This window comes from Alligator mississippiensis, chromosome 1 (assembly GCF_030867095.1).
Source record: "Alligator mississippiensis isolate rAllMis1 chromosome 1, rAllMis1, whole genome shotgun sequence".
Classification (NCBI taxonomy): Eukaryota; Metazoa; Chordata; order Crocodylia; family Alligatoridae; genus Alligator; species Alligator mississippiensis.
This window is the reverse complement of record NC_081824.1, coordinates 322,798,305-323,086,662: the sequence shown is the minus strand read 5'-3', so window position 1 is coordinate 323,086,662 and position 288,358 is coordinate 322,798,305. Positions and strand designations below refer to the sequence as shown.

Sequence of the window (288,358 nt, the reverse complement as noted above, 5' to 3'; positions counted from 1 at the left end):
TACAACAGTGCTGAAGTCTGAAGTGAGGGTGAAGCTGCTGAATCAGCTAACAGGGCCTGATGTAAAACTTGACTGAGGTCAATGTAAGTCTCTTTTTTTTTTTTTGAGTCAGACCCATACTTTGTTTCCTATTTACCATTGAAGACGATGTGTATACAACATTACTCCAGTTGTTGTTTCTTCCTGCAAAATCTATGAATTCAGAATAAAATAAGACTGGGTACGCTAAGCACCTAACCCATTGCTCTCAAATGGGCAAGCTTCTACTAAGCTGACCAAATGATGCTGGGTATTTGGGTATCACATGGCTAGTATATACTAGATGTATACAGCATGGTACAAAATAAACATGTTTTATTCTATTTTCTGATACTTAGGTATTTCAGAAATGTGAGATGCATTAACATATACATCTATCAGTTATGTGGGAAATATGTTAAAATAAGGGAAGCACATAGCTGCTGCAACAAAATGCTTTAAAACAGCCAAACAAATCTTCCTGAAGTGTCAGTGCCTGCCCTGGGAAGAGTCAGAGCCCTACTGCCACATCACATATTCTGTAAACCTAAGGAGCACCTTCTTTTTGAGGCTCATGCCCAGCCTTCATAGCTAGTTCTTATTACTCTAAATGGCTAAAGAAATACCTTTTCCTGCAAAATAACCTCATAATTTGAAGAAAATTCAGGTCTGGGTTTGAGCCTTTTGCTGGTTTGGTCCTCTCTACGTCTACAGACTAAAACAGAGATATTTAAAAGAGAGAGGAAATTGTGGAGGACTTCCTAAAAAACTAAATATGCAATAAGCTTGACACTGGAAATGTAGTAGGTTGTAACACAGCATTTTTTCCCTTGGGTCCTTACCAGAAAGCAAACATCCATAACAAAACAAACATATAAACAAGCAACAAAGGGCTAGCTCAAACCCGCAGTCCTTCCTCAGACCAGAAGAGTGCTATCCTAGCTCTGTGCTCCCTCCTAGGGAGCCTTCCCTCTCTCCCTCAGCTCTGGGCCAGGCAGTCATCCCTGTCAGCTGGCTCTGTGCCCCTGAGCTGGCAGGCTATTACTCATTAACTCCTAGCAACTGGGCTCCCACCCCTGCACAGTGCACCCAGTTATAGGGAGGAATAATAAGGAATCTGTAAACTGAGTGAGAAGGCAAGAAATACTTCAGCTCTGAGGTTTTCGAGACATTAAAGCCAGATCCAAGGGAAAAAAAATTGGGCAGAATTAAGTGGCCTAAAGGAAAATCTGAAATCCCTGAAAACTCCTAAGCAGATTTGTTGACACCTCCAATTTCGACATTAAGTTTCCCAGGTGCCTAAAGTTCTACTTTTTGGTGTGTGCAGAAGTGCTTTAGTTTTACAGTATTAGCTTGATACCTACCTAGCTCATGCTTAAACATTTCTTCAGCTGAGATCTGTATGTTGGGTATTTTTTTGCCAATCTCCCCAGAGAAGCTCAATCTGGTAGACATGCCCTGTGAATGCTTAACAAATCCGGTTCCACACAAAATGCAGTAAGCCACTACTTTCTTCCAAAATTGTGGTGCCCCATTGCATCCTTTATCTAATAATTCAGGAGTTAGAGCACTTGCTGCAGTGGAGGGAGTCCCTCTCTCTTCCACTTAAGGGATTCTAAGGCTAGCTCACACACCACCCTGGAGAGTGTCTTAACCATCAGTCCAGGGCCTGTGGACTGGATTTTGTTTCACCTTACAAAAATAAATAAATAAATAAATAAAAGATTAATTGAGTTGGAGTGAGCTTGTAAAAACTCTGAGTACCTGAACCAATAAGCTAGAGTCATTCTTACTCTTCTATGCTTGCTCTCAGTCTGTCTCAATACATTTTGAATTTCACATTTTGCAGAAAAGAATTCATAGGGCGGGTGGAAAGAAATCCCACCAAAAATAGCTGATAGCTTTTCATCTGTGTTTAAAATGAGAAGTGAAAGCTCTGTACAGAAACACCCTCTATAAAGCAAACCATGTTAGGATGTATATAAGAAAGAAAAAAAGCTAGAAAATACATCATGCAGGGAGGCTAACTTTTATTTAGATTATTTTCTTTGAATCCCCCTTTGAATAAAAGAGAATGTGGTCAGAGGGCTCAGCTGGTGTAAATTAGCATAGATCAGGGTAGGCACCCCTGGCACAGGTGTCAGAGCATGGCACATGAAGGCATTTTGCTTGGCACGTTTGCCTTGGGACAGAGGTGGGGAAGGGGCCAGGGTTGCATCGCCACAGCAAGGAATGGGCCCCTCGCAGCTCCCCCAGTGTCTGTCCCTGGTACACCAAAATCTTACAAGTTGAGGTTGCCAGTGTTTTTGGCACTCTCCCCAAAAATGTTGTCCACCCTTGGCTTAAATCCTCAGCTTTTGTAAAATCAAGCATAGATCCTCAGCTTTTGAAAAATCAAATAGATAATAAAAATACAAGCTGAAAATCTGCATACCTGAGAAGGCTTAGAGGACTTGGAGATCTGCATTCTCTTGCACGTGGTTCCTGATACAAGGTCCAAGGACAACAGTTTCACAGATACACCCAGTAATAAGTTTTATTTGACTAATGATTGTTAAAAGAATTTGCCATGTAGCTAGCTGTTATGAATAGACTTTTAAAAAATATTCTAATTTTTGTTGAGTATGTGTGGTAGACAGAATAAGAGGTGAGTCCTGAATAGTTCGTTCTTATCTTCCTAAAAGCATCCATGATAACATACTTCTCAGATTTGCAGTAGCAACAACCATTTAGTGTCAGCAAATTCATGACCTGCTGATGTTGTAATAATAGCTCCTATCTGCTACAAAATACGAGCGTGTGAAGCCTTTTTGGCAACACTTGAAGACTATTTTCCATTTGTTAATAGAAGGAGACAGGGAGCTTAGTTATTAATCCAAACTTGTACAACCTTGCATAAAACATCCTATTCAACAGCCCATCCTACCTTGTCAACCTTATCTGACACTGGAAAATTCAATTTCTCAGGATGCCAGCTGTTCTCCTTGAGACCTACCACATCTTTCCAAAACATTAATATGAAGCGCTGCTTTTCAGGTCCTCTTCCTTCTGCAGAGTGTATGCCTTTTGAAGTAGCACACTGTCATTTGTCATTCCATAGTTTGAATTGCTATTATGCATTATTAATGTTTTCATTTATTGCACAGATGGTGACAAGCTTCGGTTATTTTTCCAAGAACATACTATTACCACACAGCATTCATTTTTTGTGAGAGTGCCTTATCTCACAACTTTCTGGGTATGGTCTTTCACAACGTCCTTTTAAAGAAATTCTCAGGCAATGACTCTTTTCCAGATCCATCTTCAGATTCAGGGTAAAAGTGCTTAGAGTGGATGAGTATAACTTGGAATAATATTATCAAATTATTAAAAGCAAATGGGCTGAATATTAGAGAGGGCATCCCAAGGCCAAGCCCTGTTTAAATTGTACAAAATCCCCAAGGACGAGTAATGAAGACCCCATCACTTGATATATTTTAAGTTTGTCAGAGGTAGGGCATTTTCACACAAAACATTCAAGTTAGCTGAAGAATACAATTGTTTTTTAAGAGGAATATACGTATCAGTTTCTAACAAGGATGAAAGTCCAACTCAAAACCAGAGCAAGGACACACACTACCTGCTAGAGAATAGCTAATACACTTGTGCTTATATTTGCGACAAGGCAAACATCGGAGCTCCACTTCAACAAATATTTAAGTGTTCATACAAAGTGAAGCCAGCCCAAGAGGGAGAGGGGGGAACCAAAGAATAGCCTGGTGAGTGAGGCACTTGCTTGGAAGATGGGGAACAATAAGGCCTAGTGCTTAGCCTGAACTAAGCTGAACAAGAATTTGAACCTTAGATTCCCACATCCCAGGTAAGTGCCCTAAACATTAGGCTATTGGGTATTCTAGGGCAGACTAATCTCTCTTGTCTTACAATGGGGTAGATCCAGGCAGGTGCAGTGGTGGGTTGCACCCCACTTTTGCATTCCTACTACCAGTGTAGGGAAGAGGGTCCCAGCTCCTCCTCAGGGCAGCAGTGGGGGGTGGCTGTGAGACAGCTAGAATGGCTTCCCCAGGCTCTCTCTAACTTAGTGCTGGCCATAGAGAGCTACTTCCACTCTCTAGGCAGAGTGCAGCGAGGTTGCAATGGGGATATTGCATGGACCACCTGGGAGCCACAGTAGCAGTGTTTCCTGACACAGCTTGGGGCTCCCTGCACTCCAGCTGCTACTGCTGTTGTACAAACTACTGCAAGAGGATGATGGTGTCCCTTAAGGGTGCAAGCAGGGCATGAGCTCCAGGCACCAATTTGGAAGGGGCATCAGATAGGGAGGCCCCCAGGGAGCACACACCAGGGGTGGTTCTGCAAGCAGGGTATGGGGATCTCATCGCCCAGCCACAGAAGTTGGAACCCACGCCTCCATCATCCAGTGCCACAGCTCAAGCCACGTCAGGTAACACCACAGCTGCAGAGGTCAGACCACTGTGACCTGGGGGCAGGGGGAAAGGGAACCCCAGGGACACTTTTTACCTGCTCCAGCTGGGGGATATGGGGAGTGCCTTGGAGGGTACTGGGCTCACCTGGGATAGCAGCAGTGACAGTCAGGTTCCCTCTACCAGTCTTTGCTTCCAGCCAGCAGAGTACACAGGAGCTGGGGTCCAGCAGGGAACAAGGCCAGGTAGGGAGCCTGCCTGCTGCTACTGCAGCTGCTCCCTGCAGCTGGAGCCCCCAGGACAGTGAGGGGCATCGGGGACCAGACAGGAACTGAGCACAGGAAGGAGAAACCCAGCTACCATTACACCCTGCTCACCTGAGCACAAGGAAGCTCCCAAGTCAATCTTGCCACCCCACTTCAGCTGCAGGTGCAGGTAATGTCTGCACAGGTCCTGGTCTCAACCAGGGACAGCAGCAGTGTTGGGCAGATCCCTTGTACTTGCTCCCTGCCCCCAGTGTTCATAACCAACCCAGGAGCTCCAGCTGCATTTTGCTCCCACCCCCATGGTCCAAGGGATTTTCTAAATCCTGGATCTACCCGTGTTTTTCACTACAAAAGATCTTGACCTCATTCCAATTGAAATTGGGAAAAAAATTATGTTCTCAACTTTTTGTGTAGACCCAGGCAAGAAACATTTTCCTACTATTTGGGGCAAAGCACTAACTATTACATGAGAACTCTTGAAGAAGTGAGAGGCATGGATGAGATTGCCTTAAAAGGTCTTTATACCTTGCCAGAGCTCTATTGAATTTCCTAAAGAAACCTTCCTTTCTTAGCACAAAGCAAGAGCTGAGCTTTCATTCTGGCCCCCCGTTTGAGAAAAGTACTGTGAAGTGGGGCTCCCAGGCATTTGTGGAATGAAATTCTTCTGATGAAATTCCCTGGGCTCCCAGCAGGCATATTGAAACTCCTCTGGAAGAAGTCATTTAGGAGACAGGTAGAAAATGACAGAAGTACAAATGCAATGGTTTAGGATAGTGCGACGCAAAATTTTAATCTTAACTAAAGTCCTCTTGTCCTTCTGCCTTACAGTTCAGTGGCAAATTATTAACCTTTTAGTGTAAGCAGCCTTAAAGGCTGTAAGTACACAAAATCCCAATGATCCCAAAACCCCAATGGCATTTACATCAGAATACTATAACTGCCTTGACATGTCATAATCTGAGGCTGCATCTATACATATGCTTAACTGCAGAGTAGACTAATGAGCTGTGGAGTAAAGCATCACTATCTAAATGTGCAACAATATTAGGCTGTGATAAACTAATGCCAGTTAGAAAGTACTTTCAAGGACAGTACTATTTTACATCAGGGTAATTTACTGGGATTACATGCACATGTAGAGACACTGACCATGGGCGTAAATTGCACCCAGTCAGCCCAGGGCCAGACTTCCGCTTGCAACCTACCCACACAGCTCCTCGCTTGCCCCAGCCAGCCCTTCCACCACTTGACACTGCTACCCAGAGCTGGCCCTCTGTGACCCCTGCCAGCCCAGGCCTGCTCCGCCCTGACTCAAATCGCTGGCCATGGGGCTGTCCCAGGCTCACATGTAGACACTGTGCCTGGGAGTAGTTTACTTTGTCTCAAACTGCTCTGGAATTTATAGCTTTGCATTAATTGCATGTGCAGATACACCCTAAGTAAATCTACTTGATGCCATCCTATGAGTACTCCCCAGTAGCATAATAAGCAATGAGTGACCAGCCCTGGGCACCCACTTTGAGGGAGCAGATAAATAGCAGTTGCTGCTGCTACTAGCCCAGCCCCTCCAGCCACTGCTACAGACCAGGGTGCAGAGCCTTGCTGTCACACCTTTGATGCTCCCTTTATTTATCAGCCAGGCTGACAGGGAAGTGTCCCAGCCAGCTGCACTCCCCTTCATTTTCCTGGTATTGATCGCCCTTTTGTCTTCACAGAACCAGAGGACAAGAACTCACTTCAGCAACCCTGACATTACTGTTTGAAGTGGTAAAACCAAGCATAGAAGGCAGGTCAGAGTTGAACTTGCCGCAGTAGACAAACATGAAACTCCAGTCTCAGGATCAGAAAAGAGAGTGCATTAAAAATATATAAAATTATCGAGACCAACATTTTATATTTATTGTCCCAATTCAACAAAGAAATCCACCGTGTAAAATGAGTTTATATCTAGAAATAACAATCTGAGGAATTATGTAGAACACAGTAGGCCTGGGTTGTATTTTTCTGCTTTCTTAAGAATAACTAAATTGTCTGTTATTCTCTAGTAATATGGTGCCACCCCCAATTTAATAGGCTTCTTAAAAATCTTCGGTATTGGATTTACAATTTCACATCCCAGTTTTGCAATATTCTGGGATGGAGGTTAGCCAGTCTCACACTCTAAAGTCATTAAGCAATTTGAGTTTTGTTTCCACCTCAGAGCTGGCAATTTTCATTTCCACAGACTCCTTCCTATCAGCCGTCCTGCCTCTGCCCTCATCCTCTTCATCATGCAGCTACTGTAAAAATACATGAAAATGCTATGAGATGTGAAAAATTTAATTTCAAACTCTGAGGGAAAAAAGTATCTGTTTAACCTGTGGCAAATGTCATGCAATGGCACAGTACATTTAAGCCTTAATAAGCAGCAGCCTTAGCATTAACCAGAAGAGATATCAAATGCCTTTCCCATAATTTGCATGGAGTGTGAGAATCTTCCCCTTCCTGACAAATCAACAAAGTGGTGTAATGGTGCAGAGAATCCAGAAAGGTCCCTACAGATTAAAAAATGAATTAACCTCAGTACAGATCATTCAGAAATCTGTTCCCATGAATGACCTGAAAGTTAACTGTTAGTCAGATGAATAGTATCTGAGAGCTAAACTGGAATGACCTTAGCATTTCTGGCTCATGTCAGAGGTACTAACTACAAAAGATCTTGCAACAAATCTCATCCAGCTATGGAAGAACTGTAGCCCCTTTTATTAGGGTGCTTATATAATTACAAGAGCTTGGTGCCTATTTGTGCTCAGTCTTGGAAATTATGAGTTTAAGGTCACCTGAGTTCTGGTGATTTGCTGCCAGCTATCAAGTGATATGTACTTTACTTTTACAGTAGAAAAGATAAAACTGTCAGTGAACAGGAAAATGAGGAAGCCCTTAGAATTAAAAGTTGAGTTATGAACAGTTTGCCTCCACTGCTAGAGCCTTGCATCTTATGAAGTGAAAAAGTTGTAAAGCATTTTAAAGCCAGGCACATGATATCCACCAATGCCTAAGCTGAAAACATGATTCTGACTTGTTTAGTAGGAGAGGATGGTATGCTACAGGCTCACAGAAGGAAGCAGTCTCATTCACACAATGTTCTGTTAAGTAATGCCATCTTGAAAGGTCAAACTTTGAGAAAAGGAGGTTGTAGTTCCACATGTGCTTGAGATCAGTGTAGATGCAAAAGGAAATGGGTATTTAGGTCCTTGTGCACTCAGTTGATCAGGTAATCACAGAGACATATAATTGCTGTGATTTTTATGCAGCTACATAATTGATTGTGTAATAGTATCTTTGCAACTTAATTCATTCTGATAGTACAAAATTTAATTTAAATCATGCAATATGTAGGTGAGCCAAGACAGAGTGATAGAGCAGTTAAGAGTTTCTGCTCTAATGGCATTTATTTTGAGCCCCTCTTTCCTGAAGATACCCATCTAAAAGGCTACCTGGGCATTTTAACTGAGTCAAAGGCAGCCAGATGCTAGGTGAATCATACTGTTCCCTGATATGCTTGCCACTGGCTGTAGAAACAAGCATGCTCTACCCCTGCTACCCTGATTAAGCTGTTCATCTCTGGTGGACTGTGATTTTGCCCCCACTCCACTTTTGGGGAGATAGGTAATATATTGTGTCCCCATGGACAGAAATCATTCCACCATGTTTATTCAAAGGATATTAAATGCAATGTGTAGAGAAGCTATTAAAGGAGTGTTGCAAGACAGCATCCATCTCACTGATCCAATTCGCAGTCCCACTGCCTTCAGTAAGCTCCATATCTGAAATAAAAGGCTAAAACTGCTATGGTGAGTACAGGCAGAGACTCTTTGGCCCATCAGTTCTCCCAAGGATGTCCTCTGTAAACACTGGGGAACACAAGAAGGGGAATCCTACCAGACTCCTGATGTTCCCTTCATAGAGCCGTAGCTCAAATGTGCTCTCTCTCTTGATCCTCCAACAGTACCTCTCATGTACCGCTGCAAGTAATCTATAGGATCACATTCTCTCTCTTGCTCAGTCAATATTTACTTATTCCAAGCTGTTTCAATGACTAAGTACTTTTTTTTTGGGGGGGGGGGGGGGAGGGGAGGAGAGAGAGGGCCCAAATAAATACTATTTAGGCTCCCAAATCAGTTTAAACAAGATGTATAAGGCTTTCTAGTTACTTGGAGATACAACTGCATCTCTGCTGGTATGTTTTCAAATCTGGTAAGGTGCTAAAATGCTAAAAAAGCCAGATTGGAGGCACCCTTTGAAAATTTTACCCATATGCCATTAAACAAAGTAAGCATGCCCTGCCATCATGACACCCTGAAAACTATTAAAGTTAATCTATCCCTTTCATGACCTTAAAGGAACAGAAATGCAAACTGCCAGCATTTCTAGTCATTAGCCAAAAAGTCAGTTTGCCCAGAGAACCTCTCTTGGGATGTACAATATATGATGTTTTACTGAGACTCTTCTCCCTGTAGGAAGGTATAATTGCTTCCAAAAATGTAGTACACACTAAAGATTCAACATATAAAAAAAAGCTGGAGGGAATTAGGTTGATTTTCTTGTTGATGGAAATGGGAGGAAAACCCTGCTTTAATATTAACAATTTAGTGTTGTTTTTCAATGATTGGGGGAAATTAATGAAACATAAGAAGAAGGATCTTTCATTTAGTACACACATTAAAGATCATCATAAACTAAAATTAGGACCTAGGAAAATTACGAAGCAGGTTTCTAATGAAACCACTTCAGATGAGTACAGTAATAAACATGAAATGAGCCATCCAAAGGAACAGTGATCCAAACTGCTTCAGCAGATTTAAAAGACAACTAAATAAGTCTGTTAATAAAAGGAAGGATGAGGTCTGAGATAAAGTGGTTGGAGGCTCTGAAAAGGAGATGTGATTTGTTCAAATGCTTTTTCCAATTCCCAAGATTCTTTCCTGTGCCCCCCTCCTCCCCAGCATTTCTTTTTACTGTGATTAAATCATTTAGACTTTGAAATACACTTGAGGAGGACATTTGGTTAAACGCTGGCTCTTTGACTATTAATAAAAATAATGATGATAGCTGATGTATGATGTGAAATTACTTTCATCCCATCTCTAGTGTTTTACCTAATCTAACACCCAAAACTCAGTGCTGTGTAAGAAGTGACAGTCACAGACATTCAAAGCAGAGACTCTCATAGAAACCTGCCACTTGTCTTTCAATAAGTAAATGGGCCAGAGTCTCTCCTGTGCCAAGCACACTTCAACACAGGAGAAGAGGGTGTTGTTGAGCTGGTGATGGCACCTCAGTTCTAATCTGCCATGGTCTCAGCCCCAGTGCTGACATAAAATAGGGTGATGCCTTCAGAAATGCTATGAGGGAGCAGAATTTTGCTGTGCTGTTTCTCTTTTTGCACATCCTCCTATGGCACATCTGAAGGCAAATAATCCACGACAACAGTGCAGAATCAATTTCCACCTGGCCAACTGAAGCTAGCTGCCGCTTGAGTGGCATAAAAATGATACAACTGGCATCACAAACCTAATCAGACAATTTGTCCTTAGCATTTACAGTACTCTCTATATGCTTCCTTTATTGAAATAACTGTCTCTGTTTGTCTAAGGCAAATGTGATCTGTTTTTCACAGAAGCTATTATGATTGACTTCATTATGGTGTCTCTAAAGGTAAGTAAAGAGAGGCATCATGTTCAGTCTCAACATATGATGTACTGAAAGTCATAGCTCATACCAATCTGTGAACATACTGAATTTGAGAGGCAAGGCTTTCTTAGGGTGATATCTTTTATTGGACCAACTGTGTAGTTAAGATAAAGTTAGACAAGTTTTTGAATGCAAGACAGTCTTCCTCAGGTCTCTCATTATAGGGGCCAGGCAGAGTATATGGGTGAAGCATGAGGGCAAAGGCAAAACAGCTGATAGGAAGGAGTTTATAGAAATGCAAATTTCTACCTCTAAGGTGGAAATAAACCTCAAAGAGCTTAGTGACTTCAGAGTGGGAGACTGGCTAATTTCCATCCAAGAATATTGAAAAATTGGGATGTGAAATTATAAGCCAGTACCGAGGAAGCAGTCTATTACACTGAGGATGCTGTGCCTGACTCCTGTGATCAGAGATCTGAGGAAGAATGTCTTGTATTCAAAAACTTGTTTGACTTTATCTCAACTACGTAGTTGGTCCAATAAAAGTTATCACCCTAAGAAAGCCTTGCCTCTAGCATAATTTTTGGACCATCACAGCTAAAACATCACTTTTATACTACCAGAAATGTACTGAAGGCATTTATTTTTAAACAGCAAAACTGAATTAGATTGCATTTAATCTGTCTGTTATTCTTAGCAAAACACAATGTACATAAAATGTTACAAATAGATACCCAACCGGTCCTCCATCCATATGGCAGGATGGCTTCCTAGGATAACTTCTCACCCCCAAAAGAGAGCATCCACTTCCCCCCTCCCCAAGATCAGGTCTTCCCTTCTCAGGAGAAGCATAAAAGAACAGATAGGGTCTTGCAGTTTGTCTAGGTCACTTACTTTGGCCTAGCAAACAAAAGTAGGCAGAAAAAGTCTTGACCCAAAGACTCTCTACAATAAGAATATCACATGTCTCACTGATGTCAGGAGAAGGTTTCTAACTCAGCAATCCCCAGACAATCCCAAATGATGCAGCAAGAAATAAGGACAGAGACAATCCATTAGTCAAGACCCAAGTCGTTCAGGGCATTAAAGGTCAAAACAACTTAAAAGGCTTCGACCTTGTGTTGAACTCAGGCCTATTTGTTGTGTCAGGCAGAGTGGAATCAGAGCAAATCACAGCTGGAATGTGCTCTGCCTGTGAAACTAAATGGTTTGGTTGAATAGCCCTATGTTGCAATAGCATAACCTATAAGTGAAAAGCATGTTCATAACTGTGACAAGTCTGCAGAGAGAGTGCAGCTTCCCATTATGGGACTCAAGGTGTTGCCAGCAAAGCTAATATTAAATAATGTAATATGTCTACTACTTGCACCCTATTTGCCTACTCCTAATTTGCCTATTTCCCAATTAGACATTGACAAAAACAAAACATTAACATTTGGTCCCTATCTAAGACTGCCAAATGCCCAGTTTGCAGCAGTGGTGCTTAAACTTTATGGTGAGGGTTGCCAAAATATAGAATGGGCTTCCAAGGGAGGTGGTGCTTTCCCCTACCTTCAAGAAGAGATTGGATAAGCACCTAGCCGGGGTTATGTAACCCTAGCGCTCTTTCCTGCCTAGAGCAGGGGGTCGGAATCGATGATCTGCAAGGTCCCTTCCAACCCTAGAAATCTATGAAATCTATTAAACTTATCACCAGGGATCCAGGTTTTCCATTTGCCATAATAAAACATTGAAAAGCCCAGATTTTCTCATTTTAAGGAGAAAAACTCAGATTTTCTCCTTTAAATAAGAAAAATGTGGGAAACAGTCGGTTTCCTCTTGCAGGGTGCCTGAGTTCCAGCCTGCAAGGGGTTGGGAGGAGCAGTAGAAGGGCAATCAGCAGCGGGAACCATGTGCATGTACACATGTACACATGCACATGGCTGCCAGGCAGCCTGTAGAGCAGCTCCCACAGGTAAGTCTGGCAGTGGTAGAGCTGGACTTGAGGGCCCCATAATGGGGGGAGGGGGGGAGGAGGGAGTTGGGCTGGGCTGGGGCTGTGGCTGCTGCCCAGACCAGGCAGTGCATGGGACTTGGGGTGGGAATCATGGCTGCAGGGTCCAGGTGGGGAGCAGGATGGAGCTGCGGGAAGATTTTCCAGGGGGCAGCGGGGAAGCTGGCTCCCTGCTGCTGCGTGCACTCCCGGCAGGGGATTGTGGAGAGTACATGCCCCCCAAATTTCTGTGTGGGTCAAGGGTGGGCAGCCCGCTGCAGACTTGGGCTCCCCTCCCTGCTGCCCTCCCCCTGGCACCTCTGCAGTCCAGCAGGTGGGACGCGGCATGACAGGGTGGAATAGGGAGCGGAACCTCATTACTGCTGCTGCAAGCTCCATACCACCATGGTGAGGTACCCCCTGCCCACCCGGTGGCAGCATGGGGGGGTGGCAACGTGGAGTTGTGCACCTGTTGCTGGGCAGGCAAAGGGCACCTCGCCATGGTGGTGCAGGTCTCACGGCAGTAGCACCAAGCTTCTCCGCCTGGCTCCACCCTGCCCTGCCATGTTGGGTCCCGCCCGCTGGGCTGCCCCAGAGGGAGGGCAGCAGCATAGGGAGCCCAAACCCACAGTGGGCAGCCTGCCCCCCCCACAATAGGCTCCACTCTGGCCATGCTGCCCACGGGGGAGGAGGAGCTGGACTCCGTGCTATGCTGCAGCTGCTGCAGCCTACTACAGGCAGCCACTGGGGTTCAGGCAGTGCTGGGAGGCAGGGCGCTGCAGATGCAGGTCCCTGGCCCCATTGCCCTGGCAGCTGGGGGCCTCCTCTGGCAGGGCTGGGGGTGGGGAGTAAGGGGCAATGGCATGGGCAGGGCACCAGCTTATCAAGTCTGCTCAGTGGCACAAAGCTGAGCGGGTGGGGGGAGGGAGAGGACAGCTGCAGCTGGACCCACATCCTGGTGAGCAAAGGAGGCAGGACGAACTCTGAGTTTCCATGATAAAAATCCCAAAATCAAACACCAACATTTATAGGTATTTAGAAAAATGGCAGCCTTGCCTGTGATGCAGCCTTGAAATCAGGGCCCCCGGGGCCCATGAATTTGGTAGGTCCCTAAATATGGTGTTCAAATGATACCTACATATAATCACGGAAAAACACTGATTTTGAGGTTTTTAATACAAAAGCCTGTGATTTTTATCAGAGAACTTGCAATTTTTAAACAGAGAAAACCAGGATTATCAGCCATCTGAAAAGGGTCATTGGAAAGGGTGTGGCTGCAGTGACTGGCTACTCAAATTGGGAACTTCCAAACTGGTGGAAAACAGCACCAGATTCATTCCACACTACAGCATCCAATTCTCCAACTCCTGTTTTCAGTTCTTCCCCCAAAATTTTCACTTTATTCGCATCATGAGGTGCTCTTCCATCTTGAAAGTGGTCATACCTACTCCAGTCACCCACTTGTACAAAGGACTTGCAGACTGAAATAGGTGGCAGTCATCTTACCATTGACAGCTGCAGCACTCTCACATATGTAAGACCTATGTGATGACAGATCTACACAAACCTCAACACCCATTCCCCAATGACCCTTCAAAGGGAGAGTTCAGATATTCATAAGAATTAAACACAAATAAAAAAACTGGTATTGGCACTAAGAATTATTTCATTAAAGTGAGGAAGTTCCTGGAGAACATTAGCTTTTAGAATAATTTATGCTGATGACCTCCACAGGCTTGATTCTCCAATTAATTAATTACAGCTAATTTTATTGGGAATGGATGCTTGATTTTAATTTGTCCTGGTGCCTACATGTGGCTATAAATGGCAAATAGACTGGGGAGGGAAAAAGTACACTGGCAAATTGGTGGAAATTAATGCTACTGAATGAGGGAAACTCATAAATATAAAAGTATGTCTTAATTTAGAAATGCTATGGAATATCTGTAATTACTAGGTCTTTGACAACTGATGACCAAATGATATCATGTGTATTCACTGGGTTCAGAGCTCCCTGGTGCTTTCTTCACAGCACCTGTGAATGGAAAACCATTAGTCTTCACCAAGAGAAAATAAACATTAAACAGAGTCAATGGATCAGTTATGATAATTAAATGCTAAGGCCTGAATTGCTCCTGTTTTATTTCCATTCCTGGACAAATTGATAGGGTGACAGGATGAACAACAGTAAAACAATAATTTTTTTTCAAAAGCTGTACAGTTCTCAATCAGAAATGGACATTTCTAGAGGCTGCTTAGTTCAAATCTTGCAGAGTTTATTTTCTCTCTTTGTATCTCCAGTGTTTTTCCTTGCAAAACATTTTCAACAGAAGATGTGTGTCAGCAGCACCATCTACTGGTTAAACTAGGAGTATTCAAGTTGATCTTGTCAAAAACGTCCCAGAGCAACACTTTTCATTCGAAAATGTAGTAATCAGCAATCCAGGACCTCCTGTCTTCTCTGGCTCTGTATACAGCCATCTCCTAAAGCTTCCCAATTCTTGTGATACCAGCCTGCATAGAGATTTCAGCAGCATGGGACACATCTATTCAGCAGCTGGGTCCTCATTTCCTTGGGCAAGTACATGATCTGTATGCTGCCTAAGGAATTGGGCAGGAGAACGGTAGCTGCACAAGAAGTCAGGCAGTGGGGAGAAAGACAAAATATTTCAATCTGGCTCCCCCTAAATATATTTTTCAGGAATTCTCCTTCAGAAAAGGTTTATTTATTTATGTGGCTTTTACCCCAATTAAAGTCTCTATCAAGAAAAAAAAAAAATTCCCATGGCATTTCCCCCTTTTTTCCATTCAGCTCTGTACTCAAGTATTTTTTAGAATTGTATTATATGTCTTCCACCAGGAGACAAAGGAGGCTCACCCCTACACCACTGTGCAGCAAGTCCCATCACTGGAAGGTGCAGACAGGAGTGTAGCTCCTAGGTCTTAACTCATGGCGATTCATAGAAATCACCATGAGTTAGACTGATCCTCCCAATCTAACAGATGTTAGCTGTTGGATCAGAAGGGTAGAGGATTGGCCCAGGGAGAGAGAGGCTGCTTCTTCCTTGGTTCCATCCCCCACTCCCAGTTCTGTTGCTGTCTCTGGATAGGAGGCGAAGGAGGTCTTTCTGAGGTTTTCTCAACTCCACTGGAGTCAGTGGGCAGGTAGACTGGAGCCACCTTACTCCCAAGGTTAGGGGCTCCAATCCACTGGCGCCCACACTCCAGCAGGGCTAAGAAAAGCCCAGAAGGGACCTCCTCCCCCTCGCATCCAGAAACAGCAGCTCGGCAACAGAGCAGACAGAAATTCAATGAAATTGCTCCATTTAGGAGTGGCTTCATTTGAGCCCTCATACAATGAGGGTTCATTTATTGCAAGATCAGAGGGCTCTGCAACCATGCTCTTCTGTTTGGGCATGGCTTTAGGGTGATTTCAAGGGGCCGACTGCATGACAAATATCATGCGTCTGTGCCTTGAAAGACCCAGGAATACCCTAATCACCTTAAATCTAGAAGCCTGGAAATACATACATGAGGCTCTGTACTCAATTTCAAGTGCAATGTGGCTGAAAAGACTTAGAGGGCTACATTTACAAAATTTTGCGTCTGTTCTGCTAACAAACTCAAACAACAAAACAATTACATGCACAGATCAAGCTCCCAGAAAAGCACTTATAGCATGACTAGGAAAATAATAATCATTAAATACTGAAGTCCCAAGACAGAGTTTTGGGGATGAGTACTGCCATAAAAAAACTTGAAACTGTGAGCAAAGGAAAAGTATCCTATTGTTTGACTCTCGGTATTTAAAATGAATGACTTCAAGCATCTGAGGGCCAGAGAAATCTCAGCAGCATCCAGGCCGATTTTGATTTCTCTACCAAATGAAATAAAAAGCTTAACAAATTCAAGAAGTGAATGGTTTGCAAACTCTTAGCCCACTCAAAGCTGAAGCAGCTGAAGAGCAACGAACATGCATTTAAAGTTGCCTACTACTATTAACAAGTGTGAGATTTACAACCTTTTCTAAAGTGGCCTGAAAGAAAAAAACATGCTGTCAGGTGGTCAAGGAATGTAGGGCCACCTTGAGGGTCACTCCACCAGCCCAAGCCACATCAGTCTCTGCTGTTTAGATCTTGTGATTTCTGTTTTTCGAGTGGAGCCCAACCCTTCGAGGAAGCAGCATGCTGATTATTTGTTTCTTCCCTTCTGTTCTCAGCTCTAATTATAGGTAAGAGAGAAAAGATCTCACATGCAAAAGGGCCGGAAGTCACCAGCAGGAAGTTGTGGGATGGACATTGGTAGCTTCCTGTATCTACCACCTGCTGTACCCATCTGAGTTCTGCACACACCGCAGCAAAGGGTTGGGTGGGTGCAAAGGTCAGAAGAGCTTCCAGGTTCAAGCTCAACTGGTGCCAGAATCATTCTAAGATGTTCTCCCCATAAATGGACCAGAGCCAGCCCTCAGGTTTTCCCCTAAATTGCGATGAAGAGAACGCCTAAGCCAATTGGAGCCAACCTTTTTGGCAAACATGCCACAAGTTAGCCCTGTACCCTCTGAGTGCCACTCCAGTCTTCTTCCTCTGCCCAATCTGCTGCTCTGCTTTCTACTTCCTACTCTGTTTCCTGCCTGATCTTCTACTCCGTGTCCTGCTTCCTGTCCTGTATGCCCAGATCTCCTGCTCTGTCTTCTGCTTACTGCCCTATGTACAGCTGCTCTGCCTGCCCCCTCCCTGATCTGCTGTGTGCATCACACGGAGGCTGTTCATGCCACCCCCGGCCTAAATGTTTTACTTGGTATATTCAGACAAAGAAACATCATTGCTAGGTGGTCACATAGAGATTATTATGTTAAACAGCAGCATCAGAATAGAAAATATTTTCCTTTTACAATAAGAGTTTGCAGCTGCTGATTATATAAAGGCAACTTCAGAGATTTTCTTCTGTTCCCCTGGGAATCCTCAGTGTGCATATATCAGCAACTGATATTGTCTATACACATGAAGGTTAAATATCCCCAAGGGAACTGCAAGCAGCACTAGGTACGATGGACTGAGAGATAATCATGCAATGTACAGAGAAATAGCCAGTAGGAAGCTGTAAAGCAAAGCAATGTATTTTTCTGTCTGAGATGGTAGTTGAAGGGGAAGGCTCTGTATTGTGAGAATCACTGTATTCTCTCCAGGCAGATATATAAAGTTGAGCAATGTGATGTCCTGGAGCACTGGATCTTGAAAATACAGAGCTGAATATTTTCATACCTCTGCTTAGGAGTATGGTCTCTCTCTCTCTCTCATATAAACATTAACATAGTACCTGGATACTAATCAGTCTCGATTTTAATAATCTGTTAAGAATGCTTTTCCCTTATTTACCTTTTTTCCATCTGGAAATAAGAAGTTAATATCAGTGGTTTCACTTTTAGAGACAACAGAGAAACAAGAAGATAAGGACAACTCTGCCTTGAAGGTTTAGGGACTTGAAAGAAAAGAACAAGTATATTAGGAGTACAGATATTTACACTTGTTGAGGAGCAAAGAACACCTCTTTCCAGCTACCTGACACAGTAGTACTAGAAAAGATTAAAAGGATTGAATCAAGTGTTTGGTTCAAGGGTTTTTGTGAGGAATTCTGGATCCAATAAAATACCCTTCCTTTCAAATTGAGGAAAACCCATATTACTATTTCATTGCACTAACAAGGCTAACTACCTTTCTCTAGGGTCAGTATGCAAGGATATGCAGAGGTGAGTATAAAGAGAAATTAAACTGATGTAATTTACACCTTTCTCCCATCCCCTTGGTCCATGTGTTACATGAACTTAAGATTCCCAATAAACTCTTTGAGAAGAATTAGCCCAGACTTCCCAACAGTTACCAAAGTCCAACTCATATAGATATACAACCAATGTAGCTCTTCTATACATTACTTAATTTTCTGGGACTAGCTTTGTGAAGGAATTTCAAGTTTTTCTTTTCTGGTACTTTCGTTGAGCAACCAGAAAGAGAGAACAGCTACCCATAGGAAGCCTAACAAAGAGCAAGTTATTTTCTTTAACTTATACCTTTCCCTGGCTCTGCAATATGTGGGAAAAGGGGCCTTGTGTTTCTTTTTGCTCCTACCTAAGTGGGTGAAAGAATATTTATGGATGTCAAACCCTCTCCTTAGATATCACTTCTGAATTTGAGCCAAAGTATAAAAGAAGTCTGTCTTTGTTTTGTCTATGTTACGGGCCCTCCTGTATACTTCTAATCAATTAATAAGCATCCTACTCAAATCTTATTGCCAGACTGCATACTATTAAACATAGCACAAAGCTGATGTTCTAATTAAAAAATAAAGGAAACAAAGCAGAGTATAAACAATATATTTTGACCAAACAGAATATGCAACCTTGGTTTGAATAGTTTGTTAGGCTGCTGAAGTAAAATCTTTCCACAAAATAACAGCATAGAATCTGTAAAAATATATTCATGCCAGACTTTCAAACACCATGTAAGATTTGGAATGACTTCAAATTCATTAAAAGCTCCAAGCCTCACTAAATTGACAACGTATCCAGTTTTTACAGCTTACAGCTTGAAAAGTGCTTATGCATAAAACTAGAATTGAACAGCTTCAATCACAAATTATTTTAAAGTAAGTAAACATACTGAAGTGAGACAACGTGAGCACACAGACTTCAACCTAATTATATAAGATTAAAAAAAATTCAAGTAAACAGAGCCAAACTGAGATTTTAAAAAAATAAAACAAAGAAACAACCCCTTCTCCCAAGGAAAATGGAGCTAAAACATCCTCACTACAGTATTAGATATGTTGAAACATCTTATGATATTAGCATAGATTTACAAACATGCGTATTAAGGTTACAAATTTAGAAGTTTAAAAGTAAGTGCCAAAATCACTGAAAAAAATACATTATTTTGATGGTCCTAAAGTTTTCGAGAACTGAATTTTCAGTCTTCAATGCTGGTGGCTTAGGGCTTAGAACAAAGTCCATTCAAATGGATGAAAGTACTCTCATTGTCTACAGTGTACATGACATCAAGCTCAGGCACAGGAGATTGACAGCTCACATTTGTAAGCTTCACTAGGGATGCAACTGTTCATTTTGCATAGCCAAGTACTAAATACAGCATACAGGTGCATATGAGCATGCAGATGTAGCATCTGCACACCCAGTGAGTCAGCCCATGTAAAAACATCACATCTACATTGTAAAAATATATGTGCTTGTATTTGAAAAGCTGTCAGTCCTTCATTTACATGCTAGAGGTTTTTGTGTAACCCCCTGCAATGTTTTCTAATTCCACCCTTGCTGAATGCTGAGGTTTTTCTGATATCCCATATTCTGTACATTATTATCAGTCAGTTTTCTGCATGGGAAATTCAAGCCTAGGAAGGTCTTTGAATAGATGAAAGAAAAAAATATTTCCAAAAGCTTTATCTCTTTCTGAATTGCTGTGCTTGAATCTACATAGATGCTTTACTGATAGCACCAGGGTACAGTGGCAGTTTTCCAGAAAAGTATGCACCTAATACATTATTGCTTACATACAATATAGCAGCATCATAGTTCAGAGTTAGTGATGAGACCAAGCCACCACATTTGGATCCAGCTTTCAATGCAGACTTCCCCAAATTTGGGGTATTGAGATCTGGTGTTTTGGTTCAAATCCATTAACTCTATGAGACTCAAAACATCCTTATAGCTATGATTTGGTCCAAACGAATTGAAACTAGCATTAAATTGCATTATAATCAGCCTTTTCTCCCAAAAGAACATCTTAAATGCTTAAAGAATTTTACCTGTTAGATTTTATATTTTTGGCAAGAGTCTGTAGCACAGTTGTGGGAGGAGAGGCTTGAGTAGAGCCAGAACGTCATCTCTTGAGTTTGACCAATGTCTAAATTATACCACAGGAGAAGAAACAGACTCGGATTGCTATCACATTGATTTTCTTGTTTATGTATGAAGACGGCAAGGAAAAAGTAATAATTGTTCCATCTTGATTCTGTAAGAACTTCCTGGGTTCGGTTTTAATTATTCCTTATAATAATCTAGGTTAAAGTTAGCTATTTGTATTACTAAACAGTAGAAAGATTTAAGACAGATTCTTATCTCAACCTTAAAATGTCCCCTTTTTTATAACTTTTCTTGGCAGGGTAGGGGAGGAAATGAAGACATTATTTTTGTTGACCCAATGATAAATCCTTAGGAAATTTCAATTAATATTCATAGAGAGACAGCATATTTACTCCCTGTCAAGTAGAGGTTACATGTCCTTGAAAACTCTCTCCTTGAAGGAGAAATTATACTGAGATGAAACCCTTTTGCTTAAAATAGAAGCAAATATAAGTGTTTTTAATGGATGATTAAAAGTATTTTTCCCACTATAATTCAACTGCAGGAACTTACCAACAACAGTGACATAGTAGACTGCAATGAAAAAAATGCCAATCTCTAGCTGTTTCAGATGATGGCTTGAATATATAGATCGTAGCTGGGTGGTGCTCATCCATATTTAGTGCTGGGCACTTTGAAAATCCAGCATATTAATTCTTTTAAGAATTCATTCATGCTTCCTATTTAGAAACTGAATTTAAAAAATACTCATATGGTAAAATAATGGATGCGGTCTTTCTTACACTGGTTGTCTAAGAAAGGCATGCTCAGCAAATTCTGCTTTCATCTTTAAAGTGGCTGAATTACTTGCTCCAAAGAAATGAACAGTTATCTCATGCTTAATCTCCCCAGCTGCTTGGCTAGTTAGCAGGTCTTCTATATCCAGTGGAGACATCCTAGATGGCTTCTACTTAAACTGAGGCTTTAGTATTCAGTAAATCAGATGTTCTTTGCGTTACACTAGTATGAGTACCTATATTTATCTACTGCACTGTTGCCCACCATATGCATTCAAAAACCATATATCAGGACTCAAGAGACTAGTTTAAAAATAATGAAAGTAGGATTTTTTTGTTCGGGGGTAGAGTGTTTTGTCATTTTATTAGCTTCCTAAAAGGCTTTTGAGCTTGGTCACATTTTCATTTTTTTTTTTCCTCTGCAGCCTTAAGAGATGATAACTTACCTCCTTTTTTGGAAAAGAAAAATGAAAGCTGAGCTTCTCAACCAAATATAAGTCTCCAGGAGTTGAGGCTTGAGGAATATCATCAAGTAAACTTGCAACAGTTAGTGACGATATACTTCCATGACAAACCTTGCTTCATTTTTATCGATATAGCTTTAAATAAAAGGCATTTAAACATGGAGGAGAAAATGTTTCAGCTCATCCGGCAGGAGAAGTCCAGTTATTTTATGATGTTGTTTGTATCCAAAGCAGCTCCTAATGCACAGGCGGCATAACTGCATCAAAGACAAGGGCCCTGGGAAAAGATGCCACAAGACAAGTTATGCAAGTGATTGATCCCAGATCTGTTGTCGCAGAACTGAAACGATGGCTGTGCATCAAGGTCAGCTTTTATGTAGTACATTCTATGCCAGTTCTACTTAAGGACAACATTTCCAAGCTCTCCTATCACTCAGGCCCCTAGAAGCTCTCAACCCTAGCAATTATTCCACCCTGGTTGGCAGAAGGTGGTAGGAACAAGTAGTTAATCAAAATAAGGGATGTAATTACTCAGCTACACAAATCTATTTATAAAATATATGGATATAAAACTGTATAGTCATTTATAGCTGTCCAAAATGGGTATCATACCACCAAACCAGAATTCTCCCCTCACTCACACTAGTGGTAACAATTTAAGTCACCATGTACATTTAAATGATCATGCAAGACGTAAGGGTGGAAAACTCAGTCCCAGAATATACAGACACAAAATGCTGTCTTTGAATCAGCCAGTCAGTCCCAATCATTATGCACCCATGATTAATAGTTTCATTATTTTCCTATAAGCTGTATAACAAATGTTAAGAATTTTATGTTGTCTAAAAATAAGAGATGATTAATGTTTCCTTCAAAATCCTTTCCCACTGAGTGAGATTCAAGTTTGCAGTCCACTGCTTTCTCCAGAAGTATTTCCTAACTGTACAGCAGTGATAAACACAAAGCAAGAGAAACACTATATAATCCCTTATTTAAACCTTCAAGATTAAATGGCCCCGTGCTGATAAAACAAGTCCTGTTAAGGAATCAATGTGGTTTATTTAAGTATAATAGCATAACATGCTCACTGGAGGGCTTATCCTTCTCATTAAGGATATAACATATTGAACTACAATTACAATTTTAATATTTAATCACGCAGTGTGTTATTCGTATAGCTATCTGATAAAGCACAGCAGTAAGGAGAACTCCACAAAAGTTACAAGAGTAGATAAGGAACACAGACAAGCAGGGGAAGATAGAAAGTACCAATGTGGGACGGGTACAAGCAGTATAAGAGTACAGCAGCTTTATGAGAGGTGTTTTAGAGAGCAAAGGCGAATCAGAGATAATGTGGCCAGCTCAAAAAAAAGTCTTGGTTAAGATTTTAGAAATGAAAGTGTAAGATAAAAGAATTTGTGGTAACCAAAGAATTTCTCGCTGGATTGTTAGTAACTGTGGGTAAGCAAGAGGAAAGTACCAATGGAAACAGCTGGTGCTAAAAAGACTGTGCACTAGACTAGCAGCTTCAAAAGCAGCTGTTTTCTGAGTCCTTCCCACACACTAACCACCACTTTCCCAACAGTTCTTCACAGCTGGCTGGGCTCCCTTTCGGACTAGGGCCTTGTCAGCCGGCAGACAAGTGCCTCAAAAAAGCACTAAAGAAACTGATCGATACACAGGGCTCGGAAATCTACTCTCTTCTATTTTATGTAGCCCTTTATGCCTATGCAAGAGAAATGCAAGACTTCCCAAGTCAGAACAGCAGCATTTTGAATTACTCTGCACAAGCTTTACAAACTACAAAAAGTGCAAAGTGGAGGATCCAGCTTACACATTAGGGCTTACTTCTGGTCCTACTTGAACTGATGGAACTGCAGTTGACGGAAACAAAGCTGGCCCATCGCACTATAAAGTGGTCTTTGTGTTATTACCTTAAACGTGTTATCTTGCCTTTCAAGTGCTTAAAAGTTCATAAAAATCCCAAAGCAGAAAGCTTTTACCCAACAAAAGAAAAAAAGAAACAGAAAAGTTTACTTTAAAAAAATCAATCCCATTGCCTAGAGAATTGGATGAAGGAGCTCATTCTTTTAAGCCTGTGATTCAGTTTTGTTTCTTTATTTAGTTCTCTCCAGACCACATACAAGGCTGTTTTTATCACACATGGCCACTAGCTGCTGCAGTAAAATACTGAATTAGGGACTGTGGGTTGAAACCTTGGTCAATTAGCTTAGGGTAGCAAAATCCCCTAGCTAGACCTTGCTCTTCCAATGAATTGGTAGCTGAAGCCTTCCAAAATGTGTCTAGTAAAGGGAAAGACAACAGAAGGAAAGCCAAGTCTGATTCACCAGGTGCATCTATTGGAATAAAAGAAGCAACACAGGGTTGGAGAAATTAGTATAGCTCACCTGCTGCCATTGCTGGAAACCATGATGCTTGTTGAATGAATCTGAGTTAAGCCAGAAGGAAGTAATGCTGCAGGAATGGAACTTCAGAGTTAAACAAGAGAATGGCATTAGCATGGCTTCAGCTGTATGAACCAACAATTTAAAAATCAGCTGCCAGCAAACCTGAAACTTACTCAGGTAAGGGATTTTGAAGATTTGGAAAATACTCCTCAGCAGCAAAATGCTCTTCAGTTTTTTAATTACTGACTTCAATCACACATAAATCAGAAATTCACTTAAAAGTATTAATTACCGTCTATCCCATGCAACATTTCATGTGGCTCTGAAGCATGTGTGAGATAATAAACTATCTCAGATAAACAGGACAAATGCAGCATGAGTCAGAAGCATAATGTAGAGAGGATTTGAGCTCTCTAACATTATAGCTTTGTGTACAACAGATTACATAGGAAATAGAAATGGTTGCTGCATACAGTACCATGTGATTATTAACATTATGTATTAGATGCACACAGTCTGATTTCTTATTGCATCACTCCAGTTTTACATTGATATAACTACTGACCTCGGTACTCACACCAGCATAGAACTAGATTATTGTTGTCATGGATCATGTTAACAACATCTTGTTTAATATAATGAATGTTCAGGTTAAAAAAGAGGGACTCGAATGTTCCCCGAAGCCTAGCAGCCTGGCTTATATAGCTAAGAGCACACAAAGGGGTGATGTGAGGAGCATCACATATGGCTGCCTTTGATTTCCCAGACTGAACAAACAAGACCCCATTTGCAGGTGGGTCAAAGTAGAGAAAGCCTTTGGCATGAGTCTGGAGAAGAATTCACACTTACTCCTCTGGACTCCAGCAAGGTACCTTACCTATTCTTTTACTATATTCCTTCTGAAAGTCCAGGTTGCAATACTAAATATAGTTTCCTAACTCAATGAGAAAACCTAAAACGATATATTACAATAATAATTAACTGTATCAGCTAGAGAAAATTTTCCAATCTGTCCAGTAAATGGTAAATAACTTTTCCCTCAGAATTCATGAGGGTAATTTTTACCCTGTAAAAAAAATAATGGGGGCAGGGGAGGGTGTTGTAACCATTGTGATTTACAGATAGATAGTAGCTGCTTTAAAAAAAGTAGAAATAAGATTTGGTCCTACTGATTGGATAGGTTGATTATGTAGTACATAAGTAGGACCTTAGAAGGTAGGACTTAGCACATATACTTGTTGCACCATCTCTTGAGATGCATGTTAGAGCCTCCTACAAAAAAAGCAACATAAAGATTCATTTTAAAGACACATTGTTATATTTCTTACAGTTTGGGTCCAAAAAATAAAAACAAAAGTCAAGGAATAGAAAGTATGTATTGCAGTCCCCTTAACCTTTTTTTTTAATTGCACGTATTAAAACTTTACCAACTAGATTGACACACAGGTCTCCAGGGCAGTTTTTGGTCTCATATCATACAGATAACATTCTTTGAAGGTAATGAGTGCAGTTCTGCTCTCTAATAGCCAGACCCAATTCCTTTATTGATTATTTTTGATGATCATCTCAAATTTGTTAACATGTTCTTTCTTTGATTTTTAAGTGTTCTCCTGTCTAATTAATGTCTTCTCCTAAGCTCATGCTTGTATGTACCTTATGGCAAGCTCCAGAAATCTGCCAGTTGCTGCTGCTGTAGATGCTTTGAACAAGTTCTGGAGGTCACAGGAGCCTGGGATCCCAATAAAGTATTATTGCAATACTCACAGATTATGTATATTGTGTCCATGTAATTAGGGCAGAACTGAGCCATTATTGTCTGTTTTGCTTCATGATACAGAACACAGTCACTTGGAGAGTTGCTAACAGTGCCAGATAATAAAATAACACACCGTTTTTCAAAAGCTAACACAGGCCTCTCTTTTTAATTTTGAACAAAAAAAATGTTAAAGAGCACCTTCTTTCTGCACAAATACTTGTGTTAAGGGACTGTTTGGTGGAACCAGCTCCACTGGCTTTTTGCCTTCTGCATTCCTCGCCCGAACATCTGCTCCAAAATCAATCAGCAAGTTCACCAGCTCAGCACTGGCATTCCTGGCAGCTGCGTGGAGAGGGGAGTCCGTGCCTTTGCCATGATTTGCACTTGCTCCTGAGAAGTAAGATGCAACATAGAATAAGACCATGTTAGTACATTTCCACTTAGCCACCTCCTATTTCTCTGACTGACATGTGGTAAGGAAGATGCCCAAGCTACCTACATAGAGACAAATTTCAAAATTTGGTAGCAGGCTATGGCTTTAACCCACTGTCAATATTGACAGTAAGGACAGCCCGGGAATCAGTGAAAACCCCCAGAGTGATTTGCTCAAATTCAGAAAGATATTTAAATACCAACAACCATTCAGGATATGGAGCATTGTATTTGAGGTAGACAAGCTGCCTCTAGGACTGCAGACACACACATCTGCTGTACCTTTTTACAGGTAACAGTTCAGCCTGCTGGGTGCTGTAGAGTGGACCTAGGTTGCTACCCAAGTCCCAGCTCTCAGTCCCTATGCCTCACCTTTCTCACCTCCAATGGAATCGATACCATTGATCATGGTACTCCATTCTGCCAGTATTTGCATGATGTGTACACACAGGTCAAGGCCACAGTTCAGCAAGGTCCTTAGGCATGTGCCTGACTTAGTAAAGCACTGGAACAGGTTACCCAGTGCGATATGGAATCTCCAATCTTGGAGGTTTTTAACACCTGTCTAGACAAAGCCTTGGCTGGGATGATCTAGTTGGGGCTGGTCCTGCTTTGAGCAGGGGGTTGGACTAGATGACCTCCTGAGATCCCTTCCAACCCTAATTTTCTATGATCCTAATTGATTCTATGATCCTAACTTTATGTACATCTAAGGGGACAAATCTTATTTAACATTTATGTGTCTGATTGCTACTTATACACCCAAATGTAGTGGTGTAAGTGATATTTTTAGCACTTGCACAGATTTCAGAACCTAGTTCCACCTGCTCTGCTACATTTGCCTTTCTACAGATACTGAGAAGGCTTCCTGCATGCCCACGTAGGCATGTTACCGTGTATAGTTGCACAAAAATGTGGTTGGAAAAAAACCCTACAACTATTTGATAAAGGAGGATGAGGGTCCTCCCATATGTTAGCCCAATAATCTATGAAGCGGGGGATCCAGACACTGGGAACTCTTCACCCCGAGGGGGTTTGAACATGCAGCAAGACCCCTTAACTATCAGGCCAGTCATAAATTAGGCTTTACCTAGAGCACCTTCCTCTTAAAGCTGGCCCACAAGGCTGCCAAGAGGGGAAGATATGTAAATCCAGAAAAGAGTAAACCTGAGGGACTATGGCTCAGTAAGATGGACACAATCCAAGAAGAAAGCAGCCCTGGGTTCTGGCATTTGTCTCCCCTGCCAGTAATAAAAAAGCTATGCCACATCTGTCTATCAATTTTATCCAATGACTATTAAATGCAAGACATACAAAAGCCATTGGATTCTCTGTGCTAAGAGTAACTGGTAAAATGAAATACAGGATCATTGTATTAATTTCACTGGGAGGAGGTGTGACTTAATCCTTTGGTAAGCTTAGACAATCTCAGGTATTCTTCTGTTGCTCTATACAGCACTGCCATTGTAATCCAAATGTCTCAAAATGCCATTGTACAAGTGTTCCTAAACCTTAAATGAGAAGACGATATAAACAGAATTTACAGAGAATGGAAAAATATAATCATATAATATAATTATATTTTTTGTTTTTACCTGACTCAAGTAACTTCTTGGCACAGTTTACCTGCTGGTTCTCACAGGCAATATAAAGCGGAGTGCCCAGATGGTCAATGTTGTGGTCTATATTTACTCCACGAGATGCAAGGGATTCAATACAGTCAGCATGACCTTAAAACAGTATAAAGGTTGAATAAGTACAAGAAAGTAAATTGTGAACGCTCCAAATATTGTGGTTCAGATACTCAGTTAGCCAAGACTGGCTTGAATCCTTTGATTTGGCAAGGGACGCTAGATTCACATTTCTGCTATTGTCTTCTATCACTCCAATATTTTGATAATTCCAAAATATTTTTAGCCAGTGAGTTTTGTTGGGAGGAAGGAGTGTGGCAGCAGGCAGCACAATTTACACAGAAGCTGACTGTTACCAGAAGATTACCATCCAAGTAGCAATCTTTGCTAACTATGCTTTCCTGTCTCTAAAATTCTCTTTGGCCCCATTCCCTTTCCAGGAGATTGGGAGGTTTTCCTGAAATTCCTTATCTGTCTCTCTCTCTAGTCCTGTCAGGGGAACAACCAGCACAGGGACTATTACCTTTTGGTGACAAGGAGCTTACACTTATGTTTAGAACCCACTTGTTTCTGTAGGATTTTCTCCCTTAGAATATGTATAACATCTGCAAAGGAAGGCGTTTTTTTGTTGCATAGAAAAAGACTGGAAAACAGGAATAGCCAAGCCACCCATTAATAGAAGACAGAAGTCCCTTGTAAGACAGTTCAGTTGTTTACCAGGGTCTGTTACTCCATACATAAATTGCAATATGTATTTGCACTCCTTGGGTACATCTACACAAGACATTTGCTGCAGATTTGCCTAATTAGCTAAACAGTAAAGTCTCAGCCTCTTCATGTGTGACCCTATTAGGCCACCATAAACTAATAAACACCACTGTAGGTTAGTACTTGTCAACCCAAGTACCATCCTACGGCAGTGTTATTTAGTGTGCCACAATGCACATGTAAATGCTGGCGGGGCTGGCTGGGGCACAAGGATGCTTCAGTGTGGGGGATGCCTGCCAGCTAGCCCTGCACTGGAGCACCCTCATGCCCCAGCCAGCCCCTCCACAGCACATTGAGACAGGCTGGAGCACCCCGGGCTGGCAGGCTGAACCCCTGGACCTCTGGTAGCTGGGGCTGCTCCAACCCATCTCAACATGCTGAGGTCCCAGGCACACGTGTAAATGCAGTGCCCAGATGCAATAAACTCTGGTGTGGACTGTGCCGGAGCTTATTCAATTGCATTAAAGCATGTGTAGGTACACTCCTTGGGCCCTTATGTTAGTAGGAGGTATTGCCACGTAATGTGAGTTCAGTACCTATCCTCGATATTTGGCAGCTGACATATGTTCACCGTCACATAAGGACAAAATCACATCAGGCCTGTTTACCTATAAGGCCCAAATTGAATTAAAAATATGAGGTCTCACGTCATGAAGCATTTGCTATGAAACAAAAATGGTTGTGAATATTTGTATTGATTTTTACTGTATTCAGAAAATTCAGAAACTGGTTCTTCACAGAATTCTCCTTAGGCTTGCCAAGTTCCTTTATTTAGGAGAAGGGGAATTCAAGTTCAGTCCACTATCAATACTAAAACTCAATTTATTAAAATACTTATTAGGAGATGTAAATAGTAATGTCAGGCTATTAAATAAGAAGGCAGCAACAACAGAGGTGGCAAGATGCTTCCTTCACGATGAACAGTGACATTTCTGGGATGAAGGAAAGTGTTACCAGATAAGGAAACACTTGCACCCTTTCTTCATCCAAATCAGGCTGTTCAGGCTTCAGGAGCAGTGTTTGATTTAGGACCTTCAACTGCAGTCCCTGCTGGTGTGAAGTCTTGAAATCTGGATTGTGTAGTACACAAAGGTAAAAGATACCACCTCTCAAAGGAGCTTCAGGAGCTGAGTAGAGGCAGGGGCTCTAAGTGGCTGCCATAGCTAAAGACTCGTTTTTTAGGAACCGAGATACTAGAACTGAGGATAACTATCATAGTACTAGCCCAGATAAACTTATATTTTACACAAATTAAATACATGGAATGATTTTTTCTTTATCCGGTCCCAACAACAAGGTATTATTAACAAAAAGTTACCCCTCTTAGCAGCTTCATGGATGGGTGATGCCACATCACAGGCTGCATGCGGGCTGGCTCCATGCTTCAATAAAAGGTCTAGGCATGCCACACTGCCACTGATACAAGCGTTGAACAAGGGGGTGTGCCAATCGACAGTGACTCCATTCACCTGAAAGAGAAATAGCAAGTGGTTCTTTCAAAAATGTTAAGGATCAGGGAATATCTAGGGCTGGATGAAACTTTTCCATCAAAACTATTTTTCAACAGAAATTGGGTTTCCAATTAAGTTAATATTGTTGCCAGAAATTGTCCATCCTGCCAGAAATTTCTAACCTATCTTGAAATCTCCAACTTCTCTTGAAAAACAAATCCCTCACGAACCACCACCACCAACCTTTTTTCTGAAAATCAGAAGAAAAATCGATTCAGTAATCCTATCAAGGGTCCTGAAAGGGTTTTCTGGAGAGCAACATGTCTCATTCTTCAGGTTCCCATGCTAAGCTACAACTCCCCATCTCACAGAATGCACTGTAGTCATGAACGCCCTTGATGCCTCATGCTCATTCACCAAGGACACAGATTGTAGTACTTAGCTCATGAAGGAAAATGACTGATTTCATTCTGGTCATTTTGTTTTCATGTTGTCTCCATTTTCTCCATCTTTTATCTTTTTCTTATCTTCTTAAAGCCTGATTCTGCAAAACTTAATATTTTGCATGTGAACTGATCCACTGACATCAGTAGGCTTAGGAATTTCTATAAAACTATGCAAGTGCCCAAATTTTTGCATGTTTGTAAGCTTTTTGATGGAGAAACTTTCCCCTCTTATATATGTCTAGAATAATATACCATGATAACTATAATAATATTGACAAAAGTCGTTCACAACTGTACTTTTCAGTACTTTACTATGAAGGGCTTTTTTTATGTCCAGTGCTTATAGTTAAGCTAAGAACACCATATAAACTACCATTTTAAAATGCTTTATCATACTGCATTAGAAATTCAATTTTGTTGTAGTTTGGGCAGAAATCCACCTCAGCACACATGGTCCAGTAGGCTAGGGTGGTTAAGGCACTCAGTTTTCTGTAGCCAATTGCACACAGGGGAAAAATAGGCCATCACATTCCGGCATCCTCAACTCCACAGTGAGAATGATCATTTGCAAATAAGTTAATAGGGTGATGTCCTTCAGTGCGAGAGAGAGAGCAACTCAGACTCATACTCATGCAGATTTTTCATGTCAGGAGCATGAAATATCTCTGTTCTTAAGTAACAATAGTCCTTTTACTTTGTAACCAATTCTTTACATGCTTCCCTCTCAGTGACATGCAGATTTCTCAGAATACACTTAGAAATTTAAAAGCCTAGGGTTTCTTCCCATCGTCTCTTAGACCAGCTTTTGTTGCACAGGAAGCTGAGTTTCGCTGATGTTGTTCTCAATATCTGCCTTGCACTTACTTGAGCCCCATGTTTTAATAGGACACTGGCACAAGCAGCATGGCCCCCTAGGCAGGCCTCATGGAGTGGAGATGCACGATCTGCGGTAATGAGGTTAACACTGCTCCCCTGGTTAAATAAAAATTGTAATTAAAGGAAATGATACCAATCACTGCAGTATTTCATCAACATTTCCTGCAAATATGAGTCCAAGGGGGGTATGAAGAAAGTAACAATGTTATTTATGTGAGACAGAAGGATTGTTGTGGGTAATATGTTTTATTGGACCAACTGCACGGTTGGGATAGCTTTAGACAAACAAGCTTTTAAGTACACGGTACTTGTTCTTCAGAATGTGCTCTTAAATGTCTGTCTTTTTAAAATGCTTCCAATCATACAGTTATTCCAATAGAAGATATCACCCATAAAAATCCCTACCTCTTACACACTTCCTGGACCATCACAGCTACAACATCGCTCTAACAATAGGACAACATGCAGGATATTGAAATTTGCCTTTTATTTACTTATTAGATTTACAGCTACCCTTTCCAACAAAGGCTCAGGGAAGCTTACTCTAAGAGACAAAATAACTTATAAAAAGCAAGCAGAATGGTAAAATAAAATATAAAACAAACTGCCTAAACAATATTCCAGCGTATCCTTGCTTGTTAAAGGCCTGCCCAAATAGAAAGGCTTTACAACACTTCTGGAAGATACCCAGGCTTGCACGCTGCTGGGCCTCGAGATGCAGGGGAATTCTAAAGCTGAAGAATGACTCCCCAGAACAACCTCCCATGTGTTTTCACCAGGCAAACTTGGAGTAATGATCATATTTTCAGGAGGTTGCTCTCAGGGATCATGATGAAGCATAAAGAAGAAGGCGTTGCCTTAGGTGCATGGCGCCTCGTTTGGTTCGTGTAACCTCTGCATGTTGCAGACTTTCCTCCCCCTTCTGGCCCTGCCTGGCACTAATGAACTATGGAAACTTTTTTCAAGAAAAATAGCGTCCACTAAGACCACATGTGAGTCATACTCTGGCACTGCATCTTTATGAAAGGGCATGTAAAGGGCTGCGAAATCCCAAGTGAAGTGAGGCATGCTTTCTGCCTAAGTTCCATCTGTTGTTTTTCACTAAAAGGCAAACTTCTACCAATAAGAGCATTTCCTTTTTTTAAAAAAGAGGTTATACTGGTTTTATTTTATATGTAGTGAAACACGGCTCACTAATACCTCAAGATTTAAAGAGAGAGGAATAAGGAAAATATATTTTAAACAAATTATTTGAACAGTCTTGGCTCCCAGCCTTTATGTAGTCAGCTCTGCATTATGACACCTTCCTTCAAGATTCAGGATGATATATTCTCACACAAAAGGGAACTTTTTAAATTTTTGGGGTTACTGTATTTGAAAATTCACCCAGAAAAAGTCTGGAATTTTCTCAATTTTTTCCCAAGGAGCTTTAGGGAAACAAAGGCAAGTCTGGATGGAAAAGTGGCACAGACATCACAAATATTTTGTTTAGTTTTACCAGAAATTCTTCCATAAAACCATCTCTGAAATGCTGTAAATTTAAGCTTTGGGAGTGTCCGTAATCTTTCTCAAGCCAACTTCTCCACAAGAGAGAAAGATAAATCTAATCTAGAAAATAGAAAGAGGATTTTGAACCATCAGGGAAGTATGATTCTGGACTCTGAAAGGAGTCATAGGGAAAATGAAACCCATTTAGCCTTAAGATAGATGTACTGATGATATTATGTGACATGACTGTTTGGGAGAGCCAGGAACTGGATTCTATGGCCTAAGAGGACCCTCCTAGTCCTAGGCTATATCTTATCTATGCCCTTATCCTGCAAACACTTACACACAAGCTGAACTTTAAACATATGAATAGTCTCAGAGCCTGGTAATGAGGCTGCATATGCCAAAGTTAAGCGCAAACATAGTTGCTTGAAGGATTGGGGTCTGAATGTATATGATCTGTTTTAAGACATGAGCTATCCATAATAATAAAGCTTATGTTACACACAGGGTTCACTGCTAGTACAAAGCACTTTTCGAACCTCAGCTATCCTGCAACATGAAGCAGAGCCTGCATTCAATGGGAACACTGAGCAGAACAAGCAGAATACTTCACTGAATAGCGAAGCGCTACCTGATTGATGAGTTTCTTCAGAGCAAGGAGACGCCCATGGATAGAGGCATCATGTAAAGGAGACCATTCTGAAACAAAATCTGCGTAAAGAAAAAGTCAAGAAAAAGTTTGAGTTTCATGGAGTCTTTCACTGACATAATTTATTAAATTAAGTTGGTGATTGCTTTCTTCTCCTGTGATCCTTAAGTATTTTCTGAGCTCCATTTTTAATATGTTGGTCATGACACTCCTTCCCCTGCAACAGCAGTGGTTCTGGCCAAAGCATTTTATTTCCTAAATTGCCAACCTTTCTCTGTGCCAGCCATTGAAAGGGAAGGTAGAGATAGAAGAGATTCTATAGAAAACAATTCATTTAGATGAGCTCTAAACAGCTAAGTTACTTTTAGAGGACAACAAGAGTATTTAGCCTGTCATTTGCTTTAGATAGTTTCCAGAACCAAACTCATTACACCTCTACCAGCTAGTAACAAGAAAAAGATGTTTTGAAAAGGCTACAGCTGATAAATCACCTATTGATAGCCAGAGATGGGCTAGAATCAACAACACTTCATTGTGGATGGTGCCAAAGTTGTAGGAGGTAATTGTGTTACTTGTTGGCTTTGTAACTCAGGTTGAGGTGGTGGCTATTCTAGCAACAGGGACGCAGTTAAGCAACAGCTGGGTGCTCAGAACTGTGTAAACCACAAAATGAGGTACAACACACAAGAAGAGATGCCAAGAAAGCATCTGTGTCAATATGTTGTTTTCTTACTTTAACATTTAATGGGAGGGTGAACGTGCTTTGGACTAGCATTAGAGGCCCTTGTAGGAAAAGAGAGTTTGAAGGAAAAAAATGTGTCTTCTGCAAAAGGTGTGAACTGCCAAATTTCTCTCTGGCTTGCTCTGCTGGAGCTATATATCATGGGCTCATAGAGAGGGGTAACTAACTAGTACTGGGGGCACCTTAATTCTGCACCTTCCCTTTTCCAGCTCCAGCAGTGGGAAGGGAACAGCGTTGTCAATGGTGTGCAGTGCAGGAGGAGAGGCCAGAGGATTGTTGCTACTGGAGGTCATGTCACTTACTTCATACATGGTGAGTGGCCAAAAAACCATCAGTTTTCAGCAACACATGCCACTGCAGATTCTCTGCCCTACCTGCTGCTGGGGCTGCTACAGGAAAGGTGCAGCGTGTAGGGAAGGTGGGGAGGGGGAGGGTAAGGATCCATTCTGTTGTCCTCCTGCCCTTCAGCAGCACATGGGACTCGTGTCCTGCTCATCCACCCATTTTTTATACTAGTGGATTATTAAATGCTTCCTAAACCATTAGAGCCCAGACCTTCACAGGGATCTACACATGCATACTGAAATAAATGGGATTCCATGCAGGTGATGTATTTACCAGGGAGCTTGTATGCTGCACAACTGTAATGGAGGGTGGAACAGAAGTTAAAATGTCATTCAAGGACATGAGGAGTCATCTCTAGTATTGCTACTACAATAAGTATCCTATGTCTAAGGCAAACAGGTCCTTGACTCCTTATGGTCTTATCTGAAAGACATATTTACGTAACTGAAGTTAGCTTAACCAGGTAGGAAGTATAAAGGGCAGTATAAAAGATGTTTTAGGACAGGCTAAGATTTTAGCCATCAGTTCCAGAGACTCAAGGTGTTTATAAACTGATATTTAGATGGATGAGGCACACCACTTGCACTGAGTATAAATATACAGACATTCAGACTCCTGTATTTACCCAAATCCAAGATGACTCTCAATTTAAGACAACCCCCCAAAATTAGATTCTAGACATGGAAAATTTATAAATTTTTTTTAATTTTCCATGTCTAGAATCTAATTATTGAAGAGTGTGGCAGTAAGGAGGCAGGCCACAGGGGTGGTAGGCGTGGGGGGTGGTATGGAAGACAGTGGGGGAAGTAGTAAAAGGCAGATGGTGGGAGATATAGTACAGGGTCAGGCAGAGGGGGGAATGCAGTGGAAGAGTCAATCAGCCCAGGCCCCTTGCCACCCCACACCTTGTCCCTGCTGTCTGCCCCCCACCCCCATGCTTCCATGCTATGGCACCTGCCCCACCTGCAAGGGGGCAGTTTCTGCTCCCCCTGGGCACTTGTCCCCTTCCTACTTGCTTCCCCATGTTTGCACCCACTGGCACCTACCTCCTAATGTCCTAATGCCCCACCCCCAAAACCTCTCCCCCTCTCCGCTGCCACTTACCCTCTGACTACAGTCTGTACTCAAATCTAAGACAAGGGGCTTTTCCCCCCATGTTAAATGGGGGGAAAAACTTGGTCCTGAACTTGAGTAAATACAGTATTTAGAGGGGAAAATGTTATCTAGTAATTTTGTCAGCATGGATCTGATAGGATATGAAATATTCAATTATACTGGAAAAAAATATTGTATCAAAATCAGATGCGTGAGTTGGCAAGGTTTATGGAGCTTGAACTGTTGCGGGGGTGTTTTTGAGAGCGAAAGAGAGCAATAAGGACTTGCTTTGTATTTACCAAGCAAAAGAGCAATTAGATACATTTTATAAGACATGTCTGCCATTTCTAGTCTGTGTTGATCACCACAAAGAGCTGAGAAAATAGTTGCATTTCTGCTTAATCACCCTGGTTGCTATATTGCTTATTTATTTAAATATATTAGATTTGCCTCTCTTAATGATACAAACCTAACACAAAAGAGATAATGGTGCAGAGCCACCTGAAAGCACTGACTACAATGTCATATATCTTCATTAATGATTTAGACGATGGGATTGAGTGCACACTTAGCAAATATACAGAGGCCACTAAGTCGGGTGGAGTTGCAGATGCCCTGGAAGGCAAGACTAGGAATGGGAATGACCTGGATAGACTGGAAAATTGGTTTGTAATCAATCAGATGAGATTCAATAAGGACAAATGCAATGACCTGCGCTTGGGATGAAATAATTGCTTCCACATATATAAACTGGGGAATGACTGGCCAGGCTGCAGTACTGCAGATCAGGACCTAGGGGTTACAGTAGACCATAAGCTGAATACGAGCCAACAGTTTGGTCTTGTTGCAAAAATAAAAACAATTAAAAATGTCCAACAATATATTAGGGTGTGTTTGATAACTGCAGCAGGTACATGAGGTCAGTAAATATTGGTTCTTGTACACTTAGAGGGGGAAAATAAACTATTTTAAAGAAAGAAGGTTGTGGATTTCTCACAAAGAGTATTCTGCTAGCCACACTCCTGTGGCCAGAAACATATTTTGGGGGGACTCGGGGAGAGAACGGGGCAGGCAGCAAGGAGAGCTCTCAGGGAGCTCAGCCATAGGTTTCTGCCTGAGCCAACACTCCTATACCAACATTGTCAGCAGTAACAGCTGCCTTCACCCTGTGGAGAACACCACCAGATAAGACTTTTGTCTCCTTCCCTTCCCTTCACCACTCCATCCTCTCCCAACTCCAAACTCCAATGGTCAACATACCCTGCCCCGGATGCAGAAGGAGCTCATGACACTTTGCTGATTGCACCCACCATAGTATCTCTAGTATCTCACAGTTTTTAGGCAGCTAGGACTCGAAATGGATAACAGTTCTTTTATACCATATGACATATAATGAAAGATATTGAATTAAAAAAAGACTGAATGTACACACAGGGATTTTAAAGGTACATGTATCAAGTAAATCATGAATTGTAATACTACAAGGGGTGGTATTATCTGAGAAATCTTCAGCATGGTCCATTTTTAAAGGTTTTGCCAGCATAGCTATGCCAATTGATGATGTAATTTTTATTTTATTTGTTTATTTATTTTTGCTGACAGATATGCCAACAAAAGACCTAGTATAGATGCAGTTCCAAAACCAAAAAAGCCTTTACGCTCAGATAGCTTACTTGGCTACATTGACTAAGTGATTTCTTTGCTATAAAATGTGTACATTAAGGGAACATCCCCATGAGCACACATGTGAGGTCTGTTATGCTTCAAAGCAGTTTGAGGCACTGCAAACCACACATGTGCACCCATTTGTTGCGCTGCCAGTTAGCATCATGGTAATTTTTTTGACACAGGGAGATTCATAGAAGTTAGCACAGGATCACAGATCACAAGATCATCAGGTCCAGCCCACCTGCTCTTAGGCAGGAAAGAAAAGACTGCTAGTGTCACACAACCTCATTAAGGTGCGCATCCAGTCGTCTTTTGAAGATCTCCAGGGTAGGTGGTTGTACCACTTCTGGGGGAGTCTGTTCCAGACTCTGGACAGACAAACCATAAAGAAGCTTTTCCTTCTGTCCAATCTGAAGTGATCTTCCAGCAGTTTATGGCCATTATTTCTTGTCTTCCCCTGGGGTGCCTTGCTGAACAGATGCTCTCCCAACCCCTTATGTTCTCTTCTTATATACTTTTAGGCTACCATCAAGTCCCCCCTAAGTCTTCTTGTCTCCAGGATGAACAGTCCCATGCCCTTCAGCCTCTCCTTGTACGGCCTGTCCTCCAGACCTCTAATAATTCGTGTGGCCCTCTTTTGAGCTCTTTCAAGACTCTCCACATCCTTCTTGAAGTGTGACACACAGCATTGGATGCAGTACTCCAGCTGAGGCCTCACCAGTGCAGAGTAAAGCAGGAGGATGACATCCTTAGTTTTTCTTGAGATGCATTGGTTGATGCATGCCAGTGTCTTGTTCGTTCTGCCGGCTTATAGCATCACATTGGTTGCTCATATCCCAGTGTCAAAAACCCCAGTGTTGAAAAAATCAATGTGGTGCATGTACCAGCAGCATGCACCACCAGAAAGGGTGCCTGGCCAGCCAGAACCATGCTCTGGCTGCTGGCAAGGCTCCGAGTGGCTGGATTGCTGCTGCTGCTGCCCTGGGAGGCCCGTAGGACTCCAGGTAAGGCTCCTAGGGCTAGCTTAGATGCTGGCCCCAGCCTCTCCTACTCTGTTGGAGACAACTTGCCATACATCAACCCTGCATGGAGGGGCATGCGCTGTAGCAAAAAGCAGTGGCACAAATTTGTGATGCTGCTGTTTTTGCGGTGGCAACCACCTGCCCCTGCATGTGGGAACACACCATAGGAGGCTTTTCTAATATAGCTATAACCAGCCAATCTCATCAGTTTTAAGCACAGTCAGGGAATTATGGTTTTGTTTTTTTCTGAACTATCAAAGGGGACAAATCCGATGCATGTTTTTAAAGCATTTTACTTCATCCCAGCCCCTGAAACCTCTGGACAATTGTGGCAAGTAGATTAAAAGAAGTAATAGTGACACCAACCTGAAAATAACAGCCTAAATAGGCCTCTTGGGGCCTAGTTTGTTATGCAGATAAAGTAATTCAAAACAATTCAAGAGGGCAGTTAAGGCCCTGTAACTCTCTGGTGACAGTGGTTCAGCAGTACTTTTCCAGAGAGATTGTTAGACCACGGGAATGTCAATGGAGGAGTCCTGCTGGAACGGAAACAATGTTCTCCCCACCTAAACAGCTCAAACCTGGTTTGAGGCCAGGGTAAAAGCTTTTACCTGGCATGCATGTAGGCAGAAAAGTGTGAGCTAGCTACTGAAAGTGGCATAAGGCCCTTATCTCAGGGATTCATATCAGAGACAGGCAGACAAATGGGAGGTTTCAAATTTTCACTAAGCTGAACATTTCTTTATCTCTTGTGGTGACTCATCTTAGTAAAGAGGCAAAAGAATAGAAAGAAAGATGAAAACAAAAATTCAAAGCCACAGAAGGATTTATTCCTTCAGGTGTGAGGTCTGTGGGGTCTCATAAAAAACAGTCAGCTGAATCCCAATACATCCCCATTTATTATAATCAGTGCATGGGGCAGGTGGAGAAATGACTGAGATAGTTCTGCCTGGAAAAAAAAAATCTGTTCTGTGGTACTTTTAAATTATCTTTAATTTGATCATTTCTGAAGCACCTGCTTTTTGTTGCAAGAGATATGCTGTGTGTCAAATGTCCAGAAGTAAAAGTCATTAACCTCAAATTGTTACAGAAAAATTAAAACATACAAAGCCAAATTCATACATGGTATAACTCCAGGATAGAATTTGCAATGTGCTGATATCAAGACACACACCAGGAATCACCTGGATATTCATTTTCAAAGGGTACACGTCATAGACGAACAGTTTTGAAATCTATTCCTACTTCTGAAAAAATCTGCATCGCTGCACATTTCGCCCTTTTATTCCAGATGCTAGACACCTGTCATCCATTTTGTCAGAATCCCCTTCCAAACCTTATTTATTTTTGTTCTTAATTCAATGATGTCACTATCTTCCTGTCTCTGACTACACAACATAGGTATATAAAGTAATCGCTACATGATAATTTGCCTTGTCCTCCACTTCATATTTTAATAACACTTTTTCCCTTAGTAATGAGTTGAAGGTCCCGAGAGAGGTCTCGGGGAAGGAGAGGAATGCAGCAAAACCATGCTCTCTTGATTTATCCGCCCCCACTGTGCTGACCATGAACTGAAAACAGAGCTTCCAAGAGAACAGAAGAGTGAAACATTGCTAATTAAGCTGCATGCAAAATGAAGGCATTTGTCTTTTGACACGGTGTCATATTTTCAGACATTTTGGCCCAGACTGGAAACTTCCTATGAAGAGTAATGAGCAGAATGAGGACACCGGGAACCATTGCTCCCCAGTAATAGCCCAACATTCATAATCTGAGCCCTTTGGGAATCACTCATGACAGCCTTCAGCAGGAAAGAAAAGGAAAAGGAAAAGGAAAAGGAAAAGAAAGAAAAGAAGCCACCACAAAACTTCCAGCTGGCAGTAACATAAGCCAAACATGCCTATATAGTAACTCCTTAGTAACTTATTATTGTAATGGTAATATTTCTGATCCTTTACACAGATTCCTAAGAGCCAAACACTGCTTTTTTATGAAGCGCCTAAAAGCATTAACAGTATTAATCATGTCTAAAAGAAATGCATTTGAAAAGTAACTGCATGTACATGGGGTCTGCATCAGTAGCACAGTATGTAAACCAGACACTAGGAGGACAAACTGCTGTCACTTTGAATATGCACTCTCCATGGCCCTTCCACCCTCACTGGGGGAGTAGATCAGGCCGAGCAATATAACTTACCACTCATCAACGGATTTGATAGAGAAGATGCATGTGGCTGGCCTTCCGCTCCCAGGGATTTGCTGGCATTTCCATGTACTCTCTCATTATCCATTGCACCCTAGGCAGTCTAGTTTCTGTTATTTCTCTTCAAGGTTGGTCATGAGAGTTCAAATTCCATCTTCCCTGATGAAATGCCTAGTTATGGGAGTAATCTATTAAGCAGATTGTTGTGTGTGTCCAAGTCAAGCAGACTGCAGCCGACTGGAACTTGGCTTGGCAGCAGTTCGCACAGAAATTCGAGTACCTGTGCTCGGATTTAACGAAACACCTCCTCATTTACTTGGTGGACAGGCAGAGAACAGACAGACCACACTGCACAAAAGCAAGGGATGTGTCTGATGTCATATCCTTTCAAAAGCCACGCCCAATCAGTAAGTCTGCCTTCTGTTTTTATCAGGCAGGAAATTCTTAGTTTGCCAAAAAAAACAAAACAGAAAGAGCCAGTTCAACTAGTTAAGCAAACTGCCTTCGGGGGGGATTTGTAAAGATAACTTAGAAAGTAAGTAGTGTTTGCTGTTTTCCACTACTCAGATGGAATTGCTTTGAGACAACATGCTTTTCACATATACTATGCCTCTGTGAATATGGTATAGTACATAAAAACCCTGACAGCATCAAAAAATCTCATGACAGCATGCAAAAACAACAGTGGGGAGGGCTCTTTTTACACAGCACGAGTCACTACATACCATGAGAATATTGAAACCACATGTTCGCAGAGCTGTACTTTTCACTAGAAGTGCTTTCTTGTCTCTATAGCATGAAAAGCATGCTCTTCTATAGGCTTATTTATTGGTATTAATTTCAGTTAACTTCACCAAATCATGTTGCACCAACATTTTAAAACTGATTTTTCACCTAAACTAAAAACCATGAACTCCAGGAAAGTAAACACAGACATGTTTTTCGAAAGGACCTCAACCTAGTATAACTTTGTACGCAAACAGATCATTTCTCCATTTGCTATTTGGTCTCAAATTCTGTAATCTACAGGCACAAAGTCCATTTGTTCTTAATGAATATGCAAATGTAACCATTTTTATTCACAGACAAGAACTTCATGAAAAAGTGTCATGCACTCAAACAGGAGTTGCATATTTTACACCTGCCCACCAAGGTGAAATTCTTATCACCTGCCCCAAATCTTCATAGGTTAACTTTATTTCTATCTATAACATATAAAAAAGAACAAGTAATAACTTCTAAGTGTCTTTGCCATGACTGGAAAATACAGTCCCATTCAAAGATAAAACCAGCAGCCGTGCCTCATCCCCACACTAATGGGAAGCACAGAGTAAATTAAACATCACCTGGCAATTCCAGAGCTCCCTCTGACAAGCTGCTTTGTGTGAAGCTGCTGCCCATATAGTGGCCATACAGACTTTTAAGGTCCTCTCCATCTCTAAGATGAATTCTGCCACTGTTCCTGTTCCAGTTTCTCTGCCACACACCCTGATCCTGGCATCCTTATCAGTTATGCCTTCTGGAAATGAGACAACATCTTTCAGCTGCCCTAAAACCCCATAACTAATGCTGCCTCTTCCTGTGCTTTCAGCCCAAGGTATAGCTTAAGTAAGTACACCCTTTCCAAGAGCTTGACCTTATGGCCACTCTGATTTACAGTTTAGAGTACATGCAATAGTTGAAGCAAATAGGCATAGATTTACAAAAGGGGTTCTAAATCATTCAGTCTTTATTTTAGAGAACACAAGAAGTACCCAGATATAGACAAAACAGTAAATGCCCCCTTGGGCCTCAATATCATCACCACTTCTGATCATTTTTAAAGGATTTTTTTAGGGTGGATCAATGACTTTTCGAAGCTCCAGCAACCTTCTCTGGAACTCCACTCTTCCAGGCTAAGCATCACTTCTGAATTACAGTCATCTTTTATACCTCTGCAGCAAGCTTTGTTTCCTATTAGATGGTTCTTAAGTCAACAGGCCTTCTGGCACTCAAGAAAACTGTCCTCCAGTTTTCTCTGTGAATTACTCTTTTTGTTCCCTTTTGGGAATTTTTGCAAAATCCTGAAGAATCCTTATTTTGTGTAGACAAAACAAATAATATTGTTTTCAGTTAGGAAGCAGCCATCTTTTCATTTTTTTCAAGGAGCACCAATTCTTGTGTTGATGGGTCTTTATTGACTGTTCTATTCAGAGACAGACATTTAGATGCCCCTTTCTGTCTGCTTAGCATAATGGCAAGAATTACAGTAAAGATAATTATAAAACATCAAGCATACAGGCCACTCATAATTAGGGTGACCATATGTCCTGGACTGGCCAGGACAGTCCCAGATTTCAGAGTCTGTTTCAGCATCCCAGCCATCGGATAAAATTGAAGCAAAACTCCTGGAACCCACCCTTACATGCAACTCCTCAGTCAGGAGCCAGGCACATGGGCGAGGGACAGACATTACACATAAACCAGTTTAAGTGATCAGAATTCAGAAACTAATTTAAACCTGTAACAGAACAGATGTTCAGTGCACATAAACCAGTTTGAAAATGGATGTAGTATCAGACTTAACTGGTTTGGGTCAAACTGGTTTATGCAGTGTTTGTTCCAGACCCCTTGGTGGTTTAACTTAAACCAGACTCCCCCAGCATCCCAGCTTGCTCTCTGGGCTGGGCAGGGCTCTCTGCTCCACAGCAGGGCTGGCTCCTCCCCTCTGCTCCCTGGCTGGAGCTTAACAGAGACTGCAGGCTGCTCCATCCCACCCTCCCCCCAAACACACACTCCCTGCTAAGCAGGAATTCTCCCCTCCCCTCTGTCTTGCTGAGAGGTGTCTGCATATTAGCTAGCAGACCACATGCTGGCTACAGTCCCTGCTGTGGTAGATGGGACAAAGGTGGAATCAACAGCTAGCTGGTAATATCCCTCTGTTGTTTTCTTAAGGGGGTGATAAACACTGAGTTAGGGATGATAAACACTGTGTTAACAATTCCCTGCTGGGCTGCTCGCGGGGGTGGGGGGGAACCCCCTCCCTAATCAGAGCATCCTGCCGGGGCCTGGCCCTGCACCCCTCAGCTCAACCTTGTTGAAGGGAGGGGAGGGCTGCTCTAGTGCCCCCCAGCTTCTAGCCTGAGCCACTGCAGGCATGTGCCTGCATGTCTGGGATATCTGTACAGTTACCAACTGATTTAGCCTAGCCAGGTTAGACTAACCTGCAAAGATTGAATCAATTCGGGCTTAGGCTTTTTGAATGTCTGTCCCTAGCCATACGGGCAGGTTCCTACCAATCCAGGACTTTTGCTTTAATTTTCTCCAGAGAGCCCAGCCAATGGACTGCTTCCTGGTTTGGACCCCGCTGGGCTGCAAGCAGGGTTAAGAGATGGGTGCGCAGGGAGCCATGAGGTCAAGGGTGTGTGTGTATGTATGTATGCACCATGGTGTCTTGCCCAGCCCTGCTCCTGGGAGCTGCTGAGGTGGGGAGGTGCACCCCCTGGGGCCACCCACTACTCCCTCATCCCTCAAATTATTATGGTTTCCCTCAAATGATTATGGTCACCCTATTCAAAATCCCAAACAGAATTTTAGGCAGATTGCCTGAATTCTTCCTCTGTGACAACCTTTATCATCTTTAAAAGCCATGTTAAAAGTGGTTCTCCAGTTTCTCTGTCTCCAGTCAGATTTTATAGTGGTGGTTTTCAGACTTCAACTTTTCTAAAAGATGTTTTTGCCATCCTTATTCACAGTGACTAGTACCTTATTCTCCAAGCAGCCTCAAATCATAGTATCCCTGTTTTCCTGCTGTTGGTCCTTGGTACCCACATTTTAATCTTCCTCTTCAGAACATTCTTCACTGCACAGCTGCAGTTGACTAGTTGCCTCTCCCCATTTGTACTTGTGCATGCCATGCATTCTCCTCAGAGGGCTCTATTTGCTTGCACAGGTCTCATTTCAAAAGAATTTTCGGTATCAAGTATAATACCAACAATTTTTTTGTTTGCTTGTTTGTTTTTTAAGGAAAATTTTTTGTCCCCCCAAGTCAAATCAGCAAATCAATTCCAAATCCATGAGTCATTCAAGAACCATATGTGGCCCTGCTACCAGCAAACATCCTCCACCCCCACCTGGGACTTCAGATGCTTCCAAATCCTTTGGCAGACATCCTACGTACAGATCCAATCCCCGAGGCTTGGGGTTCAGATGCCCCCAAGTTTCACTTGCCCTCAACCGTATGGCCACAGGAGCAAGCTAGGGAGGAGTGTCCCATTCCATAAAGTTGGCATATAGTAGACTAACAATGCATTACCTTGGTTAGGGTACTACCCCCTGCGCGGGCTGGGAGCGGTCCAAGGCTTTCAGGGGCGCACGGCGGGCTGTGGCCAGGAGCCCGCAACGGTAGGGCGGGGACTCTGGCACGACGGACTACAATTAGGCACGGACTCGTAGCGGTTAATTAAAGATTGTTTTACTTACACCGTAGGTGGTCACGGTGCAGGCAGGAAAAACTTTCTTGAGTTGCAGTTACAGACAAACACAAGTGGAGTTTGCTAGGCTCCACCGAAGACACACGCACGGAGTTTGCTAGGCTCCGCAAAACAAACACGACAGAGCTCTGGATACTCTTGACGAGCATGCAAAACCGTAGATACATCTTAAGAATTTAACGAACAAGACGGGAAGAGGTTGGTGGTTGATCAGGCCGCCAAACTCCTCTGAGACACACACAAAGTTTCTATTACTCTGCCATGTGCTCAGAGTCCCCACGAGATGGTTGTGGAGTCCTCTACAACTTGGGCGGAAACTGCTCAAACCTCTTATATGACTAGCAAGCCAATCGCTAGCCGCCACATGGGAATAATTTAGAAACAGCCAATAGTGGGAAACAAATTTACATACGGGTGGCGGGAACTCCTTTGCACCGGGGTTTTCTCTCTGCAGCTGAGAATTGCACCGTGCAAAGAAAGCTCCATGTGGCGGGAAATAATTCTGCAGTGCCGAAGCACACACACAATCATTGGGCTATGACACCCCCTGCCAAGGAAGTGGTTTTGCCCTGCAACTAGGAAAATCACCTTAGTAGTCATGGTATTTCCCCTGACAGGTAAGTATGATTGATCATGGTGTCTCCCCTGCCAGATAAGCATATTACTAAGGGTAATGCAGTAAATTGTTCACAAGTATAAGAGGTCCAGCTTTCCTGAATTAAATGCTGTAGCCTGAGTTTGGGGGTTATGGGGCAGCAGGTTGGAAAGCTGAACAAATAATTTAGAGCAATTGGGAGTCAGTTGCAAAAGGGAAATAAAATGTTTCTTTTTACTGGTAGAAAATGTGTGTTCCTTCCTCTTCACTGTTTGCACACCTTCCCTTCAATAGGCATAAGTGCCCAACAAAGTGGTATGTGGGATAGTAAGGTGTGTTCTAACAGCATTCATGTTCTACTGAGGGAGGGTGTTGTCTTTATACCTGAGGCAGATGTGTAATTGTCTACAGAAAATATATATCGAACTAGGGTCGCCCATCTATCTGTGCCTGTGTTTGATGAGTACATGCATAGCTGAGTCCAGCAGAAAAAAAAATAGTATCTTTACACACATGCGTGCATGCATGCACGCACAATAATTCAAGATTAATTCAAGCTAAGGTTAATGGAATCCTAGAATCCACACCAAGTTTCTTGTCAGATGCGGAGAATGTAAGGGAGAAATTCTTGTTAGTTTAACAAAAGTGGTTGCAAATCCTTTCTGATGGAAAAATCTCAAGTTCTACTAAGAGAGCAGCACAATTCAGTGTAAACAAAGGACTTAGCATAAATACCACAGCTCTTCATGTCTAGACAAACAACAGAGCTTCTACATGCATGTATACAAGAGCTTTTAAGCAGTATAATACTGTCTTCCATTTACGTAACACCATGCTAAGTCATTCTACAGTTTTCTGGAAACTTTGTTATCTACAAAAATCACTTCTTTCACCACCACCACCTAAATACAGCTGTCAAGTGCAGCTAAGCAAATTACTAGCAAACAAGAACTTACTCAATTCATTGCCCGCCTTTTTCTGAACACTCACAAGCCAACATTTTTTTCTTTCAATTGTAGTCAGTATTCCAGCCAAATCCATTACATTTTATGCCATTTTAGCTGTTCTCTCATTTGCCATATAGTAGTTCACATTTGACATCTGTGTGTGAATTTTTTTCATTACTGGTCTTTTTCCTTGTGGCAATTTGTCGCAGGGCACTAAGGTGCCTGCTCCTATAAGAGCAGAAACTGCCTAGGGGGAAGGCCCTAAGAGCCAGACAGAAGCCCACAGGTGCAGGTTACTATGGCAACAGGCTAATGAGTAAATTAGCCTGCACCTGCACCCAGTCAGCTGACCAGAAGAGGCAGGGCCCTGGGCAAATATAAACCCCAAGGCTAGGACTAGAGGGTTAGTTCTCTGTCAGCAGCCAAGGGGGAAGGAGCTCTCAGAGAAGAAGTTCACCAGAGAGGCTTGGCTGCCTGTTCTACTCTGGGTAGGATTAAGGGGCTCTTGGAGCTCACCAGAGACCCTGTCTTATAAGGCACTTAGTGCTGGGAGAAATTTAATGTTTTAAAGACAGAGAACACCCTGAACCACTTATATTATGTTATACCCAGGGGCTCAGATTTTAATTTCTGTTTGACTGGTAGATTAGACTGAAGCTAATGGGGAAGGAGGAGGCCTTACTGGGGTCCCACTATGGTTTGAGGACCCCAGCACCAGAGAAGCGTGTGGCAATAAGGGGATGAACAGACCCCAGCACCAGAGACAGGGCTGCGGAGAGCCCAGTGCCAGTGTGGGGTGTGGAGACAGGGCTGTGGAGAGCCCAGTGAGGACAGGGGACCGAGCTATAGCAAGGCCCGGGAGAGACAACATAAATACCATCTGTGAGGCTTGGGCTGCAGTGTAGGGGAGGAACGGAGCCACAGATAGTGCACCCTGGCATCGGGGCAAGAAATGGGCAGCCTCCCGCCCAATTAACATACTAATTAATTATCAACAAGGCATGGCAGGCGAGAAGGTGGGCAGTTGGCCCAGAACAGTTGGGCAGGGCACTGGTAGATCAGCCCCAAGAAGGCCCCCTGTTACAATGGTGCATTGGCCAGGAACTCGGCCGTGCATGGGGAAGGAACCTGTGTCCCTGAGAATGGAAACAAACCTTTGGGCTATAATATAGATTGAGAGAAATTTATAGCAAGATCAGGCATTAGTTATGGCTGAGGCAGAGACCATGGAAAATCTGAGACAAGCGAACTTCACCTGATTATTGTGGGTGGATGAGCTGGCGGAAAAAAACAGCCTGGTTAGAGTGGGAGTTAGGAGTGGAACAGGCAGCCTAGCCTCTCTGGTGAGCTTCTTCTCTGAGAGCTCTTTTCCCCTTGGCTGCTGACAGAGAACTAACCCTCTAGTCCCAGCCTTGGGGTTTATATTTGCCCAGGGCCCTGCCTCTTCCGGTCATCTGACTGGGTGCAGGTGCAGGCTAATTTACTCATTAATGTGTTGCCATAGTAACCTGCCCCTGTGGGCTTCTGTCTGGCTCTTAGGGCCCTCTCCCTAGGCAATTTCTGCTCTTATAGGAGCAGGCACCTTAGTGCCCTGTGATACCATTCCACTCGTGACATTTTTGGAAGCTGAAGGTTGGAAGAGATTTTATTAAGAGCACTCAGTACATTGGGGGAAGACCAATTTTTAATGAAGAATTGCACAAACTAATATCCATTTCTTCAGAAGAAACTGATGACAGAAGCACTCTGCAAGCAATGCAACTGTGCTCTCCATTGCTAAGAGAAGAAAACTGCCCATAACCACTACTCCAAAAGCATAACATTCTGGGCTTTCATTAACCAACTTGTTAAAGAGCAAATAGACAAGTGACAGTGAATTAGCCCTGGAAATTAGACCCATTGTTGTATTGTTCGTTCACCAGTCATCAAGTAGATAGATTACATGCCCTCCAACAACAAGCTGTGAATGGAAGAGAAGACAAACCTCAGAATATCAACAATTAAAGCTGGCTTCCTGCCTGCGCATATGCAGTGCAGGAGAAAAGAGGTGGCATTATTGTCAGCTGGGTAGAAGTTGATTAGCAGAAAGGAAACCACAGAACAGGGGTTGACAACCTTTCAGAGTAGCAGGCCAGGAAGCAGCAACCCAGCTGCCACTATGGACTGCCAATCCCCTAAACCTACCACTGACTTCCTGCTGCTGTGATCCCTTCCCTGCCTTCTGCCACCCCTCCTCCCCCCTTTAGCAAGTGCCCATGAAAACCATGGTGAATGCTCATCAGGAATGGAAGTTTAAGAGCTAGAGCACAAAACAAGGGTGTTTATATTGCTGTTTTAATGCAACCCTTTTAAATCACTACCCCATGCACTCACCAAATTAGATCTTTGTGGGCCAGATCCAAGTTTTTCACAGGCTCTATCTGGCCCATGGGACAGATTGCCCTGCCATGGGAGCTAATTTTATTCAAATAGGCTGGATTTTGGCTCTATCATGAATCATCTTAAATCCCAAGGAATCTACATGGCGTTCCACACAGATGAGTCATTCAGATCAAGAGCTCTCTCCATTCAATGACTTGCACAACAGACACCTCTGAAGAGTGCTTGGAAATAAGCCCAAGGACTGCGAGTAGTTTTCTTCCTTTTAGATTACACAAAGAGTATTTTCTGTCAAAATATCCACAGGATTAGCCCTGTTTTGTTGATTAGTATATGATACCTAGTGGGAAAAGGGAAAAAAAAGCAAAACAAAGCCCACACAAAAAAGCAGATAATCTCAGAGTAAGGGGCAAAATAATATTTGCCATACTGCTAGCAAGAGGGCGAAGAAAAAAACATTCAGATGCTATTTCATTCAGATGCTATTTTCAAATAGCAGACAAGTGAATTTTTTGCATGGAATTTATGAGAGACTTTCTGCACTAAGTTCTTCATTTCTACCATCCAAGCTGATATTTCCTTAAACATCCAGGAAAATAGCATAGGATGAGACCCACCTACCGGGACGTCAGATCCAGTCTCTGAGATTTGATGGCAATCATATTTCCCAAAGGGTCCACAAATATATCCTTTCTAGCCTTTCCTGCACGCACAAAGCACCCTATGAAAAAAAACCTATGGTGTCATCAGTAAAGTGACAAGGAGACAAAAGGTCATACTTTCGCTATTGTAATGACAGGTTATTTATCACTATTGGGTTAAAATGCGGTCTGATGATCCCAGGAAGACCATGCCCTGCACTACAGAGAAAGTTAATAAAAGTCCTTGGCCAGTCTTACTCCAGAGAAAAATTCCTTCCTGATGACAGATCCAACCAGTAGTTTGACTTTGAGCACAAGCATGCCCATTGGCTTGGGACCTCAGAGTGGCTTTTATTGCCCCATTCATATGGACTCCAGTTACCTACCTGCTAAACATTATGCCTTTAGGAACCAGATGGTATATTACTTCCAGATACTTTTAGAGAAAACTGAATGGCTTGAGGAAGGCTTGTGTTAAGGGCTTGACAAACCCTTAACACAAAAATATGCTCAAATGTCAGTTACTAACGGCATGTAATTATTCAAGACCCCATGTCGAGTGCATTACTGCTCTCAGCATCTGTAGTGACATTAACATCAACAGTAACAAATCAAATCAGTATTCTCACTCACTAAACTAGAAATGAATTTGGATATTTGGAAAGGACTGCTCTTTGGCAAGTATTCAGTGATGAAAGACAGAGAGCCTTTGGAACAAAGCCAAAGTAAGGTATCTTTTTATACATCTCAGGCCACAGACAACAGAAATCTAACTTTTAAAATTCCTATAGGCTGGCATCTCTCTACGGGATAATGAGAGACAAGCAGAAAGCAAAAGATGTGCCTTCTGGGACAGTGACTTTAAAAATATTTCACATCTGTTAAGACTGAGAGAGTATGACAAATGAACAGTAGCTGCTTTGTTTACACAGTGGTTGAGGATGATTGCTACCCTGTAGTAGCTGTTTCATGAAGATCAGTCTGAAAACAGTACATTGTATAACAGCTGTGCTCAACCTTTCCAGGCAGCAGGCCAGATGAGTTATATGGGGTCAAGTCTGAGGGCTAGATCCAGTGCAAAGGATTGGTCCATGAGCCTGATCCAGTGCAGGACTGGCGTGCAGGCATGATCCCACATGGCCACAGCCAATCCACAACTGGATTGAGTTTTGGCCCCACACACTCTTGATCAGGCCAAGGACCCTAACACTAGCCCCATATGCATAAGATCAGGCCTGCCACCCCAGGCTTCATCCTGAGCATGACAGATTAGGCCTCAGGCCTGTGCACTCCAGATCAGGCCTGCTTCTGGTGTGCATAACCCCATGCACGCACACTGGATCAAGCCTACCAGCCTTGCCCTGTGCGCCATCCTGATCTAACCCACAGGATTTGGAAATTTGGAAGCGGGGAAGCAGTGGCAGCATTTATTGCCACCATTCTGCATTGCCACATTTCTGGATCTGTGGGGCCAAATGACACTGCTCCAGGGGTCAGATCTGGCCTACAGGCCAGAGGTTGAGAACCACTGTTGTATAGCAATTATCTTGAATCATATCTGCTCCAACTTTGAAATAGACAATTTATTAAAATAGTGGATTTTTTCATAATTGCAGTTTATCTTTCATTCTGAGTCTTCCCTCAGCTAGCAGTTACATAAGCAGCCTACTTTTGGTTGCCCTAACCTGACTGCACATGTACATGTTAACTTTTCAAACATGAGAAAAAAATTAAAGGCTACCATAACCTTCTACTGCTAATAACTCTGTTCTAGCAAAAAGCTCCTGCTTTACACCCACTTCAAAAGAGAATCAGGGCCAAGGTCACTCTTTGCTACAGTTGCCTAGCCTCATATTCAGAGCAACTAAATCAAAGTGAGTTTTTGGTCAATGTTACATATATAAATTTTAACAGGGTTAGTTTTTCAGGATTCCAGCCATTTTTTAACTAATTTTGAGCAGGAGCCAATATATTTATGGAGTCCAGCTTTAAAAGGAATAGCAGATTCTTATCCAGCTCAATAGGGAGAAAACTGTGTGTATCAAAGTCAGAACAACAGCTCTGTCTGTAGACAGACAAGGTTCTTTGGGTAAATGTGATATCTTTTATTAGACCAATTAAATAGCTGGAAAAATTCTTCTTTGCAAGCTTTCGAGCACAAATACCCTTCTTCAGGGGTAGGGAGAGTCTGCTTTGAGTGCTCTCCTGAGTGGAATAGAAGCCAATATGCAAAATACAGGTCTGTGAAAATGCAAATGTGTGGCAGTGAAGATCAGAGAGGATGGGAGAGACTAGGTGCAAGACCAGTAGGTTGGGAAGGGGACCGGAGGAAAAGAGGAGAATGTTGACCTGGTGATAGAAAGTGGCTGATAAAATGTAGAGAGGTTACCTGGAGTTATTGGATGGCAGACAGGTTATAATGTGCCATAAATCCAATGTCTATATTCAGTCCATGATTTTTTTGTATCCAGTAGATTTATGAAGTTAAGTTTGTAGGCTCATCTACTAAAGGTATTTTTTAAATTCCTTTTGAGGATTAGAACTGAGAAATTGGAGAGACAATAGTTGGCTATTTTTGTCTTTGATAGATTTTCGGTGTGCACTCATTTTGGTACACAGTTGTTGTTTTGGTCTCTCCTATGTATTTTCCTTCAGGGCATTCAGTGCACTGGATGATATATATTACATTTCTGGAGGTGCAGGTGTAAGATCCAGGAATGGTGATGGCTCTGTCTGTTGTGGGGTGTAGTTATTGTGGGAGTGATGAAGATGTATTAGCAGGTTTTGTTTCGTGTCCCAGCATGGTCTGGATCCATTTGGTGTGGTTTGGGTCATAGGGAGATTGCTTCTGGTGATGAGGTTGGTGAGGTTTGGTGCTCATTTAAAGGCTAAGATGGGTGGTTCTAGAAAGATTTTTTTTTCAAGAAATGGATCTTCTTCTAGTATTGCAATTGTTTGAGGAATTTCCAAATTGGTTCCAGGGAAGGATACTATGTCATAACTAATGGTTTGTGATTCGTGGGGATATTCTCTTTGTAGTGCACCAATGGTATGTGGGTGGCTCTTTCAAAAGTGTGATCTATCTCTGGAGATTTTCTTTTCGAGTGAAAGGCCTTTTAGGATTTGAGAGGTCACAATCGTGGGTATTTTCTCAATGCAAATTCAGTGGTATTGGAGGGCTTGGCTACGTATTACAGCTTTCTTGGTGTGTTTAGGGTGATTGCTGGTTTTATGTAGATATGCATGTTGGTTCATGTGCTTCTTGTATATGGTGGTTTGTATTTTACCATTCTGGATTTTGATCGTACTATCTAAAAAGGAAATGTTAGTGCTAGTGTATTCAAGAGATAGTCTGATGGAGGGCTGATGCTATTGAATCTGTGGTAGAAATCAAGCAGAGATTGCAGGTTTTCAGTTGAAATGATGATGTCATCTGTACATCTTAGATATAGCATGGGTTCAATGGTGCAGTTCTTGAGGAATTCTTCTTCCAGGTGGCCCATAAAAAGGTTGCTATATTGTGTGGCCATTTTGGTCCCATGGCCTGGAGGAAGTGTTGGTTATTGAAAGTGAAGTTGCTGTGTGTGAGAATAAAGTGTATAAATCACGTAATATCTTTAGGTCTGTATTCTGAATTGTAATCTTGCTCTTGTAAATATGTAAGGCAGGCTTGGATGCCATCCTGGTGTGGGATGTTGATGTATAAACTGGTAACATCCATGGTGGCTAAGAGGGTGTTGCTGAGAAGGTGGTCTATGTTTTTAAGTTTTTGTAGAAAGTTTATTGTGTCTTGGACAAAACTCACTCTTTGGGTGACGAGAGGTTTTAGGATGGATTCGATGAAACCTGATTATTTCCTCAGTTAGGGTTCCATAGTTGGATATAATAGGTCTGCTTGGGTTCCCCTGTTTGTAGATTTTAGGAATCTCTGCCTATATGACGTTGGATGAAACACCTGGAGTCTTAGAAAGGCACAATAAAGAAATTAATTTTAAAAAGGCTAAAGAGACAAGATACAAAGCCTTTTTTTCTCAATCTCCTTTGGAGACAGACCATACTTTTGGTCACAATTTTGTGAAACAGGACTTAAATATATTAGAATGATCCAGTAGTTAAATGCTGGGGAGGCAAGTGGGGCACAAGCCCCAGGCATCAGGACAGAGCTAGGGGGTGCTTCACCTTCTCCAGCAGTTCATTTCCATGCTCTGACCCCCTCCTCCCTACTGCACCCTTAGGCCAGTAGCTCTGGCAGTAGAGAGGGCTGAGTAGCACTAGAAGTTCATGATGTAGGAACAGCAGCTGGAGGCTCACTGCTGCCAAAAAAGCCATTTAAACACTGTTTCTCAACACATACTGGTAGCAAAACAAAGGAGATGACATCCCCCCTGCAGCAGCAAAATTCCAGCTGTTGCGCCTGCACTGTGCACCACTACTGCCCAAGGCACAGCCTTGGCTACCTATGCCTCTGAAATAAGCTTTTATTCAGATTCTGCATGCCCAGACTCCTCTTCAGTTGGACATTTGTTGAAACATATCTTTTTTGTTCTTGATACAAAGTGTTATTGCTACGAAGTGTGTTTATGCTACACACCATAAAATACACATGCCGTAAAAAACATCCATGCTTATACATGCAAACCATCAGAAAGCTTCTCATTCCTTCCTCAACCTTTGCAGAAATATTTTATCCAGCTGAGACTTCCCCAGTGCTCAATGTCAAAGTCATTTTTTATCCCTATACAAAAATAATGTAGCTGGACATCTTTTCCAAAACATGTGCTGGAGCTCAAACAAATGATGGGCTTGGTGCAGAGATTACTGAATGAAAAGGTGGATAGTTTCGGGGGGAAGGGGGGGTCTCTCCTTTGTATAAATAGGAATGGATTGGGTAGTGGACTGAGATGGCATATTTTACTTGTTCATCAGAATAACCCTGAGACACGTGTGTTTAGTGCAACTGCCTTATCCGTTTTCCCTATTTCTGCACACTGAGCAACTGGGTACATGAATAGTAACAAAACAAGGGAGGCCACTGACTGAAACAGCAGCAGTGTCGCAGGTGAGTGATGTGAACTGGCAGAGCAGCAAACAGAAGCTTACACAGTGCCTGCCTTCATTATGCTCCAGCCAGGTTTATGAAGTCTTTGGCTTTTATGAATACTGAATTCACTCTTTTTTTTTAAGAAGCTGATTCACACAAAGATTTCTTTCACCTCTGGTTTGTTTCCAAGATCTTGAGTTTCTACAAACATTACAAAGTTTAAAGAGAAATGTCTTTTCCAAAAAGAAAAGAGACAAGAAAGTCATATGGGAAATAAACTCTATTTGAAATTACTATATTACACTTTACTACAGAATATATATATATATTTTTAAATCACAATAGGGAACAACTAGATTATTAAAAAAAAAAAGCTACTTTCAGGGAGGAAAAAACAAAGACATCATAAACTGTTAGCAAAACAAATGGCTTGGTTGTATTTTGAAGCTGTCATCTCAGAGTTTGTTCATATATTTCTTTAAATATGAAGCTGTGTAATTTTGATAGGTGACCATATTTGGCTACAGCAGCATTACTAGTCCCATTGGTGTTGAGAGACTTGCAATGGCTATGTTAAAAATGGGATGGCCTGCCCTGTGGAAATGACCTCTGGGAGTTGGACCAAGTTCACAAACCTTGTACAGATAGATGACAATTTATAGAGCACTGTGCCAGGTGACGTCTCTGGACTCCATAGAGAATCATCCAAAGAAAGACAGGCACCAGCATTCCCTTACAGTTTGTACTTGGGAAGGAAGGTTGTGCATAGACGAAGCTTGCCTGTCCCTGTTAATGCTGTCCTCTACTAAGCCCAGCCCCCTTGCACAGCCAAGGTGAAGCGGGACAGGGGTGACTCTAGACCTCCCCCTGACCCTACATCAGCCAGGAGCAGTGGCAGAAGTGGGAAGGGGAGAAGGTATGTGCCTCTGACCACAAAAGAGAAGGGAAGGGGTGCCAAGAAGATCGGAAAGGGGGGGGGGGTTTACCAGATTCAGGGTCCTAAAAAGGTCCCCTGGTGTTGCTCCTGTGTTCTAGTCCAGAAAGTAGGTGGTTTGGGGGGGGGAGGGGTGACTGTATAATGATATACTGAGCTAATTGGATAAAGATGTGTATTCTACATGGGCTGTTAGGGGCGCTGTGGAAATAATTCACAAATCTCCTAAAGGGATAGATTTGATCTCAGGAGAATGACTATTTCCAAAGGAGATATTCTAAAGGAGATGGGGAGTAAAACCAGATGGGGAGTAAATAAAAATATGTTCTTGTAGATGATAAGAAATATTCTGGGAAAAGTCAATCGAATAGGGGACAGACTATAGACAAGACTTGTTGGGTATCTTGGGGAAAAACAGAGCAGAAAAAGGACTGCCAAGAAAATGCATATAGACACCAAAAAACTTCCATGTGAGGAAAAAGTGAAAAAGTGAAAAGCTGGATATTTGGAGAGAGAAGATGAATAAGTAACTGATCCAGGGCAGATCCAGAGTGGGTGGGGTGCAGTTGTAACCCCCTTTGATTCCTACTCTACTCAAACTTTAAAACCAACAGCCTGAGAGGAGCAGCAACTTTACAATTCAGGCAACATGGAAGGAGTCAATTGACTTCATGGCTTATTATACTCTACATGAATCATGCTAATCTCTCTTCATTCCATGGGTGTTTATGACCCTCACCTCTTTATAATGGTCTTGGTGTTCCACTGTTCAAACCATCCTTTCTTCTGCAATTTTGCTGTCTGTTAGTCATTCCCAATAATCTCTCTTTCCTCTTTCACAGTCCTGCAGATTGTTTTAGCTGTAGCTAAAAACATTAAATCAGGTGTAGAAATGACTTCCAGTAAAGTACTGGAGGAATTGTCATGACAGTCAGGAAAACTAGATTTTGTTTTATGAATTTGAATGAGAAATACACTTTTAACTATAATGACTACAGAACTAATGAAACTGTATTTTTGACTATTTTTGCTTAGTCTTAGCATTTTTTAAATATATAATTGAGCAGATTAATGAATATTCCAATTGAATAATATTTTATTTTGCTTTGCTGTTAAAATGAATGATAGACTGCTAGGCCCCAACTATGTTAATAAAGCTTCTAGATTCTATTTATCTGAAGACATGTGTGTGTCATGCTATATGTGATGATGCACCACACCATCTGCATGCCTCCTTTCAAAATCCTAGGTCCACCAATGGAACTGATCAAAATCAATTTTTGATTTCTCCTGTGGACATAACTGTCACTATGAGATTTGTTGCACTATTCACTGAAACAGAAGATACTGGTCACTGGATGCACCACAGGACATTGGATACTGGATGCACCACAGGACATTGCAGTATGGCAATTCATTTCTCCTTGTGAAAAATCTCTCTCACCCAAACATATTTTGACCAGCTCAAATATGGGATATTGGAAAAAAGTAACTGAAAGATCTCTTCCTGCCATGTTCCTGTCATAAACAAAACATACCATATTTACCCAAACCTAAGACGCCCCTGAAATCAAGACAACTCCCCAGTGATTAGATTTTATACATGGAAAGTTAATATTTTGTTATAAGCTTCCATGTATAGAATATAATTATTGGAGGGTCATCTTTGATCCAACCCTCCCACTGCAGAAGGCAGAGGTATAGGAAGGTCAAGCAACTTGCCCCTGCTAGTGCCTGTCCCCTGACACCTACCTGACTTCTCCCACAGCCTCGAGCTCCACCTCACCCTTCTACCTCTGCTCTCCCTTCTGCCTTTCTCTCCAGCATCTGTCCCCCTACTGCCCAGCATCTCTGCTCCCTCTCCCCCTGCCTCTCTGTTCCCCTCTCCCTCTCCTCCCAGCCTCTCTGCTCACCCTTCCCCAACCTCTGCACCCCACTCCCCCCACTTAACCTTGTTTTGCGCTGGAAGGCTCTATCCCCATGCTAGTACTACAATCTGCAGCATGCACAGAGCCGCTGGCATGGAGCAAGGGTCTGTGGGGAGGAGGGGGGCAGGCAGGGGATCAGAGGCTCTGTGGGAGGGGGAGACCGGGAAAAGAGGCTAGAGGCGAGAGATAAAAGGGTGCAGAGGGTGGCAGGAAGGGAAGGGCAGGCAGGAACTGCCACTACTGCCCTGACCCCAGGTACAGGCTAAAGCCCAAGTCACAGCAGCCACCTGCCCTGCCACTGTCCTTGTATGTGATTCTAAAATGAGGGGCTTTTCCCCCCATGTTAAATGGGGGGAACCTCATTTTAGTAATGAATAAATATGGTAGTCAACAAAAGCAAAAGTTTGGACAAAAAGTGAATTTCTAGTAAAACTGCAAATCATCAGCATTTTTTTAAAGCCAAACTTCCTCAAAAGCCTCTCATTTAAAATAAGACATGGCATTTGTTATTTAAGGAAGAACAGCTTCTTTTCTGGACAGATGTGGTAAGAGGTTGAAAACCACTTATATAACAGAAGCCAGTTATAAATATTGAGCAACTGCTTCCATTCTTCCTAGGAAGCATTTAAACATCTATGAGAAATATATATTTTTTAAAATTTAAAATCCCTTGTTAATTATTTCTTGTTTCCATTGATGACCAGATAAAGGCAAAGTTGGATATTACACATTCTGGGCCAGATCCACAGCTAATGTAAATTGTTTTATATTGTTTGATTTGAATATATCAACGGTTATAACCTCCTGCAAGGCCGATTCACGCTGGACATAAGGAAGAACTTCTTTACTGTCCGAGTCCCCAAGGTCTGGAAAGGCCTGCCACCGGAGGTGGTTCAAGCACCTACTCTGAACGCCTTCAAGAGAAACCTAGATGTTTTTGTTGCTGGGACCCTATGACCCTAGCTCACTTCCTGCCCCTGGAGCAGGGGGCTGGACTTGATGATCTTCCGAGGTCCCTTGCAGCCCTAACATCTATGAAATCTATGAATGTAAACTCTACCAGCTTACACTACCTAAGGATCCCTGCTTCTATTTAGATACAGAATGGCTCCATAACGATAAATAGGAGAGAGATCTACTGGAAGGAAATAAACATAGTGTCTTCCTTTTTTGATACTGCTGAGAAGTGTTCAGAGTCATAAATGCTGGTCTCAGGACAAGGTAGCTGCTAAAGAATTGGAGGGTTGTAAGAGACTCCCAGAGGTCCTTTAGTCCAACCCCCTGCACAGATGTAAGATTGATCATCCTTCATATATATCTGAAATATTCTTTACCTTATAAAGAATGTATTCATGTCAGCGAAACCTTTGCTGCCCTTTCAAAGCCAGTGGGGGGTGGGGGGGGGGTTGTTTTGTTTTATTGTTTTTTCTTGCTAATGGCAGTGGAAATAGCATGCAGCTTGTGCATACAGCAGCTATTTTCTCAGGATGCAAAATCCCTTTTCTAGGTACAACATCACAGGTCAACTCTGTGGCAAAGAATACTTAATACTTTTCATCTTCCCCATTTGAATTAATCATGACATCAAGGAAGAAATCTTAATAGATAGAGCAAGTGTAGTTGAGAGGTTAAGGGCTAAATGCTGTTTTACCTTTACATGTCTAGGTGATATTTACATAGCCAAAATTTACACTCATGTGGCTATGTAAATTTTATTTAGCCATATAAAGGTGAAATAGGTTTTGACCCTCAGTAACTAGGATACAGCCAGAAAGGCTATCACCATTGGACCCAGGACTAGAACTCAGAAGTTTCTGGAGCCCAATCCTCTGTTCACACTAGAATATTTCTATTTACCAGATTATATTTTTATTCTCCTTTATGGAATTTATGTTGGCATTGGGTGTGTCTACAAGAGATGCTAACTGCACAGTAGCCTAATAACACTGCAGTTGCGTGTCACATCACAGACAGTGCCAATATGCTACTGCGCAGTATTATTAGGCTACTGCACACTAGCGCACTAAAAAGGGATTTGCCAGCACTGCTGTGCAGTAACTTTGCTTACTCCACATTTATTTAGTATGTATACAAGCACTAAATTAAATGCACAGTAACCATTGAGCATTAATGAATGTGTAGACACAGCCACTGAAAACATGTACTAGAGTTTGTGATCTATATTGAAACCTGTTGCCCATGGGTGTAAAATATCTTTTTTTCTCAGACCTTGACATTTGAGTAAAAAAAATGGAGCTGGAAACCCTTTCCAGTTTTGTTTAATCAAAATGAGTCATGGCTCCCCTATTCTTGGCCAAAATTATACCAGACTCAGGCCTTGAAGAAGCACTCCTCACACTAACCTAACAGCTCCCGGAAAGACAAAGTCAACAGCCTTCTGCCATCCCAATACCCACTGGATCTTCACTTGTTATAAACTCTAAGTTTAGTATATTTGATAGTCTTGGGGCCTTCTGACTCTTAGTTCTACCATGTTTACTCTAGTCCTTCAACTTTTAAACTATAAATGGGAAGAATAAAGGCACGGGACATACATTTGGCAAAAACCAAAGAGAACATAAGCAGAGGTGTATTGGATCAGACTACAGGCCCATTTATTTCAGTGTCCTGTCTTCCACAGGAATAGAGTATGGATACTAAAGGGAAATAGTATTTATGTGGAGTCAATCCAGACCAATCTGCTCCCTGCTCTTCTTCCTTTACAGCTTACAGTATTCAAGGTCCTAAGATGCCCTAATTTGAAGTCTACATCCCTAACTGTAATGTTTATGTCCACTGATTGACTGGAAAAGACTGGAGAAATGGTCTGCAATCAATCAGATGAGATTCAACAAGGTCAATTGCAAAGTCCTGTACTTGGGACAAAATAATTGCAGGCACAAATACAGACTAGACAGTGACTGGCTGGGCTGCAACACTGCAGAAAAGGACCCGGGGATTACAGTGGATGATAAATTGAATATGAGCGAACAGCACGCTCTTGTTCCAAAAAAAGCCAACAGCATCTGGGGTTGTATTAACAAGAATTTCACTTGCAAATTGAGGGAAGTGATCCGCTCAATTCAGCACAACCTCAGCTTCACCAGTTTTGGGCTCCACTTTTCAAAAGGATGTGGACAGATTGGAATGAATCCAGTGCAGAGCAACAAAAATTATTAGGGGCCTCAGAAGCAAGATTTAAAGAACTAGGATTATTTAGTCTGGAGAAGAGAAGACTGAGAGGGTATTTGATAACAGTTTTCAAAGGAGATGGAGATAGGTTTTTCCCCTAGGTGATAGGGGACAAGACTAGGAGCGATGGCTTCAAGGTGCAGCAGGGGAAATTTAGGTTGGAGATTAGAAGGAACTTTTTGACTGTGAGGGTGGTCAAGCACTGGTACAGGCTACCTAGAGGAGTTGTGGAATCTCCATCCTTGGAAGATTTCAAGAGCAAGCTGGACAGACACTTGGCTAAGATGGTTTAGTCAGGATGGTCCTGCTTTAAGTAGGGGGCCTAGATGACCTTTGAAGTCTTCTCCAGCTCTACTTTCCTATGACCTTATGCTCCCTAATCCTGTATGAATTTGTCTGATCCTCTTTTGAGCATAGTTAAATGAATCAACCTCTACAACACCTTGTGGCAAAAAGAGTTCCACAAGCTAATTACACCCTAGGTAAAAAAGAGCTTACAAATCTACCAGCTGTCACCAATATCCAACAAACAGAAAGCATAGGGGACAAACACCCAATCTGAATGGACACCTCTGCCCTTCTGCCATTTTACAGTGAGGATTTTAATAAACTCTCAAGAGCTTGAAACCCATGCATACTTTTGCTGAACTTGAAACAGAAGAGAGGTGGATAGGCTGATTTAACTGGACCACATTTAAGGCAGAAGGCATATATGTATCAACACATACATCTCCCTAGAAAATCAGCCATCTGTATATTTCAAATTTGTAAAACAACATCATTAGACAGTAGCATAACTGGGGTGGGAGGGAATGGGTTCAAAAATAGCTGCTGCTGCTGCTATAGAACAGCTGGCTATTCTGCCACCATTGGTGCAACAGGAGCCACACTACTCCATGCATTGAGGCTGCCCAGGGTGCACAGCTTCCCTGTTACACCTCTGCAAGTAGGATTTAACACCAAGGTGCGAGGCTGCCATTTCTATGGTATCATACAATGTGCTACAGAAAAATGTCTTGATGGGCATCAACATATAGGAGTATGAAGGGAAGTATTGTTATATCAACAGCTAGTGGTTTGGGACCTTTAGTAAACAGTAAGTGATGTCTTTGTTTTCACCATGGCTTGTTCAGGGTAAAACAACCATGTATTCCTCCTGTTTAAAATCAGCCTGTAGACACTCATAGAGTTACCGATATAAAATAAATTTTTCAAGTGGTTCAGGAAGTAGAAGTCTATGCACTGCATAAAGACACGATCGGCCCAGACATTTTCTGATACACAGCCGACACAGCTGGGCAAGGCTAGCAGGACCTGGAAAAGAAGAGAGAAAAAATAAACAAAAATAATTGGCAATACAAATTGAAACCAAGAACCTGAATACAGGTAAGGCCCTATAAATCAAAACATGCACCATCTCTTGCACACATCTTGCATAACTCCATAATAGCTGAATAGACTTTGTACTTGTGTTGTGGTTCTACATTTTGGAAGCTGTGAGTGCTATAAAGATGTTTATATTTGCACAATGTTTTCCTGTTTCTTTCCTTGAGAAAAACCTTAGAATCAGGAAAGCATGTGCACATATAAGATCTGCAACTCATTTTATCACATGCCTGGGTCCACCCAATAGTAACATTCCTAGTATACAAAAACAATAAAAAAGTGGTAGGTACTCAGATACTATGGTATGTGGGAGACTAATTAGTAGGGTCAGTTTTTGCATGTACAATACATGTAACTGTATATTCAAACAGAAATGTGTGCGCCAAAATACCAATATCAACACATAATACCTTTTTTGTGCATAGTCATATACATCTCCTTGGTCACTGTGTCATAAAAGTCTCCCTCATTTCATCAAGCCCCAGATATAGAGCAATGGTTCTTTATTTTAAATTGTGACAGCTCATGCTCTTGGTTATGGAAGTCTATGGTTCAACAACTAAGGGCTAGTTGAGATGATAGCTGTTACAAATATTTTGAAAGAATTCTTTAGACAGCTAAGCATAAAAGTCTGATCCCAAATCTCCACATCTGCATCAGGAAAGTTTCACTAAAGATAAATTTAGGGGCCAAAATAGGCTGGAAAAGTCCGATTAAAATACATGAATTGGAAACAAACAAGTAAAATAGCCTATAGAGATAGAACTTGAGTTGAAGAGGGACATCATTCCTTGAAGCAAATAGAAAAGTAAAGGAAAATAAGCAAAATTTCCTGTTTCAAATTATCATTGCACAAACAGCTATAAAGGAAAATGCATTAAAAGAAAATATACAAATAAATATACCAGAAACAAACTAAGCAGAAAGAAAAATCTTCAGAGGAAGTTTTTGTGGTGCTTGTATTTATACGGTCTGTAATCCTCTTTTTTTGTAGACTGACTAGGAAAAAATTCAGGTGGAGAAATAGATATAATGAAGCATTTGAAAGCAAGAGAGATGGAACATTTGAATTGTCAACAGGTCATGTGGAATTTATTCATCTCTGAAAAGTGAAGAGTCAACAAGAATAAATTAAACTGTCATATGATCCATCTGACTGTAAAATGAACAGGCTGAACCAATGGAAATGGAAATCACAAGATTTTTTTGGGAAAAACTAATAGCAAAGAAAGATTTCTGTACGCTGACCTAAATTGTGATACAGTTAATGGAAAAAAATAAATCAAGAAGTAGGTTTGTGCCTATAAGACTTGTTTGTACATCCCCTTAAAGTGTAGTAGTGACCATTCTTGATGTAAGTGCTAACAAACTCAGCTATTGGAACAACAGATACAGAAGGTGAGGGATGGAACAGTTTATGTAAAATTAGCATAAAGCAGGCATCATCACTTCACAGGGGGTGAGGGGTTTGAAAATGAAAAGCACTAAATGGAATATTAAAGACAAAAATGACACTGCATGTGTAACATGTACAGCCAGCTGAAACAAAATCTATTCATTAGTCCAGTGATTCTCAACCAAGGAAACTTGTGAGATCCTTTGAAGGGTGCTGTGTTAATGCACACAACATTGACATTGCTCAGTGTGCAAATATTTACACATGATATGTTCTCCCACAGCATTCTCACAGGCAAGCTATGGAAGTATGGGCTGGATAAATGGCCTGTAAGGTGGATAGAAAACTAGCTGGAGCATCAGGCTCAGAGGATACTAATCAGTAGCTCGAAGTCTGGTTAGCAGCCAGTATCAAGTGGAGTGTCCCAGGGGTCAGTCCTAGGGCTGCTTTTTTTCCCCAATATCTTCATTAGTGACCTGGAAGATGGCATAGAGAGCATCTTCAGCAAGTCTGCAAATGACACCAAGCTGGGGGAGTAATAGATATGTTGGAGGCTAGGGTTAAGATTCAGAGTGATATATTGGAGGCTTGGTCCAAAAGAAATCTTATGATGTTCAACAAGGACAAGTGGAAAGCCCTGCACTTAGGATGGAAGACTTGGAACTGACTGGCTAAGCAACAGCTCTGCAGAAATGAGTCTGGGGGTTACAGTGGACAAAAGTGGAATATGAGCCAACAGTGTGCCCTTGTTGTAAAGACGGCTAGTGGCATACTGGGCTGCATTGGTAGGAGTCTTGCCAGCAGGTCAAGTGAAGTGATTATTTCCCTCTATTCAGCACCAGTGAGGCCACATCTGGAGTAGGCCTTTGCGAAGTGGCTAGTATTCGCTTCACATTCGGCCAATTCGGGGGATAGTGATTTGATACGGTGAGACGAATCACTGTCCCAAATTGATTAGGCTGAATCTGATTCAAAGATTTGGCTGCTGCTGAATAAGTAAATCTCTGAATTGCACAGGCCCCATCCCCACCTGCTCTCAATGGCTACCCCATGTGTCCCAGCTCCTGGCTCTTTGACAAAAAAAAAAAAATTAAAGCCCCCCCTTCATCAGCTGCTGCCAGGTGGGCGGGGGGGGGGGAATCCTTGCTGCCTCCTGTCACATGGCGGGCTCTGCCACAAGCCCCCTGATCCCCACCCGCTCTCCCAGCCCCGCCATGGCTGCCCACCCACCCAGCTCCCTCCCCTTAAAAAACAAAACAAACAAACAAAAAACCCCTGCTCACCAGTTCCTGCCCAGAGGGGGCGATCTCTGCTGCCCCCCACTACCCCATGCTGCATGGGGGGCTCTGCCACGAGCCCCCAGAAGTCCTGAGGCCACTGCAGCAGCCAGTGAGTGTGGGGTTTTTTGTTTTATTTTTTAAAGGGCCAGGAGCTGGGCCAGGTGTGGCAGCCATTTGCGGGGGGGAGGGGGAACTGGGAGAGCTGTCGGGGTTGGGGGGCATTCAAAGAGGCTGGGGGAGCAGGCAGGGGTTGGGGCCTGGCAGGAGACACCCCATGGCCCCCTCCCCCCTCTTTCAGCCCCCGTCTGCCCCCTACTTACCAGCATGGAGTCTGGGTCCAGCTCCCTGCTGCAGCCAGTGGGGACTGCTTGAATCATCGAAGCTCTTTGAATCTTTTCTGAATTGATTCAGAGAGCTTCAAATCAATTCAGACCTTTTAATTGGTTCCCCAATTCGATTCAAATTTGGAAATTTTGCCACCGAATTGGGCTGAACCTCCTCCAAATTGAATCAGCACTTGAAGTTTTGCACAGCCCTAATCTGGAGTACTGTGTTCAGTTTTGCGCGCCCCCCGCCAGAAAGGATGTAGACAAGTTGAAAAGAGTCCAGCAGAGGGCAATAAAAATGGTGAGAGAGGTATGGGGACATGACTTGTGAGGAGAGACTGAGGGAACTGGGCTTACTTAGTCTAGAGAAGAAAAGAATGAGAGGGGATTTAATAGCAATTTTTAACTATCTGAAGGGAGTTTTGAAAGAGGGTGGAGCTAGGCTGTTCTCAGTAGTGGTGGATGACAGAACAAGGAACAATCGTCTCAAGTCACAGCAAGGGAAATTTAGATTAGATATTATGAAGGATTTGCTCACTAGGAGGTTATTGAAAAACTGGAAAAGTTTACCCAGAAAGGTTGTAGACTCTCCATCTTCGGAGGTTTTTAAGACATGGATAGACAAAGCTTTGGCTGGGATGATCTAGTTGGGGAAGGTCCTGCTTTGAGCAGGAGGTTGAACTAGATGATTTCCTGAGGTCCCTTCCAACCCTAATTTTCTATGATTCTATGAATCACAAGCTGAATCCAGAAAATTCAAATGTGAACCTATAGTGTCAAAAACAGTCTAACCTGTTACGATCTCTCTTTGCAAGAGAAGAATTGCTTTACTCTTTTTCTAGCGTCATAAAATGAGTGAAAGCTAAGAGCTCGCATTTTTAGAGGAGTGCCTTGAAAACCACTGTTCTAGTCCCACTTTAATTAGTCAAGATAGGACATAAGTGATGTTTAAGTAATAGATAGGCCTTGTACTAGTTATCTGCAGGAAAAGAATTTCAGCCTATGAGGTCAAAGTGGAGGTATTAATACATTTATCAACCAATAGACAGAGGGCCAGATTCACCTACAGAATTATGCTGGCATGAGCCAGAGTAGATCTTTGAGCAGGGCTCCATTATCTGGCACTCAACCAAGGAAATGGTTGAAGCAGTGCGGAGCAGCCACTGGGCTGTGCCATCTACCCAATTTCACTGGACTGAAGAGGGCCAGAGTCTCAGAAACAGATAGTACCGGCTAGGCACAGAGCATAGAAAGAAAGTGATAGATTTAACACATCTCCTCTGCAGTTATCCTTTAGGTGAAATGACTATCATGCACAGGCAGCCTAGATAAAGAGGAGACGTATATTTTATCCAGCCCTCCAAGATCACTGGTGAGAGATACATACACAGAGAAGAGTACAAAGTTCAGTCAAAGAAAGAAAGGGGGCCTCTGAGCAGATTACAAAATAAGGTATTTGACACAGTAGACCATGTAAAAGCTGACTCAACATATCTGTAAAAATTACAAGAAAGGCAGAGCAGAGCATGAGAAGTAGATAAGAATTAAAGAAAACCACTTCTTAATTATACTCAAGCTGGGAGGCTGCTCCAACACAGTAATTAAAGTGCGTCAGAGCAGACTTGATTAACTGAGTCTGCTGGAGTGTGGCAATTGCCGCGCTCCAACTAGCCTCTGCGTCTTGTGTATCAGTGTCCCCACACTTCAAAATGGTGATGGGGGCACTTTAACTAAAGCTCGTCTGGTGAGTTTTAGATAAAGTGCCCCCGCCGCCATTTTGAAGTACGGGATGCTGATACATGAGCTGCTCCAGGAGCTTTGATTAGAGCAGCACTCAGAGACACTCAGAGTGCAGCTCACAAAGACACTCTCATGGACCCAGAGGGACAGCCTTCCATCTTCAGCTCCCTCTGTGCAAAAATGTTTATTTCCTACCTACGGGGACTTTTTACCATCTTGTACCATTTACTCTTTTCCCAGAGCCTGACAAAGGGACTTTGTTCCCAAAAGTTTTGTGCAGAAAAGGACAATCTTCTTGTGATTTCCCAGTTGGTTTAATAAATGGTATCATTTTGGAATCAAGAATTCTAGTTTTTTATATGTCTTTTTGTCTCAGACCAACACGGCTACCAAGTACACCCCTAAATATACGTTTGGCACTTCTATAGTCTTTTTTCACTTCTTTCAAAACACTTTCTGAGGTGAACAGACCACCTTTTATAAGGGATGTGCAACAGCTTCAGAGCTATGTTATGCTGTACAGCTGTGTGAATTTTGACCAGTCACTCCCATCAGTGCCAGAACCAGGAACAGAACTGTGACTTCCAGATTCATTCTTGTGCCCTATCCACTAACACTGGAAGACTATGGATAATCAAGAAAGAATCAAGAGAGGGGGGAACAGCACACTGAAAAATAAAGCTAACAAGAAAAAGTACTTATGAAAAGGAAATAAATATTATTCAATTTTTATTTAAAAAAAAGGAATCATTACCTTCCCGAAGCAAAAGTGCCTGTTCCACTTTGCTATTGGGGGCTGCAAGTTCAAGGGCACATTTGAATTCAGCATTCCTGCACTTCAAGCTAGCACCATAATCTGTTAACAAGTTAACAACTTCTGCACTGGATTTCCTAGCTGCAGCATGAAGTGGGGTGTCCAATCCTTTACCCAAGTCAACACTGGCTCCTTTAAAGAACACACATACACACAGAGAGACAAGAACAGACCACAGTTAGCCTTAACAGACCATAGTTAGCAGGCCACAGTTACCACTCACTTTGTTTTTCATCATTTAACTTAAATGCATCTGAGGATATGCAGGAGTCTTCCATTACCACAATTATCTTGTGAGAACTGTAGTCCTTAGTCTCCACAAAAAAACAGACTGCTATATTAATAATCTTCAAAAGACTTAAGAGCAAAATCAGAGCAAGAAAGAGAATAAAAAAAAAAGTTGAGCAATTGCTGCATCTTTTGACTACCTATTTAACAATGTTTAAAATCTGTTGTAGTGCTCATCAGATTAATTTAATTACTTTAGAAGAACTGTGAGTAAAGCATTTATCTGGGGCTAATAGAGATACACAGATTAGGCCATATTCTTTGCTTATGTAAACTAGCATTGATACATAGGTGACAAACATATATAGCATTGAGAAGCTGTCCTGTTGTGTAGGGCTGTTTATAGGGAACACTCTAATAAGCATCTTCTCTTCGGATAACTGACCTTCCCTCTGTATTTAGCGAGCACTGGATGAAGTGAATGCTTTGCCTGGCTCTTGATTTTCTGACACTCTAAGGGAACTGATTCAGATCACACAGTAAAGCATATGCCAAATTATTTGCCAGTCTTATACGTCATAGAATGAGAAAATCCCATTTTTTGTTCCAATTTCAAAAGATGCTTTATATTTTCAATATATTAGGAATGTACTGCTTGTCCCAAGTGGAGAAACAATAATTAAGGGGCTCAAGCATGGACAGTTCTTGCCCTACCCACAATGTACCTAATTCTAGAAGCTTCTTGACACAGTCCATCCTTTGATACATGCAGGCCACATAGAGTGGTGTTCCATGCTGAGAATGGTCTTGGTCAATATCAACATCATTAGCCACGAGAATTTCCATACACTCTCTGTGGCCTGGAAAACAGAGAAGAAGCCGTCTCCTCTTACTACTTTCCAGTAGGACACCTGACAAACACAAACTGCATATATAATATTAGATTAGAATATACAGAATAATGTAGAATAAACAAAAAATATTTATCGCTGGGGACCAGATTGTCAGGAGCAGATTATGTTTCAATAAGTATTTAGGGATAAAAAATAAATTCAAGTCCACTTAGTATAAGCTGCACCCAAAATCCTGAATTTACCTCTCTTTACTGCTTCATGAATGGGTGAAGCAAGATGATTCCCTAGCTGTGCCTTGGCTCCAAATTCAAGCAGCATGTTGACACAAGCCGCACTGCCACTGCAGCAGGCATTAAATAGAGGAGTGATCCCATCAACAGTGACTGCATTGACCTGAAACAGCAAGACAGGTATACAGCAATCTCTTTTAAAAGGGCTGCACTTCATTGCATGCCATGCACATACTGACATTAAATGCATCATATGGATACATGGATCTTGTTTAATTTCAGAACCCTATAATTCACAGCATTCAGTCACACACTATAGGAGACACCATTATCTTTCAAGTGCTGTCCTTTTTTATGAAGGACAGAACTACAGGATTCTGACAGTAACTACTATAAAAGCTCCTGCTGCGATCTGCTGAGAAAATTGATTTTTTTCTAGGAAGCTTTTAGAATGTTTACTAAATGTTAGGTTTCCAGCAACCTCAAATTGAAAAGTAAAATTTCTGAACAAAATCTTATTTTCTGGTTTTATGAGAGAAAGGGGGAGGGCCAGAGAGAGAAACATTAGAAAAATATTACAACAAAAAAGGTGAAAGTGCAAAAGTGTGTGGCCTTCCGAGGGCTGAGCATGAAATATTTGTCAGAACAAAAACACTGATCTCACCAGAGATTGAAAGCCCCTTCCCTGCAACACCCTTCATGGGGCTGCACATGTAGGATTAGCTGTCCAATTTTCTACCTTACAGAGTGCCCCATTGATGACCCAGTGTGACACAAACTGATCTACACTTTGTTGCAAGATGAAGTGTCCAAATTCAAGAGGGGAAGGGAATAGCTGATATTTTCTCTGAAAAAAAAATTCATTTAATCAAAAAAGGAAAAGAAGTACCTTTCTAGCTAGGAAAATTATTTCAACAGAAAAATTTCAGCTAGCCCTAATCCCACCATTGAAATGGAGTTTAAAAGGGTTTAGGTGAAAACTTTCCCTTGCCTACTTTAATGTAAGGCCAAAGCAATAAGACTGTACTAATTCTGTACAAGAACAGCTGGAACTTCCAGTTCTCACGGGGTAGAGTTCTACAGCTGAGGTTCTGTACCCAGCCTTCGGGGGAAGGATGGGACATGCCAGGCTCCTGGAACCCAATCCCAGCATATAGGGTGGTGCCAGACCCCCAGACCCAATCCTGGCACTTACAGCATGGTAGGGGCAGTGCTAGTTCTGGGGCCCAATCTGGGTGCAGACCAGCTGTGCACTACTCATTTCGCCTTCAAGGCCAAAGGCACCACTGTTCAGTAGCATCCACTTCTGCCACAGTCGGAGACAGCTGAACAAAAGACAGACTGGGCTAGATGGACCATTAGTGTGACCATTATGACACTTTGTTTGTTCTTATGTTCCTACTCCAGAGCTACGTTATGTTGCAGAGCTGCACTTTACTAATTCAGTGGCTAATGAAAATGAGAGAAGGTTTGACTGATTATGAAAGTATTATCCAATCTGAGTGGCTTCTAATTTGAGAGCAGAACTAACCTGAGGAGAAAACAGGGCACAAAGGATTGGAACACTCTTGGAAGAGCAAGAGGATTTTACAGGAAAAAAATGGTACCAGGTCAAGGCTTAAGAGTTGTACAGCAAAGTGTCATCTCCCTTGGAAAAAGCAAGGCATTAGAAATGTGTTGACTAACACATTGTAATTAGCAAGACACTAAACACTGTCTTACCCTTAACTAAAGAGATGTTTAAAATACAGCCATATATATAAACATATTAGCTGTCTGTGGGTCACATTTTTAAGCTTGCTTGTCCTTGTTTACAAGATGGTGAATCATGTTTTATGCCATGTTCATTGAAGCTTCCTCCCCCACTGAACATAATTAACATAACATAATTAACATAATTCCCCCCCCCCCATTATAGCCACAGCCCTGCCATTTGAGCTTTTGAACACCAGAAATGAGTTCTGCAGCTGGGCAAAGTTCTGTAAGAAGCACATTAGCCTTCATTTTACCTGTGGTCAGATGCCCCTTTCAGATGAGAAACTCCCATAGGACTTTGGAACTCAAGAGGCACTGACAGACATGCTGGCCCCCGCTCTAACTCATGGTGCTTTACATAAAGCACCATGAGTTAGAGCACTGCCCAGCGCCTGCCCCTCCAACCCAACAGATCTTCTTGGGGGAGGAGGTGGAAATCAAGCCTGCCTGCAGGAGCCCAAGGAGCTTGCCTGCAGATGAGGAGCTGCACCCCCCAGCCCTGCCCCTCTCCCCTCCCAGCTCCATGGCACTTTGCAGGAAGGGAGGAGGGAGCAAGCTGGCTGAGGTTTGCCTGGCCTGAGCTGGAGAGGTGGAGGGAGGAGGCAGGGAGCTCCAATCCACCTACCTGCCCTCCAGCTCAGGTCAAAGAAACCCCAGCTGGCAGCTTGCTCCCCCTCCCCCCTCCCTTCCTGCAGACAGCCCCAAATGCCCCACAAATTAACCCTAGGGAACAAAAGTTCCCTACTGTGCGCTACAGTGGAGAGCCTTCACCTGATCCCTCATTTGATGAGGGTTAATTTGATATGTGATCGGCCACTTTAAAAACATTCTGCAGACATGCATGTGTGTCACAGCATGTCTGTAGAGTGCTTTCAGGGGGCCAATTAAGCATCAAACGTAACTTCTGTCTCTGCCCAAGATGATAGTTGTCCCTTCCTACAAGTTACCTGCTCCCTTCAAGACAGGGTTCCTGTTCCTTTGGGGCCCCCTGTCCATTCTTGACCTCCCTTTTCCTGGTAAGCCTAAAATCCCCCATCCTATACAGCTTTTAAAACAGTAGGTGGAAGATGGTAAGAAAATAGTTGTAAGCACTCAGACTTGATTGATTTTATAATGGACAGCCAATCAGACTTGAAGTGAAAGTAAAAAGACTGATAAAGAAGAACAGCTTCTTTCATTCTTTTCTCCCCTGGGTACTGACTTACTTGATAATAGAGAAAGGAACATTAGGAAGTCTAATTTCAGAGTAATGACTTCATAAGAAAGACAATTAAACAACAAAAGCACTGAAGAAAAGCAACAGAATGGGGCACTCTTTATCCAAGAGGCTACATGTCTATTAACTTTAAGTATAGGGAGAAGGAAAAAAAGAGTGCCTGAAACAATATGTTACATTCAAGAACAGGAATAGAAGAGTAGCGACCGAGATGACAAAAGTGACAACTGATTGTTCAGCCTCATGATTTTCTGGGTGTTGGAAAGATATGCTGTTAATAAACCAAACCATTGCTTCATTGTCTTTTCTTTTTTTAAAGAACATATCCCAAAGAACTGGAAATGCAGTGAAGCTGAGGATCAATGTTTGTTTCTTGCTCTCTAGGGAATTAAAAGTTAATATACAGTGTGCACAGTTATTTAATAAATATAGTTTCTCCCACAAATAGGCAGTTGTTAGATTGGAGTTACCCATTTTGTCGCCCCTCAACATGTCAATAGCTCAGGACAGTAATTAGAGGAACCTGTAACCAGGCTGAATGAAATATATTTCATTAAACTCCAATATTTCCATTTTAAAATGCATTTTACCTTAGGTCCAACTTGGGGGAAATGTTGCTATTTTATTAACAGATAAAATATTTCATTTCTTTAAGCCCATTTATTTTTTACTTATATGCAAGTTTCAAACTAATCTCACAAAGGACCATGGGGAATTCCAATGATCACTGTGAAAAGAAAAGGATAAATCATTAACATAACGATCATTATGGCCTGGTTATTCTAATTTTTTATGTTGATCACAGTAAAGTTTCACAGAAGAAAGACAGAAGGGAATATATTGGAGACTAAAGCTACAACAAAGCTTTGAGATCCTTCAGGATGAAAGCCATCACTAAAGAATCATAAACAATTTATTATTGGTGAAAACAGAGCATTTTTTCCCTTTTGTGTCTAGAATTTGTCAATTTTGATATGTGCAGCTTGGAATCACTGTCAAAGATAACTGTACCACAGAGTACTGATCGCCCCTTCAGAAGTTTGGCTCCATTCCTAGCATAAGCTGCATGACTAACTGCATGTTCTAGATTGCGTCAACATATGCCAACTATGTATCATGTAGCTACCAAGCACAGGATCCTATATTCTTTTTCAACTCTACAAACCCATGTAAATCACTATGATCTTTAACACTCACTTGAGCACCATTCTCCAGTAAAACTTTTGCACAAGCAACATGGCCACCAAGGCAGGCCTCATGGAGAGCAGAAACTCGGTCTATTGTCACAAGGTTCACATTGAATCCCTGGAAATCAGAAGAGAGATATGAAAACAGGCGGATGCGGGGTTGTGGACACCCCCATCACAAACAAAACATGAAATGCAAACATTACTGTTCCACAAAGGCCAAGACTGCATTCCCGGCTCTTGTGCAAACTCCTATTTAAATCAGTGAGAGTTATTGCAGAATATGCAAGAAACAGATGATCCTTTTTTGACACTATAGTTCTTGCCACCAACTAGCACCCCCAAATGTAGATTTGCAGCAAAAGATAAAGGGAATCTGCTGTATGATACAGTAAACATCAGGAAACACTATACTTTTTTAGACTCCAATAGTGAATTAACTTCCTTATTTCTAGATACAAATAATAATCATAGCTCATAAGCTGTATTTTTATCTGTAAACTAAATACAGCAATATTACTGGTCTAAGTTACATTATACTGTTTCCTTTTCCTCCCTTTTCTAGAAAACACTTTAAACAGAAAAAAAGAGACTGTTGAATAATAAGCCCTTTCTAGGAATGTCTGAATAAGAGCTCTTTTATTAATTTATATTTGAACAGAAAACAGTGATTCTCAACCAGGGTACCATGGCACACCAGGGTGCTGCAAGATCCTTTTAAGGGTACCACAGGGTGCCTCACAATATTAACACTCCTAGGTGTTAATATTGTGAGGCAATATTCACAAAATAAACTCACAAAATTCATAATTCACAAAATAAACTCAGAGATTTCAAACAGGAATCCATAGTGTCAAAATATTCTAGTATGTTGTCGTATTAAATTCTTTGCAACAGAAGAACTGCTCTATTCTTTTTCTTTCATTAAAAAACAAATGAAAACTAAAAGTTGGCATTTTCAGCAGGTTGCCTTCAGTGAAAACAACTATTCCAAATACTCACTAAGGGAAAACAGCACAAATGTGCTTGAATCCAAACCTGTGTGGAATTTTGTGAATACATTTTTCAGACTATAGCAAAGTCAAATAGAAAATAAAAATTTACACCCACATGCAAGAATACAATATGAGCCAACTGTACTATAGTGTAACACGGATAACACATTCTGGTATTTTAAAATGCAGTTGTTGCAAATATCTGATGCAAAACACTAAGCAGCTCACACGATGGCAGCAGTGTGCTTTCCTCCTCCCCCCCACCCTCTTCCCCATAAGTAAATTCTACACAAATTTACTTTTATGTATAAAAAGGTATAAAAACTTGTGGGCAGACAAATGCTGGGAAATTGTCCAGCTGCAATCCACTTACACAATAAGCAAAAACAGTCATAATACTCTGTAGCATAACCATTTAAAATAGAAAAAGCAAATATAGTTAAGTAATAGCTAAGCAATCACATTGATATTAAAACATGACATTGAGAACCTCTCTGGCTTTAGGCATCAGAAGGGGAATAAGCAAGATTCCTTTTGCACTGGTAGCTTATTGTCTAAGTTATCCTTTTTTATAGTTTTCAAGTTTACCACATGGTATCTTTACAAGAAGAAAGGTTTTCTACAAATCCCTTGTGTGAAGAAAGAAATGACAGCAGTGATATAGCATTAATTAAGCACATTCCTCTAACATGGGAAATGCAGCAATCTACAAGAGAGGAAAATATTTTATCAGAGTAATTCCTTTAATCAGCAAACACTCTTTAAAGACTCAGGTATGGGATGTGAAAGCAGCTTTCCCCATAGCTACATTTATCCAACATTTCCCATTTTTATAAAGGAACTGAAAACAGGGTCTTATACTTTTAAAAATACAGATATTTGTTAAGGTTTCTCACTGGGTACTGGCAATGGCTAGTCTTTTGAAAATGAAGTGCTTTGTTTTCTGGCTTTCATGGGCAGACTTTTTTTAAATCACGTCACCTCTAATTCGTTGGAGGTTGTTCCTAAATCATTCAGGTGCTTTTGAAAAATCTTCTATGTGACTTTAAATAAAGCTACATGTTTAATATTAACTGAAGGGTAAGTATCTGAGAAACAGTGATCAACTGGTATGATACTGCATGAACAGCTTTACCCTTTCATTTATCTTGCTGCTGTGGATCAGCTCTGTCCCACTCTCTATAGATTATTATTCCCCACCTAACCAAATGGGAGCCCACTCTTCTACCACTGAAATCTTCACAAATAAAATATTCAGCTATATGCATCTACACAGGTAAAACAAGCAGTACCGTGATCCTTATCATAGCTGAAGCATCGTTGTGCCCCAGCCATCCCGTGTCTACATGTGCATGGCTGTACACTCAAGAACACCACTGTCAGATAGGTACTTCTGTTTACAAATGCTAACCTATGACAGAGTCAATTTGTTTACTGCAGTCTAATAGGGCTGTGCACCTAGACACCGAGACTTTACTGTGGAAGTAATTAGGCAACATCACAGTAAACATCTCATGTAGATGCATCCACTGAACAGGCAGGGATTTCATTTTTCAAATTAATTACCTGAAGTTGGAGGCTTGGGACCAAATGGCCAATAAACAGAAGAGAATCAGTTTTCAAATTTCAAAGAAGTGGTTGTGGTACCCTTTAAATAACCACATACAAGTAAGTGTCAGGAGCTGGGGATTTCTTGGTATTCACTCCATTCCTTTTAGAAATCCCTCATTTCAGCCTCAGGCTCATTTATGCTCCACACAAATCCAGGGTCCCCCTCAACTTTAATGTGGAAAATCACTGTATTTTCTCACATAATGGGCATAAGAAAGTAAGTGTGAGTATGCCTCATTTGGGGTCTCTGTCATATATCTCCCACATTTATCAACTGACAGGTGGAGAAATAAGGTTGGATCTCAGGAGATGCATCTACACAAGACATATACTGTAGAGTAGATTAATTAGCTCCACACTAAATGTCTTGCGTCTATAAGTTCAGCCTTATTAGGCCACAGGAAACTAATTAACTCTGCAGCAGTGTAGTACTTGTAAATACAAGTACTATTCTACTGCAGAGATATTTACTATGCTGCAACACACATGTAGATGTTGACCTGAGTTTAAATTGTACCTGGTCTGCCCTGCCAGCAGGGGGCTATAGTCCTGCTTGCTGCCTAGGCACATGGCTTGGCAGATGTAGGAGCCTTGTGTCCCAGCTACCTCCTCCACCATCCGATGCAGTCATTTGTTGCCCAGGCCTGACCCCTGGTATCCCCTGCCAGCCTAGGGTTGCTTCTCAGAGCCCAGACCATAATGCCACTGCCAGCTTGAGCCTTGGCCTAGCCCTCATGCCCCCTGCCAGCCTAGGGCTGCCCTGGCACCTGTGCAGCTGCTAACAAAGCCAGAAGCTGCCCCTGGATGCTGCAGGGGGGCAGAGCAGGGCAGAAGCAGCCCCTGCTTAAACTGTTCCTCCTGGGCTCAATTTGCTGCTGTCCTAGGAGCATGTGTAGACTGCATCTGGGAGTAGTATACTGCAGTGCAAATTGCTCCACACTTTATTCAGTCACAATAATTGCACATATAGGTGCACCCAGGATGAGGTTTCTTGGGTATCTGTAGTAGTGGGCACTGATAGAGAAGGCACCAAAAATCTAATAATCCTAACTTGTCCCATTGTCCTTATGCACTATGCCATACCGCTTCCTATCTCCTGTTCACTGCCCTCTGAATTCTTGGCTTCAACTGTAATGGAGACTACCCAGTCCCTTATGAGACTACCACCCACCCAACTTGTATATGCTCCCCAATTTATGCCTTTCTAAAAGGAGTTGGTCTCTAAGGTGCCACCTTGCCTTTTCTTCTGCCTCTCCCCAACTAGGAACATACCTGATTGTTTTATAAAACAGTATTTACATTTAAACCTATACATTTAAACCTATACATTTTGCCTCCTCAATCCCATGTAGCCTGTTTTTATGGTTAGTCCTTGAAAAGGAAGCCAAAAGTTGGAAAAAATCTGGAATCTAAAAAAAAAAAAATAGCATCTAATGAATTTATTTCTGGTTTCTTACCTGTGCAATCAAGGTTTTCAAAGATAAGAGGCGCCCTTGGAATGCAGCTTCATGAAGAGGTGATCGATCCGCCCATGAGCCTAACACAGCACAGGAGTTAATCCAAATATAAAGTAAAAACATGAAAACAGAGATGCAAACTGTTCCAAATGAACATAGGAAAAATTTTTATTTGTATACGTGCGCACACGCACGCAAAACTGCCTACTAAATTCATTTTAGTGAGAGAAGATAAACCTTCAGCACTTTTGGAATAGCAGGGCACTTTTTTAGGTATTTGGAAAAAAAGGTTCATGGGCAGAAACTTTAAATGCAGCCAAGTAAGCTAAGAGCACAAATCCAGTCCTGCTGAGACTCTCTGTGGTACTTGAGAAAATTCCACCCTCTGATCCTAATTTTAAAATCTTGACCATAGCCTTTAATTGGTAACTTTAGCTGAGTGCCTAGCAAACCAATTTAATATGCCCAGAGCAATTTTCTCTCTGACTTAGCAAATACGTATTATGAATGTCTCTACCTTTCCCTCCAACCAGGTTAGCAGATATCGATATTTTACCTCCTCACCCAGGAGTTTCAAAGAAACACTGCCCAACACTCAATTCCTACTTTTCTACATCGTTTTGAGCAATTCATCTCAAGTAAACTCCCCAGTGAGATCTGTGGGATGTCTTTTTTCTTTGTCTGTCTGTGGTTGTCCTTAATTTTCTGCTTGGTTGAATGACTATACAACCTATAAGTAGTAGCTCCACTTAGAAACATTATTTTAGTTGTAAAGATTCAGAATTTGCTGGGGGTGTGTTGCCATTTAAGACAGAATTGTGTCAAAGTCCAAGCATTTTTCCCAGAGTTAATAGCTACCACGATAAGATGGAAAGGAACGTGTATCATTATTTGTCCTAGTTCCATCTAAGGTTTTCTTTTTTATAGAACCCTTTTCCTTAACATTTGCATTCTTATGTACTTCAATGTATTAAACCTCACATTTTCAGGAGATAGGGAAGTACAATTATCTCCGTTTTGCAAATGGGGAACCAAGATGCAAAGAAATCAGTGAGAGTTACATCTTCCTAATATATCTGAGGATCTGGGCTTAAATTTTTTGGCCAAGATCAGACAGTGAAATAAGTAATTGAATCTAGGTCTGCAGAGTCCCAGGCTAGCACTAGGACCACTCGCCCATTCTTCCTTTCTGCTGGGTCCCAATGTTTCAGCTGGACCAAGGATGAAAATAGTAACAGATTAAAAATGCATGATCAGCAGTGGCCAGACGCACAATATGAGAAGGAAAGATGGGAAATCCATTTATATTGAAGGGGCTGGTCAGAGATGCATAGGTGCAGAAAAGCTAGAGCTATGCATTAAAATCCATGGATTAAAAGCGAATTTATTCTTTATGGTACTTTCTTCCACGTTGTTTGTTGCTGTTGTTCAGTGTTTTGCTCTGTGGTAGGGCAATTCTTGGCCTTTTCATAGTTTATTCAACAGAGAAAGGCAGAACACACAATAAGCCTTTGTTCATTACCATTACTGCTTTTTTTTTTTTGGCTGGCATTAAGCAATCCTCAAATGTTTTTTTTCCCCCCACCAATCTCAACATCCCCGCCCACCAAATAAAGAGAGACTTATTTACCAGACCAATAAATAAATAAATAAATAAATATTATTAAAGCTGTTGCCACATTTCATCAGTCTCCCAGTAAATACGGTCATGGAGTGACCTCCAGGGGTTGCTTGCTCAGGACAGCTGCATCCTTGTCTCTGGCAGAGTCCCTGGAAGCCAGCCTGGGATTGACTTCTAAAGCAAGGGACAACCCAGATTTCTTCCAACTCTGAGACCCCAAACTTTTAATATTTCACATTTCCTGATTCTCTGTGGCCCTGACTGAACATCCAGTTCCCCTCCTGAGAGAGGGACTTCACCTCCTGTTGGGAAGATCCACCGCAGCCACTAGTACCGCGCAGCACAGCAGATAATCTCTTCAGTAAAGGCATTCATTGGGGCAAAGGCCACCCAGCCAGAGGTTTTCTGCCTTTGAAGGGGTTAATCAATCCCTCCTTCCCCAAACCAACTTTGCACAGCCTTGTGCACCCCCAAAGATACTCAGCTGCTCCCTTTCTAGTCTCTCCAGTTCTATAAATCTCTCCACTTCTCAGTCCCCAGACTCTTCTGGTCAGGAGCTGCCAACCTGATTGTATTCCTGGGTGTCAGGCACCTCAGTTTTGTTGATGTTAACAAAGCTATTTAAGGGCCCCTGCAAACAATTGAGCTTTCTGCCATGCCACAAGTGCATGATTGTTGGATCACACATCAGATCCCATCACACCTTATTGCTGGTGCAGTGGAAGCCTGGGATCATGATCCTGGGCTATCGCTGCATGGGGAAGAAGCAAGCTCCTACAGGTGGGAGCCCCTTCTGCTAATGGGGATCCTAGGCATGGAGATGTACCATGCACCTGCATGGCTGGGAATACCATCAGCTAACTTAGGCTCCCAGTCAGAGGAATTTGCTTCTTGCCCATGCAGGGGGAGCCTAGGATCATGATCCTATGCACCCCATGGCTGGGAAACCTGTCAGCTAACCTAGGCTCCCAGGCACAGGGGTGCACCCGGCCATACTTTCAATTAATGGCATGATAGGAATCAGCCACAAAGTTATTACACATTCTTGTAATAACTTGTTCCTCATTTTTGATGACATTTTATGATTGAATGTGTGGCTGGATCACAAATTAAGATGCAATTAACTGGTTAATGATATCATGCCTAAGTGTAAGGTGTGGCAGCAGTCTGAGAGTCATAGTTCACACTAAAGGTCCATCCTGTCTTGTCCTGCATGAAGACAGCTCTGACACTTAACCCTTCATTTTCTGTGCACAGGCTAATGGGGTAAGCTAAGTCACACAATATAACAACATGAACACAGTTAATACAGAAATATCACAATAAAACCCCACAGTCCATTCAAACCCCCAAATCACATATGCCCACAACATTAGAGAGGAAAATAAAATCAGAAACCTGAAAACTGCCATGCTTAGCCTGGATTCTTTATGAGACAATGACCCAGGGTTAACTAATAATCATAACCTTGGGTTTTTATACATGTGCTCCGGAGGGTGGGGGGTGGGGGGGCACTTTAATTAAAAGCATCCAGAGTGTCACACATATTACCGTCCCCATGCTGAAAATTGGCAGCAGGACGCTTTGAACTAAAGCTTGTTGAATGAGCTTTAGTTTAAAGCACCCTGATGCAATTTTTCAGTGCAGGGACACCGATAGATGTGACACTAGACTCTGCTAGAGCGTAGTAATTACCACGCTCCAGTAGACTCGGTTAATTGAGCCTGCTCTGACATGTAATTACAGTATACATAATCAAAGCAGCCTCCCTGCATGTGTATAGGAGCCCCTTGACTTTGCCTTTGTAGAGTTGCAACCATACAGCATTCCCAGAGAAAGACATTGTTACATAATTTCCTTAAATTTAATAATAGCAATAATACCAGACCTGCCAAAAATGATCATTAAGATTGCCTGCTACTTTCTCTTCAGCTCCTTACATCTTTAACAAACTACTTGGACTAACATTTTCCATGAGGGGTATTTGCCTTATCATAATAAAACATGAGTCTGAAAAAACCTCCAGAGTGAAAGTGCCTGAGGCAAGGAGCCAGGGTGGGGAAGAAACAGAAGACCAGAATGGAAGGGTCATATGTAGGAGAGGCTTGTCCAACTTCTGAGCAGCTTGGGCCCACACACCATGTGTCCCCTGTCAGCAATGGCAGGAAGCAGAAGCTGGAGGAGGGAGGAAAAGCCCAGAGACCCTGGTAGCCACAGAAGGAGTGTTTGGGGGCAGCGGGGTGCAGAGGGTGTTTGTGGCCAGGCAGGAGCCTTCAGGCTACAAGTTAAACCCTCACGGGCCATGAATTGGGCAACTCTGTTGAAGGAGATGAGGCAAAAGGGGGGTAAACTTCGGGGGAACAGGCAGAAGATTTGTTAGATCAATGATTCCTACCCCCACTACCTGAAATGCAACTCAAGATTCCTCGGTTCTACTATCCCTCCACTGTTAAAAAATATCTATGAAACGCGCAGGCCCAGTGTTGAGGAAGGCAATCTATTACTGATATAAAATATTCCATTGGACCAAATGGCTCAGGCCTGAGCAGTGCATCTAAAGGTTCCAGCCCTGCTACTGACCTACGTAGGAGTAACGATGACGTCACATGATGACACTTCTGATTAAGTTCACCTGTACTTATATTCTGTCCCAGGCTTTATATGACAGTCTGGCAGAAGGTAGGGCAGGGTGGCACCTTAGATACCAGCTGGTGGAGAGGTGTACGTTTCATAGGCAACAAGCTGCTTTGTCAGGTGTTTATTCTCCAACATGCCAACCTGCCCTGCCTTCTGCCTGGCCGCAGGTTAACAGGGCTAACTACCTCTATGAACAGTCTTTAATTCCAAAACCAAATTATTTTTTCACGTGCCATGACTCTTGCAATATACACAGATCCACAAGGCACATACCCCTCACAGATCCATGCATATTTGCTGAGCAGCTTGTTTAATGTTTTGTTCTCTAGTCCTTGTTCAATTTGTGGGCTTAGGACTTATTTTCCAAACATTTTTAAAACCTTGCTCATAAACCAATTTTGTGGGCTTCTCTATGCATCTCTTCACTATCACTCCCAAGTGCTTTACAAACAGAAATCTATCTTCATAACACCCGTGAAATAAGGAGCATATTTTTTTACATTTATAGATGGAGAGCTGAAGCACAGAGGGCATTAGAGATACGCAAGTGAGCTCTGAACAAGCTCATTTGGGTACCACAAGGAATGTCACCATGTTAGATAATCAGTGGGCATTTCTACATATGTGCTTAACTGTGCATTAGACTAATTTACTATACAGTAAAGCATCACTGTCTACACATGTCTGACAATTGGGTCGGTGTAGACTGATTTACAGCATTGTCGGATAGTCCCATCAGATGCAGCTACTATCCAATGGTGAAGTAAAGTACTGTGCTTAAACGTATGTGGAGGCAGTGATGTCGGGATTAGTTTACTCTGGCTCAAATTGTGCCAGGGGTTATTCAGTCGCATGAATTGCACGTATAGACGCACCTAGTGTGTCTAATTAGCCTGGGTGGAACACCACACTACAGAGGTTATATTGCTTCCAGTATGTAAGCTAGCTCTGCACAGCACTACATTAAGGCATGTATTCAAATCACTTATTCTGGGGACCCAATTCTACAGGTAAGACCCTTTTCCCCTCCCAAAGTATGTAGGTTTATATAGCATTTGTATACAAACCCCACTTACTTTTGTCCTCAGTAACACTTATGAATGCACAGCACTTCTGTAAATCAGAAAGGAGGTAAAATCCAGCTGGAGCTACCCTTATTCTCCATTAGGTCTCAAATCCTGTACAAGACCACCCATTCGAGAGATAATAGGACTCAAGTGGTACTTGCCCTTCCTTTTCACCTGCCTTGTGGCTTTGAGGAAGGCTGCAGGAAAGGAATCAGACAAAGACTATAGGTCAGAAGAAGCAGCTACAGAACCAGCAAAAGCAAAGACCTCTGGATAGTCAGAGTAGTTTCTATAGTTTTGACTGGACTGCCTCTTCTCTGTGCTGTTTGGATATTTCCTCTCTCACTTTTTTGACCTCGGAAGTCCTGCTCAGCTCCCAGCTGAGGATTTTAGCAGACCTTTACTGAGCATAAAACTAAGAACGTCTCAAAGGCTTATAAACTGGTGAACTTTGTAAAGCTTTTCATAAGGATGGCAAACACCCTCTCTCTATCAAAGATTACCTTCTGATCAAATTTCAACTCCCTATTCCAAAGTATGGCATACTAGAACTTGTTAAATAAAAGCTTGCTGATATTTTTAATAGGCAGTAAATAGAACATTTTTTCCATAGCTTCAGATACACAAACTCGATCATTTTAGAAATTTAAAACAGGGTCTGTATAAAGAAGAAGATCAGGCAAACATAGGAGTAACCAGAGCACCCCCATCTATACTTAGCTTTACGCACACACCACATTGTATATTCCAACATATAAAATAAACATATACAGTGCATCTCATCTATATTAGTCACACATTTTATGTTACATACAACAGGGACACTTCTCACCATGAAAATGCACGCAGCTGTGTATTTCCATGCAAGTCACAGCAACATACCTCCCTGAAACATATGGCAAATGTAGTTCCCGTAAGGGGCATTTCTTAACTCCTCAGTTATGAAAGACATTTCTGAAACACCATGGATTTCCTATATTTCTGGAGGAAAATGGAGAAAGTTTGCTGCTACTTCTCTTGCCATTGCATTACTTTGTGTTATGCTGCAAAACTTCATCTGTAATCCAATACAGTACACAGGCAACATCATCACATGACCTAGTGTTTTGAAAGACTATCCTTGCAAATGGCAAATATGATACAGTCCTGGAAAACTTGTATGTACTTAGCTAAGAATCTTTATATGGGTAAACCTACCAGTTATCAAGTGTCTTAACGGCATTTTGGTTAAGGCACATGAATTAAATACTTAATTCACAAATAAAAAGAAGTCTTTGCTAATAACCCATAATTTACAAGACACTATGGAGACAAGTACAAAACAACATGAATATTACAAATTCTAGTCAGTAAGTGCCTTATAAAAAAGCTGGTACAGCCTTTCTTTTGACAGGACTCTGATTTTCTGGCCACAATTTGATTCTGGCAGCACCCTGAATAGCCATTTTTCACCATAAATAGTTCTATTGACTGCCTTGGACAAACTTATGGTGTAAGCCTGTAAGGCAATAATTTTCATAGCTGAGTGGGAAGTAATATTATTAGAAAAGAAACAAAGGTAAATGATCATTTTGAGAGCCTGCCAAATATTTTATTGCCAAATTTGATTTTCATAATCATGCCAACTGCTTTCATTTTATAGCTCAGTACGGTTCAATAAAACAGATATTCTTGGCTTGGATTCAAATGAACAGTAATTACACCCTTCCTAGTGTCTTCCTTTAGGAAATTCACATTCTCTGTCTTTTCTCTTACTGCTCTCTGGTTCTGACTCAAACTTAGTAAAACCCTTCATTACTCACACAGTTAACTCTAACAGCTGGTCTGCTTCCAAAAGCAATCTTACTTCCTATACTTACGCAAACATTTTTCACACGTAGGCTGTCTAATTGTTAGACTCATATTTTGCACACCCAAAACATGCCAGTGCATGCTGCCACTGTGCAAAGCTTGCAGAAATGGAAAGTGTGGTCAAACCATTCAACCGGCACGTTTAGCAACTACCTCAACTTCTGGCAGCACAATGATTAAAATTTAATTCCTCAAGACCTCCATATTTAGAGAACATGTACTTAAAGTTTGAGTGTCTGAAATTCATTTTACCTGGTACTATTCCATAGATCTCTTCTGCTATCCTGGCAGCTTCTTTTCTGTTGCCTTTAACAATATAGAAATGGGTCAGCAAAGCCAAGGAAATCTTAATTAAAAGTTTGAAACAAAACAAAGCAAAGATTGCAAAATAAATATTATTAAAAGCATGGAGTATAGAACTGCCCTCCATTTTGGTTTGCTTTTTGTATAGTTTTCCAGGTCTGCTAAGTTGCAACAGGTTCTTATGGGCATCATATTGCATCTATTTTAAAACCTCCAGGACTTGCTGATCCTCATGTTACCAAAAATATATTCAGTTTTTATTTTAGGTTAGAAAGTTGATAGCAAACAACATTGCTGAGTAATAAAGCATTTTGTGGTTTTGAGTGATCAAAAAATATCATTTTTGGTTATTTTCCAATATGGAAACAAAGGACTAGAGCCCTGAACCTGGAATGTGTGTACAGAAAACAAAAAAATGCACATAAATTGCAAAGGCAGGCACATTAGAAGTCATTTTCAATGGGAAAATGTTATCTGCCAATGGCTTATCAAGTCCCAGTATATTTATTCTCAAATCGAGTGGGTAAATTTACAATCTGCCTGCTCAGTATCTCAATATGCCAAGTGTACGAAAAAGAAAGGTCAAAAGAAGGAAAACTAGAAAAAAATCAGTTTTATGGAAAATTGTGTTGATCTATGGGTGAAGGCATGTTTCTCCAGTTAGGTGACCTTCATATAATTCAGTTTCCTGTCTGAATAATTAGTGCAGCTACTGTTCCACAGAAGCAGAATAAGAAAAAACAAATATAATAAAAGAAAGAAAAAACCCTGCTCAGGGGAACTGAAGAAAAAAAAATACCCATTTGCCAATAGGCTTCAAAATGTTAAAAGCATTCCAGAGCTGCTTAAAGATAGGTTTTCAGGAAGGTGAAGTGGATTTTTTCCCATCTCTGAGTGGCAGAAAACACTATGTGAAAATATTCATAAGAAATAACATAATTTTAGAGGAAAAGCTTTTTCAAAAGGTATCCTTCATTTGTAAGCATTGTATCTGGCAATTTAAGAAGTATGGCCTTTTTTTTTAACCAAAGACTCTACAATTCTTTCTTCATTTAAAATTCTTCTTAAAAGCCTTCCCCACAAATAAAAGAAACAAGAGTATAACTTTAGTTCATAACATATAGCATCATCCAGTCAATATCCCATTCACCTCAACTGATGTATCCATCCTAAAATGCAATCCTGCAGAGATTTGACAAAGGCAGATCTTCACAGTAGCAAGGAATCCCAAAGAATTTATTTGGGATGGAGACCTGTATTGGTGTGATAATTACATAGTTGTATTGTTTGCTGGGATGTTATATATTGAAAGGACTTCTTTGGATGGGTTTTGGGCTGGCAGACCGAACTGCAGAAGAGCTGGGTGTGACCTAACTAATTGTACCCTGCCCTCTGGATGGTGCTGGAAGGATCCATTTCCTGATCTTTCTAGAAGATGGAGGGGGAAAAGAGATGTAAGTGGGAGAGCGAGAGTGTGGCCATGTCCATGCATGTCTGTGCCAGCCTGGAGTCCACAGAGCCTGCTAGAGTAAAACCCCAGAGTAGAGACAGAGGGAGTCTGCCACGTGGTGGCTGCAGCAGAGAAGACCAGAGCAGCAAGGGCAAAGGCAACTCATTGAGGGAAGCAGAGAAGCTAAGACCTCCGGAAACAAGGTGGAGTTTGCTGCAGAGACAGGTATCCAGGTTCTAGCTACATTAGTCTAGAGGCAAAAGGAATCTGGACTCATGGTAGTTGTGATTCCTTCTACAGAGAGGGAGCCACTGGAACCAAGTGTGGTCTGTGAAATAACGCTCTAGCCAGGGGTCAGTGAAGCGTTAGGAGAAAGTGTGTTTTAAACCTTTATGTTCTGCTCTGTCTTCTCCTGTTCCATTGTAGCATTTTTCCATATTAAAGTTAGTTTTTACCCACAGCACGGTATAGGGCAGGGGTGCCCAACCTTTTTGAATGTGGGGCTGGATTATGAACTTTTTGTCACAGTGAGCTGGCGAGCCATATTCAAAGATGTCACAGGAAGTGGTATCATATCAGGAAGTGATGGCACGTGACCTTTGATACCAATGAAGTTGCAGGGGTTGACATGGTGCTGGTTGACATGGCATGCTTGCCCGGGTTGACATGGTGCTGCAGGAGCCGCTTAGCTACAACCGGGTTGCCCTGGTGCTGGAGAAGCCACGGGGCCAGGCCGGGGTTAACCTGGGGCCCACCCGGCCTGCGTGTGCCATGCCTGGGTTGACATGGTGCTGCAGGACCCGCCTGGGCAGCAGCCAGGAAAAGCAGCATGCAGCTGAAGCTGGCTTCCCATGTGCTGCTGGGGACGGGAGGAGGCCAGCCAGGTCCCCACCGGCCAGCAGAAGCAGCGGCAGAGCCATGTGCCACTCGGGACTGACCAGTGCTGGCTCATCGCATCCCGAACAGCACATGGCTCCCCCACCGCTTCTGCTGGCTGGTGCAGACCCAGCTGCGCTCCTCCCAGCCCCAGCAGCACATGAGAAGTGGCCCCCACAGGGCCTTGCGTGCAGGTGGCCAGGCCCGGAGAGCCGCAGCACCCGGGGGGAGACTGGCCAGAGGAGCAGGAGCCGCCTTGCTGTGGGGCAGGGCAGGGCAGTGGGGCTGGCTTGAAGCAGGTGGGTGAGGAGGCAGGTGCGGGCTAGCAGTGCCAGTGGCCGCTTCTTGGCCTCCCAAGCAGGGCTGCTTCCCCAGGCCCCGCGGGGGTAAGCAGCTCCCCTCCCCTTGCTGTGGGCTGGGGCCCGCGGGCTGGCCTTGCCCGACTCGCCACGGCCCCACCACCGCCCCACCGCTGGCTCCGCACTGTCGCATCTCCGCACTCCATGCTGCCACCGCGGCTCCACGCTGTGTTGCTGCCGCCACTGCGCTCCGCCGCTGGCCAGATAAAATAGCTTGGCGGGCTGCATGGCGGACAAGCCTGGTATAGGGGAACCAAGCCAACCAGCACTGCATGTGACCTGTGCAGCAAGCAGCTGACAAGACTTGCAGCCCATCTGGTATGTGGCTAGAGAGCCTGACACCCCCAGGCAGTTAGAAGTTGGGCAGCCCTCCCCTAACAGAATATGAGGGACAAACTGCAGCACTTGACAAACCTGAACACAAAGAGCAATGTTTCTTATCAACTGAATTCATAGTTCCTGAAAGAGCTGAAATGACTTCTGGTAAGTTACCAAAATGCACCTCAAGTGTGAGGGACATCCAGGTCACTTTCTTGGGAAACTAGCACAGAATGAGTAAGAGATATGTACACAAAGAATGCACAGCTCAAATCTAATCTCCAGATTTATAGTTAGCATCTGATGAAGTAGGCCATTACCTGTGAAAACTTACATTTCCTTGAACCAGTTAGTCTTCAGGGCTAGGGAAAGAAGTTACACATACACCATTTTAAGTGATCAAAAACTGGTTTAAACCTGTAACAGAACAGAAGTTTCAAAATAGCTGAAATTGGTTTAAGATAAACCTGGTTGAATGTAGTATCAGACTTAAACTGGTTTGACCCAAATCAGTTATGAAACTTCTGTCCCAGACCCTTTCCTGGTTCAAGTTAAATCACAGTCCCCACAACATCCCATCACATTTTCTAGCTCTAGGCTAGGTTGTCTGCTCCAGCAGAGAAGGGTTGGGCAGGAGTGCAGAGGCAGGGACTGCCCCTCCGCAGGTAAACCCTAGCTGGGGTCTGGGGCCAGGGAACAGGGTTAAACTCCACCCCCCACCCCAAGTACAGAGATGTCCTGCTCTGCTAAAACCTTACTGCTGGCTGCAACCATGGACTACAAATCCCAGAGGCACCTGGAAGTAGGAAAAGGAAGTGATGAGCAATCCTGTAGAGTCCTCCCATTGTGATTCTGGACTGCAAATCTCAGAGACCTCAGGGGCAGGAGGAAAAGGAAACAAACACACAGCCCATGCTGGCTATAAGTCAAATAGCCATGCTCTAGTTCCTCCCCTCCCTCCCCCCGCAGGCATCTGGCCTGAGCCACTGCAGGTATGTGGTTGCATTTCCTGAATCAAAAGTGAATGTCTGTCCAGTTTAATTTCTGCAGGTTAGTCTAACCTGTGAAGACTGAATCAATTCAACCTTGGACTTTTTGACTGTCGGTACTTAGCTCAAGGTGCTACTTTCCCCTGCCTTCTGCCAGGTTTACAGTTGCAAGTGAGAACTGGATAGGAATTTAAAAGGAACCCACTACACATCTACTAGAAATCATAAAAATGAAGGGCTGGAAGGGACCTCAAAAGATCGAGTCTAACCACCCTACTCTGGGCAGGAATACTGCTGAGATCAAATGATCCCAAAAAGGTGTCTGTTCAATCTCCTCTTGAAAACTTCCACAGTTGGGGACTATACCACCTGCTTGGGAAGTCTATTCCAGATTCTGGTCATCCTTACCATAAAGAAGTTCTTCCTTACATCCAACCTGAAACCATCATTTAACAATTTACGGCTGTTGCTCCTTGTCCTCCCCTGGGGTGTCCTAGGGAACAGTTTTTCCTCCCAGCTCCCAATATTTACCCCTAGATTTACAAATGTGTAATTAAGAATATTTTAGCACAATAATAGATTCAGTTGAATAAAAAGGTCTTCTTTCACTTTTTTTTTTTTTTTAAATAAGCCACCCATTTCTTACTCAGTTGGCCACTGTATTGACCATATTATTTTCTTTTGGTGTAATCTCTGCAAGTCAATTCAATTTGATCCCTAATCTCACAGGGAAAGGTGGTATGCAGAGAACAGCACTTCACAACTCCAATGCAAATAAAATATCCTGGAAAAGAATACAAAAATGCTTCACTGGCAATGCATAGGGGGTGCTGTGCACCCCCTGAGATTTCCAGTTTTGCGGCTAGAGCACGGCCAGTGCCAGTGGAAGTGCACTTCTGGTTTTGCCACTGGTGGTTCCAGGCTCAGGAGTCGGCCGCTGGGGGACCCCCCCGTTCATGATCTGGTGCCCCCCCAGGATGCCCATGAAGTGCTTCTAAAATGCACCTTAAAAGAATAAAAAACATAAGACTGCTTCCAACAGCTGATTCCACTGTTTATAAATGCTGCACTCTTTTCCTCCCTTTTTTCTTGTATTCATTCTCTGTCTTTAAGACCATAATCTTATGTGTATACAGATATAAACTTGAGGTGTAAGTAGTTCTATGGCCTCATATGTATACAGCATGTACAAGAATTTGCAAGACTAAGATCTGAGATTGCAACTTATTTGAGGCAGGGACCACATTTTCTAGTTGTACTGGAAAAGACTAATGAACACCTTGGGACACTGAGAAGTATGCGCTTTATCTGCAAATGTTTTTATTCCGATGCAAAAAACAGGAAACCCAGATAGAAGCATAGGACAAATGGTGTTTTTATCCTCTGAAATTCTGCCATTTATTTTATTGTTTATTTAAAAAAATAAAACACATTTGATAGTGGGAAACAAACCAACGAATCCTTAATTAGATGACACAGACAAAAGGGAAATAGTAACTGAACAAGTACCAAAAGAAAAAAGTTATTTAAGAAAAGAAACATACAGAAATGCCCGAGCACAAGAAAAATGATCACATTACAATCTACTGTGCCTTTATAGAGCCATCTGCATCATTAAAAAAAAAATAAAAAAGGAGCTGAATAATGCATCTGACAATATGGAGACACACTGGACTTGATCTTTGTTCTAATATTAACAGGTCACTTTCAATAAACATGCTGTTTATATATAAATTCACAGTGTCTATGCACACAGTGTATAGGCACAGGATGTGCTATGGAATGGAATCTCATTACAGAGAAATTTAAGGATCCCATCATCTTGAAATAAGGAAATAAATCAAATTACTTTTCGTACTCTGAATGAACCTTTACATCAAGAGTAGCAAAGTATATTTCCATCAATCTTCACATTAAAAGGTTCTCTCACCCTAAAATTTGCACCACGCAAGTGAGAAAATATTACCAAGCAGTGAATTTTCTGATATTTTACATCTGCTAGATGAAAGTATTTTCAGATATTTAAAACTTCAAAAGTTGCCTTATTATTAGTATTTGTTTATTTTAATACTAGCATTTACCCAAGAAATCTGTATATTTGCTGATATTTTGTGCCTTAAGTTCTCTGTCTCTACAGCCTCAAACATTCTCTTTCCCCTATTTCCATCACTGCTGCCTGATAAACAACTGTCAAAGGCAGTGCCATCACAATCTTTTGCATTTACTCATCAGATTTGCATATGGCAGGTCCAGACCTCAATCCTTTAAACATTTACTTGTGTGATTAATTTTATATAGGAGAGCTGTCCAACTGAGTTCAGTGAAACAAGTCATCATATTTGTGTTTGCAGGATCAGGGCTAAAAAGAGGGAAAAAACAGCAGAAAGTGAAGAATCAGGCAACAAAAGGGTATTATAAAATACAGTCTCTGAAACATGGTACAGTTGTAACTGAGCTACTTTTATATATAACTTCATTCGCAACTGTTCAAATTATTTCCCTTATAGCGTTCTTTACCACACAAAGTTCTATTTTCAATGCTAGAAGAGTAAGAAGCAGCAGCAGCAGCTCATTAAGTTTCTGTATTTGCTAGTGTTTGGTGGGTCCATTTTAAGTAAAAGCATCAGTGCATTATATCGCAAAGTAAAAAATATTTAAGTAACCTGTAAATTATGCAACACTATGAAAAGGCCTCCTTGGATTAAATGAGTAATGCTCTGGCACAAGGAAGTTTATATAGTTTAAATATTGTTTTGACTACCCTTTCCATTCGAGCTGTATGTGATTTGCATGGAGTTTCTATACATTGCTGGCAATCAAGAGAAAAGTTAAAAGACTGAAATCAACATAATACTATTAAAAAAAAAATACACTATAAAATTAATGTGAAATGGCATTCATTTTTAAGAAATTCTTATAAAAAAAGTGCACCAGATTTTAAAAAGTATGGTGTTTTTCTTAATCAAATATTAACTTAATTCAGGGATCAGCAACATACGGCCCCTAGAGTCAGTATGGGCACAAAGAAAACCCTCTGACGCTTGGAGCAAGGACCTGTGCCCACACCACTGCCGCCACTTCTCCTCCCCACCAGCTGTGACATGGGCGCAGCTTCCAACCAGTGAGCAGCTGGGAAACACTGGCAGTGTGGATGCAGCTTCCCGCTGTCCAGCCCCAGGGTAGTTCCCAGTGATCTGTGTAGCATTACATCTGACCATTTTTTCTAATGAGAGAAACCTGACACTAGACTTTGTAAACAAGGCACCTCATCATCCTTTCAGTATTTCATTAAAATACTTTCAGTTAAGTATTTAGTAAAAAGATAAATCACCATCACCTTTGCACCTCAACACAAGATTAGTCTTAAAATGTAGATGCTATGTGTATAACAGGATGCATGTTTTAAGTTTTACCCTGCTAAGTTTTTAAATAAATCTTTGTATATTGCACATCCAAATACAAATATCTGTCAGCATGTCATTGTTCATAAACTCATAAAACCTTTTCAGTTTACAAACAATGCTATTGCAATAAATTTATCCAGTGCATTTGGCAGAGAGTTCATTGAGAGCTGTTTTACATGAATATGAAATCATACTCATCCTCTCTCTTCTTACACATTCAAAGTTGTTTCCTACAGAGATGCAAACTACTCATACAGATTATGGCTAACTAATCAATAAAAATGAAGGATCTGAACTCACAGCAAGTAATGGGAACAGCCAGAAGATGTACTTAGCATATTATATTTTTCTGTTCATGAATAACAGGGAAAAATTCAGCGTACTGAGTTAATTTTAAATCATCTTTGGTGTGGTCTAAGTGATGTGACAACCTTTTAACACTTTCCCTTCTGAAGATAAATTCAAATACCATTTAGGTTATGAATAAAAAAGAATTATGATGGTCTTTATCTAGCCCTTAGTGGATGTTTTTCTGTATCTTGCATTTTGCCACGCATTTTGGCACAGTCTACTCAAAGAGTCTACAGGCCTGAGCTATTTTTGAAAGGCTGTGCCTTTACATTTATTCTGTTAGGAACTGGCATAGTTCTCTCATTTACATGATAGTTTTGAACAAAAAAAAGCCATAATTTTTACTGCTTAGGTTATTCCTTGTCTGAAGTATTTAGCATTTTCTAAAATAGGAAAACCAATTATGGATCCTTGATATATCCAAGAGATACTGATCAAATTTAGGCAGAGTACTGAAGAACCATTTCAAAATAGTTCTGTGCATGCAGGCAGGAACTGTCTCCAGACATGGTCTGGGAGAACTACTGCTGGCACTCAGCACACTGAATGTTGAAAACAGATGGGGTAATGTGCTTGTTTTGTGTCACATTCTATAAATATGATTTCACATCTCATTTTCAGCTGCTGATTGATTTGGGCAGTGCTTTTTTCTTTATGTTCCTTGTAAGTCCCACCAATTCCTCTTATCTCTATAAATTTATTATTCCTAACAGGAATTGCCAAAGACCATCTTAAGCTGCTGCATTTGTGTTTTGGCACCCCAGATGCCATACATTTGTCAGTTCATAGGAAGAGTAGCACTCTGGGAAGAGAGAAAAATCTTGTATTCTTGTGTCTCATAAGAAGTTTTACACCTGAGATGCACCAATTCCCATTGTTCTCCCAACTAAGTGCAAAAGAGCTGTATCTAGATATTTGCATAAGTCCAAAACTAGTTTTTACAATCCTAAATTGAGGTAGTACATTTCATCAGGTTCCTTTCCAACAATTTAGGAAAGTTAAGAGCTTAACAATAAATGTCTCTTTGTAGAATTAATTCTATTAGCAACTATTAAAAAACTTATTTAGACACCAATACCCTTCCTCCCCACTTCAAACATTTTAACAGTTCGAAATCTCTTCTTTTTCTTTTCTTTTTTTACTATGAAAATACTGTTTAGTCCATACTCCATTAGGGCCTGTGGCATCTCTTGCAGGATCAATAATGGAATCTGGAGTCATCCACCTCAGAAATACCAGAAAGAGAAAATTTAACACAGCAAACAGAGCAAAAATATACCCAGTTACTGAGCCACAGTGAGTGATTAGTCTGTCAAGCCGCTTGTCCATTGGTAATACCGTTTCATCTGCAACTCTGTCATATACCTAAGAGAAAGGAAACAAACAATAGTTGCATACTGAGAAGCTGTCATCATGATACATTTTTATCTTTGAATATTAGGCTACACCTTGTATCATATTTCTCAACTGACTACACCTTTGTTGGGAGCCCATAAAACTAGAAAGCCCTTTTCTGTTTTTAAACAGGATATTTTTTTTTACGTTTATCCATGAGAATAAACCAAAAACACAGATAAGTTTCCATCCAAAGACAAATAATAATACCGATAAGAGCTGTTATGAATTAATATAATGTATTTCTGTAGGGGAAAGTAAATGGCAATGCCCACTGTCTTAAAATGCAAGAACACAGGAACTGTCAATTAAACAGAAAAGCAGCAAATTTAAGACTGATGAAAGGAAGACCATTTCCAATATTTCCATACTGGCCTATAGAACTCCATCCCCAAGCTGGCAGTAAAGCTAAGAGCCTATTAGGTTCCAAAATAAAGGACCACAGACTGATGAGTATATTCAGATTCAAAAGCAAAGGTTTTTTCCCCCCTGAAAAAAAAGAATCTACTAATCCAAGCTCAAAGTCTTATTCCGTATGCTACCTCTCAGCTCTGCGTTCTTGGGGAAACGTGGCACAGGACACAGCCTGTCTGACTCACAAAGAATTCCCACCCACCCCACCTGAACAAGAACCGATTATGAAAGACAATGAAGATGCAGTGGGAGACGCACCTAAAGCCCTCCAGATAAAGGAGCAACTGCCCTAGTCTCATTTGCATCCAAGATAGAACCAGATGACAATTCATTTACATGGGAGTTGGAGAACAGAAAGTCCAAAACAAAGACCACGGTAAATTCTGGGATCAGAAAAGCAGGGGAGCACTGCATGATGGGGAATCTGTGCTCCAAATGCTAATCAACCCACATTTACACACACCCAGCTCAGCATTTATCAGACCAATTCTAATCTGGATTTACAAAGAACCTTTCCCCCACCCCCCCCCCCCACACACACACACACACACACACACACACACACACACACACACCCCACACCCCCCCATCTACCCAGAACTAAGCAGAAGTAAAGTTTAATAGGTATCTCAGGCCGTACATTCCCTGGTCCCACTATGGGAGGCCCAGTTAAACTTGATTGACTAAAACTCAGTTGCCAAGTTAGGGAATGCTGAAGCAAGAGATTGAGTCAGAGGGGGTATGGGCAACATTTGAGCAATGGTAAAGGGTTCATCACAGCATCCAACCCGTTGGAGCCCTGACCACAAATGCTGTCATACTTTTCCCGGGATGACTAGTAGAAGTCCTCCCCACAAAATTTATGAACGCTCCAAGTAAGTAATCTCCTTAAGTCCGTTAAAAGACTACAGTAAGATCAGGAAAAAAGTCATGCTAAGCTGAGGTTTGTTCACAACAGGTAAAAATGAAGAACCCTGATGCTGCAAGCTATCTATTGTTTCTGAAGAAATAATGAGATATCCCATCCAGTGTATCTGCTACCCATAAGAATTTCAAGCTGGCTCGTCTGGTTACTCCTTATGCCTATGTCCTTAGACCAACACGGCTACAACCCAAACCCCTGGTTACTCCTTAAAAACTTATGTTTTTCCTGGTTGTTAAGCAGTTTCTTGAGATGTTCCAAACCAGATAACTCCTTGTCAATAGAAAAGACAATTATTTACACTATTAAAAGAATGCTTTGAAGAAGCTGAACCGAGTGTATAAAAAACTGTAAAAGCAGCAAAATTGTGCATCAAGAGGAGAAATCTCTCTGACACCATCCGCTGTTGTTCTCAAGAAGCTGGAAGAAACAGATCATCTCCCTTCGAGGATTGTGCTAAGAACTTTACCTATCAGCACTGGAATCCAAGTGCCTTGGACTGGCAAGATCCCAGCTCTTGCTTTCTCTCTCTGTTTTCTCTAGGCATGGACTTTTGAACCTGAACTGTATTAGTTGAGCTTGAGCTAAATTTCCCCAAATATTTAGTGAAACCAGGGGAGTATTGTAATTGTTTGTGTTTGTTTTTCTTTGCATGTCTATTACTACTAGTACCATTTTATCTTTCATATACTTAGCAATAAATAACTTTTATAGTCAAACTAATAGTAACTGGGTGTATGTTTCCTTCTCTACTTTCCTTCCCCACTTGCTCTGCAGCGACGCTTCTTTTACCTAAGCCAAAGATCCCTGTGAAGCCCAGAAATACCATGGGGTTTGCTCATCCATAGGCTAAAGATTGGGACGTGCCGAGTTTGAAACATGTAAGGGGATCAGCTTGTACAGGCTGATTGACCCAGTTTGGCTCAGATGTGCCCTAATGAACTGAATGCTGGCCCATGAGGGTGTCATCTGGACACCCAGCTAGATTCAGAGGTATTCTGTTTACCTGTGTGCTTGTGTCTGACTGCAGTTTATTGCTGCTTTGATGAACTGATTCTTGGCATATGAGGGTGTCTGCCTTTCCATGATGATCAACCCGGCCGGGTCAAGCGTGTCACGTTAATCTGTGTGTTTGTGTGTATGACTGATTTGGTGACTGGAAGAACCCAGCCCCATTGAAACGGAGTTCTGCAAGAAAGCTCCATTGGGGGTGAGGACTTGCAGAAGGGAGATATACAGCTCCGTATAGAAACACAAGTAACACAAGCAGCACATTGACAGAATTACAAAGACCCTAGAAATGTATCCCTAATAAATGAGCACACCCCAAAGTGATGGGCAAATCTGGTAACAAGTAATCTTTCAACATGACAATGAGAAGTTTAATATTATACTTGCAAAACTCTATGTCCTTTTGTGACAGTCTATATCCTTAGAATTCTTTTTTTCTTCCTTTTGGAAAGAAGCCTCAAACTATCACTGTGTCAAAAATATAGGTATTTTTTATCTATGTAAATACTTAGAATTTTAAACACGTACCAAAAAAATCAGATAATCTGGATATTAACCACCAGATCTGCCACAAGAAGATTGCTTTTTAATCCATACAAATGAGATACTTCTAAGCTTAAATTCTAACCTATGTTCATACTCAGTCACTGTATGCAGAGACAGGATATTGTATGGCTTTTTGATTAAAAAAATACAAACAAAAACTCAAGAGTTAATATGATTACTCAGTTGCCTAAAAAATAACTTCCTTTTATTCAGAATTGCAAAAAGAGAAAGCTTTGCTACAGTGAAGGGCTGCAGAACAAATACTTTCACAGATGAACAGAAGGCTAAATTACCAGAGCCATGTACTTGAAAAACCTGCAATAATCATTAATACAAACTAATCTAATCTAGCTTTAAAAGCTGCTAAGTAAAGTATACCTAGTTTTAGTTCTTCAATTTTGTTTTCCATTATTTATTATACACTCCACATTTTCATAGGAACAGCGATATTTGAGTTCACTATCTGATCATAGTAAACCGATTAAAAAAAGCCAAAATGAATAATATTATTTTGACATTAAATCACTTTGGAGGCAGAAGACTGTAAGAGAGACTGGGAGAAATTTTCTATAAAACTAATCTCTGTTGGAATTCTCTATTTATTTACTCTTGCTGATGCACAAAAACAACCAAAAAAAAAGAAAATCTGATTCTAAGGGTTATCTGGAAGCTTCCTCAACAAGCTGTAAACAGTATTACTTATTACAGGTAATTTTATCATCATCATCATCAAAATTATAGAACGTGTTCACCCTACAGTAGGGTTCTATACCAAAAAGCAACTCAAACTATGGCAACTTCTTATCCAGCATAACCACATCTTGTATGTGTTCTGTTATATTTAGATATCACTAATATCTTAATTTAGTCACTAATGTTTAACCTTGCTAGTCTGAGTCAGAGTGGCAGCATGTTCTTTCTTGTGCAGCATGTAATCCAATTGCTAGGCCAACTTTAAGTGTGGAATCTCATAAAAACATGGGATTGTATAGATATAAATAATATCATTATTTGCTTATCAAAACTGTTACTGATTGATATGGCACAAGGTGTACTTTGTATTTGGAGGACTAGCAATTAGGGAAGGAAACAAACCAAGCACATTCGATGCAAGTCAATAAGACAATACATAAACCTATTTGTAGAGAGGTACTGCATTTACTCATATCTAAGACAACCCCCCAGTAATTAAATTCTATACATGGAAAAAAAAAAAAAAAATCTATAAATTTGTTATAGTTTTCCATGTACTGAATCTAATTACTGGAGGGTTATCTTTAATTCATCTCTCCACTGCTGCAAGGGGGGCAGGCAGTGTCAGAAGGTCAAGCAGCTTGCCCCCTGCTGAGCCTGTCCTTCTGTAGCCTCTGCTCTTCCCAATTCCCCACTGCAGTTCTAGCCAGCGTCACTAAGCACTGCTGCATCTCACCACACCACTGCTACAAGGCGGGGCTGTGCTCAGTGCCCCAGACCAAAATACAGACGTAGCCTGCCAGCACACAGCAGAAGTTGTGAGGGAGCCCTCCAGTAATTAGATTAGGGGGGAGCAGAGACTGGAGGAAAGTGGGAGAGAAAAGTGTTGGGCGGGGAAGGGATGGGAGAGAAGAGGCTGAGTGGGGAGATGGAGGGGTGAAAAGGTTGCAGGAGGAGAGGGGGGCAGCAGCTGTGGCTATGGCCCCGACCCTGGGCAAGTGCTGGAGCCCGAGCCACAACAGCTGCCTACCCTGCCACTGCCTTCATACACAATTCCAAGACAGGCTTCCCTGCGTCATGTTAAATGGGGGGAGGAGAAGCTCATCTTAGAATAAAGTAAATATAGAACTTTTCACAGTGAAATCACATTTTAAGAGACTACTAAAACAAGTGTACATACTTTCTCAGTTCTTGCTGCAACATTCCTCCAGGTATAGAATGTCTTCACTTTGTTATGAATAATTTCTGGGGCTAGTGATGTTCCTGATCTCAGCTGCAGCATAGCTTTTTCCAAGCCATCACACAGCGATTTCACTGAGGGCTCACATAAGATAATAAGATCTTCTGGTAGCACTTCTGGGATTCCACCAACTCTCGTACTCACCACCTTTGGAGACAAGACAATTAAATAATACACCTGCTGCATAATACAATCAGCTGAAACAGAGCTATACTGATAAGACAGCACTGATGAGCAGTAATACTTTAAAACGAAGCAAATGATTTACTCCAGTATTTGCAGTACAGACAATTCATCGGTCTGAAAACTGAAGGCCTGAGCTCTGAAGAGCAAGCAGGGCAGCAAATTAGCACATGTTCAAAATTGACCCTTTGGTAACAAAGAAAGGAACTGACATGGGGGTGAGCAGAAATCAGAGCCATTTCTCCCCTACCGCCCCCACCATGTAAAATTTAAATTTATTTTCCTAAAGGTATTTGTCACAGACCCAATTCCCTTGGGATATACAAACAGATGTACCAAGTGTATACATATGAAAGGATATCGATATAAACTGTTACAAAGAAACCATTTCATTAGCATGATTCTGTAGCAAAACAACTGCAAAAAACTTTTACCCTGCTTCACCAGGAGCAAAGTTAGGGCGATTTAGTGAGCCTGTATTGCTACAGAATCAAGCAGATGTGCATTCCTGAGGGCAGCTCCTCCTTTCCTTTTAAAGCAATTAAAAAGGTCCAGACCCTTGGATTCTCTCCTCACCCCCAACCACCTACACCTCAAGAAAAAACAAACAAACAAACAAACAAACCAACCAGTAAGTTGATTTAGAAATGGCTATTCTTACCTCAGCTCTTAACCACTCATGTTTTAGAGCTCTAAGATCACTCAAGTGTTTACATAAACATTCTTAACCATTTGGGAATGTTAAATTTTAACCTGAATAAAAGCTATCATTTAAAAAGCAACATAATAAAAGCATGAAGATTCTTGTAACATATGTTATTATTTACAATGTTAGCCAACAATAAGAAAGTTGCAGAATTCTCCACTAGATTGGATGGCAATTGCATAGTCACTTGTAGCAAGTCAGGGAATAAGGCAGAATCTGCTCACACAGAAAGCTGGAAAGGAAGAGGGCTCCAGTATTCATCATTAACTATTAGCATTTTTATACATTTTAGACAGTCTCCATATTTAATGAGTACCTTCAGAATGTGGTTATTTGTCCCCAAAAGCTTGCCATGAAGAATTTTCCCAACTATTTGAGCTGGTCTAATAAAAGATATCCAATTTACCCAAATAACCTTGTTTGCCTATGTCCTTACAGTAGACCAACACAGCTACAACCTACACCCCTAAAAAGTCTACAGAACACTTATACCCCTGGCAATCACAAGTTACAGCTACACCTTATATACTACAATCCCCATATTCTAGAGGTGTGCCCTTCAATAAAAAGTATAGCTAATGCCACAACAGAAGAACTTTTAGGTTAAAATAGTCACATTATCCTAAGAAGCAGGCCATGTCACTGTTACAAAGGAAAGTAAAAACCCTAGTCATTTTTTGACAGTCTGAGCTGTAGAAATATCTCTTCCCAACTCAAAAACAAGTACTTGGTTCTACTGTGAACTTGTGAGTAAGGACCACTAGACAGCTGTCTGAGAGGTTTAAGTACCATCAGAGCACCTGCACATGCAAGCCAAGTTCTCACTTAAGAGCTGTGGCTTATGCTCAGTGCTTCTGAAGGTAAACTCCACAGACAGCCAAATAGTACATTCATCTCTCTCCTTATCAAATAAGCCATTTTTGGGAAGAAGGGGAGCAAGGACATGGGTTTACACCCCTTCCACATGGAGACTGAGTTTACTTTCTTCCTCTTCATGGTGAAACTAATATACTTCTAAACTTGAACAACACCCCTACCCTATCACACTACCCCTTCCATAAACTTATCAAGCTCTGTCTTAAAGCAATTCTGCATAAAATTTTTTCTCCCCGCCGCTGTCTCACACTGGACACATTATGATCAGACAGCATATTCAAGTCCCCCCCCTTCCTTTGTTGCTAATAACTTATAAATCCCCATTTTATACCAAGAAGTTATTAATATTGATTAATATCAGTCAGTGCCTGACTGACCTGTAATATTATATTTGATAACATTACTTTTTTTTTTTTTAAACTATAGGCCATCGTCTTCTGTATTAGCTTTGGATCATCCACAAATGTCATAATTACACATTAAGTTCTTGAGCCAGGTTTATTATGAAAACATTACACAGAATGGAGTGCAAAACCCCTTCTTGAGAAACAGCACATTAAACTTCCTCTAGTTTGCTAAGTCCCTTTTAACAAAACCATCCTTGTGATCTCCTTTTCAGTCACCATCATAGGTTCTCTTTAATCCAACTTATCTCCCTACAATTACAGTATTAATGCCCCTCTTCTCCACATAGCTAATTTTCCTGTGCTTCACAGGAAAATATATCTTGCTTTGCTTCAAATCTAAACTGACTAGGTCCATTGTGTTGATTTCAGTTAAGGTCCATTAATTTGGCCCACTATGATCCGTCTTGAATAAAACGGACACTGTGTTTACTTCTATTTTCTGTTTCTCTTCATGCCTTTAATTAGTCTTTGGACTTAAGATACTGCATCTAAACAGCCTATAATTGCAACCCAGATGACTTTTCCAAAAAAGTACTTATTTATCACTCACAGGATAAAAATACTAAATTGAAAGATATGCTGAAGATCCTTACCATTTCACATGCCACCTCTCAATATTCTGGAATGAAGACTAACTAACTGAGCTCCCAAATTTAATCACAGTAAGCAACCTATGTTTTGCTTCTGCCCTAGATGTGTTAATTTTCATTATGATATCCTTACTCCCATTTGTTATCTATCATTAACCTGATTTAATCCCAAATTTTCCTCGGTTGTTAATTTAACCTTTACAGAACCAGCACTGATTCATAGCTCAAGTCAAATTGACAAACAAGTGACCGTATGTAAATAATAAACAAAGCAGTGTTTTATTTTATTTCCTCTCCTCTTTCCTCCTTAACCCTAGCCATCTTTGTGGCAAGTAAGGGTCAGCCAGAGAACAATGAGCAGAACAATGGCTCAGTTGAAATGGTCTGTCATGAATATGCAGATTACTGAAAGACGTCATGTTCACCCAGCATTTTTCTCCCAATGTCTATTGTTAATGGAACATAGGGAGAACTGCGATTCCCCTAGCTAAAAACTCCCCAAAGGAACAACATTTTCAAGAGCCAACCTGGTTAATTCAGAGAACTAGGAATTGTTGGGAATATCCTTTTTGAGCACATTCAATTAATATATTTGCCCCCACTTCCACATGAGATGTAAATCGCCACAATACCAGTATTAATTGCCCATTTTTATAAAGAGCTTATAGATCCACAGATAAAATGCATTGTTACAACTGTTAATTTCAAATATAACAAATAATGTTTATACATGCTCTCTGTGTAACTCAGATTCTGTTACCTGTAAACCACAGCTGGCTGCTTCCACAATTGCCATACAGAAGGCTTCAGTGAGAGACGTGTTGAGAAAAATGTGACCCTGAACCAAGACATTTCTAACATCCTGATGTTCCAAAGCTCCTAGAAGACGCACTCTGAATATAGGACAACGAATTAGAATAAAAACCAGTGTCATATTTTGTAATAAATGCCATATAACATTACTCAAATATTCTGATAGAAGCAGCTTACCAAGCATGCCATTACTGTCTGACTGGCACTGAAACATTCTCATTCCAAATTCTTTGCGCTTTGATTAAGAAACCCTTCTATATTCAGTTTGAATAGTTTGGTTTTATTTTTCAGAAGACTAAAAGATTTTCTGGCAAGTACCTTCATATTGCTGTTCCCATGTTTCTAGATTTAAGACTAAAGATTTTTTTAAGTTAATACTCCACATTTACCAGTGTTGCTCTATTCAGATAAAACAGGGTACCTTTTGAGCACATTTAATCAATTCTAAAATTTCAGGGAAGTGCTAGCTATCAATGGGTAGCATGATATTGATTTCGGAAAAACTATAAAACCAGAAACGGGAAGCATGAACATCCTGAAGGATTTATCTCAAACCAAACCAAAAAAATAAAGGTGTCCCCATTCTTTCATTCTTCCAAACAAGATGAACTGTCATGGAGAAAAGAATGGGGAGTTGAAGGAACTTTGAGATGAAAGCGCACATTTTGTTTGTTTTCTACTTAAGCACATTTTGTCACCATAAACATGGATAAAACAAACCTGTCGTGAAGTTGGTATCTTTCACGTACTTCTTCCAAAACAATTCGTTTTGGTCCTTCTCCTCCAACTAAAAAATTTAAGTATGGATATTTCTGACAAAGTTCAGGAATTATACCACTAAGCAAGTCTATACCTGAAAGTACAACAATGACACAGTTTAAGTAAACACATTTTCAACTTACCTAAGATTATTGCACAAGGCCTCTAAATCCCAAGTGCCCAAATGTGCAAGATTAAAGTTTAGGCCTATAAACCAATTTACTTAATTAATAACCCTCATGAAGCCCCTGAATGAGATTCTTATTTGAGTTTCAACTTATTTATGTTGGAAAAACTAGCCCAAACTGTACCAGCTCTGGCCAGAAGACTTATCATGAGCAGGAACTGAGGAAAAGTGCTAGCTCTCCCTAAGGACTTTGCTGCAATTTGCCACAAGAGGTGCAGCCTAAAGGTAAAGGGGGTCACTTCTGCAAACCCACCTGATTCTGGGCTGACCCAAAGATTGATGCGGATGTTAGAGCATTCCCAGATGTAATTAAGACAGACACCCTCCTCCCACAGCTAACTGAAGTTTGGGTAGCAGTACTACCAACATGATCAATATAGAGTCTGCAAAAACCCAACATTTAAACAAATCTGACTAAAATGCAAGTTTTCTACAAAACTCAAAACCAAATAATTTTTGTCCAGCTTTCAGTGGACATAGCCTGAGTTTCTTTAAGAGAAAATGCACTCCCATAAAAATGCATGCAAATATTACAGTGGGTTTTTTTTCTTTTTGTTTAAGGGGTGGGGGGGAGAGCTGTGTGTCAGTTTTACAGATTCTAGATACTATTAGAAAGACAAATAATTTTAATTGCTTACTAATATGGAAGGGTTAATCTAAAACAGCATAGTGAAAAAAAGTGTACTCTTTTGTGTAACAATCCTATATTGATGTATAATATAAGAAGGAATTTTTCTAATCATTTTAAGAGAATCCCTTTAGTGAAGGACTAAAGCGAGTCTCAGGTCAAGAATGATAAACATCAGTAAATTGCAGGGTTTCTTTTGTCTATATGAAACACTTGATTCTTGTCCAATACCAAAAATAAAAACTAAGAAAACAATTAACTGAGGCTACAGGGCTTTCTGCCAAATGCCACCAAAGAAAATAACGACTGTAGGTATGGCCCAGAAACACCACAGAAGTGACGTTTCCAACAGAAGTCTCCCACTGTCCAAAGGCCAGCAAGTGGCCTATGGAGGCATGTGAATCTATTCCCCTACCTCGAAGGACCCAACACTAATGTCTTTTAAGCCCCAAATTGAGCAAGCTGATGAATAACTTACCAATGACTTCAAAAGATGCCACATGACTGACAAGAATTGACCACGTAGAGCCAATTTCCATGCCCAGTGCCCAAATGAAATCAAGAGGAAATTATCCCTTATGATCAGTTCTCTGTACTCAATTCATAAGAGTGGGGGGGAAAAGGAACAAAAAACCCAGCCATTTCAAATTCAACCCCATTCTCAACTGAGGACACATCATTCTATAATCACCACAGAACATTTCTTACCACACACTAAAAGTAAGGGGAAAAAAAAATACTCTGAAATGTGACTTACAGGTTGGACCTCATTACCTTTCCTGTAAACAAGCCTGCTGACAACAACAATAGTTATTGTGCTATTATCCCTTCTGGACGGGTCTGGAGTTAAGTCAGTAGGGTCTACAGCATTGGGGATGACAGACACGATCTCAGGATCCAGTGCTGCTCTTAGTACAGTATTTTCCTTGCTAGTATAAGAGACACAAATGATGTGATTTGTATCACACAGTGACACCGTTAGGAGTTTGTTTGTGAGTATTGAACTGACATCAGCAAATCCAAAGAGAGAATGGTCTGTAAAAACTGTCCGTAAGCCCATTGTCTTGGCATGAAAGAGTGCATCATGAGCCATGGCAGAAAATGAACTATGGGAGTGGATTATGGTGACTCTCTCTCGCACAAAGATGTACCTGAGCAAAGGTAGACTGTGGAAGAGTGTTGTTGCAGTAGATTGATTGTACATGACCTTCAAAGGCAAGTAATATACCTTCAGACCATTGGTGAGATAACGAATGCCTTTTCTATTTCCATACGCATGAGTGACAATTATAACTTTGTGCCCTCTTTCAATCAGGCACTGTGACAGCTGGTAGATGTGACTTTCCACTCCTCCCATGTTTGGGTAAAAAAAGTCAGATACCATGCATATACTGTGCGTTCGAATGCCCCATGCTGGGGGTCTCCCACAGTTAACAACAGAGAAAGCAGTAGTGAGAGACTGCTCCTGATCTCCTATTTTTCTGCAAGCCATACTTGGAACAAGTTTAACAGTCAGTCCTTCCAGTAGCTATTCGTAGTATATAGGTAAAAAGCAGGCTCAAATCTGAAAGGAGAAAAAAGAAAATAATTATGGACACAAATAAAATAGCACACAGTTCAAGACTGTTATTTCCACCAGGACATTCATGATATAGCATCATAACCATTTGTTTCTTCAAGGTTGGCACTAGCTTTTGAGAAGTCCCACGCAAAGTAAAAATGTTTGTTCAGTTACAAGTACAGTAGAATGCGCTGGCTTCCCTAGGCACATCCTGGCCTTGACACATTTTCAATAAAAATATAGCAAGTAAAATATAACGTTTGTTGGGTGAGGGAAGTACTCTCATTTCTGAGGCTCGCTGTGATTCCCTCCCCTCAATCCACAAGCCCTAAACAAAGGAGATTAAAAACAACCAACCAACCAAAAGAAGTGTCAGGAGGAAGGCAGAAGACTAGATCCCCTGCTGCAGCTATTCTGTGAAGACACCACAACACTGGAATAGAGAACGGGGGATAATCCGCAGGATGGATCAGCTAGTCACCAGTGAACTTTGCTGCTTTGCCACGAAAGCTGCATAACCGTGTGAAGCATTCTCATTCTGCGAAGCACTCTCACAGCCACACAGCACTTCCCAAAGAACATTAGACTGTGTAACAAGGGCAAAGTCCCTACTTGGAAGGGGAAAAGGAAATAAAAGAACACAACCTAGGGAGTGACTGAGTTTCTACACTATATGCTTACACCAGAGGTTCCAGGCATGTAATCAGCGTTCATATTATTCATCAACTCCAAAGGGAGTTTCCGATAAAATTAAACAAAAGCACAAAACAAAATACAAAATAACCTCCCCCAACAAACAAATCTATATTTGCAGATGCCTTGGCAAGACAATGTCATGCTTTCTACAGTGAAACCATCTATGACTACAATACGAGACATTTAAACAAAACCAGTTGGTTTTGTTACAGGTCGTGCAACTACAAAATCATAGGGTTGGAAAGAACGTTGAGGGGCAGCTGGTCAAACCCCTGCCCCCTGCCGTGGCACAGGAGGTGCTTTTTCTCAACTCTCCCAGGTGGAGGAAGATGAAAGTCACAGAGGTTAGAGCAGCCAGGCTGGCACAGACCTCCTGAGGTCCTCGAGTCCTGCCTGAAGAAACTCTGGCTGCATTTCTCTCTGCATGTTTTCATTTACATGCTCCCCATCTACAGCCCCACCAAGCCCCAGGATATCCTGGTCAACCTCCTCCTGCCCTTAGCCAAGCTCACGATCCATCTGACTGGGAAGGAGGCCCTGGCCAGGAAGACCTCCACCAGGGGCTTTGGGGTCAGTTTTCTGTCCCTCATCCACTTACATCTCTGGGAAGAGCTTAACTAGGAAGTGTCCACTGACTCCTTGGACTCGTTCAAGGGCCTGTGGGTGCTGCCCAGTGTGCTCTGTTTGGCGTTTCCCTTTGGCACTCTTGTTACTAAGCTCTGACTAGCATTCCCATCCCTTTCTTCTTTAGTATTATTTGTCCCCATCTTGTTTGGAGCGTGGCAATTGTGGGGCCCCTTAGCCTGCCACATCTCATGCATCGGTGTCCCCACGCTTCCAAACAGCAGCAGGGGCTCTTGACCTCGAGCTCATTGCACAAACTTCAGTTCAAGCGCCCTCGGGGCCATTCCGCAGTGCAGAGATGTTGTCAAAGCACCGCTGCGTCTCATGTATCAGAGTCCCCCCACTTCCAAACTGCAGCGGGGGCGCACCCAAGAAAGCTGGTTCAATGAGCTTGAGTTCAAGCACCCCCGCTGCCATGTTGACACGCGTAGACACCAATACACGAGATGTAGCGGTGCTTTCATTAGAGCGGCTCTTGTTAAAGAACTCTAATTAAAGCACCAGCCCCTCCCCCAGGTGCCCGTGGTTCTCCTTGCTGGGCGCCCTCCAAACCAGCCAACAGGCCTGCCCAAAGCAGCCTCCAAGGAAGGCGATTTCCCGCCCTGCTCCGGGGCGGACTTGCAGCGATACAATTTGCTCCCCCAGCATTGATGCCCTGCCCCTGTAGTCCAGTCGGGGGACAGGTCTCGGGGCACTTTGGACAGGGCTGAGACGGGGGCTACATGAAGGGGGATCCTGGAGTCCCCCTAGCACGAGGGCCCCGCTCACAGGCGGGAATGGGTCACTCCTGTGCCCCCGCGGACGAGTCCACCCACACCCTGGCGAACGCTGCCAAGTGGTTCAGTCCACCGCGGCGCAGCCGTACCGAACCGAACGGCCCCGCTGGAAGGGGAAGGGGACGGTTGGTAGAGGGAGAGGGACGGCGTTACGCACTTGCCGGCTCCCATCGCACGCGACTGGCCCCCACTTCCGGGTGAGAAGCGGTTCGAGCACGCGCGCTCAAGACCACTCCTGTCGCCCGAGTAACCGCCCTTCCCTTCCCAGCGCCGGATGTGTAGGGCGGGCACGGGGCCGGGCGGCCAATGGGACCCGCCCGCCATTATCGGCGAAGGGAAGGAAGGGAGTGACGTCGGGAGTCGGGAGTGACTGCCCGTTCTTTTAACCGTTTCTTCGCCAGTAGGGTTCCCAGCTGGGGGGGCGGGGCAGCAGGGGGATGCGGGGCGGGAGCGAGGGGCACCTGCCAGGCTAGGGGGAGAAGAGGGCTGTGGGTCAAGAGTGAGGAGCACTAGCAGGGCTGTCGCTTAGGAGTGAGGGGCAGGGCATATAATTGCCCCCCCTCCCATAATCATATATTTCTCCCCTCCCTCTCTGCCCCCCACCCCTTTTTTTGGTACTGGAAATATGCCCCCGACCATGCAGCTGCCCCGGCAGATGACCTCCCGCCCCAGAGACCTGGCGCTAGAGCTCCCGCTGCCAACAGGGCAAGGGGCTGTGGGACGTTGGCACCGCAATGCTGGCTGGGCCCCAGTGCCTGGCAGGGAGCATGTTCTGGAGCTGGGCATGGTGGTGCGGGAGCAGGTCCTGGGACTCCTGGCCCAGGAAATGCAGGGCTGGGGGTGGGCAGTGCAGTATGGAGGCTTGTGCTGGTGCCACGCCTGGCCCCGGGGGTGTCAGCTGCAGCAGGCAGCGGGCAAGAAGCCCCAGGACAGAGTGTGTACCCCTGCATGCTGCTGTCCCCATCTCTGTACATCTGGGGGCTGTTCTCTCCCAGCTCCCAGTGATGCATGGCTCTTGTCCCCAGGTCACAAGGAGCGTGAAGGTGGTTGAGATGTCCTCCAAAAGGTGCAGCCCAGGAGGGCACTGCAGGGACCCGAGTCCTGGCTGAAGCAGCCAAAGGCCTATGGTACAGACATGGCTCTGAAGGAGGGAGGATAGAAGGGCACCCCAGGGGCTCAGGACAAGCTACCTCGTGTCCCCGAAGAGGAGCCCCTGCCTGAGCAGGAGCCAGGTATGGGACTGGATGCAAACACACTGGAAGCAGGGGTCTGGGTGCCTGAGGGGCTGTCCTGTGTGCAGGGGGAGGGGCTCGAACATCTGCACCGGCTGCAACAGGGCCACCGTATTTGTAACTCTGGGGTGGCACAGAGCTCTTGCCTCTGTGGTAGCAGCTTCCAGGCTGGGCTCTGGTCTTTCTGCCTGCATATGTGCAGCACCCAAAAGAGAGAGGCTTTGCCCGGGGGGGGGGGGGCTTGTCATGCTGCCATGAGAACAGTCAAGGACCTAATTCATGTTCCTGCAATCAGTGCTCCCTGCCCCCTTTCTCATGCCACATGTGCCCACAAAGGGGCTGGGGTGCATGTCGGGAAATGAGATTCCCCAGGGATATCCGCCTGGTTCAGGTCCAGCTCATGCCAAGCCTCTGTCCTACTGCCAACTGCCCCAAAACCGAGACTTGGGAATCATCAGTTGATAAAGGTGCCTTAGGCTGGTGCCCTAGACCAGGCCCTTCCCCCAGGGCTGGGATGGAGCAGTGGCTCTACCCTTCCTAGTAGCAGCAGGCACCTTCCATCAGTGGAGAAGTCTGCCAGGACATTTGATGAGGTCTGCTACACCAGATCAGCTGTTCCTTTCCTCCCCGTGCCCTGGTAGTCCTGCATATGCTCTGGAGAAGATGGACTTTGCATTTCCCTCCCCTGCCCTTACAAGCTGGATGCTGACACAATACTAAGGTCCCTGGAGCTTGTGTCCCAGGGAGCGATGTCCCTGCCAGCTCTGCCATGGTGCTGTGATCCTACCCCGCACTGCGACAAAGTCACTCGGGGCTCATCCCCAGCTCCAAGCCTGCGGAGGCCCATTAGCAAGAACTGTGGGGCTTTGAGTCTTCTTTCTCCCCTGTCTCCCATGTGCTGAGGCCTCTGACTGCCTTAGTCCCAAGCCAGGACAGAAAAGTAGCAGGGCTCCCCACTGCCCGCAGAGCCAGGGCTAACCTGTGCACTGTGTTCCCCACCTGCAGGGGCCAGGACCCTGAGCAGAGCTGAGCAGCAGCCTGGTGAGGAAGGGCCTGTGTGCTGCAGAGGACATCCCCAGGGAGCCTGGGAGAGAGGGGCTCCCTGCCCCTTGAGCCGGGTTCAGTGCAGAAGGGGCGGTGCAGGCCTTGGCAGCCGAGGGAGAGCCTGGAGGTGAGCAGGGCACCAGGTGCACCTGGGGCAGAGCCAGGAAGAACCAGGAGTGCAGGGAAGAGTGTGGAGCGGAGCGACCTGCAGAGTGACAAGCCTCTGATGTCAGAGGCTGCAGACGCACCAAGCAGTCATTAGCCGGAGCTCACTGCCAAGGGCCAATGGCCAGAGGTACTGGCACAGGAAGGCCTGGGCAGAGTCCATGGGACCAGCGCTTCTTCCATAGACTGAGGAAATAGAAGGGAATAAGCTGGGCCAGGGCAGATACATGAACTCCTGCATCCACGGCTGAATCCCCAATCGCACATCAGCTGAATGATGGGGAGCTTTGCACCACTGCCTGTCACGACCAAGCTTGGAAATAGCTGTAGTGCAGAATGATTGCAGACAGGACTGTTGGGGCTGAAAGCAGCTGGCCCAGGAGACACTGATGGTGCAATGCTTGTGCTTGCAACTCCCAGAGGTTTCATGCTGGAGGAGTGGGAGCTGCTGGATGATGAAGGCAAGGAGCTTTATCAGGACTAGAAGCTGAGGAATTACCAAGCTCTTATTTCCCTGGGTAAAGTTCTGCTCCTTGTTTCTCTCTGGAGCCACATGAGCTCTAAAGCTTATTGTCTTCTCCCTGTTTTTCAAATCTCATCCTCAAGGCCAGGGGTTGAAATCCACATCCTCCCCACTGCTGTGTCATTTATGAGGCCTCTCATGTTTCACATTAATATATCCTCCTTCATTTCATTTAACTGCCTTCACCCAAGTCTTCCCCATGCTTTGACTCCTGATGCTTCCCTATTCAGCCATTTCTTAGCAACACGATCTTCCTTTGCCTTCCCAGTATTTTCATATCATCTCCAATTCATTGATGCCCCAGCAGAAGGTGATGGAAGTCTTATCAGCCTCTGGTGCTCCCACACATAGATTGTGCATTTCCTTGGCTTCTTCTGCTGTGACGTACATGTACCTGCTGGAACCCGAGTACTTTTCACTAGGAGTCACTGGAAGCTTCTGTCTACATCTTTCAAAACATCTTCATCTCCATAGACATGGACTCTGACTTTGCTGGATTTACTTGGAGACCTGTGCTCTCAAGCTCACTCTGCTATTCTCAGATGTTTTCTTGTCCTCCTTCTACAACCCCTCTTCATATGAGATTCCCATCACTGTGATAGCCCACTTCTTTTTATCTGAAGAGCCAAGGGAAAACCTGTTTTCCTTTCCAGAGAGTTTCTCATCCAGGGACTTTCCTTTTACTAAGTCAGTTTGTTTTTCTGGTGCTTTCTTTTCCCTCCATTTCCCCCAAAGGATTTTCTTAGGGAAGGGGCCCAATGGTTTTTCTAGCTCAACAAAGACCACATAGACCATTTCTACACTCTGGGTGTTCACATGCTGTGAAATGTGCCATGTTCTATCTTCTTTTGTCCATATTCCTGACTTCCAGGAACTTTGTTTTAAACCCTGCAGTATTTGCCAACCTGGGCACTCATCTCCCCTGCTGGGATGAAGGTCCCTTGGATAGAATGTTGCTCGACTTGTGACTACAGTTATAATAAAATCATTCTTTCCTGTGCTCTTGTGATGAATTACCTTCTTTCCCAGAAAAAGGTTTCATCGTCAGCCATCATCCTGAATTCTTTTCACTGCCCTGAGCCCTGACATTAAACCTTCAGTGAGAAGAAACTTATTGCCACTCCTTTGCTCAGATTTACACTGATAAGTGTTATCTGTCCAGAAGTGTGTCCAGCATCTCTCAATTTTGTACCTAGAAAATGGTAAAAGCTTTATCTTTCTCCCTTATAGTACGTTACAGATCACTGCATCTCCACTCCTGTCCCTGGGGACTGTTAGTTTCATACCTTTTTATACCTCTGAGTGGTTGGTGCTTTGCTTTGTAGGACCATCCCTCCACTACCTGGGTGACATGGATCATCATCTACTGAAAGCTTCTCCTTGCAGTGTCTTCCCTTTCACCCTAAATGTCCACCTTGCTTTCTCCTTTAAGGCCCTAGGAGAATCCATGAGTTGATTGCATTCCGGTTGGTTATTCTGCATGCAGCGTCTAATCACAAACCCTCTTTAACCCCTGCCCCAAACAGGATATTGAGGTCCCACCCCTGACTTAATCTGCCACCTCCAGCAAGGACAGGTACAGCTCTGGGTGTATGCTAAGAAGGACTGTGGGGAAATCTCAAAGTGGGAGGACCTGCCTGCATGTGAGTTGTGGCTACCCCATCCTTCTGGCTCCCCTCTCAGAAGTGCTTCATGCCCAGAGTGACAGGAAGCTGGAAACTACAGTTGCCCTCTGCTGCCATTGCAGGGTGCTGACTTCAAATAGCTCATGCTGTGATGTGCAGGCAGATGTTGTTCTCACTCCCATAAATGCAAAGCTGTGAAGACAAGCAACTGCCCCTTTCTGCTCCCACTTCATAGAGCTGTTAGGGGACAAGTGAGTTTGCCATCTTGATCTTTAAGCACAGATCTGATTTCACTGGGATACCATGAGCTTTGGTTTCCATCCTCATTCATCAATTTAAGAGTTGGTTGCCCAGCCAAGGTAGCCATACCTATACATCCCTCTCCCAGGGCATGATTGGATTTGCAGTTCTCCAGTGGAAATCAGAGTGGTAGGCAGTTCTGTGTAGCCATTATTACTGGGTAAGAGAGGCTGGGGCTGTCCCTGGTCAGGTTGACTGGGAATGCCAGACGTGGTGAATCCTGGTCTCAGGCCACATGAAATGGCTCCATGCTGTGGATGGGATTCCCAAGCTTTTATGTTGCGGGGGGGGGGGGGGGGGGGGGGGGGGGGGGGGAGTTCAGACTCTCTCCCTTTCTGGGTGCAGCAGACTCTCCTCCTTTCAGTTTCATCTCTGGTGCCCTGAGTGTCACAGGGCCTGAGACTCAGCACAGAGCCCATGTGCAGGTAATGCCAAGGCCTTTATCCCATTGCACACTCCAGTGACGTGGAGACCACCTGGGACTCATCTGTAGAAGACACCTTCATGGGCTCATTCCCTGCCCCAGACCTTTCCCTGGAAGCAGGCAGGAAGCACAGCCCTGCTTCCTTCCTGAGTGAGAGCGCCACCATGCTAAGTCCTTCCCTCCCAGAACATTTCTTCGAAGGATGAGGGGTGAAACCTGTTGACTTTTTCTACCAAAACAAACAAACAAACAAACAAACAAACAAACAAACAAAAAACAGCCCTTGTGTGAATTACAGAAGCAGGCAGGCTAATGCAAGCCTGGGCTCCCCATGCCTGCTGACCTGGAACCACCACAGACTTCCCCTGTGAGTTTGGGTGAGATGGACTCCCTGAGATCCGAGAGGGACTAACAGCACCAGAGTGAGGGGAAGCCCCAGAAGGAGAATGTAGCAGTGGACCTGGTAACATCTCCAGTTGGGCACGAGCATGGAAAAGGGCCAGAAGCCAGAAAGAGCCCTGGGTGCAAGGAAGAATTTGTGGAGTTGAGAGACCTGAATACCCACAAGGCAAAGTTCAAGTGGAGAGACTGGCATCCAAATCAAGGCAGTGAGGAGGGCTTCACAAGGAAGCAGGAGTTTGCTGCCAAGCCCCAGGAGAGAGCCCAGCCTTGCCCTGAGCGCAAAAAAAAAAGTCCTGCTCCTCACTCCTGGCTTTGCACAAGATAACACAGGCTGGAAAAAAAGCCCCACGTATGCACTGAATGTGTGAAGAGCTTCTGCCTCTCAACCCCGACTGCTCATCACAAGGTTCATTCTAGAGAACCCCCTTGCTGCTTCAGCAAGTGTGGGAAGAGTTTTGGGTGCAGCTTGGGCCTGGTCAAGCATCAACCTGTTCAGAGAAGGAATACAGCAGTATTGACACTTCTGTGTGGTAAGACCTTCTGCCATTTCTCCTCGATGGCTCAGCACCGGCCCATCCACTTGGGGAGGAAGACACACCACTGCACCAAGTGCAATTAGAGCTTTGCCAGCCAGCAGGACCTGTCCCAGCACCAGTGTGTGCAGAGTGGGCAGCAGTGATAACACTGCACTAAGTGTGGAAAGAGCTTCAGGCAGCTCCAACCTGGTCAGGCACAGGCATATGCACACAGGGGAGAAGCCACATCAGTACTCCGTGTGGGAAGAGCTTTACCTACCCTTCCTGCTTGGCCCAGCACCAGCATGTCCACACAGGAGAAGCCGTATCAGTGCTGTGTATGTGAGAAGAGCTTCATCTGATCCAGTCAGCTGGTCCAGCATCAGTGTCCTTGCAGGAGAGAGGCACATCTGTGCTCGGTGTGTGGGAAGAGCTTTGCCTACCATTCCCACTTGGCCCAGCACCAGCATTTCCACCTGAGGGAGAAGCCACATCAGTGCTCTGAGTGTGGGAAAAGGTTCCCCATCTCATCCATCTTGGTCCACCACCACCAAAGTCACACAGAAGAAAAGCCACATCAGTGCTGTGTGTGCAAGAAGAGCTTCAGGTACTCTTCCAACCTAGCCCAGCACCAGCACATCCACAGCCAGGAGCAACCATAATTCTGCCAGCAGTGCAGGAAGGGCTTGTGCGCGTCTACCTGCTCAGTACCCTCTGGTGGCTGCATTCAGGCAAGCAGCCTCATGCTGGTGGAGTGCAGAAAGAGGTCACCCAGCCTTCGGCCCTTGTAGGGCACTGCAGAACCCTAATGACTCAGAGGCTGGCCCCCAAGTTTTGCCAGGTGAGGAGGGGCTCAGAGGAAACACCTCAAGCAGATGCCAGCACAGATGCTGGGGGAACCTGCGAGGAGATGATCTTTGTGTCAGCCTTGGAGCCTGTGACTTCCCGATCATTCTGTAAAAACAGCTAGTGCTCCCAGGGGGAGAAGTGCCTTCACAATAGGGTGCCCTTCCCAAGACAGCTGGCTCCAGATGACACCCAAAGACTGGCCTTGGCTTCATCCTCCCTCCTAGTCCTAAGGTTCCTTGTAACAGGTTGCCTTACCCAGTGCCATCTTCTCTGTTATCGGTGCCCTATGTGGGGCACCCCTGGAATCCCCTTTAAAGTTTTTTGTGTCCCACTCTCTACTCACCTGCCATGTCTTGATGGAAAATTGTTATACTGATGTTCTTGTAAGCGGGAGACTGCCTATTATATTTTGTATATTGGGGTGTCACAGAGCACTGAGGTGCCCTGCTCCTAAGGAGGAGAAACTGCTAGGGAAGGGACCCTAGCAGTGAGTGAATAAGGAACCCAGCTGTGGTTTGCCAGGGCAACCAGGGAAGGTCAGCTGACCGGAAGGGGCAGGGCTTGGCCCTTATAAAGCCCAGGGGCTGAGGCTAGGCTAGCAATTCCCTGCCAGCTGCCAAAGAGGAAGGAGCTCACTCATAGAAGGGATGGAGTATTTCCTGGTAGGCTTAAGCATTGTTATGGCCAGGCAGCTTCTGTTTAAGTTATAGCCGATTGGCTTGTATTTTGTGTTGCTGTTTATGACTGGTGGTTTGGGTGAGGCTGTTAGGGGTTGGAGGAGGCCTCATAGGGGACCCACAGCAGCCTGGGGACCCCAGTGCCAGTAGGGGTGCTGCGTACAGGGTGCATAGACCCCAGCCCCAGAGAGGGGCAGTTGAGAAGCCCTAGTGCGGACATGGCGAGCCCCGGAGAGAGGGGGCGGCTTTACAGGGGAGCCCCGGAGAGAGGGGGCGGTGCAATAGTGAAGGCCCTGTGAGAGGGCGGCACTATAGAGAAGGCCCCAGAGGAGGGCAGCAAAACTGAAGAGGGGCAGCATTGTGGAGAAGGCCAGAGAGAGGGTGCGGAGAGAGACAGGGCCACGGAGGGCCCAAGTGCCAAAAGAGATTGTAGACCTGGACAGAATAGTGTCCATTCCAGCTGCGAGGCTTGAGGCGTGGTGAAAGGGGTGGTTGGAGCCGCACATAGCCCTAAGGCTAGGGTGCCCCAGAAGCACCCATTTGTAGAGTGGGACCCACAAGGGGTCTGGGAGTCCACAGGGCAGAGACTACAGCAAGACGTGCCCAAGAGGGCAGAAAAAGCAGCCTCCCTAACATATTTCAACATCAAAGATGTGGCAGGCAAGAAACTGAGGGTGCCCTTGGGCCAACTTGGCACGGGAAGGGGCCTTGAGGAGACCACGGCCCTCCTGTAGGACCCTGCCTGTGACATGGGGTCTTCCACCTCCACAGGCCTTGACCCCTTGCCTTTCTCTAGCTAGTCTTCCCTGTCTTTCCCCACCAAACAGGGTTCAACTCTGAGGCTCTAGCCCTTTTCCTTGTCTTGAGGCTCGTGGCCCTCACTTCTGCTCCACTCTGGAGCTTGGCCCGGAGACCTGGCCCCTGGCCCCACAGCCAGGGGTAACTGCAAGTTCAAGGCTGGGGAACAACCCTGAACCCACACCATCCCAGTTCACAAAACCCCCCACCAAAACTGTACCTTAGGAGCACTAGACCACCCCTTTTAGGATTGTGCCCTCTGGTGCCAGGGTCTGTACCCCCCCAAAATCCTGCACCCACACTGGTGCCAGGGCCTATATACCCCAGATACTGCACCGTCTCTGGAACTAGGGTCAGTAGACTCCAGATCCTGCACCCACACAGGTCCCCACAGTGGCCACACTGGCCCCCACAGTGTAGTGGGGTCCCAGTGAGGCCTCCTCCCTCCCCACTAGCCTCACCCAAACCAGCAGTGTTCTTCAAAAATAAATAAATAAAAACCATAAGCAGTATGTCCACAAGCTATAACTGCCACCAAAAAAATATGATCAAATAAGGCAGCATGCCAATTTACGTTTACTCAGGGGTCGTGCTTCTGCTTCCCACCACCAGCTACCATCTTTCCTCTGGGGTTGCAGCTGATTCTCCAGGTTCCTCAGTAGCTCCTTCAGCCTTTGGACTGCTCACCCAGCCTCCCCCATAAAGCTCTCACACACTCCTTCTCCCTTGGCTGCCAGGCCCCCACTGCTACCCAGCCCAGGGTTTTTATAGTCCTGGCCTGCCCCCTTCCGGTCACCTGACCAGCTGGCCTGGCTCAACTTTTAACCCCTACCTTACTAGTGCACTGTGCCCAGAAATTCCTGATCTTAAAGGGGCCAACCTGTCTTCTGGTAACAGGGCCATGGTTCCCTGTTACATTCCTGTATGTGAGGTTCTTGTGGAGCAGCAAGGAGGACATTTATGGCGGGGGATGTATTCCCAGCTCTCCATCCTGACTTCATTCTTCGTCACCACCACATAACCCCTCTCCACCGCTGGGTGCCTGCAGCTCCCCCTCCCCTTCATTGCATTCACTATAATGCAGCCTCTGCTAATAAAACCCAGAACAGAATATGGTATCCTTGCGGTTGGTCTCTGCTCTCCAGAGCTGTGAGGTGGGGAAAAAGCAGGGCCCAGAACCCTTTCCAGGGCATATCTCTCTGATTTCTCATCTCCTTCCCTTTCCAGAGGATCCACTGTAATGCAGGAGCTGTTGCTAACTGTCGGGTGCAGGAGTTGGTCACACTCAAGGCATTACTTCCTTTTCCTGCTGTGCATCATGGACCCTTCCCTGGGGGGCATTTCAAGGAACCTCTGTTGAGGGGGCAATAAAGTCCCTTTTCTGGGCAAAATGGGGTAGCACAGGTGAAAGAGATGTAGCCTGTGGCAGGGTGGGGAAAGCATGAGGACATCCTCTGCTTGACATGCAGCATGTTGTAATCTCCCATTGCAAATATTGATGCTTCCATGCTAGTGCCAAAGCCATTTAGCTCCATGGTTGCCCTAGAGGGGCTACTCCAAGCGGATAACCCATCACTGAAGATGCTCTTTCAATCATTCCCCCCTTAATTGTGTAACCTGGGCAGTACTCCCAAGAGGTACTCCCTCTCCAATTGAAGGGATCAAAGTAGGTGCACAAGCGCTGCGGGAGGTGTAGGGACTCTCCTCCCCCTATAGAGCACAGCCAGACCACCAATGGGGACTTAACCATATACCTTTTAATGAGAGAACAGTACTGGAAACATAACCAGTATAAACCAGGGGGTATAGGGGACACTACAATGCCCCAAGGGGGCAGGATTCAACAATGGTTAGACACTTACAATCATAGACATATTCATCCAGTTGACAAAAGACAGGGTTAACCAAAATATAAAACACAAACAGCGGAACAAACAATACTGGTTGGTGAAATATAAAAGGCATAAAGTACAGAATGTCAAATAACAAGAAATATAGGGCCTAGGTACCTGGAGTAGGGAGAAAGGAGGAGAACACAATGACCCCTTTCCACTACAACAAGAATTTCTCCCTGTTATTTCACTCATCCCAACTGGGACTTGAACTCCGATCTCCTACATGGCATGTAGAAACTACTACACAGCCACCAGTGCAGCCACCAATGCTCTACCACATAGCCACAAGTGCCTGGCCTCATGTTGAGCTGCCTGGCCTCTTATTGGAGGAGCCGGAAGCAGAACTGGGAACCTCTCAGGTCGCTGCTCAGATCCTTGCTGGAGCTGGGGAGCCTCTCCTGCTGGCCACAGCCTCTCATAGGGGATCCTGGAGCCCAGCAGGGAGCCTCTCCTGCCGGCCACACACCATGCTACTGAGGGTCCAACTGCTGCCTGCAGGTCCCACTCCTTCAGGCTCTTCTGGGGCAACTGCTCCCACCCCGCTAGCCCAGCTCTTGCCTGCTCTTTGAAGCTCCTTCCTTGTGGTCCCTCGCTGGTCTCCTCCTGAGTCAGCTGCACTGCCCCTTTTATCCCCCTCTAGGTGACCCAAGGGGCCAATCAGGGGACATGGAGGGTGAGTCTCTGGGGCCTGATTGGTGAGGAAAGGGAATCCCAAGTCCTCCAACCATCTTTACCCTTTCAAAACCCCTGGGCTAAGTCACTGCCAGCTAGCCCGTCGCAATTGTCCTCCCTGCTAATCATAAAGCCACCCCTACTTCCCCCTATATTACAGTGTTTAAGAAAACAACCTTGAAACTTTTGAGGGAGCTTCAGTTGCATTTTCACAAGGCCTGAGTTTAAAGCCTGCTTCTTGAAGGCTATTCACACTGTTTTTTGTGACAAAGCCTTATGGAGAAGAGGATGGTGTGTTACAAACATTGCATAAATGCTTGTCTTCAGGGCCCTGAACAGGGTTGAATAGGAGTGTAGGGAGGCACCTAAATCCACCAAAGCCCCTACTAAGCAAAATGGATCATGTGGGTATTTGGTCATCCCCTCTTTCTACAAAGAGAAAGGCCAAGTGTCTGCTTCTCTCTCACAGCAGCTCCAGCAGGTGACTGGGAACATGGAAAAGTCCAGTTTGGAACCTGCTGATGTGGTCAGGTCTCCACTTCCCCCATGGCCACAGCCATGTTAGGCTGCAATTGCTATTGAATGATTGCATTCCCACAAGAGGGATAAAGCCAGTAAATCTTTCCTTTTAATTTCTCTCCCCTTGGTTCAGATTCCAGAGACCCAAGGGCTGCTGAGCAAGGTGAAGTTGGAGGTGATTATTTAGAGCGAGCCCAGCTTCATATTCCACATAGCCTGTGTTGGGTTTTACTGGTCTGTGGAAGCCCAGTGAGTCTCTGACTATCTGATATGGGCCTTCACCTCTGCCCCTGTCCTAGCTCATCCAGACCCTGCCTTGTCATTCGTGGTAGAAATGGATGCATCCAGCACAGAATAGGTGTGGTGCCCTCCCAGTGGCAGGGCCCAGACCAAATTCTGAATCCCTGCATCTTTTTTTCTCCCCAGCAGATCAAAACCTTGAGATCCTGACCTGTGAACTCATGGGCATGAGAGTGGCTTATGGGTGACACTACTTTGAAAAAACATGGCACAAACTACAGGTCCTTACAGATCAGAAAAAACACAATATTTCCATATGGCTGAGGCATGTGCAACTCCCACACACTCCCACACAACTCCTGAAGCAGGTTTGCTGAGTGCTTTTCTTCTCCTACTTTGACTTTCAAATAACATATGAGCTGGGGTATAGAAATAGGGAAGCATTAGGTATTAGAAAAAACTTTGTCACTAGAAGGGTAGCAAAGCACTGGAAAAGCCTCCCCAGAGAAGTGGTGGAATCTCCATCCTTACAGGTTTTTAAGACCCAGATAGGCAAAGCCTTGGCTGGGATGATCTAGTTGGGGCTGGTCCTGCTTTGAGCAGGGGGTTGGACTAGATGACCTCCTGAGGTCCCTTCCAACCCTATTTTCTGTGATTCTTTGGTGCACTTCATCCCATGTGTAAGTCTGCCCTCAGCCAAGGAAACTGCCCACAGAGTTCATATCCATAACCTTTCAAATAGCATAACCTTCAACGGTGGTTGGCACAAGGTCCTGCAATGAAGGTTGGAAGGGACTTCAGGAAGTAATTTAACCCAACCCTTGCTCAAAGCAGAACCAGCCCCAACTCGATCAATACAGCCAAAGCTTTATCTACCTGAGCCTTCAAAAACTCCAAGGATGATATAGTGGGGGACAGTCCTGCTTTGAGTAGGGGGTTGGATTTGATCAGAGGAGCAGGGACCGAGCAAGCTTATTTTGTAGAGGCCAAAAAGAAAAGCCCAAGTGGTTCGTTATTCATTGTGGTGTTATTCATAGCCTCAAAAGACACACCAAGGCCAGAAACTATGGAAGGGAAAGTTGAAATAACACATCCAATGCTTAACCCTAATGTAATCCTGCATCAGGGGCATCAATACTCAAGCACAGGGCCACCTAAGACCTCCTCAATGCCATTAGCAGCTTGGAGCTCAGCCCTGGCTCTCCCCCGCCTCCTGCCACTGGGCTGCTTCAAAACTAGAAACTTTTTGAAACTTTTGAAATGTTTCGAGTTCCCTCATTTCGTTTCAAAGCCTTTTGTTTTGTTTCAATTTTGCTATTTTGAGCTTGAAACATGTCAAAACAGCTTTGAAACAAAACACTTGTCAAAATTTCGCATAGCCCTAGCAGTTATGTGTATTCTTCTCTGCTCATTCCCACCATCCTGACTTTTGGCCTGTGGATCAGCAAAGGGCAACTCAGGCGTACAGCCTCCAACCTGCAAATGGCATTGAGGAGGTCTCAGGTGGCCCTGTGCTTGAGTATTGATGCCCCTGATGCAGGATTACATTAGGGTTAAGCATTGGATGTGTTATTTCAAAGTACAGCCTGGTGGTGGGAGGCAGGGAGAGCCAGGGCTGCGCTTTGAGCAGCTCCGCCAGCCCCACGGAGCAAAATGTGCCCTCCCCATGCTGCCAGACTCCTCCCGGGGGTGCAGGCCCCCAGATCTGTGCGTGGGATGACAGGAGCCTGCCGCTGCTGCCTGGGGCCAGCAGCAGCACCAGTCTTCCCGACGCTGGGCACAGTTTCAATGAAACAAAACAGAATAATGCTTCGAAACTAAATGAAACATCAAAATGAAACACTGTCCCATTGAAATTTCATAGATTTCATAGATTTCATAGACACTAGGGCTGGAAGGGACCTCGGAAGATCATCCAGTCCAGCCGCCTGCCCAAAGGCAGGAAGTCAGCTGGGGTCATAGGATCCCAGCAAGATAAGCATCCAGTTTGCTCTTGAAGGTGTTCAATGTAGGCGCTTGAACCACCACCGATGGCAGGCTGTTCCAGACCTTGGGGGCTCGGACAGTAAAGAAATTCTTCCTTATGTCCAGCCTGAAATGGTGTTGCAATAGTTTATAACCGTTTGACCTCGTCATCCTTTGGGGTGCTCTGGTGAACAAACATTCCCCCAGATACTGGTGGTCACCCCGATAAACTTATAGGTGGCCACCAGATTACCTCTGAACCTGCGCTTTTCCGGGCTGAAGAGCCCCATAGCTCTTAGCCTGTCGTCGTAAGGTCTGTTTTCCTGACTTCTGATCATACGTGTGGCTCTTCTCTGGACTTTCTCAAGCTCTCCACATCCTTTTTGAATTGTGGGGCCCAAAACTGGAAACAGTACTCCAGCTGCAGCCTCACCAAGGCTGAGTACAAGGAGAGAATGACGTCCTGGGATTTGCTTGAGAAGCATCTATGGATGCAAGCCAGCGTTTTGGTCACTTTACTAGCTGCAGCATCGCATTGAAGGCTCATGTTCATCTTGTGGTCAATGATGACCCCCAAGTCTCTTTCTTCCGTAGTGCTAGCAGTGTAGAAATGGTGAAACGGAAGTCATATTTTCCCAAGCAGGAAGCAACTGTGACCACCTGAAACCTGAGATCCTGCTCCTGCCTTTGTTTCAAGGTAATCTGCATCATCACAGACCCTCACAGGAGATGAGAGGCTTCATACTAGCTATGAACTGACTGGCCAGAGGAGTTTTCCATCTATTGACTCCTCTGTGAAATCCTATGAAATATAAACTTTCATTTCTTCCCAGGAGAACTTTTACAATCTTTTCCCCAATGCCTGATAAAGGGTGTTTGTGCCTAAAAGCTTGCAATTAAATAATTTTTTTTGCAAAAATCTTGTTGGTCTCAGCTTGGGACTGAGACTGTAATGACTGGTCCACAACAAGACACCCCTCACAGTGCCCAAGGCAGGAGCAAGGAGACCCAAAGAAAATCTTTCCCAGAGAACAGAGCAGGTCAGGAAAGAGTCCCTGAGGGGGACTGAGTCCCTGAGGAGTCCCTGAGGGGGACACGCCAGGCAGAAAAGGAGCAGGGACATCCCTGGGAGAAGGGACAGGTCCCGTCCATGTGGTAGAGGAGGGGAAAACTTTCCCCAGGTCTGTATCGTTCCTGTTGCCCATGAGTCTCCCTGAGCCCTGCAGCCCCTAGCACCCTCACCATGCACCTGGCTGGGGGGGACAGGGATAGGAGTGGGCATTGATAGGATGGTCATGCCCCCCCACCACAGGTCTCCCCTCACAGTAGCCCCACAGGGGGCTGGAGCTGGCTGCAGCCCCTCTCTGCCCCTTGGTCTTCTATGCAGATGTGTGAGCTCTGGACAGGGGCCGTTCTTGCTGCCCTGCTTTTGTACAGAGCCTTGCACCGCCTGGGCAGAGTGGGGACACAAATGCTATGCAGCAGCCTCTGGCAGGGGTAAGGCAGCTGCTGCTTCAGCCATGGGGGTGGGGGCTACCCTTCGGCTTTCACCAGGATCCCGTGGCCAAAGGGGTGGGAGAAGGGAATTTCTCTCTTAAACTGGGCTGGGGATGCTCTTTGGTAAACCCCAGCACTCATGCAGGGCACCCGGTCAGCATGCCGAGTATCCCAGACTCATTGATACACCCAGCATCCCGTTGGCACCCTGTTGGCACACCCAGCACCCCATCAGCACTCCATTGGCATACCCAGCACCTCATTGGCACACCCAGCACCCTGTTGGCACACCTAGAACCCAGCAGCACACCCATTAGCCCGTCAGCACCCTGTTTGCACACCCAGCACCCTGTCAGAACACCCAGCCAGCACAGCCAGCACCTCATCAGCACTGTGGTAGCAGCTCTGGCACTGCCAAGGCCACACATTCCGAAATCCAAAGCTGGCCAGATCTTCCCAAACCTGGAAACTTGGCTTCATTGTCACAAGAATTGCTGAGAAATGACAGGTTCTTTTTTCTCTCCCCCTTGGCTTTTGAGCCACATTATGTACTTAGGTCACATTTTCAAGCTTTTCTTTGAACCAGTGAAGTACAAGAAACTATTTATTCATTGTCTTTTTTAAAAAAAAGAAAAGCTGAAATTGTCATACATTCACATTCATCCAAGAGTTAGAACTTTGAGGAACATGCTGCACGACCCAAGAAACGGGATAAATTCCTTTAAGCTGACAACCCTGTTAATTTGTATTTCTGATGCCCAAGCACAAGGCCCTTGAATCAACTGTTCCCAGCCCACCTCTGCAAATGGCAAAAATTGATGGAAACACAATGAGCTGGCACACTTTCTGATACATTGCAAAAAAAAGTTACGATTGACAGCTGCTTCTCCCTGCCAAGATTTCCTACATGTGGAGTCTTGCAGGATTCAGTCTTTCCACCATCACCACTACTGTTCGAATACCTGTGTGCGAATTGTTGGCAACAGTGCAGTGACCTAAGTTGTAATGCTAGTGTATTGGGTTGGGTGAAACTTGTTAAAACTGGTGGGTGTAACCATCTCCCATCATTTCAAGTAGCTATAAGTGGTGATGAATCCTGTCCCTGGCCAAGACAAAGATAGATATGATTTGGAATTTGAATTATCAGGTGTAGCCGAGTGGAAGAGTTTTATTGGATATTGCTCAAGCATGAGAAAGGAAGAATGCCAACATAACATGAACAAGTGCAGTCTTGATTTTAAAAAAAACTTTAGGAAGAAAGAGATTTTGGAGGATACTGGCTAAAAGACTTGGTGCAAGAAAACTGTATCTGGTTGTTGAATTCCTCCCATGTTCAGGGAAGCAGGACCCTGTACCATACACTTTTGCATCAAAATTGCAATAAAAAGATAGACCTGACTCAATCTTTGGTTTCTTATTCTAACTGGAATGAGTTGCAAGATTCTGAATTTTTGGTTAAATGCTTGGGTCAAATGGAGTAACACTTCTGAACTGCAGAGATAGGTATCCTGTTCTCTGGCAAAAGAACCAGAAAACATCAATGGGCCACAATAGCCTAACCCTTGGAGGATATTGGCATCTGGATGAAAACCAGCTGTCTTAAACTGAATCCAGGAAAAAACAAACCAGTGTTAATAGAATGAGGTAATCACTTTGAGGTTCTCCTCACTACTATCACCTATTTTTCTCATCTCTAGTTATTAAGCTAATATGCAGCATACGGGTCAGGCTGACCATGGAAAGTCAAATTGTAGAAGTGCCTATATTTTCAGATACCAACGAAAGATTACTTCTTTTTCCAGCTACCAAGAAAACTGTTCTTTTAAGTAGAATGATCACCATAATACATGTTTACATGTTTTGTCACCTGAAGTCTGGTGATTCCTTCTACATTAAACTCAGAAAATTCACAAAGGGATCACAAGTGGCATACAATATGCAGCAGTTCACCTCCTTAGTAAAACAGGCTGAATACTCTGCAGGTTACAGCATGAGTGACTCGTGCCTCCTGAATCTGGGCGGGGCACCCGCAGAAGCTGCCGATGGTGGTGGCCCTGTCAAAGGGAGCACCAGCCCTACCAACAGCATCAGTGTCAGCCATTGGGGGGGCACCGGCCCCATCAGGGGGGGCACGTGCACCCCTGTGCACCCCCTACTAGTCACCTATGGGTTACAGGTTATTCCTATACTCTATGGATCCCACATATCCAATTAAACTACTTACAAAGCCTTCCATACTATAGGCTTAAAAACCTGCCCTCCTTCAAAAACCTACAATAGCAGCTATGATTTTTGAGCTTGTGACTTGTTATATTTATCTGAATTTTGGACAGAAGTTAGAGCCTTCTCAGCAGTGGTGACATGTAGGAGGTGCATGGGGGTGCATATGCACCCCCTGAGGGTGCTGGTTCACCACCTGACAGGCCGTGCTCCCTGCTTAGGCGACGGGCAGAAAGGGGAGGTGGGAGTGCCGGTGCTCCCCCTGCGAGCACCGGCCAGGGAGTGGGAGCAACAGATGAAGTGCTGCGGCCACTTCCAGGAGTGCCATGGCCACTTCCCGGTCGGCGTGATCAGCTGCAGGGGGAATCCCACTCCCCACCCCACCCCCCAGTCAGCGAGATTGGCCCTGATGAGATTGGCCATGGGGGAACCCCCGCTGGTCGCTAACTGGTTATTGGAGTTGGCACATACCCTCCCTGACTAAGGTGGCTCTAGTTGCCCATGCTTCTCAGGAGCTGATTCAAGACCCTAGAATGTTCTTCCAAAAGAAGCCTGGAAAAATAAGTTTTCCTTACTACTTCCTCTGTTGTTAGCTACAGGTACTCTGATTCCACAGTAGAAACACCTTGAGGTGGGGGTGGGGCCTGGTGGTCCCCCTGCCTGTCCCTCCTGTGCCCGGCTTGGGGCCCTGGAGGAGCAGGTGAGGGAGCTCCAGGCTGAGGTGAGCAGGCTGAGGGGGATCAGGGATGCAGAGGACGAAACTGATGCCTATTTCTGTTCTCTACAGGCCCGGTCACCCACTGTACAGCCCCCACAGGAGACGTGTCCAATGCAGGAGTGGCAGAAGTTGTCCAGATCCAGAGCTGCTCAGCCTAGAGTGGTGGAATCTCCCCAGGTACACCTGGGGAACAGGTTTGAGGCCCTGGCAGCTGTGACGGAGGAAGACAGAGCAAATGCCTCCAGAAGGGACGATGCCACTTCCCATGCAACATGGAATGGGCAAAGTTCGAACACCATCAGGAAGAAACGCCGGGTCCTCATCGGAGACTCCATCCTACAAGGGCTGGAAGGTCCCATCTGCCAGCCTGACCCCATGACGCGGGAGGTCTGCGTCATGCCTGGGGCTCGGGTTTGGGACATCATGGAGAGGATCCCGGCCTACATCCGACCTGCAGCCCAGTACCCCGTGGCTGTCATCCACGTGGGAATGAATGATGCGGCCAGGGGAAACCCTAACCGCATTATGAAGGACTTTGAGGCTCTGGGGGACAAGCTTAAGGAGATGGGGGCACAGGTGGTATTCTCTCTTCTTCCGGTGAGTAGGCGGGGACGGCAACACGAGGCCTGCATTGGTGAGGTCAACCAGTGCTTACAGAGTTGGTGCCGCCAGGCGGGCCTTGGGTTCCTAGACAATGACCCATGCTTTTGGGCGGGGGACTTCCTGGGGCAGGATGGGCTTCACCTCTCTCCTAAAGGCAAGCGTGTCTTCTCTTCCAGGTTGGCTGATCTCGTATGGCGAGCTTTAAACTAGCCTCGCTGGGGGAGGGGGCCGCAGGAAGACGTGGAGACACCACTTGAGCAAGACAGGTGACACATGCAAGGAGTGACCAAGTAAGAAACAGGGGCCCAAATAGTCTTCCTAATTGGGGGGGGGGGGTGGTATGCGCAGCTATGCAAGGCCTTAAATGCCTGTATACTGTGGTGGCCGACTGGCTGCCGGGCCCTGGCCGGAAGCCCGGAACGTCATGCGGGTACTTTTGACCGATGGAGTGGAATTAGGCATGGATGCGTATTGGTAGCAAATAGATTGTTTACTTACGCCACTGATGTATGGGCGCAGGCAGAGTTGACTGGCTTAGTTGCAGTTACAAATGAGTTACAAAGACTCTCTTAAAAGCACGAGCGAAATGACGAAGTTTTCATAATCGGATTACTGTGGTACCGGGGTCGGGTTACGTCGGGAGGTCGGTGACGGGGAGTCACTGGTGGGTGATCAGTCCGCCAGGTTTACTCCGAGAAATGCACGGAGTTCTCCAATGTGGGCTCCGAGGTGTATGCGGAGTTCTCCAACGTGGGCAGAAACTTCTTTAACTTTTATATGGCTAGCAAGCCAATCACTAGTCACCAAATATGAATAATTTGGAACTGGCCAATGGTGGTGTGTGTGTTTGCATAAAATTGGCGGGAACTTTTCTAAGCTGTAATTTTCCACTACTGTGGCATATAGTTATTGGGTTCTGACATAGCGGAATTTTCCACCGTGACCTAGTTACTGCCACCAGCGAAATTTTCCACTGTGCCATAGCATTCAGAATGATTGACAGCAGAATGATTGACGGCGGGATTTTCCACTGTGGCGGGAGATTCCACTGTGCCATAGGCATCCAGCTACTAATGGGTTCTGACATATACCAATGCTCGTAGTATGGGGAACAAACAGGAGGAACTCGCCCTCAGAATAGCCAGTACTCACCCTCAGAATAGCCAGTTCAAACCCAGACATAGTAGGGATTACAGAAACGTGGTAGGATTCATCCCATGACTGGGCAGTTAGCATTAGGGGCTATAGGCTCTACAGGCAGGATAGAGAAGGAAGGAAGGGAGGGAGTGTGGCACTCTATGTCAAAGAGCAATACACATCCTCTGCCAGCAAAATGGGGTCGGAGGGGGGGCAAGCTGAAGTCCTCTGGGTCAAGATACAAGGGGGTTGTGAGGAGAGGGATTTAACGGTGGGAGTCTACTACAGACCCCCCCAACCAAGGGGAGGAGCTGGACCGGGAATTTTTGGGCCAGCTTGCAGAGGCACTTAAGGCAAGGGATGTAGCTGTCATGGGTGATCTAAATTACCCGGACATCTGCTGGGAGGAGCAGTCAGCCAGGTCGGATCGTTCCAGGAGGTTCCTGGCCAAGATACAGGACCTCCACTTAACCCAGGAGGTGCACAGTCCCACCAGAGGGAATGCCCTGTTGGACCTGGTCCTGGCCACTGGCAATGATCTGGTAAGGGGGTTCCAGGTCCTTGAACACCTGGGTAATAGCAATCATCACTTGCTGGAATTCATCATCCAGCACAGGGTGACAAGGGCCTGCAGCAAGACGGTAGCCCTAGACTTCAAGAGGGCTAGCTTCAAAGAGTTGAGGATATTGGTGGGAGAGGCGCTGGGATTCTCAAGGGCAGGGGAACTCAGTGCCCAAGATGAGTGGTTGTTCCTTAAGGAGACGATACTCAGGGCCCAAGGGGTGATGATCCCAACAAGAAGCAAGGGGGGCAAGAGTGCCCAAAAGCCTCCCTGGCTCACCAAGGATGTCCGGGAATGCCTGGTTGCCAAAAAGGTGGCGTACACCCGGTGGAAGGTGGGGCGATCTCCAAAGAAGAGTATACCTCCACTGCTCGGGCCTGTAGGGGGGCTGTTAGGAAAGCTAAGGCGGACATAGAGCTAGGACTAGCATCCAAGATCAAAGATAATAAAAAGTCCTTTTTCAAATATATAGGGAGGATGAAGAAGGCGCCGGGAAATGTGGGGCCCCGGCAAAATACGCTGGGCAATCTGGTGGTTGCATCAGAGGAGAAGGCAGACCTCTTTAACAAATTCTTCACTTCCATTTTCTTGTACAGGGACAGGGACTCCCCCACCGTGATTCAAGACGGACTCGAGGGGAACGCCTCAAGACCCAAAGTTGAGGAGGACCGGTTTAGAGTGCTTCTGGAGGAGCTGGACATGTTCAAATCAGCAGGTCCAGATGCTCTCCACCCCAGGGTGTTGAGGGAGCTAGCAGGGGTTATTACAGGGCCCTTGGCATGGCTTTATGAGTGCTTGTGGTGCTCGGGCCAGTGCCAAATGATTGGAAGATAGCCAATGTGGTCCCCATCTTTAAAAAAGGGAGGAGGGAGGATCCGGGCAACTATAGGCCCATCCGTCTTACCTCAATCCTGGGGAAACTCTTTGAGAAGATCATCAAGGAGCACATCTGTGATGGGCCGGCATTGGGGACGATGCTTAAGGGCAACCAGCATGGTTTCATTAGGGGCAGGTCATGTCAGACCAACCTGATTGCCTTTTACGATCAAGTCACAAAAGCATTGGATGCAGGTGTCACCATGGATGTAGTCTTTCTGGACTTCAGCAAGGCCTTTGACATTGTCGACCACCCCATCCTCATTAAAAAACTAGGCGACTGTGGCATTGATGCCTACACAGTCAGATGGATTGCAAATTGGCTGAAGGAGCATATTCAGAGGGTGATGGGGGACGGGTCATACTCGACCTGGGGGGAAGTGGGCAGCGGAGTCCCCCAGGGCTCGGTCCTTGGGCCCGCACTGTTCAATTTCTTTATCAGTGATTTGGACGATGGGGTGAAAAGCAACCTGTTCAAATTTGCTGATGATACCAAAATTTGGGGTGAGGTGAGCACATTAGCAGGGAGGGAAAGACTGCAGAAAGACCTGGATAGGTTGCAGGGGTGGGCTAACAAAAACAGGATGCGTTTCAATACTGACAAGTGCAGGGTGCTGCACTTGGGCAGTAGTAACCAGCAGCACACTTATAAGATAGGAAACTTCCTTCTTGAGAGCACAGAGGCAGAAAGGGATCTTGGAGTCATCATTGACTCCAAGATGAACATGGGCCGACAATGTGAGGTCACGGTTGGCAGGGCTAACCGGACCCTATCGTGCATCCACAGGTGCATCTCAAGTAGGACCAAGGAGGTGATCCTCCCCCTCCACATGACACTGGTCAGGCCGCAGCTGGAGTACTGTGTCCAGTTCTGGGCACCACACTTCAAGAGGGAGTGGACAACATTGAGAGGGTCCAGAAGAGGGCCACCCGCATGATCTGGGGACAGCAGGGCAGACCCTACAAGGAGAGGCTACGGGACCTGAACCTGTTCAGCCTTCACAAGAGAAGGCTGGGGGGGGGGACCTGGTGACCATCTATAAACTCATTAGGGGGGACCAGAAGGGTTTGGGGGAGACCTTGTTTCCCCTAGCGCTCCCCGGGATAACAAGGAATAACAGCCACAAGTTGTTGGAGAGTAGGTTTAGATTAGACATCCGTAGGAACTATTTCACAGTCAGGGTGGCTAGGATCTGGAACCAACTTCCAGGGGAAGTGATGCTGGCTTCTACCCTGGGGGTCTTTAAGAAGCGGCTTGATGCCTACGTGGCTGGGGTCATTTGAGCCCAGTTTTCTTCCTGCCCAGGCAGGGGATCGGACTTGAAGATCTACAAGGTCCCTTCCAACCCTACTTCTATGATTCTATGATAGAGGAGCAGTCACTCCCCTATACACCAGCAACTCTAACAATCCCAACCACCATAACATAGTCCTGAAAAAATGTACATTTATTGACTCTGAGATCTCAGAAAGAAAACCACAAGAAAAATATAGGATAACTGTGGATGTGTTAGATATAGCATTTTGATTCACTATAACGTTGTTAACCCTAAATCAAGTTTCTGCGTATTTACTTGCAGACAGCTGTCTTGTCCAAACTTCAGTCTCATCGTTCCTGAAGCCACATCCAAGTTTTTCCCATTTATGCACTGAGGGTATGAAAGAGTTGCGGGAAAATCATTCTGACCAAATTTTGTTTTTTATGATAAATCACATTTATAAATTTAATCTACTAATACTTGAGAACTTCCCTTTAAAAAAACTTCATAACTGCTTTAAATTTAGTAAAAAGAAAATGAAAAAGAATGTCAACAACCAAAATGATTCTCACTTTAAAATGTTCACAAAATGCTTTCCTTATTAGTCTAACTGTGGAAAACTGCTAAAACAACAGTAGATGGAGCTATAGGAGTCTTAAAAATTATTGGATTCTATGTGGTGCAAGGCACTTTCTAGATCTGAAATCAAGCATATATGTGAAAATTATGTGTGATTATTTGTTAGGTTATAATTATTTCCTAGATATGGTCAAAAGGTTTATACCACTATTTACAGTTCCAGCTTCCATTTTGCAGCATCAGGATGCCATCAATCTGGTCTTGGATTAAGAAAAAATATGTTTTTCCCAGAAATGAAACATATATCCAATGTCATAAACTAGCTAACCTTAGGGGAAAGAAGTGCAAAAATGTGGGCAGCTAGTTAAATGCTAACCTAGTTTATAAACAACAAGCACTTAATTATAAGTTTGCTTTAAAATCCATACAAAGTGAAACAAGTATTGCTTTAAAATGGCATACATGCCAATGCTAAATTAGAGATGGACTAGATTGCTTGATTTTTTTTAAATTATAGGGCATTTGTTATATAATTAAAATATATAATTTATTATAGGGACACTGTCTAACCTGGTTATTTGATTCAAATGTACTGCACATGTGGAACCATGCTTTCAAATTCCCAACACCTGTTCTCTAACATTTTTTCCCTCTCAGTGAACTTCAGTACCTTTTGTCTGAAGTACTATGCTTTGTAGTTAATGTCTTTTCATAGCAGGCAAAGAGCTCTATACAAGGAAAGAGGAGCAGGGGAGTGCTTTAATGGTATGGTGATGTAGCAAATCCCAACTACCTCATGCCAGTATTCCTTAGTTCTCACTTGATTCCGATAAATAGAATGGGGTAGATTAGTTTTCATTAGTCTGGCCTGGGCTTGTGAAATGATTGTGTATAAGCCAACTCTACCTAAATGCACCCCAGGCCAGAAGATGAGATGAAACACTTACACTGGCCATTACATTATTGAATTTAGGCTTATGATTTCTCAACAATTAAAATACGTTTAAAGTAAGTAATCTGCTAACGGAGCATAGGGATGTTGTTGCCTACCAAGTTACAGACATTTTCAAGTTAGACTTTGATGTTAAAGACATCTGGCAGCACAAATCATTTTGCAGACTTTTAACATTCTCAATCCTTCACAAGCAGGGCTTTTATAATCTTTCTAAGGAAAAACATTGGCAAGGCTAAGAAGGAGCTGATCCCAGACTTCCTCTGCTATAGAGAAGGGTCTTCCTGTAAAAGGCCTTTCAGGTTGAAGGCTTTTATAAAATATGGCCACAGAAAAACCAAGAAAGGGTATCAAGGAGTGGGGAGGGAAGTGTCATACTGTTAGCATCCTTTCATGTACCCATCTTGCTTCATTGACTGGGGTCAGCTTCCTTTTAGCTTTAATTTAAAACAGATTTTTGATGTTTTGAGTAAGTGTTGGTGTGGGAAGATGATGAATAAAATGATTGATGGGACATGGTTTGCAAATTCTGTCTTATTCATCACTATTTAGTAAACTGTGTGGGGAACATTAATTCACTTGCCCTGCTAACTATAAAAGGTTTAATTCACAGCAAGGGTCCAAAATTACCAGCTGATAACCTCTTTGATAGTTTAAAGTTGAAAGATGTTATTCTAATTGCATAGAGAAGGCAAACGACAAGCATGCTGCTTCACTTAGGATTTTCTAGTTTTCTGCTTCTGTGGTGCTTTAACCAAATTATACCCGATGTAACTATTCAGCATTACTCTTGAATTACATCAGTGCAGGAAGCAAGAAAACCAAATCCTCTGCGTCAAAGGATCTTTTTAATGTCCTCATCCAAAAGGAATGGACAAGTATGCTGACAGACTAATTCATTCAGGGCTGTCCAACTTGTGAGTGGCCAGGGGCCAAATGCCCTGTAGGCCACACCAACAGGGATTGCATGCCACATGGATCACGCTAGTGCAAGCCACAGGCCCCTGGACTGCATACTGCACTGGTGCTGTCCTGCTCCACTGCAAACATGCCCTTTCCCCACACTGTACTGTTTGTGTGGGCACCCCAGCCTCAAGGAGTTCCCCATCCATAGGCTCCCTCACTGCACTGTGCTGCTCAGGGACCACAAGCCAAGGGCTCCTTTGGCACTGTGAGCTGTGCTGTGTTGCATCATCCCACCTCCTGGGGTCAGGGCAGGAATTGGAAACTGGAGAAGGGTGGGGGAGCCCAGAAACCCTGGCTACTGCTGTAGCCAAAGCTATAGGAGGAGTGGCAGCTGGGTTGGAAGCCAGGGACCACAAATTAACCACTCATAGGCAACCAGTTGGAAGCCCTGGCCCAAGTCAGGGACCCTAGAGTTCAGATATTTGAATTGTATTTGGAAAAGAGTTGTCTGGAACCCTCTTTTCCACTTATTCCTGTGTTTCTCTAACCATTCCTTTCTCCAGGTATCAAAGTCTTTTTTTCTGGTTGCTGTCCCTGGAAACCTACGGGGCTGAATGGGTGTTCCATGGGTGTGTAGAGTCTGAGTAGTCTATACTGACATTGACAATTACTATTAATTGAGGTGGGGAATTCACACAAATTTGGAGGAGATAAAATAGAGATACAGTGATGGCCTCTCTCCTTCACGTTCTCTGCTTGTGAAACTCAAACTCTACGGAAGATCTGCAGAAAGGGAAGTGGAACAAAAAGCAGGGATGGGAATCCACAAGTAGAAGGCGAGCATGAAGGGCACAGGAGATGCTACCCTCATATTTTTAAATAATATTTGTTAATGATCTCTCAACTCTCTCGATTGTATGCTCTTTATCCTGTAGGGAACTTCACATTTTATAAAGTTTGAGTTGTTTGGACGAAGTTGATTCATATGGGTGCATCTACACAAAACAATTAATGTGAAGCAATACACTTTAGAGCAGTTGGAGGTGGAGTAAACTGCTTCTGAGCGCAGCATCTACACATGTGCCAAGGACAGCAGCAATTTGAGCTGGGGCGGAGCAGGTTCAGGCTGGCAGGAAGCACAGGAAGCGGTCAGCCCCAAGCTCCGGATGGTGGTGGAGGGGCTGGCCGGGGCACAAAGGTGCAGAACTTGTGTAGCCATATGGGTAGGCAGCGGGCAGGAGTCAGGCCCCCAGCTGGCTGGGCTGCCCAGGTGTAATCTATGCCTGCAGTCACCAGCTATGTGTGCATTTCACTGCGCTTAATTACTCCGCCATAAGATAGAGCTGTCAGGGACTATCCCCAGATAGTCCCTCACAGTACTGTTTTACAGCAGAGCTAGTTAGCTTACTGTGTCCTAATACCAGTGCACATGGTGACACTTTCCTGTGGATCTAATTAATCTATTCTGCCATAAATCACATGTGAAGATGCACCCACTGTATCAGTGTAACATTAGTATCAGTGGTGTTAGAGGAACTGTAGATCAGAAGTAAACCAGTGGAATTTACAACAACCACTTCTCCCCGTTGTGTCCCAAAGCAGGAGGTAAAGTGACTTGCTTAAGGTCACATGATGTTAGCGGCAAGACAGGGACTGGAACTCAGGTTTTCCAGGCTAGCATCTTTACCACCGAGCTGTTCTTTTGCCTCTAGAAAGATTGATAATTACGCTTGCCAGATTTTTGGGGGTTTCTTCGTTGTAACCTCTCCAGTTAAGCAGAGCACACATGCCTCTCTCTCTCTCTCTCTCTCCAGATTTTGCCTGCACATTCCTGACTTTTTCAAATGTGGGAGCCTGTTGATACCTGATTATATTTTTCTTTCTATCCAAAAGAAAAACCAAGGACATGTGGAAGGTGTGAAGTGCTCAAATATTAGCAAGACTGGCATTTTCAGAAATTTGTGTTCACTTCATTAAGAATTAGCCATTATTTTTTAAAGCTATTGAATCTTACTTTATACACTAATGTGGAGAGCAGAGCTCAAAAGGCCATACATAATCTTGAAGTAGAGTGAAAGGCCATTCTCATTATCAGGGATCCTAGTTTTCCCTGATAAAAAATTGCAAATTCTCTGATAAAAACCCAAAAATCTATGGTTAAAATGAAAGGCTGCTATATATAGAGATACTAGTTGAATACAATGTTTTCTAGATACATTTACAATTTTAAAGCCATTTGGAAGCCTGCTAGTGCCTCAATCACTATAATAAAATAAATTCTAAATACCTATACATTTTGGTTTTTGATTTTGAGTTTTTATCATGGAAAATCAGAGCTCGCCCTGCCCCCGTAGCTAACAGAATGGAGGTCCAGGCCCGTCACCCCAAAGCCACAGCCCCCCCAGCTCTGCTGGTGCCCCTTACTCCCCCCCACAACCCTTGCTGGTGCCCCTCGCCCCACCTACAGCCCCCTGCCTGGGTCCACAGTCCCCTGCCCCACACAGCAACACCTGAGCCCTAGCTCCCACCCGCAGGAGGCAGAGGCCACTGCAGCGGTGTAAAGTGTGGACCCCGACTCCCTCTGCCCCTGCTTTCCCCTCTCCCTTCCCTCTTCCTCCCCGCTGCCTGTAGGAGCTTCCTCATGCAGCCCTGTACTGCCCTGCCATGCTGGGATGCACTGGAGGCCCCAGGGGAGGGCAGCAGGTTGGGAAGCCCGAGCCTGCATCAGGCAGCCCACTCCCGCCCCTGCCCTGTACATAGATCTGGGGGGCACAGGTCCCCCCTTGCCCCCCAGGACTGTAAGCAGCAGCGGGGAGCCAGCCCCAGACCCCACACCCCCAGACAAGCTGCCCATGGCTCTGCCTCACTCCCCACTGGGGCCCTGTGGTCATGCACAGTAGCTCCGACCCCCAAGCCCACAGCCCTTCCTAGCTGGGCAGCAGCCCCAGGCCCAGCCCCAGCCCCAGCCCTGCCCAATTACTGCTTCCCTATGGGGGCCTCAATCTCTCCCACCCAGACTTACCTGTGGGAACTGCCTGGCAGCTATGTGCATATAAATGCACACGGTGCCCCCTGCCTGACCACCCTCCTCCCCTCCCCCTTATCCCTCCCCCCCCCCCCCCCGCAGTCTTGCAAAAGTGCAAAATCCATCATTTTCTCTGTTTAAAATGAGAAATCTGAGTTTTCCTTGGGTAAAGTGGGAAATCCGTGTTTTTCTCCGTTTTCCCATGAGAAACAGAAAACCCAGATCCCTGCTCATCATATAAAAATTAAGAGTACTGTAAGAGGAAACTGAAGCATTCTTAGGTTATGAAATATGTATATTATGTCCATATGTTTAAAAAGTCATTCAAACTGAACACAGAAATAAGGGGCATGTCACATTTCAAACAAAGCTGTTTCTCCATTCTAGCAACCTTTTTTACAGTGAAAGTCATTTTAGTCATAACTCAAGAGCTAATGACATCAGTCAAAATACAGATTTGTCACCTATTTTATTTCCCTCACTTAAGTCTTCTGCATTGTTATAAATATCCAATGCCTAAATATCCAATGTTTTAAATCCATAATGCAATTTCTAATATATTGGTATGAAAAGTGGTATAAAACATTTATTTTTAAAAGTACATTGAAAATTTCAAAACACATAATTTCTAGCATCTTTCATAGAAAATCGACCCTAGGATTTTGTATAAATCTTCATGAAATTCTAATTGTTACATATCTGCTTCATAGATGCTTGTGGTGCCATTTGTAAAAAAGGGCCAGTGTCAGAATTTCCTTAGCCATTGTTTTTCACATGGAGAATTTATGGCCTATGTTGTGATGTTAAAAACACAGTGACCTTCTTGGGGAATCAGGAACATCACAGGGTGTTGGCATTTGCAGTGTTACTTCAACTCTTCATCTTTTTCACTTCCTGTTGTTTTGGGGAATGTTAGAAATATCCAGTACATGCAGTTTGTCCTAAAGGATAGTAACATGGAAAAAGACAGCTTCCAGAAGCAGAAAGTTTGCCAGGATAAGAACTTACTATAGAATAAATCACTTGCAACTCCTCTGTGCTGCAAGGACAGTAGTAATCTAGTAACATCCAAAAAATGGATGATTAGGATGCAGGATGATGGAGTATATCTTCCAACAAAGAGTCCAGTTAAATCTATCCTCGTCCCCAACAGGAACCTAAGGTAAGGCACTGATGGCATATGATGAATGTGCCATCGGTGCCTTCTAGGTCAATGGTGTCCAACTCACCTGACTCCCCAAGCTGGATCTGGCCTACAGGCCATATATTTTCCATTCCTGTTCTAGGACAGTCTGCAGGTGCCCCACAGGCTTGGGTGCATGGTTTTTTATTACTCTTACAGCTCTGTTAGATCTTGGCAACTATATCTGCCTCAGACAAGAAAGAAACCTAGTTCATATTATTAAACTTGCTATGTATATTCCACTAGTGAGTGATAGTTTGAGAAACGGGGGGAAAGGAAGGTGATCCTACTGTTCTTATGCATAGTCATAACTTTGTACAGTGGAGTTACTCAGACTAGGTAAAACAAATGTGTGCATAAATCATTACAGGATTGGTTCTAATCATTTAAAAAGATGCTACTGAAGGCAAAATAGATAAATATTCAGATACATTCACCATTCCTGCATTATTTTGTTACTGAACATCATCAGAAGCAGGCTCCATTTCTATGTTCAAGACAAGCTACAGTTGTTGATGAAATTTTCCTCTACTGATCCAACATTTTTATGTTTTGATCAGAACAGATGAACCTTATACCTTCAGCTATATCAGCTGGCTTTTGTGGTACCTTTGATAGCAAACTAGAAATTCTACACAGGTTCAGCTACTTTTAGGGAGCTTTAATTAATTATATTACTGTATTTACTCAAATACAAGACAAGGTTTTTTACCATAATTGGCATCAGGGAAAAAAACCGTTTATCTTATAGTTGCATACAAGCAATTCTCACTAAATACATTATCTATTATTAAATTGCTGCCAAACGCAGCATGTGCTCAGCAATGGAAGCCAACTATGAAGTTGATGAAATGCAGCCAACACTTAACATGACTGTAAAACACATGGTCCATATGCAGCAAACATGGTGATGGGAACCTTTTTTATTATTTACAAATTTTATTAAAAATATACTTATCACCCTACACTTGCAACACTCACATATTGAGTGTCCTTGTTTTAACAAAACACACGTTGCAAAAACAGCTACTTATCCACAAACATACAACTACACATATTAAACAACATACACTAATATCCCACAAAAAAACCTTACAGAATGCTTTTTCTTCAGTAAAACACCATGAAAAACTGTTACCTCAGTAACCACTTCTCTGCCCCTCCTATCAGTCCTCTCTGTTGGTTCAGTGAAACAAGTATGTCCAGTCCTTTTTCCTCCACTTCTTCTCTGCCTCTTCCTCTCTGATCTTTTCCTTGTTCCAATCTATGTAGTATTTCAGTCCATGCTGCCCCATCTCCAGGCACTCTCTTTCAGTGAAAGCCAACTCCTTAAAAATATAGAGACAAAGACAACTGTACCAGGGTGCGAGGCCCGGAGCAAATTGGCCTGTTTGGGGCCCGGACATAGCAGCAGTGGTGGGGGCAGGGAGAGGTGGTGAGCAGTCGGACATGAAGACAGCCTGGCTCCATGGAGCTCCCCAAAGTGCAGGGTCCAGGGCAGTTGCCCCAATTCACACACCCTCATCCCCACTCCGGGATGGCCCTACCCAGAGGTTTCTTACTTTCCATAAACTAGTTTTAACACATGCTAATAAAGTCCTTAATAATGCTTCATCCAGTCCCTTCGGTACGAGTCCATATTGTATCATCTCCCATGCTAGCAACAGGTTTATTTTGGTGACTCACAGAAAGCAGTGGCTTCTTTCCCACACCCACTTTGCATATGCACACTCCCAAAATATGTCCCACAATTTCTTCTTCCCTGCACCTCGCTCTTGGGCATCTTGATGAGCTCATCAAGCCCCATCTGTGTCACACCTTTCTCACTGGCAAGATATTTCTTAGAATCATCCATGCAAGGTCAGCATGTTCCCCTTTTAGTTCTTTACCTGCTACCACTCCCCACACCTCCTTCACTTATCCTTCTGCCATGTAAGCCCTTCTGGATCCACGCACTAAAGCTTCAACATTGTGATTTCAACCCTGATAAAGCTTGGAAAACCAAATGGAGTTCACAAGAAGTCTTAAATAAACTTCTTGCGATAGATCCAACACAGAAGGTTTTTGGTTTTGCTCTCCCATGACACTCATGGGCATCTCTAAACCATATCTGCACAAACCATGAGAGATGTGGATACCTGATGCACAAAAGGAAAATTAAGAACTCTCCTGTGTGTGACTGTGGTCACCCAGACCATGGAACATATAATAACTGAATGCCTGATCCACAAATATGAAAGAGGTATCACCAGGAAAGAGGTATCACCGCGAATCAAGGACAACAAGAAGTCCTTCTTTAGTTACATAGAGAACAGGAGGAAAACAAATGGGAGTGTGGGGGCACTGGTCAGCAACTCAGGACAGCTGGTTACTGGCACTCAGGAGAAAACTGAACTCCTGAATAACTACCTTGTTTTAGTGTTTCACCAGGCCAAGGGGAAAATCACGCCAGATAGGGTACAGAATGAACAGGGTAAGAATGATCGCCTTTCTATTATTGCCATAAAACTGCTGTGTGATCAATTAAAAAAAATAGACATATTTAAGTCAGCAGGACCAGATGAACTTCATCCAAGACTGCTAAAGATGCTGGCTGAAGTCATCATCGAACCCCTGACAAAACTCTTCCAAAACTCATGGTACTCTGAAGAGGTCCCTGAGGACTGGAAGAGGGCCAATGTTGTGCCCATCTTCAAGAAGGTGAGAAGGGAGGACCTGGGTAACTATAGGCCAATTAGCCTAACTTCTATCCCAGGGAGAATCCTGGAAAAATTCATTAAGGAGGCTACATGCACTAGGCTTGCAGAACATAGGATTCATCATGGGCAGGTGCCAGCCTATCTAGGTCCACCTGTATCTGCAGCCTTTCTTGCAGATACAGGCAGACCTAGAGTGACCACACTGCCCCATAACTTCATCAATGATTTGGATGTGGGGGTGAAGAGCTCGTTGGCCAAGTTTGCGGATGACACCAAGTTATGGGGAAGTGTGGTCACTCTAGGTCCGCCTGTATCTGTAAGATAGGCTGCAGATACAGGTGGACCTAGACAGGATGGCAAGTTGGGTGGATCAGAACCAGATAAAGTTCAACATTGAGAAATGTAGAGTGCTCCATTTGGGGATGAACAATCCCCTACAGACATACAGGCTTGGTAATGCCAATCTCACCAGCACTACGAATGAAAAGGACCAAGGTGTAATAATAGACCATAGTATGAACATGCGTTGGCAGTGTAATGCTGTAGCCAACAGTGCAAATAATACTCTGGCATGCATCAATTTTTCTACCTGGTGCTGTGCATACTTGGTCTTCATGTGTTATATTCTGGAATTTTGGTCTGCCATTGATGATGTCTTCCACCTGTTTCGCTTTCACCTCTGGGGTCTTGAATAGTATTGCCACTCTAGCCGCTTTACTTTCATTTGTCCCTGACTACCGAGATGGTCCCCATTTTCATCTATTCTCAAAGTGTTTATAATCCCTTTCCCTCAGTATCTCATATCCTGGTAGGCAGATGATGTCTGCCCTTATTTGTTTTAACATTGTTCTCATCTTTTCATTGTTAGTACGTTCCTGACATTAATAGAAGCTAATTATCACTTCCATTGTGCTAGTTTTAAAAACAGTGCACCTGTCCCTTAAAAGGATTTTTAAGGTTCACCAGTGAAGCTGCTTACCATGGTGGACTCCTCCCCCTCCCACACTCTCATGCCTATTGTTTTTGCAAGCTTGCCTGACTGCCTTTGCATTCAGGAAGGCTTCCCTTTTCCCATCTACCCACCACTACCTGCCTTCAGCTCACCACTCTGGTCTAGAGCCCAGGGGAATAAATGGTGGGAAGCTGCTCTCTGGCTCTGAATCAGACTCATTCCCCCCAGTTTCGAGTTTCTTTTTTCTTGATTTTCTTCCCCTGCATTTTCTTCCTTTTCCATCCCTGACTCCCAGGCTCTTTATTTGTTCCACCTTCATTTCTTCTGCTTGTTTGATTTCTTCTTTCTCTCTTTTTCCCACTTCCATGTCTGGGCTCTCTCCTGCTGTCCCCTCCCCTTTTTCTCTTGTTTCTTCTTGAGCTTCCTCAGTTACAGATATTACACTCCCCTCTTTCTCCTTTCCTCTTTGAAACAGCATCTTGTCTACCATTTCTACACTTACCCTATTTTCCCCCACTGTCCCTTTCTGATTTAAGTTGTTCCTCAGGGTTCTGACCTTGCTTGCATAGGCTTTGGGACACCTGTAGAATAAGTGTCCCTCCTCACACCTAGTGCATTTAAGAGACCCATGGCACTTTGCAGCTCTATGCCCATTCCTTTCACATCTGTAACACACTATGAGGAGATAGAGTGCAGAAAGGTGCCCCTCCTTGCCACATTTGCTGCATTGCTTTGGTTCCCTATGGTATATTATAAAAACCCAGTGGGGCCCCAGCTGGATCATGAATGGAAGGTGCTGCACCCTGCCTGGACTCCACTTATGGGCTCTCAACACAACTCATGCCCTCCATAACCCCATCCAAATACCATATCTGCCCTGCACCTTGTCTACACACATTACGCTTTGCACATGCAATTCCATCCACCTTTCTGTGTCTTCTGCCTTTAATAAATCCATATACATTCTTACTATAATCACTAATTTCCTTGACTTTTCCTCTGCTATAAACTTTATCCCTCTTAATTTCTCCCTCCCACATTCCTCTGTATGTTTCTTCCAAAAATTTTCATACTATTCACTGTTTCAGCAAGTAAACTCCCAAGTCTTTCCATTTTGAAAAGCAATCAGGCTGGTGAGATATTAGAGCTGCAGGCAGAACATCTCAAACATTGCCTTTTCCATGAACTCATATCTGGTCATTGTTGATCTCATTTGCATCCCGTCACTGATTGATATTGCTTCTATCCAAAGTTTCTGATCCTCCCTGGTATCTCTCAGTTAATCTTCTGTATCTTCCCATCATGCTGCTCCTGGTGGGCTGCCATTTCATCATGTTCCTGCCACTTTCTGGCTCATTTGACATACCTTCTCCTGCTGTTCCTGCTGTATCTCCCATTCTCCTTTGCTCTTATTTTCCCTCTGGCCCTGCTCCTCTCCCTGTCCCTACTGTGCCTCTGTCACTTTTGCTACTTCTGCTGTTCCTCCCATCTTCTTTATCATCTATCTTCTCCATCTGTCTTTAGACTTCCTTTTATGATCTTCATTTCACTTTTCACCTCCTGGTTGGTTGGCACAAATGCCATTGTTTTGAGCTCAGGTTTCCCTTCTCTGCTTCTTACACCTCAATGCTCCATTGATTCCTATCTCTGCCCTTAAGGCATTGATCAGGCTTTTAGCTGATCACTTGATCTTAACCCAAGAGACCAAAAAATGCTGATGAGAACCTACCACAAGGATAGATTAGTGTAGCCCATCTAAATAAGACATATGACAGTGCCTATTAAGCACAGTGCCCTTCACCACTGACTCTCTTTCAAGTCATGGTGAGCCACTACATTGCATACATGTTGACTTCTTCACTCCTGCCGCTAAGCTGTGTCTTTCTTTTCCATTTTCAATTACTCTTGTTTCTTTCAGCCTTAAATGTCTGGCAAACATCAGCAAATGGGGCCTGTAACAGGGAATCATAGCCCTTTTACCAGAAAGCAGGCTGGTCCCTTTAAGACCAGAACTTTCCAGGCACAGCCTGCTGGCAGGGTAGGGGTTAAAAGTTGAGCCTTGCTGGCTAGTCAGGTGACCAGATGGGGGCAGGCAAGAACTATAAAAACCCTGGGCTTGGTGGCTGTTCTCTGGCAACAGCCAGCGTGGAAGGATTTTGTGCATAAGAGCTGCACAGAGATGCTTGTCTGCCTGTCCACCTGCTGTAGGGGAACTCCTGATGTACTCCCAGAGAAGCTGCGACAGCCACAAAAGAAGAGGTGTAACAGATGGTGGGAAGCAGGAGCACAGAGCCATGAAAAAACAAGCTGGCATACTGCCTTATTTAATTGTTATTTTTTGTGGTTATAGCCCATGGACTTGATGTTTGTATTTTGACTGATAGACCAGTGGTTTGTGGTCAAGGCTGTAGGAGAGGAGGAGGCTTCATTAACACCTTGGTGCACAGTCATAAAAGGCCAAAGGACCTAGTGCACTAGGGGGTGTGTTTGTATAGGGTCAGTAGCCCAGAGCTTGCTGTAGGACTTTGAAGTCGGGTCCCAGTGGGGGGATCTTGGCTAGTAGCCCAAGCTATAAGAAAGGGCCAAGCCTGAAGAGGCAGAAGACCCAACATCTTGGTATCCAGGGGCACAGGGTAAAAGGAGGCCAGAAGGTGCGGCTCTATACTGAAAGCAAAAGGAGGGCCATGGGCCCAGAGAGGATTAAAGAGCTAGAGCCTCCGAGTCAAAACCTACCTGGTGGGTTTGAGCTAGTAGGCCTAGCTAGAGAAAGACAGGGGGAAAAGCCTGTGGTGGCTGAAAACCCCAACACAGAAGTACAACAAGCAGTCTCCTGCTTGTAAGAATATCTAAATAATATTTACATCAAGACATGGCAAATGAGTAAAGGAGGGATACAAGACAAAAGATAGAAGTGAAGCATTAAGGGACTTCAAGGGTGCGCTTCATAGGCCACTAGAATGCCGCCATCAGCAAGCCCATTAATGACCAGCTTTCTTTACTTCATAGGTGTTAACACTCACCTGTGAAGAAACAATTCATGTTAATGAGACTTCTTACTTCACAGCTCCTGCTGCTCTGTTTCTCCCCTTTCTGCCTTCATGCCCTGTTCCTGTTCATTTTAATTTTCCCCAGCTGGCTAGATCCAGCCTCCAAAACCTGGGACTATCTGGGCAATGCAGAATATATAGTTATCCTACTCATCCACATATAAATTTTTGGAGTGCCCCAGTTCCAGTCATGAGTGCGATGCTAATTAGAACATGATTCCTTTGTGTGGGGTTTCTGGAGTATACACACATACTGAGTAGTGCTGAGCTGTGGTGTCACCATGGCTTGAAATGCTGTTGACTCTGATTGGGCCCAATCTAATGAACTACATGGTAAATCATGAGCCTTTTGGCTTTGCACTAATATCATGCATAGTTTGTACTATATATAAGTAGGTGAAAAAATGTTGTTTGAAAGTGTGTTTATATGCTAAAACTTGCAGCAGTTTAAAAAATAATGTAACATGCATCAATTCTGGATGAACTAAGTCTATGGAAACTATATGCAAATTGCTACAGCTATGTTTAATTTCAAAGTTATTGTTTTGAAATTTGTTCCTTACTTCTATGTGCTTAGGAAGAGCAAATTCTGACAGAGCAGAGAGAGGGGATAGAGGCTGACAGGGGGAAAAGCTGGGGGAAGCAGAGAACAAAGGGCCTACCTGATCCCCCAGATTTATTTTCCCTACTATAGTAGTAGTGGGGACACAAATTCAAGACAAACCTTCAACAAAGTTATACATTTTCCGTATATAGAATCTAATTATTGTGGGGGCATCTTATAATCAGGGCTATCTTCTATTTGAATAAATACGGTAATTAAAAGTATCGTTTATTGGGAATGTCAATTTATTTTATGTTGACTACAGCCTTTCATTTTGCCAAAGATTTTTATAGCAAAACCACATAGTATTTCACAAGGTGGTTGGGGCAGTTGTAGTTTGTGGTGACTGAGCAGAATTTTTGGCATCTGAGAAGACATGAAAGAGTGTCTCTTGACACTAGGAAGGGTTAGTTTTCCTCTTCTCCCCACAAAGGATGCTTAGGTTCAGCTCTGAAACATTTGACTTTAGACACACTGTACTACCAAATTGACTCCTCTGCCCTGAGTTAGGGACCTAGACTCTATATACAGTGCATGGGGAGCATTAGGCACCTCAGAAGGGAACTCTTAGAAGCCAGCAAGCTAAGCACGATGCTGCTTATGGTAACCTGTACAGAACACTAGGCAGGAGGGTGAGGCCTCTGCTCCATCCACCTAAAGTAACAAGTGCCTAAGTGAATGGTACAGATTTCCCTTCCTCCTCTTAGGATTTATAACTATGAACATTCTCATGGAATTAGTTGCCTAAACCAAGTCCTTCATCACAAAAAGTGGAAGAGGAAGTAAGGGCATGACTTTATACCCAAAATCCGAGTAGTAAGAGGAGTCACCTGGGCAATGGGAGACCCAGCTTAAGTTCTTCCTTCTCTGCTCATTTTGGAGCAGTAAATTTAGCCCAACTTTCTTCCCCTTCTTCCTTAGGGAAGTGCCTTTACTTTGGGGCAGGTTGCTCTCTTTCTGTCAGGTTGAAGCTGTTCCACCTTATCTAAAATATGGACATATTCACTGAGCCAGAGAGAGGAGTGAGCAAGACTCCCTGACTTGGTGCTTAAGGCTTTAGTGGCTATTTTAAGTATGTTATGCAAAGTGGAACAGCTTCAGCAGAAGCTGAGATAAGTCTACCGCAACATACCTTATAGCTTAATGGGCTGAATATTAATGTACTATATCTGCATATAAATATCCGTTCCACAGCAAGCAGAGAACTCTGGAAGCAGGGCATTTATACATATACCTTTTTGTCCTGCGATGCACCGGAGATCCAGCATGTCCATATGCAAGCTGACATGCTTGGTGCTGCATTGCATGCATTTGTATAAATGGTGAAATGTGCATCAGCACTGGGAAAATGGGGGCGGTACACTTTTGAACTAAAACACCTTTGATGCAAGGGGCTGTGAGAGAATAGCTTCACCTTTTATGGGGTGTCCTTGGTTTTAATTTTGTCTGTGTGTGTGTGTGTGTGTATGTGTGTGTGTGGTTATTGTTGTTGTTCTGTTTTGCATTTATTTGAAATGACATCAGATAATATATGGATTGAATAACTGATGTATTTATTTTCTTATATACATTTAAATATGGCACATCTGACAGTAGTTGAAAATAAATTTAAAATGATAATCAAAGCTGGACAGTAGATCAAATAAGTCAGTGTTGAACATGTGAGAATCCAATCCTGTACACTGAAGTTTTGAAGAATATTTCAACAGAGGTTTGCATTAGCAAGGGATTGAGAGACTAAGTCTATTTAGTTTGAATTTTTATATAACTGGATGATGGCTGTCACCCTTTTACCAATTTCATCCTCCATATTACAATGTTGAGTTGGCTCTTACCACTGTTCCTCTTCTACAGCCGGTAATCCTTCTACTATAGTTATCCATTACAGGATGGCTGCCAATGACCCAGAGGATCTACTAACAGTTAGTGATTAATCTAATAAATAAATGCAGACAGGGTTCATTCTTCTGCCAATAAAGTGGAAGATGTCCATGTTTACTAATGATTTAAAGGTCAGTGACAGCTACTTTGCAAAGCAGTGTATTGTTGGGAAAGAAGGGTAAGGCAAGCTTGATCAAGGATTTTCTTTGCTTTGGGATCCATGAGAGCCTCTCTTCTCCTTTGGACAGCGACAGTGCCTTGAACATACTGGCTTTGCAGTTGGGCACATTCTGGGTTGGGATGGGCACCTGTCTTCACAGCTGTTTGACAAGATAGAGAGGGAAAGAAATAGAAACATGATAACACTCTGCTTTTACATTCTTCATAGTTTTTAGCATCTTAGCTTATTAACCCCAAATGACATGCTCTCATTTGAGGGAAGTTTAGGAGGTCATGGACTGGAAAGATTCAGTATCTCCATGCAAAGTGAAACCTTAAATTAGAGTTGTCAACTTTGTTAGACACAAGGCACCCCTCAGAAAAAACTAGTTCTTAGTTTTCACTGTTTTTTCACTACAGAAAAAATAATAGAGCAATTCTCTTGTTACAAAGAACTCAGAAAGACAAGTCAGAATGTTTTTAACACTGTGGACTCCTATTTGAAATCTCTAGGTTTATCTTGTGAATCATATTTGTATACTTAATGTTGCTACAGCATCCCGGTTGAGAGTCACTGCCTGAGATGCACAGAGACATCTGTATGGAAGACTGCTCATTCCACGTTGGTTCATTGGGTACCTTCACACTAACAATATGTCTTACTATTTTCCAAATTTCTGCACATTTTCACAGCAGCAGCCTGAGAGTGTCCCAAGGTATTGTGATTTAAGAGCAACATGATTTCCAATCAGATTCTCATGTTCTATGGTGCCAGCAGGGCACAATACTGAAGATAGTGAGTGTTTCCTTGCTTCATCACCTTTTGGACTCTAAATCCTGCAGACTCTTCATTCCACAGACTTCCAAAAGAGGAGCTTGCCATGAGGTCTCAGAAGGCAGGTAGTGATGGTGTAGAGCTAGGAGTCCCTGTCCTGTCCTCCTGAACTTCCCTCAGGATAGCAGGTGGCTGCTAGTTGACTATTACTGAAATCATGTTACGTGCTTCTGAATGATGTAAGAGGGATATAACTGAAGACATAAATGCTCTACTTATTCATGAGTCAAGATAGGTACAACACAGGCAGTGCAAACTTCCCTATGTTGCCACAGCATGCCTTAGCCATGACCTAGACTCTAGACCTAGGTCCTAGAGGGACCATCAGTCTGTATGAAAGACTAGTCAATTTCTATTCCCATTCAGCCCTTGAATCTGTGATAGGGCAGTGCATAAATATGTTTACTCAGTGCAGTGCTATATATATATATATATATATATATATATATATATATATATATATGCATGTATGGATGTATGTGTATGTATATGTATATATGATGATATTTTCAACACATGACCTGTTCACTATGAATTAGACTTAGCTGGTTTCCCAAAGGCCACGTACCAGCGCTCAGATTGTAACAACCAACAATACAAGTGACGTGGACTGAATTTGAATACCTAAAAATGGAAAGCTCCATATCCCACTTCATATCCTTTGTGCCTTATAGTCTCTCTAGCTAAAATATAGATAAAAATGTATTCATTTACTATGGCAAAAAAAAAGGGTTTGTGTTTAAATAGCACCTTTTCTCCAAAGATCTCAAAGCACATAAATTAAACAAACCTCCCACCATTCTCCAAGGTAAATACTGTAAGTATTATGAGTCAGGTAACTCATCCAGGGTCTCACAGTCCATCCATGGTAAAGTAGAACCTACAGGTTCTGACTCTCTGCCCTCTGCTTTAATCATGAAAAATATATCTGTACTACTTCTCCAGCAGTCCTACTCTCAAGTAGGCCATGTAGACCTACTCCTACTCTGCACATGCCAAACCAGAAACGAGGCAGTAGAGTTTCACTGAGGGTGCTCTTGTTCAAGATTTCTGCCTCTGGAATACTGAGAGCAGCAGTGCGAATTGTCCTTAGTATGTCATATCTCCTAGTTTTATTGCATGCAGAGTGGGAATGAGTAGGTGGGGTATGCTCAGGAGAGGCATCCCTGTGAGTGCCAGGGAAGCAGTGTAGATATATCCTAAACAAGAATGGACTGTATCCCAGGGAAAAAAACTGGTGAATGCACCTGGATGACAATTTCAAAGATCATCTGCATTGCTTAACTGAATGGAACGTGTTGTTCATGATATTCAGTCATGGTAAGTATTGTGCAATTGAATGGGAAGGAACAGTTACCTGCAGTTTTCAGCATGAAATATCTTGTGTTTCTGAGCACAGCTCTCCTGGCTCTCCTGACACAAATAGCAGCTGCAGTTCTCTTTACTTTGAAAGAAATCAATAGGACATTTCCGTTTGCAGATGCACTCACAATTATCTTCATCAAATTCCATATGTTGTCCACACATAGCCAGCTCAGCAAGAGGAGGGAGTCCTATAACAAAAGATTAATTTTTGAGCAGTAAGCTACTTTTGATCAATTCCAATCCTCTATATACACATAGTACCTCAGTTGAAATCACTACTATGCATTCATGTATACATGAAGGTAGCATCTAGTCTATGGCATGTCTATTATGTGTTAATATGCTGGAAGGGACTCCTGTGAAATGCAGAAGCCTTCTGTGAAAATCCACCACCACCAAAATAAAGACATGGTTGTGATCATTCCTTTCAATCTCATCAAGTTACCCACAGTGGATACCGCTAAATCATCTCTACATGTGATGATCTCCCTAGATATACCTGACTCTGAATTGCTAGAAGTTTGTTTTCAGGCTCTACCAGATTACATCAAAACAGCAAGTGTTTAAAGCAAAAATTGTGAAGGAAGTTAAACCTGGATGTCTTAGAGTTTACACATGCATGTGCATGCACACACACACTCAATGTTCTATGCTACCTATCAAATCAGGGTATTTGTTATCACAGATAAAAAGTATAGGCTAATCTAAATCCATTTACTAAGCAGTACATTTTCCTTGTTGATTATAGTAATCAGAAAACATTTTGTTTCAATGGTAAAAGAACAAACCCAATGACTGTACTCCTCAGCACCTGATCACTCTTCAAACATGTTAATCCTAACATACAACATATGATCTATCACAGCAAAACAGGAACACTTGTGAGAGCCCTTTAAGATGTCGGCAGCACATCCCTGGTTAAAGGTCACAGAATATAATGTGTCACTGGAAAGGTAATTTCCTGCAGTTTTACAATTAACTCTTGGATTTAACCACCTATGGCATGTGGAATGTAACCTATGTCTATGACCTCTGAAATCTGAGCTCTGATCTCCGTGGGCAGAAAGGATATGTGGGAGACCCAGGCTTTCCTACTTGAAAGAAGCCTTCATTACTGTTAATTTAGCACCAGGAAATTAATACCCAAATGAAAATAAGAACCAAATATTATTTAAAGATGCACAGATTCTGCCTGGATCATGACAAAACTATTCTCCATGCCCACTCCCTTGATATTATGACCCTTAGCATATCTGAATTGTTAGTTAGTGTTTAGTACCCTCTTTGCTTTAGCCTCAAAGTCTTATTTAAATTAATTTGTCCAAGCCACATCCAAAATGCACATATTTTTTAAAAATGATTGTTTATCATTAGAAATATTTGTTCTACATCAGCAAAACACATACTTCAGTACATCTGTACATTAATTTTATTGCAAGGTCACAGAACAAATGTCTATGTGTTAGCTGTAATATAAATTTGCGTTCCTTTGGTCTTCCTCTAAAATACTGACTTCGCCACTACAGCTAACATACCAAACTTGATGGATGAATAATCTGATGCAGGTTGACATAATGTCCCTGAAGGATCACTAATGCTGGGTTTTTGTCTATTAATTCTAAAAGATTGTACCAGGCAAAAGAGTTTATGGAGTTATTCAGTTATATTTTTGGTCTCTGGCCAAAAAAGCAAATACTTGTCAACTTGCTTTTATTATTGACTTGGCTGATATATTCATTCATTTCTTGAATGCAAATTTATATATAGTACAGACAGAAGATTTCTTTCTGTTTCCATGAAGTACAGTTTTGATAAGAACCTCATTTTGACTAGTTCAAATTATTCCCTATATGAATGTAAATATTACACAGTGCTTAGGGTGAGTTTAATACTTCTGAATATGAAAGATTCTCCAGACTTATAGGAGTTGGTTTATTATCCCCATAGAAATTTTTCAACAGATTTCTTTGACAGATTCTAGTCTTTTCACCAAGAGTAGGGGAAGGATAGAAGTAGTTCATAAAAAATATTTGGGTTATGGTTTTGTACCAAGTTAAAAGCTTTCTTGGAAACCATTCCTAGCCATAATCTCCATCAACTTTATTTACTTTTTATCCAAGACCTTGCTAATGCAAACCCTTACTCTCATACTTAGCTCCATTGGCATTAGTGAGTTGGCTCAGGTCTTATTTGCATGCCAGCGGGCCTTGCTACACGTTAATTTTAGGTGGCGCTTAGAGCTTTTAATCTCTGGATTGTCTGCATATTAATACCTGAAACTAGTTTTAAGCACACTTTAAGCAGTTTACTTTCACCACTCCATGGCAGGTTTATCTCTGATCTGTGTTACCCAGCTTGTATTCCATGAATGTCTGGCCATTCCCTAGAGATGAGCTGCCCAAGTTGCAGTCCTCCAGCATCCCAGGTTACAGTGTTCCCTCCCCCACCCTCTTGTTCTGTGCGGACACTTTTAATCTCCTGAACTCTGCTGCCCAGGGGGTGGCTCTGGCACCAAGCTAATTCCTCTTCCGGCCCCCAGGGGTGTGACCTTCCCATCCCCAGGAGTACAACCCTGTGCAAACAGCCTGCAGAGCATATGCCAGCTAGCCAGACTGCAGGACACAGATGGGTCCAGGAGTGCAGTCTGGAGGGGTAGGGTGGGAACAAAAGAGGAGGCCAGATCAGGTCCCCATGAGCTGGGGCTTCCTTCCCAGGGTAGGGACAGTAGCTCCCCAGACACACCTTCCTTTACTGCTCCCACCTTCCAGCCACCCCAAGAAGCATGACTAGCACTTCCCACAACCTAATCCCAATCCCAATCCCAATTTATTAAAACATGAGGTCTTCTTTAATTTACTTAAGTCTTTTTAAAATCTTTTTCTTTTGTCCTTTAGCGGTTTATTTTACCACCTTCTCCCACCCCCATTTCCATACCACCTCCCACTTCACTACCCACAACCATCCCACTAACTCCGTCCCACAACTTCATGTTCCTGCCCACCCCTCTTTCAGACACCCACACCTAAGCAGGGATTGAATGATGTCCTGGCTCACCAGCCCTGTAATGGCAACTCACAGCTGTAGCTCCTAGTCAGGCCCATGCTTGCCAGCTCTCTATTGGCAAGTCACAGCTATGCAGGTGGGGGACAGTCAGAGAAGGTTTTTAGTTTTAAGGTGTGACTGCTCTAAACTGGAGCTCGCACTAACATGGATCAACATTTAAGCAGCAAAAAGTGAAACATCTAACAAGCCCCCCAATCTCTACATCTACTCCCCGAGTGAATGAGGTGAGAATTGGGTACTTGTCATGGGTAACATGAAATGGCTAACATACCAGCCACAGATCTAGCTGAGCACTAGTGGAGAAGATGACAAACCTTGTAACGGCTGTGCCCAGCATATGATGTAAGCACAGTAAGCATTTTACTTCAAAGAGGTGTCTCAGAAGCACAAGGCCTCTTGGTTTTGGTTTGCTGCCTGTCTGATCTATGAGAGCTACTCCCATGTGAGTAAGGATCAAGGCAGGATTAAGCTCTGAAGTCCCAAATGGGCAGGTGAACTGGGAAACAGAATTTGACAATCTGCAGATTATATGATCCACCGGATTTCATTGAGGGGTTTCATACATAAACTGTATGAGAGCAGAATTTGGCATCTAGTTTACATGCCAATATTTTTGGCAATTTGTTTATAATTAAAAAAACCCCAAACCTTACAAGCATTTTTGTATTGATCAGTAGATGAGGATTACTGATTGTAAAGGCCCCTAAATGAGTAGAAATGTAATTCCTTCTAATATAACACTCTTCATTATTGCAGTGGCTAATAAAAATAAATGACCAGAAGAAAATGAGATGTGGTAATATTATATTGTAGTTGTTTTCAACATGTTTTCAACTGATTTATTATTAAGTAATAAGGCAATGCAATCTTGTAATTTAGAATCCAAGTGAATTCTTAACTAATGTGAAAAAGAATCTTAATGCACCTTCTCAGTGTTGCAGATGGTAAAAGTGTCGGTTAATATGACGACAGACAACGTTCTTTGGGTAAATCTGATATCTTTTATTAGACCAACTCAAATAGTTGGAAAAATTCTTCTTTGCAAACTTTTGGGTACAAATACCCTTTGTCAGGCTGAGAAAGCAACAGTTATTATGATTACATTTACCTTCTCTTCGGTTGGGATGCTGTGTGTCCACCACACATTCACATTTGTCACTGTCCCATATCCACCCACTATGGCAAAGTTTGTTGGAAAAAGGGCATCTAGAAGGAAAAGCAATATAATCATTTATATAAAAAAAGTTTCAAGAGAATTACTGTTTTTATCTGAAGAGATGAGTCTGCTAGTTTGCTCAAGCCAGTTATTTACAGCTAGATCATCCAAGTGTAATACACGAATAAATGGCAATGATGTGTATTATTACTTCAAATAGAAACCCTGGGACCACCCGTATTCAGGCTCCAGTTCAACAATGCATTTAAGAATATGAACAGTTAAATTATCTTGAATGGGATTATTCCTGTACTTACAGTTAAGGACAGTTCCATAAAGAGACTTAGATACGGGGTGCCTCGCTTTAGGTACTTGTCCCCTGGGTGATAATTTCCTACCCAGTCAACAGGGAGAACCTGTCCTCTAGAAATAGCATTTGTAGCAGCACTGAACAAGGCAATGTGTCAACCAACCAATAGAAATACTGAACAAAGAGGGGTGTGGCTAAAATGTCGCCTCTCTCCTAGAGTTGGGCACCTCCCTATAGCCTTGAGCGATGGACATTTCTGAGATTCACAGTCCAAAAACTACTCCTGGACTTGAGTGTCTAAGTTCTCTTTTTGGGCATAAATGACACGCTCACTTTTTAAAACAGGGCTAAAGAAAGAGGTGCTCCCCTTCCGTTACCTGCTCCCTTACCTTTTCCATACTACTCTGTTAGTTGTAGCACTAGCCCAGGAAGTGGGAAAACCAAGTGGGGCCCTCCTCAGGCTCAAGTGGCTCAAACCCACAGTTTTCATCTTCACAGAGGCTACCCTAACCACCAAGCTAGAGGCAGGGCTGGGCTAGTGAGGCACTCCTAATCCCTGTTGTTGAAACTGAGCCACCATCCAACCAGCAAAGCAAGATTTGAGAGAAAGAAAGGAAGAGGGAGCTTAACTGTAACTCAGAGATGGGGTCAGTCCCCTAAAGGGAGTCCTGGATTCCTCTCTCTGCTTCCAACATTGTCTGTGGCTTTTATCCAGTGACTCTGGAAACACTGTAAGAAGTCCTGAGAGCAAGGACCAGAATTCACAACACTCCTCCAAGCTGGGCATCTTTCTTCCTGGATCACTGATACATGCTCCCTCTTGTTTGCTTTCTCACCCCGCTTATCTTGTAGTCATAGCTGCAGAGTGGCACAGCTTCAACGAGATGGATGGAAAAAGTCCTCTCTCCGGTTTCAGTCTCATTTATGGCCTGGTGATTAGGGCACTTTTCTGGATGGTGGAAACTGAAGAATTGAATCCCTTCAGGGACAAGTTTCCTAATTATTGGGTGAATACTTTAACTTCTGGACTATGAAAAGTAGGCAGTGCTGGTACCACCATCAGCTATGTTTGTGAATGAAAGAGGCTGTGGAATGATATGCTTTGTGCTGAAATCTATCCTTCCAGTATTTGTTAGATGTTCTATGAGCATACTTACAAGATAAGGCCCAGGGTTGTCAACCCAAGACAATTTTGTTGCTGACAATCTACAACATTTTTACTGACATTTACACTTCTTTACTGACATGTTTTACATAATATAAATGTAACCTTTCTGCCAGGCCTTTATTCTGCCAGGCTCTGATTCAAATTTAGGGGTTTAACACAAATGGTAGTAAAAAAGTTTGGTTGTCAATAAAAATTTTGGAAATTATCAGTATTTTTTTTCTTAAGTTGGCAGCCCTGCTTGTCTGCAGCAACTGCTTTACTCACCTTAAGTGTACCCTACTCACCCTACATCCTGCTACCCTTAACTGCACCTTGCACTTTGCTGCTGCACGCATCCCATCCCTTAGTCTTACCCTCACTAGTCTTGCCCCCAACCCGGGCATAGACACCTAAAAAAGGACTACTGTTTCCCTACCTAGGACGCAGAAGTATTACGGGCAGGCAACAGGATGCGGCAGTAGCAGCAGCACATGGTTGGAGGCTAGGGGACTACAAAACCCTGAAAAAATGCTCCCTGAAGGGTGTTGTGCTCCTGCTATTCTCTGTCTGTCCATCAAGCTTCTGACTGCTTAGTTTTTGTATGGACAGCTCCATTTTTTTAAGGACTTTATGGATAAGCATTTTTAGCCTTGCTTTTATAGACTTCCATAACTTTATAGACAGTTGGCAATGATGATAAGGCCCCTCAGAAACCTTAGGTACAGTGACACCTATTTTGTAACTACTAAATTGTGTAAAATAGTGCCAATGGTGCCAAGATGCTCAGATCAGTCACAAGGTCATGCACAGTCCCATGACATAGTAGTGCCAAAGGTGGTGTGTAGACAAAATATGAGGCATGTGTGCACAACACTTTAAAGCGGGCTAAATGCTTTTGCACTGCTTTAATGGTGTTGGTGTTTGCACACCTCGGTGGCATATTGCAAATTAATTTGAGCTACTGTAGGAAATTTGGCAGCGTAATGTACCTTAAATGACATGGGGTGCAGCAAATTAAAACTCCTTCAAGGAGATTTAGTTTGGTGGTTGCCCCTACAGCCATGGAATGAAGCACTGGGCTCTGCTCAGCTTCACGGCTCTGCAGGAAGCCCTGCAGGCAGCCTGACAGCAGCCCGGGAAAGCAGGCTCTGCCCAAGAAAAGTGGTGAGCCTGATCTTTTTTTCTTTTTTTTCCCCTGGAGCCTGCCTGAGCATGTGCAGCGTCTCAGTGCTTCTCTCTGTGGCTGCGGTGCTCCCTGGGACTGCCCAAACCAGATGCCTGAGGGTGGGTGCCGCTGCTGCAGAGGCAAGCACCAGCCTCACCCGCCCCTCCCCCCCCGCCTCACTCCCCCCCAACTGCTCCACCCACTGGCAGCTTGCCCTTGTCTCCCCACTGGACAGTCAGGTGGGTCAGTGGGGTGTGTGCAAGACGTGGGAGTTTAATCAGTCCTAAATTCAAGCAGTGTTTTTTAAAACCCACTGCTTTAATTTAGGGCCCCCATTTCATCTACACATGCCCTAAGGATTAAGACAGGTTTTTGTAGATTTCATTCTTGTGCTTTAGGTGCCTAAGTCTTTTTTTTGGATCTGGTCTTTAGTGAATTGGACCTTAATCTGCATGCCAGACATCAGATGTCCATTAAGTTACTGAAATCTGTTTAACTCAGGTTTGGTTTTGGCTCTGTAAATTTGAAGGGAACCCAGGATATGTGGAAACAGGCATGAAAATAAGAAATGAAAGAAAAATTACAGTGACTGAGTGACAAGGAAAAAGCTGTATAATAAAAAAGCTGTTAGTGTTGTATAATCTGTGTATAATATTTTGTAAAGAGAGGTTCCTACCTGTCCTCCTCTGGATACTGGACTGATCTTCGTATGATGGTATAAGGGGGACGCTGAATATTTGATGAGCACTTACAACCAGTATGGTTGGCAATTTTGACTGGCACTGGCTCTGGCACATTTGTCAAAGGAACTGAAATCTCAAAAAGCTGAAAGGATGAAACATGCTTTTCAATTTCTACTTTATAGTTTTACTTAAAATAAGTTATATACTAACTTCCTACCCTCTGCCTTTATTTCCCCTCACCTTCCCTATTCTCCTCTGGCAGCCACCATGGGTATGATCTAAGTTAATCAAAGGGGAAAAGTAAACAATGTCTCTGAAGTACAAACTGCTCAGTATGGCAGCCTCAGGACTAAGAAAGTGAAGTACTATAAATATTATTTAATGAGCATGCCATGAATTGGGAAAGTGCTTTGCAAATGCAACAAATGGTCTCATCATTATTTTATAGCAAATCTGGAAAGCATGCAGAAAACTGGAATTTGTTATTAGATACATAATCTATTTAATCTTAGTCATTTATGTAGCTACTCATTGATCTTCTCTGTCTCTATTTCCATTGGTTATTACACTGAGAAACCTATAGCTTTTCCGAAAGGAAATAAATATCTTTAACAAAAAAAAAATCTTTTTTTTTCAGTAACATGGGCAAAACTCTGGAGTATGTCCACTGTTTATTTGTTTTTTCCTCAGTGACCGGATTTTTATTGTTGAAACTAAGAGCAGTATTTGGCTCAAAGGCTTTTGAGAATGGTTATTTTGAATAAAATTAAAGGAATGTTGAACTCTAAAGAACTAAATGTATTTTATTTATTTTTTAAATCTTATGAGCAACAGTTTCAAAGATAAATGCATAAAATATTTTTAGCCTGACCCAGACCTCTGAGTTGCTAAGACATCTGTGGTATATTGCCAACAGCTAATAAGAGCTCTCTCCTCCTGACATGGAATGGAATCAATTAATGAACATCTACATAGGACGTATTAGGCTTGATTCACTCTTTCAACACTTCATTGTATTCTAGTATAACTCCATTGAAACCAGTGAAAGCACACTGATACAGGACTAGAATAACAGCTAGGAATCAGACTCACTGCTACTGGAATGCTCCAGCTAATTATCTATGAATTTAGTGAAAGTACAAAAACTTTCTATTACTAGGACTAATATGTTGCTATAGAAGAACTAAAGCTGTAACTATAAAGTCACATGATGGAAAAAACTCAATTACCTTGGGCACGTCTACACGTGCCCCTATGGCAGCGTTGTTACTGTGCCTTCATTTGGTACTTCTTTTGTTAGTACTAAATGATGGTGCAGTAACAGCCCGCACTACACTGTGCAGTGGCATGTGGTTATTTTTAGATGCTATATTGCCATAGCAACATACTATACTGAGGGAGTGCATTGCTACAGCGATGTAGCGGCAATGTCATGGTTTTTGCCCACAGATGATGTGTTGCCCTAGCTCATTGCTATGGTAATATAGCATTGCTTGTAGATGCAACTACTACATTTAAGTTATTTGCTGCCTGCTACTACTTTGCTGCACCTGACTAATTATTTAAGTCTACATTTTCAAAAGTGACTCGTGACTTGGAACAACTCAAAATTGGAGCATTTAATTTAAGATATGTGATTCTGTGAGAGTAGATACTCTGCACTTTTAAAATTCAAGAACCTTTAAGACTTCTAAACCTAGACACCCAAAATTACCAATCAAGGTTTTTGTCACAGCTGTGAAAAATTAAGTCTTAATTCTTAGGCACCACACATCAGAAATTCCAAAAGAATCTATTTGCTCAGTAGTATGGGGAGTTTCCAAGAGCCATCAGGAAATTCTGGGTCCAGGTAACAATAAATATTAAGAATACAATAATTAAGCTTATTGACATCATCTTTCACTGGGTGCGTCTACATGTGCATGCATGGGCTGTAGTTATGGCACATTAAGTTTAGTAACTGTAATAACAGGTATTAACCCAATGCACAGTAACCAGTGCTATGGCACAGTAGTGCCGATGCATGAATTTTTAGTGATGCTAATGCACTGTAGATTAACTCTACTGTGCATTAGCACAATATCATGACTTCTGTCATGACGTGCGAATGTGCAGTAGAATTAGTCTACTGAGCATTTAGTGTCTCATGTAGACATGCACACTGGTTCTGATTCTCCAGTCTTAGACTTTGTCTAGTCATTCTTACTTGTATAGAAAACAAGCTAAATAATCTTTCCCAAGGTTGTATTCACTTTAAGTAAATAAAAATTAAGAATTTTTTTATGGTTATGAAAATGCAGAGAATGACTCTTAGGCACAAGTAGTTCCATAGCAGCCTTGGAGAGACCCAACATCCTTTTATCCCTCCTAGTCTCCAAGTAAGAAAATAGAAAAAAGATGAATAGTCTCGTTACCGTTTTTGAAACGTAAGTTGTGCTTGTATTCATGCAGCTCAGGCTCTCCTCATTGCAGCAGCCTCCACATCGGAACACATTCACGCAGGGAGGCTTAAAGAATTTGTTGGTGGTTGTACCCAGCTCCTTGGCAACTTCCACACAGGTTTCCCTTGGCACACACTGAGTTTTTTGCCACTCCTCATCTATGACTACAGAAAGAACCATCATCATGAACAAAAACAAGAAAAAATTAAATGCTTGATTTAACGATGTGTTGGATAAATAACGTGGACTTGGAATTTTGTTGGCCATTTACAGGTTGGCTGATAATGTTGGTTAACAATTTTTGATCAAGAACCAAAGAATGGCTGAAAACAGAAGTATCATGCCCATTAAATGGATTAAGAGGTTATTGTGCTAGGGTTTGCTTTTTGAGGTTTATTCTCTTCCTTAACTATAAAACATACGGAACTGGAAACTCACCTGGTTTTAAGGACTGCAGATCCTCTGCTTTCAATGGAAAAGTGTTGATTTACATTGGCTAAGGATCTGGTCTATCATCTATTTCTGTACAAGTAGAGTCAATTTTTACCCTTGTTTACAACACTGTAAATCTGAAGTCTTATTATCAGTACACAGTTGGTTCAAATTACTCTAGTGTAAATGTGAGCAGAATAAAATTGAATCTGTTCAGGTGGAGAAACAGAGTAATGAGATTCTAGTCAGATGTTTTTAATAGGTCCACTGGGTCCAGGCGGGGAGCAATGATTCCAAACCATCTACTGAAATCTAAGGCAAACACACTCCCACTTTAGTGTTCTCAGGAGTTTAAAGACTGAATAACAAAAATATAAATTTAAGTATGATTTATCTATTCAAAACATCATGACAGCTCTCAAATATTGAATTTTTGCAGACTGGCAGTTTTATTTTAGGATGACCTCTCAAATTTTGACTGTGAGAGAGAACAATGCTTTAACTATTCAGTTAACCAGAGAGTGAGAAAGGAACAGCTTGGTGGAATTTGCCATAATTACATATCAAAATGATTTCTTGTATCATTAAATGCGGTCTTCTTTCCTTCCTCTATTTTCATAGGTATTTAACTACCTAATACAAGCATGTAGAGACCCTCAAGAGTTATTGAGCCTTTGTGTTCTTGTAGAGCTATGAAAAGCATTTTTCCATTAGCAGCTTACCTCTAGCAGTTTAGCAGTGGTCCAGGGCAATTTCTGTCATGTTAAGAAAATCTCTAATATGAAACAGAGCTCAGTCCTACAGAAACTTTTAAAGAAAAAAAAAATGCCAAAATGCTGTTCTTAACCCTAAATGTTAAAGTTTATCCTCAGATGTGCATTCACATTTCTCTTTTAGACCTTTTATTACACCTGCCTATTATATAAACCATTTCCTAAAAGAGGGTCACTGAGGCTCTTCATTTAGTCCTTGAAAGTTTTGTTTTCCCCTTAATTTATCCTCATTCTTTCCCCCCTGATAATAATTAAAAAGATACAAAAAATAAGATGCTTTTAAATGTCTTGCACATTTAGGGTGAAACTTCCATTGTTTTTAGTAGAACTATGATTTTACCGGAAGGCTACAACACTAAAAAGGACCGAACCTGGAAGGTTGCTTCATGCTTAATACGAGGAAAAACTCCTTCACAGTCAGGTTGTCCAGACTGTGGAATAAACTCCTTCCAGAGGTGGTGCAGTCACCTACCCTGGAGGTTTTCAAGAGGAGACTGGACAGTCATCTCGCAGGGGTCACCCCAGTTGTCTTCCTGCCTAGAGCAGGGGGGCTGGACCCGATGATCTGTGAGGTCCCTTCTAGCCCTTAACAATCTATGAATCTATGAATACTTTAGGTAGACTCTATCCTACCTTCAGGTACTCAAAAGGTATCTGATTCTTAGAGTGTACTCAGTGCTTGTTGACAATCAGGCCTTTTCAAAGTGCTTCAGATTGAGGGCCCACAAGTCACTTGTCACATTTGCAAGTCTTGGCTGCAGGGGCTATTTTCTAAGGCTTTGCAAGGCTTTGGACAGAGCTTCGGATTGGGAGAAGCTTCAGACACTCCGGGGTCCGAAGCAGCGTATCCGGGTTGAAGCGCTGGCCTCATTTGGCTTCCCGAAGTGGTTCGGAGTCACCTCGGAGCCACCTCTGAGATCTGGCCATAGGGTATAATGGGGAACAAATAAAATATCTATAACTTTGTTGTTTTTTGTCCAATTTGGATGGAATTTTCAGAGCTGGTATACTCTGCAGAGAGGGTGAAGTCTGTCAAGTTTCAAGAATATCAGTACAGGGGATTGAGGGGAACAGCACCCCAAATTCTTGAAAGCAAAACTCATGTCACATCTAGGCATTACAACATAGCGGGGTGAAAACTGCAGGAGTGTTAGCCTATGCTGAGACCACAACATCTGCCAAGTTTCAAGAAGACCAGTGCAGGGGTTTGGGGAAACTGCCGCTCAAGCTGCAGACAAGCAAAACTGGTACCATGGGTGCTGTGGGACTGACTGTGTCTGTCTTGGGGCAGGGAGGGGAGACACTACTGCGGGCCTGGCTACAAAGCTGCTGTGTTACCACTTACCAATCAATCAATCATGATTCACTCAGGGACCAGGGACTCAATACACAGGACCTAGCTACCACATAATGACTTAATGAGCATCAATTAGCACCTACAAAACCAGGCTAAGGAGAGGAAAGACTCAATACAGACAATCAACTGCCCCAAGAAAGACACAGCTTGGCACGAGTTTTGCCTGTCAGCAGCTAGGGGTGCAGGGCCCCAGAACCCCCCTGCACCCATCTGCTCGACAGCTGGCAGGTATTGTGGCCTCAGCAAGGGCTACAGCATCCCTGCAGCTGTCACCCCGCTGCACCTGAACACACACAGGGTCACCCATGGCAAGCGTTTTGCTTGTCTGCAGCTTGGAGTGCAGTTCCCCCCAAACCCCTGCACCAATCTCCTTGAAACATGGCAGGCTTTGTGGCCTCAGTAAGAGCTACCACTCCTGCAGTTTTGACTTCCCTGTGTTGTAACACACAGCCGTGACATGAGTTTGGCTTTCAAGAATTTGGGGTGCATCCATCTTCGGAAGATGAGTGAAACCTTGAGCTTCCTCAGTGGGGATGTGATGATGGCTAGTGGTCATGTTGCGAGTACCACTGGGGTCAAGAAGAGAGAAAAAAAATTCTATCCTGACCACCAGGTTGGGGTGTGCGGCCCCAGAAGGAAGTGTCCTGAGAGAACTGTCTGTAGACTATAGCACACTATCCTACTGAAAACACAGATTAATTGGGGTTGAGTGAGTTCTGGCTCTTGCTGGTACAGAGGTAAAAAAAAATCTGTTCAGTGTCCCAGGAACTGAAAGAGGTTAAGGGGAAATTTGGATGACTTTTCTCTCAGCCAGAGAGGCATGCATCCCGCTCTGAGAGCCTGCTGGGAAGGAGAAATAACACAAGTGTTTTAGATCAATACAAGCAAGGTTATTTGGGTAAATGTGATATCTTTTATTAGCCCAGCTAAATGACATTAGACCAACACAGCTACAACCAACACCTTGGATCAATTTAGAGGTCCCAGAGATGGTGGATTCAATCTGCTGGTCACCAGGCTGAGAATATGAAGAGTATCAGGGATAGTGAAGTTGGTTAGCAGCTTATTTGCTGTCAACGAGAAATATGATGTATACACATGTATATTGTGATTTTTAATATTTTTCTTTGCAAGGTTTTCATGCTGCTCATTTGTTATTGTATTTGTTATTATGATAAAAAGATTAATTTGGTTTTTTGTATTTATTATTATTATTATTATTCACTGAGGAAAATGTGATGTCAGGTATCCCACACTAAGTGCTGTTGGTTTACATATATGCGTAGTGAATCCAGAAGGGTTGTGTATTTGGCATTGCATGGCCCTTTCATAATCATTTACGATGTCAGTTGCATGGGCGTTAACAGAAATACCCTTTTCAAGTGCACGTATTCTCCCCCTCTTAGCCATTTGGTAGAGCTATTGTAGGGAGGCTAGAAGAAGGAATTGAATGGGTTTTTACACTTTGTTCTTAAACCACCAAAGTTCATGGTCACTCTGATCTTAGCCATAAGTGAGTTATATATTTGCAATTCAGTTGCCAAGAAACCCACCTCCAACCCACTCCCACACATATACTTGGGAGTTGCATTATTCTAGAGGAACCTGGCTGTTTGTGGGAGGTCTTGATTATGCAAAGGGAAGCTCATTCAAAGATGGGGACTAAAACTTTGAGTTTGGTTGGTGGTGCCTGGAAAGAGTAATTGAGCACCTTACACTTTGACCTCACTTTCTCATGATAACACCACATTAAATAAAAACTCACATAAACTCAAAGGGCTTCCTCCACTGACTGGGAAAGAAAAAGCAAAGAGATACATTTTTTTACAGGCATTATCCCAACAGGTGCTTAGCTAAGAGTTGTTATAGTTCACAGATGTCAAACTCAGTTTAGATCTAGCGTCCCCCCTCCCCCCAGTCTTGGACTAAACTGTAGGGCTCCTCATGAGCTGGAACTGGCAGCAAGGTATGCAGTGGCAGCTAATGCAGATGTTGCTTGTCCCCGGTAGGGCTCCATACCTTTAAATTTGGTGGTGGACCCCACCCCCTACTTATACCACTCCCAAATTCCTGGCCCTGTGATCTGGATGATATGACCCTGCAGGCCAGATTTGGCCCTCTGAATGCGTGTTTGACATGAGTAGCGGATCCAGGAACAGGGAAATGGTGGATGCAGCCCTCTACTTTGGCTGTGCGATGTGCTCTGAATTCACTGTCTGGTCAGTTGAGGCTCCTGCCAGAGGTTTGTGTGTGCAAAGCGGAACAAGCTCACCAACTGATTGGAGCATTTTCTGGTTGGAGCCCCTATTTTCACATTGCTCCGGAGCGTGGGAATGAATGCTGCTGCTGTTTCCCCTTCCTCTCTGTCCCCTTCCTTCTGAATTCAGCAGCAGAGGAAAGGAGGGGATGAGCAGCAGCTACAGTGTTCATTCCCCAGGCTCTGAAGCCCAGATCAGGAGCTTACATGTGGCACAACTAAAGTGGAATATGACTGCACTGCCATGCCCCTCTGGATCCACACATTTAACACCCCAGCTATGGATGGCTGAACTAAAGAATTTTTCTGAGTACAGATTCATCCACTTACACTTTTTTCTCTTTTGTTCCCGTGCTCTAGTTACATGAACAATTATATTCTTTTTGGTGTTAATAAATCGTATTATAGAATATTGCCTTAGTCCACATGATGCAGTCATTTGTTGTATTGTTATAAAGACAAATGAATGATCACCATTTTTCTGCAATGCTCATATTTCACTACATGAGAAAACTAAAAGTTGGCTTTCAGGATTTCTACAGGAAAACCTTGCAATTTATATTGGATGCAAATAGTTCCCTAGACTGTTAATGCCTCTATACAGAATTCTTGCAAATATTCTGAAAAAAATCCATCTCTTTTAACTCTCTCTACCAGTTTCTCTTGCATCAGGCACTGCTAGAATATTATTGTCTTTATAATAAATTATGCAATTTCTTGAATTCTATAAAGTTGTATACAGATGCATTTCACATTGGCCTTTATGTCCGTGTCTTTGTGGTCCTTCTCAGAGATTAAAATTCAAGTTTAGCCAAAAACAGCCAGATAACTAAAATATTTAATCAAATGATGTGAAAGAGTAAGCAAATGTATGAAAGAGTGGTTGTGGGTGTTCTAAAAGCCCTATCACAATAGGATCATTCATTCTTAGTTTCCCAACAGAGAAGTGAATACTCTGGCTTGAGTTCCATCATTTCGGGGTCAAAAGCCATGTGTAGATTTAAACAAGGGGTGTGTGTGCATGACACTTCAAAGCAAGCCAAATGCTTTTGTACTGCTTTAATGGTGTCGGTGTTTGCATGCCTCGGTGGCATATTGCACATTATTTCCAGCCAGTGTAGGAAATTTGGCGATGTAATGCACTTTAAATGACTTGAGGCGCAGCAAACTAAAACTCCTTTGAGGAGTTTTGGTTTGTTGCCCCTACAGCCGTGGAGCGAAGGGGCTCTCCAGGAAGACCAGCAGGCAGCTTGGCAGCAGCCCAGGAAAACAAGCTCCATCCAAGAATAGAAGCGGGCCTTAATTCCCCCCAACCTGTCCCTGGAGCCTGCCTGCCTGAGCTGCATGGCGGCCCAGTGCTTCCCTCTGTGGCTGCAGTGCCTCCTCGGACTGCCTAAGTCGGGTGCCTGCGGGCGGGTACTGCTTGGGGTGAGCTGCCACTGCTGCAGGGGGAAGCCCCAGCAACCCGCCGCAGCCCAGTGACCACTCTGCCCACTGGCAGCTCACTCTCCCCTCCCCACTGGAGAGGCAGGTAAGTCAGAATGGTGTGTGCACGCATGGGGGTTTATTTCACCCTAAATTGAAGCGGTGGGTTTTTAAACCCACCGCTTCAATTTAGGGCCCCCATTTTGTCTACACACACCCGAGGACTGGATCTCTACACCTGCTTATGTCACAGCTTGTATAGCAAGGCTCTGTTTTATAATATCTGTTCACTTCATCAAGGAATGATAACTAACCCCTGGTTTACTTTTAGTGAGCTCATATTAGACCTTGATTCTTTCCTCTAGAAGGCACTGGGCATGTCTACACATGCAATTATGGTGCATGAATAAACTGCGGAGCTTATTGCTCTGCAGTTTATCATTCCTGGGCACAATGTTTGAACATGCGCCCAGGAGCAATAAGCTCCAAAGTTTATTCATGTACAGCATGTTAAGCTGGAGTGGAGCAGCCCTGACTGGCAGGGGGCCCTGGGGGTTAGTCTGCAAGCCTGAAGCTGCTCCTCCTGGTTCAATGTGCAGCTGGGGGGGTGGCTGTGACACAAGAGTGCTTCAGTGCAGGACTAGCTAGCAGACAGCCCCTGCACTGAAGCACCCTCATGCCCCAGCCAGCCCCTCCAGAGTCTACATGGGTGCTGCTGTGGAGTTTTTACTCTGAAGCAGATTACTACTTGTAAATGTACAAGTACTATCCTGCTGTGGAGTAAATTAGTTTACTCCAGCCTAACAGGGGTGCATGTGTAGATGCTGAGATGTTTAATGTGCAGCTAATTAGTCAATTGTGTAGTAAAAGTCTCATGCAGTTGTGCCCAGTGGGGGGGGGGGGGGCGGGTTTCATTCTATTTTGTATACAGATTTGTATTCCCTCTCTCATATCTAGGTGTCATCTGTTGTTTCTGTATACTTCCTCTCTGTCCTGAAATTCTCCCAGCATGCTCAACAGCATGAAGCCAATACCCCCTTATGAATCAGCTCCTACCCAGATGTAGCTGCTGATGAGATGCCTTACATCAAAACACACCTAATAAAACTAGGAATTTCAGTGCTAGCTGTAAAGTCCATTGTTTCTGCCTACAAGCAAATTCCAAGATTTAGCGTATTGCTATTGGCAGTCCCTGCAGCTAGCCATTCCAAGCTATTCCTGCCTGTTTACTTCCTTTCTTGTTCTGTTGACTGACAAGCCCATACTTAACACATCTTTCATTTGGATTGTGTACAGAAAACAATAAACCAGCTCTGCACATAAAATGGAGATGTATTCAGGCTGTTGCCTAACTTTTTCCTCCTTTTTATGCTGTTTTCCATATCCACCATTTTCTCTCTGATGTTGGTCTCTTCTAAGAATGCCAGCTTATTTAACCCCTACTTGCACCAACGGTTGGGAATCCTCATAGTGAAATAGGTGACAGGGAACTCATGTACAGCAATATACCTACCTTTTAGCGTATCGATGTCATAGAAAGCAGCAGCAAATCTAGTGGAGCGATGTGATGCAGATCGGGAATCAAAATTGGCCAGGCTTTTGAGTTTTAGCCTGCATTTCCACAGCTTCCAGTCTTCTGAATGAGTGATTCGAAGCAGCTCTTCTAGACTGGCTGCTTTCCTGATCTGCTGTTCTGATCGTTCTAATGCTGACAGAGATGTCCTCTAAAATAAAGAAAGGAACATCAGAAGGGCAGTGTACTTGAAGTGTACGTAGAATGCTGTATAGAGGAGACCCAGAAGAAAGCACACTCCTCAGAACACCATGGCACACCTGGAGATGCATGTACAAGGCTATGTGGGCGTTTCCCTCTTTATCTGACTGTGCCAGAAAATCAGCTGCATTTCCAGGCTTTATGACCATGTGAACTGGAAAGAAGACAAGGAGAAAGCCAATTCATGTAGTTGTCCTCCTCCACAATGGTCAGAAAAGTTGTCTGGGCAGAGGGAAGTCCACATTGTATGCTTTAAGACCTTGTTCCCCTTGCTGATAAGGAGCTCCAGCAGACATGGTACCTTCCTGAGTCCCGAAGCTTTCTGGAGACCTGCTTAGAGTCTTACAACCTACCATGCCCAGTTTTGTAGTCTGATGTCAGTGCTAAAATTAATAAAAACCACTCTTTGGGACAGGGCAGGGAGCTGTTCTTGGACCCTATGTTGAAAAGTAAGGTTCTTCTGAGTCAGCCTGACATAAAACACAGAGACAAAGTTATTTCTATTAATTCATCAGATTAGTGGATGCTATTAGCTCCAAATTATGTAACTTGTTACCCCTGTAATGGGTGTATGTACTGAGTTGAGAGGGTTGTCTTGGTTATACTTTTTGCCTCATGATGAAGAGTTGCCCTCTATGGGCTGTTATCCCATGAATTCTCTTAAGTAAAACACCAGTCCTTATGAACAAGACAACGCTAAGATGACCTCAGGTTGCCACAACATATGAGTTTGGTGATTTAGTAGAATGATTTTGTGATCTGAACTAGTACTAAGCCAATGCTCCACACAGCATGCTGAATAAGGAGCAGTCTTTTGGATCAGATGTAAAACCATGGCACTGATCACACATGTTATTCATTATTAAAACATCTGTGGCATTTATTTTGCAATCGTGCAGATGTTAGCCTGGATATTCTGGCCAAGTTCATTTTTCAGTAATTACCTTCCACTGACCTAAAATCCCCTGTGCAGTTCACTTGAAATAAATTATTCACTCCTTCCCTAAGTCCATATGCAATGTTGCTCTGTGCTCTGGCCAACTGTCATGTTTTACCATAGAGATGGGCATATTTCTCTAGTGAGTGAAGTGATTTCTTATTAATTCATACTAAGTGAATCCTGGAAAGTGTTTTTCAGACCTTCTAGGCAAAAAGTTTAATATAAATGTGAATCATTCTTACTTATCCTGAATTGCAACGAAGCTCTACAAAACACTCCCATTGAAAGATTTGCTGATGTAGGAAATCTGAAAGAAGACCTGAGCAAATGATTGGTAATGCATATTTAATTCTAAGAAATTGACTTATGTTTTGATTCACAAATTGTCTAACTCTACCCAAAGGATGCTAAGAGCACTGGACCAATTATAGAGCAGTTAAAGGATATGTAGCTTGTGTGTACTAAAACTAAATAGCATGGTAAATCCAACTAGACACAACTGCAATGCCTTTTATTATAGCAAGACATTCCAGCTCAGTGAATGGTGTCTGGGACTTTAAATTCATATGGAAATTAAAGAGAACCTCTAAAATGAGGCTAGGACATTCTGCCAATTAGAAGGCATATCCCTGTACTTTGTATGAGGGTCACTGATTTGAGGTTTTTCTTTTTGTCTTTGTCAAACTGTATACCAAAGGATTTCCTAAAAATTGTTGCACCTATCTGAATGGCTTATTTCACAAAGATCAAAGCATACAGAAAAACATGACTGTATCTTTCTGATCACTATGGATTTATGGTCTTTTCTATCTTAGAAGGTTGTACCACTTGGACTAAGGCCATATTGTTAAAGCCCCCAAGTGTGGAAACCATTAAGCAGCATAAGGTTTCTTGATACCAACTTCATTATCCCCATGCAAGAAGGGAAATAAGCTATCTCTACAAAGGACATCTTTGCTTCAGTACACCTACAACTACATCATGTGTTTTTCTCAGGTAGAGCATAAGTTCAGAGAAATGGTAAGAACAAAATTATCACTCTGGATCTGGGCCAGAAAAAGTCAAAAAGATTATGTCAAATATTAAGAGAAAAATGCCTTAAAGGAATCAGGGAGCCAGAGATAAGGCTGTGCAAGAGCCTGAAGCAAAGTTAGGTAAACACCAGGACACGAGCCTGACAGCCAGACCTGGGCAGTGCCACTCAAGGTCTGAGAGAGACATATTGAGCCAGCAGTCAGCTTAATCTGCTCATGACTGGCTTTGAGAAATAGGTGTGCTTCAACTGCTGCAGGATTTCTGTGGAGAATGGCCTAACCTGATTAGTTTATCCTGAGAAGATGGTTATAATCACAGAGTCACATCAGATTCATATACTTCTGTGTGTTAGGACTCCTTTCTAGTGCACCAGTGCTTCACAGTAGCTCTAGAGCCCATGAAACAAGAAGATCCCATGCACATCTGGTGGTGTCATAAGGCTAACTTAAAGTCATATGCAGCCTGCATAAGCATCATGACCTGAGAAGTCTGAAACTTCATGATCCCCAAGATGGTATAAGAGTCCCTTGGAGTAATTGCCTGCTAACTTATCAGGTGATTACCAAAATACTTGTATCAGCAAAAAAAATAACACTCTTAAGCAATTCTTCTGTAATGTTATAGACAAACCTTGGTTTCCCATTACTGTTAGAGCTGCCCAAATATCTAGATTTTTCTAAGTCTCTCCCCCCTTTTTCATTCACTATAATTTAGAAGTATGAGCCAGTAGCAATTAAGTAACAAATATTTGTTAGCTGAGATCTTTTTGTAGTCATCAGAAGAATATGAAGTGCAGCCTCTGCCCTCATTAAATGAACCATGGTGAACCAAACTGGCTACATCCCCTGGAGTTATATCATGCCAGATGAGGCAGCACCAACTCTATTCAATGCTGGCTGGATCATGTAAGCTTGGAGTGCAGCCACTATCCCCTCTTTTCTTCCATCTCAGTGTGAGAACTGAGCTAGCTGCATATCTGCACATTGCTGGAGGAGTTCTGGTTTTTCTCATATATTTGATTCGCTAGAGCAGTGATGGGCCATCCTTTCTGGGAGGTGGGCCACAGATTAGCCCTGCATCCTCTCCAGGTGACACTCTGAGCTTCTGCTCTTGCCTGTTCTACTGTTCTGCTTTCTGTTCCCTGGTTTATACTTTCTGCCTGATGACCTACTGAAATTTATGCTTTCTTCCCAATGCTCCCTGCCTGATTTATTGCTTTGCTTTCTGCTTCCTGCTCTATTTGCCACTATGCTGCCCGCCCCCTCCCTGATCTGCCATGTGCCACACACAAAGGCTGCCTGTGCCGCTTAGGACACCTGTGCTGCAGGTTGGTCACTTCTGCTCTAGAGAGTGCCATTTTCTTCTCCCCTACAATCCCCATCACGATCCATTCTCTCCTGAGGCATTTCATTTCAAAGGCAATAGCATCTTGCAGGTAGATGAACCATTCATGCCTCAGGGACATACCTGAGTCTAGTCAAAGTTTGTACCTGATTGGTGGTACACAAAAGCTAAGGGAATCAGAACGATGTGAAGCCTTTGCCTTCATGCCATTTTGACTTCCATAACCATTTCCACTCAATACTGACAGACCTCTTCAGATGCCCTGTATAATCTACAACTTTCCTAGTTGACCAGGGTTCTCTCCCAACTGTCTTATATTCTGCAAAGCACTCACACAGATAGATACTTTTGACCACACAATTAAGCCCCTCCCAGTTTAGAAAAACATACAAGCAAATGCTTAATTTCAACAGCCTTAAATACTTCTTTTGACTTCATGCAAACTTCTCACATGTATTTCTTTAAATACATGTGATTAACTCCTTGCCAGATCACAGACAGAGCGCTTAGCACCCTGTAGTGCATCACTTCTCTAGCTGAGGTGCAGATGGAACTAGTCTTTTCAAAGTCATCGTACTAACAGCTAAACTTGAGTGCCAGGAACAAGACAGATTTCAGTAAATGGGAGCCCTCCATTTCACAGGAAACAGCAAGAATGCACCAGTCAAGACTGGAAATTCATCAGGTTTTCTGAGATAAGATCTCTACACTGTCAGACTACTGGAATGAGAGTCAGAAAAGCTGGTATACTCATTTCAGAGTGCAGGGCATCTTAATCTACTTTCAGGGATACTGTCATGTTTTTTGTTTCATATTTCCCATAAGACCCCATGGCACGTAAAACAATAGCAATAATGTACCCATCAGAAAGCTCTGCCTTGAAACAGCTCAGGGGAAAAAAACCCTTTAAAAAGTGTTGAATTATGGAAAGCATCCCACAGAACTTACTATTTGCCTTATCCCTCCTGAATTGCAACCTGCATGGGTGGGAAGTTAAATTAAAATGTAATAGGAAAGGACCTTTCACAGCACAGTTAAAGAAGAGGGGGAGAGGTGCAAGGGTTCTGATCCTACATTAAAGCCATGGGAGGCTTGCCACTGTCTTCAATGAATGGGTGAAGCCCAAAAGGGGTAGCTCCTTTGTGCTTTGACAAAGGAAGGGAGTGGGCAGCGGTGACACGTACGGAGTGCACATGCACCCCCTGAGAGCACTGGTGCAGCCCCTTACAGCAGCATTCCCTGCTTAAGAGGTGGGCAGGTGGGGCAGGCAGGAGAGCTGGTGCTCCCCTGAGAGTGTCAGCCATGGAGTGGGGGTGCCAAGAGAAGTGCCACTGGCACTTCCAGGAGTGTCCCTGGCCCTTCTGGGTGCACTATTGGCACTTCTGGGCAGCGTTCCCTCTTACAGCCAGCTTAGAGGAAACACTGCTTCTGGGTCAATGCGATCGGCCACGGGGAGACCCCACCACCAGTCGCTGACTAGCCGCTGGGCGGGGAGGGGCAAGTGCCCCCCCGACTCAGGAGGCACCAGTTGCCCATGATAGCGGGCATTGCCAACTTTTCATTATCCGATCCCACCCCTTCTACATTCTTTCCATGTTACAGACATTCCTTCCTTTCAATATTCCATACCCCTCTCTGAGCCAAACAAACCCATTCCTGCCTGCCTTGGGCTGAATCTACCCTGAAACCATCTCCATTTTGCTCCTTCCATCAAACATTGCTCTGATCCTCACTTTCTTTTTCTCTTTCTCTTTCATTCCTTCCACCAGAACTCTACCTTAGGAAGTAAATCTTGTGCAAGTCTCCTTGGACCCATCTGTGACTCAGTTGTTCATTCTCCAGTGGTTTGGTCAAGAAGGAAGATTTTTGTGCTGAGGAATACTTCACTTATATACTCATTTTCCTTAAGCTTGATCCAAGAGCATGTGGAAACATCTGTCACTTCTTTTGTTGTTGAGAGAGTAGTTGGCCATGTTAGTTTGAAGTACGGCAGAAAGAAGGGCAGAGTGGCACCTTGGAGTCTAACTGGTTCAGAGAGGCATAAACATTCATAGGTGACAGCATCTGAAGAATTAGGCTCTTGCCTATGAAAGCCTATACACCTCTATGAATCAGTCTCTAAGGTGCTCTGCCTTTTCTTTGTTGCTCTTAGTGGTATTATTTATCTAAATTATGGTCAGCACCAACTTGTAGACTAAGGCCCCATCATGCTAGGTACCATCCACACAGATAACAAATTACTGATGATCCATCCCCTAGAAAGCTCACAATTTATAATACATTTTGAGAGTGCCATATCACACCAGCCAGGGCAGACTAATGCACATAGTCCCAAAGTAAATAAAATCACTTTTCAAATAGTTTCATTGTGACGCTGACAAATGTGACATCTTTCAGATATCCTACCCACATCCTACCAATGACAAAGCACATATGCTGGGCACTGCAGTAGAAAGTTTTATTGCAAAATATCAGTAACAAATATCAAAGAAAATCTATCACAAAGTCTTATGTTTACATAACTCATTTGAAGCCCTTGGGTTTGCTGCTATTTTTAATATTATTTTTCTAACCATAAGAATGAAAACCATGCTAGGAGGTATTCATTATATTTGTACTTAAATCAAGTCGTATGTTTTTCCATAACACTGACCTCCCATATTTTCCAAAGATATTCTTCAGTTAGAAGATGAAAATCTGTTTTCCTGCACTTAGCTAAGAACAACCTTGCTGCCATCAGAAAATGATTCCTCAGGTCAACTTTGTGATTTTTGGATAATTATAACTTGTGTATTTCCAAAAGAAACCACAAAGGGCTATCTTCTCTCTAATAATTTAGATGCCAGAAAAGCCCCTAAAGTACTTAACATTGGAAAGGTGAAAAAAGGGATAGTGTCCTTGGGGGCCTTTCCCACTCACTCTCTAAACATAAAAACAGGTCCTTGGCTGATGTAAATCAGACACTGAATTCAGGCACCAGCTGAGGATTTGGCTCAAATTGCATTCTCTCCCTTCTCTCTCTCCAAACTAAGCCCTTTCCTGAGATTTGGCATTATTGACAAAACAAATTAGAGGACATACATTCAAAATGGCCCCCAAGTTTTACAACTCCTAAGGTTCCTGCCTTGGAATGAACATTCACCTTATTTTTTTCATACAGATATCTGCATTGGTGAGTTAGCAGATATCTATATGAAAAAAATAGATTGCCTCTACCTCTTAATGGTTTCCCAGCAGGATTGGACCCGGCTGATAGGGTGAAGAAGCAGACTAATCATCTGTCAGCCTGTCACAAAATAAATCTTCACAAGGGCTGCCATAAAATTAATCTTCTTTTAAGAAAATGCATCAGCTGTGAAGAGTATCCTGTGGAGCATTACAGACCATATTTGATTGAAAATAAAGCTCTAGTGTGATTAATCCCAAAATGGGCTGATTTGTACACTTCTATCTGTATTTAGTTCAAGAAAGGCCTCATAATATGCATACGTACCCTCAGCATCTTCAGGCCACACCTAACGTTAGTGGACCTTAAGCTAAACCTGTGGTTTAAGTGCTTTCATGACTGGGAATTCTTTCCTCAGTCAGGGACATACATGCTATTTTTATGAGTGATATGTGAATAGCTATAGATGGCTTTGACATTAATGCTACATTTCTGAGTGAGAGTTATGTTAATACTTTGGGTTACCAACACTTTAAAATAAGTTTGAAAAATGTTCTTTTAAAATTAAACAGCTTACCATGGGTATTTGGACATTTCCAAATGGTACATTTGATATTTGAAGACACAAAACGAACAACAAGGATTTGTATATAAATTTTGTCCTCTGTATGTTGAGTGTCTGTAGTGTTAAATTCATGAGAAATCACATGGAAATAGCTGAGATGATATGGACAGGACTTTTTGGCAAGAGTTATCAGCCTCATAGCTTCTAATGTTGCCTGCACTATTGTCAGAACTGTGCCTTATCCAGCCTTTAAAATAACTTCTGTATGATTCACCACAATACTGAAATAGCTTGTAACTTTGGTGCTGTTATACTTGAAAATAATCTAATTTACTTCTCAGATAAATGCTGACTCAAATTGTATAGGGTATCAGTTGCACTGAATTTATAGGGCAACATCAGGCAAAAGGCAGACCTGGTGGTATCTTAGAAGTGAGCACAAAAACCTGCACAGAATGTGAAGCTTAGGTTCCAGTGGAGACGTATGAGTGATGACTGGCTTCTGTGGCTCTGTGAAGCAACATGAAGTCATCTCATCAATATTTATTATTATTATTACTGCTATTAATACTGATCCATCTAGGAGCCCTAGAACTAAAGTCCAGGATGTATGTGCAGATCAGAGAAAGTCCCTGCTCTGATATTTGCAATCTAAGTATAAAACACGAGAGAACGTAATGCAGATAGTCAGAGGGGCAATATTGGTTGGCATGACAGGCAGTGGTGTTGGTACACCAGCTGCCTACAATTGTCAAGCTTTATTAAGGCATAATTTGCATGCAGTGCAGTGTCTCGCACATGTGGGGTGTTACATAATGGATAACAACATCATGAGAGAAATCTTGAGCATCTTGAAAGCATCAAGCTTGAAGGATTAAATTATAGACTTATTAACAACCACCTGTAGTATCTTATAAAAATCCTGCAGGAGGGTTTAACCTTAGCATGTATATAAGAAATTAGGCTCTGAGTAGAATTAGCTGTTTGTCAACAATTCTCGCTGAATAATAATTTTGACTCTGTATCAGATATGAACTCTTGACAGACAAATTTCCACTTCTAGTCCTACCTGTTGTAGAGTAGCTATAAAATTATTATTTGGCATCATTAATAACAGTAGTGCTCAAATCAGGTACTTTGCTAATTACTGATGTCATGATAGACAGAAACAATTAGGTTATTTTAGCTTTTTATTAACATCGTTCTGGGTTTTTTTAGTGCTTTCCGCTAAGTAGTGGGATGTGTCTGAAAGCTGGTGGGATGACTATAGATTCTCTTTCCTTAAATGACAATTATGACCTCTTTATAAGAACCCTCAGTATACTCTCATGAAACTATATTATACCTCATTCTAGTTTTGAAAGTGGTCATTGTGTCTCAAATACCTTAGAAGCGAGTTTAAAGTATTCCTTTGCATTCGGACTGTATCATTTGGAAGCCTGTATGTCCATTTAGTCTGTCATAATGCTTATAGGGAGACAGCATTCACTGGTGAACTTGCTGCCTGATCCAGCACTGGGGACCTTAATAGGAAAAAAGCATCCTTTATTTATGTATTTATTTTTTAAAATTCTAGCTCCTTCTTTTGTAAAGATATCTTTGAAAATGTAATGCTATCATGCACAAATGGAGATGGCTAGGATTGAAAGGCATATATCGCTAGGCTTAAATTCTGCAGCAGGTTGGAAGTGACCTAAAAATATCTTCTTAGGTCATTATATTCTGCTTCTAAGCTAAATTAGTCAATGAAGTTTGAGGTGCATTAAAGGATCTCCAGCTGGCCCTGTATATAGTGATGTGAAAATTGTAAACAGAAGCTGATTTCACTGGGTAGCTGGAATTTTGGTCCAAAGTAGCAGTTGCTTCAAAACCCACTCCAAAATGTTGGGGAAGACTTTGCCTATTAAAGTTTTCAGCCCACTCTGAAAGTAGCCACTCCTGCAATCACTTCAGCAGTTAAGGATGAAGGAACTTCTGACATGTCCCATCAGTACCTGTATGTATGCAATTGGATACATGGTTTTTTTCTGCAATTCCCTGCCAGTTGCTTCAGAAATGTATGAAGAGGATACATGGCCACAGTGTTCCTATATGAATTCGGAGTGCTGCCACCCATGGCTGTCCTCATTAGTTTCTACCTATTCAGCTCTGTCCCAGTGTCTGAAGAGTTGGTACAGGGAAGGACCAGCTTTCCCATGTATCAAGTTATGAGGAGACTTTTCACAGTCGGTGGCAACATCCCTACCTCAAGAAGTAAATAGTATATATTTCCATAAATATATACCTTAACACCAGAAGGGACCTGCTCTCCACTCATCCAATCACCCCACAGCCAGGAACTTCAGGACAACCTCTCCATCACAGCTGCTGAGAAAAAATGTGGAAGAACAGCCTATCTGCTGCCACTACTGCAAGGAAGATGATGTATTGTGAAGCCCTCCGCCAGAGAGTAGGAACAGAAGAACTGATTGATTAGTCTGTAATGTGCAGCTTAAGTAATTATTTGATTTTTTTTTTAGTGGATTTTTTTAGGAGGGTGAGGGGGGAAAAGAGTAAAAACAATAAAATTAATAATGTTCAGACTTAGAACAGAATTTCTGCTTGGGGGTACCATCTTTTCTCACATATAACCCACCCTGGAATATAATACACACATTGTTTTTGAAGGGCAAAATGAAGAAAAAAGATTTTTCCTTTTAGTAGGTAACTGAGTAGTAGCATCAGTTAGGGAGCAGAGCCTACCTACTGTTCTATTCCCTAGGAGTCATGTGCAGATTTTACTTTAACTTTTGCCTCTAACTGGCAGAAACTGTCCTTATCATATATCTCATATATAAAATGCACTACAATTTCCAGCAGATGGTTTTTTGTTTTGTTTTGTTGGGGGGAAGTGTGTGTGTTGCTTGAATGACAATATGGTATATTACTCTGGGAATGTCAATTATATATATCACCACTGGAACATTTTAAGAAGTCCCCCGTTAAAATTTTGGCAGCATATCACTGGACCAATACCTAAAGATATCCCCTTAATGCTCCAACTGTGTGATGTTTAGCATGGGGGAAAAGTTACTTCCTAACTTGCACAGACTACCACTTCCACTCTAGTGAAAGAGCTTTATTATCTTAATGAACTGAACAGTCATAGCCACACAATGGTCTTAAAATGGTCACTGGTTTGGCTGATGGTGATGTGATTTTGTTGTTAAATTGTATTAGTTATTCAGATATCTTAAATATGTAGCTTTTATACATTTGATTGGCCTGCTCGACTGAAATTACATCTTTTGTAATGCTACAGCAAATGCAAACTAGACTTCTTACATTTAGCAGCCTAAATGTTGTCAAAGTTCAGAGAGACAAGGTAGTACATTTTGGTTCCCACCTCAAGACTTCACCTTTCGCATTTGGCATGAATAAGACCACTACTTCAGAATAAGGAAGTAAAAACAACAGAATTTTACTTGATTTTGATGAAAAGCCATAAATCAGCCTAGATTCATTATTTCTTTTTATGTCTGCTGCAGTAATGGCCTACTACTATTTTATCCATAAGGTTGATTACAAATACCTCCCATATGGCTATTAGTAATTTTTATATCAAAAGGGGAACAGTGAATGTGCACCTGCAAAAATAAGTGAACAAGGGTTTAAGGAGATATTTTTTTCACCCATTAAGGCAACACAGCTTTGTTGTAACCATGCTTGCTTGCAAGGTTCATGAAAGAGAATAAAGCTCTCAGTGAACTTGTAAGGATTTGGAGTCAGCAGCATAAGCATTCCACACAGTTCGAAGCTAGATCTATTGGTTTTCTTACAGAAATGCAGTGCCAGCCAAGGGAATACAAACCATATGCTACTCTGGAGGCTAATCCAGAATACTTCACTCCTACAGCAAAAATGAGATTAGCAAGTAGGGGCATGATGCAGCACTGTATTCCTGATCCAAGTATTGTGTTGCATAGAAGGCACATCCAGCTTTCTGAATAGAGCATGTTGTACATTTTTTCAGCAAAATAGAAAATATTGACACAAAATTTGTCAAACCTGAACTGTTTCATGGGAACCCTCCTTGCATGTAATGTTAAAGCACAGCTGGGATTTTGGTCCAGACATGCCCCTAAGAGCATAGATTTCCAGGGTCTGTTGGTTGACCTGGGCCATAAAACCCACTTCTTGCCAATGGTTGAAAATCCTTTGGGCTGCCTACTTGTACTGGGAGCCAGCTGGCCTGGGAAGCCAAGAAGCCCTAGTGTTTCCTGTCCTAACAGTCTGCCTGACAGACTGTCCTGGGGGCATCTGAAGTTCCTGAGTGAAATTTGCATTTTTAACAACCTCACAGAAACAATATACCTAACAAGAAGGTCAGCTAGACTCTGCTGCATTTGGCATTTTGGGAAGCAAATTTCTTGGAAATACCATGTGTTGGCATTTCTGAATGTGCTTTTTTTCTACATTTCCAGGTCATTGAAAAAGTAAGTATTTCTGCAAATCCCCTGTATTTCCATGTGATGCTATAATATTTTCTGTTCAGGATAACATTAAACGTGATATGTTACAACATTTTGCTATCCTCATTAACAAAAAATTTCATAACAGGAAGAATTCCGTGCTACTCTATAGCTGTGACAGGACATGCATGTCAGGAAGTATTGTAGCATATGTGTATATAATAATGTTTCCAGGGTGGTGACACTTTCTTTTGATAATTGTCCATCACTTGAAAGGCACTGACATTTGGACAACAACTGGGGAATGTCCCAAGAATGGAGAGGCAAGTTAGAGAACACAAATATACAATATGTATTGCAAATATTCTTTTAGTACAATAAAGATTTCATTGTTTGGCAGTTTTGTCAGAATATGGCTCTGACCTGTGGAGTTTTAATAAATGGCTTGGAACTGTAACTAGCCAATCAAAAAGCAGGATTTCAAAATGTCACTTTATAATGCAAAGCTGCTGCCAATGCTGACTGAACTTATGTTACCCCAGTCACATGCACACACTTTCCTGGAATTATGATTTTTCTTAAGTAATACTTCCCTAGCAGTTCAATAAAGTATCCTAAGAAGAAGGCCTATGAGTCACGCTTCTAACAAAAATGGAAAATGTTCATGTATACATCGCTCATTACTGGCAGTGCCATAAACAGGACAGCAACATGATACAATTTTCTTGTGCTTGAACATGAGCCACATTCAACATTCAAATTGCATGCAAACAGTACCATTGTAGCCAGTGGTGATTGACACCCAGAATGAAATCTAATACATTTCAAATCTGTAGCTATAAAGACAGATATGGCTTAAATAAAACACCATCTTCTATTTCTAAATCTCAATGTGATGCCTGTATGTACTGCAAACAGTATCCAATCAAAAGCCTTGTGACCTACTGTATACCTGATGCAGCTCTGCTTAGATCTCAAGGTCCCTAGATGGTGCTGTATCACCAGCTGTGAAAGGGAAGTCTAAAACTAGAGATCTTAATTTGAGGGCAGCAACATACAGATGTATAGATGTATTTTCAGGAAACTCAATGCACTTAACATCAACAAACTAGTAGACCATGTTTGTTTGCTCTGCTACTGATTGACACAGAAAACCACTGAATATCTATGTATAATTATCATAAAAGACTAAATTCAGCCTAGCCCTACAGGGGTGCATGGTGCCCCAGGAGGCACTGGTGGGTTGTGGGGGAGGTAGGCGGGAACAGCAGAAAGAGCTCGCTTCTCTCATCCCCTACACACAGTCCAAGCAAGAGCTCAGCAAAACTGCAAACTTTGCATGTAGGGAGCACATACTATCCCTAAGGGGATGGTGAAAACACAGAGTCATATATACACAAGCCTGCAATGGGACTGGCATGGGGCCAGGGGAATAGAAGATGGTAATAGCAGGTGTTCTTCCACTCCATGCCAGAGAGTCCTGGACAGTATTCTGCCTCCTTGAAGCAAATTCCCCCACCATGCCCCTGCCCAGAGAAGCAGGGAAACAACACTGCTAATTACTCTGGACTAAAAAGCAGAAACTATGGTTAGGTACAGATAGTCAACCAGCTTGAGGTAGAATTGATCTAAGTTCGTGATTTTCTGTAAGTGGTGCAGTTTAGATGGACAGCAAACAGAACACACATTTGCCCTTCGGTTGGAAGGAGGCAGAAATCGTACACCAGGTTCCACAATTTTTAAACCAGTCTATGTGTACCTAACTTCTGTTCTGTTGTGGGTATAGACTGGTTTTGTGTGCCAGACCTCTGTTTTGTTACAGGTATAGACTAGTTTACAATCACTTATACTGGTAAAAGCATAATGATCTGTACCTGGCCTATGTTTATTTTAAAACCTCCTTTAAATGGACAGCCTTAATACATGCACTCACTGGCCATTTCAAGAGGCTTTACAACATAAATGTAGGACCCAGGCACTTAGCGCAAGCTACACAAAACTGCAGCGAGTGAGGTAGAATCAAGCCACCAAGAAGCAATGCCTGCTGAGTTCCGAGTTCATGGTTTATTTTTATTTTGCTGAGATCACAAACCATCAGAGTATTGATCCATGATGCTCTCCATGCATCTTCCAACCTGACCTAGGGCACTCTGCTGCTCACAACCTCCATCAAGTTCCAGGTGTGGGCTGCTAAATGCAAGATTGATGTCAAAGTTTAATTTGCTGCTGTCTTAATTTCAAACAACTGATTGATAGAATGCATTTCCTAAGCCCTGTGTCTGATTAGTCTAAACGGTGTGTCATATTCTGAGTGGTCTGCCATACATCCAGACAGTACCTTTCCTACTGAGGCTCTGCAAGCATGGGGTAGCAGGAGGGGAAGATTTTTTTCTGATGTCTCTTATGAACAAGAATTGTACTTTCTGAGGTAACAGTATTACCAGTTTCCTCTTCAGTGATAAAGAAGAGTAAAAGACTGATGCAATGAAGAATAGCAATAGAGCAAAATTCTTCTTTATTTTTGCTCTGTTGCCTCCAAACTGGTTATAGGTAAAAGCCAGGAACAAACTGGCTTTCAGAATAATGTGTTGGAGGGAAATGGTAAACATGACAGCCCAGGATCACTTTGCAGAAATATTGGGACCTTTTTTATAAACTTGTTGCTCATCATGGATATCAATGATTTTAGTCACAGTAAATTGACATTAGCAGTGGTATACCAAATGCAATAAGTATTTATGAGAACCACTGCTTCACCTTTCTGCATTTCTAATTATTTGCTAATCAGAAAAGAAACCTGGCATATGGAAAACTGAAGCTATGCCTTGTAAAAGGAGGGAAATGATTTTCAGCAGCCTTTAAGTTCCCCTTTGTGGTCATAGCATGGCCAAATTCAAAGTTTTGCATTTGACCTTTAAAAGAGAAAGCCAGACCTGGTAGAAGATTTGCTGATTTCTCTCTTTTTTAATTGGGCAAAATCTTATGTAAAACATAAGATTAAAGATCAAAGGAGGGGCTGTGATGATACATCTTAGATTTGCAACATCTCATCAGCTGCAGATCAGTTCTGTCGGATGCCACATCTCTGAGCAGATCAGCCTCAGAATTTAGTTGCCAACCAGCTTTGATGCCTTTCTCTTCACAGCATAGGTATGGATGGTATATTGTATATCTGTTGTTGTATGTTTTTCTTAAAGACAATGCTACTGTAGTCAGGAAGTGACAGAGTATAACTGGTTCTTAGAAAGGAAGATAAACCATAAATACAGTCTTTTTGCTTCTACAGGTAAGAAGGCATATTCCAGGCCTGTGCCCATAAGGAAACAATCAAGAGACAATCAGGGGAATGAACAGGCCATTTACCTGCACCACTTCCACAATGGCTAACAGAACAGGGTTGGTGGCTAGTGAGGAACTCACTTCAGGAGTGAAGAATACTAGCTGTGCTCTATAGGAAGTTTCTACCTCTGGCCAACCTAATATGGGAATCCCAAGCAGATGTGTATAAGTAAGTCTGTGGGAGTAAAGCAGGTTTCTAGAGACTTAACTTTCAGGAAAGGCATTGGGCCAGGGAAAAATCAGAGGCACCTCCTTCTCACATGCAGTTGTTAAGTAAGCAAAGGTGAAGACTGTTCTAGTACAAGAGTGTTCCTCAGATTTGTCAGGTCAGGTACGATGAACAAAAGTCTGTTAGAGGGAGCAGACTTGTGCAGAAGAGCTGGTAGTTTGTTAGTCTGACAATCTGGGCTTCAGTTCTTCCTTTATCCCTATCTTCTCTTTGACCCTTTATTACTAAGACAGGGAGGTGGAAAGGGCAATGGATAATTGAGGCTTAAATCAATGGAGAATGAGAACCTCTACTTTGGTTAAAGAAAAAAATGGTAGTTTTGGAAAATAGAACTAGCTGAGAGCAGTTTCACTGGCTTTTCTTGGCAGAGAGCAATTTGGTTATAATGAATAGAAAGAATAGCTTTTTGTCTTTAATTTTAAAATACTGGAAAAAGTAGCTTAAATTTGTGAAGTTTGAGAAGAGAAAAAATGTGTGGGGGAGAGAAAGACAGGAACAGAGACAGTGGAAGTTTGTGGTTGTACCAAGAGAGGATTCCAAAAAAATATGAGACCAACAGGACAACATTTCACCAATGGAACATTTTAAAATGTTGCCTCCAAAAAGTTAATATATAATCTTCAAAGAAGTCACATAGAAAAATGCATTGCCCATTTCAGAGTGTTTGTGCCAGACTTGCAGACAGTGTCCAAAAATTACATGATGAAACAGGGAATTCCAAGTCTTCTTCAATACCTATCTTCACATAACTTCAGTTAGAGAGTCACAAATGACACCTGCTTGGTCATGTTGCCTATTATCAAGGTTGCCCAACATTTGTCCCATCCTAACACCCTGTTTTCAATTGTTTATAATTTTACCAAACTTGAATCACTTGGGCTGAAGCTTTTCATACCAGAGGTCTGCCTCAAGATGATTTTTTCTTTCCTGTTGGAAAATTTCAGACAAAATGGTCCAGCAATTTCTAAGAATGAGGTTAAAGAAAATTTCATTCTTTTGTCTATGCTAAAACAGTCTGGCAACATTTCCTGTGAGAAGGCCAAGCTTACCCAGGGTCAGGAGAAACATCTTGGAGTGTACTAGCTAAACTCTCTGGGGATTCTGCCTGCACTAAGCGTGGTCCAGTCCAGAAGTGAGGGCATCTATCCCTGTAATCGTGGCTCTCGGTGGCTGTAGGCCAGCCACCAGAACTAAAAACAATGAGTATGTTTTTTCTGTGCTGTATCCTACATGCCTGGACTTAGGCAATGTGAAAAGGGTAGCTGCCTGATTTGAAAGTGGACAAGAGCTGGACCTGAGCAAAAAAGAAGCTTGCTGGTAAGGCAGCAAGAGGGGAATGGAAATTAGTAGGGTGAGGGAAGGAAGAAGTGAGGAGGGGGTCCATTGGATGAGGAGCCAAGGTCTGGGCAAAAACTGAAACAGACTTGGCAAAGAGACTAAAGCAAAGAGCTGAGTGAGCAGGGATGCAGCAAACTTGGAGGGGGAGCCCAGATAGGAAAGCTGAGTCTCTGAATCAAGTGTAGATAAGGAACAGGGATAATGGAGTCAGCAAGTAGACACTGAAAGACATGGGGAATAAAGTAGATGAGGAAAAAAATAAGTTACTGGACAGGTAAGGAAAGACTGGAGTTTGAGGAAAGATTGGAAAGTATGGAAAAGAGACCAGGGCTGGCTGGGAAAAGACGCTGAGAGAACATGATGAATGCAGATAGTCAGAGGGGCAATACTAGTTGGCATGACAGGCAGTGGTGTCAGTATACCAGCAGCCTACAATTGATAAGCTTTATGAAGGCATTATTTGCATGCAATGCAGTGTCTTGCACATGCTGGGTGTTACATAATGGATAACATCATGAGAGAAATCTTAAGCATCTAGAAAGCATCAAGCTTGAAAGATTAAATTATAGACTTATTAACAACCACCTGCAGTATCTTATAAAAATCCTGCAGGAGGATTTAGCCTTACCAGGGATATGAAAGAGACAGGGACAGGGGAGTGGGACAGGATAAGAGGGGGCAAAAGTGAAGGGTAGAGGGGAATGTGCAGAAGAGCCTGAGTCCATTACAGCATGTTCTCCTGAGCCTGTAATGTAGGCCAAGATCCCTGAACCTCACCACTCCTCCATTCTCAGCAAATATCTGTGAAACCTACCAGCAAAATAACTACTCCCACTTAGCACTTGTCCAAAACAACCTGCTGCTCTCAGCTCAATTAGCAAAAGACTGTGTGTGTGTGTGTGTGCGCGCGCGCGCGCGTGCGTGGTAGATCTGAATGAAGGCTCTTCTCCTCAAGTGGGTGTCAGTGTGATGTCATTTGATGAAATATCTGTGGGACGGGGGAAAGGGGAGGAGCAGTATACAGTTAGCATCGTCAAAACCTAAGAACTTAACACAAAGACTATAGAGGTGAGTGTAATATGTAAATAATTACATATAGAAAACAATGCAAAAGAACATTATCAAGGTTACAAAATCAGGCAGTTTAAAGTCAGGAGATGTGGAAGTTAAGGTTGACCTTTGAACTGCAACCTTAATGTTCCTGAACAGCTTTTTTGTGTAATTATTTATATACTACACATGCCTCTATTCTGTAGCTCTTGCTGCAGCAAAACTCTCATTGATTTAAGGATATTTAAAAGATGATGGTAGTACAATGTATGACTACATACTTCTTCGTACTCTGCAACTAAAGTAATATAACTCTGCCAAAAGCAGAGCTAAGCATCCCAGCCAGAGGACAGTATTAACACAGATATGCTGTTTCCAGTTCTGGAGCCAGCATACACATAGCTAGCTTGGGTATCTCTGCACAGCAATGTTTTGCGCTATACTTTTAGTTATATACTCAGCCATCTAGGTTAGCAGACCTGCCACTCAGATGCAAAAGAAATAACTAAGCAGCTGAAGAGCGCTAGATCTCTCACACTGTGATACTATATAACTCTATATCACCTTTCTATTTAGACAGACCACAGCACAGGGTCATGACAAACCACATATTCACTTCTCTGCTGCATAACAAAAAAGGTGATCTGACCCAAGAGGAGCAACCAGGCAAAAGAATCAAATACCCATGGAGCAGGTATCACTGATAACACTAAAATGAGTGAAATCAGATCATATTGGAAATGCCACAGAGAGGAGCTCCATGAACGTCAGATAATTAGACTAGATGGGCCAGACACCTTTTCCCACTGCTTATGGCTGTAAACCTATAGATTACATGAAACACTGTAACATGTGCAAGCATTTTAAGACTTCAAAAACCCAAATGCCCAAATAACACGAATTCTTGCCATATTCAGGAAAATATGAATACATTTCAGGTGCTGATAACTCATCCAAAAATCTCTCTACAAAGGAGAAAAATACTTCAAGTCAGAGCAAGCAGAGGAATTAACTTTCTTGTTTTAGCAAGCAGTGATGACTACATGGCAATACAGATCTTTTTTTAGACTGACCTATGCTACATCTTCATTTTAGTTCGGGATAGTAATTGGTATTTTATTATTATACTGCAGTAATACCCTATGGCTAGACTATGACTGTTTGACAGCTCAGGCAAATGTCAACTGCTACAGCTGTACTAATGCTGAAAAAAGAGTGTCATCATAGCATGTATAATATGTGGAACAAATAATAAGGGTGTCATAGCTATATAAAATATTGTATGCATACTAGGAAAAGTGGACACTTGCAAAATTCAGCTGAAGTCATTAGTCAACTAATCTAACTAATGGATTACTAACATACTGAATGAAAGCTTCTGTGCTATAGCTGATGACAGTTATCATCATAGCCAGTCACATAGTGGTTTAAAATATAATTAGGAAGTGTTCTTTGATGTACACAAAATTATCTACATGTAGGAAACCAGTGAGATGTCACATGTTAAGGAAAAGAACAGGCTGACTCTAACAGACTTAATTTCTTCCAAGAACAGATTGCTCATGTTTGACATTAAAACACTGTACCACAAGTATGCAGACGGGTTAGTCCTTTTGTCATTTTTGAACACTCATTGTGCACTAACGTTAACTCATCATTCTTGTTGTGGATATCTGCATTTAAATGCATGTTACTCAGCATTACTTCTTTAAAAAAAAGCTCAAAAGTGAGCACGTTTTATAGTCTAGCATGTGGTCATTCCTAGCAAAAAAAAAGTGAAAACAAGTTTTAACGCATTTTGCTCCATGAAAGAAAAAATAAGCAATTGCTAGCACTCATGACCACACATTGGATCAAGTATGATTTGGATATACTAGAAACTAGAAATCTAATTATACAGGTTTTTTTCCCTTAAGAATTTACTGTTTGCGGTATACTTATTTTCCCAAAAAGTCAGATCTAAAAATCCCACTTCCAAAGTGAAACTTCAGCTTGACTGTTGCCATATGAAACCCATTCAAAAGAAAGGTTAATTCCTAGTCTATATGTTGTATTACTGATTACTTCTTCATTTAAAAACCTGGATAAAGCCCACTAAAATTACGGAAAATATTTTTTTTTGGCAAATCATTCATGACCAAGTGCTTCAGAAGAAAACTTTCAGTACTTTGTATTTAATTCTCTAAAAGATATATTAATAATAAAATAACAGAAAGTTGTGGGTTTTTTAAATTTACATTTTCTGTCATGCAAACTAGTTTAGATCTCACTTTTTATTTTGTAAGGCTTCTATTAAAGGACTTGTTCAAGGCAGACAATTTAAAAGTGACAAAAAGACAAAACTACAAATCAGTGACTCTGGGCTAAAATATTTAATATGGAATACTGATTCCTCCCTGGTTGCTATGTCAATGCAATTGAACAGCAATAAAATAAAGCTTAAAGAAGCAAAAAGGTATAATTATGACAACATTTCAGACAATAAAATCCACGTGCTCTCATACAACATGTCACTATATTAGCCAATTAAAATCCACCTACCTTCACAGATCCATACTCATAATCAGATCCCTGAAGCAAATGCAGAAGAGATACCATAAAAATATTCACAGTTGCCCACGGTTTGTACATTGTGATGTTTAAGATCCACCAATTACTACGCAGTTGATATCGTACAGCTGGAGGAGTCTGTTTTGAAATGCATTTCTCTATTAATAGTTTTTTAACAAAGCTTCCAGATTTTCTGTTTTAAATCCAAACAACATTTGCAGGGGTGAAGTAAATAACTGTCTTATCATCCAACACAGTTATAATTTACCTAGCTAACATAATTTATAGAGTATTTTTAGATCAAATGAAATAAATTGCTAAAGGTTATTTTAATTATACCTATTCTTACAAGAAATCAAGTACAGGTTCCAGTTAATAAAGTTAATGTATCTTCTACCAGGACCCACAGAAGTATTGAAAATTAATTTATAGTCCAGAAAACTTAAAAATCTGCTTTATTTGTGCTCTGTGTTACAGCAGCCTGTTAAGATGGTAGTATAACGGCCAATGTTTTGAGCTACAGAGTGCTGTAATCCAACTCTGTATTAAAACTTTTTTCACAACCTTCATGGAAGCTTGCAGAAGCATGTGTCTTAAATCTGATACAGACTTTGGCAGAAACACAGTCAAATTTTGGCTCTAACCCCATTCTGTGTCCACCAATAGCATAGCAGTTTTAAACTAACTGATGCAATCTAGACTGCCATTATTTTAAAGAAGATTACCTGAAACATGAAACTTCAGCACACGTTCTTACACAGCACACATATTACAAAGCTAGTACTTTAAAAAAAAATAAGAAAAAAAGGGACAGCATACCCTCCTTTATATCTTTTGTGACATGGGATTTGCTGGATGGAGTTTCACAAAGAACAGTAACTAAATATATTTTAAAGAAACAGGCTTTTTAAAAATAAGTCTATGAAGATGCAGCTATAAAATGAATAAATGTGTTTTATTTTGAGCAGAGCAGAAAAATGCTCTTGCATGAAAACAAAAAACAGCTTTAATGCGTTTTCTACATCTATATATGTAAATATAGAGACAGTACACCAAAATGCAGACTTAACACTCAGGAGCTTAATTACAGTTACAAAATTTGATATTTATGTATATCAAGTATATATTGCTGATCTGCCCTAGTAAAACTTCATTGAAGAGACAAGTTTCAGTAAGTCAATCAGACTACTCATTTTCATAAGGTTGGCATGATCACAGACTACTAATGTTAATATATAACTCAGTCAGCCTCTTAACATTGAAGATCACTAGTTTCCAATCTTTGACTTCCATGTGGTAGCTCTCTCAAAGCCATTTTTCGCCTTGCTGTAATCATCAAAGGCTTGTATAATTTCTTCCTGAGTATTCATCACAAAGGGACCTAAAGACAGAATGTAATTTGAATTCAATATTTTCAGCTGCAGGCTGTTACTTCACAGAGAAATATATAACTTCATATTATTTATGTTATATTCTTTCCATTGTATTATTTGTATTATATTTTATTTCTTTTGCCATCAGTTTTCTTAATGGAATACACTCCTCCTCTCCACCTTTGACTTGCCCTGTGATTGGCTTCTCCCTTAGCACTGGCAAGGGAGAACAGGGAGCTAGCTTTCTCAAGCAAGGTTTGCAGTATTCCCATCTCTGACCATGCTTCCCCCATTCACCTCTCTGCACACACGTGCAGAGGGATTCACAGAACTGTCAGATGTGGACTTTTATTTTGCACAAACAGTGCAGTTTTCCACTAAATTATATCAACATATTAACTCTTCATTTTAATTCTTATACTATTTAGTTGTTTAATATAGAGAGATTTTAACCTCAGCTGCCTCATTTAATTTTTCTGTTCTCTTTCCAGTACAACTTCCCATCACAAGTGCAGAAGCTGAGATCCTCTTGGCTTTCCTATTCTCCCCACTAAAGATGTGGGGAGAATAGGAAAGCCTGTTTCAGTGCAGTGATTGTTCCCCTCCTCTCAAAAAATAAACCCCCCAAAATTACATTTCATGTTGAGCTCAAACTATAATTTTTTTCTGATTATTTCATAATATTTGGAAAATCCAATCCTCTCATTTTCCAGGCATCGTCAATAAAAGCATCAGGCTGGAATCATAAGGGGACTTGGGATCCATTTACAAAACCACCAAGATGGCATTTGAAAGATGGGTCCATGCCATATGAGCCAGTGGTTAGGACCCTCCCTGTAGCTCATTTAAGATCCTCTCTGTACCTCATATTAGAATGGTCTCCTGAGTTACAGGAAAGCTACATTCATATCTACTCTTGCCTCAGTTAGAGCTAGTATTTGAACCCAAGTCTCCCATGACCCCTGAGCCAGGGAAACTTGGGTGTCATAATTTCATCTATGGCAATTATCCAGTGAATAAAAGTAATCAATGAAGCCTAATCACTGGCTACTGGAGTCAATCTCTCTAGTCCCATGACTATTTAAAGAGTATTGGGCACATGAACAAGTTACTGCAAGAAAAGCTACAGTAGGTCTGGCAGGTGGTATTCCAAGGTAACTGCCTGTGTGCATGCCTCACCCTGCAAGGAATGCCAGGCAATATACCCCTCAATGAGGGTAGAGTTAGCTACCTCACATAGGATAAATTCATATTGTGGGTTACCTCACAACAGTTTTTTTTTGTTGGCTTATACCCATGGTATTTATACAAAGTAGAACAGCAACAATGGTGGAGTAAGACAGACACTGAGTCCTACGCATGGGTGGTTAAAACACCATCCAGAGAACTGGGATACTGTTAGTCAAGTCCTTACCCTGAAGCAGGGAAAGAAGTTATTCAAACTTTATATCTCACATCCCAAGCAATGCTTGAAACCACCAACCTATCAATGAGTCTGGCACTTCTCCCATCTAAGTCCCTTACTGAAACTATATTAAAAAATCATACCTGTTTGCTTTGGAAATGACAACTGCATCAACATTTCCAAAGTTTATATTTTTATTTCACCAAAACCATTCACAAAATTAACCCAATGAAAACATAGTTTTGAGCCAACCAAAACCACATCTTTCAGTGAAAAACAAAACAAAACAATAAAAGTTCAAATTGCATCCAGCTCTATTTCAATACAATATAGTACAAAAATATGATACCATGTGCCTGGCACAAAATCTAGTACATTTTAAAAATAACATTAAATGTTGCAAGCAAAGAAAATATTAGCCTGTCCCTGAAGAGTGAGACACAAAGTGTGCATCTACATGAGATGCTTAATGCACTGTAAACTAATTCTACTGAGCATTAGCGCATCATAGCAAAAGCCATGCTAATGCACAGTAGAATTAGTCTACTGCATATTAAGCATCACAAAAAGACCATGCACCAGTGCTACTGCACAGTAGCAACAGCTACTGCACATTTACTTAGTATGTCATATTAGAGGTACTAAACTTAATGCACAGTAGCAACAGAGCATTAATGCAGGTACTGAAGTGTCCAAAGTATACTAAAGACAAAAGAAAGCCTGCCATTGTTTTTAATGGACTCTGAATCAAGCTTTAAGTTCTTAATGAACAAGGACAAAGCAAAGATAGTTTTGCTATCTAAACTTTAGTTTTGCAACTAAAGAAGCACAGAAGTTCTGACTTAACTCATTTTCTAAGAAAAAGTTTGTCCATACTGCCTACATCAGTGGGTGCCGGTCCTCTTTTTTTTCTCTATTATAGCCTTTATTCAGAATAGATTGGGTAATGGGCACCTTACCTTGGGTCCATCTTGCACCCTATCATGGAACAGATCTTCTCCTTTACTTCCCATCTCTAGGGTTACATGCTGTGGCCCCATACAGTTTTAAGATAGAGCTTGGTAAGTTTACATTGTGATTACATGATACAGTTTCCAGAAATAGTAGTGGTGGGGACTCAGGGCCTGGGAAATCATTCTTCCATTCCAATATCCTACATTCTTATGTAGTACTTGAGCACCCTCCACAATCACTGAATAACAATAATGAAGTCCTTAATGGCAACCATCCACATCTCTCATTCTATTTTCTCTCCTTTTATACCTTTTGAGCATGGGTGTCTTCTCCATGATATATAAAGACCAAACAGCCATTCAATATATTAAATTAAATTCACTATAAGTCAATCATTCAATTCAATGTAACATTAATATTCAATGTTCAGTCTAATAAATTCAGCTCAATATAATAAATGGAGATAAGGAACAGTAGAGGCTGAAAGAAATGGGGAATAAGTCAGATAAGGAACAAGGAATGTGATTGGTAAGGGAAGGCTGTATCTGGAAGACATATTGGGAAGTGTGGAGAAAGGACCAGAACTGATTCATGTGTTCATGATCTAGTACCATTAAAGTCAATGGAAAAGATATAAAAATAAATGGTTCTTTATACTGCCTGATGGGAAAAGAATCAAGACCTGACCTTTAAATAGAGTGACCATATCCCCCGGACAGGCTAGAACAGTCCTGGATTCTGTAGGTTGTCCCTGTGCCCCAGCTGGTTGGTGTAAATTGAAGGAAAAGTCCTGGAGTCTTCTGTTTCAGGCAGTGGCAAAGGCTGCTGCCACCTACCGTGCCTGGCCTGGCTCCTGCTGACCACAGGGTGGAGGTGAAGGGTGGACTGGGCTGAGCACAGCTCCTCCTGCTTGAGGCAGGGCTTGGTCGGGGCAGGGTAAGCAGGGTGGGCTGGGGCCAGAGCTCTGTCACCTGTGCGGGGTGATTTGGGATGGCCATTTGCCTCTGGCAGCACCATGCCTTGCAACTGCAGCTGCTGCTGCTGCCTGGGCTGCATGTGACGGCTCCAGGCAGCTACCAGTGGCCAGGTGGAGGGACCACTCTTAGACGGGTCCAGCCTATGCATGTGGGGGATGGAGTCTGGCTGCAGCCCTCCGCACTGTCCCTCCCCGCCATCAGGTTTTCTGGGAGCCGCAGGGTGGTGTGTGTGTGTGTGCATGTGTAAGGAAGTAGATTCCCTTACCCCAGCCCAGATTTCCTTTACAATTATATGGTGACACTACCTTTTGGCAGCCGAAGGTGGGACTGGATTTGGGCCATTACTTGTGGTATGGGAAGCGAAGTGGGGATTGAGGAAGGATAATAGCCACAGCAGTGTACTACTCCCCAGTCAGCCCACGTGGGTGGGAAATAGGCAGGGAGGGACAGATTAAAACTCTGCCCAATGTCTTCCCTTCCTCCTTGCTTCCCAGTAAAATCACCCAGGCAGAGCAGAGCCTATTCACAAGAGGAAACAATTTGCTCCAGGCCTTGGATATGCATAGATTAGGTTTTTTTTTCTTGCCCCACTTTCACAGAGCAATGGAAGCATGACTCTGAGACTATATTTCCATTGCAAACAGAGATACAATTACAGTCCAGGTAGACAAACACGATCTAGCTATAATATAGCTACTTGAGGTGCCACCAGCAGCAAAGACCCGTGGGCTTCAGCACAGGCCAGTCCACCAAGTAACTACCCAAATATATTTTAATGACCTGAATGAAAATCTCTGCCAATCCGACTGTGCTGCTATGATCACCCAAATTAGCTAGATTAAAACTAACTTGCATATACATGAACATACTGCAATAACACCTCCATATTTCAGTTTAGCTGCAACCTGAGTCTTTTGAAGGAGCATAACTATATGCGGTATCCTGGTCTGGCCTTATTCTTTGAGATAGGGTGGTATTTTCCCCTGCTTTAAAATGCTTCAAACATGTGGATGGGAAGCATCATACAAATGATGTATTTATTTTATATACATGTGTATTTATATATACATATAAAATAAAGGCTTAATTTATCATTATTTATATTAATTAACATAGTTCTGCTCCCTCAGAAGACTCAGGTTGCAGCTAAACTTCAATATGGCGGTGTCACTGCAGTATGTTTAGGTTTATGCAATTTAGTTTTAATCTAGCTAATTTGGGTGATCATAACAGCATAGCTAGATTGGCAGATATTTTCATACAGGTCATTGAAATATACTTGGGTAGTTACTTGGTTGACTATATATATATATATATATATATTCAAGATACATAATTCTGCAAATGTAAAAAACAGAGCTCAGAGACTAGCAGTTCTAATTCTTTTTTCCACAGTAAGCCCACCTCTGGACAGCTTGCAATATTACACTTCCTGTCCAGCAGCTATAAGTGACTCTCTGTGGAGCTCCTTAAGTTCTGTGCCTCCACCTGGGGTCATAAACCCTATTTTGGAAGCTGCTAGAGCGGAATTTAACTTCCATCACATGATCCCACTTATACCATTTTGGCTAGGGAACTTCAGAATCACTGATTTTCAATCCTTGTTTTTGTAATGGAGAGGAACACAAGAGTGTCAAAATGTCATTAGGTAAGTGTGGGGGTAGGTGGGATACATGGAATATATCCTTTTAATTTTTTCTACTAATTTTGAAGACAAAACCACGTCAAGACTGCTTTATTTACTAGAAATGCTTACCATGTTGTACGACAGGCTCCTTAATTGGCTCACCAGCGACCAAGACAAAATGGCTTATTTCAGGATCCTAAATTGATTAATGGAATGCATTAAATAGGAACATGTTTAGAGAATTTCTTGCAGACAAAATAAGGAACAGCTGGAATTTGATACTGGAAGAATATTCTGTACAATATTAGCTCACTTGTATACTTTAAGAATAAAACCCTTTCAGGTAAGAAAAGAAATTGCCTTTTTTTTTAAGTTAGCTTAAACTCAAGGACAGGTCCAGACCAAGATCTTCATGCACTCAACAAAAAAAAAAAAAAAGGGGGGGGGGGAGGGGACGACGATGAAAACAAAAATGATCTTCATTCAGAGACATGTAGCAAAGCATGAAGGGCATGGTACTGCAAAGCTTTAATGAGGGAAATAATTCATCAAAGTCAGAAGGGTTACTCACATACAAGAGGCATTTTTAGGTTAAGCCCTAAATTTTTTCCAATTAAAATGGTAAATTGGCTGCAACAATAAAATTCAAGCTCAATAAAGGCAATTTTATTAACCCTACCATCATATAACATATTACATCATTGCATTTTTTTGCATCTGAGGACATTCATTACAGGATTTCACACTAATTCAAGTCTCAGCATGGAGCAATGTTCGGGAAACTAACATAATTCCCAGCTAAAATCATTAAGCAGTTATTTGTAAGGTGATGTATAAGGGGATCTACACATTCTCTATGACTAATTCACAAACAGAGAGAACATTTGTTCTCCTTATAATTGCAAGGAAAAAAGAAAAAAAAAAGGTCCGATTAGCTCAACTGTCCCATGAATAGGATCTAATATAGATTTAATACTATATTTATAACACAAAAATTAACTGCAATTTGAGGTTTGTCAATTGACAGGCTATAAAAAATTGTTAAACATTGAAAGGATGATTTTGGAAAAAATGCTGCTTTTAAATACAGTGAATTTCTTGGGCAGAAATCTTTCTTTAGGTTGTTGGAGCCGTGACTTGAAGACATACAGCTATATGCTATGCATGAGTAATATAAAGAACATACATATGTGCACATCAAACCACCAATTCAGACCCTGATCCAGAACCCCTGAATAGAGTCTGAATCCTAGCAAAATCAGTGGGGCTGTGTGCCAGTTTATGGTGCCAGTTTAAGGTTTCATCTGTATTGATCAACTGGCCGATCGTTAGGGCATGATGCCATAAACATGGCACTCATACCTGAGACAGCTTTAAGTTACCTAGTTCAAATACTGATAACAGGGTAAAGCTGCAGCATCACAGAGCACAGTCCAAGCAGCAAAAACCCACCTGAGCAGCTGAGTATATAAATGGGCAGGTGGCCTAAATTAAGCTCTGTGCTGCCATGGTGACTCTTGCAGTACCTGAGCTAGTAGTTACTTGACAGCTAACTCAGGTACATCCACATGTGCTACAGCTGCAGCCATGCCTTTGAACACAACTCTATCTGGCTACAGGATGGATGTTTAGCTTTGGCAAATATGAATCACACTAGCCATGAACTCAATGCTCAATAATTTATGTATATAGAGGGCCAGATTATGGTATTCAGACATATCTCAGAGCAGGAGACTTAGTCAAATAATGCAGAAAAATCATCAAAATGTTGTCAAACTCTGGATTACGTGGAAAATTTTCACCCGGTTCTACCTCAGGAAGACAGTATCTTCCAGCCGTCTGGGGAAATCATGGTACACCTTATTATTCCTTGTGTTAGGCCAGGCCCATCTTGGTCTACTATCTGGTATCATGTAAAACCAATACAGCCTAGTCCATGGTTGGGCTTTTGGTGACTAAACCGACACCCCCACCTGGGCTAGCCTAGGTGAGGAGGGTGTGTAGACACCCAGCAGGACTAAAAACAAGACCTCTCAAGGGCAGATGAGCTCCCTGTGAGCCAATGGCCATCTATACTTGGAGAGGAGATGGGCACCACCAGGTCACTCTGCCCAAAGAATCACTGGTGATGCAAAGCAACTCAACTAACCTAGGATTGTTACAGCATCTAAGGTGCCCCAACAATTGTAGTGGCTTCAGGACTGACTTGACTGATTATTCTATGTTTGGATGACAGTGGGTGCATCTACACGTTTATTAATGCACTTTAGGTGATGCATATTAAATCTAGTATCTCTACTGTGAGGTACTAGAAAAATGTGTATTAGTCTATTTTAACACACATTAGCTAAAGAGCATGGGTTTTTTTGTAATGCTTTAATGTGCAGTAAAATAGGCTAATGTGCATTAAAGTGCATATGTAGATGTGCCCAGTAGCATCCAGATAGTCTCTAATGGGTGCTCTGGAGTGCTGCTGTATTGAGCACCAGATATGCAAAACTAAGGAGACGGTCCATGTGTTGCAGAGCCAGTGTCATGCTATTAATGGTAAATAAGAGCTGCTGATTGATATAGAATACCACTGTCATAACCCCAGCCCTCCATGCCATTTTGGTGAAATTTATACCTTTAAGTTTCCTACTCCACACAGGAGATCAGGAGAGCAAAGGATGCAATTTTGGCTTCTTGCTGCCCTGGAGAACTATGAAAATGGGACCTCTTTGTACTTTATATCCTCTCCCCTTCAGACAGCTATGTGGGGGTTGGCTCCAGTGTGGCTCCTAATGTATTTAGACAATGGGTCTTCAGGGCAAAGCTGAAATGGTTGCCAACATTAATTACTGACATTCAATGAAATTACAATACTTCCATTTTTCTTGCTATAATTAAAGCTCCCTCCACGTGCTATAAAATGCAATAAATCATAATACAAAAATCTTGGTCTAAGGGAAAAGAAGCATATCAAATATGAGGTGAAAATAATTTTACAGGTGTTGGAAAGAAGAATGAATTGAGGAGAGAGACATCGAAAAACAATAAATTCCACGCTCACAGCCCATCATAGCAAGACGTCATTACCTGCTAGGTTCTGAAGGGTTCCTCAAAAGTCATGTAGGGTCAGAATATAATAATCTAGACAGCCAAGGCTGATGAAGTCAATCACACATATAAACATTAAGGGTTAAAGAACCAACAGGGATCTGCTCAAATTAATCTGACACTTCAAACAGGTCACTGTAGCAAGCTACGTATAATGTGCACCTATTTTCCCAGAGTAGTGGGCAAATATCCTAATGCCTCTCTGAAGAAACTGGCAGCAAAGAAGATGAACTGTGAGATGTTTAGCTTGGAGAAAACTACAATAATAGAACCTCATTGTTTTAAAGGCAAGTAAGGCTGCTGCAAAATCATCTTGAGATATAAGGGTATGTGTAAGGCTGCACCAGATTGCACAACTGAATAAACACTTCTCAACCCTTTCAAATAGATCATTGCTTCAGGAAAAAGGCTAGATTGTAAATGGTATCAATATTTTTAACCTTGCTAATGGTCTTACTAAGCAGGCAAGAGAATCTGCATGACTGCTCAGAAACCCCAGAAAGACTTCTGCTCCGAGTGCAGAGAAGCAATATGGCACTTAAGTTACTCAGCACAACTTGACATATTTCAGCAGTGAATAACATCAACCAAGTGGCCAGATCAGTTTTTAATGCAGTCATTTTCTTACAGATCACATTCAGTTTTTTCAGTGATATTATCAAAAGGACTGCTAGTACAGTTCACAGGCAGGAGGGTATTCAAGATATCTTATAAAACATTCTGAACTGACAGTAGTCCTCCATGGCTGAACAGCTTTGGTCCCTGACAGTGCTCTGACTACATCTTGTGGTGTAGACCAGGCCACATACCAATAGCAATGTACAGATCTACTGAAACACCACCTTTTTGGACAGTCAGTAAACTACTGTGTTGAGTCCCAGTCCACTAAGCCAGTGGTGCTCAAATTTTCAGCCCCACAGGCCAGGTAAGGGGAGCAGGGCCAGTCCCTGGACTGGATCCTGTGGGCAAGGCCAGTCCATGCACCAGATCCAGCATAGAGTTGGTGTGTAGAATTATTTTGCAAGTGTGATCCAGCATGCTTGCTTTGACCCATGTGCAGGATCTGGACAGAAAGCAATTGCACCTTGTTTGCCTGGGTCTCAGCTGCCTGTATCAGTTTTTTCTCCCAGGTCCTCCTGGGAACATTTTCTGGACACAGGTTCTTTGTTTGTTACTGCTTGACAGACAAGGTGCCTGCTGGTCCTCTTGCCACCAAAATACCCTAGATATCTAAACACATCCTCTCTCAGAACTTCAGGCATGAAGGCACTTTGACCTACAGTTTAACTCTTCAGGGGCCTATGATGGTAAAAGCAGAAACACAGACAAGCTTGGCATATTATTCTAAAACACAAGGATTCTTCACTGAGTGATATAGGAAATACACAAATCTAGACAAGCATAATAAACCCTGTGTACATTTCTCAACCTCATTGTCCTCACCACTCTAAAGCATTCTTTGGGTAGGGAGTCAAGTCCTTTGGGGAGATCCAGGATTCTTCTTCTGAACTTCGTAGTTTGCTTTCTGAACCATGAAGTCTTATCAGCTCAGCACTGTTTCCCAGATCTAGGTTGGTCCCACAGCTAAACACATCCCTATTCCCGACTACAAGAGCATGCTTGTCTCTTCCCCTCTCAAGCCCAAAGTTCCTTAGGTCTATCCCTGTGTCTCCTCTGTCCCTTTGTTCTGCTTCAGTGATCTCTATTCCCTAAAGCCCTTATTGAGGACAGCTAGGGAAAATTAACCGGTTCTGGCAACCTCCTTCCTCCCCACCCCCCCCAATTTCCTTGCTATTTTGTTTCCTGGACAAAACTACAGTTGGTAAAATTAAGTACTCTCTATTTTTGCTAGTTTAATGGGAACGCAGTAAAGAATATGCCAGCAAAAGTGGGTACATGCAGTAGCATTGCAAGAGACAACAATTTTCACAGTAACAACTTCATAATATCAACTAGAATTCTTAAGTCGTACACAGACAGATTCCCCAAACCATCACATTTCTTGGAAAGTGATGGACTTGACAACAAAAGTAGAAGATACAAGACTGGTTCCCACATTAACATTTTAGACACTGTGCCAGCCCTGCCTTACCAATATAAGTAGTCAGTGGGACTACATGCATGAGTCAGCCCATCATGGCAGAACCACAAAATCATCTGATATGTGAACCCCTCATGACTGCATAAAATGTAAATTAAATGCTGAGATTTTTGGCTGCCTTTAGAGCTTTATTGTACTCTAACGTTTCTTTAGTTGCAACGAACACAGAATACCCATGTCCATTTGACTGGCAAAGTCCTAGGGCTAAAATCCTGTCATGCTGCTTCATCAAAGTAAAAAGTTCTCAAAATGAGCAAAATCTTCCCCTGAGTATCTCTTGTGGGCCACATCCTGCCTTTTATTTGGCAAGAGCATACTATGACAATTTTCTACTTTCCAGAACCACCAGTGGACCATGTGAATCAAAGTATAAATTAGAGCAGCCCTTAAGCTGACTAACACCAGATGCCAGGCAAGGTGCTCACACTGGCTTAAAGTAATCACTATTCCAGCATATGTACAGAATAAACGTACTCCCAAACACATTGTGCTGCTCCAGGAAGGCTACTTCCTAAACCAGAGCAGTGTAGCCCTGTCCACATCACTGAGTTGGGGATGGGCTAATCAGCACTGTCACTCAGCAGTGCTAATTAGCCAGCCTGAAGATCTGTGGAGATATGGCTACTGTGTTTCCAGTACAGGAAGCAGTAGTACATTTCCTGACCAGACAGTGTCCCTCTCCAACTCCCATCACTGCTGCCCAAAACTGAGTAATTGAGACCCAAGAACAGCAATTGGTTTGACTCAGCATGGAACATGACAAAGACTGGCAAGGTGACATTATCAAGGAAAGATAGTTGGTATAATAAAGATAACAGAGAGAGAGATGGAGGAAAAAGGGGGAGAGAATGATTGGTACCTAGCACATCCAAACTAAAGCTAGATCTATGCTGGGTATGAAGCAAAAGGCTGAGGTGAGGACACTCATTTATGCATTGATTTTTCAGAAGTTGTTTGCCCAATGCTGCCCTTAAGACATTTCTATGTACATAATAATATAGACATGTATAATGGATGGTTCAAGAATGAATACACAGATAATTCACCTGGCAGTATAAACCATGAGAGTAAATACGAAGTGGTTTAAAATGACAGCAAGACCCTGAGACCTTAAGCCCCACATCCATCTGAGGGACATCTATAATAACAACATGCTAACTTGAAAAGAAAATCCATATGGTACAAGTTGAAATTTTGGGATGAAATGTTTATTATTTACATGTGGTTTTACTGATTTAACATTTACAAATCTCAGGTCAATGAAAGGGTAAATCAGTTCTTTGACATCAAGAGGAGAGAATTAATAGCCTCTCTCCTGTGGCTGTTTACAGAGAAGTAAATGTATTCTATAAAGTGTATATATTATAAAGTTCTTTATGGCCCTACTATGATTTTTCACACTTAAGACATAAAAATCTATTCTAAGATTGTATTTGGCATACTTCTAATTGGTATTTTATCTTGTCACCATCATGACAATTTCCTAGATATTACAATTAAAATTTTACATTGAATTTCCTGTTCAAAAGCCACTAGAGGATGAACTGGTTGGCTCATGGAACTTGGCAATGGGATTGTCACATTTGGATTACCACTTCAAATCCAGACAGTGCTATTGCGGCACTTAAGCCCGGATCCAAATCAGTAATTTCTAGGCATTATCATCCGGTGACTGGTCACTGGCCTGCATGAAATGAGACTAAATGTTTTAAAACTAGGCCCTTCTTGGCCATAAGACCTTAGTATAAAAGGCTTGGTGACAGTTGATACCCTTGTCAAGGCATCTGAGTGGACAGAATAAGGACTGAAGAAACAGGGAGAATGAGATGTCCTTTAGTCATCCCTTGAGCCTGCTGCTTTCAAACACAAGACAAACCTACTTCTAATTTGGATAGGTACCCACAATATCCTCTCTGAGCCCTTGATATGGTCCCCCAGAACAGCACTCCAATTATGGGGGAATAACGCTCACATAAACATGGGGAAACTTGCACGACCACTACTCCTGCTATTGGTTGACCTGCTACTTGTCATGAGCAAAGACAGTGATGGATTTCACCAGACTTTCTGGAGGATTGTGACTGGAAAACAGCAAACAAAATTAACAGTGGAAGAAGTAGTAGGGGAGAAGATAAGAGTAATACAACACAATAGAATGATAAATCTTGGAATTTCACATCAGTTGTTTCGTAAACTTTAGAATAATCTGATAAACTGTGATGGGTAATGGTAATAAAATAAAATAAACTGTGACCTGTAAATAGTACACTCACTTGAAGAAAAATAACTAGGTGGAATTCAAAATGGAAATTGTATGTAACAAATCTGCTAAAGTCCTTTGTATCAGCTGTTTATCACAGAAAAGCCACAAAGGACATTCAGAGGTCAGATTCAGAGGTGCTTCTGTCACCAGGTAGAGAAGTTCAGGGTAAAATGTGTTAATCCCAAGCAACAAAATATATTTAAAATTTATTTTTAAATAAGACATAGAATAAACAAACAAAATGTCCAATCCTTCTCTTCCTAGAAATCCCCACATCTCTTTCTCGACATGCCAACAATCTACTCCTCCTTTAATATCCCTCGCCTTTTCATACCTCTGTTTCAACTGCAAGCTCTTCAAGCTTGGGACCATGCCTTCACATTTGTCAGTGACAGCAGTTTTTGGGGGCATTTGCCATAAAGAATTTGCCATTTCTTCATGACAGAAATTAAGGGTTAGATGTAGGTTTTAATCCAGAAGGTGAGAATGCTTCTATTTCTCTTCCTATTAAGACATTTGTATCCTTATAGCAATATAGACATGGATAATAGATGGCTCAAGAATGAATACACAGATCATGATAACTTACCTAGCAGCATAAACCATAAGAAATACAAAGCTCTTCTTTCTCTTCCACATTCTCACTTCATTTCCCATTGTCTCCAAAAGACATTCAGACTTTCTGGGTGCATCTGAATGTGAGCTTTGCTATGGAGTTGACCAATTAGCTCCGCAGCAAACCATCACCATCTACACGTGTGCTTGTATTAGGGTGCAATAAATTAAAAAGCTCCGCTGTAGGATAGTACTGTCCAGAACAAGTACTATTCTATTGTGGAGTAATTTATCCTCCCTCAACTCACATGTTGACAATGACTGGAGCTGGCTGGGGCATGAGGGTGCTACTGTGTAGGGGCTGCCTGCTGGCTAATCCCACACTGTAGCACCCTCATGCCCCAGTCAGCTCCACCACCACCCAAAGCTGGCATCCGGAGCCTGGGGCTGACCACATAGCCCGCTGCCAACCTGGAACTGCTCCGTCCTGGCTCCAACTGCTGTGGTCTCAGGCACACATGTATATGCTGTGCCCAGGAGTTGTTGACTCCAGTGCAAATTGCACCAGAGTTTATTGCTCCATGCTAATTGCACGTGTAGATTTAACCTCTAGGACTAATTTGTTAAGGTTAATGAAGCAGACCTTTGTCTTCTTTAGGAAAAGGGATTATCTTATAGTACTTGTTCACTGACTTATTTAAAATATTCATAATTAATAAAAGACTCATAAAAGAGGTTAAATGAACACCCTGAATGAAGTCCTCACTGCCTGGAAGTAATGGTAAGTCTCCCCTGTTAGGATTTCACCTCCTTATGTACATATGCTTCTAGAGGGAGGGACTGGTATGCATGATCAAAATGTAAAAAAATGCCATTAAGTCTGTTTATGAAAAAGACAGGTATGCTGGTGTGTTTGATTTTTTTCAGCTTGTGAAGTTCTGATGGCATCTTTGTACATGCAGTACATTAAGAGAGAATAAAGGGAAAAAAGAAACTACCAATCACAGAAATGACGTTACAAATTCCCACCTGAAATCTTACACAGAAGTGAGCTTTAGGCTACAATCATTGAAGCAGAAGTACCTTGTTTTCAAACTGAACACAGTCACCATCATCCAACACCACTGTGTGGTGGGGTTCAATTTTTTGTTTGGCAGCATCAGGGCCTTTGAACAAAAACATATTTAAAAAGACAATGAACAGCATGATCAAAGTTACAAATTATGAATTTGTTATTCCTTCCTTTCCAAACATTCTGTGATAAAGGCTCCTATACATGTGCTCAAAGCCTGCTCCAATGCACTGGAAATCTAGTGTGTTGGAGCAGACTCAATTAATCGAGTCTGCTGGAGCACGGAAATTGATGTGCTCTGGAAACCTTCTTCATCATGCGTATCAGTGTCCCAGTGCATCTCTGCTCTGAAAAAATGGTGGTGGGGTGCTTTGAAATAAAACATGTTCAATGAGCTTTAGTTCAAAGCACCCCATTTCCATGTTTTCAGTGCAGGGATGTGTGAGGATGCTGATACATGTGACACACGGATGTTTTTAATTAGCACGGCTCACTAACTAAAGTGCCTGGTGCTGCGTCCTACAGCACGTGTAAAAATGCCCTTAAGTTATTGTACTCAGTGTGCTTTTTAAAAAAATTAACTTTTCCCGAATAGGTTTGCTCCTTCCACACATACACATCCTCCTCACCAGATAAACAAATCCCATTTCTCCTGTTCTCTCAAGATCCTCTCAAGATAACTGCAACAGATTAAGAATTAGTTGAGAACGCTTCATTTGAGAATGGAGGCTTGATGGAAATTAACATATGTGAAATACTAATGGGAAAGCTCCTGGTATAGGGGTTGCAAATAAATCTATGAGGGTGCAAAACTTCTAACCCTTTCTGGATAGATGCAAGGGGTGTTAACAAAGATTCCCAAGACCTTTTTATGTTGTAACATGGGGTCTTGGTATAAAACTGCACAATACTTCTACAATAAAAGAAATACAGAATTCAAAGACAAACCCTAAATTTGAGTAGTTGTACTCAAACTGTTCTGGAAACTAGTCAGATAGGATTTTTATATTTTCAGAGAAGAAATCTGTCCTAAGGCCTTATCTCTCACATAGACCCCACTAAAGTTTCTTAAGAGGGATCAAGGGGGTGCATACTGCCCTGTGTGAGCCTTCTTAACTCTTCACCATTATTTACTATTGGTCACAGACTAACAGGATGTGACTACACATTTCTACTTGATTCTGGGTGAGAGTATTGGGGGAGGGAGTATCCAAGTTCTTTCCCTGTGTACCACTTAGGTCGCTATCCAGTTCAGAGTGTGAATAATTTAGGATACTACCACTCTGAGTAATGATATAGTGAAAAATGATTTATTAAATTTTTCTAAGTGAAATTTCCAAGCCCTTCAAAACTGGACAAATGAAACTAATAAATATTTTCCAGACAAAAAAACTGTTGTTTTTTAATTGGAATTCGTGTGCAGCTTCTTTCAGGACTGTTTATATGATACAAAAGTACAAGACAATGGGAAAATGATCAGTGTTCATCATGTGTCAGATGAAAGTAGAGCACTAAACTTAGCCATATGTTACCAAGTATCCCTGAAAGGCCAGCTGTAGAGGTAGAGTGCTCAGCGTGGTCCCTCTATGTGCATTTTGTAAATGAATATTCAAGGGTAGGACAGGATGACAGGGTTGCTGGAATCAGTTTTTTCATTATGAAAGACCATTGATGCATTTAAAAACAATTAACTGGACTTAACAAAACGATATGATAATGTTTAAAAAGTGTCCATATAATGCAAAAATCAGCAGGGTTATTTTAAAAATAACCTATTACACGTTCTAAGTATTTTCTATTCTATTGTCCTTCCAGAGAATTTAAGCTTAGACAATGTCAGCACAAATTCTCCAAGAAACTGAGATTCTGACTTTCTATGGGATCATTTCTACTTCCCTAAAACGTTTGTATTGGATGGACAGAGGTTATAATGTCATGGTCTGAAAAATTACTTCATATTAGGTATAGAATAGATCTAACCCATGTTTTTCTCCTGTTCTGGCAATTCTGTCTTCATGGTTGAATGGTAGGCCCTTCATCCAGTTCTGCAACATTTTAGATTTATTTTCCAAAAAAAATGTATGTATGAATGGTTTACAGAGGAACCGCAGAGCAGCAGTACAGAGGGCAATATCTATGTTCACAGGTAATTTCTCTGTTATTTTGTTAAATTACCTAGTTTTCTTATTGCAAATAAAGTATGTCTCAAAGGACAAAATATTTTTAAATAGCTTTCAGTTAAAACCAGCCACATCAGATAATAACTATTTTCTAGATAAGAACTGCTAATCTTGGCCAGGAACACTAAGTATAATAGTACAGCTCAAAAAATTCCTACTAAAAAGAATTCAACTGCAAATATTGTTAGATTTGGCTTTCCAAGCCTTTGTAAAAACACAGGAAAAGCTACCTGAAAAACCTGGTTCTAATTTAGTACCAGAGTAGTTTCATAAACTATTACTTTATCAGCTACTGTTTATTTATTCCCCAATGGATCTAGTTCTTTTTAAGTAGAGCTAAACAGGTTGTAATTCCTAGTATCCTGAGACATATTGCCCAGGATAATAATAAAATAGGTCCTGTTCTTTTTTGGATGCAAGTCCAGATCAAGGTTGTAAACTTTATGTAATCCCTCACAGAAAGGATAATTGTTGGGCAAGGGATGTAAGATGCCCCCATACTTCCCTCTCTCAGCTACCCACCTGGCAGATCACATGGGACACAGAAGCCTGTGAAGTGGCTACTATTCACCTTCTTGCACACATGGGTAGAAAAAAAGAAAGGGGGAATCATTTACACCACCCCTACATGCAGTTCAGTGCAGCTCAGCTTCTGCACTAGGGACTAAGTTAAGACTTGCACAGGTTACTTCTGCTGTTCTTTTAAGTTGGGACCAAACTAGTATTGTCAGCTGTTATCTTGCTTTTGCTTTGCTCCTGTGGTAACACATCTTTGTGTTGACCCTTACTCAGTTTAGCCCCTGCTAAGCAGTTTAATCCATCAGTTGTGAGCATCTGACCTTTGTTAGATGGGGACAGGGAGTTCCTCTACCTGCATTTCTTGATTTGCTCAGCACCAACTAACTGTCATTTTGCTATAACGCCTGATATACACACACCATTAGGAACACCTTTCTTACAGACCAAACACTCTCTCTCTGACCTCACTGTTCTCATACACAAGGGAAATGTACCTTACATGTTTAAAAGAGAAACTTGGGAACAAAATCCATAAGTTGAGAGGAGTGACATTTGTCATGTGATCGACCCCCTGAAAGCACTCTACGGCCATGCTGTGACTTACATGCATGGCTGCACAGCACTTTAAAAGTGGTCTATTGTGAGATAAATTAGCCCTCATTTAATGAGGGATTAGATGAAGGTGCTCCAAAATGGAGAATCTTAGGGAACTTCTGTTACCTAGGATGTGTTTGTCAGTGCAATCAGGGCTGGGCTGACTGCTCGTCATGCTGGCTGCAGGAAGGGAGTGGAGAGAAGGGAGGGGTGGAGTTGTGGGCTGGAGTTTGCCTGACCTGAGATGGAGCGAGGGGATGGGATGGGTGGGGATGGTGGATTGGAGCCCCACCACCATGCAATGCTCCCCCAATTCCGACCCCCGGCAGCTCAGGTTGGACAAACCCCAGCCTGCAGCTCCTCCCTCCCCCTCCCTTCTCCCTGTTCCCTTCCTGCAGACAGCACTGGAGCTGGGGCCGGGACCAGGGCTAGAGGAGAAAGGCTGCAGGCAGGCAGCTCCTCCTCTGGATTGGCTCCAAGTGGAGCTTGATCCCCTTCCATCCCAGCCCAACAGAAAAATGGTCACTCTAATTTATGGTACTTTATATGAAGCACCATGAGTTAGAGCAGGGACCTGCATGTCTATCAGCACCCTGAGAACCAAGGGCTAAACAGCAATATTAGTTTTATGGCACATTATAATTTATCCAATTCTACACAAGGAAGGTGAGAATGATCCGAACCCCTGTTTTGATAGGCCTTGATCTCCCAGTTATCAGCCTCTGATACTATGTCTGCTACCCCTCATAATTTCTCTCTGCCCGTCCCCTCTGCTATTTCCCTATGCTGTGCCTAGTTTCCCATGATCAGGGACCTGATGAAGAATCTCTTGCATACAAAACCTTGTCTAACTTTATCCCAAATATATAGTTGTTCCAATAAAAGATATAACTCTAAGAAATCGTTGCCTCATGCATTTTATCAGCACATCCCTTATCCTGCAGTTTGCTCTCCCAGCTTGGTCCCCCTGCCTCTGTGTGGAGTCCACCAGGGCTCTGTGGAGGCCTACACAGAGGAGACAGCAGGAATGGGGTCTAAATCCATTGGATGAAATTGTTAAATGGATCTAAAGAGGAATACTGAAAAATGAAGTATCATCTCTTAATTTGTTCTGGACAAGATTTTTAGTTAAAACAAGAGAGTATCAACAGTATCAATCATAGGGCTGAGAGGGACCATAAATATCATCTAGCCCAAATCTTGATTCTTACAAGAAGAGCATAGTTGACAACTGCACTAACAGATCACTAAATTTTGATATTTTTAGGTTTTTAAGACCAGCTTCTTAAATATTTTGGGGTCAGATCTTCCCTTCTTTTGCCGAGACATTTTTGAGACTTTAAATTCTTTCCATGAACAACTTAAATAAAAGAGTCACCAACTTACCAACATACACATTGCCAGATATTGTGTAAATAAAGGCTGTCCATCCTGAAACACAATTGAGGAATATTAAAGATTAGTTGAGACAGTTTTAATATGCTAGTACCTATGCTGCACAGAATTATGCAAATATTGCATGTTCCATTCTTATGTAAACATACTAGGTTTTTCTTAATCATGTAAGTATGTTCTAGCTTAAAGAGACAACAGCGACTTAAATTATGATTTCCATCTGAAAATTTTGTGCTTCCTATTTTTACAAGTAATTCCTAAGATTACTATAATTGGAAACAGTTACAGAAACATTTTTCTCTGTTATTGAATTCTATGCATTTAGCAAATGCTCGGTGTGTGGTCAGCTTCACAGTTTCTCCTGTGTGATCTGTCAGTTATTTGTACAGACTTCTAGCACAGAAAGGCAAGAGAAAAAAAAATCTTTAAAAAACCCAGAAAATATATTCTTTTTCTGGGGCACTTTTTTAGCTCCTAGAGCCATAAAACTGAGCAGTCCTAATGCTTGAAGATGCAACATAAACCTCATCCACAGGGATCACAGTTGATTATTTGTCTCTAACAAAAAGGGATATTTTCCACATGTCCATCAGAATTCCACACCAGGACTCCTATTCTTCCAGTCCAAAGGAATCCTGCATATGATTTGTGCATTATCACTGATACGCAGAGAAATTGCTATTCTCTGTAGGAACAATCCCACAGTCCTGCATTCAAGAAATCCTGACTGGTTCTTTAATCAAGCAGATCGCTTTTTAACTTGCTATGGAACTCGCGAAGTAGCCCATTGTGATCTGTTGCTTCATCTAACAATAAAGATTTTAACTCCACGTCCATTTCCCTTCAAGGTGATATTAGGTCTTCCAAAATTTCCTTCAAGTCCTCTGGGAGTTTAAGCATTATATCCTCTCTCAAATCGTTTTCAATAAAGCACTTTTCTACCTCTGTTTTGCCTAAAGTTTTGAGAAAACATCCCAAATTCCATGTAAATCTCCTTGAAGAAAAAGTACTCAAGTGTGCCCTCTTTTTCTTTCATTAGAGACAGTTATCAGTTTACTTTTCCTGGCTGTGAAATACCAGTTCCAATATTCTATTTCCTTTATTACTCTCCTTGCAGTAATTCTATTGCATTAACATCAGATTTTCTCAGTGTTATCTATTAGTAACATATTTTCCTTATTCATATTGACAGATTAACATTTGATTTGACTTTCTTCTTTGTGCAATTCTTTTAAAGAGCATGGGCCAGATCTTTAGCTGGTGCAGTTTCAATACAAGTTACCTAACTTATACCATCAAAAGACTAGACCTACAATTTTTTTTCAAGGCATTCGTAGCTAGCTGTTTCTCTTCTGTAACATAACCAGGTTTACCTCTATCAAATATTTTTCCTATTTCCTGATTCAATGTCTGTCATTTGGTATATCACTTTCGTCTTCTACCACATATTTTAATTTAGAAACCTTCTCCATTATTAACTGCACTTGTTTTATAGTCTCACTTTCACCATGTAAGCCACAGTGGGATGTAATTACATTTAAGAAAGCAGCTCTTGTTCTGTAACAACCTATAGTCTATGCTGGGGGAAATAATTAAATTTAATAGAAGCTGTAGTTTCTCATTTGAGATGTGCAGCACTTCAGCAGAGATTATAATAGGTTCTGTTTATGCACATACATAGTAACCTCCAAAATGCAATAATATGTAGGAGTTGCTGAGCCATTAGTGGGAATTAAAAAGGTTTATATTTTAATGTACTGGTCTGATTTGTAGTTGATGTCTGCTATATTGTCCTATATTTTACTATCTGTATTGCAACCAAGTTAACACTGCTCTTAAAACTTTAAACGTTGTAATTTTAGACTATTTCTGTGTGTTCACATTTAAAACAAAGATCTGTAACAACGACTTTGCAAATGACATAAGCAAACAAACAAAGGGATTCATTTTCTGAGCCACCATTGTGTCTGATGCAGGTCTTATAACACCACTCTTTCCTCCATGAACATTGCATAAAAGGCAATTTGGTACATTGTTTAATGTGCCCAATGGGGTGTTAGAAGATGAAAGCTTTATTCCTAGTTCTTTCACTGACCTAGTGCATGATCCTGAAAGGTAAACTGCTTCACTTTTTTGTGTCTTCCATCTCCCTATTTGCTAAATGTATAGTGATAATTCACTTTCTGAAGTGTAATCTGAAAGTGGTAGATAACAGTTACTACTGGGTATGTCCACACTACCTATCTGGTGATGTAAGGCATTCACTCTTGGGTACACTCCACCAACCATTCCCACTCCCATATGCCAGTCTCAAAAATGAAGTGGTGAAGCCACTCCAGCAGCAACATCTGCAGCTGCTCTCAAGTATACCAGAGAGAGACAGTGCACATGAGTGGACATGGGGAAATAAAGTAGACGTACCCCCTGTATAGTTCTTATCTAGGTTGGAACCTTAGGCTCACAGGAAAAGAAAGCATTGTTTCAAAGCATGCACACTTTGGGATTTTCCCTGTTATTTCCAAAGTGGAACAAAAAGGTTTTAATAGTACTTTTATGTCTCCTACTTCAGGAATAGCTGTAAACATCTATATACTCCCCACTACCTGGGCATGAGTCTCAGGCCTGCTACTGCATCATTATACCAGAAAAATATAGCCTATTCACTTCTAAAAGAGGGTCACCAGCTTTCTCCCTAAACCAAAAGCTTTAGAAAGATACCTTAATCAAAATCTGGAGGCCTTTGGAGATAACACAACACTTAGATTGTACTAACCTAATTATTTTGTTTCATTTACTGATGTTTTCTATTCTTCTGTTATGTTCATAGGCTTGACAGTTCTGCTAATACAGAGATGGGCGAAGTCCAGCCTGAGGGCCAGATCCAGTTAGAAGCAGACTCCTTTTCCCAGCTGCCCCTGTGCATGGCTGAGGCTGGTCTCCACGGAGACTTCAGCCACACCAGCTCTGTAAAAGCTTAAGGCTGGGGTTGCCATGGAGGCCAGCCTCAGCCACACTGGTAGGGCGCATGGCAGGCCAGAGCAGGGGCCTGCTTCAGAGCTGCGGGGATCTTGTGACGGAGGTAGCTTGCTCCAGAGCCAGGCAGAGCTGTGATCTGTAGCCTGCACGCTCTGGGCACGGGCGCACAGGTAGGGGATTGCAACACTGCCCCAGGTCCTTGCAGTGGTGACAGCCTGGTCTGGAGCAGGGGCAGAGTTGTGGGGGAGAGGCAGGTCCCAGCCTCCTGCCCTGATCCACTGGTGGGGCAGCTAGCAGCAAGGTACTGCTGGAACTTGGAGCCTCCTCCTCCCCTGCAGCTCTTTCCAAGCCCCTTGCTCCCAACTGGGGAGCGAGGGCCTGGAGTTCCCTGCTGCTAGGGCAGCAGGCAACTCCCGGGGCAGGGAGCAGTCTCCAGCTCACAACCAGGAGACAGCTCCCTGGTAGCTCCTAGGCTAGCACCCAGGGGGAACCTTGAGCTCCCCCTGGCTGCTGCAGGGGGCTGGTGCAGGGCTGGAGGGGATGGGAGCAGACTGCTTCCAGAAGCAGCAAATCTGCTCCCAAAAGGGCGCACATGTAGATTACTCTGGAGTAAACCCCCGTGCTGGGTTTTACCCAAATGACTCTGGAGTAAACCCATCCAGCAGCATTTGCACATGTAGACACATGCAAAGGGAATAAATTCTTAAGCCAACATCTGGAATGTGACATTGCTAAATGACACTAGCCTGGGAAACAGGCCTGCTATGCATATCCTCATATGTATTCATCTCCAGATCCACCAGTAATAAGAGTAGAAATTAAGAAAAATTGAATTATCTTGTAGAGAAGACTCAGTATAATAGGAACATGTACTTGAGAATGGCAAAAGCTTTACAGGGATGCATTTATATAACATGTTATAAAAGAGTTTGGATGATATTCCTTATGGTGTTAGCACCCCTTGAACTTCCTAATATGAAATATGCCATGTCTCCAATGTCCATAAAAAATTTGTTATATAAACTAAAAGGGTATTTCTGATTCTCTGGTTATTTTAGATTATTGAACATTTTTCAGTCTCTTTTTCTGCATGCTTTCCAAATCCCTAGTTCTTTCCTTCATGAATCCTCTTCTGATTCTTCATTATCACCAGCCAAACTTCTATCTCCTTCTTCAAGTCCCACATTTTTCAATGATAGAAAATGCATGCTTTGGAAAACCCTTATGACCCTCTCAGAGTAACAGCCCAAGCTAACTCCCACGTTGTGATCTGACTCCTAACTAGCACTGCCAAAAAGCATGGCTCTCAACCACTGAATACATCCATCTACCCATTCTCTTCTCCATAATATATTTGCCCCAGGTCTAAATCCACTTCCTTTCTGCTTACTCTGCTAATCAGTTTTATATGCTACACTCCTTCCCCAAGCAAATGTCTTCAGGCACTATTGATGTTGGCACAGCATTTCTGGCTAAGTTTCTGCAGAATGTACGAACAACATTCATTCAGTTTTTACTCTGCAGATGGTACTGCATTATTAAACAGCACCACTCTCTCTCAAGCTTTATTCTTAGAGAGACATTTCAAGTTAAAACATAATTTTCCAATTTCCTTACCTACATCATATACATCACCTTAAAATATAGAAAGTGAAAGACCTCAATGAAGATCATTTAATTGGTACTACTTAATTTGCATTTTATCTTATGTTGGGAAATGAATGTAGATTAGTCCCTTTCATGTTTGCTTGTACTTATTTTTGTCATTTACAATTTCAGATTTCCACAAATTAACTTAATGCCATCACATTTCAGTTGCAAACCATGACAAAATATATTTGCATAAGAAAATGGTATCCCCCAGAATTTAAAAAAAAATGTCATGATGATATTTAAATTTTGTAAATACTCTGGTTTTACATTTTTACAATACTGATTTTTACAAAACCTCCTATTTTGGACCTACTTTGTCCTGTTAGTATTCATTTAATAATTAGTAATTACATCTCCTGTTTTCAAATCATAGTGTAAACCCTGTTATTCACAACAGCCTTGTGAAGCATGTAACAGATTGAGATTTGATCCAATGGAAGTGTTTCACTGACTTCAACAGGTAACAGATCAGGCCCACTAACCCAACTCCTATCGGTAGGAGTATAGAACAGAAGTCATGGTCCCTGCCTTCCCAGGAGGCAACTATCTTATTGAGTCACACTCCCTCTGAATCCTTTCCTTCTGGTTCCACATACCTTCCACTCTTGGCTGTTCAGTGTGCAACCTTTAACAGACTGGGTGTAGGGTATACTTGACAATGCCTAACCTATAGCCTGGTAGTTAAGATACTTTGCTGGGAATTTGGGCTAATAAATCATCTCAAAATATGTATGAAGTGTGTATGCATGTGTGTTTAGATAACCATGTCAAGCATTAAGGCTTGTACCATGTTCAGGGGGTCACATGTCCACTGGGCAAAGAGGGACCTAAAACCTAGGTCTTCTACTTTCTGGGCAAATGTCCTGGACATTAAGCTACTAGTGCAAAACTATAAGGGCCCTCCACCTTCTCCTTTTCTTGCAGTTTTCATGTAGTTAATACACCTTCCCAAGATCTAAAATCTGCATGAGCGATAAGTTGGCAACATATGTCTCACAGGCTTGATCCAGCCCATGGAACTAGTGGACATGGCCCACAGAGTACGAGGGCTTTTCCTGTGTTTGCACCAGCAAGGAACTATGTTGAAGGCAAATGGCTTCCAGCTGTGCTGGCACCACTTCTTCATCTCCCCACCCTCCCAGCACCGGTGTAACATGTGCTGGGTGGTTTCAGCAATAAATCAGCAGTGGGGGGCTTTGCCTGTGCCTGCTCCGGAACCAGGCAACTGGGAGCTGCACTTGCAACGCTGCCACTTCTCCCAGCCCCCTGCTCCCTGGTTGTGGTACAGGAGCAGCATCCAACCTGTGGGCAGTTATGCTGGGGCTTGGCATCTGCAAACTCTATCTGCGCTGCAGCTGCTTCCCTCCTCCCCTTCCCAAGCTGCAGTGTGGGTACAACTTCCAGACAGTGGACTGGGCCCAGGTAGCTTCCAATTCTGCCCAGCTGTGGTGAGGTAGGTGTGGGGGAGCAAGGAGAAGCGGCGGTAGTGCTAACACAGTTTACAGATACCCTGTCCTAGCACAGCTTCCCACCAGCTGAAGGTTGTGCCCAATCCATGCTGCATCTGGGGACTAAGGGGCTAGGAGAAGTAGCAGCAGTGCTACCTGTCTCCAGCATGGGTGCAGGGAAAGCCCCAAATTTCTGATACCCTGCTGGATTGTTTCAGCCTGTGGCTTGAAAAAAATTGCCACCCCTGGCACGTGGCCCAAAATACCAATTATGCACCCATACATCAATTTATGTGTCTAAGGGTGGAGTTGGATTTGTGCTCAAACAGACAGCAAAAATATTATATCTTATAATACTTCTCATTGATCCATAGCAACATCTCCCCCTCCTCTTCTGAAGCTGCTCCAAGTTTGTTTTTGTTCATTCCCATAGCTATAAAAGCATCAAGCATGCAAGCTATGTTACAAAAACTATAAGGCAACAAGACCAAAGGCTCAGATAAAAAACAAAAAAGGTTTCTGTTAAGTTACAATATATTAAAAGGTTAACACAAGACTTTTTTTTAGGGCAGTATCAAAACTTCCCAATAAAAGAATAATAGTATCATCTCGAATAGGCAAAGAAATATAAAAGAAAATGAATGCAGCAGCCAAAACCTGTAAGCTGCTACATTTTCAGGTTGTCTTTCTTGGGATGAGACATGGTACTAAGGCACAACTGATTCCCCCTGCCCTTCCATTCACAATATTTTATTTAATATCGTCAGTATGGTAACATGCAGAGAAACAAGCAGGACAAGGTGGTGGTTTTCAGTTTAGTAAGGCATATATGTACAGATGTGTTCACTGTGAAATAGCCATGTTGTTGTGACATGTAACTCCATTTATAAAATAGTTGAAGAAACTTGCTTTATAGCTGGTTGAATATGGCTTTATTATGTTCACTTATTGGACATGTTAGCAGCTCTAGTTCAGTTATGTACTTAACCATGTACTTGAGTGGGAACGTGGTATTAGCAGGTCCTTAACTGATTTGCTAAATCAGAGTCCAGATGCCCTACCTATAGAGATCACTGTGTAGTCAGGGGAGCCCGTCCTCCTCCCATACCTGGCCCGCCCTAACCATACCGCTCCAAGCATCCCCCCATACTGAGGTTACCCACAGCTGTCTTTCTAGTAGTACAAAACATCTTCCCAGAGGCCAATGTCTGGCCCATTGACTGCAGCTGAGTGAATATAGCCCTTAATGTTTAACATGTTTACATAAATGCACATGCATGTCTTCTTCATGCCAGATATATTTTGAGATGACACATTAGGCCACACTTGTCACATTTATTATTCTTATAGTGAGCAAGTATATCTGTGACAAATGCATGAGAAGGCAGGTCGTCCTCCTGCATGTGCTGAATTCTCCTAAATCCAAAGATTATCTCCTTTTTCCTGCCCTCTAATGTGGAGACAGCTGATGGCTATACTGTATTGCTTTCCTGAAAGGAAAATCAGTTTGTTATGCAAAGGGTTGAAAACAGTACTAGCAATGAGCAACACTGAATTCTTCTTTATCAAGTTAATAGGCAATAAAATGTGTTGCAAATGTGAAGCAATGTCGTAAGGCTGGAAATTTTACTAAGTCTGAGCCCAATCCTGCCGATGTTTACTCATGTAAAAAGGCAGCGGAATTATGCTTGAGAATCGGTTACCAAATAAGTGAAGGCTAGAGAATCAGGGCCTAGATTCTTTACAAGTGAGGTAGTAGTGTAATGCTTGAAATATTACTGACTTGTTTCAGCTGCTCTTGTGAAAGTACTGGACAAAAACATCTGTTTTCTGTAAGAATGAAGTGATCAGCTGCTTAACTCTTAGAGGCATCTAGTTTGAAGGAATCTCCCAAACTATAAAAATATTGTAACAAGATGTAAATATCTTACTAGCTACTGTAGGGCGTGATAAACATACATGAAAATCTGATAATGTTACACAGTCTTCATGCTTGTTTACAGTACATTTGTGGGAGAAACCCTCAGAGTAGTATTGCATTTGCCATTCAAATACAGAATGTTAAATACAGATAGTCTAGTCCAGTGCTTCCCAAACTTTTCTTCAGCATGACCCTATTTATGGCCCCATTTCCTCATCATGACCCATTTCCTCAGCAAGGCCCCTCACACCCAACCCACAGCCTCCCACCCACGTGACCATATCCACTGATGTGCAACCCCATTTGGGATTGTGACCCACAGTTTAGGAACCACTGGTTTAGTCATTAACACATCTGCAAAGTCTAGATTAAATATGCCTGAAAGGGCACATCTACACAGGCCTTGACTGTGCAGTTGGTACTGTGCAGTCATTTAGTACATTAGCAAGTACTAAATGACTGAACAATACCTCTAGGCACTGTGCAGTCCTGGTGATGCATGGGTCATTTTTGACCCTACTGTGCAGCAAAAACAAACTACTGTGCAGTAGAAGTGGCGTCACCAACGCAACGTTGCCACAGTGATGAGCTATATCACCGTACCTCCTTGCTACAGCAACTTAGTGTCTCATGTAGACGTGCCCAAAGGGAACAATGAAAGAAAAAGTTTAAATTCTCCCTGCCAACACAGAACCCCTCCCTCCTCGTCCCACCCTATATAGAGCAAGTTGTCTGGCCCTAACTGTATTCCACCATTTATCTAAACAGTCCTCCACCATCAAATTAGTGAAATATTTGATTTGTAAAGGATTCTGCAAAATTCTATCATCCAAAACTACACACAACACATTTACTTTAGATTTTTTTTGTTGTTTCATTAATTTTCTTTGCTTTTTGCCATCTAAAATGAATTTAGTGCTGGACCTGTTCGATGGCTGGCTAAAGGCCACTGAAGGAAAAAGTGGTCCATTCTCTGAGGTAAAGGACAGGTTGCAGAACCAGATATCAACTGGCACTGACATTCCTGAAGACTGAAGGCCTATTTATCTTAAGAGAAGACAAATTACAGGCAAATCCTCTGGCAATTCTCTCACCAGCTTCTCTCAACTTTGACCTGGTAAAGACCATTGTCAAGGGTGGCAGTCCTCCACTGCCCACTTACTAATACACTTCTAAAAGTCCATACTGACAGCTGCAAAGAGAATAATGTACTGACAATGATGTTGTTAATCCTATTATGAGAGCATCAAATCTTTTCCTACAAACCATGTGTCAGCTGTGCATGGTAATCATTTCTAGTTTGCTAAACCAGTCTCTAACCTTTCTTCTACCCAATCTCACAGAATCACAGCAACCAAACGAATTTTACAGTTCTTAATTATTAATGTTTTTCAAGGCTGAGAATTTGGCCTGGTGACATAGAATAATAATTTAGACACAAGATGAGATGTTCTTCCCTTGTACCTATAGAAGCAACTCCCATTGATCAGTGCTCTGCCCCTCTATTTGGGGGCAGGATTTGTTCAAGAGCAACTGACTTGTTGAGGTAAGTTGAGTTATAGATTTCTTGTTATACAGAACTTTCCTGAAAGATGAACTTTTTGTTCCACAATAGTACACTAGTGGGGAGACTCATATTCAACCCATTAGAAGAAAAGCAACTGAAGGAAATTTCCTTTCTTTCCTGGAAAGGGAAAGCATTCCTACCTTTGGGAACTGGCTGTGTATGCTTGGCTCCCTTGTCCAACTTTAAGTCCAGATACAGGGTTGGTGTACGAGTATATACCTTAGACTAGGAAAGAAGTAGGGAGAAAAACGTCATTTCTACAACACAGAATGTACCTTTATGTTGTACAGTGATTTTCAACTAAGACAAAACATCACTAACCAAGCTACTCAATTATCATTTTTATGAGACAGGAAAAACATTAAGTTGTATAAAATGCATATTATTTGAGGATTAGTTCATCACCACACAGGTTTTTAATAGAATTGAGTTTTATAGCATTGTTTATAGTAACCACACCCCAGAGATACACAGTTCCATTACAGGCTTAATATGGATGTGTACACACATTGTAATCATCTGGGAAAATTCTCCCAGGTTTGTTCTCCTGATAGAGAAACTTACCCAGAACCATATGCATACAGATTCAAATGCTAAGGCCCTGAAGAGTGGACAGTTTGCAGTGCTAACACTATGATTATGGGGAGGTGGCTGTGCGTACATCTTAGTGTGCTTTACAGGCTTCCTTAGTCTGCCTGGAGACAGAGGGCAGCAATGCATAGGGCAGCTTTGACTGGCCCATGAGCAGCCTGTATTTCCCTACAGCACAATGTGGGCATTGTGAAGGGGGTATATTTTGCTTCTTGCTTGAGCAGCAAAGTCCAGTGAGTGACACTGCCTCCCTGTGAAGAGAGCAAGATGCTGAAGAAATATCTTTTCTTTTGAGAAAAGCCATGGTATGCATAGGTCGCTCCCTCAGGAGAAATTCTCCAAGGAGTGATTTAATCCTGGATGTTCCCAGGTTATTTTTCTCCTGGAGTGGCCATTTTTACCTCAGGAGAAAAAGCCTGAACATCTGTGTACTTGTGGTTTTTCTGGGGAGAAATGCGACTCTCCCAGGTGAAACTGAATGCCTTGTGAGGCCTTAGATAATAAATACATCACAGATAAATATAGAGATAAAAAAGTATAGCCAGAACTACAAATTCTGCTGAGATCCAAAATGCTTGAAGGACTCAATGAAGTAATGAGACACAGGCAGGCTGCTCCACATAATTAGATTGGCACAGGAGATGGTGCTGACTCCAGAAGGGATCAGACTGTGCAGAGAGACAGAGATTGGGTGTTAGCGGTATACCAGGAAAAAGTAATGGTTCAGAGAAGTTAAAATCTTGGGAAAGGCTTGAAAAAGTTTTTTTCAAATTTTGGAACTGGATCCAGTTGCATAGCAGTAACGGTATGTGATGATGCAAGATTTTCTTTGTATGGTAATAGCAGCATAAATTAAATATATAAAGATATAAATTCTGCTCCTTACCCCATTTTAATGAACTGAGTACCTACTCAAGATTAAGCAGTTGGTGAAGATGTCTGTAGAGAATGAGTCCTGACAGTGTTATGTGAAAGCATAGTGGCAGCAGTACAAACATGTAAGATGGAGAAGGAGATGATGAAAAGTTCAGAGCAAAAGATGATATCAAGGTTGCAAAGAGAAAAACTAAGTGGAAAATCTGAGGAGGAGGAACAGTTTCTTCATTATCATTTAAAACATTCCCTACACTTGCATGTTTCATCAAAATGGTTCTTCCTTCAAACACAGCTAGTCTATGTTTGTGGAAAGCATCCAGCCCATCAGATGAGACAATTTGTGAAGAGTAACTTCTCCTCCTCCTGCATGATAATTGCAGCATATTTTTTAAGGCATTTGCATGTTCATATTCTCCAGGATAACCAAGAGGTTGGCTAAGCAGTAGGCCTGTGTGAATAGTCAGCTATTCGATTTGGCTTCGAATCCAGCCGCTTCGGATGCCAGAGATCCTATCTGGAGCTCTGGATTGGTTTCCCATCTTGATTTGGCTGAAGTGGCTCTGAAGCTTCAGAGCCTCTTCAGAGATCTGGCCATAGGGTATAATGGGGAATCAATGAAATATCTATATCTTCGCTGGTTTTTTTGTCTGATTTGGATAAAACTTGCAGGGGTGGTAGCCTCTGCTAATAGCATGAAGCCTGCCAAGTTTCAAGAAGACAGGTACAGGGATTTGGGGGGAACTGCACCCCAAATTCTTGAAAATTAGCAGAAAGCCTAAAGAAGCCAGGACTTCGATCTGAACATGCTGCTTCAGTGTCTGAAGTGTCTGAATCTTTTCCGGTTCCGAAGCGCGGTTCAAAGCCTCGCACATCCCTACTAGGCAGAACAGAAATTCTGAGCGTGTGTTGCTGGGCAAGACATGACTAACTTTCAGTTGACTTGGGTTTTCAGATAATCAGGTAAGCTGGATAAATGCAGTTACCAATTACATTATTCTGAAGAAAATCAAAACAATATTAAAAGAACTCAGTGTTTTAAACCCTCTACATTTCCCACAAAATACTACATTTGCCCACTAGAAACTTCAGGATCACAGAAGTAAACCCCCTTCTTAGCCTCCAATTATCTGGCAGTCTTGCCAGTGTTGTAAAGGTTACATCCTATTGCTTTGTAGAAAAACATTCCTTGTGAAAATCAGTAAAAATGATGAAATTTCACCCATGTAATAGATGTTACTAGAGCAGAAGTAATACTAGAAATAGCACAATAATAAAATCTTTTTTCTCTCTAATGGGTGTTTATTTGGCCTTTTTTGGAAATCTTTCTAGTTAAAAGGCACGTCCTAACTTTCATGAGAAAAGCCCCTCCCCTCCCCTCCCCCCCTCCACCCCCCCATCACTCTCAACAGTTTACATGCCAAACCATTAAGTCCTTTAAAATGCACAGCACTTCTTCAAAGGAGGAAAGTAAATACGTTATTTTGGAACTTGTAATAGTCTTACATCACTTCACCAGTATCTCCTAAATGTATCAAAATAATTGGGCAAATACACACAGTTATATACTAGCCACATATTAGCCACAATAAAGGATCATAGCATTATAAAGTCATTCATTTGGAATAATTGTGGTTAAAAATGTCTGTATGTATCAAGAAAGATGTTGTCTATGCCGAGATGCTGACAACCCTTTTCTTTCAACTTTTCTGTCACCTCTAAGGAGCACTGCTGGATTTAATCTCCTTGAAGTCTAGCAATTTTTTTCCCATCACATTTAACAATTTAGGGCTTATTTCCAGATCCACTTACTTCTCAGTTAATGGCCTTTTGCAAAAGTCCTATTGGATTTAATAGACAAGAACAAATCTAAACACAACAGAACGCACCATGATAGGGTTTTTGAAGCATCCTATAGAATTTAATAAAAATGATACCTCTGCTTCAGAACTTTACAAAAGAGTTTAAAAGCTATAAACATGATCATTCCCTAGGCAAGGATTTTTTAGGGTGATATCTTTTATTGACATCTGACCAGAATGAATTCTCACAGAAAACAACATAAAGGACAGAAACAACATACATTGGGAGCATTACGAGCACAAACATCAGGAGCACATTTCTCAAAGAACATCCACTCCCCCTCTGACCTCGCTTCATTACAATAAAAGATATCACCCTAAAAAATCCTTGCCTCTCACATAATTTCAGGATTATCATGGCTACATCACTCTGAAATATTTAGGGAATGACATTGTAATGTGAGTTGTTCTAAAGGTCTCCAGGAAAATTCTATATAACTCTACTAGTTCCTTGTACATTAAATTCTATATGACATTTTCATAAGGGTTCTGTCATTAGTAGCCCTACAGACCTTAATGGGTATTACAAAAAGTTATTGTGTTCAAACATAAACATGAAGAGCTGTGTTAGATGGTTAGAGCTGATTCTAATCACCTGGCCAATGTAGACGAGGGTAAATTGTGGTGTTCAGCATCACAGACTCCTTGAAGATGTTAAAACAAACAAGCAAAAAAAATGTGTTTTACCAGAAGGAGCAGTGCATTAATTCAACCTAGCTCTGCAGCATCTGTATAGATCAGGCTTTTTGGTGCTTTAGATAAAGCCGATTCATCAGTTATTAGATAAAAGCATCAAAAACCCCCACTAAAGCACCTGATCTTTACAGACTTGGGTGAGCCAGGTCCAAGTAAGGTGCTGCCTCTTCTGGGCACGCACAGGGCTCAGCGTGGGAATGTGCTGAGTTTAAAATAAAACACTGTTTTGCCTTGTGGGGGTTTTTTAACATCTGCAGGTAGCTGTTATGGATACGTTGTGTAAACAAATCATGATCAATACTGAATGTGACTTTCTGTGGTATGCACTGCATTGCAACACAATTTAATGTTTCACATTCATATCTGTCCATAAATCAAGTTTTGAAATATAGACATGCCCAAAGTGACCATCTTGGCAATGACAGCTACAGTTGTTAGTAGATGTTTACAAGCTTTTATTCTTGGGACAAGGACTGGGTTTTATGCTATTTGGCCAAGACAGGGTACACTATGAGGAATCTATGAATAAACAATGATAATAAAATTCAAAGACAGGGTGCAGTATTTTGTTTTAAAACTGTTCTGCTATGGATCATCTAGGTCGCTCTGCATGACAACAACATTGTGATTTTTATAAAATATTCTTTATAGCTACTGCAATGACCTTTGCACTCAGAACACAATACAAAACCATGCACTTCATTTTTGTACAGATTGCCTATTACAGTCAGACATAACAGACCATTTGTTTACATGAATAATATTTACACACTGTTCATATTAGGACAAAATAAACTGAGTTTATAATTAACAGGAACAATGTCCTCTAAAGTTATTGGTAGCAGATTTAATTCCACAAGCATGCAACAAACAGATCCAAAGTATTCCACTGTTGTTGGGTAAATTTTATTATATGGCTCATTGTTTGAAACAAATTCACAGTCCTGCCTTAATTTTTATATTTAAAAAAAATAGACCTCTTAAGCCTTAAATTAGACATTAACAAGGCTTTGATCCAACAAGACATAAAATAATACGTAAGTGCTTTGTTAAATCCATGAAAAATTTAGTACAAAAATAATTTAATGTTATCTTCATACTTTTAAAGTCAAAACTAGTATTTGCTGTAGGCATGGAGTTTTGGAGAAGGACATTGTGAAATGAATAGGAATGGGGAAAGAAACCCACCAATAATTTGCATTTTATTGGAAGATTAAGAAATAAATCTGTGTATATTTCACACATACATACATATATGCCACACTTTTGAAGTTTTAAAAAAGAGAGTACAAAAGTGGATGTCAGGAAAAAGTTGACAGGAGCCAAACTGAACAGTAGGTTTATAGCACAGAAATGATTATGCATATGTCATTTGATCAGAACAGAGCAGATTTCTGCAGAGATCAGCGATCTACAGTCCACAGGCTAGATCCAGCCCACGAAAAGTCTGAATCAGGTCTGTGGCGGCTCAGGGAATCAGCAGCATGCTGCAACCACAACAGCAGAAGAACCCCCAGGGCCCTAGCACCTGCCTTTTTCTATCTATTCCCCTATCAGCATCTGCTGATTAGCATGGGGTGCAGGGCTCTGGCCCATGGTGCAGACTGGATTGCAAGCAGCAGCCAATCCCTGGGTTACTGGATGGCAACTGATTATTACATAGTATATATTTTCCAAATGTAATATTGTATTAGTTCTCTAATCTATTTCCACAGAACTATATATCAAGTAGCAGTTTTGATTAGGATAATATGTTATTTTCTATTCAAATCCCACAAATGTTTCAAAATGAAGTCCACAATTCTGCAAACACTCATGCTTATGCTTAATTTTGAAGTCAGTGGGATTACTGATGTATTTGCAGGAATCTGAAAATGTATCTGAAACACAGTTTAGACAGACTCACTAGAATATATTTCAATAGTCATAATTAGGGGCCTACTTAATTCATGGTTTTGCAAATTTTACAGAAATCGTGAAATCCAGGATTGTTCATGACATCCACAAAAATCAACAAAAAACCCAATAAAAATAAGATGCTGGATGCCTAGTGGGAGCCAGTGGTCCTCACTGCTGGGAGGGGGGAGGCACCAGCTGGCAGGATAGTATGAAGGGCAGCAGACAAGACGGTGGCTGCCCCCTTCTCTCCCCACTAGGGCCTCTCCACCAATCAGTGCTGAGGGGTGGGGTATCACAAAGGGCAGCCAGCAGTCAAGATGGCAGCCATGCCCTCCCTCCTCTCCTCCCTTCCCCTTCCCCGCCCCCCCCGGCCTCTCCCCCAATCAACACCGAAGGGTGAAGCTGCTATGAAATGCCTGCAAAATGAGTTCAGCATGCTGAGAGCAGACCATGAAAAACCCACTGTCTCATCACAATTTAGGTAGGTCCCTAAATATGATTAACTGTTCCATTGCCAAATGAAATAACATCACCATATAGAAAATAAAGAATATTTGGTCAAAGGCATCACTGTATCATTGTATATATAGATAAATGCCCACATTTTAATTATATAGGGAACACAAACAACAGGTCACATTTCCATGACCATTTGACTGTCTTTTGAGTTTCCAAGTGAAAGGAGTTTTTGTATTGTGCAGTTGGAACATGGAGCATATTTGCATTCAGCATTTGCTCTTCATTTAATTAATCCTAAATCACAGGGTTTGTGAACCCAGTTGCCTAAACCTAATTCAAGTAGTATACTCCACTAGCAAGTGCTGAACAGCTTCATCCTTGTTCATGGGCAGAATGCGCCTAGCTCTAGGGCTCTGAAACTGAGGCCAAGAGATCTCATTACTGTCTCCTCTATCTCTTCTTTTAAGGGGGTTTTAGGGGGATTGCTGGAATCCCCCTAAAACAATCTTATCCATGCCTTTAGGCTAGGAGCACTGATTTCAGGTTCCCTGTATGGCCCATCGCCAGTTTAAAGGACTGTACCCACTGGACAGTCCTACCCAAAGCATAGTGAAGATGATGGCAGCTGTAAATAAATACATTGAACCCAGAAAGAAATACCAGAATCAGTCAGCACCAAGGAAAAATTTAAGAACTGTTGGAAAAGCCTGCCTGGCAGGAAGTTATGAATGTCACAGTTTTCACAGAGACTTCCCTTTTCATGGCAAATAATCACTCAGCATTCTGAGATTTGTGACAAACATGGGAACAGTATAGCCTTATCTGTTTTCTCCAAAGCAGAACTTGCATGCTTATGGATGTCATTTAATTCACACGCACACAATGCTGAATTAAACCGTTTGCATTGTTGCAGGTTAAGTCTTATTGTTAATCTCCCAGAGGGCTTGGTTTTATATATGAATGAATGAACTGTAAAATTGTAAACTTTTTAAAAGATGCTTCCAAATTTAGAGCACAAAAAAGGCCATGGCAATGAGCAAGTTTGCTTCCTTGAGCTCTAATGAAAAAGGCACAACAATAATTAGCACTATTAAGTTGCTTTTCTGTGTTTCCAAGCAAATTGTTGCTTGCCTTTCAAACCAGAGTGAGTTTCCTTATCTAAGATGTACATCAGAAAAGGGACTAGGATGTATCAGCACTACTTCTAGATTGTACTAGAGAGACCTGTAGTGAAGCATGCTGTGTTTGCTCTGTGCTGGCTAAAAATGGAAACAGATACAATGTAGCGGTTTGGAGGACACTGGGTACACACCAGTAAGCTTTCTGTTCTGGGTATATTTATTGACTGGCCTCCAGCATGGCTCTGTGAAAGCCACATTGCATCCATTCCTAGGTTTAGCTGCAACTGCCTGGTGAAATCCAGAGGCAGTGTAAACTCTCCTTAAGGCCTAAATCTATCTTGAGACCTCAGGGGAGGGACGAATTAGTGTTCCTATCTGCTCTTTTCTCCTACAGATAGTTATTCCAGATTAAACAAACCCTTGGTTGGAATGGTTGAGACAGGGATGTTCCTGCCTTGAACAGGGGGTTGGTTTAGATGACTTCCTGAGGTCCTTACCAGACCTACTTTTCTGTGATTCTAGGATTTTTGCCATGTCCTGCTGAAGGATTCTAGGATCTTTTGAAGGATTTAGGAAGGATTTAGGATCCTTCTGATTCTAGGATCTTTTGCCACATCCTCCTGCTGAAGTCCATCTCTGGTGGCACCATGCTGACAGGGCTTCCCCTGCCTCCATCTCTCTAGGGAAACTCCTCTAAAAGAAGGTTCCACAAAGTGGAAGGAAAGGCTCCAGACAAACAGCTAATTCAGTCTCAGAATCAACCAATTTACTGCTGGTTACCCTGAGGAATGATGAGAGAAGATGAAAACAGTGAAGCCATTTCTGTCCTCTCTATTGCAGTAGAGTCTACTGCAGAGCAGTAGAGTAGAGTAGAGCAAACTCTACTGCAGACTCTACTGCAGACTCTACTGCAGTAGAGTCTACTGCAGCTTGGACATATGTTTCCATGTGGAGTAGGTAGCACTGGATTCTTGATTTGGTCTGCAACACGGTGTTTCTGCCATTCCATTTTTCCATCTCCTGTTGTTGTTGTGAGGTTTCAGAGTACTGAGATCCTTGCAGCAGATTCTTCCTCTGTTTCGGGTGGTCCTGGGTGATAGTCTCTCACGAGCTGACATCAATGCTGCATTTTTTTAAGTTGGCCTCGAGGATGTCTCTGAAGCACTTTCTCTGCCCTCTGCTTGAGCATATGCCTTGGCTGAGCTGGGAGAGAAAACTTGCGTCAGGAGTCTGGAGTCAGACATCCAGATGAAATATTGCCACAGAGGTGACACTTCCCCTTTCATGTTCTCGAGGGAATTATCTGGATTTAAGATTTGCATATCCTGAAAAATGGTCTATGAAGGACTTTTAACTGCATGGTGCTACCAAATCCATATAAATATTTACATCTTTTCCTAAGTGCCAGATATATTACAGTAAAATTAAATCCTGAAGTTCTTTTTCATTTTCTCCTTATTTTGCACAGAAAAATGCTACTAATTTCAGTGGGTATCTCCCCAGCTGAGGCCTGAACAAGTAGTTCAAGTAGTTCAATGAACTGGCCCTCAGAAAGCAGTTGACCATTCCACCCAAATGCAGTTTTTTCATATTCCTTACATTAAAGGGAAAATATTGTAACTAATCTACACTTATACATTTTCTTTTTGAAACCCAGGATTGCATGCCCTTCAAAGACTTCTCAATCACAAGTCTTTAATTTTATCACTCCTAACATTCTTTCCTTCCTTCCTTGGGTTTTATTTGTAAATCTGTTTTAAATTACAGGGAGAAATCATTGCCACATGTGGGCTTCGCAGACTAATGAAATCATGGCTGCACCAATAAGAAAACACTATAGCACCTAACGCTATGACAGACAAAAATATCTAAGTCCACCCTAACTTCTCCATCTACATTTCAGAGCTGATTTACTGAACCTTTTAATGGTTGCACTTTATTGCCACATTCAACCAAGAAATAAATAAAAAGAAAGACAAGATGAAGTGAGGTGGGGTTTGCATAACAAAGCAATCATAAATTCTTTCAACATGTGGCTTCAAATGTTTCCATAAGTATTTTACAGTACTATTTTAAAAGACATTTTGATTTAATGTATTTCAGAGGACACATTCTTTTAATTCATGACTGTGCATTTCTACTTGTGATTCATTTCCTGACCAGATCACAATTTGTAACTGAGGTATGAAACACCCCATCTTGAGACCTCAGGGAAAGGAAGAATTACTGTTCCTATCTGCTCTTTTCTCTTACAGATAGTTATTTCAGATTAGACCAACCCTTGGTTGGAATGGTTTAGACAGGGATGTTTCTGCCTTGAACAGGGGGTTAGATTATATGACTTCCTGAGGTCCTTACGAGGCCTATTTCTCTGTGATTCTAGGATCTTTTGCCATGTCCTTCTAATTCCATGCTTGTTTGTTCTTCTTCTTATTAATTATTGCTTGTATTATGATAGCTTTTGGGCTTTCCATTCATGCCAACTGTTGTGCAAACAGAGAACAAAGATAGTCCAAGTATAAACAAAAGGGACAACATATGAATACAAATTGGACAGCATAAGAAAACAATGAGAAATTGTAAGGCATGGCAGGTTGTTGTCTCTATGTGCCAGCAGTGAAACCATTGTCAAATTTTTCATGGGTATCATGACAAAGGAGAGGTTTATAGAAGCACTTGAAGGAACCTTGTTCCTTAAACCATTCACTAATATAAAAACCAAAACTGATTTTAGAAATACTACACTAAAATATATATTTTTATATATATATTTAAGGAAATATATATAAAAAGATATAGGGAAAGACATCAAGAGGATAAGTATACCCGTCACTAAGCCATCCTCATTCAAGCTTTTATACCATATTTTATCACAATCATCATTTTCCCTGATCAGATTTTTACACTCATGGTGGAATGTGCTTCATTTCAAGGAGATTTCATATGGATGCAAAGGTCTATCTACCTGGATCCAAATGCAAGATTGAGGCCTCAAATGTTAAACTCTCCCATCTCCCAGGCAGAGGCCGTTTCATGAGTCTGTAAAGCACCTTGAAAACTCTAACTACATTAACACATCATAAATTACACAGAAAAGAAAAAAAAAATACATCAGAAACAACACTTAAGATTTTCAATGCAGAAGACTTGGTGGGTTAAGAGGGGAAAGAAAAGAAATTTGGGTGGCTTATAATAGCAAAAACAACCTCCAAATCAGCCACTTCCTGGCACTTAATGAGCAGATGAGTTAAAGACCTCCTCCAGATGGTCATTAACTGCTAGGAAATACTCTATCCATTGGCTGTTATTGCTTAAAACACCATTAGGATGCTGCTCTTCATTAGTCACGTTCACATCATATTAGTATGAACTCAATGTAAGAATGCAATGGAAAATGTTGGTTAGGGGAAATTAAAAAAGCTAATGCAAAAACAAAAACAGCATTACAATAAGTAAATATTTCATTTGTACACAGAGCTATATCACTATCATAATCATCAAAATGTAGTAATGATGAAACCAGTTGAACAGGCAGCTGGCATTGTAAGGTTTTTCACAGTAATCTGCTTATGTGCCTCCATGGTGTCCTGAAGAGGCCATCTCAAGGGGTGAAAGGTTAGTCTCCGTGCTAAATAAATTCCTGACTTTCCTGCTGAGAATGCTAGCAAAGTATGTGATGGTTGTGATTAGGTTACCTGACCAATGTGGAGAAGATTGGGGCTAAAATTCCAACATCAAAAAATGCAGAAGTTTGGTTTCATTATATACAACTTTTTAATAAATTCACAGAGGCAAAAATATTTGTGCTCTCCAAGCCATAATCTCCAGGCATGGATATCTGCAGTGATGTGGACCACAGATTTATTTATGTATATACACATACAGCTACTTGCAAAGGAAAATGTGAATAGTACCAGGAGAGAAAGGTTTCTTTTACTCCAACTGTTTGCCTTGAAATCAAAAAATGTAAGCCAAAACTAAATAATTATTTCACAACTAATTTGATGAGGGAAACTCAGAAATTACAGAATGATTGAGTACCTCCTTTAAGAAAAAAATTATTTTATCCTCTCAAAATGCAGGAGTACGTACGGTACATTCCCTGAACTTCAATAGCAGTGAATTTAAAAATAATAGGAGGAAACTATTTAAGGAAAAGAATTCAGTTTTTGAACTTATTGCCTCAAGATGTCATTGAGACCAAAGAAAAATGCAATTCAAGAAAAGGATTAGACCTTAATATGCATAAGTAAATTCATAAATAAATAAATAAAATAGGGCAGGGATTTCAAAGTCCACAGATCTGGACTGTGGGGCTTCTCACAGGCTAGATTCAGACTGCGAGGAGCTTTGCAGGATGGATTCGGACCCATCTCGAGCAGCAGCTAGTGTATTGATGATTATTTTTATATGCCCCCTTTTCACAAAAGGCTCAAGTAAGTAAAACAGCACAAGAACAAAATAACTGATAAAACAAGAGAGCAAGCTTACATATAAAAGCAATTAAACTAATAAAATAAAATCAAATGCAATCTCCTCCACAACTCCCTAACAACATCCCAGCTTAGCCTTGTTTGTTCAATGCCTGCTAGAGTAGAAAGGTCTTACACATCAGGAAAATGTCCAGGCTTGGGCTCTGGGACACCTCGAGGGGAAGGGAGTTCCAGAGCTGAGTGACTCCCAAGAACAGCTTCCTGTGTATTTTGGCCAAATGAATTTGGCACATTGATGGTACTTGAAGAAAGCCATTCTTGGCTGATCTTAGGTATGATAGTATCCCCTCTCTAGTTGCTGAAATTTATGGCCACCCCTGAAAATATTATCTCATATTATACTAACATAGCATGTAAATGAATGAATAAATAAAGGACTATTATATTACATTTTTTTCATAATGATGTTGAATGTAACAACCCATGTTGTTTCCTGCCTCTCAACAGCCTCAGCAAGATGAGGGGAGGGGGCAGGGTTAGAAAGATGTCCCTTGTAAATCCCATTATTTGTGACATTTCTTCAGCTTGTGCTACTGGACTAGGAAATCTGAGGCTATGTGAGGTAAATTAAATTCAAGAAACAATGAAAGAAATAGAGAAACTGAGTGAGAAGGTAGTCCTATTTAAAGAAGGAAAAAATCTGTCACCATAATGCCCTGCTGAATTCTTGGTTGGGGTCAATAAGTCTAGCATAATACAATAAGTCTAGCATACTTTCTTATTCTTGAATGAGCGGCATTAATCCAGAGGAACTATACTTGACAATGGTAGCTAACCTTTCCTACATTTTCTTTCTTTGGTTGGACACACAACTCCTTGAAATTAAATCATCCAACTCTACTATACCCTTGGGAGTACAAACCCAACAACTGGCCTCTCTATTGAAATTACGCTTTGGTCAGATCTGTACTCCAAGAATGAGTTAACTTAATAAAAATGTGCATCCTGCCCAGATCATCATTTGCTACCACTGACTTCCACTTTAGGGAAAATCCTTAATTCTAATAGCAAGATCGCCAAACACACAAATCTAATGTCAAGACCCACTCTACAAGTATGATTTGGTAAAGGGGTCCAAAGTCCTAGTACATTTTATGCTCTGCTTGTGAATTGGGCAGCTGCTGTTTATCTTGTATTGGTTCAAAGAGACATATTGAGCCCAAGCATCTGGTCCTGGAGAGGGAACAGGAACATGAGACTTAAGAGAACTGAGTGGGCATTAATTACGCAGACTTCTTTTTAAATAAAAAGTCTATTGTCCTCTATCCCGGTCAAACAGAAGGAACCTCAGTATGAATGTGGTAGCACACAGCACTACAACAGCGAACTATTAATCCCTCAGGCCACAAACATGCATTGAGATCTAGTAGTTTGGACTCTTGTTTCTATGTGCAGCCTTATTAAAGTCAGAAGTACTCTGTATAGAGAGAATCCACTAAAAGATCTTGCTGCAATAGTGGGGCCTTACTCTCTTACTGCACTGGGAGATGAAACAGACCATCTTGAATAAATTTGATAGATTAGTAAAACGGTAGTCAACTGAAATCTTAGTTTGAAGAGATGGAAAATAGGACATAATAGGAAAAGAGAATGTCAACTATCTAAATGCAATCAGGATCATTACTCATTGCTTTCAATGGAGATCCTTACAGAGAAAAGGATACAACCACAGAGAACTGACATGGGATTGAGGTCTAAATGTTTCTTTCTGGTTACGCTGTAAAACAGACACTATAAAAACAGAGAGACAGGCTGAATGCAGTGCAGCAACATTAATGCTACTTTTAGAGCTCTATCTTGAAATTTCCTGACATATTGTTTTTGTCCAGCCTTGAAGGATCATTAACACAAGATTGAACTTTCTTATTTTTGCTAGTGTAGCTCCATGTTCCCTTTATCAAATGGCAGAGCTGGGCTAGTTTTTATTTCGTTTTGTTTTGTTTTGTTTTTATACTGAATAGCACTTAGATTTTTAAAAATTGTCACAATATAAAAGACAAACATTGTAAGCACTGTGTGGCAGTGGCTATCTGTTCATTGTATCTGTATGCAGAGTATCTAGCCTAATAAGGTACTATAACCTGCCAGGTGCCTCTAGGCATTACTGTGAAACAAGTAAAATACAATAATGACAGGTACAACCATCAATTTTAGGACACCTAGTTCCAAAATGGATTAAGCAGCCGCTAAAATAGAGCGTGAGGCATGAATTTGGTGGTCTTAGTCCAGTTCTCAGCCAGCAAAGTATCCATGTCACTTCCTCAAATGGAAAACATATCCACAGTCTCAATAAGGGGTCAAGAAGACTAAACTGTTCTCATGCTCAAAATATATTATCCAACAGATAAGGGTTAAGTCAAACAGCCACAGGCGTGGCAGGAATCCTGTGTTTCTTTTACAAGATTTTAAGAGTCTTTATATCCATGATGCCCAAGAGCTTTATTAAAAAAATTAGAAACCAACAGATTACAATAAAACTAACAGATAATATAATACAACATCTTTTTCAAAGTGAGTTGGTCTCCTGCCTCTCCCTAAAGGTTATTCTGGATACGGATAGGAAAAAGCAAAACAGTCATCCTCAGCCCACAAACTGCGATAGCATATGACTGACTTTAGCACTGTAGAGAGATGTAATAGTCATGCTAGTCTGCAGTCAAGTGGAAAACAGGGTAGATTTGCATTTTATAGACTAATCAAAGTATGTGTGTGTATGTATGTGTGTGTGTATACAGACATACCACCAAATTCACACACAGACACACACATACACACAGAGCACAAGATATTGCGAGCTGAAGCTCGCTTTATCAGGTGCTATGTAGACAATGGGCCTGCAGGAACTGGAGTCCATTGGCTACCAGAATTAGTGGCATGCATCAATTTTAGGGAATTACTACTCAGCAATGATTAGTCAGTCATCTGCCAGATAACGAAACTTGGTTTGCAATGGCCTCATCAACTTTTCATTCAGTTTGGATAACGCCAGAAGCAGTTTTATAAACCAAATCAGAATGACAGCTACCTGATGACAACAGAAGTCTCCTATGGCACACAAGCTGAAAAATTACCCAGTTATCAAGTTCAAAAGTACTATCTTGATTTGCCAAGTTGCTACAAGATGCAGAACATGTTTCACAGGCCAACAGAAGGCAATGCTGACTCAAAGCTTTGGCTGGCAATACCAGAACAGAGGAAAAACAGGTGGTTCACTAGGCAGCAATATGAAGTTCAGAAGCCTGCTTTGTGGTTTCCTTCATTGCCTCACTGGTATAAACAAGTCCCACTCATTTCATTTATCTTTCCTCCACGCCTCCCCTCAAAGTACTTAGCACAAGGCACAGCAGCTCCTTCATGGAAGCACAGCAGCTCCTTCATGCGAAGAGCCTTGGGATATACACCACATATTTTAGTGTATGCAGGGATGAGAATAAAGGTTAATTTAGGTAACTGGATGAGTGCCATCCAAAAGACAGTCAAAATAAAGATGGTCATGTTTGAGGGATAGCATAGTCCTATATTGCATGTTCATAGTTCAAGCTAAAAACAGACAGAGTTTAAATTCCTCCCATCTAAATTCTTTAAAGGAATCTCTTAAAATATTAATTCACCTGTAGCACCTAAGCCTAGCTGATCAACCTTACTTCTTTTACCAGATACGAGGCAGGCCCAGGATGAAAGGCTTTCTTGCTCTTTGATACTGATTTGGGTGACCAAAAAGTCTATTCAGAGTACTCCCTAGTTCAAGTGTTCACAAATGGTGAGTCAAGGTCCCCAAAAATCAAGAGACTGTTGCATAAGATATAACAACAGTAACAATGATATAGTTGAGGTGTTTATTATTATTTGCTATCTAATTTCTGAGCCCTGCTGATTTTTTTTTCGGCAACCATGAAAGTTAGAAACTTCCTTTTAACCCCCCCACTGAGATTTTCACATAATCATATGGCTCCAGGAAAAGTCATATTTTAAGGCCCCATCTACAGATTATACTTAAGGCATGATTAACCAATTACATAGTCAATCAATTAATGGTGTGAAAAAAGACAAATAAGCTACAAAAGTTATTCCACAAAATATGTGGAATGACTTTGTAGCTTCTTTTGATTATGCCATTAATTGAACATATGGCCGGGGGCCCCTGCAGATGGCAGCCCTTTCAGTTGATCACAGCGCCCAGCTGCAAGGGCCTATGTGCACCCCTGAGCCTGGGAGCTGCCACCTATGAGGACACCCCAAGCACCCCTGTGGCTGGGAGATCACATCCGCTCCTATCAGCTGAAGAGGCTCCCAGCTGCAGGGGTTTCCAATTCTACGTGATCCAGGGCTCCCCCTACACCTGTAATAAGACACAATGGAATCTAATTTGCAATCGCACAATCAAGCTTCCATGCACAGCAGGAACCGCAATTGTTTGGATTGTGCATCAGATCCTATCATGCCTTTACCTGCACATCTAGAGGGGTCCTAAGAGTAATACCAAATATCACAACACTCACAATAAAATCATTGAAGTCAGCCATGCAGACTTGATGTGGGAGGAAGTTAGAGAAAGTAATATTCTTCCTCTTAAGGAAGATGGAATTTGAAACTGAAAATTGAGTTAATTTTCAGCTTGTGGGTCAAGGGATACTTCTACTGCAAGAATTAAAGCTTCCTCTTAAATGCATATTATTGTGACCCAATGAAACCATTGTAAAACACCCTTGGGAAACAAGAGGAGATTAGGTTTGTGAATTCAGAGACTTCTTTTCTTCTCTACTTTACAGAGAATTGGAGTAGGGACAGAAACTACTGGCATAAAGTCCAAATTTAGAACCTAACCCCCTCCTCAGATGCCATGTACATTTCACCGGGACACAGAAACCTTCACATGCGATCATATCTGCAGTCCCTCTAATCCAGTATGCGTCTCTGGCATTGGCAATTTCAGTTTTATTATTTAGTTATATGTTTTCCCCTTCTGTAAACAGATTATAGTTTCATCTGGCAGTGAAAGTCAAAAATCCCCACAGATTTCTCTTGTTATTTTGGCAATATTTTGCAGTACTTCACACAGATGAAGTATATTTATACAAAGGTCAGAAGCAAAACATTTATGTACATGTTAAGTGGACCCTCAGCTGTGAATAGTGTTTCTACTGTATTACTCAGAGTGAGTTTTTGATTATACACGCCTCATGTCCAGCTGCACTTTCTGTCTTCATACACTCATGCTCATTGTTTCTGCATGACTGTTTTTTGTCAAAAATACAAGATTAGTGGATGAAGAGAAATCAGTAAATACCATACTTGGACTTATAACAAATGATTTCATACCATGTCTTACGAAATCTTATTTTTACAATTAATGTGAATTGGCTGAGATAAGATAGTTATGTGGTTTGAAAAATTATCAAAAAGGTAATTGAATGCTAATGCTTAATGATAACACACGGCAGTCAGGGGAGATAGCTACCAGGTAATTTAGGGATCAATGTTAAATCTGGTCTTAAAATGTATTCAGTTAGGATCAGGAATAGTAAAAAAACCAACTTGTTAATGCAGTTACTATTTTGGGAGGACTGCAAGCACCAGTCACAACAAAGGAATTATGCAAAGGGACTTAGATCAAAAACACAAGGAGAAAGCTGGGGAAAACAACATCTTGGAAAAATACCATCTATTACATCTGCAGGGAAAATAATCTGAAAAACTCATATGCACAATAAGGAGAGACAAGAGGGAAGCAGAACAGCTGGATGAGTCAAATGAATGATAATGAACAGCAAAATAGATACAAGTTTCTAGTGCATTATGGCACCAAGGAAGACCAGTGCAACTTGAGGTTCCATACCCACGAGAATCACCTAGTGACGATGACATTTTTTCCTTCCCAGTACCAATGACATGCTTATACCCAGGATACTGTTTCACATCTGTACAGAGAGACTAACAGATTTGCAGACACTCAAAGAAGAACAAAAATATGAGTGGCAGATGGACGGGCTGAGTTAGGGGGTAAAGATTAAGGGACTTATGTGTTTATAGGCACCTATTGTGTGGGAGGGATAGAATATGATGACTGACAAAATTTGATGATAACACAAATCTACAAATATTCGATGGAAGAAATATATTACCAGCAGTCAAAATATTTGGTGTTTTCCCTAAAGCCCTGCCTCCTGGAATTTTGATTCTGTAAGAATCTGAGTTTTCATTAAAAAATACAAATTTCTAACTTTTTAAGTTTTGAAAAAAAATGTTAAACATACAACTCAAAAATACCCTCAGGAGGAAGATGCAAGGTGAATAACAAGACCTCAAATTATGTATTATAATTTTTATAATTTATTACTTTAATCTCACATCTTTTTTTTAAGATCTACCTCTTGATTTGTAGCTGCTGATACTGGTATTTATTATCTTAAGCAGGCATAGAAATTAGAAATAATGGGGTAAAATACTAAATTGAAAAAATTAGGCAATTTTAGGACAATGAGGTGCACTAATATGTGAAATACTATTTTAAGGGAAGTAATGTAAGGGCCTTGTTGCATGGTAATTTTGGGCAACTCCTGAAGTACTTTCACCTCTAGATTGTCTTTATATTAATACCTGAAACAAGTTTTAAGTATTCCTTAGGCAGATCAAAGTTATGCCTCTCCAGGACGGGATTATCTCTGATCCGTATTAACCAGCTCGTGTTACACTAAGGCACTCTAGGCTACACCTTAGTGTAAAAACTTCCCCCCACCTACCCTCCCACTGGCCCCGATGGAGACCACTGCCCTCCTCCCCCTCCCAGCACCCCAGATTCCTGCTCACTGAAACCTCAGCCCCTCCCTCCCTGCTTATTGTGGCTGCCCGCACTGTCTGTTCTAGGGAGCAGGACGGGAAGGATTAACTTGCCTGTCTGGCCACCACTGTTGTTGCCACTGCTCTATGCCATCAACTAGGGTGCCACCACATTGAAAAAAAAACTTTTAGAGGAGTGTCGTAAATCTAAAAAGGTTGCAAGCCACTGGTCTACCTAGTTAGCTATCCTGCTTCTTCTTATGGGGGCCCAGACTAGATGCTTCAGAGGAAAATGCAAACCCAGACAGCATGTCAGTGAGCTGTGGGATAATCTCTCCCCATCCTAGGTCTTTTCCTGACTTCTAATAGTTAGAGACTGACTTAAGTGCTGAAGCATGAAGTTTAATATCCTTGAAAAAAGACGTAGCAATAACCATAATAATTCTGAATATTACCTTGTTATCCCTGTCAAAGGTCCAAACCCTTTGGGAATCTCATTAAGATCTTGGCATCAACAACTTCTTGGGGCAATGACTTTCCTTGCCTAATTAGGCATCATGCATGTTGTTTTAATTTTTAAATTTTGTTCTGAATCTGCCACTGTTCAGTTTCCAGGAATGTTCTCTTGCTCTTCTGTTCCAATACTGGGAGAATCAAAGTTCCTAATCTCCCATCTCTACCCTTCTCCCTTTTGCAATCAAGAGTTTACCCACCTTTGATAACTTCATACATGCTAAGCCATGAAGACTTGAAAAACTGATTTCAGTCTTAACGGCTGTGAATGGTGAGATGCCCAGAATGACTTTCCAACATTAGCTCCAGATGGTTTCCAGTGGGGGATAACCACTAAGTGACAGATGCCACTTCTCCACTGCAAGAAGAGAATATCTGTAGCTCAGAGACCACCTCCCTGTTTACAATGTAGCTTAACTTGTATGAAATTTGCTTTTAAGATGAATATATTTCAGATTTAGATTGTTTTTCCTCCATTCTACTCATTAAGGGATACTCCCTCCAGTTGGACTTGCTCTTGCATCAAAATATAGAGGTTTTGGCAGCCAGTCAGTTTACAGTCCATCCAACATTTTGAATGTACCACCAGATGCAGAACCTACAAGTTGTCTTCTTTGTGATCACTCTTTTATTTCCACAACTACTTATGAGCTGATTTGTAAATACAGCACTGAGTTTTGGATGGAAGACAGAATATCTTAGACTGTCCAATTGATTTTACTCTCTTAAAAATGAGTGGAGGTTATGGAAATGTTTATCATTCCTTCAAATTTTGTCCATATACTTAGGAGCACTAACACTTCCAACTTTGAAAGTCAAAATCCTTTACAAAGCAGTGGCTGTACACACATTCCCCCAACATAAAACTTACGGCTTCTTTTTCTTTTCTTTTCCTTCTTTCTTTTCTTCCAAGAATTTAAATTTAAGACTTTAAAATGTTACAAAATATAACAATTAAAAAGATGGTATAGCTTCCTTATGTCTTTGTTTAGAACCATTTCATCATGCAACCTGGCCCATTCAGTCCTTTTTATACACTTGGCTTTCATTGAAAATCTACTCCTCCATGAAGGCAAATTTCAAACATGTGGTGAGTTCAAGCACTGTAGCTGGTTCATATAAAATGTGTCTTAAAGATGTGGTTACATGCAGAATGATTGTCTAGCTCTGCTGGACAGCCATGTCTGAAATCCTGCTCCAACTGCAAAGCACTTTTGTTCAGTCTTTCCATGATTAAGAGTCTTTATCAATTATCAAATTACACTTAAGACATCATAGTGCCCATGTTCCCTCTACCTAGCCAACTGGCCTCTGATGATACAATGGACCAGATTTTATTTTGCCTATTAAGTGTCTATGTATGATCCTATTTTACTCTGTTCCAGCCCCTGAAAAACAGTTAACACAAAAGGTAGATGGGCCTTCCTCCTGTTCATTGCTTTTTGTCACTTAGTCTTAAGGCTAAGGTAATGACGTTATAAGAATAAGTATGCTGACATTTTTTTCAGAGACTTGAACAATCGAATAGGATCACCCTTTGGTACCTCAAAAATGGAGTGTGATCTGTCACAGTCTTCTCAGCCTGATGAAGGGTTTTTAAGCCCAAAAGCTTGCTACACATTTTTTCCAACTATTTAAGTTGGTCTAATAAAAAATATCAGATTCACCCAAAGAACCTTGTCTATTTACAGTCTCCTCAAGGAACCCAGTCAGAGCTCTTCTAATGCCCTACCTCAAAGTCCAGATCTGAAAAATGGGTTATTTTTATAAGACAAGCTCACAAACATTCATCCATTCTTGTACCACATCTCTGATGCAGTGTTCTCTAATATACATATATCTGCTCTATCTTCTGCTTTTTCAGTTGCACGGTCCTAATGTAAATTTGCTGTAGCACTAGGCAGGGGTGTAGAGTGCCAGATATGTGTTTATCTTCACAGTCATTTATTTATAAAAATGAGTTAAATATATTTGCATTGATGGATGTCAAGTGGGATATTTTATCCCAGTCCTGTAGTTTGGTATGTCATTCCCAGTGTAAAAAGGCGATACTTGCATACTGAATGAGAAAAAGAGACACCCCCTTCAATTAGATGTTCTGTCTCAGGTTGTCATTAGCTTCCTTAGGCAAGTTCAGTGATGCTAAGATTTTGGACAACTGGGATATGCATTTTTCACAATTTTGAGTAATATAGCTGCTTCTTTTCATGTTTACTGAATTCATAGGGGAATGTGGATGTTAAAGTACAGACATTCTTTGGGGGGGTGCCAACTTCTCTAGATAAGAAACATTATATAATAAATATGTTTATAGAAGACAAACCTATAAGGTGTTTACAGTGAATGCCCTTTCGGTAACCTTCTGCATCTTTTGCAAAGTCAAAGCCACTCCCTATGAGCCCATTCTTTCACTTACAATACCACTGATGATCACTGATTAAAGTCTACAGAACAGAGGTCAGCAATGTATTCTGGCAGCAGGATGGAATGAACCAGCTTGGAGTGAGGCAGGCTGGTATTAAGACCTAGACATTGCCACTGCTTCTCTCCACTGCCTGGCCGTGGTGTGGTGCAGGCAAAGGGGACCCTCTGCCCAAGCCCCCACCACCCAGCTGTGCTGAAAACAAAGCCCTCTGCCACCAAATGCTGCCGAAGCCATGTCTCAGCAGGCTGGATCCAAAGGCTCCATGGATCAGAATCAGCTGGCCATGGATTGCGGATCCTTGCTTTAGAAAGTCCACATTATGTTGCTGCATGGACATTTGCTGTGGCCTAAGAGCAGCCTTCTAAGAAAAAAAGAGAAGGGCTGGTGCCAAATTATAACTGTATGCCAGAAACATTAACTTGCTTCTGCTTAATTCTCCAAACATGACAGATCACATTTTATAGGCACAGAACCTATTATAAAATAAACAAAAATGACAAGAAAAAATGCAACAAAAATGTTTATGCCTTGCTAAGCGTTCCTGAAGGTATTTATTTTTCCCCCCTTCTCTTCATTTTTAATGTCTGAAGCTACAGATGGAACCTGTTACTTCATAGTTCCTTAGCTAGGAAACAACCACTTATACACACTGCTATTAGAAGCCTATATAGCTTTTGTAAGGTGCAAGTACTGACTTTCTAAAAGAGATGTTCAAGGCAAACTGTTACTGTTATATGTGACGACTGTTTGTCTCCACTTAAAATTACTTAGTGCCAGAGTGTAACGAATGCTTAACGTCAAGTACTGAAAGTAGTAAAGCGCCCTACGAAATTTACAGTCTACAGGCCGTGTTCCACTCCTAGCACTGAAGCCTGGATAATTAGGTATGGGCAGTCATATAGAGCCCTATAAGAAAGGACAGTAAATTCAGACTTGATGTAGTGACAAGGAGGGAGGCAGCCCAGAGATTTAGTCCATGTTTTTGTGCTTCCTGCAGCAAAGATGCACCAAATCCAATAGCTAATTGAAATTTTGTCAACAATCTCGTGAGAGCTGCAGTTTGAACTGGCATCGAGACTGAACTTCCTTTGGATGTATAAAGAAAATATGTAATTACTTCTGAAAAGAGACAACTTTTCTGTGGTTTAATTTCTATATGGAAACTGTCAATGTCATAAAAAGTAGAATCTGGAGGCAGAATGGAGAGGCCAAAGTTCAACTTAGAAAGGGAGGGGATGGGCTCACTAGCTCCATGTGTGGGCAACGGGAACCAGATTAGCAAGCTGTGCAGTTTGTTTTTCCTTCGTAACCTTCTCTGATTAAAAGATCATGGTGGTTCACTGCAAAGACAAAAGCTTAGTCTTCCTTGACAAGCCACATTCCTATAGACCACAAAGGCATGTTCTCTCTTCCCAGAAAACATTATATATGAAGATACTGGCTTCATGTGCTACTAGATCAGTAAGTAACCAACGTATAAAGCAGTCAATTAAAATGACTTGTATTAAATATAAGATTTATAAATGAGGATAAAGGAGAAACCCACTTACTCAAAGTCCAAAACCCTCTTCATTTGCAATAGCTACCAACACTGAATTACTATTTTGTTTAAATATATGATTTCACAATGGAAGTTAAAACAGCACATAAGAGTATTTTGTTGGTTACTTGGCATTCCTTCCATAAGGTATACTTTCAACTTAAAAATAAAGCTTAGGGAATAGACATGTCACTATCCTAATATTAGATTCTGTCCGCATAATACCAGCCAGTTAATAGGTGCTCTGACACCATTTCTTATCTGATCATTGTGATGGGCTTTTTGCTCTTCTCTGGGGTTTTTTAATGTACCTTAATTACAGAGCTTTTGTTGTGGTTTTATGTTATTTCCATTATTAGGAATTACAAGGCTACACTAAGGAAAAATCGTGCTTGGCAGATTTGTCAAAGGGAATTTCTGGTTTCAAAATCTACAAACCTAATTGGAATAAAAACGAACATGAATCTTTGTTGCATATAATACAGTGAAGTATCAAGTGTGTGAAAAAGACCTATGAATATTTTCCAGGACTGATTTTTCTGTAACTTGGGGTACTGTGCTAACATATCTGTACAGGTGTGAAATGCTGCCACTCTCAGAAAAGCATTATATGAATTTATCCCAGGTTTAAAATGATCACATAAGAGGCAAGGCAATGGAAATACGGCCTTCTTCATACAGTTATTTTTTTGCCATCATACATTATAAAAGATAAGTTTGAATAGAGCTGCACTTGAGTTGGCTCAGGGAATATGGGAATTTCCTTTACCTACTGCGCCAATAAACAAGCAGAAGAGGCCTGAAGCATAACGACTTCCAAAGGCACGAAGTCTCTTGCATGCAAAAGCATGGTTGCAAGAGCACTGTGTGCAGAAGTGGAATTTGCTACACTGCAGCACTATGAATAAATGTAGTCATGGCTCCAGCTAGACTCACTCACGCTGGACCCAAGTCCCCAACACCTGGTACCCATGGTAATCATTGACTCGTGTGCAAAGCAGGTATGAAATACTGCCATTCAAGTTGCACATGTTTTGCATCTCCCTTCTTACAGATATAAATGACTACATAGAGCACAAAGGAGAATATAGTTGGACCTCTGGGCTCCCCAGTGTTGCCAGAACCACACTGTGGCCTTCTCACCACACCTCTTGTACATCCTAGCACTAGAAGCCTGCCTCACTTCACACAGAGTGAACTGACTGAACTGAGCTTCTTCTACTTTATCCTGTACTCCTGCACCTGCGGGACAGGGGGATGGCTGTCTCAGCCTTCTATGAAAACCAGTGTGCATGCTATCTGGATTCCAAATGCAAAACCACCAGGAAAGGATGACTTATTAGCAAGAAGGGCACAAAAGCAGCATAAAGTTCAGTTCAAACCATGCCCTCTGACCTTGCTCATCCTAGGTTTCCTCCCTCCAGACTGTTCAGCTCACTGCCTAGATCCTGTCTCCAGCAGTGATGCCCAGTGGGTCTGCAGGATGCATTTTAACCCTTTTCTAGCCGGACTGACCCCTGCTTATAGTCAGACAAACAATTCCAGCCAAATGAAAAGATATTATTTAACTCTGAATATATACTGACGGGTCTGAATCAACAACCCTTACAGTGGGTAGTTTTGTTCAGGTGAGTAATTACAGAGATTTAAATGGACTACTTGTGGGTAAAGGTGGCACAACACATTCTACATAAAGCCATTTTAACAGGTGCCATATTCTTCCCCAGGCTAAGGCATGTGCTCTCTAACACAGAGAATTTGGTGGAGAATTCTGTCACACATGATTTATAGTGCAATACATAAGGGAACAACTTGTAATAATATACCACATTTAAAAGAAACATACCTTACCAATTAGAAATGACAAGATGGAACAATTGCCACATACCCTTAACCTTCAAAGAATGTTTATAAAATGTAGTGTATCTCCCCTTTTAAAACCTAAGTGAACTGATAAAACGGTTGATGTTTAAACTTGTCTGCAAATGGCTGATACATAGATAATACATAAAAAGTATGTAGACTCCAGCTATGCCAATGACCTCAAAGAGTTTACCTTTATACCCAGTGCCTCTCCTGAAATGACAGATATAGTCACACCATTCTTGGTAGGCTTTGGTATCTCTTCATTTTTCAGTTCTTGGTATTGGGGTTCCACCATTTTCTCTGAACTTCTCAAATTGACCCAAAGTTGCAGGCCATGCGCTGGCTGCTCTGAGCAGGGCATCTCTGCGTGCAGAATACCCCGCCCCGCTGTCATCCACTAAAACAGAAGAAGTAGAAGGAACAGAATACAAAGGGTCACAACACATCCATTGAATTAAAAAACCTGGAGTGAAGGAATTTTTTTTTACCCAGGACTAGTCAACATGGTTGAAACTTCTGTCTGAATCAAACACAGATTAGATAAATAACAATCATGGTGCTTATCTGTTGATTTTAAATGTTGAAATGCTGAGTTGAAAAAGTAGCACTTGTTTGTTAATTTATTTGAACAGCACAAGAAAGCACTGTTTATATGTAGATAAGTTTTAAATAACTCACATATAAAAGTTCCCAGTAAAACACAGCATGCCAGGAATTTATCTGGAATGTAAACATGCTAAATGTGTGGGGGGAAAAGTACAGTGTTGTGGCTGAGTTTAGCAGCCAGTTAAAATGTTTAACATAACAAAAAAAAAAAAAAAGTTGTATTTTGTTTTGTTTTTCTGAATTGCAGGATAATCACAAATTCAAAAGAAGAAAGGTAGAAGTAGCCTTGTAGGATTAAAATGTCACCTACACTTCTCTGCCCATTTTCCCATACCTGTAAATCTCCTGGGTTCAGTTTACCAGCATGTCCACAGAAATCTTCATGGGCCATGGACCCACCCTCCAACAGATAAGTTACCTTTGGAGAACAGGGAAGGAAGATTAGTTGAATACACAGTCTCGCTTTAAAACAGTAACAAAACAGATCAATAATGCTTTTTTACAAAGGGCTACAATAGAATGTGCCCAGTACACTGCAGCAGAACACAGCAGAACAGGCAAATTCCCAACATCAATTCATAATGTTTCTCAACCTATGATATAAAAATTACCCATGTTGAAAAATATTAAGGCTTTAGGAGCAACATTAGTCTGACACCAATATTAAGGCTCTTTTGTTCCCATTGGGTGTGTCTACATGTGCATTAGTCTACTGTTTACTTGACCATGGTGTAAACACTCCCAGGCAGGCGCCCACACACGCAGGGAAGCGGAAGCAGATCTGCTGCTAAATGGTAGCAAACTGCTCCTGCTTCCTGGGGCCCTGCAATGGCCCCCTACTACCATGGGGGCAACTCTAGGCTCCCCCTGTATGTTAGCAAGGGCTAGCAGGGAGCACCTGCCCAGGAGATGGCTGTCCCTGGTTAAGGCTGAGACATTGCTCCCTGTCGCTGGGGGGCTGCCACTGGCAGGGCAAGGACAATGTACCCCTGCCCTGGCAGCAGGGAACTCCTGGCCCTAGTTCCCTAGTTGGGGGTAGGAAACTTGGAAAGACCTGCCAGTGGGACAACTAGCAGTGGTCCTCAGCTGGGCAGGAATTGCACGCAATTACAGAGCTAGGCAGGAAACAGAATCCCCATTCCCCACCAGCAGGGAGCTCCCAGCACCAGCTTCATGACCAGGGGTTGGCATTAAGAGATAAGGATCTCTCAGCGCTGGCCCCCTGGTTGCAGAGCACCCTGCCTGGGAGATAAGGATCTCTCAGACCCCAATACCCCATTATGATCTCAGAGCGGGGGGCTTGGAGCTCCCTGCTGCTGGGGCAGGGGAACATGGTCCCCACCCAGGCTCTGGTGGTAGAGCCCACCGCAGCAGCCTGCAGCTCCCGGAGGGAGGGAGCAACCTCCCACCTCCTGTTGGCCGGCTGACCGGGATCAGATTTGCTCCCAGTCAGGCATCTACATGAGCACTACTGCACCGTTATTAATCACAAGAAAATTTGCTACTTGCGTTTGCAGGTAGCAATTTACTTGCAATTAGTGAAGTTTACTGCAGAGTAACCAAGTGCATATGTAGATGCACACACTTACTGTGCAGTAAACTACTTTACTGTGCAGTAAAGCATCTAATGGAGATGCACCAGTCTTTCCTATTTTCCTTCTCTTTACTGTCTTTTCTCACCTTCTTTTCCTTTTTTCCCTCCTTTCTTTTTTCATTATGCATTCCTCTTTTGTCTTGTTTTTCATTGAAAATTGCAATATAATAACCAAGGCTCTGGCTCCTGTATGGCAGATGACAGAACGAGGTGCAATGGCCTCAGACTTCAGCAAGGGAAATTCAGGTTGGATATGAGGAAAAACTTTCTAGGAGGGTAGTGAAGCACAGGAGCTGATTACCCAGAGAGTTGTGGAATTTCCATCCTTAGAGTTTTTCAAGACCCAGCTAGATAAAGGTTTGGCTGTGATGATATAGTGGGGGATAGTTCTGCTTTGAGCAGGGGATCAGACTAGATGACCTCCTGAGGTCCCTTCCAATCCTCATTTTCTATGATTCAGGCACAAAACTTGGTAAATTGTATGCCCAATGATAGGCATCTTTGGCAACATGCTTGTAAGAAATCCATTTAATGAAAGAGATCCATTACAGGTGTGGAATCAGAAAAAATATATGCCTTAAACTTTGATTATTTTAGTTATAAGATGACATAACCGCTTTGTGTAGAATTGCTGGCTCGGTACAGTAGAACAGATAAGGGCAAGTGTTTGTTCTTTGTAACTCTTCTGCAAATGCTTCGCTCACCGCGGCCTTGAAGGTAAAAAAAAAAAAAAGTATGTACAAAGTAGATTTCCAGGTGCAAGAAGGAGGTTTGTGAACTAACCCTATCTCCCCCATAATTCCCATCCTGATAACAGCAAAGAAATAATGAAGTAATATTATAGCCGCTTTTCATGCTAATTTCACTATATGATCACGTGAGTTGTAAGCGACTGTTAAAAAGTATATAAGCCTCCTGATTTTGCTCTTGGGGGGGGACCCCTTCCAAGTGCTTGGGAAATCCATGTCACTTTGGAACTCCCCCTACAGCTGTAGTTTCTTTTGAATAAAAGCTTCTGCTGACCTGACCCAAAAGTACTCTGTGTGTGTTTCCACGACACAGGAGGTGGTGACCCAGTACTGGACAATGGTATAAGTGCTTTAGCTTGGTTCTGTGAATATGGCAAGACTGTACAGGAAAGCTGGGTGAATCAGCTATTGTAGAATTTCCTAGTTAGTCCTATAACAACCAGCATGTTGGATGGAGACTCACCATGAGCACGATGAAGTGAGTATTTATGGCTTAAGTACCTTTGTTCTCCAGCTATTCTTAGCTGCTCTTAGAATGAGGCCACGGGCAATAATAGCTGAGCACAAGTTACTGCCTTCTTGCACTTACTGGGCGTATCTACATGAGATGCTTTACTGATTAGTAAGCATCTGCATCTACATGTGCAGCTGCTTACTGTGCAGTAATTGGCTCTACTAGCGAGTAATGCTGCTACCTGCAAATCCAAGTAGCAAATTTACTCAAGATTACTTACTGTGCAGTAGCTCATATGTTGTAGATGCCTGACCAGGAGCAAATGTGCTCCTGGCCAGCCAGGCAACAGGGGGCAGAAGATTGCTTCCTGCATCCCAGGAGCTGCCAGCTACCAGGGTGGGCTCCACCAACAGAGCCTGGGTGCGGACAATGCCAAGGCACTGAGGGGGAGCCTAAAGATACCTCTGGCTGCTGCAGGGGTCCACTGCAGAGCAGGTGCAGTCTGCTGCTAGAAGCATAAAGTCTATTCCTGTGTCCTGCGTGTGTAGATGAAACAGGGGCCCTAAACTGAAGCAGTGTATTTTAAAAAACACCCCTTCAATTTAGGGCTGATTAAACCCCATGTAGTGCACAAACCCTGCTGACTTACCTCCCTCTCTGGTGGGGAGGGGAAGGCGAGCTGCCAGCAGGCAGAGCGGTCCCTGGGCTGCAGGTGGGGGTGGTGCTTCCCCCCGTGGGAGCTGCCCCACCCCCAGGCAGCACCCACCACCAGGCACCCGGCTTGGGCAGTCCCAGGGCACACCGCGGCCATGGAGGGACGCACCAGGCCCCCGTGCAGCTCAGGCAGACAGGCAGGCTCCAAGGGCAGGGGGGTCGGAGTAGTAAGATCAAGCTCACCACTTTTCTTGGGCAGAGCCTGCTTTCCCGGGCTGCTGTCAGGCTGCGTGCAGGGCTTCCTGCAGAGCTGTGGAGCTGCACAGAGGCTGGCTGTAGGGGCACCAAACTAAAACTCCTTGAAGGAGTTTCAGTTTGCTGTGCCCCAATTAATTTAAGGCACATTCCACCGCCAAAGTTCCTACAGTGCCTGGAATTAATGCACAACATGCCGCTGAGGCATACAAACACTGACACCATTAAAGCGGTACAAAAGCATTTAGCCCGCTTTAAAGTGTCGTGCACGTATGCCTCTCATTTCGTCTACACACAGCCATAGACACATACCTGGGAGAGTTGCTTTCTGGTAGTTTATTCAAGAAGATTATATTAACGTACGGATGTGCCCACTGTTGCCAACCTCAAGAACTGGGTTAATGCAAAGTAAGTGCTAGCATGTGGATTTTGCAGAGGTGATTCACAGCCATTTTTGCCTCTTCCTTGAGTACAAAGACAGTTGCAGCTCAAATGGAGGAAAACAAAGCCAAAATCACTTAAGGATAATAGGCAATAATGCCAAGACTGGAAAAAGCAAGGAGTAAAATTGCATGTGGGGAAAAAATAAGACAAAACATAACGCAACATATTTAGGCTTCCAGACTAAATAGCTTGTTAAAAAAAACATGATCTTCCACATTGGGCATCAACACAGACAGGCAGCTAGTATCAAAGAGGCCCTTCTCCTTTACTTCAAGCCAAAATCTAGTACTGCCAATCTTAAGTATTCAGAAATGAAGAGGAAGACCTCCAAAACTCATGACATTTTTAAACATATATATTTTAAAAGGCTGTCTCCTGCATTTTGAGTCTTTCTATGAAGCCTCCTGGCTCCAAAACATGTGATCATTTCAGGTTCATAATTCAAAATTAAAACATTGTGGTAAACATAGACCTCCCTGATAGCTTCTTGGGACAGAACGCACTTTCCTAATGGAGTAGGGAAGCAGCTACTCCCTCATCTCCATCCCTCCCCTTATTAATATGCTTTGCACCAGTGTCAGACTCATTTAAATGGGAAGGCAGACTGTCTTTACATGCAGGGATGAAAGGAAAATGGCAAGCATCTTTGGTTTCAGCTATAGTGGAGACATGGCGGTCATCCTAAATAAGGAAAAAACCAAAAGAAGGAAAGCAGGAATAGGAAATTCAACCCTCCAAATATCACGGGACTGCTGGCAACACTTAACTCAGAAGGGTAATAGGCAGCAGCAATCTGTGGTGATGTGCCTAGTCACGCTACAGTGGAAACCCAGGGAGCTGTACTGAGATAGATAGATAGATAGATAGATAGATAGATAGATAGATAGATAGATAGATAGATAGATAGATAGATAGATAGGAGTTACAGGAAGATGGAGGAAAGCAAGACAGACTTCTCTGATATGAAGGAAACTATTTCCAGGCAAACTCTAGATCTTACAGGAATTTAACCACCTAGCCAAATAGCATCCTCAACTGCACATGCATTAATTTTGTTTATGTTTTAGAGGACCATTAAACTACTTTGATACAGCATGATATGCAATCATGATATGCTTCATGATTTGCATAAAAGGAAAGCAGAAAAATCTAATTTTTATAGTGAACAAATCCATCTTTAGGCACCGTACCAACACTAACATTCCTCCTAATCTTATGTGCATGATAACTGTAAACCCTATCTTTTTTTCAAATAACCTCAAGCCTAATGACTTATTCTGCATATATTACTAATTTCTTAAGTGTCCAATTCAAAAACAGGAACATTGCTAACATTTCTACATCTCTAGAGCGAAATTCTTGTGGTTTATGATATTTGTACTGTATTATGCATCTGCTGAATTGCACGTTTTTAAGAGATTTGTGTATTATGTTATATTCACCCTCAGTAATTTCCTGGTAATCCTCCTTATATTTTACAAACACTTTCACCTTACAGATCAGGAATACATGCACTTTCATCTTGCAGGCTACACCCTGCACAGAAGGGACTGAGTAGGAAAGAAAGGTGGAGGTGCAGCTCTCTTGGAGGCTGACCCTGGCTCCAAAGAAAAGCAGTTTGAAATCCTCTGGGTCAAACTAGGGGGTGAAGTGGGTGTGGTGAGAGAGACAAAACTTATAGGTTTATACTACAGACCACCTGAATCAAACCAGGGGGATGATCTTGATCTGGAGTTCTCATGAGAACTGGCAAAGGCTGCATGCACAGGACATGGTCATCATGGGTGACTTCAATTACCCAGACATCTCTTGGGAGGAACACTCAGCTAAGTCGGATCAGTCACGTTGCTTCCTTACCTGTATTGAAGAGCTCTACCTGACTCAGGTTGTGCATGGGCCAACCAGAGGTTATGCTCTCCTAGACTTGGTTTTGGCCAAAGGAGACAATCTAGTGAGTGACTTGAGTATAGAGGGTAGCCTGGGTGACAGCAACCATGAGACCATCACATTCACTTCACCAAGGAAGAGATTCTTCCACTATACTCAGCATTGGTGAGACTGCAGCTACACTTCAACAAGGACATGGAAAAGCTTGAGAGAGTCCAGAGAGCCACCCGTCTGATCAGAGACTTGCAAGGCAAGCCATACGAGGAAAGGCTGAGGGACTTGGGTCTCTTCAGTCTAAAAAAGAGAAGGCTAAGAGAGGACTTGGGAGCAGCTTAACGCTGTATCAGGGGAATACATTAAGGCTCAGCAAACAACTGTTCACCAGGGTACCCTTGGGGAAAACCAGGAGTAATGGCCACAAACTCCTGGAAGACCATTTCAGGCTTAACACTAGGAAAAACTTCTTAACAGTTAGGATGTCCAGACTGTAGAATAAACTCCCTCCAGAGGTGGTGCAATCACCACCTGGAAATCTTCAAGAGGAAACTGGACTGTCACTTCACTGGGGTTACCTGACCTCAGCTGTTTTTTCTGTCTTGTGCAGGGGGGCGGGACCCGATGATCTTGCAAGGTCCCTTCCAGCTCCTTACAATCTATGAATCTATGAATAACATAGCAAAACAAGGCTTCAAAAAATCTCTCACCATTATCTCAAAATCAAAACTATTTTTCTGACCTTAAGTGGCATTGCTTTTTCCATTTTACAAAGACACTGTCAAATGCTATAGTATCACATTCTCTGGCTGTTTCCAATATTACTACAGAAAGTCAGATGTATATATTCTTGCAAATATTTTTGCAACTTTTCACCTACTAAATTTGGCTACCTTTCCAAAATCCTAGTACACTGCACTATACTGGCATGTTTAGTTAACATAAACTCCATCCAATTGCTGGATGGATTACTCTGATGTGCCCATACTGCATATGTTACTATAAAATACATTTTGTGTTTTAATGTTGTTATGCAAGAATCAGCAACCTGTGGCCCATGGGCCAGATGTAATTAGTGAAGGTCCTATCTGACTCGAGTCAGCACAAAGCGGTGGCACGCAATTGTGTCATACCATCCATCCCTTCCATAGCACAGCCCTCTACTGCAGAGTCTGCTGCTCCACCACATCCATGCTTACCTTCACCACACAGGGATTAAGAATCAGCAGCAAAAGTAACCACAAACAGCTGGTTGCTCCAGGGAGCACTAACTTAGAATCATAGAATCAAAGAAAATTAGGGTTGGAAGGGACCTCAGTAGGTCATCTAGTTCAACCCACTGCTCAAAGCAGGACCACCCCCAACTAGATCATTCAGTTCAAGGTTTTGTCTAGCTGGGCCTTAAAAACCACCAATGATGGAGATTCCACAACCTGTTCCAGTGTTTCACCACCCTCCTAGGGAGAAGGTTTTTCCTAATATCCAACCTAAACCTTCCTTGCTGCAGCTTGAGACCATTGCTCCTTGTTCTGTCATCTGTCACCACTGAGAACAGTCTAGCTCTATCCTCTTTAGAACCACCATGCAGGAAGTTAAAAGCTGCTATTAAATCCCTCTTTAGTCTTCTCTTCTGCAGACTAAAGAACCCAGTTCCCTCAGCCTCTCCTCATAAGCCACATACCCCAGCCCCCAAACCATTTTCATTGCTTGCCACTGAAGTTTCTCCAACTTGCCCACATCCTTCCTATAGTGGGGGGCCAAAAACAGGACACAAGTTTTCCAGATGTGGCCTCACCAGAGCAGAATAGTTACTTCCGTCGATCTGCTGGCAATTATCCTACTAAAGCAGCCCAGTATCCTGTTAGCCTTCTTGGCAACAAGGGCACACTCCTATCCATCTTACTGTCCACTGTAACCCCTAGGTCCTTTTCTGCAGAGCTGCTTAGCCAGTCTGTCCCCAGCCTGTAGCAGTGCATGGGATTCTTCTGTCCTAAGTGCAGGACTTTACACGTGTCCTTGTTGAACCTCATGAGATACATTTTGGCCCAAACCTCCAAGTTGTCTAGGTCACTCTGAATCCTAGCCCCATCCTCCAGTGCATCTACTACACTCCCCAGCTTGGTGTCACCCGTAAACTTGCTGAGGGTGCAATCAATCCCATCTTCCAGATCATTAATAAAGATATTGAACAAAACTGGCCCCAGGACTGACTCCTGAGGTACTCCACTTGATATGAGCTGCCAGCTAGACACTGAACCATTGATTACTACTCGTTAAGCCTGACATTCCAGCCACCTTTCTATCTACCTTAAATCCATTCATCCAGCCCATACTTCCTTACTTTGCCTGCAAGAATGTTGTGGGAGATGGTATCAAAAGTCTTGCTAAAGTCAAGGTATATTATGTCTGCTGTTTTCCACACAACCACAATGCCAATCATCTCATCATAGAAGGCAATCAGGTTGGTCAGGCATGATTTGCCCTTGGTAAATCCATGCTGAATGTTCCTGATCACCTTCTCCTCCACGTGCTTAGAAATGGATTATTTGAGGACCTGCTCCATGATTTTTCTGAAGACTGAAAAATTTGGGTTCCAAAATGCAGCTGGGGCCAGGAAACGGTTGTCAACAGTGTGACAGTATAGCTTGGTATTGTATATATAAACTAGCTCAACATTTTCCTTGTAAGCCTGAATTTACACATACCTTTAACTTTCTCCAGAGATCTTGTTTGTTCTTGTGAAAGCTTTTGTAGGCCTATTATGAACCCAGACATGACTTTTCTGTGGAAGTTCAAGAGTAACCAGTTGACCCATTTTTGAGTTATGCAAAAGTGATATACAAAAAAACTTTTCCTTCTAGAAAGGGGATTGATTCTGCACTGGTCACTGCTCATTTAAAGAAAAAATGCAGGTAGCAGCCATACTGGTAAAAGGTAGGGCTACCAAGAGCAGGTACACAGGCAGAAAACTTCATGCTAACATCAGGTGTTTGTGGTGAGGTGGAAGCACAGGCCTGTGTGCTTAATTTTAAGTGGTCAAATTTCTTGTTTCTTTCAGCAGAAAGTTCCAGGTGACCCAAAAACCTCTTGTTTTCTCAAAAGGGAAGCAGCTCTATATTGATTGTTCTGAAGAAATCTCTTGCTGATCCTCCCCAAGCATCAAAGGCTGACCTTGTGCATGCTAGTGTTACTAGAGTGGAAAAGAGTTGGTTACACTTAGGAAGATGAGGCAGGAAATGTGAGAAGCTGCTTTGCAGAGTCAGCCAGTGTGTTACTGAAGACTCCTTCTAGGTAAGTGACCATCCATTTTAAAAACCAGAGCCTGCTATATGTAACAATAATTAAGTTTGACATGTTCTTTTCACTTATTTTGTCCTATTTCATGGCATTTATCAATCATTAGAGTCAGCCAAACTAAACTGAGAGGAAAGCCCTTTTTCAGCCAATTTTAACTGCATTCCCTGCTCTGTCTTAAAAGGTGCTGGAAGCAGTGCCAAGCCTTATTCTAAGGAAGATGCCAAATAAAATTTGCCACGTAAGGCCAACTTTTCATCTTGCAATAGTGTTTATTTCTTAATAGTGACATTACTGCAATGAATGAGAGTTTAATCTCGCCAGAGAGATTAATATGAATGAAGAAGTCAAAGAATTGTTTACATGCAAATTCTATTTGACAATATCCAAATTTAACACAAGCAGGATAAGAGCATCTGCAGTAACTCAGGCATACAGAACTCTGCCCACAACAACATTTGTAGGTTTAACTAGCATGCCTGTTTCACTCTACAAGAGATTCTGCCAGAATAAAGAAAAAAAAAACAAAACACAATAGTAACTAAAGAATGAAGGATCTTTTTGCCAATGGAAAATAACTGCTTGAGACAATGTCAACAAAAATCCCAAGACTTTTAAGATAATTTGAAATTAAATACTTTTTAGAGGAATGGAAAGATGGGGGGAAGGGGAGGGGTCACATTCTTGAAGTCCAGGACATATGCACGCTTCAACATTCCTAGCCAAAAGGCCTCCACCCCAATGAGAGGAGAGCACACTACTTGGGACATTAGTCAGATGAGATTACTTTATCTGGTTTCTTTATGAGAATCCTAAAAAGAGTTACCTGGTACTACTAAACCTTTAATATAACTGACCTTCAAATACTTGTGGATTCCTGGGTGATTCCAAATTTTGCATGGATATATAACCTTTTAACTACAGGAGAAATCTTTTTTCTGTAGAAGTTTGTGATGATAAAAATAATACCCAACAGGTAAGATTGATCTTATGCATATTGCAATGAAAAGGTTTAAAAAATACGGCATTATGAAAATAAGCAAATTGCCCCTCCCTTCCCCCCCAACACAGTATCCAATTCCATATTAGAAATACAACTCAGGGATACAGACAATATTAAGATGTACCACGATATTTTTAGTTCAAATTCACTATTTCAGATCAGTGACACTAGGGAGACATTTTTGTTACTATGTGTTCTGAGCTAATTTAAAAGGTATCATATTAAAAAAAAGTCTGGTGAGTTCTTGAACCTATTCTGGATACCACTTGGTACAGGACTCCTTCCTGAAGCACCAAACCCCTCAGACTCATAACCAATTTCCCACTATTTGGCTCTTGAAATTTATTAATGTATTGACTATGAGGAATGACCTGGTTAAATGCATTCAATGTGCTCAGGAGGATCTATGGAGCAGGCACACTGTCATTTGCCAGTTCCTTTCCTTAATCTGTCTGAACCAGAGAAAGCAGCAGACATCTAAACATGTTGTAGGGTTGAGGTTTCACAGTAATACTTTGGGCAATGCTGAGTCGACAGAATCAAACTGTTCTGTGAGAAGGGACAAGGAAACCAGGCAAGAAAGGGAGTCAGTCAGTGTAGTTTCCTATCACGCCAGGTTCCTCCAGCCCACTTCTCAGGCAGTTGTAACCCAGAGTCGAGCAGCTCCTTAGGTCTTTCACAGGAGCCAGAAACTGCAAGAGAACCAGTGGCAAAATTCTGTTTCAGTTCTTCCAAAACAGGATTTTCCCTTACACACACACACACACACACACACACACACACACACACACGCATGCAGAAGTTTTACTTTATGTCTTAACTGGGGACAAAAATAATCATTCCAAAAAACCTTTGATTTCCCTCCCAAAGAAGAAATCTATTCTCTGGCCAGCTCTGGCGAGGAACAACTCCTTTCAGTGAGGCTTGACATTCTAGTCCATGTGAGACACAAATGCAGGGTGATCACACTGTGTGATCTCAGGGGTCAGTATCTGGAACAAAGGGCCCATCAAGGCTGGGGGTAAAGCTGCTGACTCTCTGTGTTCACAATGCTTGCAGCTTTATTGCAAGTCTTACAATAGCTGCTGTTTCTGTGGTAGCCCCAGATCCTGGAGTGGTGGTAATTGCAATGTTAATGCCAAAAAAAAAACCCTTCAAGAAGGAAAAGAAAAATCCAATATATATTATTTTCTAAGAAGGAAACCTCCTGGTTACTCATGCTTACTGAATGCTTGAAATTTGGAAAACTTCACTCTGCACTAGACTAGGTCTAACTCAAGATAGCTTTCTCTATACCTGGTGCTTGCATAATGGCTGTATCTGTATGGCTGGGTACAGACATTCAGGGAGATTAGGGGGAGGTTAGACTGAGTTAAAAATGACTGTCCAATCTAAGGTAAATTGTGGGGCTTAGTGGGAAGGGAGCTTGGAGGGGTTTGCAGGGAGACTGGGGGGAAGATGGGGTCCACAGGGAGGATCAAGAGGACAGGTAGCACCTATGGTGGTGACTGGAGGGGCAGGCGGGGTCCACAAGGGAGACTGAGAAATCAAGGGTGGGGCAGGCAGGGTCTGCGGGAGGGATCGGGGGGCAGGTGGGATCTGCAGGAGGGTTGCTGGGCTCTGGGAGTGTTTGGCAGGATCAGGGGGTTTGTGGGGTCTGCAGGGGGAGGCTTGGGGGAATGGGTTATTACTGGCTCCCCAACTCTCTACCCCCAAACAAACAATTCCCCCCCATGGTGAACCTGCCCCCCACCCCATCCCTTCCACCCAGACCCCACCAGGACTTACTTCCTCACATCCTGGCATTGCTGAATGCTCCTGGCATTGCTGAACCACCACTGGGAGCAGCCTGGGGTTTGGTGGAGATGGTGGGGTTTGGTGGGCTGGCAGTCGGGTGAAGGGAACTAGCTGGTCTTCTGGTGAGGGCTGTCCATCTGGGGAAGGGGCTGGGGTGGGGCTAAAAATAGCCTAATGCCAGGAGAAAGGGCAGGAAAAGTGCAGCACTGGGGCTAGGGCCAGCAGTTGGGCTTTCCCAGCCCTGGGGCTGCTTTGGGAACTGCATAGAAGATCAGGACAGGTAGATAAGTCTAAAAATGGCCAACCCAATCTAAATTGGACTATCTCAGAGGCAGAGTTAACTTAGATCAGGTTGGCCATTTTACACCAATCTAACCTTCCTGACTTTTTGTACAGTTCCCATTTAGATCAACCTAACTAGGGACCTAAGTGCAAGGGATGCATCTAGGCAAACTAAGTTAGATCGAATGGCCATTCTTAACATGATCTAACCTCCCACTAACCTCCTTGAAAGTCTGTATGTACTGTATAAGTCTACGTATATTTCAAAACAAATGCATTTTTATTCTAAAATCTGCTCAAGTGTAAATAGCTACACGTAGAAGGAGCTGTGAAACAGCTGCAATCTAATGAAGAGTTAGGTCTCTGGCTTTATCCTGAATTAAGCAAAAAAGTAATTTTGTTCACTTAAAAACAGGAGAAAAGTATCCAAAGCCCTATTTGAAGACCAGCCTCTTGCTTTGAGAAGTATACTGAATACATTTGTGAAAAAAATAATCTAATACACTCTTCTAAATACAAGATATATTTGATGATTTAATCTAATTAAAGATGTAGTTGATCATTATTTGGTCTTCCTGAGCTTGGACCAAGTGGATCTATGATTCTTTCAATGAACACATTCCTTTAACTTTGATTTTGCTCAATATCTCTTCACATATTGGGCACCAATATCCAAAAAACCCTTCCTGTGTGGTCTAATAGCTATGGTCCTCACTGGGGGCCAATAATACAGAACTTTTATTCCCACTCCACTATTGGCCAACTGAGTGACCTCAAGTTACTCATTTTACCTCTTTATGCCACAGATTTCCCATCTGTAAAATGAGGATAATATAATGTAATCATACCAAACACCTTTCTTTTTCCTGAAAAGTGAAGATTCAGGGCATTCAAACCTTTCATGAATTCATGTTGTTTTTAAATTATTTGGATTTAAAAAAAAAAAAACCTTCAAAATTTTCTAAAAAATCAAATTGATTTCTTTTGACTTTTTTATGCAAACGTTTCAATTATTTAATTTCATAAATGATTTATTTCAAACCTTACCCTAGATTTATTTTAAACATATTTTAAAAACCTCACACACAAAAAGAAACACTTGTTGTAGGTAAAACAAAATGCAACTTCTGTCCAAAAAACTTAGAAATCTATTCTTTATAGAGCACTAAGATAATGAGATGAACCTCATTTATAAAGTATTTCAAGATCTACTGATTCAAAATGATAAATAGTTATATTTTCTAGGTATAATTATAATTTCTTAACTAACTCTCTACAGTAACTCTAATTGGACCCACATTGACATAAATGCCTATAGACTTTTTATGTATGGTATCCTCTTATACATTCTCCCTAAGATACTCCACGTGACTACAAAGCTTGTGGTTCCTAATTGGAAATCACTTGTAAAAAATTTCAAATTTCAACTTGTATCCATTCTGCTCCAATAGGTTAGAGAGACCATAGTTCAGGATTAGGCAATTATTTAGGCTGGAGGGCCACTTAAGTTTTAGTAAGCTGTCGAGGGTTGCAAGGTTAGCCTTGACAGGTGCCCCACTGCCTGCTCACCATCTTGAGATCAGAAGTCCCACCCCTAACCCCTGATCTTTGTCACCAGAACTCCCTCCCCTTCCCCTGGAAGCACTCCTTGTCACGTTGGAACCAGAAAATAAAACAAAACATATACTAAAAAATCAAATTAAAAATATGTTATGGTAGATAGTTACTTCAAAAAAGATTTTTGTCCTGATTTGTTTGTGTTTGCATAGCGTATATAGAGGCAATTGCACAATAGCTCAAAGTAAAGTCATACTCTTGTATATTGTGTGGGGTATGGGGTAAAGGGGTGTATTTGGGGGATGTGTGCAGGGTATGTGGTTGGGGAGTATGTGGTTGGAGTGTGTGTGTGTGGAGGCTGGGATGTGTGTGGTGTGGGATGTGTATGTGGGGAGTGTGAGGGTATGGGGTTTGTGTGTGGGTACGGTGGTGTGTGGGGTGTGTGATTGGGGTGTGAGGTGTGTGGGAAGGTGCTGGGTGTGGGCAGGTATGGGATGTGTGTGTGGGGCTGTGGAGTGTGTGGATGGGTATGGTAGGGGTGGAGGGTGGTTGGGATGTGGGGTGTGTGGGAAGGTGTTGGGGTGTGTGTGTGGGTATAGTGAGGGGTGGGGTGTGTGGGCTGGTTGGCTGTGTGTGTATGGGGGCTTCCCCCTGCTTGGCTCCCCCCCCTGCCCACTCTTAGGGATGTGGCTGAGCCCAGCCCCTCTGCAGGTGAGGGGAGGGAGAGGGGAATCATCACACCGCACTGCAAAGGGGGAGGAAAGAAGCTGCCAGCAGCAGGCAGCAAGGGAAGCCCCTGGGGAGTGGGGGGGAGAGGAAGGCAAGCCAAACCAAGCCAAGCCTGGCACCACCGGCTTTCTTGGGCTCTGTCCCACACCTACCCAGGGGCCTGCAGCCAAGCCTGTGCTGGCTCCTGCTTCTGCTGCTGCTCCCACCCCACCTAGCTGTACTGCACCTGCCAACCAGAGCTGCAGCCAAGCCCACACTGGCTCCTGCTGCTCCCACTACACCTGCCTGTCCTGCACTTGCCCAGAGGGACTTTGTGAGCAGCCAAACTCCTTCACACCCCCCTCCCCCCATCCATGCACTCCCCCACCCAGCCATGCACAAGCAGGACCAAAGTGAGCTGCAGACAGAACCAGCTCAGAGGCTATGCCCACTGGCCAGAGCTGGGACCTTCTGGCAGGGAGAGGCTGGAAGCATAACACATGCTGCCAAAGATGGAGCAGATGGATCTCAGCCCCACACAGAGTACAGCAGGGGCAGCTGCATGCCAGGCTGGATCCAATTAATTCATGGGTTCCCACCTGCAGGCAGTATTCAATCAGCTGGCAGGCTAATTCCAGTCTGTGGGCTGTATTTTACCCACCCCTGCCATAACACACTGAAGGACAGTTCACGGTATTGCTAAGTCTCATTACTCCTCCTCAAGTCGTGCAGTATTTGATGTTTTACATAAATGCCTAGTTCCTAGTACAAATGATCACAAGGGAATCTCAGCAATCATTAAAAAAAAAAGGAAAACAAAAGAAAACAGGGTGTTTGTCTATAGAAAGGCTAAAAAAGTTTGAAAATGGGACCTAAATGTATCTTAACATCTCAATAAAATAAGGTAATAAGAGAATACCAAAATTGTTATTCTAAAATATCATGATTTTGAGCCACGCTAATGATTTTCAATGTTTGGATTGACAACACAGCCTTTCTTCAGCCTGAGTCTGATCTATATGGGCATACACTAGCTGCCCCACTGCAGGTCCTAATGTAGCAGGACCCATATAAGGGAACAGCCTTTGGGGGATAAAATGGGAAAGCCGGTAGCAGTCTGAGAATTCTGGCTGCAGAACAGCACATAGGCTGCCAAGGGTGGCTGCTATAAGTGAGCAGCTGTAGCATTTTTAGCTGCTGTAACAGCTTGGATGATCCCGATAGTGCCAAGGTGATGTAAAGCCAGCGTCACATCTCTGTTCCCCAGACATACTGTCAAGGCTGCATCCCCAAAAGAAGCAGCACCGTATCCAACACCTAAAGCCAGAACCCAAAAAGACTTGGGAAGTGCAACTTAGGTGGAACTTAGGCACCTAAATCCAAGTGAACAATCCACAAAGAAAACACCTAATCTTTGAGGCTCCTAACTGGCTGTAGGTGCCAAGGCTCTTCTTTTTCTGCCTGGCACTACTGTATTGAGGCATGTCACACTGCTCCACATATGCTGCCTTTTGAACCAGAAGTAGTACAGTTGCCTTAGCATGATGCTGCAGGAAAACTAATTATGTTTGCTAAGAGACTGAGCTAATTATAGTGCCAAGTGAATAAGTCTATTCTGTTTTCAGCTCAGAAGCTAGCATACACAGAGAAGCACAATGTGAATTGTAAGTTAGTAGTATAGGCATGCCTTAAGTTCTCCACAAATAAGAAAAATTACTCAAATGCTTAAATTTCACTAAGAGTTCATGCTCTAAACTCTGCCATTTTGGCTGAATTATGACATTGATTTTTCAAAGCTGCACATGACTACACAAGGTAGACTCTGAGACTTTACTTCAGAGCTAATTAGGCAACTCCGCAGTAAACGTCTCGTGTAGATGCACCCACAGAGCCTGAACTCTATTTGACTTCCTGAAAAGGCTTAAGCCACTCAGCATACTCTACACATACCTAACACACCTCAACAGCATGGAGTTCAGCATATAGTACAGCAGCCATGGATGATAACAATGAAAAACACTGCCAAAGGAGAGATTGCTACTTTTGCAGAAGGGTCTATTACTAGTTAGGGCACTCACCCACAAGGTGATATTCCTAAGTGCTAGATTCTCTTAGCCTAAAGGGATTCAAACACCTGGGTAGTACATCTACCCATGGGCAACTGCTGCCGCCCAAGTCTGGGGGGCACCAGATTGCCGACGGTGGGGGGGAGGGGGGGGGTTGTCCCTCAGCAGCCAATTGCTGAGCCCAGAACCACCAGCGGTGAAACCAGCAAAAACAGAAGTGCACTTCCTCCATGCACTTGCTTAATTAGCTCTGCAGTGAAGTCTCAGTGTCAACATGTGTGGCCCTATTAGGCAGCAGTAAACTAATAAATACCCCACAGGTTAGTACTTGTAAACACAAGTAATATCCTGCAGCAGTGTTATTTAGTGCACTGCAACTGAATTACACACTGTAGATGCTGTTGGAGCTGGCAGGGGCACTGTGGCAGGGCACTGTTTGTGCCTGCCACTTCAAGGGCCTGGAGCTGGCCATTTTGGATCTGGGGCTGCCCATATAAACAGGGCAGTTCTGCTGCTGGGGGCCAGGCAACAACACTGCCTGGCTGGAGGGCTGCTGGTATCATCTGGAGGTAAGGGAGGAGCTGTAGGGGATGGTAAGGAGGCTCCTGGTCCTGGGCATGACCTAAAACTGCACCCTGCTGGGAGTGGGTGCCCTGGTGGGGCTCTCAGTGGTGCGGGAGCCCCCAGGAAATGCCAGGCCAGTTACCACCCTGGTGAAAGGCAGGTTGGGGTGCCTTAACCCCTAGCCCCCATGACGGAGTGAGTTACTCCTTGTTTGGAGGGCCCAGAGGATGGACCCTTGGAGAGAGAGAAAAGGGCCATAGACTCAGACCTGTCTGGACTTCCCCTGACTGGTCCATGCTGGGGCCAGGACCGGAAGGGTCGAAGGGCCGGGGGCCCACCGTGAGGAACGCCCAAGAGCTGTGTGCCTGGGGTTCTGACTGGCCTGGAGGTGGGCCAGGGCTAGTGAGCCAGAGGTCCCAGTGGGGGGACCACACCCGGAAGGGGAAGCAGTTCAGGGAGCTATGCTGCCTAGTATGAAGGTGGATGAGACTGAACCCCGCCTGGATTCCTGTCCTCAGGCAATCAGGAGGATCTTGGGGCCCAGTGTGGGGGCTGGTGATTTATGATAACACCTAGATGCCATCTGCAAGGCTTGGGCTATGGTATAGGGGAGGAATGGAGCTGCAGATGGTGCCCCCTGGCATCAGGGCAGGAAATGGGGAGCCTCCCGCTTAGTAACATCTATTAAATAATTAACAACAAGGTGTGGCGGGAAAGAAGGCAGGTGGTTAGCCCAGAAACAGGTAGGCGGACTACTGGGAAGTCAGCCCCAAGCACGTCCCCATTACAGGCACCAGGATGCTACAGAACAGGGACTGCTGCCTGCCACCTAGCCCCATAGTGGAGCATGCCTTGTGCCCCAGCCAGCCCCTCCGCAGCACACTGAGACAGATTGGAGCAGCCCTGGGCTGGCAAACTGACCCCCTGGAACCCCTGCTAGCCAGGGCTGCTTCAACCCAGCTCAATTTGCTGTGGGCCTGGGCACATGTGCAAACACAGAGCCTGGGAACAATAAACTGATGTGAACAGCACCAGAGTTTATTGTGTTGCACTAATTGCATATGTTGGTTAGGATATTCTTATGAAAAGTGGGTGTATCTACAAGCTCCAAAGTAGTCTTTCAAGTGGGGGCACCCTCCATCACTCCTGCTGAACCTGGGCCACTGTGCAAAAAAAAAAAAAAAAAAAAATTGGTTGAGCAAGGGTCAACATGACTAATCAAGTGATGAGGGCACTCCTATGGGAGGGCAAGTTCTGGATTCTGGTTCCTACTCTGGGACTGCTTATGAATTTTACAGTAGCCAATAATTTGATTTGAAAAAAACAAAACCAAAAAAAAACCCTGGAAGCAAGGGCAAGAACGCAAGACTCTTCCCCAAAATGCACACAGAGCTCTCCAAAGAATAGCCTCTCCATTCAACTACAAAGCCATGCTGTCCTATAAATAGAGACCTACTGAAATCATAATTTTGCAATTTTCACTGCAATTTTGGGCAGGCCCCACAAGAAAGCAAAGGCTCCAAGAAAAGGCATGGGGTCTACGCTTTTGGTGGGCTCCCTGGAAAAAAAACCTCACTTAAAATGTTATGTCCCTCCAGGGAGCCAGCAGTCTGTGGCTGCTGCTGCCTGTCTATGCAGCCCACCAGAGGGGTAAGGGGAAGGGGGCTGCCAACACAGGAAGATAGGTGGTGCCTCCACAATGCACCAATCAGTAGTGAGGGGCAGGGTCATATGACAGACAGTCCTCACAGCCAAAAAACAACAAGGCCTGGGGCCACTAAGGCCCCTTAGCCAATCAGAGGTATGGGGGGCCCTCCATGCTCCCCCTGCAAACCTGGCTCCTAGATCTACAGTCTGCCCATTAAACCACCTGGCCGCTGCCTGACTTTGGTAGACCCCTACCTATACATCTTGGATTCCTTTCTGTACAGTGGCTCAGATAAAGCAGGGGAGGCAAGTAGTACTCCTTTCCCCTTTTTTATGTACTTTGGCCTGATGATTAAGGCATGCTTCTGGGAGTGAGGAAATGTGGGAATGAATCTGCTCAAGCTGAGTAGAGCCTACAGCCCAGGTCTTCCACTTCCTGGGTGAACACAAATGCTTTAACAAGTAGGATATTGTACAAAGAGTTCCTGCTACCACTTTCCTACTATTAGGACCAGACTTGAGACTCTGGACCCTCAGCAGATGAAGGCACCTAACATGTAGCCTTTATTTAGGCTTGGCATTTCTTACAGAGTTTCCTATTAGCTAGCTCTAGGTGGCTTCTCCTCAGCCTTTGGGCTCTCTGAACTTTACTTTGGAGATGTACAACTCATCAGTGACTGAGGAAAGGCCTCATCCTCTTTCTATGAATCACCCCTCTACCGGGAAGTGACTAAATTTTAAGGCATACTGATGACTAAGGGAGGCGCTTAAGCATCTAATTTGGATTTTGCCCTTAGCCTCTTCCTCCATGTAATTAGAAATTCTGGTTGCGACATCAGTAGTAGAGAATACACCACGAGACCTTTTAAAAAGATGTTTTTACACAAACAAATATAATTTTGGTTCAGCAAAGAAGTTGTGTAACTGAGTCTCAATTCATAAATAAAAACAGAGTCCAAATAATCTAACCAATGGGGTGTTTGAAAAGTAATGCACAAAAAACACTGGTTTGAGCATGCAGGAGATTCAGCAAGCTTTTAGCCTATGCTTTTTTACGTGTTTGCACCAAATGAAGTTCACTTTGTTTCAAACAGATTGTAAAGTCACTTTCCAATTGGCTGCACCAGCCATGGAAACCGAGAGCCCCATATGTTGCACCAACATAAAGTGCGGATCTGAGGCAAAGCCATGAAACTTATTGGTGCCCATGAATGGCTGCAAATAAACAAGGAGGCAGTTCATCTAGTTCTCTTAAAACAGTTATAATACTCCTATAAACATTTGGCAGCTTTTTCTAGGAAGGGTATTGAGATATCCCAGAGGCAGTCAACAAGAATGATAAAACTAGATTGTTAACTTGCACAGAAAGAATGGAAAACACTTGGATACTATATATGAAATCTAAGCTATTAAACCATTAAAAGCAGTGTTTCATGAAGTAGCCCAGGAAAAACAGTAGACATCACCATGCTAACAAAACAGCAAGACAGTTACTAGACTTTGCAGGAGAACGACATGAATTCCTTAAATGGTGCCTTACTGCCTGTGAGTATTGGGGCAGGAGCTGTGCCTGCCTTGTCTGCACAGTACTTAGCAAAAGCAGCCTTGATGCCAGTAGGGGACCTTTGGATGTTGTCATAATAAACAGTCACAGAAATAATTAACTCTTGATAAAAGTAATGCTTAGATCAGAGCTGTTCAATTGCTAAATTCCCTGGGGGCCACCCAGCCCAGGGATTGCATCATGTGCAGGATGCAACACCCAAGGCACAAGCCACCAGGCTGTGCACTCCATCACTGCAACAAGTACCCACACAAGACACTGCCCCCCAACCCCCACCACCGCATCCTATTGACACAATCTCTCCCCTGTATGCATACATGTCACCTTGGACCTGCTCTCAGCTTCCTATGCAGTATGCCACACTGCCCCATCCCCAGGGGCAGAGGCAGGAAGCGGCAGTCAGAGAAAGGGAAACCCAGGGACTCCACCTGCAACAGCAGCTAGAGCAATGAGGGTAGCAGCGGCTAGGCAAGAGCCTAGGGTCTCCAATTTAACCCCCTGGGGGCCATATCCAGCCCATGGACTGCCCTGTCTTAAATCCTGATGTGTTTAAACCCAAAAGTTATACTAAATTAGCAGAAAGCACACTCAAATGTTTATATTCAGGTTTTATTTCCACAAATTTTAAAGATAAAATAAACTATTTTAAGGCAGAAATATCAGATAAAGCCATGGCTGCTCTTTCCCTTGAAGTGTTCCTATACAATCTGGACCTTTTTTATTATCTAGTATATTTTTCTTTGTAGTATGTGCAGCTATTCAACAAGTGTGAATTAATTTTGTGTGGACTGCATCTTTAAAGCTTCAGTAGTCTGTTGCCATGTTAAGCATCAGAATATTTCAGAGGCCATATGCTACCAACCCCGCCAAGCACTTGCAGCTTCCTTGTTCTACTGTTGTATTTTTATATTAAGAGGACTTAGACTGAAAATAACCATATGTAATTATGCAGGAGTCTTTGCTATGATTGGCTAGCACCGATTTCCCTCATTTTATGCTGTACGTGCATTCCTGAAAAATGGCACATAACTCAAATTTGCATAAAGGGAACCCACTTTACAACGTAACGAATAGGGATACGTTCCAGGACCTCGACTGTACTGACCCCCAGGCCCATTACTACCACTTTTACAAGACAATTTTGGCACTCACCAACAGTAGACAGCTTTGGCAACGCGTAGGGGGTGCACGCGGGTACACATGCACCCCCTGAGGTTGGCCATGCACCCCCTGGAAACACCAGCTGTGATACCAGAAGTGCTAGCAGAAGTGCACTTCCAGTTTGCCGGTCTTGCTGCTGGTGGTTCTGGGCTTGGCGAATGGCCACTGGGGGACCCTTCCCCACCCTCCGTCGGCGATCTGGTGCCCCAGACGTGGGAGGCACCAGTTGCCCATGGCAGACAGTACACAAAAACACAGGGTGAACGTTACCATAATGGGGATGGCCAAAGCAGAAACACGTGTTGCAGATGAGTGAGGACCACAGATCCACACAGGAGACTGTATTTTGGGGTGTGCCACTCTCACAATGCACAACACAAAGCAGCTGACTGCAGGCTTCCACCACACTGATCACATATGAGTGAATTTACCTCACATATAACAAATTTTTGGTATAAAAAGGGTAATCGCATAAGAGCGAATTCGCACATACGGGACCAGCATAAAGCGAGGGAAATCCATACTCTCAACAAGTCAGGCACAAACATGTCTGCCTCAAATTCCAACACTCCTAGGGCAAAGAGTTTCATAGCACAAGATACAGTTATTAATGAGTCAACAGGCTCCACTCTCCTGATGAGCTAGAGTGAAACATCCTCTTTCTCCTCTTGCTCTTGCATTCTGGCTTTTGTAAAGGCCCTCCTCTGCAAGTTCCTGGCAACAAACATAGCTCCCTCAATGCCTAATCCTTTTCTTAGCCTGTAACCTTGTAACACCAGATATTAGGCAGCTACAAAGCAGCTTCACAGATAGTGTCCATGAAGGAATTATTGTCAAGAGGAAAAGATGGGGCTAAACCTTCTTCTGGGGCAAGGAAGAACAAGTGGGGAGATATTAAGAAAACTGAAGCTGGCCGGGGCAACAATGAGGCTGTAGGCAGAGGTGTAACACGGCCCGGCACCTGGCCAGCTGGGATACCTAGGGTTAGCAGCAACTTCCAGTTGCCACCATGTTGCCAGTGCAATTGGGTGGCTGTGGTGACAGCTGTTTTTTTCTGCCTCCACCCCACAAGTCAGCACCCAGTCACTCTGCCTAGTTACACTACTGTGTGCGGGTCAAAACCTGAGTCAGCTTATGGTGTGAGAATATGGACACATTCTCTTCACAGTGGCCAGTCAAAAGGCAGGGAGTGAGGGGGAGGAAGGCAGGGAGAGAGGAAAATATTTCACCATGTTCTTCAAAAAGGCACAGTAATAACCACATCCTAAGCCAAGAAATTCCAGTCTAGACATTTTTTTAACCTAGGGAGCTAGTCTCCCATCACAGGACAAGGCTGATTAGGAAATCATTCTTTTGCAGGACATTTACGAAGGCTGTGAGAATAATGAATTTTTGGTTCAATGGCCAACTCTTTCCCCTCCAAAAATAAATGCTGGAGTCAATCTAAAAGTGAATCAACTTCAGGCAATTTTTAATAAAATAAAGGATTAGATTAAAAAAAACAGAGACGATCAGGAGGCTGTACCTCTCCCATCTCTATGCTCTAGGGCTCAGCTGGTAGGATACTCATATGGCAGCCCTGGATTCAAAACCCTATTTGACTGATTTAAAATAGGGATCTGAACCCAAGCTACTAGATGTATTTTAGGGAAGGAATCTCTAAACCTATCTTGTTGAACCCATTTTACTTTGTATAAAATACTTTGATTTCATTGCACATGACAAGAATGACTCTTTGGTTTGGTGACTGTGAAAGACCTGGGTTCCAGTTGCAACACACAGACAATTTCAGTGAGAAAGAGACATGCTGAAGAATACCTCTTAGCCTGGTATGCTTTTGGGAGGTAGAAGACTGAAGCTCAAATCCCTTTTCTGATTAAAGCAGAAAGTATTTGAACCCAGTTTCCAGATGAGTAGTCTCTTCCTGAGGGTCCTACCACTAATACAGTTTTGTAAAAGAAATGCAATCCATTAAGTGTGTGTGTGTGTGTGTGTGTGTGTGTGTGCACGCGCGCGCACGCGTGCATGCACACACACTTAAAACTACAGGTTTCCCACACTTTATGCAGGTTCTGTAGGTGCAAAAGGTCATCTTATGCAATGACCCTTTTTATACCAAAAATTCGTTATATGCAAGGTAAATTCACTCTCATGCAATTGGTGTGGTGGAAGCCTAGTCAGCTGCTTGTTGCAGTGCATTGTGGGAGTGATGCACACCAAAATATAGTCTCCTGTGTGGATCTGTGCTCCTCGCTCATTGTCTGCAACACAATTTTCTGTTCACCCTCTCATCACACCAACTAAACATTCACCACCACCCTGGGCTTGTATATACTGTCTGCTGTTGGTGAATACCAAAAATGTCTTGTAAAAGTGGTAGAAATGGGTCTGGGGGTCTGTATAGTCGAGGTCTTGGAAAGTAACCCTATTTGTTACATTGTAAAGTGGGTTCCCTTTATGCAAATTTGAGTTATGGGCTGTTTTTCAGGAACACACATACAGCCTAGAGGGAAACCTGTATTTGCTAGATCTAACCAGACTACACAAATAATTTGCCAAAAAAAAAAATTATTTGGCTCTACTTATTACCTCAGGACACCTCACCTATTAACATTATAGTCATAAAGAAATAGGGCTGGAAGGGACTTCCAAAGGACATCTAGCCTAACCCCCTGCTAAGGTAGGATCAGCCCTGTCCAAGCCATAACATACAACCACAATCTAATTTCTACATAAGAAGACTACCATCAACTCTGACACAACGTATACCCAACACCCTAACCTGCCACAGGCAAAGCAGAGTAACAGCCAGTGTCCTACTTCTATAAAATGATCTCAGTATAAGCTCAGGAGGTCATAGGTAGAGGGCCATGCCCCCTGGTACAAAGGAAGGCAAACCCCTCCACCCCTCAAACCCCGGTCCATACCAATCTGACCATGAGGTAAAACTCTTTCCAGCTGCAAACATGGCAATCTGTCTGACCCTGAGCAGAGGGACAAGACTATGTAACCAGAAACCTCTGGTTTTTCTCACAGCAGGAGCATTACCACACCCCAGTTGAAGTCCCCAGCCTTGGCTATTGCCAACACTCAGTGCCTCTGGGAAGGCTTAAAACCCCCCTGACACATATAGAAGGGGGAAAGGGGGAGCAATGAGCAAACCCCATCAAGCCCCTCAAGCTCTTTAGGTAGTTGTACCACACCTTCTTACTGCAAGTTACATAGGATACTGTTGTATCCTATAATAGCAAAGACAACAACCATGGAAGTTAAGTGAGCTCATTGCAACAAACTCCAAGCTGACTTTTCCCAGGGATTCTGCACCCATCATACCAATCTAATGCTTGTGTTACATTGCAAATTACAAGCAAAACCCACAATGACCACATTTCCATGGGTCTCCTCACATGCACGTTATATTTCTGGCAGGATTAACATGTTAATCACACCACAAGTTCGCTGAATTTATGGAGTCATAAAATGGCAAACCAGTCACAAAAATATTACTAAAAAAAATGTGTAGCAACTTTGTGGCTCATTTGTATAGTACCATAAACTGAACATGTAGCCTGTCCCAGCACCCCCATACCGACAATCAGCTGATGCTCAGCATCAGGACTTGGGCAGTCCCAGGTCAGGAACCTGGCTGGGCGATGCCTTGGTCCCAATTCTGACAATCAGCTGACTGTTGGCATCAGGTTGTGAGTTTGCCAGCACCCAGAACCCTAAAGAGCTTTGCCCTGGCAGAGAGTTCTCCCTTGCCTGATCCTGAGGGTCAGATAGTAGACAGCCTGGGCAGCTCTACGGCCTTGGATAAAGCCACCACCTGCCCAGTTGGTTGGATCTGGCTAGGGGAAGCTCTGGGTCCCAAACCTGGCTGCCCCCTGCTCTATCCCCAGAAGATGCTGGGCACATAACTGAGAATGGGAAAGCACCCAACACAAGCAGTGAGGAATGGGAAAGCTCCTTCAGCGCCAGCTCTTCTTGCTCATTTAAAGAGCTGCCCAGTGCTAGCAGCTCCTCTGCCCCCAGCTGCATGTGCTTCCTTGGAAGGGCACCCAACATGAGTAGCTGGGGATGAGGGAGCTTATCCAGCTCCTGCTGTATACTTCCTAGATGCAGGTGTCCTCTCCTCCCATGCTGGCATCTTACAACTGGGGTTTGAGGACTCTTATGACCCATTCCCAGAATTGCATGATCCTCCATGTCACACGATTTAGGGAACAGGGCATAACATTCCTCAAACTCAATTTATGTAATGATCTGAATGCCTGGCAGCAGCCTATATAACTGGCAGCAGCCTATACAGCAGCCTATGTAAAAGGCCACATAGGATTTCAGTGGCAGAATAGGGAAATGAACCTGCATCTCCTAGCTTGGACTGGCACCAATTGGCTTCCTTTCTTCCCCACTTCTTCCATAATGCTTCTAAACAGCCACAAGGCCATAATTTGAAACGCTATTTGGGTTGCGTTCTTTTTTCAGATCATAAGAGCTTTCTGCACCCATCTGTATTTTGGGGGGAGTGCTCTCTTCTGTTTTAATAGCTTATGTTTACAAGCAGAAATTCTAGCAGTAGCTTGTAGTAGATATAACATAATCTTTTTAGTTACCAGTAGGTGTTCTTCTTTATATTTCCAGATATGAATGCATGCCTCATTCTACTAGAAATAGTGTCTTGCATTAAAGCAGGGCTGTTCAACCGGTGGCCTACAAAATGCAATTGGGCCCCAAGCAGTTAAGCTGCAGCCCCTGGACTCCTAGTCCCAGTGCCATTCCTTTTGCCATTCCAGCTACTGCTGCAGCCACGGGAGTTTCCAGGTTCCCCCTCTCTCCTCCTGCTTCTGTTTTCTGACTCTGCCCCAGTGGGGGAGAGCAGGGTTGGGTGGCCAAGGGAACCTGGAGACTGTAGTAGCGACAGCAGTAGACCTAAGGGTTCTGCGTGCCACAAGAGGAGGGGTACGCAGCACAGTGCAGTGGCTGAGGCATCTGCTGCACAGCATGGGGTGGAGCACTGCCCACATGGTGCAGCATGGCATGGTATGTGTGTGACCCTGGCAACTCAAAAGTTGGACATATTATAATAAAATAAGCAATGAAAATGAGCAGTAATAACAAGTTTGCAATTATAATTACACCTTAACAAAGTAAGGTATAATCCCCATCCCAGTAGAGCAAATAAATACCATTTCTCAATTAGCACATTCAAAGACACTGGAAGTGTTTGCCTTGATCTCGCACCCTTCTAAGCCAAATGTTGAGCTAGATCAGTAGTTCTCAACCTTCTGAAACTCAAGGCACCCTTCAGAAAATGGAAGTTTTTCGTTTTTTCTCATTTGAACCACAGGAAAATAACAGAGCAATTCTCCTGTTTCAAAGAGCTCAGAAAGCCCATAGCAGGTCAGAATGTTCTGGCCATTATGAACTCCTATTTTTAATCTCCAAGTTTGTCTTGTGAATCATATGTGTTTTTGAGCAGTTGGTTGAAAAAAAAAATCACTGAGTTAGATAGGAGACAGTTGTTTATGAAATAAAGGTCCAGATCCAATGTCCAAAGACCACTTTGCCTTTCAGCAGGCCCTGGATGTTATTCCTTATCAGAATACTTTTCTTATTCTGCCACTGCTGCCCCCAACCCCCAAATACTTTTCTTATTTCCCGCCACCCACATGCCCCAAACACACACTCCCAGAGACACAGGCTGTTAAGTATGATATGAATTCTTATTTAGGCTTTATTTATTTATTGGCTACTAAACACTGCCATCGTCTGGCTCCCCTGGAAAATACAATGTGATGATAAAGCACGGATAAAAATGGCAGATTTACATATTCAGAGCACTGTTGTCACAAATCAGTTATTTAAAACAGGCATTCAGAGTTGCCGATTTTTCTGTTCTTTCTGTGAATCTCATGATATTTGGTGCTTTCGTGAAAGCTCCAGGTCCTAAATGCAAATGGATAAACAACCCTTTCAGTTTTCTCTGAAATTAAAAAGGTTCTAACCCTCAAGGGTAGGAAGAAAACCTTGAAAATGCAATCTGAGCAAGCCTCAGAGGCATAAAACCAAAAGGCAAATAAAAAGACTGGCAGGTCTGTTCGCTTTGAAAAATCTCAGGAGTCTTTGATGCCTAACTCAGGATTTCTGAATGCTTGGAACTGGCCGTACTGTGTATATTCTTAGGTCTTATATTGTATATAGGATTTTTTAACAAAATATTCACTTTCTTAAATTGCAGTAAATTTTAAACATTTGGTGAATATGTTTGTCCTCCTTTAAAAAAAAAAAGATCTTATGTCCCATTCCCAGAATCACATGGCGAACAGGGCATAAAATTCAACCAACCCAATTTGTGCAACAGTCTGAATTTCACACCCAGTGTCACCCAATTGAACAATGGCATTTTTTTGCTTGGCTCTTGAACTGTAAGTGAAGAGTTATCCCATTGCTCAGCGTCTTCCTTCACAGGCATTCTATAAGAATGAAATTCACCTGTATTTACAACCTTTACAGATCCTACATGCCAACTTAAACCTGGAATGTGGACTGTGCAAAAATGAATTTCACTCAAGAAGGAAAAAACAAATGCAGAATGAGAAATTCACTGCTTAAGATGCACTGTAGGGTTCCATGCTTATTGTCTGCCCAGGATTTTGATAGCAATGAATAGCCTAGCACAGTGGTACCCAACCTTCTGGGCCTGCATCCTGGATAAGTGGCATAGGGTCAGTCTATAGACCGGATCCCTCTCATGGCCGTGGGCCCAATCTGGCATCACACCAATCTGGCCACCTGCTTCTCAGCACCTTGGTCCAGCTTCACACAACCCTGATTCAGCCCTGCATCACTTGCCTACCAGACCGAGCAGTGTGCAGGGCCACTTCATCCAGACCACAGATTCAGAAATTAGGCAGCAGGACAGTAGTAATTAATACTGCTACCACTCCCCCACCATCACATTTCTGGACCTTTCAGGAGTCCTGCAGGCTGGATGATATAGCTCCATGGGCCAGAGCTGGTCCAGTGCAGGGGTAGCCAGCCCAAGACATGCATGCTACAAATGGCATGCTCATGCTTTTCTCACCTTTCTAAGTAAAGCGAAGAGGCCTTGGAGCAATGGTAGGAGTGGGACTGGGTCACAGCTCTGAGCAAATTGGGGAGGGGAAAGTTTGGGTGGGAATCTACACTCTCCTCACTCACCTTCTCTGCTGCTCCATGGTGAAGTGAGCCCCGCTGGAGGGGTGGGCAGGAACATTCAATGCTGCTGGCTGAGGTAAGACTGGTAAGAGCCTCCTTCTCTCTCTTCACTCTCTGGCACTCAGCTCCCCCCTACCCCCACAGCACAGGGCACAGTGGAGCTTTACCCAAGGCATAACATTTATTAGTTATGCCCCTGCCATGGGCTGGCCCTGCCCAGCAGTTCCAGACCAGGACCTGCATGCCTGCACCGGCTCTGAGTCCTGGGAGCCCAGAGCAAGACTGGTTCTGTCACTGCCCCTCACCAAGCCAAGTGACCCCAGAAACACAGCAAGACACCCCTCATACAGTCCCATGTGCCACAGTGCTGCCCCACACTGAGCCCTCCATCCTGGGTGCCCCCAGTGACACCTGGCCCGGGTTTCCAGCATCACTGCCCCACAGAGTCATGCCACCATGTGGCACTGCCCCGAAACCAAGCCCTCAGAGACGCTTCATCCCAATGCCCCATGGAATCAGCCCCATGGATGGATACAGGTGCCATCCAGATGGGCTCTGAGGGTGCAACAGGAGGCAAGTCCATTAAGAGAGTTCCCGCTGAAAGGGCTGCCCAGCGTGGGGCAAAACACTTGCTCTTCTCCAGGAGCTATCGGTTAAGAGCAGCAGTAAAGCCTTCCAATTAAGCAAAACCCCAAACTACAACAGTTCAGAACAAAGCCATTTCCTCTCTAGGCTGCAGTTTTCCTGCAAAGCTTGGAGTCAAGGTCAAAACAATTCATTCTCTTCCTCTTGTTCTAAGAAGGACATGCAAGCAGTTTTCTTCCTGCCAGCAACTTTTCCTATGAGGAAAGCGGGTATATTACACGCTTCTCTCCTTACCAGAATTTGTCCTGATGTGGCAGACAGGGAGAGGTCTTGCCTCTGCCTACACTATGAAGCTTCGAATCCTGTCATTAAAGAAATAGTAAGACTTTGTTTCTTCCCAGCCACCCCCAAAAAACCCTATATAGATACCATGCCAATTCAGTAGCATGCCAGGAAGCACCAAAGTGAGATAATCTGCTTACACTACCTCCAAATAATGTAGTTGTCTTTTCATGTGGCACTGAGCACACCCCAGTGAGTTCTCGCCATTAGAAGAGCTTGGGAGAGCTCACTGGCAAATGCCAAGCACTTCTATGTTATTTCTGTTTTAGAAGGCAGTACATGTGAAATAAACACAGCATGCACCGCCGTGGCACTCCCTGGCATGGTCCTGAGGTATTATTCTAGGATCATTCCCTTCCTTCAAGAATCCTGCAGATAGCATCCTATTATTTCCTAGGCATAGGTGTAGCAAGGCTTCTCCCCACCTTACAGAGGTTTCATGCCACATTATAAAGTAAAAAACAAACTAGCATTGCTGTCAAGACAGATTATTAATACAGACCGTAATAAACTGTGGATAAAATAATAGAATGGAAGTATATGTAACCCTGTCTAAAAAACACAACATGAAAAGGACTCAAAAATGTCAGTTTAAAAATAAAAAATGTAAAAATACAAAACACTAACAGTGTCAAAACTCAGCCCACCCTCATTTTTTTTTTAGTGAAGAGACATGGAAAGCTGGGGAAGGTTGCAGATTTGCACCCCAAATTTGTGATAAAAATTAATAGTGCCCAAGGTATTATAGATAACACATCAGAGCAATCTATACTTGCTTTATTATAGATGCAGTAACAGATCATGTGTTGCAGCAACACTAACGAGTACTCACTTGTGACATGCACATCATAAATGCCAGTTAGAATTACTTACTGTTTCAAAACCTCGGTGGGGGTGATCAGGAAAGCCAGCTGGTTTCCCACCTTTGAATTCATCAAGCAACAGAAAAGGATCCAAATTTCTTAACTGGAATAAAAATAATTTAGGTCACTTAGACACAGATTTTTTTTAATCAATTTCTGCTTTTACTGCCACACACAAATCATGAAATTGTAAGGAATACTGACTATCATAGATAGCATTCTGTCCCTCACTCATCTCCCTTCAAAATTCTCGATTAAATGAGAAGAATCCTGATAAAAATGAAATTGTAGAAACTCAACTACTCCCATGCAAAGCATAACATTCAAAACACTTTCTTAACATTTATACGCACTAGTTTTAAAACAATTAAAATATATTTATAGAGTGGTAACAAACTAAAAAGAGCCTTGTATTCTCAACCTCACTATCCACTCACACCAAAGCATGAATAAATAGATTGATCTTCTGGGCATAGTGCAAGGTCTATGGATGCTGATTCTGAAGGATTAGGTGAATTCAAGAGCCCCAAAGTCAAGATAACCCCATGTCACAAAGTCCCTTATTAGAATCATAGAAAATGAGGGTTGGAAGGGACCTCAGGAAGTCATCTAGTCCAACCCCCTACTCAAAGCAGGACCAGCCCCAACCAGATCATCCCAGCCAAGGCTTTGTCTAACTGGGTCTTAAAAACCTCTAAGCAGTGACATAGCAAGGGAGCGACGAGCAGGGCACCGAAGCGAAGGGGCGCCAACAGGCACTGCCCAGCCAGGGCAGCGTATGGGACAGAGCTGTGAGTGGCTCGGGGGGGGGGGGGGGGGCATGGGGACAGGGCAAGGGTGGCTCCCACCCCTGCGTGCACTCCTGGGCAAGCATAGGGGAGCATGTGCCCCCCCAGATCTGTGCATAGGGTGAGGGCAGGCTGCCACTGTGGGCTTTGCCCCAGGCACCAAACTTCATTGCTACGACACTGCCTCCAAGAATGAAGATTCCACAACTTCTCTGGGTATAAAATCATAGAAAAAAATTGAAAGCCTTAACTCAGGGGCTGGCAACATTTTCAAGCTACAGGTCAGAACAACCCAGTGACAGTCGAGAGCAAGCTGGGGATTTTGGTAGCTAGGCAGCAGGGAAGGGAGTTTCTCTGTATCCATGCCAGGACCAGGAAGCTGTGCTGCTGCTTTTCTCAGTCCCTGGCTCCCCAGGATGATTACAAAGGCAACTTCTAGAAGGGGGCAGCTGCACTAGGGCTGGGCTTCTGGAAACTATGCCCATGCTGCCACTTCTCCTCAGTTCCCCCTTCCAGCTTCAGCATAGGCATGGATGAAAGCTGCCCAATCCTGGCTCAATTTCCCACCAGCTGGCAGCTACACCAGTGCTACAGCCAGGGAGCAGAGAACGAAAAAAGCAGTGGCAATGCAGATGCAGGTTCCAGCTACCCAGCCCCAGCACAGCTGCTCAGCCCCAATACTGGTGCAGAGAGCCAAAGGCTTTCAGCTCCATAGGGCAGATTCGGTGGCCCCACAAGCTGTATGTTGCCAACACCTGCCTCAGCTCACCATAACTGCTAACACAAAGTTAAAGCAGCAGGGTGAAAGATGGCAAGTAGCCAAACACATTAGAGCTCTATTAGGAGCAAGATGAACCAGCATCTTTGAATTGTAGCTAGATGCAAAGTAGGAGCCAGCACAAGCTTTGGAGAGCACAGGTGTAATATGAACTCTGTGTGAGACTGCACTAAGCAAGTAGACAACTTGATTCTTCAACAGCAGTTTTCTCAAGTTCCTAGGGGTAGCCTCAGTAGTGTTGACTGTACTAAACCAGTCTCAGGGAGTCTGACACTGTTGGCAGACATTAATATGATCACGCGATTAGGATCTTAGGAATTTTATTGCCAATCCCTCAAAAATTGTATGTCCTGCCATGCCAGATCCTAATCATGTGACTGCATCAGCTTCAGCATGGAGGTTTGGATGTCCCTGAGCACAGATCCAGTGGGGAACATCTTTTTGGCTTGTTTGCCATTTTATCCCACTATAAACTCCCTGAACGTGTGGCATGATAAATGTCTGCCTATGACATATATATCTGGTATGCTCCTCATCTGAAAGCCACAATCTCCACACCAAAGCGGGAATACTGTATATTTTTAATCCAACTGCCACTCATTCATTTAAGACCAGTGTAACAGGGAACCAGAGGCTTCTGTTACTAAAAAGGGGGGACACACACTTGCTGTAAAGGCAGATAGGCAGCTGAGAGAGAGGCTGCATGCAGCAGACCTAAGCAGCAACAGGGAAGACTGGGCTATTCATTAGACCTAAAGGCAAACATCTGTGTGAGCTAGCAAGTCATCTGACTCAAATAGGGCAGTAGTTTGGGAAGATAAGCTGGGTGCCTTGGGGAAAAAGAGGCACCTTGCAGGGAGCAGAGTTCTCTGGGGAAAGCAGCTGCACAAGAACCCCTTGCAGGTGCTGAAGTGCTCCAGAGTGTGGAGAGCCCAAGGAATGAGGGCTGCTCTAAGTTCATTTACCCAGCATGGGAGGAAGTTTTCATTAAAGCCATAACCTGCCTTTTTTTTCCTCTAATGTTTGTTTACCCAGAGTGGGTTTGGTTTAGTTAAAGTAACAGCTTGCCTTCATGTTCTAGTTCAGTGTTTCTCAACCCGGGGGTTGCAAGAATATAGGAAAGGTCTCAAACAAACTTTAAAAATGGATTGTCCTTTAAAGGAGAAAAATGTGGGAAACTGGCTTTTCCCTTGCAGGCTGGTAGTTCGTCTGCAAGGGGATGCTTGGCCCTTGTCCCCCACACACCCATCCTGCCCTACACGCTTGGGGGGCTAGGGCCTGGGAGTGTGGGACAGCAGGACAGAAGTGAGGGGCACTGGGTCAAGACTGACCACTGAAGTTTACAAGTGGGTCCTTGTACAAAAAGGGTTGAGAACCACTGTTTGAGTTTATACCAGCACACCAGGTGTAGCTAAAAGCATTGAAGAGGCCACAGGGGTGCCCAAGGGGCACATGGAGATTTAAGCTCTACCAGAGCCTGGGCTCAGGACACAGGCACATGGAAACCAAGATTGTCAAAAGCTTGAAATAGGAGATGGCCCAGGGCTTTGAGGGCTAGGGTGAGAGCCCAAGGAGGATGACTGGGGCCAAGATCTCAAAGTGGGTGTCTGGGGCCAGAGGCCCAGAATGGGAGGCAGGGCTGGTGCCCAAGAGCTAAAGTCCAGCACAGTGGACCTTGGCTAAAGGGAGGCCCATCCAGAGAAACAGGAGCCAAAGTCGAAAAGGCTGAAGCCACCAACCAGAGGCAGATTAATTCAGGGACCTGCTGGGCACTGGTCCAGGGGCCTTCTGCAAATGAGAGCCCTGAGAACGAGAAGCAGGCAGCATAGCGTGCATATGCACAGCCAGCCACAGGCATGCAGGTGGCCAGGAGGCTGGCAGAAAGCAGCTGTGTAGCCCAGCAGAGAGCAAGTCCATGCACAGTGCAGGTAAGTCTGTGGAGGGGAAGAAAAGGCATGTGGAGGGGGGCAAATTGAAGCCCCCACATTACGGGAGGGGGCAGGGGCTAAGGCTGAGGCTGGGGGCATGGTGCTGCCCAGCCCTAGCCATAACAGTGCATGCCTGGGGCAGGGAGCAGGACGGAGTCGTGGGCAGCTCGTCCATGGGGCTGGGAGTGGAAGGAGGGGCAGCTCCCTGTTGCTGTGCACACCCCCAGGTAGGGGGAGGCACAGGGGGGGGCATGTGCCCCCCAGAATTGTGCACGGGGTGGAGGCAGTCTGCACACTGTTTGCTCAGATCGCTCTGCCCTGCCCTGCTGCCCAGACAGGGTGCAGGGCCCCAGGGCAAAGGCAGCAGTGCAAAAAGACCCAAGCTAAATACTAGTCTAAGCAGTTGAGCAAATTATTTTAAAAGCTCCATGTCTGAAGCTAGGCTCCTAAGTGAATGGGGTGCTTAGCACACTTGAAAAATCTTCAGGCCGCTTATCTAGATACCCAAAATCTTTAAAGCCTAAATTTATGCTATGTGTTTTTAAAAAATGCAGATGTACAGTTTTAAAAAAGGGGACAGCCTCCAAAAGGCTATCCACAAACAGACAGAATCAAAGAAGAATCAAACTGGCCAGGAGGCATGCTCCATTGTCCTTGTAGCTCAGTACAATGCAAATACAGTCAGGCTGGTAAAACCACAACTATAATCTGTCTTTTAATAAACCAACTAAAATAGTTGGAAAAAATCTTCTTTGCAAGCTTTCAGGTACAAACACCGTTGTTCACGCAGAGGAAGAGTCTGCAGGTGTTTTATGCTCTTCCTGGATGGCTTATCGCAGAAGCTAAAATGCAATATGCCAGTCAGTGAAAATGCAAATTGTGGCAGACAATGGGTGAGAAACAGGTAGGGATGGAGGGAGGCTCATGTTGACCTATAGCTGGAGTCTTTGGGTAGAGGCAATATCTTTTATTAGATCAACTAAATAGTTGCAAAAAAAGTTGTTATTTGCAAGCTTTTGGACACATGTCCTTCTTCAGGCAAAAAAAAAAAAAGGAAAGAAAAAATGGTGAGAGATATGAAAGATGGTCAAAATCCCTCAGGTATGAAAAAAGCCAGTCTTTAGAAACCTGTTTTGCAGAAATGCAAATTTAGGAGGGATGCAGGGAAAAAAAGCAGGTTCTTTACCTGTAGGTATCAAGGTATCAGATGTCAACCAAGGGGGGGGGGAGCATAAAATAAATATTAAAATTAGTCTTGGTTGTTGAAATTGACTTTTTGAAATGTACCTGTAGCTAGTAAAGTGTAGAGAGGTACCTGGGGTATCAGATGTTAGGCAAGTTATAATGTGCCATAAATCCAAGCCTCAAAGGGAATTTACAAAACTCCTTTTGAAAACGCGCCTATGAACTTCACTTCACCAACTTACTGAATACAAAAAATAAACAGTTGGGCTGAAAAATATTAAAACATTTAAGTAGTCTGTGTACTTAACCAATTGTCAGATAACTGATGTCCTCAGTGTGTTCAAAGCAAAAAAGAAATTCCCACTGATGAGACTGCAGGAGGCTTGAAATAACAAAACCCAACATTTGTTGCCTCTTTTGTCCCAAGGTACCTAAGGCTAGGAACAGAAATTACACATAAACTGGCTTAAGTGACCAGAAACTTAGCACAGAAGCTCAGTTTCAAAATGGCTGAAATTGGTTTGAGATAAACCTGGTTGAATGTAATAAATATCAGACTTAACTGATTTGGGTCCAATTGGTTTATGAAACTTCTGTACCAGACCCTTTCCTGGTTCAAGTTAAACCATAGTCCCCTGGCATCCCAGCATGCTTTGCAGCCCTGGGCTGGGGTGTGCTGTCTGCTCTGGAGAGCAGGGCTGGCCCTGCTCCTCTGCTCCCTAGCAGAAGCAGTGAGGGCTGGCTGAAGAGGGAGGTGGGGAGGGGAACCCATATGGGGATGCAGGAAAAGGTGGGGATGCTCCCCCAGGCAAACCCTGGCTGGGGTCTAAACACCCCTTTTCCAGCTCAAATTTACTGCTGGTTGCGACTGTGGACTACAACTCCCAGAGGCACCTGGAAGCAGGAAGAGGAAGTGATGAGCAACCCTGCAGAGTCCTGCTACTGTAATTCTGGACTGCAAATCCCAGAGACCTCGGGGCAGCAGAAAGAAGAAGTGAACACACAGTGCTCTAGTGCTATCCCCTGCCCCCAGCTTCTGGCCTGAGTTACTGCAGTCATTTGGCTGCATTACCTGAATCAAATGTAAATGTCTGTCCAGTTGTTTTTCAATTTAATCTCTGCAGTTTAGATTAACCTGCAAAGACTGAATCAATTAGCTTTGGACTTTTTGACTGGCTGTACTTAGTCTAAAACACTGTAGCCATATAGTCTTTAATAGCCCCTGCCCTGGGCAGAGGGAGAAGAGCTGGGAGCCTGGCCCAGAGACCACCCAGCCCTGGGCAGCCAGGAAGGCTCACACCTTCCCCTTCAGCCTCAACCTTGCTGGGCAGGCTTAGGAAGCTGCCCCTTGGCCCCTTGGCTGTGGGGGTGTGGGGTGGCACTTTAATTAGAGTGACTCTGAGAATTGCTCTAATTAAAGTGCCACAGTCTCTCATGTGTCAGGGTCCCCATGCTTAAAAATGGTGGTGGCAGCACTTAAACTAAAGCTCATTCAAAAAACTTTACTTCAAGCACCCCTGCCACCATTTTGAAATACCAGGACACTAATAGATGGCAAAATTAAGTAGTTAATTTTGACATTATTTGTTGTACTTTATTTATTAATGTACCATGTAAACATTTAATGGATCTATTGATGCTTTTTAATACATTCATGTTTATAATGGGGCATAGGGGGCCTCCAATTTTCTGTTTTCCCAGAGCCCCAATAAATCTTAATCTACCTCTGCCCTTAACAAAGGTTTGGAGGCCCAAGTAGGACAAAACTTGCACTGAGGCAAGCCACCCTGCTGCAGTGATATAACTGGTAACATCTATAAGGCCTAGGCATGGCTATAGGGGTAGAAGAAAGCTTGAACACAGAACTTAAGGCACCTCCTATCCTGGGACACTGATAGGGTTGAGGTGCCACGATAGATCAGACCCAGGCAGCCTGGCAGTAGACTGAACTCTCTCTGGGCCTCAGGGCAGCTTCCCAGCCTTTCTTTTTCAGTTCTGGGCACCGCACTTCAGGAGGGATGTAGACAGCATTGAGAGGGTCCAAAGAAGGGCCACTCGCGTGATCAGAGGGCAGCAGGGCAGGCCCTACAAGGAGAGGCTACGGGACCTGAACCTGTTCAGCCTCCACCAGAGAAGGCTGAGAGGGGATCTGGTGGCTGTCTATAAACTTACCAAGAGGGACCAGCAGGGAACGGGAGAGACCCTGTTCCCCTGAGCACTACCAGGAGTAACTAGGAGTAACAGCCATAAGTTGACTAAGAGTAGGTTCAGGCTAGACATCAGGGAGCACTACTTCACAGTCAGGGCAGCTAGGATCTGGGACCAACTTCCAAGGGAAGTGGTGCTCGCTCCTACCCTGGGGTCTTCAAAAGGAGGCTAGATAATCACCTTGCCAGGGTCGTTTGACCCCAGCATTCTTTCCTGCCCATGGCAGGGGGTCAGACTTAATGACCTGCTCAGGTCCCTTCCAACCCTACCAACTATGAAACTATGAAACTTTTCTAAACACCATCAAGGTGTGACAGGCAAGCAGGAAGTCAGGGCACCCGAAGACAGCAGAGGAGGCAGGAGTAATGTGTCCACTGGAGGGTGCTACAGCTCCACTGGATGTGAGTCCTGTTGCAGCTAGTTATCACTAATTTCTGCCAACATGTCATCCACTTATTACACTGATTGACTAAATTTGGAATTAAAAAGTAATAGAAGCTGGTATGGACATTCTCAGTTCCTCCTGATGTTTTCACAGCATCATCTCCATCTTACCTGGCTGAGCATCCCTTTCTGTCCTTTTTGGGGGGGCCTTAGATTCACCTAGACAACTGAAATGTCAACAAACTCCACACATTAAAGATATAGAGCTAAGCCCCAATCTCACAAAATACTCTCAGTGAAGTTCATTATTATATCCTTCTGAAGCCACGCTTCTATGACTGAGTCCTATGCGGATTCCCAGCTATCACAGATTGACTTATCCAGACTCAAATTCCAGCCCTCCCAGTTCATTTCCTCCAGGGAATAAATACAGTTTAAAAATAAAGTTCTTTCCTTCCAGGGTGCAAACACAATCCCAGGATAGCCTGATGTCTTTTTACATGACATTTTGACTGCTAGCATCAGTCATCCTCAGCTCTCTGGTTTCTTCTTCCTGCCCCGTATATAAAGTATTTGGACCCAGTAGTCCTGCAAGCTTATGAGACCCTTATCCCTCCTGGTCTTTCAATTCCATCAACTAATATAAGATAAGGAAGGGCTTGGGGATTGGACTTTCACTGGATGAAACCTTTGCTCCAACCTCCACAGGTTCCTCAAGGTCCAAAGAGACTGTATTCCTTAGTGCAGACATGACAAAGATATAGCCCCCAACCAGATCTTGTCCAGGGACCCCTTCATCTGGCCCCCAGTTCTGCCCCTGGGGCTGTGTTGACCTATACACCCCTGGACAGGCCTCACACACAGGGCCTGGGACAAATGCTGCATGTGGTACCCACACTGACCAGTCCCGAATCCACTCTACACATGGCCACCGCCCCGGGACCCTCACCAACAGATGCCAGACCTATGCCACACAGTGTCCGCCCCACCCAGTCTGGGACCTGCCCACTCCAGACCAAAGTGGCTGGAGTGGACACTGCATAAGGTGCAGTCCCCAAACAGCCCAGGGGAAGGGAGAAAGTGGGGGGAACTGTGGGACTCCCCATACGGAGTGTCGTGTATCGTGGGTCTCAATGTGTCCAAACCAGTGTCATCTGGCATGGGTCCCAAAGTGAGAGCCACACATGCTAGATCCAGCATAGGGAGACCAGGCTGTCTGTGGGCACAATACATCCCATGAAGCCCATACCACTCATCCAGGCTGCAGGGCCAAGACGAGTTCAACACCCCTTACCTGGTGCATGAATTATCATGAATTAAATTATCATGCATGAATTACGAGACATGAGCCACATTGCACCCTAACCCAGGTCTGGGCACTTACCACTTGTTCCTGATGCTATTCTTTCCAGTCCATTTTGTGGCTTAGGTTAAAGGGTAGATGCAAAACCAGGAAAGGCTCACAATTCAATGCAACATCCCATCTCCTCAGGGGGAGAGGCAGTTAGTGCAATGCCTACCTCACGAGTGCCAATGCTTCTTCGAACACGTGCCCCGACCCCTTCCATCTGTTCCTTGCTCATGACAGTTTTGACAACCTGCCTCACAGCAGCCATCCCTCTTTTTCCGAGCTGATGTGGTTTCCAGGACTTCCAAAAAAACCCCAAAACAAAACAAGCTGTCAAGGAAAGAGATCCTGTTTTTAAAATGCTGCCAGCATATCTTGGAAAGCAGAGAGAGCACCCCCCCCCTCACCCCCCCCCCCCCACACACACACGAGCTAACAGATCAAAACACCCCATTGCAAAGGGAGATGGGAAAGCAGCAAGAGACCAAAACCAGAGCACAAGTTCATATCAGGGACTTGGCTTTTCTTTGCTTCTTCCAGCCCAAGCAACCCGCAGCTGGACATGATCTGAGGACCACAAATGCCCCCGCCACCCCCAAGACATAGTACCTGGCTCTTACCCACTCTCTAGCTGCCCAGGGCGAGAGTGTGGCCAAGCCCAGCCTGCCTCTCTCTGCCTCCCCCCGCCTTCTCCCGGGAGGACCAGCTCAGCATGACGCAGCACAATCTCATCCCAGCGCAGCAAGCAGCTGCAACAGAAGGCAATGCAGGGAGGAACGTGGGGCCTTTCAGCTGCAAATCTCACAGGGAAAGAAAGGCGCGGGGCGAGGCGAGGGTTGCCCGGGCAGGGCTGCAGCCTGCCAGCGTTTGCACGCACCCCTAGCCAGAGCCCGGAGGGCAGGGCATGAGCTCTCTCATGCACACACTGGCACACGTACACTCTCCCTCATACACACATCCCCTCTCTTGTACACACGACTCTTCCACACATCCATCCCCCTGTTCTCTTACAGACCCTGTCCCCAGCACACATGCACACACTCTCTTGCACACACATACACACCCACCTCTTGCACATTTGCAGCTCACCCCCTTTCTCTCACACGCCTCCTGCACCCATGCACCCCCTCTCTTATACACGCATTTACACCCCCCTCACACCCCCCTTACATGAATTCCTTTTCTCTCACACACCTCCTACATCTGTGCAACCCCTCTCTTACACACTCATTTACACACACACATTTCTCACATGCACACACACCCTTATATCACCCCTTTTCTCTCACATCTCCTTCACCCACGTACCCCCTCTCTTATGCACCCATTTACACACACCCCTCACACGCATATACCCCTTACATGCACCTTCTCTCACATGCCTCCTACACCCATACAACCCCTCTCTTATATGCTCATTTACACACACACACCCTTCACACACACACCCTTACATGCACTTCTTTCCTCACACACCTCCAACACCCATTCACCCCTTCTCTTACACATGTATTTACATAACCCCCTCGCATGCACACACACTCTTACATGTACTCCTTTTTTCTCACATGCCTTCTACACCTGTGCATGCCCTCTTATACACACATTTACACACACCCCACACACTCCCATACATGCACACCTTTTCTCTCATACACCTCCTATGCATGTGCACCCCCTCTCATGCATTTATGCACCCACCCCACATATACACACACCTTTACATGCACCCTTTTCTCTCACATACCTCCTACACAGATGCACCCCCTCTTAAACACACATTTATACACACCTCTCACATGCACACACACCCTTACATGCATCCCTTTTCTCTCACATGCCTCCTACACATGTGCACCCCCTCTTACACACACATTTACACACCCACACCTTATACATGCACACAACTTCTTTTATACACATCCCTTTTCTCTTACACAACCTCTCTTCTACACACATGGATCCCCATTATACACACACATGCTTTTACACACATACCTTTTAAATGCACACACCCCCTCTTGCACCCACACAACTTCTCTCTTTTAGTCACACCCTCTCTTATACATACAAACACATCTTCTTTTACACATACACTTATCCTCTTACACCCACACAACCTCTCTTATACAGCCCACTTTCTTACACCTACACACACACCCTCTCACATGTACACACATCTTCTTACAGCCACACAACCTCTCTTATACGCTCCCCTCTGTCTTACACATACACACAAATTCTCTCTCACACACACATACGCACATCCACTTGCACATAAACACTCCCCTCCTCTTACCCCCTTCCTCCCTGTGACCAATAACATAATTTGCTCTGGAAAACCTGCTTTGGAGCTGCGCATGTTAGTGGGTGTCCTTGGGAGGCCCTCATTTCTCTTTCCCTGGACTATATATCTGTTTTTTCCTTCCTGACACAGCCCAGAGGGGCAAATGTGAAGCAAGCCAATTTAGGCCTCCACAAAAACAAGGGGCAAAGAAATTGAGAAGGTAGCAAACAAGCTAAATAACACTTCAAGCAAAGCACAGATGTTAGGCCCATTTTGTGTCACTCAGTTTTGTAGAAGGCAGGGCAGGCTGGCACCTTGGGGTGTTTGTACACATGATGAAAATTGGCCATTTTTGCGCTTTAATTGCATCACGCTGTACACGTGCGGGGGGGGGGGAAGCAGCAAGGGAGGAGGTGAAGGATCAGGCCACTCACCACTTTTTTTTTTCTTTTTTTTTGGCAGAGTCTGCCCACACAAGCTGCTGCTAGGCTGTGCAGCCCCTGAGCTATGGAGGGGCCCGGTCCTTCCCTCCGCAGCAGCAGTGCCCCAAGGGGCCGCCCAGGCAGGCAGCTATCAGGCAGGTGCTGCCCCAGCTCAGAGGCAGCACCTGGTCTGATCCAACTGTTCCCTGAGCTGGAGCAGCACCCACCTGCTAGCAGCCTACCTGGGCAGCCCTCGGGGGGCACTGCCACTGTGGGAGGTGGGACTGGGGCCCCCCACAGCTCAAGGGCCACTTGGCCCACTTGCAGCTCACCGCCTGGTCACAGGAGATGCAAGCAGGCTCCTCAAAAAAAAAAAAAAGGATTAGGCTCCCTGCCATAACAGTGATGGAAGCCCTTAAATTGAAATGGTGAGTTTTTAACTGGCACAATTAAAAACCCACCATTTCAATTTAGGGAACTAAACCCCCATCACATGTACAAGTGCCCTTAGAGACTAACTGATTCAGAGAGGCATGAGCTTTTGTAGGTGTGATTAGTTTGTTGCCTACAAAAGCTCATCCCTTTCTGACCTGTTGATTGCAATGGGCCATGGGCCTAGCCCACTAAAATCATGTGTGCTGCCACTGTCAGGCGGCATAGAGCCTCATTAAAATCAAATAAATACGGGGTCAAAGAATGAAAAACAGGGTGTACACGTGAAGGTCATAGAGCCAAAACAAGTGCTCCCTGGGGGACACCAAGCAGAGCATGCCGGACAGCGCCCACCAACACTCGAACTCTGCTAGAGTGCCGGCAGCTACTGCCCAGCGATGTTCCACCTGGAGATGTGCGCAAGGACACCGAGGAAAAACGCCCCAGTGTCCCCGGGAACCTTCCCGGCCAGAGCCTCCCACCTGGTTAGCCAAATAGTCAGTTTGGCCAGCACCAGGAGGAGGTTGACTAGGAGGTCCCAGGCCTTGGTGGGGCGACGGATAGGGAGTGCATAAACAAAAAGGTGTGGGGAGAAGTGCAGCCAGAACCTGAGCAGCAGGTTCTGGAGGAGGAGGTACAGGGGCTGCAGCCTGGCGCACTCTAAGAACATGTGTGCCAGGGTCTCCCTCTGATCAAAAACAGGGCACTGGTCAGAGACCACTCCAAACCATGCCAGATACATGCCCGTCAGCTCATCCCTTTCTGAACCAGCTTCTCTCTAAGGTAGGGACGGGCAATTATTTCAGGCGGAGGGCCGCTTACTGAGTTTTGGCAAGCCATTGAGGGCCACATGACAGGCAGCCAGGGGAAGATAAATTTTAATTTTCTAAATTTTTTAGGGGCTCCGCGGGCCTGGTGGGCTGCATCTAGCCCATGGGCCACATTTTGCCCACCCCTGCTCTAAGGTGCCATCCTGCCCTGCTTTCTGCTGGACCAGACTAACACAACTAACCACTTCTCTTATTGCATGTCTAGCTGCTACTCTCCAAAAAAGATACTGGATCCACAACTGAAAAGCATAAAGGACTTAATGCCTTTGCTTCATTGGAGCTATGTTTCCCAATCTTTGCTCATGACCAGCATGGGGTCACAAAAAGCAATGGGGATTGTGTTGAGGCACAGAACACTCTGTTGCAGTTTAAAACCAAGGAAAAACTCCCTGCACTTAAAACGATCAGCTCAGTCCTAGATGCTTGATGCATCTCTTGAATGGGAGCAGTCAGTACAATGTTTAGGGCCTGTCAGGGTAGTTGCCTTAATGTTACACTGTGAGTGGTAGCTGTGAGGAATTAGTGGATAGAAAACCAAACTAGAAGCAGTATAACTGTTCATCTCATACTGTACCCAGGCAAATTAGCTTTACCTCTCAGCAGATGTAGCCAGACATTGGGAATACCTAATTTCACAGGAATATTTTAGAGGGATATGGCATTGAGGGAAGTGAGTTGATTTAGGAAGAATTTTCCAATTTCAAGTCAAAAGTGTTCAGGGGTTCAGGGACCCATTACAGGCACTCAGATACACTGCCAGAAACTGGGACTGTCTCAGAAGATACAGGATGGTCACATTAAATCCAACACCCTTTGAAGATTCTTTCCAGATCAAGCATTCTTCATTGTCCTCTTGAAACAATAAAATGTACTTATACATCATTTGTATTTACATTAGAGAAATGAGATCAAAGCAAATATTTAATTCCACAAAAAAGTATTTTTAGGATGTTATAAATCAGGGAAAATTAAAGCAAGAAAACAACCTTTTAAAATAAATACTACATTCTGTTGTTGCTCAAACTTTTCTGGTTTTCTTTATTGGCCTAATTCAAACCATACACAGTAAATACTAAAGATTTTCTTTGCATTTGTTCATCAAAATACCAAAAGTTATACAGATGTGCATTTTTTTGGATTACATACCTATAGAACAGGCATTTTTCCAAGCATTATGGAAACTTAGAGTCCTACTGCAATACATCCAAACGTATTTCTCTTACTTTAAATGCTGATTTTAAAAATTCTTTAGTAGCTTTTTGGCATCACACTAGCCATTGCAACTTCCCTTCCATATGAAAGAAATTAACAGTATCGTGTATTAGAACATTCTTGAGACTTTTCAAAACTTTACTGTTTCATATAGGAATAAAGACAGCATCTAAAAAATGCTGAAATATTGAACATCAAAATAAAAAACAATTGGGTCAGTTCATTCAAAATGTTTTCATAGATTCATATATGATAGGGGCTGGAAGGAACCTGGAAGGAATCATCAGGTCCAGCCCCCCTGCACTTGGGCAGGAAAGACTGCTGGGGTCAGGTGACCCCAGCAAGGTGGGCATCAGGATGTTTTTTCAAGATCACCAGGGTGGGTGACTGTATCCCCTTTGCAAGGAGCCTGTTCCAAACCTTTGGCACTTGACTTGTAAAGAAGTTTTTCCGTATGTCCAGTCTGAAGCAATCGTCAATCAGTTTGTACCCATTGTTTCTCTTTCCTCCCCTGGGGGGGGCCTCGGTAAACAGATGCTCCCCTGGGCCCTTGATATACTTATATGCTGCCACCAAGTCCCCTCTGACTTTGCTCTTCTCTAGGCTGAACAGTCCCAAGTCTTTCAGCCTCTCCTCATAAGACCTGGTCTCTAGGCCTCTAATCATGTGCATAGCCCTCCTTTGGATTCTCTTGAGCTTCTCCACATCCTTCCTGAATTGCAGCACCCAGAAGTGGATGCAGAACTCCAGCTGTGGTCTCACTGAGGCAGAGTAGAGAGGGAGGATGACATCCTTAGCTTTGCTCAGGATGCCTTGGTAGATGCATGCCAGTGTTTGATTTTCTCTGCCAGCTACAGCGTTGCATTGGTGGCTCATGTTCATTTTGTGATCTATCACAACACCCAGGTCTCATTCAGTTGGAGTGCTGGCAAGCGTAGCACTGCCGAGCCTGCATGTGTGTTGTGGATTATTTCGCCCCAGGTGGAGCACTTTATATTTCTCCATATTAAACATCATCAGGTTCAGGTCTGCCCACCTCACAAGCCTATCCAGATTGCCTGTATTGCCAGCCTGTCCTCAAGTGTGACCACACTCCCCCATAGTTTGGTGTCCATGAACTTTGTCAGTTTGCTTTTAATACCAGAATCCAAATCATTGATGAACATGTTGAAAAGCACTGGTCTGACTACTGAACCCTGAGGGACAACACTGGTTGCCTTCCACCATGTTGACTCAGCTCCATCAATCTATACTCTTGGGGTCCTACCACAGAGCCAGCTACCTAGCCATTGGACCGTAAAGTAGTCAAGGCCACATTTTCCCAATTTTACCATGAGGACATTGTGGGAGACTAGGTTGAAGGCTTTTTAAAGTCCAAATATATGATATCAACCTCATTTCCACTATCCAGGTGGCGAGTTACCTGTTTGTAGAAGTAAATGAGGTTGGTCAGACCTGCCCGTAATGAAGCCATGTTGGCTATCCTTCAGAATATTGCCTTCTGTTAGCCTATCAGTAATGGATTCTTTGACAATTTTTTTTTTAATAACTTCAAAATATTTCATTTAGGAACAGTTTTTAATTTTTCAAATGTTTAGCTTAAATTTCTAAAAGAAAGTCACTATAACTCAGAAAACTGAAGTTTTTCATTTAAAAACAAAATAAAATGTTTTGACAATTTCTAAACCTAAAAATGAAGAATAAAAACTACCCATACAATTGTACTTTTCCGATTAAAAATTTTACTTGAATCAAACTAATATTTTCAACAAGTAAAAAGTTGTCAAAATTATCCAACAAGCATTATTAATGTTCCTTGTTAAAGTCATTAGACACTGGCTCAAACTATTAGTATTGTCTTCAAATGGTAATCTTTCTTTTCATTTCAAAATTAATATCTAAATCATCTCCCCTTATTTAACAGAATGTGCAAAATGGCTTATTATTAAAGATGGTCTGGGAGCAGTAAGGGCGTGATTAAAACTGTATATCCCAGGCATTTTGGGACCAGGAATTTTTTTTTCTTTTGCCTGTTTGTCTTTTTCCAAGATGTAATACTGAAAAAATAGGAATGAAATGTCACAGAGTAGAAAAAAATAAAGAAAAAGAGGAGGAGGAAAATAACATTAAGAAGTTTAAAAAGCTGTTTCATTAAAAATATTTTAAAAGCAAAAAATGCTTCATTTCAAGTTGAGAGCTGTATTTAAAACTCATTTGAAATTTCAACATTTTTCATGTGTCCTCCCCCCCACCATTTTTTCAAGTAGGTCTTTATAAAATAATTAATTAAAAATCCTT

At 42.8% G+C, this 288,358-nt stretch overlaps 5 protein-coding genes and 1 long non-coding RNA gene across 15 annotated transcripts; 1 reads left to right on the top strand and 5 right to left on the bottom strand.

Annotated features, from left to right (window-relative positions):
- Positions 1-18,701: 18,701 nt before the first annotated feature.
- ASB9 (ankyrin repeat and SOCS box containing 9) lies at positions 18,702-40,819 on the bottom strand. Of its 3 annotated transcripts, XM_019495028.2 has the most exons (8): positions 40,441-40,818; positions 33,351-33,430; positions 31,217-31,324; positions 29,774-29,924; positions 27,652-27,786; positions 25,823-26,014; positions 23,869-23,949; positions 21,577-21,737 (listed from the first exon to the last, which is right to left on the bottom strand). In XM_019495028.2, the coding sequence occupies exons 1-7, from the start codon at positions 40,532-40,534 to the stop codon at positions 23,915-23,917; spliced, it is 795 nt and encodes a 264-aa protein (XP_019350573.1). In that variant the 5' UTR covers positions 40,535-40,818; the 3' UTR covers positions 21,577-21,737; positions 23,869-23,914. The 3 variants fall into 3 exon arrangements, with proteins under 3 accessions (XP_006261144.1, XP_019350573.1, XP_019350572.1); XM_006261082.4 differs by lacking the exon at positions 23,869-23,949 and having other exon boundaries at positions 18,702-21,737; positions 40,441-40,819; XM_019495027.2 differs by lacking the exon at positions 21,577-21,737 and having other exon boundaries at positions 21,992-25,140; positions 40,441-40,819.
- A 16,543-nt stretch (positions 40,820-57,362) lies between these two features.
- ASB11 (ankyrin repeat and SOCS box containing 11) lies at positions 57,363-84,656 on the bottom strand. 2 transcript variants are annotated; one of them, XM_059720904.1, is made up of 7 exons: positions 84,479-84,656; positions 77,051-77,130; positions 72,998-73,105; positions 68,842-68,992; positions 68,471-68,605; positions 67,458-67,649; positions 57,363-61,889 (listed from the first exon to the last, which is right to left on the bottom strand). In XM_059720904.1, exons 1-7 carry the CDS (start codon positions 84,654-84,656, stop codon positions 61,765-61,767), a joined length of 969 nt encoding a protein of 322 aa, XP_059576887.1. In that variant the 3' UTR covers positions 57,363-61,764. The 2 variants fall into 2 exon arrangements, with proteins under 2 accessions (XP_059576887.1, XP_059576888.1); XM_059720905.1 differs by having other exon boundaries at positions 72,998-73,054.
- Positions 84,657-89,878: 5,222 nt separating this feature from the next.
- On the bottom strand, positions 89,879-107,546 carry PIGA (phosphatidylinositol glycan anchor biosynthesis class A). Of its 2 annotated transcripts, none has more exons than XM_006261079.4 (6): positions 107,461-107,546; positions 104,421-105,210; positions 102,793-102,925; positions 102,020-102,152; positions 98,438-98,644; positions 89,879-93,641 (listed from the first exon to the last, which is right to left on the bottom strand). In XM_006261079.4, exons 2-6 carry the CDS (start codon positions 105,136-105,138, stop codon positions 93,378-93,380), a joined length of 1,455 nt encoding a protein of 484 aa, XP_006261141.1. In that variant the 5' UTR covers positions 105,139-105,210; positions 107,461-107,546; the 3' UTR covers positions 89,879-93,377. The 2 variants fall into 2 exon arrangements, with proteins under 2 accessions (XP_006261141.1, XP_019350656.1); XM_019495111.2 differs by lacking the exon at positions 107,461-107,546 and adding an exon at positions 105,569-107,451.
- A 10-nt stretch (positions 107,547-107,556) lies between these two features.
- Positions 107,557-116,975, top strand: LOC109285012 (uncharacterized). 3 transcript variants are annotated; one of them, XR_002092688.2, is made up of 3 exons: positions 107,557-107,703; positions 108,329-108,535; positions 112,557-116,975. It is a non-coding gene; the product is annotated as an uncharacterized LOC109285012 (long non-coding RNA). The 3 variants fall into 3 exon arrangements; XR_009459142.1 differs by lacking the exon at positions 107,557-107,703 and having other exon boundaries at positions 107,745-108,535; positions 112,654-116,975; XR_002092689.2 differs by lacking the exon at positions 107,557-107,703 and having other exon boundaries at positions 107,745-108,535.
- An 18,781-nt stretch (positions 116,976-135,756) lies between these two features.
- VEGFD (vascular endothelial growth factor D) lies at positions 135,757-187,032 on the bottom strand. 2 transcript variants are annotated; one of them, XM_019495107.2, is made up of 7 exons: positions 186,189-187,032; positions 165,930-166,140; positions 158,146-158,336; positions 155,725-155,873; positions 152,379-152,476; positions 148,200-148,395; positions 135,757-137,993 (listed from the first exon to the last, which is right to left on the bottom strand). In XM_019495107.2, the coding sequence occupies exons 1-7, from the start codon at positions 186,276-186,278 to the stop codon at positions 137,942-137,944; spliced, it is 987 nt and encodes a 328-aa protein (XP_019350652.1). In that variant the 5' UTR covers positions 186,279-187,032; the 3' UTR covers positions 135,757-137,941. The 2 variants fall into 2 exon arrangements, with proteins under 2 accessions (XP_019350652.1, XP_006261140.1); XM_006261078.4 differs by lacking the exon at positions 135,757-137,993 and adding an exon at positions 145,500-146,168.
- Positions 187,033-187,133: 101 nt separating this feature from the next.
- Positions 187,134-281,598, bottom strand: PIR (pirin). Of its 3 annotated transcripts, none has more exons than XM_014607766.3 (10): positions 281,498-281,598; positions 281,050-281,207; positions 272,269-272,361; positions 241,932-242,015; positions 241,182-241,388; positions 216,017-216,101; positions 206,303-206,347; positions 201,635-201,717; positions 192,663-192,729; positions 187,134-187,578 (listed from the first exon to the last, which is right to left on the bottom strand). In XM_014607766.3, the coding sequence occupies exons 2-10, from the start codon at positions 281,143-281,145 to the stop codon at positions 187,466-187,468; spliced, it is 873 nt and encodes a 290-aa protein (XP_014463252.1). In that variant the 5' UTR covers positions 281,146-281,207; positions 281,498-281,598; the 3' UTR covers positions 187,134-187,465. The 3 variants fall into 3 exon arrangements, with proteins under 3 accessions (XP_014463252.1, XP_019350653.1, XP_019350654.1); XM_019495108.2 differs by having other exon boundaries at positions 281,487-281,559; XM_019495109.2 differs by lacking the exons at positions 192,663-192,729; positions 281,498-281,598 and adding an exon at positions 281,363-281,382 and having other exon boundaries at positions 187,470-187,578.
- Positions 281,599-288,358: the final 6,760 nt, after the last annotated feature.

Bases quoted from the DNA above. Each gene is read 5' to 3' on its own strand.
- ASB9 (XM_006261082.4), bottom strand. From the start codon at position 40,534: ATGGATAATGAGAGAGTACATGGAAATGCCAGCAAATCCCTGGGAGCG. The intron at 31,325-33,350 runs GTAGCGCTTCGC...TTATTTAACCAG, and splicing joins TGAAGAAACTCATCAATCAG to GGGAGCAGTGTTAACCTCAT. The intron at 21,738-25,822 runs GTGCTCTTTAAC...ATCTTTTCCCAG, and splicing joins AGTATTTGTGCAGAAAGAAG to GGCCCTTGTCTTTGATGCAG.
- ASB11 (XM_059720904.1), bottom strand. From the start codon at position 84,656: ATGGAGGGCAGTTCTATACTCCATGCTTTTAATAATATTTATTTTGCA. The intron at 77,131-84,478 runs GTAAAATGAATT...GTGCTGTGTTAG, and splicing joins GATCTATGGAATAGTACCAG to GCTCATGGGCGGATCGATCA. The intron at 68,993-72,997 runs GTGAGTGTTAAA...TTGCTGTTTCAG, and splicing joins TACTGGAGAATGGTGCTCAA to GTCAATGCAGTCACTGTTGA.
- PIGA (XM_006261079.4), bottom strand. From the start codon at position 105,138: ATGGCTTGCAGAAAAATAGGAGATCAGGAGCAGTCTCTCACTACTGCT. The intron at 102,153-102,792 runs GTTTGTTTTATC...TCCTATATTCAG, and splicing joins AGATACCAACTTCACGACAG to AGTGCGTCTTCTAGGAGCTT. The intron at 93,642-98,437 runs GTATGTACACTT...CCTTTCTCTTAG, and splicing joins TTGCAGCAAGAACTGAGAAA to GTATATGACAGAGTTGCAGA.
- VEGFD (XM_006261078.4), bottom strand. From the start codon at position 186,278: ATGTACAAACCGTGGGCAACTGTGAATATTTTTATGGTATCTCTTCTG. The intron at 166,141-186,188 runs GTAGGTGGATTT...TCTTTATTTTAG, and splicing joins ATGAGTATGGATCTGTGAAG to AGGACATCTCTGTCAGCATT. The intron at 152,477-155,724 runs GTAGGAACCTCT...TTTTCCTTCTAG, and splicing joins CAGTATCCAGAGGAGGACAG to ATGCCCTTTTTCCAACAAAC.
- PIR (XM_014607766.3), bottom strand. From the start codon at position 281,145: ATGGCTGCTGTGAGGCAGGTTGTCAAAACTGTCATGAGCAAGGAACAG. The intron at 201,718-206,302 runs GTAAGTTGGTGA...TTTTGTTCAAAG, and splicing joins ATCTGGCAATGTGTATGTTG to GCCCTGATGCTGCCAAACAA. The intron at 192,730-201,634 runs GTACTTCTGCTT...TAATCAATTTAG, and splicing joins GTGTTCAGTTTGAAAACAAG to GATCCTGAAATAAGCCATTT.